Below are 265,745 nucleotides of genomic sequence, written 5' to 3' on the forward strand. Positions count from 1 at the left end.
TTAAAGGCAATGGTACCAAATACTAATTATATGTAAACTTCTGACTTTGAAGAAAGTCATGAAAAGGATGGAGGAGGATAAATGTGGTGTTTCTGATCCACGAAGCAGAAAACTCATCGATTCAAATGTTCCTCTGATTCTGATGCTCAAATCAATCCAGCGACATTTGAAGAACATGTGACTGTATAAGAGAGGAGGAGAAGAGCGGAGGAGAGGAGAGGATAGGAGAGGGGGGAGAGAAGGAAATGAGAGAGAAGAGGAGGAGAGTGGAGCAGAGTGAGGAGAAGAAGGAGAGGAGAGTAGGGGAGAGAAGGGGAGAGCAGTAGAGGGGGAGGAGAAGAGGAGGAGAAAGGAGAGAAGAGCGGGGGAGAAAAGAGGAGGAGAGGAAAGGAAAGAGAGGGGAGAGAGAAGGAAAGAGGAGGAGAGGGAGAGGGAGGAGAGAAGAGGAAGAGAGGAGAGAGGGGGAGAAAAGAGGAGAGGAAAATGGGAGAGGAGAGAAGGGTAAAGGAGGAGAGGGGAGAAAGAGGAGAGAGGAAAGAAAAGGAGGAGAGGAGAGAGGAGGAGAGGAGAGGGGGAAGAGGAGCAAGGGGGAGAGAAAAGAAGAGGAGAGAGGAGGAGAGAGGAGAAGAGGAGGAGAGGGGAGAGGAGGAAAGGAAGAGAGAGGAGGAGGTAAAGTTGTTACCTCCTCAGAAACATACCTGGAGTTTTGTATGCCAGGTTTGAGTGTTAAACATGTGTGAATGAAACAAAACACAACTGTAAATATGTTTGTGATGAGGAAACATTAGAGCAGAGATCAGACAGCAGTGCATTATGGGATATTTAAATCTTAACAAACTTCTATGCTACAGCAGTGTTTCTCAAACTGTGGTCCTGCTTCTTCAGGTGGCCTGGGACATTCATGCTTCATGTGACCCACTTTTATGTCCTCCTTTGACTCATCTGTTTAAACTGCAGTGGAAATGATGTAGTCCACTTTTAGACCTGGTTTAGCCCTAGTATAGACCTGAAATAGTTCTGTTATAGACCTGGTTTTACACCTGGTTTAGACCTAGATTACGTTTGTTATAGTCCTGTTATAGATCTGCCTTCATGTTTTTGTGTAGGGGGCTGCAAACTACGGCCCGGGGGCCAAATGTGGATTTGACTTTTGGAGATTTATTTTAAATTAATAAAACAGCCTCTGCTCCATCTGAGGGAGACACGTGTACAGTCACATGGCGCCCCCTGCTGTCCCCCCCTCTCCTCTGCAGCTCCGAGACCGCGGCTCTGGGATCGGCTCTTCGGCCTGACGTGATCGGGCTCTGCACAGCAGCTTTACAGAACAGAGCAGCCGATCCAGAGCTGCGGAGCCAAAGACGAGCTAAAGACGAGCTAAAGACGAGCTGAAGACGAGCTGAAGAGGAGGGAAAGCACACGGAGCAGAGATGGTGAGGATGTTTTACTACAAACTGGGACTAAAATATAAAATAAAGACTAGCACCGCGGATCTCCCCTGTCACCGGCTACAGCGGAGCCATATCCCTGGGGAAATCGATCCAAACCCGGGCAGAGAGATCAGGGAGACCTGGGGATAGCCTAGTGCCGTTAGCATTAGCATTAGCTCTATCCCGGTGTGAGTAAGCAAAACTCACTAGCCTTTAGACTCACAAACTCACTAACTTGAACAGATTTAAGGTTTCAGAACATTTACAAAAGGAACAAACCCCGGGACTTGTGTCTTGTTTTGAGTTTATTGTGAAGTTTGAGCAGAAATAATGTTAAAGTTTGAAAAAAGGAGAATGTTTTTAGCAGCAGGAGCTAACATGCTAAAGCTAACGCCCCAAACTTTAGAATGACACGGACTGATTCACTTTCGGTTTCATGTGAAGCAAAATGTGCAGGTTTAAATTTTTTTTTTTTTACATTTAACAGGTTTTAAAGGTGAAACTGCAGTGTCCGGGTCATTTAGGGTCAAGGTTTACATGTTTTGTTTTGTGTTTTACTATTTCTTGTGATTATTCGAGAGTTCAGACTCGGAAATGGCAAATCTAAATCTAATGACTAATCTAAATTGGTTTCAATTAAAGCTGGAGTCTTTAACTTTCTGAAGGTAGCACGACACCTGCCTCATTTCATAGAGTTAGAAAGTTAAAACCATTCTACAGAATTGTTTTTCCATGGAGATAGATGCGTTTGATGCTTAACTGGAATATTGTAGCCAGAGGAGCAACATTTCCATGGAAACAAGCAGGACGCCAATTAAGAGTCAGGTTTGTGGAGGTGCAAGCATATTCATAGTGAGGACGGAGGGGTTTTTTTTTAGCACTGTTAACAGCTTATATAAGGTTCTACTCTGGATGAGGACAGAACAAACATGGACTCAGCTCTGGGTTTGTGGGTCTGATCTTCCTTTGGTCCTGAGGTCCACAGCTGTCAATCACCCGAGCCTGTCAGTTTCTCTTAGCCCTGCCTCTCCTCCATATTTAATTAGCTATCTCAGGTGACACAGGTACAGTGCACCTGAGTCTTTGCTGCTCAGAACAGAACAGGCTCCACAAGGGATAAGTACTCATACTAATACTGCTATTGCTACTGAGTACAACTACTACAACTACTGCTGCTACTACTACTACTGCTAAGTATTAGAGAGCAGGGCTGACTGGAGCAGGGCTGACTGGAGCATGCAGGACTATGTGAGGAGCCATTTTAAGAGTCACTCCACAATCACGTGAAAGGATTCATAACTAATCTTTTTACAGTCCAATCCTGTGATGTCTTTGATGTGACCAATGTCTTTGATGTTTTCCTTTGATTTCAGTTCAGAAATCAGTACGACAATGATGTCACCGTCTGGAGCCCTCAGGTCAGTACTACTGTTACTGTTACTACTACTACTACTATTACTGATACTGCTAGCTATGTGAAGAAAAACTTAGTGAGTTCAAACTGCACAGCCACTGCAGAGCTCACTGTCAGTATTTTGTATTATATATTTGTGTTTTCAGAGTACATAGAGTATTGACTATAAAACATTTAAACTGTGCAATATAAAGATATTTTTCTGTATATTCCAGGGTCGTATTCATCAGATCGAGTATGCGATGGAGGCGGTGAAGCAGGGCTCAGCCACAGTGGGACTCAAGTCAAAAACTCACGCTGTTCTAGTGGCTCTAAAGGTCTGCCCCTGTCTGTGTGCCCCTGTCTGTGTGCCCCTGTCTGTGTGCCCCTGTCTGTGTGCCCCTGTCTGTGTGCCCCTGTCTGTGTGCCCCTGTCTGTGTGCCCCTGTCTGTGTGCCCCTGTCTGTGTGCCCCTGTCTGTGTGCCCCTGTCTGTGTGCCCCTGTCTGTGTGCCCCTGTGTGCCTCTGCCTGTGTTTGTGCACCTATCTATGTGCCTGCTCTGGTCTGCTTGTAAGAGCAGTGGGTTGTGTTGTACATGTTTGTCAGTGTGCCTCAGGCAGCTGTGGCCTCAGCCAGTCTGAGCTCTGTGTTTGTTTGATGTTTTCTGTCGTCTCTATTAAACACACTTGTATATTATTTATGTATATTTTATAGAGAGCTCAGTCTGAACTGGCAGCTCATCAGAAGAAGATTCTTCATGTCGATAATCACGTGGGAATCTCCATCGCAGGACTCACCGCAGATGCCAGGCTGCTATGGTAACCACATATAGCAGTACACTATTACACTATAGAGTTAAGTGTGATGTCACTTCTGTTTATCAGTTGATTGAAAATAATGAACATGTTTAAAATGGCTTTTGTTTAATGTGAAAAAGTGTTGTTTATTAAAAAAAGCAGCTGTAGTAGTTTAAAATGAACATGTCATAAACATGGATCTATGGTTATAACTGACAGATTGTGTACGAGGGAGGCTGAGGTAAGGAGCTAGACTGGGCTAAACTAACGTTAGCGTTGCACAGCTGTTAGGAAGTAATCCTATGTTATGCTAGATTATTATGACAATATTTACGTATCTGATATAGTCTGACGTTAAACACTTTTAAACAAGAACTGTCTGGTTTAATGAGTAAGGAACAAAAACAAAGCTTAAAATAGAAATCAGTGGTGAAATTTCTGGAAGTGATGCCATCACAGAACAACTCTATAATCTAATGTTATATCACTGTAGGCTGCCATGGTAACACAATATACCATAACATCTCAAAACTCAAAACATATACAGTACACTCTGATGTTAAACCATATTGGCTAGATTTAGGCTCATAACTGATATTTCTTCAATCATGCCCATATTGGCTGGTAATACCAGCCAAGTGAGTCCTTCTCACTTATCCCTATAGCGTCGGATCCTATCGTCGCCGATAGAGCGCGGTTGCGGACTTTCCAGCAGCGTAACTCCACAACCAGTCGTGCTCTCAAGTAAATGCAAACGGCGTCTCAAAGCGGAGACATGGGGCTATTTAAATATTTTACCATCATTACGGTTATCTGCCTCTGTTGTCCTGAAGGTGACGAATGAGAGCGCGGGTGCTGCGAGGATTTTCCCAGTCATTTACTCGATGCGTAAAAGAAAACATATGGATGGATGTGTAAAATAGAAGTAGCTGTGTGAAAAAATGCAGTAAATTCTGATACTTTGTTTAAGTTGATTTTTATGGCTAAAAAAAGAATAAAAGTCTAGGTGAGCTATACTGGCCCATAGTGTGCTCAGTCCTTAAAGGGTTAAGGCCCAACCTGTATATCGATCGGGTCATAATAATAAATATTTTGGTCTGCCACCTCAGTAAATTTGTTTATTATGTATTACATGTTGTTTCTTAAGTAACCTTCTGTAAATATAATATTTAATATTTCCTCCCCAGTAACTTCATGCGTCAAGAGTGTCTGGACTCCAGGTTTGTGTTTGACCGTCCTCTGCCCACCTCCAGACTGGTGTCTCTCATCGGGAGCAGTATCCTTTGTGTAGTACTATAGTACTACAGTACTTAAACTACCATATACTACAACTATTACTACTACTGCAATACTGCTGTACCTGCACTGCCCTGTGAGTGTCAAATCAAATTAATATCACTTTAAATGGCCCCTCAGGGACAAATAAATACAATGAGCAAGAAAATACAATAAGAAAACGTCTCAACAGGTAAAGTCATCAGATCTGTGTGAGAAGAGGACAAACAATAAAACACCGGGATGTCCTGCTGAGCTAGAATCAAACACCAGAGAGAAGAGGTGGGTTTTTTTTTTAGTCTAGTCTTAAACTGCTCTACAGGCAGAGGGTTCTGTTCCATAGTCTGGGCATTTCACAGAAAAGGCACCGTCACCTCTGGTCTTGAGCCTGGCTTTGGGCACAGCCAGCAGGAGCTGACCTTTGACCTCAGGGCTCTGGTTGGAATATAGGGCTCCAGTAGGATACAGGAAAAACAAATTGCTCAAATCACACAATCCTAGAGTGTACATATCTCTGGACATAGCTATCCTGCTAGCAGGAAGTGAGCATGGGTATGATTTGGTTCCAATGACTCTCTCTGGCCCCTCTCTCTGTAACTGCTGCTGTCAGACTCTTCATTTTGGTCTTAAAATGTTTGTATTAACCTGCTCTACATGATCCTGGTGTTTTTATTTCACTAAATCCCCCAAATCAAGATATGAACATAAATAACAGACAAGTCAGATACCTTCTTTCCACGAGGTTGCTCCCGCTAGCATTAGCATGATTTTTTATTGATAGCGTTGCTAAGCGCCTGGTCCTTGCTAAACCAGAGATGCGGGCGGAAAGTCGCGTTACCTTTAACCGCCTTCTTTATACAGTCTGGTCACAGTCCAAGAAGCTGCACTTCTTAGTTGGTCAAAATATTAAGTTGTAAGAAAAAAATGTAACAAGTTTAAACTAGTCAGTGTGCAAGCCAGTCAGCCACAAGAGCAGCCAACTACAGTCACAGGACTTTTAGGACCTTTAACTCGAGTCTCAGAGACACAGATTCCGACACAGCGATACGGGAGGAGGCCGTACGGAGTGGGTCTGCTCATCGCAGGATATGACGTGAGTACAAGTACTAAAAATGTAAACTATAAATGTAGTACTGTACAGTACTACAGTTATACTGTAGCACTATAACTGTAGTATTGCAGTGTACTGCATGTGCACTTTACAGTGACTTGGGCCCTCAAATCTTCCACACCTGTTCCTGTAGTACAGTGCAGTATTATGGTGTATTTAGTGATGTATGTATAAGTTTCTTTCCATGAGCCCTTACACCTGTATGTAAACTGTACTGTAGTTTTCAGTATTATGATGTAAATACTTAATGTCTATATCTTTAGTATATATTTTGTATATATGTTTCAGGACATGGGCCCTCACATTTTCCAGACCTGTCCTTCGGCGAATTACTTCGACTGTAAAGCCATGTCCATTGGTGCACGCTCTCAGAGCGCACGCACATACCTGGAGAGAACCATGGACCAGTTTAGCGACTGTACGTGCACGCACGCACACACACACACACACACACACAAATACAAATGTATACTGTATACGTACACACGTGTATACTGTACATGTACACATGTGCACACTCCTAGGGTGTATCTGCCTGTTATTGTATATATAACTGCTGTGTATCACACGTTGTATATTTTTGTTTATATTGGCTGTTTGTTGTAGGTAACTTGAATGAGCTGGTGCAGCACGGCCTCAGAGCTCTGAGAGAGACTCTGCCTGCGGAACAGGACCTCACCACCAAGGTGCTGCTGCTATTACTATTACAGTGGTCCCTCGCTATTTTGTGGTTCACCTTTCACGGTCTCGCTGTTTCGCAGATTTTTTTTGTGCCGTTTTGCATGCTTTTTTTTTTTTTTAGAGTATTAACATGCATAGTGTTCTGCGTCCTGATTGGCTAAGAGACTGTAGACCATTGTCCATCAGTCTCCTCCGTGCCGTGTTTCTTGTACAGTATAGAATGTGTTCAGACAAATTTACATAAATGTTCGATCACTAGCAGTGTGACTGTGAAGTACTGAAACCTTTCTTAACAGCGATGACATTCATGACATTGAGGAGCAGGGTGGTGCCAAGCCCAGGCCATTGATGAGTACTTTTCATGCAGTACAAAACCCATTTAATGCCAGCAAAGGCTAGTTTTACAAATTTCAGAATCGCTTTGGACTTAAGTGCTTCTCTGCACAGAGAGGCCAACTCTGCAGATTCCGCTGGAGCAGAGGCACGTGAGCAACACATTTAAAGCGATCGTCGAGGAAGGGGGATATAATCTACAAAGTTTTGAACTTTGAGAGTGTTTAAACAAGAGAGAAATGTGAGAAAATGTTAATGCCTGTGTGAGAAAAGTGTATAAAGTGTGTGGTAAGGGGTTTTACAGCCTTAAAACATATATAATAATTGTTAAAAAATAAAGCTGACTACTTTCTGGATTTCGCCTATTGCGGGTTATTTTTATAACGTAACCCCGAGATAAACGAGGGACCACTGTACTTCTACTGCTATTGCCGTTACTGCTACTGCTTCTACTACTACTACTATTACTATTAGTATTGCTACTACTACGGAACAGGACCTCACCACCAAGGTACTAATATTTATACTACTACTACCAGTACTGCTATCAGTGCAAAACCTGCAACTGCTCCTACTCAAAATACTGCTGTAACTGAGCTCACTCTGAGCGGCAGGTGTAATGTTGTTTGTTGTCTGTTTCAGAACGTGTCTATTGGAATCGTGGGTAAAGATCTGGAGTTCACCATATACGATGACGACGATGTGGCTCCATTTTTAGAAGGACTCGAGGAGAGGCCCCAGAGAAAGGTCGGAATATGTATACTAATGCTACTAATACTGCTTAAGTACTACTACTACAGTACTGCTGCTCTTGCTCTGGCTCTGCTCTTGCTCTGGCTCTGCTCTTGCTCTGGCTCTGCTCCTCTGGCTCTGCTCCTCTGGCTCTGCTCCTCTGGCTCTGCTCCTCTGGCTCTGCTCCTCTGGCTCTGCTCCTCTGGCTCTGCTCCTCTGGCTCTGCTCCTCTGGCTCTGCTCCTCTGGCTCTGCTCCTCTGGCTCTGCACCTGTCTTATATTTTCTTTACATTTGCAGGTTGCCGCAGCAGCAGAGGAGGCGGCTCCCGTGGAAGCGGCAGACGAGCCGATGGAACATTAGAATCAAAATGAAACTTGGATAAAATTCAACATTGACACTTAAACTGTTTGAGCTGAAACGTGCCACTGTCTGTTTTTTTTATGCGCTCAATAAAAGTAAAGATGTGAGCGGCGTTGTCAGAGTGATGCATTCTGGGACATGAAGAACAGTGCTATAATCAAGGTGCAACGTGGGTTCTGTTGTGGCAAATGTGGTAATCATTTTGTAAATTTTGCTGTTGAAGTAAAAACATGTATACAGGGCATCAGGAGTAATACCACGTATACAGGGCATCAGGAGTAATACCACATATACAGGGCATCAGGAGTAATACCACATATACAGGGCATCAGGAGTAATACCACATATACAGGGCATCAGGAGTAATACCACATATACAGGGCATCAGGAGTAATACCACACATACAGGGCATCAGGAGTAATACCACATATACAGGGCGTTAGGAGTGAGGCATCACTGGTTTACTTTATAAAACTAGATTGTTTTGAATAAGAAATGCCTGCAGATATTTTACTTGTCACTTCTCTTTCTGCTCAGAAATGTAAAACAACCAGATCCTGTGATTACACATTCACCAAATTAACTATTAATGAAATCAAATATTTTAAGGTTTATAGACATCATTGAGTTAAGTTTTGACAGTTGTGTTTTGTGTTGTGAACGAGAACGAAACGAGAACAGATGTGAATGAGGACAGATCTGAACAAGGACAGATGTGAACAAGGACAGAACGAGGACAGATGTGGACGAGGACAGATGTGAACGAGGACAGATGTGAGCGAGGACAGATGTGAGCGAGGACAGATGTGAACGAGGACAGATGTGAATGACGACGAATGTGAGTGAGGACAGATGTGAATGACGACAGAACGAGGACAGATGTGAATGAGCACAGAATGAGGACCGTTGTGAAGGAGGACACACGTGAGCAATGAAGGATGTGAATGAGGACGGACGTGAGGGAGGACTGATGTGAATGAGGACACATCTGTGAACAAGGACAAATGTCAATGAGGACAGAAGTGACCGAGGACAGGTTTGAACGAGGACAGAACGAAGACAGGCATGAACAAGAACAGAATAAGTACAGATGTGAACGAGGACAGAAAGAGGACAGATGTGAACGAGGACGGATGTGAAGGAGGACATATGTGAATGAGGACAGAACGAGGACAGATGTGAACAAGGAAAGAGGACAATCTGAAGACATTGGTTCTTTACGGGACGGGCCTACAGGGCCATGGCCATAGACCGTCTGCGGGACAGGCTTACACAGAAGCATTAGGGCTTTGTGATTAATCGAAAGCTGGAGAGTTTGTGAATCATCCATTTACTTCCTTTTCTACACGGTTGGGTTGCAGGGGCAGCAGTCTAAGCAGGGACTCCCAGACTTCCCTCACCCCAGACACGTCCTCCAGCTCCTCCTGTGGGATTCCAAGGTGTTCCCAGGCTACCTAAGAGACATAGAGACAGTCCCTCCAACCTGTCCTGGTTCTTCTCAGGGGTCTCTTCCCAGTGGGAGATGCTTGGAATGAAATGAGCTCAGTCTAATGGTCAGTGATGTGGTCAGGATTTTTAGATGGAGAGGTCCAGAGCCTCTGTGGTTTAGAGCAGACTCAGAGATTGAAGAAAGAAACGTGATGTTTTTGGGTAAAAATCACAGATCAGGAGTTTGTTGGTTCATTAAATCAAAACCCGAGCCTTTTTTTTTTTTTTTTTTACACCACACTCAATTGATCGGGAAGGAGTTTTAAGGAGGACTGGGACTGCACTTGTTTCTGTTCATTGCTTATTAAACTATGCAGTTGAAGAATCACACCCCCAAGTAATGCTGATGGTAACTGAGGTACTGCTGTCTCTCTGATGTTTTATTAGCCCATAAGAACCCAGACCCATTTTTCCTTAAAGGAGAATTATGTGGGATATACCACAGACCAAGTGGACCACATAGAACACATTTCTGCAAAGTGTTTGTTACACTGGTGTCACCGTGGGTTCTTATGGGTTAAACTTTAATCTGAGCTTTGTTTTAACACTATCTGACCAGAAAGAGCTGACTAATCTGAATTACAACAGGTGAGTTGATTTGTGCTGTTAAATATGTCCAAATAACATTACAGTCTTTCACTTTTTTGTGTAAAATCAAACTCCTAAACAGGACCATGAACGCTCAGATTGACCACTGGCTCCTTTTGTATTTTTGACTTTTCAGAATTTTTTGGCTGTGTTTGCTAATGTGTCCATTATGTCTCCATGGTAGCTGCTGAATATCTCACCACAGAGATACATGTAGAACACCCCCAGTGTGGTGTAACCGCAACTTTATGACAAACACAGGCCTTTTAGGTTCAGTACTTTTAATCTTTTAGTCAAAGGATCTAGCAACACAAAGTGAGGTGATCAGGAAATGTTTTTAAACTTTTTGACCCAAAATCTCAGACAAACTCAAACTCAGACCTGCTTTAAGCTTTAAATGTTTTATTTTAATACAAAACAAACACGGAATATTTGGATTTCACACTTTTATTGCAGCGTCCCATAATACTTTAGCCACGCCCATAATACTTTAGCCCCACCCATAATACTTAAGCCCCACCCATAATACTTAAGCCCCACCCATAATACTTTAAGCCCCTCCCTCATATTTAGCCCCTCCCCTTTTATAAACAAACTCTTTATATATAAAACTTTGGAACCACAAAAACATGAACCATGTGCAAATCAAAGCTTCACAGAAAAACAGTTGAACAGTCTCTGGGCAAAAGGAGTGACCTGCGCTTAACATGAGGACATCGAGAATTGATCGAAGAATAAAACTCATCATGGACGCACCGATACGATACACAAATACTGTAAAATGAGCTGGATCAGGTATCGGTTCCTTGTTAATTGGATGAAATGAGACTTTACGGGCCAAGTTTGGTCCAAAGAGTCGGAACGGCTTTGGATTAAGAAAAGGTTCAATATGAAAACACTACTGGCTCTCTAATTATTATAATAATGAACTGTGTTTTAAGGGAATAAGAGCCACTTTACGGCTCTGTTCTGGTATTGGTGTGTATCGTATCGGTGTGTCTCGGTATCAACAGTATCAATCTAGTATCAGATCTGAAAAGGCTGGATCAGTGAAATCAACAAATCTGAATTAAAAAAATCTAAAATATGGGACACACTTTAACACATTAATTATACATCATATGAAAATGGCTTCAGAAGAAGATCTGGACTAAACCAGGACTAAACTAGGCCTAAACCAGGGCCAAACCAGGGCTAAACCCAGTCAGAATCAGCTGGACTTGTATTTATACATAAAGGAGATTGGAAATTTTGTCTTTTGTACAGCCCTGAACACTTTGAAAGTACTTAAACCCGTTGTATGTGTTCTGTTCATGTTCTGTCAGTGTTCTGTTCATGTTTTGTTCATGTTCTGTATATGTATTTAGTTAGTAATCTTTGCAGTATTTCAGAGCAGGAGTCACTGGCTGCAGCCGAGGAGCTCCAGGCGCAGAGTGATGCGGCCGTGCCAGGCCCACGGCTCCACACGAACAAAACGACTGAACAAAGGAGGCTCAAACACGTTTGTTTTATGAACGTTATTATCAGAGTTACCAGCAAAGACCTGCAACGAGACACAAGAAACATGAGACGCACACGATACAGAAAAGACACACAGGACACACAAGACAGACACGACACACAAGACAAGCACGACACACAAAACACAAACAACACAAACAACACACAAGACAGTCCAGGTCCAGACCTTGTCCTGGCCCCTCTGGTCCTTCACAGTGCTCCAGTCTCGTCCATTGTTGCTGTAGGACACTTTAAACGCTGTCACAAACTGGATGTGGCCGAAGTCTTTGGCGCCTTGAGTGATGATTCCAGTGAGCCTCTTTGGTGAGCCCAAGTCCACCTTAAGAGTAAGATAACACGTCAAGTCCACCTTAAGAACAAGTCAACAGGTCAAGTCCACCTTAAGAACAAGACAACAGGTCAAGTCCACCTTAAGAACAAGACAACAGGTCAAGTCCACCTTAAGAACAAGACAACAGGAAAGGTCACACTCAGGACCCTCAGGACATAAATGTCCTCTCATAAAAACAACTGTAAAATCATGACAGATTGGCAACAAATCGTCTGGTCTGGTCTCTGGTCTAGTCTAAGGTTCTGACCTGTATCCACTGGTTCTGATCGCTCACGGCGGCGGTCCAGGCATTGGTTTTTCCCTGTTTGTCCAGTCGGGCGTACTCTGGTCTCCAGGTGAATGAGTCCAGACCCCAGGTCCTGAAGGAGGATGAGGCAGAGACCTGAGAGTCCGAGATCAGACGAGAACGCATCCCCAATGGCTCCGAGCAACCTGGACATATGAGAATATCAGAGGAGCAGAGCCAGAGGAGCAGAGCCAGAGGAGAGGAGCAGGTCTGAACCACCAGGACTACACCAGGACTACACCAGGACTACACCAGGACTACACCAGGACTACACCAGGACTACACCAAGACTACACCAGGACTACACCAGGACTACACCAAGACTACACCAGGACTACACCAAGACTACACCAGGACTACACCAGGACTACACCAGTGGAGCAGACAGTAGCAGGTACCATTGAGCTCACAGCCGATGATCTCCAGGCGCAGGGTGCAAGCGCGGCGGCAGACCACAGGAACGATCCGAATGAACTGAGTCAAAAGAGGAGGATCTAACAGAGAGGTCTTTGGAGAGTCTTTATCCATGTTACCTGAGAACACCTAAGAACACAGTGAGAGGGAACACCTGAGAACACCTGAGAAAGATGGACTCTTCTCCAGATCTGAGTCAGTATCCCTGGGAGGACCTCAGATCTGGTTATGCTCCTGGTCTAGTGTCCTCATATATTGCTGATCTTGGTACTCACCACGTCTCTCCCATCTCTCTGGTAGTAGGTAAAGTCAGTTCCATTGAGGCTGTAGGACACTTTAAAGGCCTTCACAAACTCAGAGTATCCCAGACGCCCTGCCCCCTGAGAGACCAGACCAGAGACTCGCATGATCCGGGTCAAATCCACCTAGAACCAGAAGAAACCAGGGTTAGAACCACAGGCTGTATGAAGAAGTGAACGAGTGTGATGTCACCCACTGTTAGTCTGGAGCACAGTTCCATATTTGGGATTCTGACTGCGAGTGTCATAGCAACCAAAAAGCCAATCAGAAGAGAGGAAGTAATGTGGGAGCGGGCGCTTAGTAACACTGTCAATCAAACCTGATGCTAAAGCTAGAGGGAGTAACCTCTGGGAAAGATGGCGCCTTATTTGTCTGATATGTACAGGGTATGGCCCCGCCCCCTACAGGAGATGTAACGCACCTCAGGATGTTCAGTGAAAGGGTTTCACCTGGTCAGACCAGATACTGTGGGTGACGTCACACTACCTCAGTCCAAATCTTTACAGACACTTTGCAGCTGATGTCATCAACATTCTCTGGGGTATGAGGCTAACTGGAGGCACTGCTCTGTCTGAAGCTCTGTAAGACTTTAATCTGAGCTTTATTTGAACACAATCTGACTATAAAGAACTGACTTAGCTGACTAGAAATAGGAAGTACGAGCACATAAGTCCTGTGCTCAGGCCTCTGCACTGGCTCCTGTAGCTCAGAGAATAGACTTATCCATGCATTTGTCTCCAGTAGGTTAGACTACTGTAACGGCCTGCTCACTGGCCTCTCCAAATGAGCCTTAAAACAGCTGCAGTACATCCAGAACGCTGCTGCTCGGGTCCTGATTAGAACCAGGAAGTACTTCACACATAAGTCCTGTGCTCAGGTCTCTGCACTGGCTCCTGTGGCTCAGAGAATAGACTTTAAAGCAGCTCTGCTTGTGAACAAGTCTCTCCATGGCCTAGGTCCAAAGTACATCTCCAACATTGATAGTCCCATATGAACCATCTCACACTCTGAGACTTCAGGGACCGGCCTCCTGCTGGTGCCCAGAGTCAGGACTAAACATGGGGAATCAGCATTTCAGTTTTATGCAGCTAAAACCTGAACAGTCTTCCTGAAGATGTGACACAGGCCTCTACTTTGACAATGTTTAAATCCAGGCTCAAAACAGTTCTGTTTAGCTGTGCATATGACTGAAAGGTTTTTATTCTGCACTCTTCTGTTTTAATGTTAATTTTATGATGATTATTTGTGATTATTTATGTTTTGATTTGTTGTATTGTGATTTTAATGTCTTTCTTCTTCTGTAAAGCACTTTGAATTCGTTGTGAAAGAATTGTGCAATACAAATAAACTTGCCTTCCCTTACCTGAACTACAACAAGTGAGCTGATTTGTGCTGTTAAACAAGTCTGTTTCAAATAATATTACAGTCACAAGCTCATTAGCCAACAGTTTTTCAGTTAGCCACTCTTACCTTTTTGTGTAAAATCAAACTCCTAGACACGACCATGAACGCTCAGATTGATCACAGGCTCGTGAAAATTTGCTCTTTAAATCACTTTGGACTTTTTCTTGTATATTTGTGAAACCTTTTTGGCTGTGTTTGCAAATGTGGTAACTGCTGAACATTCCCTTTTCCAGGGGTAACGGTCGTAGGGGGCAGGGCTGACCTGTACCCAGGGGTAATTGTCATGGGGGCAGGGCTATGGGCGGGGCTAATGTGTATACAGGAGTAATAGTTGTGGGGGCGGAGCTAACCTGTATCCAGGGGTAACGGTCGTGGGGGGCGGGGCTCCAGGCGTTGACAAGTCCTTTGAGGTTAAGTCGGGCAAGTTCTGGGCCCCAGCGCTGGAGACCCATCAGAGTGTACCGGACCGATGAGGACCGAAGATGAGACTCTGAGATCCCTCCTCCCTCCAGACCCAGGCGAGAGATACAGCCTGAGGAGAGAAAAGAGTCTGGGTCAGGTCTGGGCCAGGTCTGGGCCAGGTATAAACCACGTCTGAGCCAGGACTAGACCAGGACTAGACCAGGACTAGACCAGGACTAGACCAGGACTAGACCAGGACTAGACCAGGACTAGACCAGGACTAAACCAGGACTAAACCAGGACTAAACCAGGACTAAATCAGGACTAAATCAGGACTAAATCAGGACTCACGCAGGTGGCAGCGTTTGCCCACATAGGGGGAGGGACAGGTGCAGGAGAAGTCTCCGTTCAGGTCTGAGCAGGTTCCTCCATTCTGACAGGGTTGCTCCTGGCACTCGTTTATCTCTGAAACAAGACACACGTGTGAGCAGGACATATACGTGACACACATACACACAAACACACATGTCTCATACACACAGGTGACACACACACGACACACAGACATGTCTCACACATGCATCTCTCACACACACACACACACACACATGCACGTCACAAGGCAGAAGTGTTTGTTGTACATACAATAATAAATACATGTGAAATACATGTGAATGAAACATTTACTAAATTCAAACGTCAGAGTCAAAGATCAGAGTTTATGTCCCAAACAGAACAACATTAGTTTGACACATGTAACCCCACACAACACACATGCATCTGAAAAAGAGAGAAAGAAGGAGAGAGACACACAGATGCATCAAAGAAAGAGAGGAGAGGAGAGGGAAGAGAAGGACACACATGCATCAGAGAAAGAGAGAGATAAAGAGAGGAGAGGGACACACATGCATCAGAGAAAGAGAGATAAAAAGAGGAGAGGAGAGGGGAGAGAGGGACACATGCATCAGAGAAAGAGAAGAGGGGGGAGAGAGGGACACACATGCATCACAGATATCAGAGAGAAAGAGAGAGAGCGAAGAAGCCACCAGGGGGAGACACTCTACAGTAGGTTACACACTAAAAACTGAGCATCTTCAAGAACCAAACAGAGTAAAAACAAACAAATTTTTCAAACCAACAGCCCCCAAAGACCCAGGACTAAACCAGGACTAAACCAGGACTAAACCAAGACTAAACCAAGACTAAACCAAAACTAAACCAAGACTAAACCTAGACTAAACCTAGACTAAATCTTGACTGAACCAGGACTGAACCAGGACTAAACCAGGACTGAACCAGGACTGAACCAGGACTGAACCAGGACTGAACCAGGACTGAACCAGGACTGAACCAGGACTGAACCAGGACTAAACCATGACTAAACCATGACTAAACCCTGTGTGAGACTGACTCCAAAGACCCTCAGCAGGATTCATGGACTGAACCTGGGCTAAAGGAGGATTAATCCAGAACTAAACTAGGACTCTTCCTTCTTTTTCTTTCCATTTTGAACTGTTGTCTGCGGCCGTGTTTTCCGCCTGGCGACAGGAGCAGCTGACCACACGGCGTACTCTGATTGGCTGAGGAGGCGGGCTGAGTCGTATGAGGACACTTCTATAAATACACTCAGATTCAACCGTTTTATATCAGAATGTTTCACGGGTTTGGACCAGGATCAGAACCGGGGTCTGACCAGGTCTACAAGGATGCCAACAGGTTCAGATGATTAGTGCCAGGTCTATGAGGATCCTAACTGGTTCAGATCATTAGGATCAGTTCAACGAGAATCCTAACCATTTCAGATTGTTAGGACCAGATCCATGAGGATCCTAACTGGTTTTAAAGGAGTCTGAGGAAAGCCAGAAGTGTGGTTAGTGTCACAGCAACGTTTAGACCAGGTTAAATTGATGTTTGTCCCAGCTCAGAGCTAGTCCATGGTTAGTTCTCAGTTAGTCCTGGCTTAGTCCTGGTTCAGTGCTGGTTTAGTTCTCAGGTGTTACCTTGAGTTGAGGGTAGGTGAGATCCTGGGACTCCTGTGGACACAGTTGAACATCACTACACCTCCTTCAGCTGTTCTGACCTCTGACCTCACACAGTTAAACGTTTGGACACCTCCTTCAGCTGTTCCGACCTTTGACCTCACACAGTCAAATGTTTGGACACCTCCTTCAGCTGTTCTGACCTCTGACCTCACACAGTCAAACGAGTCTCCTCCCTTTCCTTTGAGGAGCTCAAAGGTGAGCTTCATAATAAAGTCCCTGAAATGATTTTCACTTCACAGCTGTGTCAGGATCAGAAGAGCAGTGGTCAGAGTTTGTTTTTCAGTACTACATTTACATGTGTCCTTCATAGTGTTGATGTTACAGTGTGAATAATCATAGAAATGAAGAAACTCAAATGTAAAAGTCTCCAAACTTTTGACTGGTCGTGTACGTAAACCCGGCCCTGACCCCGCTGGAGCCGTGTAAACCTGGCCCTGCTGCACCTGCACCATTGATGGAGAGATCAGTCAAGTCTAATGGTCAGTGATGTAATGGTCTGTGATATTAAAGTTGTGCTAGGAATTTTGAATCCTGAATGATCAGTTTCATTTTATCTGACGTGTGTGTTGGGTACTCACGTGTCTCGCAGTGCCCCCCGGTGGTCTCGGGGGGACACACACAGTAGTACTGGCTAAATACATCTCCTCTTCGTTTCTCTGACACCACCTCACACTGTCCGTCGTTCAGACATGGGTTTGGAATGCACGGACCTGAGGAGAGAACAGGACTGATGATGCGTTCACACCGGGGTGTCGAGTTTACATGTAAAGTCTTTGGTGGACATGCGTCTTGGCTGCCCTGCGGTTTTGTGGTGCATTTTCAAGCGTCAGAGCGGCGCGAATTTGGCGTTGACACAGTGCTTCTTGAGCGTTCATGCACGCAAAGCATCAGACGCCAGAGTTGAAAAAGCTAAACTCTTGGTGTATGACGTGTAGCATCAACCAATCAGAGACTACGCTACAGTGATTTAGCAATGTCATTATCTGGAAAAAGTAGAAAGACATCAGCCACAAACTAGCGGCAACTTATTTATGCTGGGGGCACCAGCTAGCATAAAGGCTAGTCACGGACCCAGACACGCCCTTGCAGAGCTGATTACCTCAGTTACTGGATTTTATGTAATAAATACACTAAAGCCACTCTCTCAACCTGGTCTGCATTATTCACAAAGAGACCGGGAAAACAAAACATCCAAAGGCACTCGCAGACCGCAACGGATACCCTGGATGAACATCCAGTATTTTTCTCCAACGTGCGTCCACGGCATCCATGACGTGTGTCAGAGGCCTTTGTCCTTAAATGCAAAGGTGTCCAACTAGAGGCGTTCAACGGGTTTTTGACGCCCCAATGTGAACACACTGTGAGACCGGGACTGGACCGGGACTGGACCGGGACTGGACCGGGACTGGTCCGGGACCAGGACGGGGACCGGGACCAAGACCAGACAAGGACCGGGCCAGGACTAAAACAAGACTAGTACAGCGCTCGCCTGTCTCACGCTCACCTGTCTGTCTCTCACCTGTAGTATGCATGATATTCACCTGTCGTATATGTTAATCTGTCTCACCTGTAGTATATGCTATTCACCTGTCTCTCACCCTCACCAGTAGTGTATATAATTACCCGTATAATATAATTACCTCTCATCTGTAATATATATGATATTCACCTGTTTCTCTCTCACCCGTCTCACTTATAGAATATGTAATATTCACTTTTCTCTTTCACCTATAGCATATATGATACACTGCCTGGCCAAAAAGAAAGTTGCCACCAAAAAAGGTCACACACTCTAATATTTCGTTGGGTCGCCTTTAGCTTTGATTACAGCACACATTCACTGTGGAATTGTTTCGATTTTGCTTCTGCAATGTCACAAGGTTTATTTCCATCCAGTGTTTTCCATTTTTCACCCAGATCTTGCATTGATGATGGTCGAGTCTGACCTCTGCACAAAGTCTTCTCCAGCACATCCCAAAGATTCTCAATGGGGTTAAGGTCTGGACTCTGTGGTGGACAATCCATGTGTGAAAATGATGTCTCATGCTCCTGAACCACTCTTTCACAATTTGAACCTGATGAATCCCGGCATTGTCATCTTGGAATATGCCCGTGCCATCAGGGAAGAAAAAATCCATTGATGGAATAACGTGGTCATTCAGTATATTCAGGTGTCAGCTGACCTCATTCTTTGAGCACAGACTGTTGCTGAACCTCGACCTGACCAACTAAAGTAGGGTCGTACCTATTTGCTTAGTTAAATCCAGGTGGTGACTTTTTTTTGGCCAGGGAGTGTATGTACCTCTCTCTCTCTCACCCGTCTCACCTGTAGTATATATGATATTTACCTGTCTCTCTCTCGGTGCAGTTGTCTCCTGTGAATTCTTCAGGGCAGATGCAAAAAAACTCAGAAGATCCAGATCCAGAGGTGACACAGGTTCCTCCGTTTGCACAAAAGTTCAGCTCGCACAGGTCTCCTTCAAAATAAAAGACATACAATGCATTTATACAGGCCCCCTACAAAATAAAAGACATGCGCCTTCTTTCCCCGAGGTTGCTCTCGCTAGGGTTAGCAACAGGTTTGATTGACAGTGTTGCTAAGCACTCACTCCCTGCTATACCAGTGTTGCAGGCAGGAAGGGGCATTACCTTCAAAAGCTTTGCTCCTGACTGGCTCTTTGGTTGCTATGAGACTCGTGGTCGGAATTTCAAATATGGAACTGTGCTTCGCCGCCCCCCCCCCCTCCTGTTCCTGTTTATATAAAGAAAGTCTAAACCACACCGCCTCACACTAGAGTCTGGTATAAACATCCGAACGCCTTGAAACAGTGTTGTTTCCACCTGATAAAGTAAATTCTTCTCTGAATTTGATCTGTTTAAAGGTTATTATCTGGCTTAGCATCAAACGTGAGAGGAAAGGCTGTTTTCAACTAGTTTTACCTTTAGTCCATTCATTGTTACAGTGGATGGAACACAAGCCAAATGTCTGAAATATGTCAAACTCTCAAATATCTCAAACTGTCACTCTCAACATTCAAACATCCCCAAGATCTCAGACATTTCAAATTCTCAAATTCCTAAACTCTCAAACTCACGCTGACTGGAATATTTCTCTTATTACAAATGCCCACATGTCCTGTTTCCTGTTTGAGATGGAGTTTCCTGTGAGAGAGAACACCCTCTACAAACATGTATTGAAATGACCGTTGTGCATCAGATGCCCTCCCCGTGTGCATCAGATGTCCTCCCATGTGTCAGATGCCACTCACTGTGTGCGCCACATGCCCTCCCTGTGTGTCAGATACCCTCCCATGTGTCAATGGAGTCTTATTTTTTGTAAAAGCTGATAACCCTGTACTTTAGACCTCTGCAAACAAAGCAGACAGGAGCACAGACAGAAGCACAGACAGAAGCACAGACAGAAGCACAGACAGAAGCACAGACAGAAGCACAGACAGAAGCACAGACAGAAGCACAGACAGAAGCACAGACAGGAGCACAGACAGGAGCACAGACAGGAGCACAGACAGGAGCACAGACAGGAGCAGACCCGCCCCGGGGCAAACTAAAGCTGGCCTCTACCACACTCAGAGGTTTCAGGGTCAATGAGTCTGAATGGGAATGGACTGGACTGATTCTGGGTCTATTCAGGGTCTACAATAGGACCACGGAGAGTACGGCCATCAGGATGAAAGGAGGGGGCAGAGTCACATCAAAGAGCACCTCTGGTCACATGACCATATCATACAGCGGGTAAACACTAATATAATACTGACAGATTTACTGGATCAGATTTCTTCTTCCAAACATGGTCCAGTGGATATCCTGGTTGGACAAACTGATGTAATAAGACTGAGAATTTCTGAGACAAATAAGATCAGTAAACAAAGTTTGAACTTTTATTGACACAAAGTCATTCCTCAGAGACATAACAGACACAGAACATCTGGATCAGTCTGGCCTTTTATTTAGTTTAAAGGAAATACATGTTTTCAGTCTCTGCTCTGGTATTGATCGATATCGGCAGATACTTACAACCACAGCCCGTTTACAAAAAAGGACTCAAGGAGTGCGAGTCGTCCGCAGCATTCAGCTCCAAACATTTTAAGGTCAGAATGACACGTCTTACAACAACAGTTGATGGAGCTGAAGTGTGCCCATACTCACTTCCTGTTTGGATCACAGCGACTACAGCATTAGCTTTCTGTATATATACAGTCTGTGGTATCAGCAGATACTTAAACCCAAAGTATTGAAATAGATATTTGAACTGAAAAAAATAAATAAAAAAATTTGGTAAACAATGAAGTGAATGCTGCGCTGTTTAACTTTTCTGCTTGTCACACACACCAGGTTTTCACTCTGTCCTTCTGCCTATCTGCCCCTCTGTCCTCTGCTCCCTGTCCTTCTGCCCCTCTGCCCCTCTCTAGAGGCCTGCAGCTGAAGATTTACCTGTGGGACACTCACGTGACTGCTCTAACCAACATCCTTACAATATATATCTCCATGGTTACCAGCAGATGACAACTCAGACCGAGTTACAGGTAAGATCTGTGTTTAAAGAGCAATAAAAACACCTGTAGTGAATAAATGCAGGATAAGTTTAATGCCATACTATGGAACATTCCCAACAAAGCACTAACATCTCCATGGAAACAAGCCGGTAGTGAACCACCAACCAGAAATGTTACATATTAGGGTACCTTTAAACCAGATGCCCTTCCTAACACACCCAGCCTCACTGTGACAAAGACTGAGATTTGAACCGGAGAACTACCCGTTTGTGGGCTGATTATGTCACTGTTATTGTGTAATATGTATGATGTAATCAGATTTGCCTCAAGTGTGGGACAGTCCAACAAATGACTTAAAGGATAACAAGGAAACAAACAGGAGGCCAAATACGAGTCAGGTTTGTGGAGACGTGAGCCCACTCACAGTAAGGACACAGGTTTGAATCAGTTTTTTGGCTAAATGTGACACACTAAGGCAGGGGTCGGCAACCTGCGGCTCTGGAGCTGCATGCAGCTCTTTCATCCTTATACTGCGGCTCTGCGTGGCTTGGGAAAATAAATTTTAAGTATTTAATTGAAGTGTATTTTATTTGTGTTAGTCCTTTTTTATTGTAGTTTAAATTGGAAGATTATTATGATCTTGAAATATTATTATATAATATTAAATATTATTATATATATTTAATATTATATAATATTTATAATATTATTATAAATATTATTATATATATTAAATAAAATTATATTTTCGTATTTTTCGTTGCTCAAAATAAGCGTCACACTCGCGGAACAACATTAAAAACAACACTGCTCACGTGTCACAGACACAGCTCACAGTCCTGCATAAAGACACAGATTTGCAGACGCTGTGCGCATTGGGGTCAGGAGCAGGAGGATCTACCCCGGCGTAACTTTCGCCTGTCTATAGTGACACGCTAATAAGCTTGTCCGTAGATATATCATGAAAATCCTGATAGGAAATCGCCACAGAAATCTATGTAGTAACAAGTTTATTATATCTGTGATAAATCTGCTCTTGTCTCCGTGATGACGTATCACGTATAACACATCAGACACGTCGCCCAAAAGTACAGCCATAAGCGAGTGAAAATGAGCCAAAACAAAAGTATTTGGAGAGATTTTTAACGAAGGGGAAAAGGACAACTGAGGAGCCAGAAGAGGAGCCTACGACCTCCAAGAAAAAGAAAGATAAATTTAACAGACAATACCAGGAATCCTACTTAAAATATGGGTTTGTCGCTACAGGTGACTCTCACACGCCAAGTCCGCTCTGAGTAACATGCGAGAAAAAGCAAATGAGACAATGAAACCTTCAAAACAACCTGGGATTAAAAGATAAGATTTTGAGTTTTTTTGAAAGAAACTGCAGAGCAGACTAGACATAATCACACTGCGGGTGTCATTGTCTCCCATCACTCCTCGATGGGACCACCTCATCGCAAAGAAACAAGTGCAGGGCTCCGTGTCCCTGTCCCCGTCTCTGTCCGTGTCTCCGTCTCTGTCCGATTGTCCCTGTCCCTGTCTGTGTCCTCGAGAGGTCAGAGAAGAGACATGACTGTGTTTCCTCTTCACAGAGGAGACTATGGCGGCCTCCACACTCTAAAGCTCTCCCCCATAGTCTAAAGCTCAGTGACATTAAACTCTGTAAAACTGTAAATATATATAATATAAAATGATAAATATAGAAAGTATTTGTGCTACCACCGTCTAAACTAAACCTGTGACCAAACTCTGAGGGTTAGACTGAAGCAGACCAAGTCTCGGGGCCTAATCATGGCCACCCACTAAAGTCAATGGGCCCTGTTCAATGGCGTATGTTGCTAGTTTAGTCTTTAGTGACTAGGTACAGTTGAAAACAGAAGTTTACATACATTTTACAAAAAGACATGTATGCTTTTTTCCCCCTCACTGTCTGATATGAAATCAGACTAAACTTTTCCTGTTTTAGATCAATTAGAAATACCAAAATTATTTCTATTTACTAAATGCCAGAATAATGAGAGGAATTTTTTTAGACAATTTTTCATGACTTTCTTCAAAGTCAGAAGTTTACATAAATTTCATGAGTGTTTGGTACCATTGCCTTTAAACTGTATGACTTGGGTCAAAAGTTCTGGATATCCTTTCACAAGCTTCTCGCGATAGTTGGCAGGAATTTTGGCCCATTCCTTCTGACAGAATTGGTGTAACTGAGCCAAGTTTGTACTTCCTCATCCCCACAACATGATGCTGCCACCCCCATATTTCACACTTGGGATGGTGTTCTCAGGCTTGCAAGTTTCCCGTTTTGTCCTCTAAACGTAATGATGCTCATTATCATCAAACCACACTACATGTCTCCAAAAATTCAACTCTTTGTACCTATTTGCATTTGCAAATTGTAATCTGGCTTTTTCATGTTTCTTTGGGAGTAATGGCTTCTTCCTGGCAGAGTGGCCTTTCAGTCCATGTTGGTACAGTACTCATTTCACTGTAGATAATAACACTCTTACCAGCAGCATCTTTACAAGGTCTTTTGCTTTTGTTCATGGGTTGATATGTACATTTTTGAGCTTACCTATAGCGGACATAGAGTGTAGCCAAAGTTAACAATTAAAGAGTTTTTTAAGAAAACAGATTTTGAGCTGAAAAAAGTTTATGATCTGAAAATAGGTAAAAACAGGCACAAAACTGGACCTTTGTGAAAGCTGTAGGTGCCCTGTCAGTCCCTGTCAGTCGAACAGTTTGTGATTACATTGCGCTCAATGACAAAAAATCCTTTCTGGGCAGGAGGTATTTTTTGTTGTATTACCAATGAGTGGCCACTAGTCCAACTTGTGATAGCTCTAAACAACAATACCATATCCAGTTATTTTAATAAATCCATGGAGCAGAAGCCCTGTGAGGGTTTAAAGTGGTTCTCTCTGATCCTCTGTGTGCTCCTACACAAATATGAATGTTTGTAGAGTCAAAACACAAGATTAAACTCCAACTTAACTCACAAGCTCTGTTCCGCGCTCACTCAAAATGGAGACTGGTTTATTCTCAAGATGGAGGCTAGTTTATCAGGGCTTTATCAAGGCTTTTTTAAAAGAAAAATATAACTGATTAGATATGGACATTTTAAACCCGTCCAGCAGCATTCACATCTGAGAGACTAAAATCTGAAGTTTAGACTCACCCATGTAGCTCACAAAATGTTTGTAGAGGTCGAAACTAAAGGATTATAGAAGCTTTTACGAAGAATAAGACCACATGAGACACAGAGAGGGCATCTGACACATGGGGAGGGCATCTGACACATGGGGAGGGTATCTGACACACACAGGGAGAGCAACTGACACACACAGGGAGACTTGAGAACATGTTTGTAGAGGTCTAAACAGCAGGATTTTATCAGTGTGATACAGATGTGCAAATGTGTCATGGTCATCTCAGTGTTTCAACACGTTTAGATAAGAGGAGAATATAAAGCTCCTGTATCACACAGACACTCTGTAAGCTCCATGTTATAATATTACCTCCTAAAAAAATAAACCTGGAGTTGTATTTTGTTTCATTCACACATGTTTGAGTAACCCTTTAAAATGAGTCTGTTTCATGAAAAATTTCTGCTCAAAATTCTCTGTTCCACCTTGTGATGTCATGAAGTGGTAGTTTTCAAGTTAACAGCTCCTTTTACCTTTAGTTCAGTAGAGATTGGCATTTCCTGGGCTGTAATCCTCCAAATGATTCTAGTGAAGGTCTATGGAGACTGACTCTGAGGACATGGAATGTCACCTCGTGCCTGGTGAAGGAACCTGAGTTTGTACGGGAGGTTGAGCGTTACTGATTAGATATAGTCGGCCTCACCTCCACATACAGCTTGGACTCTGGAACCCAACTCCTTGAGTTGACTCTCCATTTCTCTGGCGTTGCCCGCGGGGAGAGCCGGCGAGCTGGTGTGGGCTTGCTTATTGCTCCACAGCTCAGCCACCACGTGATGGAGTTCACCTCAGTGAATGAGAGGGTTGCATTCTTGTGCCTTTGGGTCGAGACAGGTCTCTCACCTACGGGCCAAACAGCAGTGTAGAGTAACCGGCCTCACATCAAGAGGAGCCAGCTGAGGTGGCGCGGGCATCTATTCAGAATGCTCCCTGTACATCTCCCTAGGGACATGTTCCGGGCATGTCCCAATGGCATGAGGCCCCGGGGAAGACCCAGGACATACTATGTCTCTCGGCTGGCCTGGGAACGCCTAGGGGTCCCTCCAGAGGAGCTGGAGGACGTGTCTGGGGTCACGAAAGTCTGGGAGTCACTGCTTAGAGTACTGCCTCCGTAACCTGGCCCAGGATATGGGGAAGAAAATGGATGGATTGAGAAGAACTTAACCTAATCAGAGAGATCAGAGAATAGAGTAATATGGACCCTTTAAACAAGGGCCACTAGAATGTGGAGAGAAACAAAACAGACGAGTTGGACCGGTTTAATGTGAAACAGGCCAAGTGCAGGAGTAGAACCACACAGACTGAGTCACAGCCAAACGGTACAAACAGAACATAAACACAACTACAGAACAGCCAGAACATGAGCACTACTGAACAGCCAGAACTACAGAACAGCATGAACATTAACACAACTGTAGGACAGCCAGAACCACATAAACACAAGTACAGAACAGCCAGAACATAAACACAACCAGAATAGGGATGGGACGATATACGATAACTGATTTTACTGGAAAGCACTTTGGTCACCTTGAGTGTTGTAAAGTGCTCTATAAATAAACGTTAATTGATTGATAATATCGCAATAAAAAACCCCGCAATTAGTTGTTCATGGCATTTTTTTATAATTATCATCACACACGATTATAATTGCCTTTATGGCACCAGACTGCCTCATGTTTGCAGTTTCAATAGTTCTGGTGTTTGCCCACAAGGGGGCCCTCTGTCATAGAAATTACACTTGTTAGCTTCTGTGCCTATTGGACAGCACAGTTATCGTTGTCAGAAGTATATTCTGCCAGAAATTAACAATAAACAAGTCTGATCCATAACTTTCAAGAGGAACGTGCCAGAGCGCGCCTCACCCATGTACACATATGAGATGCTAATGTGTGCACATCTTATATTTTTGCGTACAATAATGCAAACTGCAGAATAAAACAACACCTTTCAAACAATAGACAAATGAAGTCGAAGTCATGCAGCTAAACACAAATGTGCCAGAGCGCATGGTTCGAATGCACACTATGTGCACAGAAGCAATAGTAACGATTGCACATGATATATTTTACCTACAATTATGTCAATAGCAGAATGAACCACGCTTACCAATTGAGAACAGCATCCAATCCATCAAAAAATAAGGTCCTTTACTCCTGAGTCCACTGTGGGATCTTTACTCTTTGCCACAAGCCGCTCCAGGTCAGAGGTGCCTCTAGTTTAACTTGTACAAACATCCACAGTGTCCTTGATCGTGTACTTCCTTTGTTTTGTCTGTTTCGTCATGTTTAAAACGCAAAACAGTGTGTAAAATGCGCCATTATGGAGATTTCTGCATCCACTCTGAAGGCTATGCTAAGTAATAAAGCTTCTTAGTTGCATCACATATACATATATCAAAATATTGAATGCATATTAGTTTGAATAAAGCTTAGATGCATTATATAATTCATATATCAAATCAAAATATAATAATTCATATATCCTTTGAATATTGTCATGTAAGCACCATTTTTATACTGAATGCATATATTCTTTGAATGCTGTATCCTTTTGAAGGTTGTTTAACAAGCACTAACTATTCACTCATTAGAACAGTCTCTCTTTAAAGGCAACATTGTGTGATATGAATTATGGGAAACTGTCGGGGTTGTGTAGACACTCCTTTACAGAGATAAGGCTGTTGGAGTAGACTCAAGGCCGAAAAACAGACCGGTGCAGCCCGGAGAGGTGAAGGAGGGTTTAGAGGCCGGAAGGAGGGATTAAGGCGTCTACCTGCTCAACATAATATTTGCATATTCATGTTGCATGTTACATTTTTATTCTTTGGGGCCAGGGAAAGGCAGACAGACCGCCTGCTGCACATACAAGGGATAGATCATTTGACCCCGGGTGCTGTATTAGATTGTAACTGTCAGGGAAATAAACTTTTGAGATTTGAATTGACCGAATCCAGTCATCATTTTGATAGAACACACCTAACAACTTGGCTTCCGATGTGTCCCAATTCATCAAAGTGTTCGAAGTGTTCGTCGAAGGGCACAATAAGGGCTGTCCCATTTCGGCAAGATGGCAGCTACACTGAGTACACATTTTCAGCCAGGTTCATTGAAAGGTACTTTGAATGGTGCATTTGAAGAATTGGGACACTGCCTTCATTTACGCACTTGTCAAGATCCGTCTGTTCACGTAAAAACATGCCATGTGATACATTGCCGTGTTTCGCTGCTCATTGGCTATAAGGGTAAAATGTCACTAAATGTGTGTGATGTAATTGGTTGATTCTACAAGGGGGAGAGTGGGGCATAAACTTTCAGTCATCTGTAGCACCAATTCGCTGTCTGGAGCTCCAGTAACCCACAACCCCCACATTATTGGCCAACACTGGTGTCAATCAGAAGCTAACGCGTGTGTTTAGCACTGAGGAAGAAAATTGGCACTGTCAGTTAATCATGCCTGAAATTGACAAAAGAAATGCAAAAAAGTGACAGGGGCAGTGGGCAGATTTCACATTTGGAATACATTCCTGCAGCAGATTGGACATGGAGAATCTAATTTATTTTGTGGACATAATTTCTTGACTGGATTATATTCTCTGGACCTGTATGGAACAAAGAGACCAACCTTCTGGGAATATGTTGATGTTTGACAGAACCAGAGCGCTCAAAGGTAAGTGAAGTCCAAATCCAAACTTTTGGCTTTTTTGTAAAAACGGCTTTCCTGTGAGCACTGTGGTGATTTCAGGTGAAATTGGATTGCATAATTAGAAAGACGAGCGCTGTAGCTTTCATTTGATGTGTAGATTATTTGTGTGGGTGATGCAGAAGTATATGTATCTTGTTGTAGAGTTGTAAAATAAGGTAACGTTAACACGTTAATAACTATCGTGATAATATCGTTAATCGCAATTATTTTGGCCACAATAATCGTGAACTTAGATTTTAATATTGTCCCATTCCTACCACAGAACAACATGAACACGACTACAGAACAACCTGGATCTAGCTTTGGGTAATGACCAAAAGGAGCGTTTAAATTAGTTTCCTCTACGAGGTAGCGGGCGCTCCCTTAGAGATGAGGTGAGGAGCTCAGTCACACAGGAAGAACTCGGAGTAGAGCTGTTGCTCCTCCATGTAGAGAGAAGCAGCTGAGGTGATTTGGGCATCTGTTCCGGATGCCTCCTGGATTCCTCCTTGGGGAGGTGCTCATGTCCCACTGGGAGGAGGCCCCGGAGAAGATCCAGGACAGGCTAGAGGGACTATGTCTCTTGGCTAGCCTGGCAACGCCTAGGGGAGTCCCACCGGAGGACATGGAGGAAGTGTCTGTGGTGAGGGAAGTCTGGGACTCTCTACTTAAACTTGCCCCCATGACTCGGCCCCGGATAAAGCGTGAGAAGATGGTGATAAAAAAGTGTGGCTAATAATGGTTCATCTCCATTATGTCTCCAGAATGTGCAGAAAAAACATTTCTCCATGAGGTTCACTAGATCATAGTTTTCACTGACAACAAAGTACAATTATATAAAAGTTGTTTAAATGTGGAAATTATTCATAATATAAAAATTCTAATTAGTCATATCCAGAAAATGTTTAAACTGTTCAACTTTAATCATGATCCTGATATAATTGTTGATCATAATTACTGTGGTCATGAGAATCCTGAAATAAATTTCAATATCGTGTCATGTGTTATTGATGTTTTCTTATTCTTTTGTTTTATTGTTGTCTTTTCATAATTTTTTTGTTTTGTTTTTTATTGTGGTTTTGTTGTTCTTTTCATTGTTGTTTTGTTGTGTTTTCATAGTTGTTTTATGTTGTGTTTTTGTTGTTGTGGTTTTGTTGTGTGTTTGTTTGTTGGTTGTGTTTTTATTGATTTTGTTATTTGTTGTGCTTTTGTTAAACAACATCAAAAAACAACAAAACCATCATTGATGTTTTTTGTGTTTTCATTGTGTTTTTTGGTTTTGTTTTGTTTTTGTTCTTGTTCTATGTTGTGGTTTTTCTGTGTGTTTGTTGTTATGTTTTTGTTGTATTATTGTTATGTATTCATTGTTGTGTTTTTTGTTGTCATATCATCCAGCCCTATGACACCAGTATTTAACCTGAAGGCGGTGAATGTGTTGGTTTATTACACTGTCACAAAGGTAAAACTCCACTGTGTCACTTTAGACCTCAGAGTTCACCATGACTGAACAGAGTCTGGGATTATCTCTATAACAACATGAGTGAGTCACACAAATGTTCAACTGTCAACAACACACACACACACACCCCAAACTGTTCAGAACTCAAATCCTCTCTTATTGGTCAGTGGCCTTGTCTACGTTCTATGCACAACAACATCTAATTATGATGTGATTTCTGGGCTTCTAAGATTATGTAAAAAGAGGCACATAATCTCACTGATTTACCCAAAACATGCTAAACAACGACCAGAACACAAAGAAAGTGTATTGCTCTGACTGCACTAGTCTCTGATCTCTATTGTAATGTTTCCTCATCACAAACAGACCTGGAGTTGTGTTTTGTTTCATGGAGCTCACAGGGGTCAGCTTTGTGTGATACAGGAGTTTAACGTCTCTCAGATTATTATTTAGATTATTTAGATGGATCATTACCGACCAAACCCGGGCGTCCCAGTTTTGGACTGCAAAATCAGCTCACTCTCTTAACTGTCACAAGCGAAACTCCCATGTGGTTTCTCTACTCACAAACAAACCAAACCAATTCTTCAATCCCACCTTCAGTTTGTCCAGATCCTAAACTGGACCCGACAAAACACAGACACGGCCAAACCTAAAGTGAGTCAGAACCCGGAGGCGAGGTGTGTTTATTTGTACAGCACAGTCCGTACAGAGTCATTCAAAGTGTTTTACAGATTAAATCAGGCATTCAAATCACAAACAAAGCTAAACGTAAATAATCGTAAAAGTAAAAGAGGCGAGAGCAAAGTAAAACGTCTCAGCGCAGCCAAACAGAACCGAAGCGGTCACCAGCGCCTCACAACCAGGACCGCTACTGTCCTGGGGAAATGTGGAGAATTCAAGTCCAAAAACACAGATAAAACACGCGTGAAATCTGCGCAGGACCGTCACAGCCTTGTCTCGTCCTCTTTTATGTTTCTTTAGACCCAGTTTGTACGGTTTTACCTGTTTAAACCCCGTCTGTTTACCCCGGGTCCCGCACATTCCCACGGGCTCCGCTCACACATAACGGCCCGAAGCTCGGGACAAACGGAACAAACACGCTGAAAACAAGCGTCTTACCGCGGACTCCCAGAACCAGCGCCGCCGCTAAAAGTTCACCCAGGAGCAGGGTCCGTGCGCGGAGCTCCATGGTTGCGGCTGAAGGAGTCTATGTCCGGGGAGGAGCTGTTTTTCTGGGATAAACTCGACGCTGCGTTCCGCTCTGACGCGCTGTATTCCGTGTCTGTTGCGTGTGTGTTCCGTCTCCGCTGGGCTCCTTTGCTCCCAGCGGAACCACGTGCGCCCCGAGCAGCAGCAGCCAATCAGAGGAGCCCAGTACGGCGCCATTCCACGCTCTGTGCGCTGGCATGTGTCTCCTCGTCTCCTCACCTCTCGTTTCCTTGCTTCCTCTGTCCCTTTACCCCCTCGTTTCCTCGGAGCTCTCGTCCCGCCCCTCAAGGATACCCAGCCAATAGGAAACACCCACTTGCTCGTCTATTGGCTGTGTCTCCTCTGACGTCGTGATTGACAGCTGAGGAGACGAGGAGGTTAGGAGACAAAAAGGGTTTTGTTTTGGTTAATCCCTGTGTCCTGTTGCTTTGTTGTTTTGTTGAAATAGTGTATTTTTTAAAATGCCATAAACTCGTAAAACGTTTATATTTTTAAAACGTTTTTTTTGTATCTTTTCTCTGAAGAGTTCTCTTCAGAATGACAGAACGTTACCATTATAAAAAACTTAACCCTTAAGACGCCCGGGTAGGCCCAATACCACGCACAGCACTTTTGAATTACAGGAAATAATTTAATAATAATTATCGTGTGCTGTTGCTGAACTTTTTCTCACTTCTGTGTAACTGTGGCTCATGGTTCTGTTCAGTTTGTTGGTTTTTGTGCTGCTGCTGAACTTTTCTCTGTTCAGTTTGTTTCATGTTTTGTTTTGGTCAGTTTGAGCAAATCTTTGGTCAGTGCAGACTGCTCCCATACACCTCAATTATAAATGTTTTATCTCCTATAGTTTATGGAGAAAAACTACTTTTTTTTTTTTTCTTTGACTTCATGTTTTCCAGCAGCTCAGTTTCAGATTTGGTCAAATTAGAGATTTTCAAACTTTTACTGAATAAAACAATTTTTGCAGCTCTAAATCTGTCTCCAAATGCAGGATTTTGATGAGATTTCCACACATGCGTCCTAGTGATGCTTCGCAGCTGATGTCATTCACATTCTCAGGGAGCGTGATGCAAACTGGAGGCAGTTAGCATCACATTAACCAATGGACTTCAGTCAGACACTTTCACCTTTTTGTTTAAAATTAAACTCCTAAACAGGACCATGAACACTCAGATTGATCACAGGCTCCTGAAAATGTGCTCTTTAAATCACTTTTGGATTTTTTCTTGAGTTTTCAGACAACCTTATAATTAACTTGTCAGTGTTTGCTAATGTTTGCATTGTGTCTCCATGGTAACTGCTGAACATTGCACCATAGACATACATGTGGAACTCCCCAGTGTGAGGTCACTGCAGTTCAAATTCTGTATCTGAGCCAAACTCTCACCTTATTTTTAGGTTTCTGGTCACTGTGGCCTGAAATTGTTTTTTTTAGGGAATTATGAAAGTTTCAGAGGAAAAATCCACTGTCTCAGCATCTGTTTTTGTTTTATTTATAAAATGTTTGCTGTGCGTTTCTTCTTGTGCTGTTCCTGCTGGACTATTTCTCAGTTCTGTGTGTGTGGATTTTGCTCAAACCAAAATCTAAAAATACAGTTACAATCAGTTTGACTCTTTCAGTTAAATTGAAACATATATAAAGAAGCTATGTTTTAAATCTGACCTGTTCTTCAAACTGTTCTATTCAGATCTTTAATCATGTTCTAGTCATTTCTTCTCATTGAGCCTCTTAAGTTGTATTTGGAGTGATTCATGTTTGAGTAATCTTTTATCTCTTGCAAGATGCCACTTTGTCAATCTACACCCATTTTCACCTCCACCAGTACACACCCACTGTGACATACGCACTTCCTTCTCCAGTTTTATTTTCTTAATCGGTGATATGTTGCGTAGTAATTTTGGTAAAAATAAAAAAATAATGTGCTGCTGGCTAGTGTGATGCGCAGCTATTGATAGGAGGCACCGACAGCACGCGGCGTTTTGTTGTGATGACGTTTACAGCAACGTCAGCTCCCGCTGGGCACCGTAGTTTTCCAGTGTCACAGCCACATGTCAAAGAAAAGCAGCTGCTCTTTGGTAAGAACAGGGGCCAGAATTACACGAAAAATTACCTCAAGCCTCATGAGATGTTCACCTGGAGTCAAACCCACAACTCCCAGGATCACTACTGCCACAGAGAGATCAGTCGAACACACAACCTCCTGGTGAGAGGGAGGAGGCAGGACTCTACCACATGCTGGGGATTATTCTGGATTAGACTCAGATAATCCTGACTGGAATACTCCTTCACTTTATGGTTGGGCTCTGTTTAAAGGGACACTGTGGAATATTTTCTGCTGGAAAACCTACTATTCTCCAAGGAGATGTTGTTTTGCGTGAATGTTCCACAGAAAGGCAGAAACCTTGGCAATCTCTATGGAGAGTGTTTTGGTGTTAAAATGTCTGGAATTGTTTGAATGAAAGACAGATGTGTTTAATGCCATACAGTGAAACATTCCTGTCAGAGCTGAGATGGCAGGTGACAGGCCTTTACCAGAGCCACAGTCTAACCATCTGTTTCACACGCTCATGCAAGCACAGTTACTAAACTACACATGTACACGTATAAGCATGGATACAGCTGATGTCTCTCTGGGGTGTAATGCCACTTTTTGTCAGTGTTTGCTAATGTGTGCATTGTGTCTCCATAATAACTGCTGAACATTCCACCGTAAACATACATGTAGAACACCCTAGTATGATGTCACCGCAAAGTATCAATACATGTTCATGAGCGTCTGCACGTGGCATCGCTCAGCTCTGTGTCAAACGGGTCCATCTAGTGGCTCAAATTAAGAACTACAAGTTATGACCTAAATAAACCCCCGCGGGTTTTGCTGCAGTTTTGGGACTAATTCTTGTTTTATTGTTTCTATTTTTTTTTTTTTTATTATTATTATTATTTATTTATTTATTTATTTTAGTTTATTCATGTTTTTGTTTATCTCTGTTTGTTGCAGAGACGGCCACGTGACGCACTAACGACGTCACAGTATTTAAAACGTATCTTGTGGTTAAACTATGACCTACTGTGATAAAACACTTGAATAACCATAGAAACTGTGTGCTGGAGAGGTAGACCTGTGTAATGCGCGCACTCCTTGCGCCGTGCGTACGCGCCTTGTCCTCTCCTCAGGTGTCCTGTCTCGCTCCAGGTAAGTTACACCTGAGCGCGCGCTGCTTCACTGCGGTGGGATTGTCCACTGTTCCCGCCACAGCGGGAAGTCCAAGAAAAGTGAATAAATAAAATATAAAATGACATTGTGATGGGGGAGAGGGGCCGCAGGACAGGTGAGACAGGTGATGTTCTGTGGGAGACGGTCTGAGCGCGGGGTCTCGAGGTTTGGGAGGAGGAGCTAAGATTTCCGAGACGCAGTGAAGGCAGCGCGGCTTAAGGAAACTGGAGCGAACCGAACCGGGTCTAAACCAGGTCTAAACCGGGTTTTATGACTTTGATCTGGGGCTGGGGTGAGCCCGGGGGTTGCATGCACCAGTACCGGGGCTGCAGGAGGTCTGTACCGGCTTCTGTCGCGGTTTGTTGGGGGTTTGGAGGAGTTTCTGAAGTTTTGCCAGAGTTTTGCTGTTAATTCCTACAGTTGACGTGACACGGTCAGTGGGGTCAGCGGGCTCAGTGAGGAGCCAGTCAGTTCGAACCCAGGGTAAAAGTGACGGAAGTCCGGGTTGGGTTCGGTTTCTCTGTAGTTTGGTTTGATTCAGTTTAGTTTAGTTGGTGCTGTTGTTTGTGCGTAACGCGTAATGACCCACAATGAGACGCCTCACGCCTCTGATCTGGCGTGCGCGTAGGCCCACGAGACACAGATCTGCGGGTTTAGCTCCAAAGGTAAAGTTTATTTTCATTTAATATTTTACATTTGTGTAAGTCATATAAGCTAACTCTACAGCTTGTGTGTGCTAGCTCTGCCCTGTGAGACTAAACCAGGACTAAACCAGGTCTAAACCTGGACTGAACCAGGTCTAAACGAGGATTAAACCAGAACTAAACAAGGTCTAAACCAGGACTGAACCAAGACTAAACCAGGTCTAAATCAGGACTAAACCTGATCTAAACCAGGTCTAACCCAGGAATAAACTAAGTCTAAACTGGGTCTAATCTGGGACTAAACCGGGACTAAACCAGAGCTAAACCAAATCTAAACCAGATCTAAACCAGGACTAAAACCAGGTTTAAACCAGAACAGAACCAAGACTAAACCAGTTCTAAACCAGGACTGAACCAGGACTAAACCTGGACTGAACCAGTTCTAAACCAGTACTAAACCAGATCTAAACCAGGAATAAACCAGGTCTAAATCAGGATTAAACCAGGACTAAACCAGATCTAGACTAGGACTAAACCAGTTCTAAACCAGACTAAACCAAGACTGAACCAGGATCAGAGCAGAACTAAACCAGGACGGTAGATCCAATATGTCTGCCCTGTGGTCCCCCTTCGAGTCCAGTTTCAGTCAGGTTTTGGTCCTGGTCCTGGTCTTGGTCTTGGTCCTGGTCTGGACTTTGGACCTGATGAGACCTGGTTCAGTTCCTGTGATCCACAACAGAGAGACGGAGCTGAACCAGTACCTCCTGGAGAACTGCCCCCTGCTGTCCGAGCCGTGAGTACTACTACTGCTACTACTATTACTCCTACTACTACTATTACTACTGCTGAGACTACTGCTGCTACTATTGCTGTAGCTGCAGCTGCTGCTGGGATTGTTACTACTACTACTATTACTATTACTAGTACTACTACTACTACTGCTGCTACTACTACTATTGCTACTACTATCACTACTACTATTGATACCACTGCTGCTACTACTACTACTATTACTACTATTACTACTACTACTACTATTACTACTACATCTACTACGGCTAGTCTCTCTCGTCCTCAGGTACATCCCTCCTCTGTGGGGACGCAGTGGTCATGTGCAGACTTGGGTCTACTCTCTGATTGGTCGATTCGGAGTCCCCAGTCCAAAGGGGGAGGAGTTTGTGATGCATTTGAGTGACGGCTCCACAGCGTCCTTCAAACTCTTCAGCCCCAGCTCCCTATGCAGGCCAACAGGTATGGAACATCTCTGTGCTCTGTGCTCATCTCACACCACGCTCGTGTGCAGCTCCCTAAACATGCCCATGACAGGTGCCTATGACAGGAGTTTATGACAGGTGCCCATTACAGGAGTTTATGACAGGTGCCCATGACAGATGTTCATCACAAGCGCCTATGACAGGTTTAATCTGGTGAGATAATATAATAATAATATAAACATTTATTTTGAGTCTTAACGGGGTGTGTGCACTGTGACGTATGCACTTCCTTCTCTAGTTTTATTTTCTTTATCGGTGATACTCGTAGGATTCGACAGTGTTGCATAGTCATTTTGGTACAAATGAAAAAAATGGGCTCCTCGCTAGTGTGATGTGCAGGTATCTATAGGGGGCGGCGACAGCATGCAGTTCTTTGTTGTGATGACATTTACGTTGATGTCAGCTCCCACTGGGCACCTTTTCTTATGCATAAGTCAGTGGAATTGTTTCTTTTAGATGAATATTGTTATTTAAAATGTGTAAATTCTAACATAATGATCCACAGGTGTCAGAGATTATAACTATAGAGACACACAGGCAAAACAGGTCTTTAATTTTTCATATTAAAACTTTTTGACAGTGTTTGCTCATGTGTGCATTGTGTCTCTGTGGTAATTGCTGAGCATTCTACCATAGAACACTCCCAGCAAGATGTCACTGCAAAGTATCAATTCTTACATTTTATACTCCATGGAACCAGCTGAGCCCTTCTCAAAGCTCAGTCTGCTTGTGCTTCCACAGCTGACCTGACATTGGCGCTGTGCCCAGGCTTCTGTAACCACAGTGAACAGAGGTACGTGCGCTCGTTTGTGCACGAGGCTCTGAGACAGGGGTTCCGCTGTGCCACACTTAACCTGCTGGGGGCGCTACCTACAGTCCCTCTGACTGCGCCCCGGGTCTTCAGCTACGGTTAGTGTTTGTTTAGTCCTGGTTCAGTCCTGGTTCAGTCCTGATTCTCGTCCCTGGTCTCTGCAGGTTGCACTCTGGAGTTCGGGTCTATGGTCCAGACCCTGAAGTCCCGGTTTCCTCAGACCCAGTTGGTTCTAGTCGGGTTCAGTCTCGGTGGAAACATTGTGTGTAAATATCTGGGCGAAGACCGGACTCATCAAGACCGGGTTCTATGTGGACTCAGTGTGTGCCAGGGATACAGCGCCTCCAGGTCAGAACCCCCAGAGTCCTGGGTTAGTCTTGTTTATTCTCGGTTTAGACCTGGTTTAGACCTGGTTTAGTCCTAGTTCAAACATACTTTAGTCCTGGTTTAATCGTGGTTTAGTCCTGGTTCAGACCTGGCTTTGTTGTGGTTCAGACCCAGTTTAGATCTGGTTTAAACATGGTTCTGTCTTGGTCTAGTCCCGGTTTAGTCCTGATTCAGACCTGATTTAGACCTGGTTCAGACCTTGTTTAGACCTGGTTTAGTCTTGATTCAGACCTGATTCAGACCTGGTTCAGACCTGGTTCAGACTTGGTTTTCTCTTGTGTTCAGGGCTCAGGAGTCTCTTCTTTGTTGGACTCAGGGGCGACGTTTCTATAATTTCCTGCTCACCTGCTCCTTTAGAAGGCTCCTCCTCCGACACAGGTAACCCCACCCCCTGAGCACTGACCCCACCCCTGAGCACTGAGACTGCCCCCCCCCACACGCAAGTCTACGAACCAATCAGGAATGAGGAGTCGAGTGTGTCATTTACACGTGTGTGTGTAGTACAAATGTGTGCCTAGTACATGTGTGTGTAGTACATGTGTGTCTAGTACATGTGTAATACATATTTGTGTATAGTACACATATGTCTAGTATACGTATGTGCAGTACACGCGCGTGTAGTACATGTGTGTATTACACACGTGTGTGTAGAACATTTCACTGATGTGTTTCAGACAGACTCTGTTCAGTCCAGACCAGGACTTGAGTCCTCTGTTCAGAGCCACAGCCCTGAGAGACATTGATGAGCACTACATCAGGTCAGAAGTACTACTGCTACTACTGCTACTACTACTACTGCTATTACTACTCATACTACTCATACTACTCATACTACTAACACTACTGACCCAGTTCTACTATTACAGGAGGTTCCAGGGCTACAGTAGTTTAAAGGAGTACTATGAGACTGAGAGCTGTGAGCACTACCTCCACAATGTGAGTACTACTATTGCTACTACTGCTAGTACTGCTACTATTACTACTACTATTGTTACTACTACTGCTACTAGTACTACTCCTACTACTGCTATTACTGCTACTGCTACTGCTACTAGTACTACTGCTACTGCTGCTGCTGTTTCTACTACTGCTACTTCTACTGCTACTACTGGTACTATTGCTACTAATGGTACTGCTACTACTACTTCTACTACTACTACTACTACTAGTGCTACTAGTACTACTGTTACTACTGCTACTACATGTGTGAAGAGTTTACATTTTTACTGCTGCTACTACTGCTGCTACTACTACTACAACTACTACTACTACTGCTGGTGCTGCTGCATTCTGTCGTGTCTGTTGCCTGTCTCTATAACAGTAAAAGCCCTGTGTTTCTGCTCCTTCACAATAAGATCTTGTTGTGTTTCAGATTTCAGTTCCTCTGCTCCTCGTGAACTCCTCTGATGACCCTCTGGTCCCTCCCACACTGCTACACCTCGCCAAATCACTCGCAGGTACTGGTCCTGATTTAGTTCTGGTTTACTCAGGGACTGCAGATGGAAATTAGCTACTTAGCTATAATCTGGTGCAGAACATCTCTGTTTTATGCTTAATGTCTCTGTACATGGTCCCTTAAATAAAGACTAAACTAAATTTAGTCCTGGTTTAGTCCTGCTTTAGTCCTGCTTTAGTCCTGCTTTAGTCCTGCTTTAGTCCTGCTTTAGTCCTGCTTTAGTCCTGCTTTAGTCCTGCTTTAGTCCTGCTTTAGTCCTGTTGTTTCTCCTCAGAGTCTAAGCCGTGTGTGACCTTCTTGCTCTCTTCACATGGCGGACATCTTGGATTCTTTGAGGGTTGGATTGTTCCTCAGTCAGGTTCTTGGATCGACAGAGTCCTGCTCCAGTACATTCAGGCACTCTACAGGAGGTCAGAGGTCATGCAGTGTGGTCATGTGACACAGACAGAGACTGCACATATCCCAGGACATAGCTAACCTGCTAGCCGCCACGTTCCATACAGGAAGTGAGCATGGGCACGATTCAGCTCCATCAACTTCTTTCAATTGAAAAACTGTTGCCCCTGTCTCTGTAAGTGCTGCTGTCAAGCTTGTCATTTTGGTCTTAAAAACCCGCTCTACATGATCCTGTTTTTTTTTTATTTCACTATTGTCTCAATAAATCAAGATATGAACATCAATAACAGACAAATCGGGCACCTTCTTCCCCCCAAGTCACTCCTGATAGCGTTAGCAACAGGTTTGATTGACAGTGTTGCTAAGCACCCAATCTCTGCTAAACCAGCAGTGCAGATGGTAAAGGGCACTACCTTCCAGAGCTTTGCTGTTGATTAGCTCATTGGTTGCTATGATACTTGCAGTCAGAATTCCAAATATTTAACTGGGCTCCAGATTAGCTGCTATAACTGCTAGCCTCGATGAACTTCATTAGGAGTTGAATGCTGTGGGTGATGGCACACTCACTTAGTTCACTTAAAATACACAGGCTATGTACATGCCCCCAGGTCATGTGACTGACCTGAGAGTGGACTTTAAACCTTCATCTTTCTCAGGAACATTTACGTAATTCTAGTTTAAAGCCACAGTGTCTAACTTTTTAGCCAATATAAAATCATATTTATTGCACTGACTGTTGTTTCCCCTCCTCCTGCTTGATTCCATGAAAGTCTTGTTTCTTGGGCTATAGTGTTCCAAAGTAAAAAATGAGATAAACCTTTATTTGTCCCATAGTTGGGAAATTACAGTTACAGTTATAGGCGTTAGAATGTTGAGCCTGTGCCCACACCCAGGGGGCTCTCTTTTCTACATTCAGACTGTGTGTTTTCAAAGCAGGAAAAATGTGTGAAATGTGTCCAAATGATTTTAGAAAAACAGAATTATTAATTATATTATAATTACTTTTATTATGACGGGGATTGATACTTTGCAGTGACGTCACGCTGGGGGTGTTCTACATGTATTTCTAGGGTAGAAACTTCAACAGTTACCATGGTGACAGGATCCACACATTCGGAAACAATGACAAAAAAGTTTTAAGATCTTCTGAAAACTCTTGAAAAAATGGAAAGTGATTTAAAGAGCATATTTTCAGGAATCTATGATCAATCCGAGTGTTCATGGTCCTGTTTAGGGCCACAAAACAGTGAGTGACTAACTGAAAAACTGTTGGCTAATGCTAGCTAGCTTGTGACTGTAATGTTATTTGAGAAGGACAGCACAAATCAGCTCACCTGTTGAAGTTCAGATAAATCAGTTCAGCTTTATGTTCCTTCTTCTTTACTGTGTTAAAATAAATCTCAGACTAAAGTCTGTCAGAACTTCAGACAGAGCAGTACCTACTGTTAGTATCACCCCCCAGAAAGTGGATGACATCACCTGCATAGGATCAATAGTAACAGGATGATGCATTTATCTCAGTTACAGATTTCATAATGTTTGCTGTACCATTTATAATCACATCTTAAAGCTTTACTTTAAACTTTACAAAACAATGTTGTATAAATGATGAACACCTAATGAGTTTATCTTTTATTAAGAAAGATGTTTGAGCTGCTGCCTCACATTTGAATAAATTATTCTTGTTATACAAGTGTCTGCCTTTGGTTTAAACTGCATCTTCCATAATCCAGTGAGGCACAGGGACCTCTAACAGGCACAATACTCCAGGTCCTGACCACACATAATATGACCCCATGGACACACAGGGAGGGCATCTGACACACGAGGAGGGCATCTGGCACACGGGGAGGGTGTCTGGACTGCATCCTTGTTTCCTTGGTTCCTTGTCTCTTTATGTCCTTGTCTCCTCGTCTCCTTAGGTCATTGTCTACTCTGAATCAGAGCTCAAGAGTTTTTCAGTGTTGTGGTTAAGGAAACATGCTACAGATAATTTGAATTAAATCATTTTCAAACTTTATCACATTTTAATATTTGACACAGAGTCTCTAATTCCTGACTCCTCTGAGTCTCTGAATCCTCCAAATCCTCTGACTCCTTGAAGTCTCTGACTCCTCGACTCCTCTGACTTCTCTCAGTCTCTTACTTCTCTGAATCCTCTGATCCCGAGTCTCTGACTCCTCTGAAGCCTCTGAATCCTCTGAGTCTCTGAGAAAAGAAAATAATTATTCAAGTATCAAAATCTTCTGGAAGCACTGAAGTCTGTGGCTCTTGTACTCTCTCCTCTTTCCTCATCTCCTTGTCCCCTCTCTCCTCATTCCTCATTTCCTTCTCTCATCTCCTCTCACCTCATCTGCTCTCTCCACGCCTCCTTATCTCTTATCTCCTTCTTCCTACTCCCTGCGTCCTCTGCGTCTTCTGTTTCTGCGCCTGACGTTTGTTTGTGGAACTCTCTCCCTCTGTTCTGCTTTCTCCTCCTCTCCTCTTCTCTCCAGTGTTAGATGTCGCTCCTCTCTGCTTTGTAGACTTTTCTCTCTCCTCTTTTCTCTCTCCCCATCTCGTTTTTCTCCTTCAAAATTCCTCCATCCCCTCTCCTCTTCCCGTGCCGCTCTCTCTTCCCCCTCCCTTTGTATCTCCTTTTTTTCATGTTGGGCATTTTGAGACATTCCTTCCCAGTTCTTTCGCTCCTCCAGGCACCGATTCACAGTCTCTTGTCTCTTCTCCTCCTCTCTCTCCTCCTCCTCTCCTCTGTCACTCTCCATTTCTCTCTCCTCTGTAGGCGAGGCTAAAGCATTGTTGATCTCCCAGTTCTTGTCCCTGATTGGCCGGTCCTCATCTGGTTGATCCGCTGTTTGAGGAGCTAGTTCCTGGTGCTCATCTCTGATTGGTCGGTTCTGTTCTGGTGGATTCTGAGGTCTGATTGGTCGATTTTGCTGGGCATTGTCTGTGATTGGCTGGTCCTTGTGGCGTGTTTGTCTATTCTCTGTGGGCGGGGATGGTTCGTGGCTCTGGTCTCTGATTGGCCAGTTGTCGTGATGTGTTTGTCTCTCCTCTGTGGGCGGGGCTGGTTCGTGGAGCCGGTCTCTGATTGGCCAGTCCTCGTGGGGCGTTTGTTCTTTGTGTGTTTGACAGTGACAGTCGCAGCGGCTCCAGAACGGCTCAAAGTTGTCGCACAAATCTGTCAAACATATATTATTATTATGAATGAAGATTTTTACATTTTTACTCATATTAAATCAAATCTTCATCTAAACCTACTTCTCCTTCACTCCCTCCCCCTCCCCTTCTCTCTCTGCCTTCACTCTCTCCTCCTCCCCTTCTCTTTCTCCTTCACCCCCCCTCTCTCTCTCCTCTCATGTGTTCCTTACCTCTTTCATCTCTCTCCTCTCTCTCTCCTCTCTCATGTGTTGCTTACCTCTCTCATCTCTCTCCCCCTCCTCTGATGGGGTGAATGGGGTGAAGTCCTGGACCAAGTGGTTGCTCCTCATGACCTGTGTAATGGCTGTGAGCTGCTGGAGGAGGCTTTGTTCCTGCTCCAGACTCACACACGGAGGACTGATGAGGAGAAACACAGAAACATATGAAATATAAAACACACAGAGGACTCACAAGGAGAAGAGAGACGGAAAAGACTAATAAAACCTACATCATAGTGAAATCATAACGACATTACAATGACAGCATAGTGACATCACAATGACGTCACAATGAGATAATAACAACATCGTAAGGTCATTGTAACAGTATCACAATGACATAATAATATCATAATCATATTGATGACATCACAATGAGATTATTATGACATCACAATGACATAATGAAATCAAAAAGACATCATAACGAAATCATCACATCACAATGGTATCTTAATGCCATCACAATGACATAATGATGACATCATAACATCATTACACAATAGCACAATGGCATTGCAACAGTAACATAAAGACATATTTATGACATCACAATGGCATCATAGTTACATCATAATGGCATCATGATGACATAATGACATAACGACATCCTACTGACATCATAATGACATTATAGTGACATCATAACAACATCATACTGACATCATAATGATCCAGCTGAATTCACTCGTATGTAAACAACAGTGCTAATGCTAACCCGAAGGCTAAAGAAATGTACATGTAGACACGTGTTAAATGTATTCCATTACAGAACACTGTCAGATATAACCAGTACAAGTGTCCAGGTTTATGTGCTGTAAGACCTCAGAGTCAATGAGCCACTCTTGTGTGAACTGGGAGTCCTACAATCATCTCTCACTTCATAACTGGAAATACCAGCTCCAGTGGCATTCCATTGAATTTTCTCAACTTGGAGGTGGGAAATATCCCAGGTATCTGGACACCTGCAGGGTTTCTTGTAGAGGCGAGTATAGGACCTGGACAGCTGCAGGGTTTTCTGTACAGTTGAGTGTAGGATTCCCCTGTCCTAACACTGTAACATCTCACTGAACAGCTGAATGGTGTTGCAGCAGTAAGTGCAATAACAGCAGACTCAGTACTGGTCCTAGTGGTACTCGATATTGCATATATTGCGATATTGACTCACCTGTCGTGGCTGAGTCCTGAGGAGTTGACCAGTGTCTCCATCACAACCTCTGTCTCCATCAGACGCTCCTGAAGCTGAGACAGCTCAAAGTCAGCTGAGGATGGAGAGAAGCGAGAAGAGAGAGGTGTTAGAGAGAGGCTAAGGATGGAGAGAAGAGAGAGATGTTAGAGAGAGGCTGAGGATGGAGAGAATAGAGATGTTCGAGAGAGGGTGAGGATGGAGACAATAGAACGGTGTTAGAGAGAGGCTGAGGATAAAGAGAAGAGAGAGATATTAGAGAGAGGCTGAGAATGGACACAATAAATAAATGTTAGAGAGAGGATGAGGATGGAGAGCATGGAGATGTTAGAGGCTGAGGATGGAGAGAAGAGAGATGTTAGAGAGAGGGTGAGGATGGAGAGAATAGCGAGATGTTAGACAGAGGCTGAGGATGGAGAGAATTCAGAAGAGAGAGATGTTTATATCGTATTAAATATATTTCAGATTTAAACTCACTGATCTTCCTCTTGTTGTTCTCGGACCGCAGAGACTGGAGGCGACTCGGGGCTGGTTTACTGCCCCCTTTAGATGTGATCTGAAACAACAAGCACACAATGACCAGGGAAAGGCCCAAATGTTGTTGTTTTTTTGTGCACAGCAAGGCCCCCACAGGGAGCTTAAGCTTAAACTTTTCACATCTGTCAAAATAACAAAACCTATTTAAACATGTCCTAGTCATTTTTTCCTCATTGAGCCTCTGAAGTTGTATTTGGAGTGTTTCATGTTTGAGTAATCTTTAATCTGTTATTTTCAAGATGCCATTTTGACACTCTAACCCTGTTTTCACCTCCACTGATACACGCCCATTTTGTCATACACCCTTCCTTCTCCAATTTTATTTTTTTCATCGGTAATACTTGTAGGATTCTGCAGCACTGCGTAGTCATTTTGGTACAAATGAAAACAATGGAGTGCTGGCTAGCGTGATTTGCAGCTATCCATAAGGGGCACTGACAGCATGAGGCGCTTTGTTGTGATGACGTTTATAGTGACGTCAGCTCCCATTGGGCACCGTTTTTTTACATGGAAGTCAGTGGACTTGCTTCTTTTATTAAGTCGTTTTAGATGAATATTGTGTTTTAAAATGTGTAAATTATAACATAATGATACATGGCAGTCAGAGATTATAACTATAGAAATACAGGTACAATAGGGCTGGTGTAAACACAAAGGATATCAAACTGAACCTTAAATAAAATATACAGGATGTAGAGCAGGATCCCGAAGCCATACACTGGGATGATTTGCGCCGCCAGATTGGACTTCCCTCCAGGACTTCCTGTCCCTGCCCCTCCGCTTCCTGTCCCCACCCCTCCGCTTCCTGCTCCTCTGACGTCTCCGTGACCCCTGACCCCAGGGTTAGGGGTCATATGGCGGTGCATCATGGGAGGGAACCGGCCAGGAGCTGCAACACACAGAGAAGACATGTTTAGAATAATACTACATGCATGTATATAGTCAGAATGTTTTATCAAACACATTTTGTTTAAAGCTACATAGTGGGTTTTAGACGCTGACATGGTTTGTGAGTTTGTGAGACCACATTCTGAGACCATGTTGACAAACACTGGCTGTGCTGTTCGGTCCCATCTCCAGAATCACCTTATCGACTTGTCGTTATGAGGCAGTGAGGTTTTGAGCTCAGTTTTTATGGTGGGACTTTTTTCTTTGCATTAATGAGACTTTTGTTATTTTTTTCATCACTATGATCAGAGCTGAAGAAGTTTGAATTATGAACTATATACGATCTACTTACACAACAATCCCACTTTATGCAGTTTCAGTATTACCATTTACAAAGTCTCCATAAAGTCTCTTTGTAATTTAAATGTCATTACAAAGGCCGTTGATCAGATATTTTCATTAGGTTTGTTCTGTTGTACTCAATGGTTATAAAAGTCTTTAATCTCATTGCATTTGTGTATTTTGTCCTGTTGATTAAAAAGGCTTTTGAATCTAAGAAATGTCTCCATCTCAATAAAAGCCACAGTGTGTTTCATGGTTTACTGAGACTAAATCAGACACAAAGGCTGGGAGAGCTCCACCATCACCTCCATCAAGTCGTACATGACACAAGAAATGTATGGAGACAGGGACAGTATGACAGAGAAAGAAATGTGTGGAGACAAACAGTGAGAGAAAGGGAAGTGGGACATCTGAGGGGCCCATATAGAGGTGAGTCCATGAGACTCATGGGACCCATAGAGAGGTTTAAATTAGGTAAAACACTTTGGAAACCTCTGAGTACAAAAGAACAAGTCTGATTCAGATCTCAGATCAAGGGCCCTTTTTAATAAATGCTTTAAACTGTAAAGAGACTTTATGGATCGCACTTCAAATGTGTTTATGTTGCAACACTGAGATTTTCCCACTGGGACAAATGCAGGTCTCTGATCTCTTTATCAAATTTAAGACAACTCAGATCAGGTCAAGGAGCTGGGACACGAGGCACTTTAATTTGTGGATCTGCACACAAAATATTATGTTTTTAAAAAATAATTACGCTGCGCTGCTCAGTATTTTCATAACCGCACTGAGTAGACGCGTGCGCCCCCCACAGGGAGGAGAGGGCACTGCGCCGATGCGACGTCACAGAAACAAACCGACGCGTTTTATCCTTTTAAACATTCACCGAAGATAGAAGATAGATTAAACTCCCTCTGGGACCGCGTGCACTCACTGCTCTCAGGATCCTGTCCGTACAGACCCCACAAACCTGGTCTAAACCAGGTCTGAACCAGGTCTAAACCAAGGACTAAACCAGGTCTGAACCAGGTCTAAACCAGGGACAGAACCAGGTCTAAACCAGGGACAAAACCAGGTCTGAACCAGGTCTAAACCAGGGACAAAACCAGGTCTAAACCAGGTCTAAACCAGGTCTAAACCAGGTCTAAACCAAGTCTAAACCAGGTCTAAACCAGGTCTAAACCAGGTCTAAACCAGGTCTGAGCCAGGTATAAACCAGGACTAAACAGGCCTAAACCAGGTCTAAACCAAGACTAAACCAGGACTAAACCAGGTCTAACACCGGTATGTGGCCCGCACCTTGCTCCTCCGTCGGTTCTCTCCGCAGCAGCATCTTGGGAAGGATCAGAGCCGCACATAGCGTCACCACTGCGGCCACGGTCAGCTTCTGGAACCCGCTGACCGCCATGGACCGGGCACAGACACCGAGGAGTCCAGGAAACACGGAGCATCCGCGGAGAGACGCAGTGGGACGCACGGAAAGACGCAGGGACGGAGCAGGTGCATTAGCTGAAAAGAGTGCGCATGCGTCATACTGGAGCCACGGAGGGGAATCACTGCGCATGTGCAAACTGAGAAACCCTGCACTGAGTTGAATATTGAAGTTGTTTGGTTCAGATCTTTTTATACAGATGAAAAAAACGAACCCCACAAGGACAGAGCCACTCAAAGGTTTATAAGGCACAATGAGTTATCTCAGTACAGTAATAATAATAATAACAACAACAACAACAATAATAATAATAATAATTAAAAACTGCAAGCAGTGATAAAGGCCCTCGCCACCCCTTGCGACCGCGGGGTACACGCCACCGCGGAGATCCTGCCTTTCGTTCCCGCTTACATCGCCCCTCTCCCCAAAATCAGCAACTGAGTAATACTACTCCATTCATTCCAATGAGAGCATTTATGACATTGTCACGCCGGCATGGTTGGAAATAGAGATATGTCTTCATTGGCTTTTTTGTTCAGTCTCATGAGAGAAATATGTGTACCAAATTTCAATGGTCTATGACAAAGTAATAATTTTTCATCCTAGTTAACCAAAACCCATGTATTTCAATGAGAAATGTCAGACGTTGCCATGGCAACACCTTTGGAAATAGAAGTATGATGTCAATGACTTTTTGGTTCAGTATAGGATTAGGGATGTCCATGCCAAATTTCAAATGTTTGTGACAAAGTAATTTTTTTTGCGTACCATTTAAAAATTCAAGGGGGCGCTGTGGAGCAATGTAATATTTGACATATGTAAATTGCATATCTATGCACTCAAAATACGATTTTGAACAAAACGTATATTAATGCCGGAAAATAGGACATTGCATGTTTGAGTTATGGGCCATTTAAAACTTCAAAAAACGTCTTTTTTCTTTGCAGGCTGGCCACACCCACATTTTATGACTTAAAAAAATTCAGGAGAGTAGCCTATAATCCCACATGGATTTAGTTCATTTTGACCATTTAGCAAGTTTCTTGAATAAAAATCCACGGCGTAAAAAATCCAAATGTGAGAGTTAAAATTTTGAAAAAATGGGGTTCCGCCCACAATGGCCGACTTCCTGTAGGGTTTAGGGTGGGGTCATAATATAATTTTTTACTTGTCTTGATATGTTCTATGTTTGTACCAAATTTCATTTGTCTACGATGAAAAAGGTCTCTCATTGCCGCAATGTGAGGTGGCACTATTGAGTCATTTTGAAACATACATTTTTTTGAACATCAAAATAATAAATTTTTCACTAACCTTGAATTTGGGGTCCAATAAAATTGACTTTTCGTTAACGTTCAGGGGGTCAAAAGTGGCTTCAAAGTAGCCACCAAAATAATAATAATAATGGAAACGCATTTTCCACCCATTATTTTTCTCCTAAACCATAACAGCTACAGTCATGTGACTTTCTCACATTGTGCCCCGTCACAAATAAGGCCCCTGTGAATTTTTTCACACGTCCACGACAAATCGATTGTCTGCTACGAATTTTTGAAAATGAAATTTGAAGAGGGCGCTAGAGAGCCATTTTGTCAGAGAGTGTCTTGATTTGCATATCATTGCGTTCAGCTCACAAATGTGCATAAACGCTGTATTAGCGTTTTCCCAACAAAAAATGTGTGAAAGACAATTTTTTTTTTAAAAATATTCCAAAATTTGCGATTTTGTTGAAAATTCACCCTGACCACACCCAAAGTCATAATCAAAATGTAACTGATAATCTTTAATCACACATGGGTTTAGTGGGATTTGGCCAAATTTGAAGTGTTTGTGATGAAAACTGTGCCAGAAAATGTCCTGAATCACTGCCATGTCGGGGTATGTTTACTACTTGATTTTTGCCATTTTCCACGCTCCGGACGCGGTTTTAATGAGTCGCTGGGACGTTGTCTCAGGCTCGGGCCTAATAAAACTGCAAGCAGTGATAAAGGGCCCTCGCAACCCTTGAAACCATGCAAGGGTGATATGCAGCTCTCCCATGTCACAGTGGGAGAGCTGTATATCAACCTTACCTTGACATGTGGAGATTCAAATGTTTATGGCCAATTGTAACTTTGCAGAGGGCGCTGGAATTTTAATCCACACATCATTTTGTCCAGATCATCAAAATACTTACATTGGGTTTGTCTGAATCAGACGGTGTTTGCAAAAGTTACAGGGATTTTTATGCTTTCAAAATGGCTGTTTCAGTATGAGTTCATTATGAACACACCCTTGGACTTAAGTAAATTCTTTTAACAACTTTTGATTCCAGATATGTCCTGATGATACTGCATCAGTTTGGAGTCCATCAGATAAAAACCCTCGAACAAGTGTGTAAAAGTATGAGGTCTAGATTTTGCACATCTGCATATTTTTATTCAAAATGTCAGCCTTCATGTTTGAGATAGGGTGTGGTCCCCATAGAATATTTTGCTCAGGGTCACATAAAGGATGCGTGTACCAAATTTCACTGGATTATGACTTATTTTTTTCACCTCTTACTGCCTTTTTTTGAGACATGGCCATGTAAGTGTGGATGTAGACCGGGCATGGTCTTCATTGACTTCAGAATGTCATGAAGGGTGTCTGTACCAAATTTCATTTGTCTGCGACATACAAAATTTTTTGTCCACATTTTAAATTTGCAGGGGGCGCTGGAGAGACATTTTTAAAGACACAAGTTTAATTCATAAATCATTATGTCCAGATCCAAAATATACATGCTACATTGGGTTTGTCTGGATCTGAGAATTTTTGCAGGAGTTATAGGGATTTTTAAACTTTCAAAATGGCTGTTTTGTTAAGCGCTTGTCATGACCACACCCCGAGTTTTTTGTAAATTCTTTGTCCTCATAATGCTGCCTCAGTTTTGGAATCCATCGGATCAAGTTAAAGTTAAAGTATGAGGTCTAGATTTTGGACGTCTCAAGTTGCCGTATTGCAGCCATCCTGTGTGGTTTAGGGCAGGGTCATAATATCATTTTTTTGTCTATCTCGAAATGCTTATTGTACTTGCCAAGTTTTATATGCCCACAGTGAAAAAATAGGCTCTGTCCCTCCAATCAAGTAATGTATTTTAATTTTCCGGAGGGTGCCACTGAGCCATCCTGCAATGTAGATTCTTGGTGATGTTATGTAATTTAAATTTGAGTTTGAGTTTTTCAGCACTTTTTCTTTTTCTCAGAAGCGATTTAATAATATTTAATAAAAGTTAAAATGATGGGACTTTGTCATATTGTTCCCCATTATGAACATGAATTCTTTCACAAGTCCATGGCAAATAGATTGGCTTTTAACATTTTTTAAAAATAAAATTTAAAGGGGCGCTATAGAGTCATCTAAAATGATAGAGCCATAATTTGCATGTCATTACGTCCAGCTCAGAAATGTACACACGCGCTTCATTGGGTCCATTCATATCTGACGATGTTTGTGACAGAGTTTTTGAATTTTTCCAAAAATTGGCATTTTGTTGAAAAATCACCATGACAACGTCCAGCATTTTATTTAAAGTGTAAATTATAACCTTTTATTGCATATGAGTTTTGTGTCTTTTGGCCACATTTGAAGTGTTTTTGATGAAAACTGTTGGAGATGTCAAAAGATTATGATGAGTGATATTGTCAGCCCCAGGTTTGATCCAATATGGCTGACTTCCCGTAGGGTTTAGGGCAGGGCCATAATATCATTTTTTACATGTCCTAACGTGACCTATTTTTGATGCTAAGTTTTATTTGTCTACGATGACATTTTTCCGGGCCCAGCTCCCATTAGTACAATGTAAATCAATTTTTGAGGTGGAGCTATTGAGCTGTCTTTTAATATTGTTTCTCGGGGTCTTTACTCAAAATTAGAGCTCAAATTTTTGATACCACTTACTTGCCTCTGCATTATTGTTTACTGCTTGCACATGTGCGACTGACTTGCCCTCCTCGCACATTCATACTCAGGCCCTGATAATAACAATAACAACAAGTATTTATTTAAGACAGACTGATCATTTTGACTGTTACAAAGGAGCTTTTAAAAGATGTTTATGACATTTATGGCAAGAATTTATCTTGGTGCACATGGTCAGCACGCTCCTCTCTCTGGTTTATTTGAAAAAGGACAGTTTGTTTCTTCTCCTCTGGCTCCATTTGAGGTGAAACTTCCTGTTTGCTGAGCTCTGATTGGTGGAGAGGAAGGTTCTTTGGAACTTCTTGTTTGCTGAGCTCTGATTGGTCAAGGGGAAGGTTCTTTCAGGAAAGACTTCCTTTAACTTCAGCAGGAAAAACACCTTCAGCTTCAGCCCTGCCTCTGCCACCTCTGAGTCCGGCTACAAATAAACAAACAAACAAATTTAACAAGATCCAACTGATGAGCCACCTTAGAGTCTGGCTACGAACATACAACATAGCAGTAATAGTAGCATTAGCATTAGTGGTAATAGTGGCATTAGCATTAGCAGTAATAGTAGCATTAGCATTAGTGGTAATAGTGGCATTAGCATTAGCAGTAATAGTAGCATTAGCATTAGTGGTAATAGTGGCATTAGCATTAGTGGTAATAGTGGCATTAACATTAGTGGTAATAGTGGCATTAGCATTAGCAGTAATAGTAGCATTAGCATTAGTGGTAATAGTGGCATTAGCATTAGCAGTAATAGTAATAGTAGCATTAGCATTAGTGGTAATAGTAGCATTAACATTAGTGGTAATAGTGGCATTAGCAGTAATAGTAGCATTAGCATTAGTGGTAATAGTGGCATTAGCATTAGCAGTAATAATAATAGTAGCATTAGCATTAGCGGTAATAGTAGCATTAACATTAGCGGTAATAGTGGCATTAGCAGTAATAGTGGCATTAGCATTAGTGGTAATAGTGGCATTAGCATTAGCAGTAATAGTAGCATTAGCGGTAGTAGTAGCATTAACATTAGCAGTAATAGTGGCATTAACAGTAATAGTGGCATTAGCAATAGCAGTAATAGTAGCATTAGTAGTAATAGTAGCATTAGTAGTCATAGTAGCATTAGCAGTAATAGCTGTTGCCTTGTGTCATCATCTCATTTGTTTCTCACATAGTTGAAAGTGGCACAGTTGTGGAACATGAGCAGAATGTCGTCCACAAACTGTTCTGGACTCAGGTATTTCAGGCCAGCAGGGGGCGGAGTGGCGGGTGGAGTCAGAATAGTGAGGGGTGAGGCAGGGGGAGGGGTCAGAGCAGGGGGGGGAGGATTCAGGGCTGTAGGGGAAGGAGTATGGCGAGGGGGCGTGGTCTGCAGCTTCCTCCGGATCAAACTGAGGTCGATGGGGCGCCGCACAATCTGATAATAATGACGGAACTGAAAAGACAGAAGCAAAAGATGTGAAAGAGCGTTTTCGATTGTGGTGAGAAGTCTTTTTACTTCATGGATTTTGTCTCTTTCAGTTTGTGGAGGGCATGTAGTATTTTTACTTCATTTCTGGAGTACTAACATTACTGCTTTCATCTGTCTTAATCTCAGTGTTGTCTCTGGTAGCAGTCTGTGTTATGCCAGTATTGTACAGGTTGGCTTTAGACTCTGGGGGGTCGCCATAGTCTTCTGTATTATGGGAAAAACTGTGTAAGAAGTAGTGTTGATATTGCAGTACTTTAGTAGTAATATTATAATGGGGTATAATGAAATGTGCAATGAGTGGAATGTGCAATTATGGGAACTGTGCATTGCGTGTAGTGTGCAATTTTTATTTTGGCCCTTTTGTGACCCCAGCCCTTGGGACAATGGATGGAAATTAGCCTTTGGCTATAATCTGGTGTGTTTACATTCATGTTGTATCATGTCTGTTCATTAGCATGTATTGTCCCATTCATATAAATAAATAAAAAATAAAAGTAGTAGCAGTAGTAGTTGCTGTATTACTGATAGCATTAGTACAATAGTACATAAATAGTACCTGAGGACTGACCAGTCAGTGAAATTAAAGATTTCAGTACATTTCAATAGTTGTAGTAGCAGTAGCAGTAGTAGTAGCACTGTAGTAGTAGTAGAAGTAGTAGTACTGTAGTAGTGTAGTTGTACCTGAGGACTGACAGGTCTGTGAAATGGAGAGCTGAGTTTGTGAGTGAGCAGCAGAAGAGTCAGTTTCTCACATCTCTGAAACAAACAAACAAATCAATGTAATGTAAATGAACTCACAACACACAAACTACAGTTTTACTAAACTTGTCAACAAATAAATAAACAAATAACTATAAGACCCAAATCTGTAAACACACATGAGCTTTTCAAAATATGAGCCTCTGGGATGAACCTAGAACATCAGATGTAATGTGTGTGTTTGATGCACCAACCCTCTGATCCTGAGAGGAGAGCGCGTACGGGACCACGCCAAACAGCTCCTGGTCCAAGTCCTGGTCCAAGTCCTGGTCCGGTCTGCACAGGGAGCAGATCCAGCCTCCTCTAGAAACACACAAACATGAAATCAAGAGGGCATCTGACACACTCTGACACACGGAGGGCATCTGACACACAGATGTCAGATGCACAGAGATACTCACTCTGGGACTCCGTGCAGGGGGGGCAAGTGGCAGTTAAGGTGGTAGACTTTGGGACAGCGGTCACAGCAGAGCAGCTCTCCTCCGTTTGAACACACTGCACAGAAATCCTCCCAGTCCACATTAAGAGCCTGTTCATCACTCCAGTCTGCCTTAAGAGCATTTACGCAGTCCTTATCCCCAAATCTATCCCTCTGGTCCGCTTTAACAGTGTCCCCCTCACTGTATTCCACCTTGAAAACTTCTTCACTATCTTCATCTCTGCTCCAGTGCACCTTAAAACCACTTCCGCAGCCCCCATTATTGTCCCACTGCACCTTAAGACTCTGCTCCTGCTTCCAGTCCGCCTTAAAATGATTGTCATGACTCCAATCCGCCTTAAGAGCATTTTCACACTCCTTATCCTCACTTCTATCCCTCTGGTCCACCCTAACAGTGTCCTCCTCACTGTATTCCACCTTAAAAACATCATCTTCATCTCTGCTCCAGTCTACCTTAAAATCATTCCCACAATCCTTATCATTTCTCCAGTCCATCTTAAAATGCTGCTCCATTCTAAAATCTTTTTCTGCTTTCATTATAACTTCAGTGTTGTCCCATTCCACCTTAAAACTCTCCTCAGTGGTTTCACATTCTGTCCTTTCCGCCTTAAATCGCTCATAATCTCCAAATTCTACAGATTTTCGTTTTGATGCAGTGGAAACTTTTGGACGTGGTGATTTTAGATTTGAAGCAATGTTTTGGATCTTTACATCTCCCAAACCAAACGCCGGCGCCTCAACTGAACTTGTATTGTCGAAAAAATCTGACACTTTGATTTTAACTTTGGGAATATTTTCTACAAATGTTGACCTGTTTTTGTTTGTTTCAGTTTCGTCTGAGTCCAAAACCAAGTCCCCCTCAAGACTTGGGTCCAGTTCTGGGTCTAGTTCTGACTCTAATCCTGGGTATAGTTTGGGGTCCAGTTCTGGGTCTAGTTCTGGGTCTAGTCCTGGGTCTAGTTCTGGGGTCAGTTCTGGGCCCAGTCCTGGGTCCAGTCCTGGGTATAGTTCAGGGTCTAATTCTGGGTCCAGTTCTGGGTCTAGTCCTGGGTTTACTTCAGTGTCTACTCCTGGGTCTAGTTCTGGGTCTAGTTCTGGGTCTAGTTCTGGGTTCAATTCTGGGTCTAAATAGAAGGTTCTCCATTCTGAGTCCAGCAAAATGACTGTGTGCTCCGGGACTAGTTTTAGATCTGGGTGTGGTTTGAGTCCTGGTTCTGGTGAGGTCATCTTCTTCGGGCTCTGTGATTGGTCCGGCTCTGGTTGTTCTGGGCTCTGATTGGCTGTCTGTGAATGACACAGGTTTGAGACGTGTTTAGCTTTAGCCTCTTTGAGATCCACTTTGGTCTGATTTTTGACAATATAATCATAAATAAATAACATCCATCCATCCATCCATTTTCTTCCGCTTATCCGGGGCCGGGTCGCGGGGGCAGCAGTCTAAGCAGGGACTCCCAGACTTCCCTCACCCCGGACACGTCCTCCAGCTAATAAATAACATTATTATTATTATTATTATTATTATTATTATTAGTAGTAGTAGTAGTAGTAGTAGTAGTAGTAGTAGTAGTAGTAGTATTATACACGCATAGACTGTATATCTAAATGGACATAGCTAAGATGCTTGCTGCCGCATTCCAAACAGGAGGTGATCATGGGCTGTGCTTCTGTCTCCATCAACTTCAAATCACATTCTGCTGTGGTCTCTCTCTCTGTAACTGCTGCTAGCATTAGCAACTGGTTTGAACAGTGTTACTAGTCCCCCAGCTAAAACAGTGGTGGGGGCGGGAAGGGGCCTTACCTTCAATAGCTTTGTTCCTGGTTGACTCTTTGGTTCACATACACACACACACACACACACACACACACACCCTTCCCTCTCTCACCTGTAGTGGAGGAACTTGGACTCTGGTCAGTTTGACCGTGGGCTGCAGAGATGGGAAAAACAGCGAGCGGCATGACAGACGCTCCACTTGAACTGAGAGTTTCCGACGCAAACAGCTCCTGATCACAGACAAAAGATACAGGGTTAAATACCTAGTTTAGTCCTGGTTTAGTCCTGGTTTAGTCCTGGTTTAGTCCTGGTTTAGTCCTGGTTTAGTCCTGGTTTAGTCCTGTTCAGTCCTGATTCAGACCTTTTTTGTCCTGGTTTAGTCCTGGTTTCATCCTGGTTTAGTACTGTTTTACTCCTGATTAGGTCCTGGCTTAATCCTGGTTCAGTCCTGGTTTAGTTCTGCTTTAGTTCTGCTTTAGTCCTGGTCCAGTATCCGTAGACAGTGTTGTACCTCCAGATTCTTTCCTGTGGACTCTGGTCTGGTCCCATGTCACTCATCTGTCTCTGTTTCACAAAACAAAACAGATAAATTCATATTCAGATCTTTAAACTTTGGGCCTGACCTCAGACTGTTTACAGAAGTGTCCTAAGTGTGACATCACTCACAGCGTTTAGCTCATCAAGGCTAGCAGTTATAACAGCTAATCTGGAGCACAGTTCCATATTTGGAATTCTGACCACGAGTATCATAACAATCAAAGAGCCAATCTGGAACAAGGCTGTCTCACCTGTCTTTCACCAGCCTCACCTGCCTCATCTGCCTCATCTGTCTTTCACCAGCCTCACCTGTCTCATCTGTCTCACCTGTCTTTCACCAGCCTCACCTGTCTCATCTGCCTCATCTGTCTTTCACCAGCCTCACCTGTCTCATCTATCTCTCACCTGTCCCTCACCTTTCTCCTGGGTGAGCGTCCCAGCTCCATATTTAGACGTTTCTCCAGTGACTTGTCTGTTGCCAGGCGGATCTCAGGAGAGTGTTACCACGGTGATGGGTAGGTGCTCTGGGGTTTCACCTGAAAAATAAACACTCAAAATGTATTATTATTATTAAAGCAGGACTGAAGCAGGACTAAACCAGGACTGAACCAAGACTGAACCAGGACTGAACCAGGACTGAACCAGCACTGAACTTGGACTAAACCAGCACTGAACCAAGACCGAGCCAGGACTGAAGCAGGACTAAACCAGGACTGAACCAAGACTGAACCAGGACTGAACCAGGACTAAACCAGCACTGAACCTGGACTAAACCAGCACTGAACCTGGACTAAACCAGCACTGAACCAAGACCGAGCCAGGACTGAAGCAGGACTAAACCAGGACTGAACCAAGACTGAACCAGGACTGAACAGGACTAAACCAGGACTAAACCAGGACTAAACCAGGGCTAAGCTAGGACTGAACCAGGACTAAACCAGGACCAAACCAGGGCTGAACCAGGACTAAACCAGAACTAAACCAGAACTAAACCAGATCTAAACCAGAACTATACCAGATCTAAACCAGGACTAAACCCGGAATCAACCAGTTCTAAACCTGGACTAAACCAGGACTGAACCAGGACTAAACCAGGACTAAACCAGGACTAAACCAGGACTAAACCAGATCTAAACCAGCACTAAACCTGGGGTAAACCAGGACTAAACTAGTTCTAAAACATGACTAATGTGGAGTTTTCAACATAAATCACAAATCTAATCACATTACTAATATGACATAAAAATCAAGCTCTGATCTTACCTGTCTCTACGGCAGGTGCTCTCTGTTAGGTACGTTTCAGATGTGAAGTGCTCACAGTCACAGGGGACGCTCCTGAGGGACTCTCTGATTGGTTGATAGAGGTCATCTGACAGACCCCTGCTGTTTACACGCACTGCTCTGAAACCTCCTGTGCTCAACCATAACCACCACAGCTATGACAAAAAGAGGCAGAGCTGGTCTCCGAGCTGTTCTGTTCAGGTGTTTAACAATGTTCTAGTCGTTTCTTCTCATTGAGCCTCTGTAGTTGTATTTGGAGTGATTCATGTTTGAGTAATCTTTAATCTCTTATTTTCAAGACGCCATTTTGTCAATCTCCCCCCGTTTTCACCTCCACCGGTACACGCCCCTTTTGGCGTACTCACTTCCTTCTCTCTATTCTATTCTCTCTGTTTATTTTTAATGGGTAATACTCATTGGATTCAGCAGCGTTGCGTAAACATTTAAGTATGAATGAAAAAAATGGGCGGTTCGCTAGTGTAATGTGCAGCTATCCAGGGGGCGCGGACAGCATCACTTTGTTGTGATGCCGTTTACGGCAACGTCAGCTCCCATTGGGCACCACAGTTTTCTAATGTGGAAGTCAGCGGACTTGTTTCTTTTATAAAGTCTTTTTAGATTAATTTTGTGATTTAAAATGTGTAAATTATAACATAATAATCCACAGATGTCAGAGATGATGACTACAGAGACACAATAGGGCTGATTTAAAAGGCATTTAAAGGGCTTCATATTTGACCAAGCCCATTTTTCGTCCTCATCAAATTATTATTATTATTATTATTATTATTATTATTATTATTATTATTATTATTACACTGGGACATTTCAGAACACGTTTCTACAGATCTAAACTACAAGATTAGCAGGTTTTACGCACAATAAGACCCCATGGAAACACGGGGAGGGCATCTGACACAAAGGGACATTCCAGAACATGTATGTACAGACCTTAACGACGGGGGCAGCAGGTTTTATGCAGAATAAGACAGGAGATTTAGTTGTTTGTGGAGGAAATTATTGTAAAAAAAAAAAAAAAAATGTAGTCCATTAAAATTGTGATTTAAATTGGACTAAAAAGGATCAATATGTAACTTGTAATTTTATACTTCAGACACGAGGCCTGCGCTTGTCTACGGAGGTTCAAACTATTATTTCACATTTTACATGTCTCTTTTAAACGTTGTTTGGAGTTAATATAAATGTATTTTCATGTTTTTGTTTTATTTTCGTCCGTTTGCTGCAGTTCCACTCCTCCTCCTCTGGACGCCGCTTTCGTTTTCCGCCGCCCTTCCTCCAAATCTCGCACTAAACCGCGAGATTTGCAGATCGCGTCCTCTTTCGTCTGTGTCCAAAATGGTAGGTGCTGCTTCTTCTCCGCGCTCTTCTAAAGCCTCCGAATCCGCGTCCATCTGCTTTTAATCCGCCACTTACTACACATCTACTGCCCGGAGCAGGCTTGACACATGTCCACTCTTAAACTTCATGCGTTTATGGTTGTTGAATTATAGTAAAAAATATAAAAAAAATAAAATGCAGAACTGTTCCGTCTGCGCCCGGCTTCCGTGGTCTCCCGTTTGCAAAGAACCCCTTCTTTAGAACAATTTTATACATTTATTAGAGTGAATCTGGATTCTAGTACAAACCGAACCTCCTGTCTGCTCCTGAAATACGAATAAACGTTTAGCAAATGTTAAATGAAAGGTGTAAAAGTGGCATTTTCCCTCCGTTAGCATTAGCATCAGATCTAGCTTCAGCGTGTCTCAGGAGGGACGGGTTTAGATCCTTAGTTTAGTGGAGCTGTGATAGGACATCTGTGACGTTTTTTGATTTTGTTCAGTTTATTCCAATTCCTTAAAATGCACTGGGTAGTTTGTTTTTAGCTTTACAGAGGCAGAGGCTTTCCTTTGTAGCTCTGTAAAATTCTTGACGGCATCTTGGATCATGCTTCATCTGTTTAAACTTGAAGTTGAGAAGATATCTTTGTCTTGTCTTGCACTAAAATATTAGAGTGAATATTATAGTTAATAGTTAACTTCAGTCTTTCCCTTTTAAGAGACTGTGTTGGCCCCCGTAGTCTAACTCAAACTGAGCAGGAAGTTTCTGTTAAAAATGACCTGTATTATCATAAATTTATTTATTTATTTCAGGGACAATGCACATTAATAAACATTTGCATGTAAATATGCCAGAATACAAGTAACTGCATTTAATCTGTAATCATTGCCTCATTGGAGTCTTTATACTGTGTGAGCAGTGAAACCTGTGTTTTAATGTGAGGAAGTCTTTATACTGTGCTACCAATGCAGTTTGTGTTCTAATTTGAGGTCTTTATACTGTGTAACCAGTGCAGCTTGTGTGGAGGATCACATTTTTGTGCCCTCTTAAACTTTCACGTAAATGTGAAACTCCCAAGTTCTTATAAATGTCTTTTTTTTTTTTTTTTTTTCTCAGCCGACCAAGAAGACTAAGACCAGGAAGCTGCGAGGACATGTGAGCCACGGCCACGGGCGCGTCGGTCAGTGCTACTTTATTCATGCATCAGCTTCTACCCAGTGATCGCTCCGCTCTTTCTGGGGCCATTAAATGTTATTATTAAATAGTTGTATATATTTCATGTTTAACAATGAACCGTTTAAGAAGTAGGAATGGGATGATATTAAAATTTAGACTCATGATTATTTTGACCAATGTAATCACGAGTAACAACATCACGGTAATTGTTAAACCAAGGTTTAGTTGTTCTTTTTTAAGCCACTGAAACATCAATTACCATACAATTTCCAGGTGTCTGAACTATTGCTGTTTTTTTTTGCTGACTCTGACTATTAAAAAAACCCCCACATGAACCAACCTGAGAAAGCCCCCAGATAAAAGGAAATGCTGGTATCGCAGCCATCAGTGGTGCAAAAATGCTATTCAGGTAGTGCTAGCCTAGCGAAAATAAGGTCAATAAACGCATACCATTATTCATACAAATCTAAACTACATTTAATAGTTTATTTCACATTGTATGTTACTTACAATGGATATTTTCAGCTCAAGTTTGTTAAAAAATGTAGGGTGGTTGTCTCTCAAATGTGCATGCAAGTTGCTTGTGTTTTCCCTTGGAGCCTCAACTTTTTTCAGCAGGTTCTGCAGATTGGTGGCTCATTGCCTTGTTGGTCTTGTTTTTCAAAGCCATAATAATTCCACACATCAGACTTCACCTTCTTGAGTTGAGGGTGCAAGGATGCAGATCCACTTCCTGCCTGTGAGCTATAGTCACAGAAGCTAACAAGTTTCATTGTTATGATAAAGGACAAACACCAGAACTAACATCTAAACATTACATTGAAACCGAAAACATGAGGCAGTCTGGTGCCGTAAAGGCAATTATAATCGTGTGCCATGATCACGATTATTAAAAATATGGCACAAACGATAAATTGTGGACCTTTTTGATCGCGATAAATGATATTTTTGTATGTCGTCCCATCCCTAAACAGAAGTCCATCCCCTTCTGCATTTTAACAATATGAAGATTTCAAACTCGTTTATATTAAATGTTCACATCACCCTTTGTGTTGTGTCTGATGTGGCATGTTTTTTTTTTTTTTTCAGGCAAGCACCGCAAGCATCCTGGAGGTCGAGGAAACGCTGGTGGCATGCATCACCACAGAATCAACTTCGACAAATAGTGAGTGCTCCTCCTCTGAGCCTGGGCTGCGCTCCTCAGTTATTAGCTTGGCAAGACCTGCCTGTTTGCTCCTGTATCTTTTTCAGTGTCCTGAAAGGCATCTGTTCTGATATAGTTTCCTCATCACAAACATACCTGGAGCTTTGTTTCATTCAGATGTTTAACACACAAACCCTGCATATTTAGTTCTTCTCTCAGACTGAAAACTCTGTTCCACCTTGAGATGTCATGTGGTACAGGAAGTGCTCCACTGTGTTTTTAAACTCGACACACCTTCACAAGAATAATTGCCGATCTCTACTGAACTAAAGGAAAATGGAACTGTTAACTCAAACTACCACTTCATGACATCACAAGGTGGAACAGAGCATTTTGAGCTTTGGAGATTTAGACAAACAGGTTACTCAAACATGTGTTAAAACACAACTTCAGGTAGGTTTTTGAGGAGGTAACGGCTCACAGGAGTCAATTTCTTCAGAGAAATTAGATCTGGTTCCAACAGTTCCAATTCACTCTTGAACTACTTCATGGTACAAAAATTCTACTTAATTTTGTGCCACAATAAGTGCTCTAGTTTGAGTAGTTTGCCTGTGTTGATTGGCCTGGGACTGTGTTGAAGCATGGTCATGATTATCAGATGTTGTTTGTGCACATTCTGCTGAAACAACTTAGCATCGCTGTCAGTCAAACCTGTTGTTAATGCTAGTGTCCTTGGGGGGGGGGGAGTAGTCTTGATTTGTCAATGTTCAGATCTTGATTTTGGGACAAAATGGTAACATAAAAACCCCAGAATCATGTAGAGCGGTTAATAAAAACATTCTAAGCTGAAAATTACAAGCCTGACAGCAGCAATTGGAGAGAGGGGCTACAGTATTTTACAGCAAATGCATTGGAGTCAGAGTTGAATCACACCCATGTTCACTTCCTGTTAGGAATGCAGTGGCGGTTAGCCATGTCCATTTATATATAAAGTCTATGGTTTTAATCCTCTCCTCTCTCTAGTCACCCCGGGTACTTTGGGAAGGTGGGCATGAGGCACTACCACTTGAAGAGGAACACAACCCACTGTCCAACCATAAACCTGGACAAACTGTGGACTCTGGTGAGCGAACAGACCCGAGACAACTACAGCCAGAAACCTGAGGGCCCAGCACCCATCATTGATGCAGTCAGAGCTGTGAGTACCACCAACATGTCAGATGCCCCCCACTGTCAAGGGCCTCCCATCCTCCTGTCTCAGATGCCCTCCCATCTTGTGTCCCTGTGTGTGTCAGATTCCCTCCTGTGTCTGAGATTGTACACTTCAGACTTGGTATTGTTGGAGGGAAGTGCAGTGTGGGGCTTTCACACCTACATTTGGTCCACTTTAAGTGTACTCGTTCTGATCACCTGTGAGTCCGGTTTGATTTGGGCTGGTGTGAAAGGACCAGTTCGATTTAGTGCAGACTAAAGAACCTTCTGGAGGTGGTATCTGATTCTGGTTCTAGTTCTCTTGTGACGTGAACGCTGACCGCCCTCGATTCGGCCTAACTCGCACTTTTTGATCTAAATAAGCCTCCGCAGCTCTAAGCATGAACAGAGTAAAGCCCACAATGATTAAAATAAGGACCCTGACCCAGTGAGGAGGAAATGTTCTGTTTTAATTACAACCCCAATTCCAATGAAGTTGGGACGCTGTGTAAAACTTAAACAAAATACAGAATATAATAATTTGCAAATCCTCTTCAACCTATATTGAACTGAATAAACTACAAAGACATGATATTTAATGTTCAAACTGATAAACTTTATTGTTTTTATGCAAATATTCACTCATTTCAATTTTATGTCTGCAACACGTTCCAATAAAGCTGGGACAGGGGAAACAAAAGAATGGGAAAGTTGAGGAATGCTTGAAATACACCTGAATATTCCACAGGTGAACAGGTTAATTGGAAACAGGTGAGTGTCATGATTGGGTATTAAAGGAGCATCCCCGAAGGGCTCAGTCATTCACAAGCAAGAATAGGGCGAAGTTCATCACTTTGTGAACAATGGTGTGAGCAAATAGTCCAGCAGTCTAAGAACAATGCTTCTCAACATACAATTGTAAGGATTTTAGGGATTTCAGCATCTACGGTCCATAATATCAAAAGTTTCAGAGAATCTGGAGAAATCTCTGCACGTAAGCGGCAAGGCCAAAAATCAACATTGAATGCCGGTGACCTTCGATCCCTCAGGCGGTACTATATTAAAAACAGACATGAATGTGTAAAGGATATTACCATGGGCTCAGGAACACTTCAGAAAACCATTGTCATATATCAATAACACCCATAAACGCCGCAGACTTTTCTGGGCCCAAGCTCACCTGAGATGGACTGACACAAAGTGGAAAAGTGTGCTGTGGTCTGACGAGTCCACATTTCAAATTGTTTTTGGAAATCATGGACGTCGTGTCCTGCGGGCCAAAGAGGAAAAGGACCATCCGGATTGTTAGCAGTGCAAAGTTCAAAAGCCTCTGTGATGGTCTGGGGGTGTGTTAGTGCTCATGGCATGTGTAACTTGCACATCTGTGAATGCACCATTAATGCTCAAAGATACATTTGGAGGTTTTGGAGCAACATATGCTGCCATCCAAGCAACGTCTTTTTTAGGGATGTCCCTGCTTATTTCAGCAAGACAATGCCAAGCCACATCCTGCATGTGTTACAACAGCGTGGCTTCGTAGTAAAAGAGTTCAGATACTAGACTGACCTGCCTGCAGTGCAGACATGTCTCCCACTGAAAATATGTGGCGCATTATGAAGCGCAAAATACGACAACGGAGACCCCGGACTGCTGAGCAAGTTGTACATTCAGCAAGAATGGGAAAGGATGCAAAACCTAAACAATTGGTGCTCTCAGTTCCCTAATAGTTGATTGTTTTTAAAAGGAAAGGTGATGTAACACAGTGGTAAACATGCCCCTGTCCCAGTTTCATTGGAACGCTTTGCAGAAATCAAATTAAAAATGAAAATGTCTGATTTATTTAAAGTGTATATTGTGTGTTTTGCAGGGTTATTACAAAGTCTTGGGAAAAGGCAAACTGCCCAAACAGCCTGTGATCGTCAAAGCGAAGTTCTTCAGTCGCAGAGCCGAGGAGAAGATCAAGGCCGTAGGGGGCGCCTGTGTCCTCATGGCATAAACATTTTGGAAATAAAAATATAAAAGGTACTCATCTGTCTGTCGTCTTTTTACATGGAAATATAAATATTGTGCAAACCTGATTGAATGAATGTGGAAATGAATGAATAATGACTATAGTGTAGCGCTTTGAGAGGCTTTGACAAGCCTGTAAAGCACATTACAAGTGTAAGGCATTATTATTATTAACATGAAATGTGAATTTATAGAGTGCTTTTTGGACACTTACAACTCTAAAATGGTTTGAATAATTGTTTCCTAATATGTAAATAGTTCCTGGCTTCTTCAAAATAAAGTCTGCTGCCTCTTTCAACATCGAGGCCCAGCTGTCGGATGTTTGGCACGTTCACAAAACCCTTAGATTTGAGTGGACCCTGTAAAAGAGACTGTGTGTCCAGGTGCTTAGTTATGTCATGATTAATCTAAGTGTGAATCTTACACAGGCCTGTAACCTGAGTTTGGAGGTACTGTGAGACAAAGGCTGAAGCATTAGGTCATACTGGAGGTTGAGAATGTGGTCTATTAAACCAGTGTATCTGAGCCTGGGGTCACCAGATCTGGGTTCAGGGGTCAAGTGTCCAGTTCTAACAGCCAGATCTCTGTTCTACTGCAGTGGTTAGCAACATGAGGGGTGCCACTACTGATTTGTCCAAAGTCTGGACACACCCTCTTATTCCATGTTTTTTATTTGTACTACTTTTACATTTTAAAAAGACATCAAATATATGAAGTCAGAAATATGGAGTTATGAAAGGTAAATGCCACACTTAGCTTTATCCAAAAAGTTATTTTAAGTTATTTTCTACATAGTTCCATATGTCTTACTTCATATATTTGATGTCTTCTGTGTCTTTATAAAATGTATAAAGTAGAAAAAATAAACTACAAAACATTTAGCGTGTGGACAGAACTCTGCAGTGAGCCCGTGTCTCCAGCAGGGGGCTCACTGGAAGAGCATCCATGCTTTCTCCGTCACAGAGTCAGACTTTAGACCAATCAGCTACGGCCTGGGGGATCCACTTCCGGACCTGTGCAGCACTTGTCCCTGTGTTTTGCGCTCAGGTAAAAAAAAAAAAAAATCACCTTTATTTAATTTAAACCGCGCTTTTCTCCTTTATGTAATGATCTGAATCAGGACAGCACACGTTTATCTCATGTTTAACACGGTCAGAGGCAGATTTTAGCTTTAATCCGGTTTAAACGGGTCTGTCCGTGGAGTTCTGCGCTCTGTGGTGTCCGTGTTATGAGACCACGGGCAAAAAACAGCGCAGATTTAACTTAACACCGTTTTACGTCAGTGATCATGTTAAATACAGTGGGGCAAAAAAGTATTTAGTCAGCCGCCAATTGTGCAAGTTCTCCCACTTAAAGTTGAAAGGCCTGTAATTTTCATCATAGATTCACTTCAACTATCAGAGACAAAATGGGGGGAAATCACATTGTAGGATTGTTAATGAATTAATTGGTAAATTCCTCGGTAAAATAAGTATTTGGCCATCCACAAACAAGCAAGATTTCTGGCTCTCACAGACCTGTAACTTCTTGAAGAAGCTCCTCTGTCCTCCACTCATTACTTTTATACTGATAACTAGTTCAGACAGGTGCCATTAATAAAAGACAGTTGTCCACAACTTCAAACAGTCAGACTCCAAACTCCACTGTGGCCAAGACCAAAGAGCTGTCAAATGACACCAGAAACAAAATTGTAGATCTGCACCAGGCTGGGAAGTCTCTATCTGTAATAGGTAAGCAGCTTGGTGTGAAGAAATCAACTGTGGGAGCAATTATTAGAAAATGGAAGACACACAAGACCACTGATAATCTCCCTCGATCTGGGGCTCCACGCAAGATCTCACCCCATGGGGTCAAAATGATCACAAGAACAGTGAGAAAGAATCCCAGAACCACACGGGCGGACCTAGTGAATGACCTGCAGAGAGCTGGGACCAAAGTAACAAAGGCGACCATCAGTAACACACTACGCCGCCAGGGACTCAAATCCTGCAGTGCCAGACGTGTCCCCCTGCTTAAGCCAGTACATGTCCAGGCCCGTCTGAAGATTGCTAGAGAGCATTTGGATGATCCAGAAGAGGACTGGGAGAATGTCATATGGTCAAATGAAAACCTGTTCAACAACTTGGTGTTTCCGGATGGTGAATTGGATCGAATAAAATACGAGGATGAAGGAGAATCCAGCAGAACTGGCCACAACTAAAAAGTAAGGAGAAAACCTTTTGATATAAATTTCTTCCTGCTGTGTTCTCTATTCGTAGTCGTATCCAAATTTATATAATTAAAGGGGAATATAAAGTTTGCATAGGAGGACCGGAGTGGTAATTTTATTTCTTTAATGTATGAGAATTTTTCTGCATTTTGATAAGTATATGCCAAATTCAGTGCGTTTTTATGCTGGCTTTGACGTTACCTGTTGAAATAATACAGAAGACTGGAGTGATCCAGTGTGCTTTTTAAGCAGAGTTTCCCTGTTGAAAATGAAACACGAGACTGACGGTGCTTTTTGATTTATTTAGAAAAGGACGTGTTGTTACTTCCAACCTTAAAGGTGTTGTATTTGAAACTGTGATTGACAAATTTTGATAAGACACGTTATTTGAGAGATCCAAATAGGGAAGAGACTTGATAATAGACGGCAATTGCACGACTTACATACACATGAACCCCATGGGGTTCATACAACAGACACTAATATATATATATATATATATATATATATATATATAACTTCTGTTTGGGACTGTATGACTTTTATATCATTACTTTTGTTGTGCTGTGAGTCCGAAAACACTGATCAAAGTAGATATGATTGAAGAAAATCAGTAAAAATGCTTAAAAAACAAACAGGAGGAGAAGCCAGCTGAAAGCACCCTAGAAGCACTTCTCCAAAAAAGGAAGGGTGAAATATGGACTAAATTTATACTCAAAGAACATAAAGAGGGAGAATTTGGACCTGATGATGAACCTATGCCTGACAATAAACAATGGGACAACTTAAGGGAAGCACTCAAAATCAAAGCAAAAAAATTGTAAAACTGCTGTGACTACAACACAGCATCGAGAAATCAAAAAGCCATAGAAAGAAATAACTCAAAACTGTAAACGATGATATGTGAGGCTTCAATCTACATTTCATGTTATTTGAGGGAGCTAAAAAGAACATGCAGAAAGGCCATATACAGCTAATGCAGATGGCACAGAGCAATGCTGAAACAGTAACAGTTATGAGCCAGGGTGAGAAGGGAGGAACTTCAATGACGGCATACCCAACGAGATACAACCCCTTTTTGACTCCACCTCCACCAAAAGCTACAGTGAACTTCTGGCTACAACATAGAATGGCCCATATGTCGCAGTAACTAAAGCCCCAAGACAGATGTATGTGCCAACACTGCCCCCACAACCTGACTTGACACAAGTACAACTGCCAGTAGTTAACATACCACAATTTACAGTTGAAGTTGTCCCAACTCAGGAAGAGAAAGAACGATAAGACTTTGAAACAGCAATGCTCAAATCTAATTTTGACATGGTTACAAAAAACTTGAAACCAATGTTCCCAAATAACTAGCTCCATCTTGCTCTTCCATGCGCTCGCATATGTCAAACACCCACACCACCTCAGCAACAATCATATTCACTCACCAATGCATTTAATACATCAAATTTAGAATCTGCACTCACAGAGTCAGACTTGCACCAGCTACACCTCGAAAGTCAAGTCAGAAGTGAAACAAAGCCATCTGGCTTGTTATTGATCCAATCAATTTATAAAGATCAAGGTTAGTAGAATTGTTAGACCAAAAAACAGGGAAACAACAACAGCAAATGGAGAACAGTCAATTTTTGGGAACATTGGGAGAAGTAGGAAAAAAAAGGAAAAACTTGAGGGATTAACCTGCAGGGGTTCACCTTACCTAGGGGGCTCATTACACACACCTCTCACACAGACCCAATTGAGCCTATTGCAAACGACCAATATTCTGGTTACATGACTGAACTTATAAAGAGTATTGAGTTTCTCTCACAGCGTTCCTGAAGCTAGCTGCATCTACCAAACATGCAGAGATCAAGGTTGGGAACTATGTGAGAAAAACTGCTCAGCAGACACTGGAATGAACCTCGCTGGACAGGACCTCTAAATGTCTTGCAGGTGACACAATTCACACTCAAACACGTCATGACACCGACAACTGAAAGCGCACTAGTACATAAATCACGTTAGACCAGTAGATGATCCTACTGATAAAAGGTAACTGTTACAAAGGACCTTGAACAGTCAAATCCTACTTAAATGCAAAACTAGATGTAAAACTGTATATAATGAAAATATAAAAAGTTGAGTAAATATATGAGTTTAGCTTTAATGGTGGCAATATTTCTAGTGGGAGGCATTGTAATCTATGCCACAATAGAACAATCACCTACTGGAAAATTTGATGCTTCATTTACCCATTACCAACCAAAAAGAAATATGAACAGAAAACAGGACTGATGCCTTAAAGCGTATGGAGGTGTGGAGTTGAACTATACAATAAGAAACTTCTTACGACATTGATCTTTGTGAAGTAGTTGAATATGAATGCGGATCTGATGCCTTATACTTGTGTTATGAAAAGGATATGGATCCATGGGGAAGAAAATGTGGCTTCCGAGATGAAGTATGGAGCTCCTGGCACAATGTGTGGGTATACACTCGTCCAACTTTAGGAGAAAAATATAGAGGCCCAGTAGAAGCTTAAAGAATAACCCTAATTGGGTCCAAAATGGGCTATTATAGCAATAAAGCAAACCCATTAGTGCTCACATTGAACTGTTTGGTTGGGAACCCCATAAACCAAGGTAAGCCACTATACTTATGTCTAGGAATAGACCAGGCAGGCAAAGACCCCATGGGGATAATAAAAATAAATTTTATGTGACCCACCCTTACCAGACAAAGCCAGAATAGCCAAAGGGAATCATAAGACCCAGCATCAAGAGTAATGGACAAAGGGAAATTAACTTCTAAACAAAGACTAGGAATTGAGACAGGATTTACAGAGACTGTCGATGGACAGCGCAAAGAGCAAATCAATTTGGCCAACCCACCTGTATAATATGTCAAACTGCCCGTCCAGCTCTCTCTTTAATACACTCAGCATTTGAAACTAACAGAAATGGGACTGAGGAAAAGGGATCAGATTTATTAATAATAATAATAATAATACATTTTATTTGTTAGGCGCCTTATTCTGCTTAATTAATGTCATGACCAAAGATGACCCTAGTAAACGTTGTATGGGATGGAACAAAATATTCCTGGTGACTAAACCAGATGTAGCTCCACCTATATTTGACCCAAATAGAGATCTAAATGTGACTTGTTTTACCAATGTTGATTCTAGCCCAACAGAGGGTACTCATTATGATTTAAGCCACCTATGCACATGTAAAACCACACCAAGTCTCACTGGTATTAACATAGAATCTAAATTCTAGTCTATAGTCCCTAGAGCTGATGTGTAGTTGTATTGTGGAAAGAAAATCTTATAAGATATGTTGCCTGCCAGGAGGACAGGAACATGTGCAGTTGTTTACCTATTGTATCCTGTTTTGAGTCTTCCAGACACACCAAAAACAGAGATATGGGACGTCAAGGTGCTAAGAGCAAGGAAGAAGAGGATCTCTTGACCTGTTGATGCCTGGAGAAGGTAATGTATGGATTGACACCATAGGACAGGCAAGAAGTATACTAGACAAATACAAATTGGCAGATGAAGTAGCAGCAGGATTTGAAGCTTTTCCAGTCCTGACTTGTATTTTCACAGTAAACACTAACAAAAATGTTAACAGATAAATTTGGTACATTACAATGTACAGAGATTAGCTAACTACACTAGAGATTCAATTGATGCAACGCATGAACAATTGGCACAGACATCACTCATGACTTTACAAAACATTCAAGTCTGGCTGAAAGAGGTGGAGTATTTACGATGTTTGGATCAGTGTGCTGTACCACTATAGCCATCAACGCCGACCCTGATGGACAGCTAACCAAAAGTTGCAGAAACTTAGGGCTCTCTCAACTGAACTCAAAGAACAGTCAGGCATTAACAATCCAGTAGTACACTGGCTGAACTCCACATTTGGAAGATGGGGTAAATATTTAGCTGCAATGGGCCTGACTATAATAATGTACATATTCGTGTTTTGCCTTTGTGGATGCTGTTGTATCCCCACAATCAGATCTTTAGTTGAAAAGACAATTGAGAAATTGGCAGAGAGCCACCTCCTTACCAAGCCTATCAAGAAACAATTCCACTTGCGGAGAATGAAGACTACAATGAAAGGGAAGAAGACTCGAAAGTGTAAATATTAGATTAGGTCCACGATATACACACCATACAATGTTATCTGCTTCATTCTGCTGTGCTACATTTTTCAGGTTGATAAAGAAAAATTGCCATGCACACTGAGGGGAGGTTTAGGACGTTTTTTAATTTTTTTTACACTCACAGAACTGTTAGAAAAATTAATACAGAATGTTTGTAATGCACCCATCAGCTGGTGTGGGAGATTGGGTCTGGGGGAACCCGGAACACCCCAGCATGCACATATAGAAAAATTAGCACACATGACATGAACAAGTTCAAGTGATGTGAGCCTATTTATGCCACATCAACAGGGGGAGATGCAAAACTGTATTATATGAAGGATTGACAATAGGGTCATCGTTCATATAATAGAGTTATGAAGTCATGTTTCTGTAGTAGATTACATTTTCTAATAAGGAAACATGACATTTGAACGAATGTCTTTCTATTGCTGTGCTGCTAAAATAAATTTCCATTGCACCTACAGCTTACATGCATGCTCATATCCTCTATGCCAAAGGGTAAACAACAGTTGGAAATCAGCTAGAACCAGTCAGGACTGGTTGACACATAAATAACTGATACATGTCAGGTTGCGGTCGCCCCTGCGTGGGTGGACCAGAGATAGTATAAGAATTTGGTACAGAAGATGTAAGAGGGAGAAGAAGATTGCACGGACTCCAAGGAGCAAGTGCAGTGCTCTTTTCACTTTGGAGAACAACTTTGTAAACCACTCTGACTCCTCAACTTAAATAAATCCTAAAGATTATTTTTATTGTCCTCCATTTAATTGTTTTACCTCAGGTACCAAAAGATTTGGGAACAGAGGAGACGGGAGGTATACTAAACTGTGGGAGAGACCCTTGGGCTCTGGTGGGTCAGTAAAGACCTCACTGGGAATCATTAAATAGGTCTTCTCTAGATCTGTGACATTAAAGGTACAGTATAGAGTCAGAGAATTTTTAGATTATTAAGACTCTAAAATGGTTTGAATAATTGTTTCCTAATATGTAAATAGTTCCTGGCTTCTTCAAAATAAATTCTGCTGCCTCTTTCAACATCCAAGCCGAGGTGTCAGAAGTTTGGCACATTCACAAAAACCCTTAGATTTGACCCTAACCTGTAAAAGGTGCTCCAGGTGCTTGGAGTCATGTCATGTCCAGTCATGTCCATTATTATCCATGTCCATTAAGTGTGAATCTTACACAAACCCATAACCTGAGTTTGGAGGTACTGAGAAGGCTGAAGCATTAGGTCATACTGGAGGTTGCATTGAGCGTGTGGACCATCAGAAAGCTGCAGTGAGCCCGTGTCTCCAGCAGGGGGCACCCTAGAAGAGCATCCATGCTTTCTCCGTCACAGAGTCAGACTTTAGACCAATCAGCTACGGCCTGGGGGATCCACTTCCGGACCTGTGCAGCACGTGTATCCCTGCGTTTGCGCTCAGGTAAAAAAAAAAAAAAAATCACCTTTATTTAATTTAAACCGCGCTTTTCTCCTTTATGTAATGATCTGAGTCAGGACAGCACACGTTTATCTCATGTTTAACACGGTCAGAGGCAGATTTCAGCTTTAATCCGGTTTAAACGGGTCTGTCCGTGGAGTTCTGCGCTCTGTGGTGTCCGTGTTATGAGACCACGGGCAAAAAAAACAGCGCAGATTTAACTTATATCTGACACAACACCGTTTTACGTCAGTGATCATGTTAAATACAGTAAGTCCAAATCACAATAACCCGTCCGGAGTGGTTCGGTTCTGCTGCTAGTGGAGTTTGAAGCGGTGACACGTGTCGGATTTGCGGGTTCTGGTTCGTTCTCTGCAGAGTCACATGAATGAGTGAACTTTATCATGTCAGTGAATGCTCCCGCTTATCATCAATTGAAAACAGTTCAGACTTTTACAATAATAAAAAGAACAAAACTCTGACAGCTACGCGGGCGCACAAGGTGACAAGTTAACTGCTCTTTTACCTTTAGTTCAGTAGTGATTGGCAATTCCAGGGTTGAAATCATCCAAATGATTCTAGTGAAGGTGTGTGGAGTTTAGAAACACAGTAGAGCACTTCCTGTATTACCACATGACATCACAAGGTGGAACAGAGCATTTTCTGTTTGGGAGAACTTACCCTAAATATGCAGGGTTTGCGTCTTAAATACGTGTGAATGAAACAAACACAAATCTGGGTCTGTTTGTGATGAGGAAACATTAGAACAGAGATCAGAAAATAGTGCATTATGGGACATTTAAACCATATATGAACCTCAATTTGTGTTAAATGAACAGGGTTAGGCTTTCTAATAGCTCTGTGTAGGTGTGTGTGTGTGTGTTTTATAGTTTTTGTATTTTAAATGGTAATAATAAAAGTCTTGTGTGGTTTTCCAGAAGTGCTGCAGACGAGACGAGATGGACCTACCACATTTTAAACATTTAGAAAACTGCTTTAGTAAGATTCAAATTGTGGGACTTTCTTCTTCACGTTTTCCTTAAATCAAACTTTTTGGAATAATTTTGATGATAAACTCACAAACACAGCCTGGTTATTCTTAGATTGAAGTTTTTGTCAAACCCACTGCTAAACTCTGAGACGACATGAAACAAAAAATTCAAACGATTTTGGATGAAAGCAACGTGAAAAGGACTAAACCCAGCCAATCAGAGCGCTTGGAGCATCACAGAAGCCAATCAGCGGTGTGTGAGTCGGACAGTGGCTTCAGCAGTGGGCGTAGTTCACCTGTGAGTGGGCGGAGCTCTCCTCTGATGTCTGTCTCACCTGTGGAGGCTCAGGTCAGTGTATACTCTGTGTAAATTATGTCATTGGTCTTGATGTGAAAATCGAGTAGATGGACCTCTGGCTCCAATTCACTATAAATTATATAAATGAGATCCACTGCCTGCTCAAAAGCCATGAGCCATAGGCAAAGAAGCTAACAAGTTTCATTGTTATGATAGAGGGCCCCCTTGTGGGCAAACACCAGAACTAGCATCTAAACATTGTATTGTAATAGCAATATTAACATATTGTCCCATCCCTATTGCTAACTCTAATTCAGTGGTTCTTAGCCGTGTTGGAGGTACTGAACCCCACCAGTTTCATTTGCACATTCACCGAACCCTTGTTTATTAAAAATATATATATATATATATTTTATTTTTTTTCAAATTCAAGACATGTATGTTTTACTGGTGCACAAAATGAACCGTGCATTAACATCACTGTGTTCAAAGAATAAAACCAATACAATTTGTGAACTCACAACAAATTACATGCATACCTTTTTACAAAGACATGACCTTTTTTAATTCTACCACACTGAAATCACTTTAATTTTTAACCTTATGTATTTCAATATTGAAGTTATGGTATTTATGCTATTTATTATTTTTAACATTTTAACACACCCATCACCTAATTTCCATCAGGCTACAATAATAATGAATATTTACTGCAAATCAGTGACTTCTGCTGTTGCCTTTGAGAGACCAGTTCAGAAACGCATGGCTTCACCTTGGCCACTCTCATGTCATTTTCACAGCAAAGTCTGTTCCTTTTCTTCGTTTTTATGTCGTTTTATGTTTTTATGCTGTTCAAAGGGCTCATTTAAGTTGGGCAGGTACTTCGATAGACACATCAAAGGGTGCATTTGTTGAATTGGGCCAACATCTGACGACGCTCGCAGTCCGCTAATCATGAGTCGGGTGTGTGTCTTGACCTCCGCCGAACCCCTGAGACTGACTCACCGAACCCCTAGGGTTCGATTGAACCCAGGTTAAGAACCACTGGTCTAATTAAAGTTTTATAAATGATGCCCCTGAGCTGTTCCAGTCTGTGAAGGGAAGGCCTGCTGCTCTTTTTTTTAGCAGCGTCTCTGCTAAAAAAAAGATTTTAATCCAATCCAATCCACTTTATTTATATAGCACATTTCATAAACAAATTGTTTCCAAAGTGCTGCACAGAGACAAAGTGACATAAAAAATAAAATCAATAAAACACATAAAAATAAATTTAAAAAAACATCAACATCAGTTCTTCAAACTGTTCTTTAAACTGTCCTGCTTAGATCTTTTAACCATGATTTAGTTCTTTCTTGTCATTGAGCCTATGAAGTTGTATTTGGAGTGATTCATGTTTGAGTAATCTTTAATCTGTTATTTTCAAGAAGCCATTTTGTCGATCAACCCCCATTTTCACCTCCACCTGTACACCCCCACTGTGCAATACACACTTCCTTCTCCGGTTTTATTTTCTTAATCAGTGATACTCGTAGGATTTGGCACTGTCACGTAGTCATATTTTGGTACAAATGAAAAAAATGGAGTGCTGGCTAGTGTGATGTGCAGCGCTGGCAGCATGCGGCGCTTTGTTGTGATGACGTTTACCGCGAAGTTACCTCCCGTTGGACACTGCAGTTTTCTAAAGCTGTAATCAACGGACTGGTGTTTTTCACTAAGTTGTTATTGATGAATATTGTTATTTAAAATATGTAAATTATAACATAATTAACTGGTGTCAGAGGTAACTATAGAGACACAGATACAATAGGACTGGTTTAACACTGAAAGAAAGAGTCATGTTTGATTTCAACAATGCTTCAATCTAAAGTGTGTCCTGGTTTTCACTTCAGACCCAGTCTCTGGTCCAGACCGGGTCCGAGCTCCTGCCCAGGTCCCTGGTCCAGCCCTCTCCTCAGACCGCTGTGGTGTCTCTGGACTGTGAAATGGTGGGCACGGGGCCAGGGGGCAGGGTCAGTGAGGTTGCCCGCTGCTCTGTGATCGATTACCATGGTAACGTCCTGTTCGACGAATACATCCGCCCCATTGGTCAGATCACGGACTACAGGAGCCCATGGAGCGGTATCAGGAAGCACCACCTGACCAAAGCCATGCCCTTCAGCCATGCTCGAGACCGGGTAAGTCCAGACTTGGTTTAGTCCCTGGTTTAGTCCCTGGTTTAGTCCCTGGTTTAGTCCCTGGTTTAGTCCTGGTTCGGTCTCTTCTGGAGGGTAAAGTCTTGGTTTAGTCTGTTAAGTCCCGGTTCTGACTCGGTTGTGTCTCAGGTTCAGTCTCTTCTGGATTCTAAAGTCCTGGTTGGGCACTCGGTCCAGTTCGACCTGAAGTCCTTGGACCTGGTTCATCCTGGTCACATGATCAGAGACACGAGCTGCACCCACCTCCTCACCCGATTGGCTGGTTTCCCCCGGGAGCACCGCCCCTCTCTTAAGGCTCTGACCAATCGACTTCTGCATCGCAAAATCCAGGTGAGACTCAGACATTTGGCTTGATGGTTCTGTTCTATCTCTCTTTGACGTTTGGATTGATAGTTCTATTCTTTCTGACATTTGAGTTGATGGTTCTTTTCTCTCTCTCTGACATTGGGTTGATGGTTCTATTCTCTCTCTCTCTTTGACGTTTGGGTTGATGGTTCTATTCTCTCTGTTTTTGTTGATGGTTCTATTCTCTCTCTCTTTGACGTTTGGATTGATGGTTCTATTCTCTCTCTGTTTGGGTTGATGGTTCTATTCTCTCTGACATTTGGATTGATGGTTCTATTCTCTCTGACGTTTGGATTGATAGTTCCGTTCTCTGACGTTTGGGTTGATGGTTCTATTCTTTCTCTGACATTTGGGTTGATGGTTCTATTCTCTCTCTGACGTTTGGGTTGATGGTTCTATTCTCTCTCTCTGACATTTGGGTTGATGGTTCTATTCTCTCTCTGACATTGGGTTGATGGTTCTATTCTCTCTCTCTCTCTCTGACATTGGGTTGATGGTTCTATTCTCTCTCTGACGTTTGGGTTGATGGTTCTATTCTCTTTCTCTGACATTTGGGTTGATGGTTCTATTCTCTCTCTCTGACATTGGGTTGATGGTTCTATTCTCTCTCTCTGACATTGGGTTGATGGTTCTATTCTCTGACATTGGGTTGATGGTTCTATTCTCTCTGACATTGGGTTGATGGTTCTATTCTCTCTCTCTGACATTGGGTTGATGGTTCTATTCTCTCACTCTCTCTCTGACATTGGGTTGATGGTTCTATTCTCTCTCTCTCTGACATTGGGTTGATGGTTTTATTCTCTCTCTCTCTCTGACATTGGGTTGATGGTTCTATTCTCTCTCCGACGTTTGGGTTGATGGTTCTATTCTCTCTTTCTCTCCGACGTTTGGGTTGATGGTTCTATTCTCTCTCTCTGACATTGGGTTGATGGTTCTATTCATTCTCTCTCCGACGTTTGGGTTGATGGTTCTATTCTCTCTCTCTGACATTGGGTTGATGGTTCTATTCTCTCTCTCTGACATTGGGTTGATGGTTCTATTCTCTCTGACATTGGGTTGATGGTTCTATTCTCTCTCTGACATTGGGTTGATGGTTCTATTCTCTCTCTCTCTCTCTGACATTGGGTTGATGGTTCTATTCTCTCTCTCTGACATTGGGTTGATGGTTTTATTCTCTCTCTGACATTGGGTTGATGGTTCTATTCTCTCTCTCTCTGACATTGGGTTGATGGTTCTATTCTCTCTCTCTGACATTGGGTTGATGGTTCTATTCTCTCTCTCTCCGACGTTTGGGTTGATGGTTCTATTCTCTCTCTCTCCGACGTTTGGGTTGATGTTTCTATTCTCTCTCTCTGACATTGGGTTGATGGTTCTATTCATTCTCTCTCTCTCTCCGACGTTTGGGTTGACGGTTCTATTCTCTCTCTCTCTCCGACGTTTGGGTTGATGGTTCTATTCTCTCTCTCCGACGTTTGGGTTGATGGTTCTATTCATTCTCTCTCTCCGACGTTTGGGTTGACGGTTCTATTCTCTCTCTCTCTCTCTCTCTCTCTCTCCGACGTTTGGGTTGATGGTTCTATTCTCTCTCTGACATTGGGTTGATGGTTCTATTCTCTCTGACATTGGGTTGATGGTTCTATTCTCTCTCCGACGTTTGGGTTGATGGTTCTATTCTCTCTCTCTCTCCGACGTTTGGGTTGATGGTTCTATTCTCTCTCTCTGACATTGGGTTGATGGTTCTATTCATTCTCTCTCTCTCTCTCTCCGACGTTTGGGTTGATGGTTCTATTCTCTCTCTCTGACATTGGGTTGATGGTTCTATTCTCTCTCTCTGACATTGGGTTGATGGTTCTATTCTCTCTGACATTGGGTTGATGGTTCTATTCTCTCTGACATTGGGTTGATGGTTCTATTCTCTGACATTGGGTTGATGGTTCTATTCTCTCTCTCTGACATTGGGTTGATGGTTCTATTCTCTCTCTCTGACATTGGGTTGATGGTTCTATTCTCTCTCTCTGACATTGGGTTGATGGTTCTATTCTCTCTGACATTGGGTTGATGGTTCTATTCTCTCTGACATTGGGTTGATGGTTCTATTCTCTCTCTCTGACATTGGGTTGATGGTTCTATTCTCTCACTCTCTCTCTGACATTGGGTTGATGGTTCTATTCTCTCTCTCTCTGACATTGGGTTGATGGTTTTATTCTCTCTCTCTCTGACATTGGGTTGATGGTTCTATTCTCTCTCCGACGTTTGGGTTGATGGTTCTATTCTCTCTCTCTGACATTGGGTTGATGGTTCTATTCTCTCTCTCTGACATTGGGTTGATGGTTCTATTCTCTGACATTGGGTTGATGGTTCTATTCTCTCTGACATTGGGTTGATGGTTCTATTCTCTCTCTCTGACATTGGGTTGATGGTTCTATTCTCTCACTCTCTCTCTGACATTGGGTTGATGGTTCTATTCTCTCTCTCTCTGACATTGGGTTGATGGTTTTATTCTCTCTCTCTCTGACATTGGGTTGATGGTTCTATTCTCTCTCCGACGTTTGGGTTGATGGTTCTATTCTCTCTTTCTCTCCGACGTTTGGGTTGATGGTTCTATTCTCTCTCTCTGACATTGGGTTGATGGTTCTATTCATTCTCTCTCTCTCTCCGACGTTTGGGTTGATGGTTCTATTCTCTCTCTCTGACATTGGGTTGATGGTTCTATTCTCTCTCTCTGACATTGGGTTGATGGTTCTATTCTCTCTGACATTGGGTTGATGGTTCTATTCTCTCTCTGACATTGGGTTGATGGTTCTATTCTCTCTCTCTCTCTCTGACATTGGGTTGATGGTTCTATTCTCTCTCTCTGACATTGGGTTGATGGTTTTATTCTCTCTCTGACATTGGGTTGATGGTTCTATTCTCTCTCTCTCTGACATTGGGTTGATGGTTCTATTCTCTCTCTCTGACATTGGGTTGATGGTTCTATTCTCTCTCTCTCCGACGTTTGGGTTGATGGTTCTATTCTCTCTCTCTCCGACGTTTGGGTTGATGTTTCTATTCTCTCTCTCTGACATTGGGTTGATGGTTCTATTCATTCTCTCTCTCTCTCCGACGTTTGGGTTGACGGTTCTATTCTCTCTCTCTCTCCGACGTTTGGGTTGATGGTTCTATTCTCTCTCTCCGACGTTTGGGTTGATGGTTCTATTCATTCTCTCTCTCCGACGTTTGGGTTGACGGTTCTATTCTCTCTCTCTCTCTCTCTCTCTCTCTCCGACGTTTGGGTTGATGGTTCTATTCTCTCTCTGACATTGGGTTGATGGTTCTATTCTCTCTGACATTGGGTTGATGGTTCTATTCTCTCTCCGACGTTTGGGTTGATGGTTCTATTCTCTCTCTCTCTCCGACGTTTGGGTTGATGGTTCTATTCTCTCTCTCTGACATTGGGTTGATGGTTCTATTCATTCTCTCTCTCTCTCTCCGACGTTTGGGTTGATGGTTCTATTCTCTCTCTCTGACATTGGGTTGATGGTTCTATTCTCTCTCTCTGACATTGGGTTGATGGTTCTATTCTCTCTGACATTGGGTTGATGGTTCTATTCTCTCTGACATTGGGTTGATGGTTCTATTCTCTGACATTGGGTTGATGGTTCTATTCTCTCTCTCTGACATTGGGTTGATGGTTCTATTCTCTCTCTCTGACATTGGGTTGATGGTTCTATTCTCTCTCTCTGACATTGGGTTGATGGTTCTATTCTCTCTGACATTGGGTTGATGGTTCTATTCTCTCTGACATTGGGTTGATGGTTCTATTCTCTCTCTCTGACATTGGGTTGATGGTTCTATTCTCTCACTCTCTCTCTGACATTGGGTTGATGGTTCTATTCTCTCTCTCTCTGACATTGGGTTGATGGTTTTATTCTCTCTCTCTCTGACATTGGGTTTATGGTTCTATTCTCTCTCCGACGTTTGGGTTGATGGTTCTATTCTCTCTTTCTCTCCGACGTTTGGGTTGATGGTTCTATTCTCTCTCTCTGACATTGGGTTGATGGTTCTATTCATTCTCTCTCTCTCTCCGACGTTTGGGTTGATGGTTCTATTCTCTCTCTCTGACATTGGGTTGATGGTTCTATTCTCTCTCTCTGACATTGGGTTGATGGTTCTATTCTCTCTGACATTGGGTTGATGGTTCTATTCTCTCTGACATTGGGTTGATGGTTCTATTCTCTCTGACATTGGGTTGATGGTTCTATTCTCTCTGACATTGGGTTGATGGTTCTATTCTCTCTGACATTGGGTTGATGGTTCTATTCTCTCTCTGACATTGGGTTGATGGTTCTATTCTCTCTCTCTCTCTCTGACATTGGGTTGATGGTTCTATTCTCTCTCTCTGACATTGGGTTGATGGTTTTATTCTCTCTCTGACATTGGGTTGATGGTTCTATTCTCTCTCTCTCTGACATTGGGTTGATGGTTCTATTCTCTCTCTCTGACATTGGGTTGATGGTTCTATTCTCTCTCTCTGACATTGGGTTGATGGTTCTATTCTCTCTCTCTCCGACGTTTGGGTTGATGGTTCTATTCTCTCTCTCTCCGACGTTTGGGTTGATGTTTCTATTCTCTCTCTCTGACATTGGGTTGATGGTTCTATTCATTCTCTCTCTCTCTCTCCGACGTTTGGGTTGACGGTTCTATTCTCTCTCTCTCTCCAACGTTTGGGTTGATGGTTCTATTCTCTCTCTCCGACGTTTGGGTTGATGGTTCTATTCATTCTCTCTCTCCGACGTTTGGGTTGACGGTTCTATTCTCTCTCTCTCTCTCTCTCTCTCTCTCTCTCTCTCTCCGACGTTTGGGTTGATGGTTCTATTCTCTCTCTGACATTGGGTTGATGGTTCTATTCTCTCTGACATTGGGTTGATGGTTCTATTCTCTCTCCGACGTTTGGGTTGATGGTTCTATTCTCTCTCTCTCTCCGACGTTTGGGTTGATGGTTCTATTCTCTCTCTCTGACATTGGGTTGATGGTTCTATTCATTCTCTCTCTCTCTCTCCGACGTTTGGGTTGATGGTTCTATTCTCTCTCTCTGACATTGGGTTGATGGTTCTATTCTCTCTCTCTGACATTGGGTTGATGGTTCTATTCTCTCTGACATTGGGTTGATGGTTCTATTCTCTCTGACATTGGGTTGATGGTTCTATTCTCTCTGACATTGGGTTGATGGTTCTATTCTCTCTCTCTGACATTGGGTTGATGGTTCTATTCTCTCTCTCTGACATTGGGTTGATGGTTCTATTCTCTCTCTCTGACATTGGGTTGATGGTTCTATTCTCTCTCTCTGACATTGGGTTGATGGTTCTATTCTCTCTCTCTCCGACGTTTGGGTTGATGGTTCTATTCTCTCTCTCTCCGACGTTTGGGTTGATGTTTCTATTCTCTCTCTCTGACATTGGGTTGATGGTTCTATTCATTCTCTCTCTCTCTCCGACGTTTGGGTTGACGGTTCTATTCTCTCTCTCTCTCTCTCCGACGTTTGGGTTGATGGTTCTATTCTCTCTCTCTCTCTCTCTCCGACGTTTGGGTTGATGGTTCTATTCATTCTCTCTCTCCGACGTTTGGGTTGACGGTTCTATTCTCTCTCTCTCTCTCTCTCTCTCCGACGTTTGGGTTGATGGTTCTATTCTCTCTCTGACATTGGGTTGATGGTTCTATTCTCTCTGACATTGGGTTGATGGTTCTATTCTCTCTCTCTCTCTGACATTTGGGTTAATGGTTCTATTTCCTCTCTTCACAGGTCGGCAGTCGGGGTCACTGCTCTGTGGAGGACGCCAGCGCTGCTCTGGACTTGTACAAACTGGTGGAGGGTGAGTGGGAGAGGGAGGCGGAGCTTTCACTGAGGGATGAGCAAGACCCCACCCCACCCAGCTACGCATCATCACAACACTTTCTGAATGATGAGTACTGGCCCCACCCCCCTTAAATCGAGCCAGATGCCGTCCCACCTCTGAGCCAGATACTCTCCCACATGAACGAGTACTGGCCCTTCCCCCTCTGACCCAGATGCCCTTCCCCCTCTGACCCAGATGCCCTCCCCCCTCTGAGCCAGATGCCCTCCCCCCTCTGAGCCAGATGCCCTCCTCCCTCTGAGCCAGATGCCCTCCCCCCTCTGAGCCAGATGCCCTCCCCCCTCTGAGCCAGATGCCCTCCCCCCTCTGAGCCAGATGCCCTCCTTCCTGAATCTGCAGTTGTTGTTGCTGGACTTTGACTTGAATCTTTGAGATTTCTGCAACAAACCTGAAACTGAGACAAACTGTATGAAAAATAAAACAAATGTATTTATTAAAAGATATAAAATAGTCTGTCTTAAACATATTTTCTCTGTGACCTCATGAGACCTTGTGCGATCTCATGTGACCTCAGAGCTGAAGATGCTCAAAAGTCAAACTTTAAAATACAAACTTAAGTTCAATTTGTTATGAAAGTGTGGGTCTGGGGTCTGTGTGTGTGTTTGTGTGTGTGCTTGTCCGTGCGCTGTGGTCAGGAGTAGACACGTGACCCTCACAGAGCTCTTTTTGTACTTCAACTTAAACCTAAAGCTGGAAATCCACAAATATAAACCCTCTTGAGTCCTGAGGGGCCCAGTCCTCACACACACACTCACACAACAGCAGGGTTGCAGGAACGCAGAGTTCTGTCCTTGACTCTGAGCAACAATTCTTCTGTTGTATTTTATGTGTCTGCATTTTACCGGTATTCACATGTGTTGTGGAAAAATTATAATTCTAGATGAAAAGTAATCCATTTGCGAAGCCTGGTGAATTTTGAAATACAGAAAAAAGGTTTATTCTTTGTTACAGCAGATACAGATATGATAGGGCCCAGGCCTGTCCTGGCCAGAGACCGTCAGCCTTTCAGCGTGTCCCTAGGTCTTCATCTCCGAGCATCTGAGCTCCAAGTATTTATGCCAGAATGACAATGCTACATACATTTCAAAGCAGTGAGTTTTGTTTCACACCCTTAAAATAATGAACTTTTACACTTAGACAGGTAGAACAACAGAGTTTCCTGTGGGATGGAGACAAAGCCTTCACACATGTTAATGTCTGGGTCTGACAGACTGACAGATCTAATGCTTTTAAAGACACAACATGAATATACTTAAATTTCTATTACACGTTATTAACTTTAGCATTAGTACATTGAGATACAAGTTTAAAATTATGTGCACTGCTAAATGTAGATACTTTACATGATACACATCTAACACATCTCACACACATCTGATACACACAACCATATCACACGCACACACACACACCTCACACCCACATACATAATTATCTAGCACACACAGATATCTAACTAAGTACACATCTAACACACATCTCTCTCTCCTCTCCTTTCTCTTCTCTCCTCAGTCCAGTTCTCTCCTCCTCACTCTTCTTATTCTTCTCCTCTCTTCTCCTCACTCCTCTTCCTCTCTCCTCGTCTTCTCCTTCTCTCTTCACTCCCCCTTACTCCTCTTCTCTCCTCCTCTCCACTCCTCCTCTTCTCTCCTCCTCCTCTCTTCTCCTCACTCCTCCTCCTCTCTCCTTTTCTCTAAATCTGAAAGTTGCTTCAGGCCTCGCTGACGTCAGAGGAATAGACTTTAAACTCCTTATTTCCACATTCATCAGAACAACCTCTACTCTGGAGTTTGTGAAATGCTGCAACTTTTGTGAAACTTTAGCAAACCTGTTGCTAACGCTAGTGGGAGTGACCTCAGGGAAAGAAGGTGCTTGATTTGTCTCATGTTCATATCTTGATTTACAGACACAATAGTGAAATTAAAACTGCAAGCAGTGACAAAAAGCCCTGATGTTGCTGCCTCAGTTTGGGGTCCATCAGATAAAAACTCTAGGACAAGTGTTTTAAAGTATGGGGGCTAGATTTTCGACATCTGCATATTTTGATTCAAAATGGCTGCCTTCACGTTGCAGATAAAGTGTGGAGCCTGTAGTTTTTGCTCAGGGTCACATTTTAATTTTGCAGGGGGTGCTGTAGAGTCACTTTTAAAGATGAGTTACAGGTACAGGTCACTGACTCACCCTTCTTGCACATTTATGTTCGGGCCCTAATAAAAACACCAGGATCATGTAGAGCGGGTTAATATGAACATTTTAAGACCAAAATGACATGGCTGACAGCAGCAGTTACAGAGAGAGGAGCCACAGTTTTCTAATGTAAAGAGAATTGAAGCCAGAGCCGAAAGCAGCAGCAGCTAGCAGATTAGCTATGTCCATTTGTATATACAGTCTATGTTTCACCTGGGCATTCTCAGCCACCACCCAGAAGAGAGGAGGTTAAAGTCACAGGTTCTGATGACTCTCTTGTTCTGAATAAAGCCTGTTTAAATATAAATTATACTTTTACACAAATCAAGGAACGGTTTGTGAAGAAAAGATGAAAAATGAGTGGAAAATGATAGAGTCCCACACTGATGACGTCACACGGATGGCGTCACACTGATGACATCATGCTGGGAGAATTTTCTCCGTAAGTTAGCTGTAGTTGGCGTCTCCCTTCAGACAGATATAAAGCAGTGTCCAGCAGTAATCTGACCTAAAATGAAGAAGCCTCTTGGATGAGCAGCCAAACGTCTTCACTCAAACTTTTACTATGGATCAGACCTGGACGACAGCACATCTGGGTGTTTCATGGTTCTGTTCCTGTGTGTCTGTTTTTATATGAAGCACTTTGGTTGGGTCAAGTTGTTTTAAATGCGATCTGGTTTAGACCTGGTTTAGTAGGTGGCAGGTCCTCATCATGTGAGTGTGTTGAAGAGTTTAGTCCCCACACTGTCAGAGATACATGCCCACACACACAAAAACTGTTCCGACCTTTGACCTCACAATCCCCTGAAGCATTACATCAAAGCCCCTCCCTCTCTGTAACTCATTCACACTGCTCTTTCATCCAGATGCCCTGCCTCCACTCTAAAGCCCCTAATCCTCTCTGCGCTTTGATTGGCTGAGTCCAGGTGAGTATTATGATGTCATCAGAGGGTTGTCGGTACAAAACCCTGCAGCTGTCCAGAGGCTCCAGACGTCTCCACCTCGGGAACATCACAGGTGAGCCCCGCCCCCTCCCTGCTCACCTGAGCAGGGAACGGTCCTGCTTTAGTCCTGGTTAAGTCTTGATTTAGTCCTGCTTTAGTCCTGGTTAAGTCTTGATTTAGTCCTGGTTAAGTCTTGATTTAGTCCTGGTTAAGTCTTGTTTTAGTCCTGGTTAAGTCTTGTTTTAGTCCTGGTTTAGTCCTGGTTTAGACCTGGTTTAGCCTCGATTTAGTCCTGGTTTAGTCCTGCTTTTGTCCTGCTCTAGTCCTGGTTAAGTCCTGCTATAGTCCTGGTTTAGTCCTACTTTAGACCTAGTTTTGTCCTGTTTTAGTCCTGCTTTAGTCCTGGTTTAGACCTGGATTAGCCTTGATTTAGTACTGGTTAAGTCTACTTTAGTCCTAGTTAAGTCCTGCTATAGTCCTGGTTTAGTCCTACTTTAGATCTAGTTTTGTCCCGTTTTAGTCCTGCTTTAGACCTGTACTAAGACTGCAGAACATTCCAGTTGACTCTCAAAAACCCCCAAAAAACTGTACTTTTACATGTGTAAATGTACTTGTAATAGTACTTTTACTTGAGTAAATGTTCTGTTACATAATGTGTTCAATCAAAGTTCATCTGATTCTGTTTCAGATTAGGTACATGTGACAAGATCAGTGAGGTACAGATGTAAACAGGTCTCTTTTAGCCCTGGTACAGACCTGGTTTAGTCCTGCTTTAGTCCTGGTCCAGACCTGGTCCAGACCTGGTTTAGTCCTGGTCCAGACCTGGTTTAGCCCCACTTCCTGACCTTGCCTAAAGCCGCTCTGCTGATAATCCTCTGATCCAAACTCATGACGAGGTTCAGTCCATTGTTCTGAGATTAAAGAGATTCTGGGAAAAATACGTTTTCAAAACAGCACAAATCCTCCTCTCTCCTCCTTTCTCCTCCTCCTCCTCCTCCTCTTCTTTCTTCTGCTCTCATCCTCATTTTCTTTTGTTCTTGTCTCTCCTCCTCTGTCCTCTCCACTCTCTTCCTATCTCCTCATCTCTCCTCTCTTCCTCTCTCCTCCTCTCTTCCTCAAACCTCCTTTCTCCTCAACCTCTCTCCTCCCCTCCTCTCTCTTCCTTCTCTCTCCTCTGTCTTCCTCTCTCCTCCCCTCTCCTCTCCCCCTCATCTCTCATCTCTCCTCTCCCCTCTTCTCCTCCTTCTCTCTCCTCTTCTCTCTTCTTCCTTCTCTGTTCTCCTACACACTTGTGACCTGTTTGCCACTGAATTAAATTAATTAAAAAAACATCTTGGACTCTTTTATTCTTGTTTGTTTTGAACATTTGTCTCATTTGTTTTTCAGATTCAGAGCTGCAAAAACATGGCCGTCGTGGTGAGTCAAACCCCCTAAATATGACATAGTTATAGAATATCACAATTATCTTCAGCCTTACAGCTGTTCAGACCTTATGACTGTTCAGAGCCTGCAGCTTTTCAGAGCCCACTCAGATGTTTAGGCAAGGCAAGGCAAGGCAAGTTTATTTGTATAGCACAATTCGTACACAAGGTAATTCAAAGTGCTTTACAGAATAAGAAAGACATTAAAATCACACAAATCAAACATAAATAATCACAAATAATCATCATAAAATCAACATTAAAAGAGAAGAGTGCAGAATAAAAACCTGTCAGTCATATGCACAGCTAAACAGAACTGTTTTGAGCCTGGATTTAAACATTGTCAAAGTAGAGGCCTGTCTCACATCTTCAGGAAGACTGTTCCAAGTTTTAGCTGCATAAAATTTAAACGCTGATTCCCCATGTTTAGTCCTGACTCTGGGCACCAGCAGGAGGCCGATCCCTGAAGTCCTCAAATTGCGAGATGGTTCATATGGCACTAACATGTCGGAGATATACTTTGGACTTAGGCCATGGAGAGACTTATACACAAGCAGAGCTGCTTTAAAGTCTATTCTTTGAGCTACAGGAAGCCAGTGCAGAGACCTGAGCACAGGACTTATGTGCTCATACTTCCTGGTTCTAGTCAGGACCCGAGCAGCAGCGTTCTGGATGTACTGCAGCTGTGTTAAGGCTCGTTTGGAGAGGCCAGTGAGCAGGCCGTTACAGTAGTCTAACCTACTGGAGACAAATGCATGGATAAGTCTCTCTAAGTCTGGCTTTGACAGTATACCTTTGATTTTTGCAATGTTTTTTAGGTGGTAAAAAGCTGCAGATGTTATTGATTTGATGTGGCTGTTAAAGTTCAAGTCTGAGTCCATTATTACCCCTAGATTTCTAGCCTGATTTGAAGGTTTTAGAGAGAGAGACTGGAGGTGACTGCTGACACTTTCTCTATGTTTCTGTGGGCCAAAGATGATAACTTCAGTCTTGTCTGAGTTTAGCTGGAGAAAGTTGTTTTGCATCCACACACTGATCTGTTGGATGCAGTGGCAGAGTGAATCCACTGGTCCATATTCACCTGCTGCTAGTGAGACATAGATCTGAGTGTCATCTGCATAGTTGTGGTAAGACACATTATTGCTGCGTATTAACTGGCCTAATGGCAGCATGTAGAGATTGAACAGCAGGGGTCCCAGGATTGAACCCTGGGGCACCCCACAGGTCAGGGACATTTTATCTGATATACATTTTCCAATTTCAACAAAGTACTCCCTGTTTTCTAAATAGGACTTGAACCAGTTTAGTGCCGTTTAGAGTGTTTTTCAAACAGTGGTGCGAGGTCCTGCTGAATATTTTGTTTGTGGTGAAAATTTCAATATTATTTGTATCATTTGTAAAAATCCAGGTTATGTCCTGGATCAGTTTGAGCCTCAAAAGCCTCACGCCAGTTTTCTCTGGAGCTGAGATCATGAAAGTGCACGTGAGAATGCACGTATATAAAAGTACATGTGTGAGCGTGGTGTGAGTCTCGAGGTGGATTTCACACAAAGGTTCTTTGTGTCACAGCTTCAGATTTTTAAGGGTCAGATTTAAAGATTTAAAGAGATTAAAGTTTGAAAAACACGAGGCGGCATTTCAACAGGGACTTTACAACATGAAAATGTCTTTCAGGAATATTCTTCAACAGAAGAAAAATACAGGAGATTTATCAGAATAAAATTTGTCAGAATAAAAACTACAGCATCTGAACAGCTGCAAGGTTACCTCAGAGCGTCAGTGTCTGTGATGAAGTAGTTTGGACACGTGATGATTCTTATCTGCTCTAAATATAAATGGCACTATTACACAAATCAAGATGCAGTTGTATGTGTGTATTTATAACGTTGACATATGTGACCTGAACCTCTAGAGGAGTTTTCACCTGTGCTCTCTATTATATTGAGATTAATTATGTTTATATTTAAATATTCCAGAGTGGTTCTTATCGTGCGGTGTCAGAGGAGGAGCAGGCTCTCAGGGCCAAACTAGAGAGACTCACCGTCAAAGACCATGGCCCCGTGTTCGGACCCTGCACCAAACTCCCCGATCACACACAGCAGAAGGTACAGTATAAACACACACACATATTTTATATATATATATATATATATATATATATATTTAAAAAACATGTGTAACTGTCCCAGAATATCCCCTGTCCTTAGACCCTCCTTCTCAGCAAGCACCACCCCCCCCTCCAAAAAAAAAAAAACCCCAACCAAAAAAACATTGGGAAAAGAGAAACCTTAAGGAGAACCACAGTGAAGGAGAGATCCACTCCCATGGACGGGCAGGCTGTCAATTTGCATATCTTGCATTTGCAGATAGAACTCAAGATTGTAGGGCCAGTTGCGTTTATACAGTTGGACAAAAAATGTATTTAGTCAGCCATCAATTGTGCACATTCTCCCACTTACAAAGATGAGAGAGGCCTGTAATTTTCATCATAGGTACACGTCAACTATTAGAGACAACAAAATCCAGAAAATCACGATGACTTATTTTTAAAGAATTTATTTGCATATTATGGTGGAAAAGTATTTGGTCAACAACAAAAGTTCATCTCAATACTTTGTTATATACCCTTTGTTGGCAATGACAGAGGTCAAACGTTTTCTGTAAGTCTCCACAAGGTTTTCACAGAGTGATGCTGGTAGTTTGGCCCATTCCTCCTGCAGATCCTCTAGAGCAGTGATGTTTTGGGCTGTCACTGGGCAACAGAGACTCCAAAGATTTTTTATGGGGTTGATATCTGGAGACTGGCTGGGCCACTCCAGGACCTTGAAATGCTTCTCACAAAGCCACTCCTTTGTTGCGTGTGTTTGGGATAATTGTCATTCTGATAGACCTAAGAAGATGTTTCATCTTCAATGCCCTTGCTGATGGAAGGAGGTTTTCACTGAAAATCTCACGCTACATAGCCGTTTCATTCTTTCCTTTACACGGCTCAGTCGTCCTGCAGAAAATCAGACCCAAAGCATGATGTTTCTACCCTCATGCTTCACAGTAGATATGGTGTTCTTTGGATGCAACTCAGCGTTCTTGCTCCTCCAAACATGACAAGTTGAGTTTTTACCAGAAAGTTCTAATTTGGTTTCATCTGACCATATGACATTCTCCCAGTCCTCTTCTGAATCATCCAAATGCTCTAACAATCTTCAGACGGGCCTGGACATGTATTGGCTTAAGCAGGGGGACACGTCTGGCACAGGATTTGAGTCCCTGGCGGCGTAGTGTGTTACTGATGGTCGCCTTTGTTACTTTGGTCCCAGCTCTCTGCAGGTCATTCACTAGGTCCGCCCGTGTGGTTCTGGGATTCTTTCTCACTGTTCTTGTGATCATTTTGACCCCATGGGGTGAGATCTTGCGTGGAGCCCCAGATCGAGGGAGATTATCAGTGGTCTTGTGTGTCTTCCATTTTCTAATAATTGCTCCCACAGTTGATTTCTTCACACCAAGCTGCTTACCTATTGCAGATTCAGTCTTCCCAGCCTGGTGCAGATCTACAATTTTGTTTCTGGTGTCGTTTGACAGCTCTTTGGTCTTGGCCACAGTGGAGTTTGGAGTCTGACTGTTTGAGGTTGTGGACAGGTGTCTTTTATACTGATAACAAGTTCAAACAGGTGCCATTAATACAGGGAACGAGTGGAGGACAGAGGAGCCTCTTAAAGAAGAAGTTACAGGTCTGTGAGAGCCAGAAATCTTACTTGTATGTAGGTGACCAAATACTTATTTTACCAAGGAATTTACCAATTAATTCGTTAAAAATCCTACAATGTGATTTCCTGGATTCCTTCCCCCCATTCTGTCTCTCATAGTTGAAGTGAACCTATGATGAAAATTACAGGCCTCCCAACTTTTTAAATGTGAGAACTTGCACAATTGGTGGCTGACTTTTGCCCCACTGTATATGGTGTGAATGAGAGCTCTTAGTCAAATAAGACTCTAAGGTCCCTTACAGTAGAGCTGGAGGGTACACTGACAGTGTCCAGTGTGACTCTTTGATCAGATAGAGAGTCGCGCAGGCCTTTGGGGCCTAGAACAATGACCTCTGTTTTTTCGTGGTTAAGAAGCAGACAATTAAGTGTCATCCAGGTTTTTATGTCCTTCACACAGGCACTAAGTCTGTCTACTCGATCAGTCTGATCTGGTTTCACTGATAAGTACAGCTGTGCGTCATCAGCAGAGCAGTGGAAGTTGATGCCATGTTTTCTGATGATATTACCTAAAAGCAACATATAATGTATGAACAAGATTGGACCAAGTGGAGAACTGTGTAACACAGCATAGGCTGCCTTAGAACATAGTGAGGAGCTCACCATGTAAGATTTAAACCAACTGAGGGCTCCCCCTCTGACACCTATGTCACAATCTAACCTCTGTAGTAGAATATTGTGGTTGATGGTGTCAAAAACTGCACTGCACTGAGGTCCAACAGAAACAGGACTGAGACCAGTCCATTGTCAGCAGCTAATAATAAGTCATTTCTGACTTTAAGTAGTGCAGTTTCTGTGCTGTGGTGAGCTCTGAATCCCAATTAAAAAACTTCAAATGAATTATTAGCCTGTAAGTGGCTTGCCATTGGCCTCAAGGGTGGTGTTCCACAACCTCATCGAGTTTACAATGAAAGCTCTTAGAGTCTGTTTCTCATGTGTGTGTGTGTGTATATATATGTGTGTGTGTGTGTGTATATATATATATATATATATATATATATATATATATATATATATATATATATATATATATATATATATATATATATATATATATATATATATAGTCCTAGTCAGACCTGGTTTTGCTCTGGTTTCAGGCAAAAGACGAGCTGAATGAGACAGAGGAGAAGCGTGTGTCTGCAGTGAAGGAGCTGAGGGCCATGATCAGAGAGAGGGCGGAGTCTGGAGACGAGCTTCTCCGCGGCGTGAGGGACACGTTTGGAGAGAAACCCGACGCCATGTTGGTCCGATTCATCCGAGCACGAAAATACGACGTGAACCGCGCCTACGACCTTATGAAAGGTGAGGGACCTCCAGCTAGGTACTCACATCTGGAGAAGGATTAAAGCTGCTCTATTGTACCTGGTCTCTATAGTTATAATCTCTGACACCTGTGGATCATTGTTATAATTTGCACATTTTAAATCACAATATTCATCTAAAACAAAGTAATCAAAGAAACAGGTCCGCTGACGTCCGCATTATAAAACTCCAGTGGGAGCTGATGTCGCTCTAAACTTCATCACAACAAAGCGCCGCGTGCTGTCGGTGCCCCTATGGATAGCTGCACATCACACTAGCGAGCAGCCCATTTTTTCATTTGTACCAAAATGACTACGTAACAATGCTGAATCTTCCGAGTATCACCAATTAAGAACATAGAGCTGGAGAAGGAAGTGCGTACGTCACAGTGGATGTGTACCAGTGGAGGTGAAGATGGAAGTAGATTGGCAAGATGGCGAGAAATTAAAGATTAGTCAAACATGAATCACTCCAAATACATGTTCAGAGGCTCAATGAGAAGAAATGACTAGAACATGGTTAAAGAACATAACAGTTTGAAGAACAGGTCTGATGTAAGGTTAAGGTCCACTTTATTGAGAAATGTGACCTCTGTATTTGACCCATCCTTCAGTGTCTCTGGGTTAAACCTGTCACGAGCAGTGGGACCCATCTCCAGATCTTGAGCTCATCTGAGACAGGACTACACACAGGGAGAACATGCAAACTCTACTCACACTAGTTTAGTCCTGGTTTAATCCTGGTTTAGTCCTGGTTTAGTCCTGATGTCACATGGCAGATAGGTCTTCCTGAGGATCCTGGCTCAGATCTGAAGAAGGGTCTATTGGTCTCTCACTGCTGCTGCTCTGATGGTTTGGTCCAGGTCTATAACTGGTTTTCTTTAGGGTACGTGCGGTTCCGTAAGGACTACCCTGAGCTCTTCGAGAACCTGACTCCAGAGGCGGTCCGTAGCACCATCGAGGCCGGGTACCCGGGAATCCTTCAGAGCCGAGACAAGTATGGCCGTGTAGTCCTGCTGTTCAACATTGAGAACTGGGACTACGAGGAGATCACCTTTGACGAGGTCTGGACCAGAACTAAATCAGGATTAAAGCAGGACTGATCCAGGACTGGACCAAGACTGAACCAGGTCTCAACCAGGTCTTATCTTTGTCCATGTCCAGATCCTTCGTGCGTACTGTGTGATTTTGGAGAAGCTTCTGGAGAATGAGGAGACTCAGATCAATGGTTTTTGCATCATCGAGAACTTCAAAGGTTTCACCATGCAGCAGGCGTCTGGCATCAAGCCCACGGAGCTAAAGAAGATGGTGGACATGCTGCAGGTACACACACACAACACACACACAACACACGCACCACACACACACTACACGCACACACACTCTACACACATTAAGCTCAAGAAGACAAATATTTTTCAGTGCAATAAAAACTAAAATGGAAAAAAAGTATTTTTTTAAGTTAAAAAGTTATGTACTGTGGCTTTTTAAAAGTTTTTTTCTCATTAAAGTTCAAACAATTTAATTGTGTAATTTGGGTTGGCATTTTGTACATTGAATTAGACTGATAATCCCAGGATTTCATGTTTATACAGATCTACACTGCAGGGAGCCCTTCCTGTAGTTTAGATCTGTATAATTATGAAATACTGGGATTTCCCAGCACACGGGGAGGGCATCTGACACACAGGGAGGGCATCTGACACACAGGAAGGGCATCTGACACACAGGAAGGGCATCTGACACATTTGTTTCCTCAGGACTCGTTTCCTGCTCGGTTCAAGGCCGTGCACTTCATTCATCAGCCATGGTACTTCACCACCACCTACAACGTGGTGAAACCCCTGATGAAGAGCAAACTCCTAGAGCGGGTAAGGCTAACCACTCTGCAAGACTAACCACACGTTTTCTCGTGACTCTGATCCCTGCAGCTGTTCACTACGCTCTCTCTTTATTCAAGTTCCTATATCACACAAACTCACTCCTGTGAGCTCCATGTTATAATGCTGTTTCCTCCTCAAAAACATACCTGGTGTTGTGTTTTGTTTCATTCATACGTTTGAGTAACTCTTTATTATTAGTCTGTCTACATCTTCAAAGCTCAAAATGCTCATGTTCCACCATGTGATGTCATGAGGTGGTAGTTTTCAAGTTATCAGCTCCTTTTACCTTTAGTTCAGTAGAGTTTGGCAATTCCAGGGCTGAAATCATCCAAATGATTCTAGTGAAGGTGTATGGAGTTTAAAAACACAGTGGAGCACTTCCTGCATTACCACATTACATCACAAGGTGGAACATAGTGTTTTCTTTTTGAGAAAAGAACTCAGCCTAAAGATGCAGGGTTTTTGTGTTAAACGTGTGAATGAGACAAAACACAACTCCAGGTCTGTTTGTGATGAGGAAACAACATTAGAACAGAGATCAGAAAATAGTGTAATATGGGCTCTTTAACCCCTGTGCGCCCCCACAGGTGTCCAGTACCCTCTGTGTCCCTGCAGATGTTCAGTATCCTCTGTGTCTCCGCAGGTATTCGTCCATGGGGATGAGTTGGAGAGTTATTACAAAGAGTTTGATGCCGACATTCTTCCATCTGAATTCGATGGAAAAAGTTCAAAATATGATGGCAAAGCCACGGCTGCCAAGCTGTTCGACTGAGCTACAACACAGCAGCAAAACAGTGCTGCATTTAAAAATAATAATGAGTTTCACCAAGAAATAAAATGTGATTTTAAAGCCACAGCGGCTGCAGTGTCCCTGAGGTCTCTATTCAAATCTTTGTGTCAAATGTAGAGATGCACCAATACTGGTATAGACTATCAGTGCCGATATTGAACATTTTGGTGAATTGGGTATTGGTTCAGATCGGTCCAGATATCAACTAAGCCAATATCGGTCCAGTTGATATTGGCTCAGTCCATATCGATCCACTCAATATACCATTTTGGTCTATAAACTGGTGTAATGAGTTAATTTACTATTGGCCCAAACTGTAATAATTGGTATTACTTTTCAAATATGTTCTTTCATCGATAAATAACAGTTATAAATTATATTCGGATAATTCTTACCTGATGCCATTTTTGTTTAAAGGAAATAAATCATATTTTCAGTCTCTGCCGATACTTGATATCAACTGATATCAACTGATACCAGAGCTGACACTTAAAGCCACAGCATCAACATCAGTATTGGGACAGAAAATGATGCATCGGTGTGTCTCTATTCAAAAGTAGTTTAGACTCTGGCAGGGTCCAGACTCTGGCAGGGTCCAGACTCCAGCTTCAGGTGGGAGTTTAAATGAAAAGACTGAATGATGTGATGTACTGTTTGAGCCTGTGGCACCTCAATAAAGTCTTCTCAAATATGGAATTGTTTGACTTTTCATTTATTTTGAGACATGTGGCTCCTGCTCTGTCTGCACTCACAAACTGAACAGCTAAAAGGTTTCTTATCCCAATTTCTGTTTTGTGTATTCACCGTTTAGCACCTCACATTTTATATCTTCAAATTTAATGTACAAAAAGTTTGTTAGCAAAAAAAGTCAAAGAAATGAAACAAACTTCATAACTTTAATCATTAAAACAAATCAGTGGTAACACACGTCTCTGAACAGCAGCAGGGTCAGACAGGTGTATACATTCAGCTGTTCAGACTGAATCAAACCTTTAAAACCTTCATTTTAAAGACATTCTGCAAAATTGATTTTTTTTGGCACTTTCTGCCATGTTCTAACTTTGTTCCTTCATCACAATCATGAGAAGGTTTTGTGATGTCATCCAGGCATGTTTGAGTAATCTAGCGATCTTTCCAGACCCTATTCAAACCCTCCTTATGGTTACGAGCCTGTACAAGGCTCCGCCCACAAGCCTACATCGCCCATGCTCCTACATGACAATTCTCCATAAATATACAAAACTGTAGACAGCAACTTGACAAACCTGATGTGATGTGCAGTAGTTTCATTAGTGGGATGCAGCTGATTATGTTGTGATAGCGCTCTGAAGGGGGACTGTCTTAGCACAAAGAGAGCAAAGCGCAAAGGGAGGGGAGAAACAATAAAACAAAACAAAATAAAAAGGTAACATGGTGATTTAAATATGTTCTGTGTTAGCAGTAAATTCCCCATAGAAGTAAAATCCCCCCTCTTTAATACCCCATAGAAGTAAAATACCTCCTCTTTATTTTATTAAAAAATCACTTAACACAAAAATGATACAGACATGAAAATGAGGACTTAATTTCCCAGAATGCATTGGGCTTTGGACTGAGTCTGTTAAGGCCAGTGTTTTTTTTTAGGGTGGATTGGTATTTGTCAGTCCACAGATGTGGATGTGTTAAGGTAGTCTGGTTTTTAAGGCAGTATTTTTCAGTCTTTTCAACATTAAAATTAAAGCTTTATTTACACACATTTTTGTGTAATACAGGACTTTAAGGTGGACTGGTTCATTTTCAGTGGTGTTTCAGTCGCCTCCTTAAATCCTGAAGCTGGAAAATAAAAGCACATTTTGGTTTTGTTTTGGAAACATGAAACAAACCCTGAAAATCTCACAAAAAATATCTTTTTACAATGAATTTATAAAAATATCAAATATAGAAATATGAAGAAGCGTCTGTAAAACACTGTCCTGTAGGGGGCACTCAACACTACATGCCCCTGTGTGAGTCCTGATCCTGGTCCTGATCCTGGTCCTGATCCTGGTCCTGATCCTGGTCCTGATCCTGGTCTAGACCCTGAGAGTCTGAAGTCCCACTGAGACCAGGGCTGTGTCCAAATGTCGGTGGGTAAAGCGGCTAACACTGGCAGCTTTACACTATAACAGTTTATTTAAGAGTGTTTTATTCATTATTAGAATCCAAGAACCACTAACCAGAGCTTCTACCTGCTTCAGTCCAATCAGTAATAGTACTATAGTAGTAGTACTAGTGTAACAGTAGTACTAGTGTAATAGTTGTATCTGTGTTGTGTCCAGTTAAAGGCATGTCGATGTTGACCTGTTGAGTGCACTAATTTTTCACTCACTGGACATTCAGACACAACTACAAATGTGTGACCCCTAAATAGTGCCCCCTGTAAGGGAGAGTGAGAACAATCGGACACAGCCCTGGACTCTGGTCTTTTGATGTTGTGTTGTCATTGGCTGAAGCTGAAGCTGGAGGCCAGGCTTTCATGGACAGGAGAAGAGGGGCCACTGGAGGGAACGCCCCCAACTGAAACAAACAAACTTTAAATTAGCTTCACAGGATTAATCACAACCAAACTGAAATCTAAATTTGAATGGACGCAGTTAGTTTAGTGACATCATTTCCTCCACAAACAAAAGTGTCCCTCAAACTGTAAAGAAAAGAACGACCGTGTCTTCACCCACAGCCTTCAGCTCCAAATGAAGCTCATCGAGGCTAACAGTTACAGCGGCTAATCTAGAGCACAGTTCCATATTTGGCATTCTGACTGTGAGTATCATAGCAACCAAAGAGTCAATCAGGAGTGAGGATGTTGAAGGTAACGCCCCTTTTTGCTCGGACCGTTGGTTTAGCAGGGAGCAGGCGCTTAGCAACGCTGTCAATCAAACCTGTTCCTAAAGCTTGCGGTAGTGACCTCAGGGAAGAGGAGCCTGATTTGTCTGTTATTAATGTTCTTGTCTTGAGTTACAGACACAATAGTGAAATAAAAACCCCAGGATCATGTAGAGCGGGTTAATACAAACATTTTAAGACCAAAATGATGAGCCTGACAGCAGCAGTTACAGAGAGAGGGGCCACAGTTTTTACAAAGTGAACTGGAGTCGATGGAGCCGAAGTGCGACTTCCTGTTTGAAACATGGCAGCTAGCAGGTTAGCCATGTCCAATTACATCAGTGCTTCTCAATTATTTTCTATCATGCCCCCCCTATAAAGAAGAAAAAATTTCGCGCCCCCCCCCCCCCCCGAAAAAATAAAAGAAATGAAAAGATATAATGAAATTTAATTAAATATCAAATAAAAAAATAAACATCAAATGAATAAATTAAAATTAAATAAATATCAAAATAATACATTAAAATTAAATAAATATCAAATTAAAACAAGTAATTTAGCAATTTGGTGTGACACCTTACATGATGCTCAGTGCTCGCTGCTTTAAGTGACATTTACAAAGCGGGATAATTGTTGGCAATATTTGGCACGTTTATGCTGAAAATACTCCAGCGTCTTAGCGTGACTAAGGTGTAATGAGGTGGCGCCTCAACTTATTTGGCTTCATACTGTCCACTGCCAACATTTTCAGACACAGCAGACACCGGTCTGTCCTCGTGTCCCACCGGAGTCACGGTGAAGCCAAGTGCTAAATACGCTTCATCAGACTCCTCCTCGTCTTATTTTTCGGGTGACTTTACCTCCGTCTATCTCCGCCCTGTTAAAATGTTTTCCATAGTGTCTCTTTAGCAAAAGTGTTTCTTGTTCACTGCCCTGTGTCACGACCTGTTCACTCTCTCCTGCTCTTTGCTGCGTACGCGCTGCGTACAGTACTACAGTGTCATACGCGGAGTCATACGCCCCCCCCCCCGGTATCTCACCACTATCACCCACTATTTGAGAACCACTGAATTACATAAACAGTCTATGTTATGTACTAAAGTGCTAAACCTGTAGTTCAGACTGTGAAAAGGGTTAAAGGGTTAAATATACAACTCACAGCTGTGAAGGAACTGCTGGAGATAAGCTTCAGACGAGGCTCGAAGATGAGCTGGAGACTCCATCAGAACTGACAACACAGAGGAGAATTTTAGACCTGGTTTCGACCTGGTTTAGTCCTGGTTTAATTCTTGTTTAGAACCCGAGTCAGTCCAGTCCTGGTCCAGGGTCTCGGTTTTGGTTGCGTACCTGCATTAGTCCGGTTATGATCCTGGTCTTGGGTCTTGCAGACTCGATGCAGAAACTCGTCAACTTGTTTCAAGGACAGAGAGTTGTGTAGTGTCTCCAGAGGAAAGATAGAGGGCACCATGGAGCAGCCTTCAAACCCTGCAAAAAAAGTGTAAGAACTGGGTCAGAACCATGTCAAAACCAGGACCAGAGTTAGACCTGGTCTGGGTTTATCAGAAGTGATTTGAAGAACAGCTGCAGGTAGGGCTGAACCATATTCGACACCTGTTTTGATTTGCGATAACAATATAATTTATACTTTGCACTTTCAACAATTAGGTCACGTTCCACCATAAACATGTATGTCTATGGTGGAATGTTTAGCAGTTACCATGGAGACACAATGCAAACACTGCCAAAAAAGTTTTAAGATCGTCTGAAAATTCAAATTCCAAACTGATTTAAGGAGCACATTTTCAGGAGTCTGCGACCAACCTGAGTGTTCATGGTTCTGTTTAGGAGTTTGATTTTACACAAAAAGGTGAAAAACTGTTAGCTAATGCAAATGCTAATGGTGACTGTAATGTTATTTGAGGGACTTGTTTAACAGCACAAATCAGCTCACCTGTTGTAGCTCAGATAAATCAGGTCTTTATAGTCAGATTGTGTTAAAAAAAAAACTCAGATTAAAGTCTATCTTGAGTAACAAAGCCTCACACAGAGCAGTGCGTCACATTAGTGTCAAACCCCTGAGAATGTTGATTACGTATCAATAGTGATATTTCAATGTATTTTTTTGTCACAATAAGTTGAGTTAAGTTCAAACTAGAAATGCACATAATTCTTGTACGAGTCAAACTGGGTTAAAACAAAAACTTAACAGAGACAATACAAGGCACGTCTGAAGTAGAACTTCAGGAAAATCATGAAGTGGCTCTGGCTGAGGACTTAAACCTCTTTTATGCCCGTTTTGACAGGAATAACACCGACCCTGTCCTGTCTCCTCTCCCCGTGACTGACCCTGCTCCAGCCCTGAGCACTCATGAGGTGAGACGTGTGTTCCGCAGCATCAACACCAGGAAGGCAGCCGGGCCAGATGGAGCACTGGGCCGGGTGCTAAAAGACTGTGCTGCAGAGCTGGCGGACGTCTTCACCTCTATATACAACACCTCACTGTCCTGTTCACTGGTTCCAGCTTGTTTCAAAGCAGCAACCATTGTCCCCATCCCAAAACAGTTAAACGTCACGTCTGAACGATTACAGACCTGTGGCACTCACTCCCATTCCCACCAAATGCCTGGAGAGACTGGTCATAAAACACATCAAAGCCGCTTTGCCACCATTCCTGGATCCATACCAGTTTGCATACAGAGAGAACCGGTCAACTCAGGACGCCATAGCCATGGTGCTGCACACACTACTGGAGCACCTGGAGCACAAGAACACCTACGCTCGGCTCCTCTTTGTAGACTACAGTTTGGGTTTTAACACCATCCGGCCATATAAACTTCGGTCCAAACTCCACCAACTGGGACTCAACTCCTCTCTGTGCAACTGGACTGTGGATTTTCTGACTAATCGTACACAGAGTGTCAGAGTGGGCAAGAACACCTCCCCCACCCTTGTTGTCAACACCGGGGCCCCTCAAGGGTGTGTTCTGAGCCCTCTGCTATACACTCTCTTCACCCATGACTGTCTTTCCTCCTCTGCGTCCAAACTCATCGTTAAGTTCGCTGATGACACCACAGTGCTCGGCCTCATATCCAACAATGATGAGGTTAACTACAGGAGGGAGGTGCAACACCTAGAGTCATGGTGCCACCACAATAACTTGCTTTTAAACACCAAAAAGACCAAGGAGATTGTTGTGGATTTCCGCAGAAAAAGTCACAACAACCACCTACCTCTCCTCATTGGCACCGAGGCGGTGGAGAGGGTGAGCAGTTTTAAATTCCTGGGGGTAACCGTGACTGAGGACCTGTCCTGGGGCGATCACATCACCTCAGCCGTACGGAAGGCCCAACAGCGCCTTTACTACCTGAGGAGTGCCCACATTCCCAGACCTCTGATGTTGAACTTTTATAACTGTGCCACCAGTAGCGTTCTGACGTATGGACTTTTAGTGTGGTTCTCCAGCTGCACTAAGGCTGACCAGCAGGCACTCCAGCAGGTGGTGAAAGCAGCCGGCAGAATCATTGGAACGACTCTGCCAGAAATCAGCACCATCTACTCCACTCGCTGTCTGAGAAGAGTGCACAACATCCTGCGGGACCAACATCACCCTGTGCACCATCTTTTTCACCTGCTGCCCTCAGGGAGAAGGTACAGGTCCATACGGGCCAGAACATCCAGACTGGCCAACAGTCTGTATCCACAGGCTGTGAGGCTCCTGAACTCTGCCCCTCTCCCCTCTCGGCCCCTCTCTGCCCCCCTCTCACGGACAAAAATCACATCCAACTCTTAATAACACTGAACTGGTTGCATTGTTGCATTTTGTCATTATTCTCAAGTCCCTGTCTGTATGTCCCTGTTTTTATGCACCTTACTTGACACCATCATGCTGCTACAAGAACTGTCTCATGTTGTACTGAAGCCACACTGGGTCAATGTTTACACTTGGGTTTAAGGGGTATTTATTATTTATGGGTTTGCACTTTATGGGATGTTCCAAACACAATTTCGTTGTTCTTTTGTGACAATGACAAATAAACTGAACTGAACTGAACTGAACTACATTTTGTCTGTTTGACAGTCCTGGTTTATTTCTGGTTTAGTCCTGGTTTAAACACTAAAACTTCAGTAAAATCATGAAACGATATGACTATGACAATATCTCATCTAAAATGGAGGACTTTGTGACGGTGCAATATTTTTATTTTCATGTGATATCAATATTTTTACGAAAGATTGAGCAACAACTGCTGGGCCTGAACAGCCGCAAGGTCTGGACAGCCTCAGGGCTCAGCTGAACCACAGACTGTATAAAGAAGTGGATTAAGCGTTTGGTTCCAGTTAAATGAAGCTCATCAAAGCTAGCAGTTATAGGGACCAGTTATAGGGACCAATGACCAAGTTTGATATTTGGAATTCCAAGTGCGAGCATCATAGCAACCAAAGAGCCAATCTGGAGTGAGGCTGTTGAAGGTAACGCCCCTTCCTATCTGCAACGCTGGTTTTAGTGGAAAGCAAAAGACGAAGTTCAAATCTGTCAACTGGACAATTCGCTGTAAGAGTGAAGACATTTCGCTGCTCACCCAAGCCACTTCTTCAGTTCAGAAGGAAAGCGGATTTATATATATGTATATATATATATATATATATATATATATATATATATATATATATATATATATATATAAATATATGACAGCAGCAGTTACAGAGAGAGGGGCCACAGTCTCAGTGGAGATGAATTGCCCCCATGCTCACTTCCTGTTTGGAATGTTAGGTTAACTATATCCTTTTATACAGGCTGAACAGAGGAGCAGGGACACTTTTCTTTCTCTGAAGTCAGGACCACGGGCAAACATGCATTTAGACATTTCAAAGGTTAGTCCTGGTTTAGTCCTGGTTTATACCTGGTTTAAGACACTAAATTAACCAGACCAAACAAACACAAAGTTACCTTAGGTTAGTTTTAATCCTGCTTTAATCCCACCATTGTAGGGTGCAGGACTAATGTTCTGGTTTAGTCCTGGTTTAGTCCTAGTTTAGACCCTCTTTAGACTTAGTTTAGTCCAGTTTTCGTCCTGGTTTAGACCTGGTTTTAGTTGGATTCTCACCATCAGGTGCACGGCTAATATCTTGTTTTAGTCCTGATTTTAGTCCTGGTTTAGTCTTGCTTTTAGTCTTGCTTTTAGTCTTGGATTTGGTCTTGGTTTTAGTCGGGTTCTCACCGTTAGTCGGGTGCAGGGCCAGAGTCACAGAAAATCTCTTTTTCGGCGACAAAGACAGAAAGTCTGAAGGAGAAGAAGAAGAAGAGGGACAGAGCAGGTTTAGAGGCGCCATGTCAATCCCCAGAGTCACTACCAGATCTGCGTCACTCATGCTAACATTAACCTGACTGTATTACTACAGAAACAGTTATGTGTTCTCTTTCAGCTCGAGGTTTAGAAGGGAGTTTGATAAGGTACATTTTTGCGATGCAGATGTTAGACTTGTCCTAATAACACATTTCGAAGTCAGATATATCGCTGATGAAAATATAGACAATAAATGCTAATATTTAATGGCCTTATGCCACTGACACGGTCACTCTAAAGGATTTGCCATGAAACTTTTCCATATGTGCAGTATATTTAATGCGCATGAGCTGCATTAAATAAATGAAACTTTCAATTATTCAAAGCTCAAATCTGATTATAGTGACAAAAAACAAAACAAAAATACATTTCCCTACTAACGCAAAGAAAAAGCGCCCACGATAAAGATTAACCCCAAAAATAATTGTTCCATCTCTTTGTCTTTGTGTTGCTGTAGTGACCATTGTTTGTGCAGATGCTTCTGAGCATGTGCAGAACAGACTCGGCTCTGACTCAAATTGGATAATGACAGACGCCCCTGCAGGACAGAGATGGAAGTGTAGTGAGACATGAGACATGACATGAGACATGAGACCTAATGTGTCCTACACAGGGACACAGAGACACAGAAACAGACAAGAGGAGCGATGAGATGCTGAAGAGACATGATGTTAGTAATGTAGAACCAGGACTAAACCAGGACTAAAACAGGACTAAACCAGGACTAAACCAGGACTAAACCAGGACTAAACCAGGACTAAACCAGGACTAAACCAGGACTAAACCAGGACTAAACCAGGACTAAACCAGGACTGAAATCACAAAGCATCAGAACAGAGAACTAAAATCCTCCGCCTGGAAGCCAAAGAGATTTTAGAACTGGGTCAGATCTGTGACTGGAGTTACAGAGACATTCACATCAGAGAAAGCTAGTGTTAGCTCTGGTCGGTGTGAGCGGACTTTATCTGATTGCAGACAGACCTGTAGGTATGCAGACAGACCTGGGAATACGCAGACAGACCTGGGAGTATATACACAGACCTGAGAGTATGCAGACAAACCTGGGAGTACACACATGGACTTGGAGGTACGCACACAGACCTGGGAGTAGGCAGACAGATGCAGACAGACATAGACAGACCTGGAGGTATGCAGAAAGATGTAGACAAATGCAGACAGACCTGGAGGTATGCAAACATACCTGGGAGTACACACACACAGACCTGGGAGTATGCACACAGAGCTGGGAGTATGCACACAGAGCTGGGAGTACGCACACAGACCTGGAGGTACGCAGACAGACCCGGGAGTATGCAAACAGATCTGGAGGTACACAGATAGTCTTGGGAATATGCACACAGACACATGCAGACAGATCTGGGAGTACCCAGACAGACCTGAGAGTACACAGACAGGCCTGAAGGTAAGAAGAAAAACCTGGCAGTACACACACAGACCTGGGAGTATGCACACAGATATGTAGGCAGATACAGACAGATCTGGGTGTACGCAGACAGACGCAGACAGATTTGGTAGTACGCACACAGACCTGGGAATATGCACACAAATAGACCTGGAGCTACGCAGACAGCCACAGACAGACTAGGGAGTACGCAGACAGACTAGGGAGTACACAGACAGACTAGGGAGTACGCAGACAGACTAGGGAGTACGCAGACAGACTAGGGAGTACACAGACAGACTTGGGAGTACACAGACAGACCTGGAGGTACGCAGACAGACCTGGAGGTACGCAGACAGACCTGGAGGTACGCAGACAGACTTGGGAGCCCTGATTCAATCCTGGTTTAATCCTGGTTCAGTCCTGTTTCAGTTCTGGTTCAGTCCTGGTTCAGTCCTGGTTTAACCCTGGTTTAGACCAGGTTTAGTCCTGGTCTGGTGTTAGTACCTACCAAAAACGTTGGAGGGCAGACTTCCAGGAGACAGCGGGGGCTTTCGGAGCAGAGGCTCAGGTTTAGTCCTGGTCTGGTCCTGGTTTAGTCCGGGTTTAGACCTGGTTTGGTCCAGGTTTAGTCCGGGTTTGGGGTTTTTGCGGTGGTGCGCGCGGATGTACTCTCGCAGGTTGGGGGCGCTACAGGAGAACAGGCCCGAGCACATGGAGCCTACACACACACAGTTAGTACAGCGTCCCCCGCAGGAGTAGAGAGGAACTGCACCTGTGCCAGATGCCCTCCAAAACTCCCCCTATGTGTCAGATGCCCTCCCAGACTTCCCCTGTGCGTGTCAGATGTCCTCCCATGCTCCTCTATCCCCGTGTGTCAGATATCCTCCCGTCCCCCTGTATCCTTGTAGCATAAGACTGAGATGGGTGCAGGTCAAATGTCTCTAATTAATCTGCAGATGCTGTGGTGTGTCACATGCCCTCCCACTGATAGAAATGATCAGCGGAAAAAAACCCATTTGTAGTTCCTCTCTCTTCCTGTGGGAGACACTCTGTTCACACTAAACACATCAGTGGGTAAGAAATAGGAGCTACGAGTTAGGAGACGAGTGAGGAGATTCAGAGGAGCAGACAGGTGCAGACAGAAGCAGACAGGTGCAGCTGTTATGGAGGTTATAAACAGTGAAGAATGACAAACAGTCCGTGACCCCTGACCCTGTGACCCTGTGACTTCTGATACCCTAATCCTTTCAGGTGCTTTGACCATAGACTAAAAAAAATGAAAAAAATCTAAAAGAAGATTAATCAATATGAGGGAAAAATGTAAGTCAGCAAAATTCTGTCCTGGTTTAGACCTGGTTTAGACCTGGTTTAGACCTGGTTTAGACCTGGTTTAGTCCTGGTTTAGTCCTGGTTTAGTCCTGGTTTAGTCCTGGTTTAGGCCTGGTTTAGGCCTGGTTTAGGCCTGGTTTAGTCCTGGTTTAGTCCTGGTTTAGACCTGATCTAAACCAGGTCTAAACTAGGTCTAAACCAATTTGCTGATTAGTGTCATTGAAAAATTTAAAATTTGGCACAGGTCGTCCCCGTCAAAAAGTCCAGGGGCTAATGTTGTATTTCGCCTGATGTTGCCATGGCGAAGTGTGAAAACACTATCGTATGCCATGTAAGTGCATCAGTGCTTCTGTTTTTTTAAATGTACAGCCCCCAGCTGCAATAACAGAGACACGTAATGCTTAGCGCCATCCTGAGGGCATGCTGGGTCAACAGAGTGTGAAGCGCGACCAGCGACGGCCGTTCAATGCTGCTTGTGGCTTTAATTTACACCATGGTTGCTAACGGGAGTTATCTCTACGCATATAGAGATATCTGCTGCCCGTGTCCAACCTGGAAGTGAACCCTCCCCAAACATGCAGAAATAGTAAGTGAGGCAGGATTGTTTGTAAAGTCATATACTTATGTTAAATATGTTTGAAAGAGCCTAATCTGAACAGCTGAAAGGTCTTTACAGAGAATTGAGCCACACTGACACATCCAGACTCTACACTCTTTACTCCAGATAGCCTTCCTGACACAGCCTATCTTCTGACACTACACATGTGCACTTTAGACCAGATTCCCTCCCTCACACAGCGTGTTGCCTGACTCCACACGTGTGCAGTGACTTTAGACCAGATGCCCTCCCTGATACAGCCTGTCCTCTCTTCTGGGGCTCAGGGGAAAGCGTGATGGAGGGATGGAGAGATGGAAGACAGAACAGATGGGGTAATGGAGGGATGGAGAGGTGGGTGATAGAGAGAGAGGAGAAGGAAAAGCACTGACCCAGTCCTGGGTTTGGTTTGAACTCGGGCGACTGACGAGATCCAGATGAGAAGAGTCTTAGAGGTCCTCCCTTAGACTGAGCACACTCAGACAGGACCTGAAAAAGACCTGTTTTAGACCTGGTTGAGTCCTGGTTTAGTCAAGGTTTAGACCTGGTTTAGTCCTGCTTTAATCCTGGTTTGCACCTGCTTTACACCTGGTTTAGTCGTGGTTTAGTCCTGGTTTACCTCCATAGATCCAGTCTTGCGGTTGCGGACCATGGGAGAGCGACGCTGGATGCTGATTGGCTCAGACATAAGAAGGGCCTGGTCGGGTTGGTCCTGGCTCAAATCCTCCAGACTCCCCTGGTCCGGGCGCTTGTCTTTGTTCTGAAGTACACACACACATGAATCAATAAGATACCCTCCCGTCCTTCTGTTTGTCTGATGCCCTCCGATCCTCCTGTGCATCAGATACCCGACTGTCCCCTGTGTGTCAGATGCCCTCCCGTCCTCCTGCTCTGAGTCATATGCTCTCCTGTCCTCCTCCTCTGAGTCAGATGCCCCTTGTAAGATGCAGTGTGTAGGATGCAGGGTTAGGGTGTAGGAGATATACTGTGGGCTGCGTGTACCTCAGAGGAGGCAGGTCTGAAGCCGAACCCCTGGGGGGCGCTCTCGCTCTCACAGCCTCTGACTCCAGGACTGAAGTGCAGCTCCACATGGAAACGCTCCTCAGACGACGGGTCCTGTAAGAACACACAAAATAAAAGACTACTCCTCAACCAAACACACACAGAAAAAAATATAATAAATAATAAAATAAAAGACACACAAGCACGCACACACATACACACCCAGGCACACACACAGTATATCATATAAAGGACGCACACGCAGATGGCTCCTCTTGACGTGGAGGGGCAGGGGCTCTACTCTGAGCTCCTCCCTGGTGACTGAGCTCCTCACCCTATCTCTAAGGAAGCGTCCATCTACCCTGCGGAGGAAACTCATTTCGACCTCTTATATCCACCATCCTCTACTTTCGGTCATTACCCAAAACTCATGATCAAAGGTGAGGGTAGTACCAGAGATCTAAACCAGGACTAAACCAGGACTAAACCATGACTGAACCAGGACCATAGGTGACGGTAGGGATGTAGATTGACTGGTAAATCAAGAGCTCTGCCTTTGAACTTAACTCCTTCTTCACCAAAACAGTCCGATACGGCATCTACATCACTGCAGATGCTGCACAAATCCAAATGTCAATCTCACACTCCATCCTTCCCTCACTCGTGAACAAGACCCCGTGATACTTGAACTCCTCCACCTGAGACCTGGTACCAAATACTAATGAAATGTATGTAAACTTCTGACTTTGACGAAGTAATGAAAAATTGTGTAACAAATCCTTTTCTCATTATTCTGGCATTTAGCAAATAGAAATAATATTGGTAATCCTAATTGACCTAAAACAGGAAACGTTTAATCTGATTTCAGGTCAATGAGAAAAAAGCATCTGTATCTTTTATCGTATAAACTTTTGGTTTACACTGTCTATTTACATTTGCATATGTTACCTTGTTATTGTCCTCGTACAGCATGATCACGATCTGGGTCATGTAATTGAGCTCAGGCACCGCACTCAGATATTCCATGGCCTGTTTCCACTGCGCATCCTGCTCCTCCTGGTGGACACACGCCGCGTTATACACATTTGGATAGAGATTACTGAGCACTGATACTTTGCAGTTGATGTCATCAACATTCCTTGGGGGTGATGCTAACATAAGGCACTGCTCTGTCTGAAGCTCTATTAGACTTTAATCTGAGCTTTATTTCAACAGAATCTGATCATAAAGAACTCAAGTAGGTGAGTTGATTTGTGCTGTTAAACAAGTCCCTCTCAAATAACATTACAATCACGGGGTAGCTAGCGTTAGCCAACAGTTTTTCAGTTAGTCACTCTCACCTTTCTGTATAAAATCAAACTCCTTAATAGGACCGTGAATGCTCAGATTAATCACAGGCTCCTGAAAATGTACCGGTACTCTTTAAATCACTTTTCTTTTTTTTTCCTTGAGTTTAAAGACTTATCAGGCAGTGTTTCCTAGTGTGTGCATTGTGTCTCCTGTTGAACATTTCACCGTAGCCATACATTTGAAACACCCCCAGTGTGATGTCACTGCAAAGTCGGTGTGGACTTGTGGACTTGTGAATTATTGATATAAGCTATGGCTCCCTCACGTTGAGGAGGCCTCCATATCTGAACATGTTGAGCAGAGAGTGCACGTGGCTCTCGGAGGTGAAGTACAGACGAGTCCGGACGTGTCGCCCTGGAGACATTACGCCACGAGAATATCTGAAACACATACACACTTTTTTTTTTCTCAATTTTTAAGTTTAAAATTTTACTTCCTGGTTGTAAATCATGACATCACACAAGGGAATTCCATAACTAAAACCTAAAAACCATGTGGGCCACTGGGCCAAAATTCCTCTAATGTCACAGAGATTATTATGTGACACATACTGTGACAGATTAGACTACTTTTTACTAAAACTAATTAAAATGGTAAATAAAAAAAAAAAAAAAAAAAAATGTGAGAGATTATAATGTGACAAATACAAATTTAAGAAAACACCTTTATTCTTTTGACATCATGTTTAAAGTCTCAGAAAGATCAGTTTCTTGTCCAAAGGATGTCTAACTTTTGTAAAGAGTTCTCCCAGTGTGATGTCATCAGTGTGACATCATCAGTGTGGTGCCATCAGTGTGACGTCATCAGTGTGGTGCCATCAGTGTGACGTCATCAGTGTGACATCATCAGTGTGGTGTCATCAGTGTGACATCATCAGTGTGACATCATCAGTGTGACATCATCAGTGTGGTGCCATCAGTGTGGTGTCATCAGTGTGACATCATCAGTGTGGTGTCATCAGTGTGACATCATCAGTGTGACATCATCAGTGTGGTGTCATCAGTGTGACATCATCAGTGTGGTGTCATCAGTGTGACATCATCAGTGTGGTGCCACCAGTGTGACGCCACCAGTGTGACGCCACCAGTGTGACGACACCAGTGTGACATCATCAGTGTGACGCCATCAGTGTGACATCATCAGTGTGGTGCCATCAGTGTGAAACAGTTTAACAGTTCTGTTTAGCTGTGCATATGACTGAACGGTTTCTATTCTGCACTCTTCTGTTTTAATGTTAATTTTATGATGATTATTTGTGATTATGTATGTTTTGATTTGTATGATTTTAATGTACACTCAAAGTTCAATGTACATTTGTATGATTTTAATGTACACTCACCTGAAGGATTATTATGAACACCATACTAATACGGTGTTTGACCCCCTTTTGCCTCCAGAACTGCCTTAATTCTACGTGGCATTGATTCAACAAGGTGCTGATTCATTCTTTACAAATGTTGGTCCATATAGATAGGAGCATCTCGCAGTTGATGGAGATTTGTGGGATGCACATCCAGGGCACGAAGCTCCCATTCCACCACATCCCAAAGATGCTCCAGCGGGTTGAGATCTGGTGACTGTGGGGGCCATTGTAGTACAGTGAACTCATTGTCATGTTCAAGAAACCAATTTGAAATGATTGGAGCTTTATGACATGGTGCATTATCCTGCTGGAAGTAGCCATCAGAGGATGGGTACATGGTGGTCATGAAGGGATGGACATGGTCAGAAACAATGTTCAGGTAGCCCGTGGCATTTAAACGATGCCCAATTGGCACTAAGGGACCTAAAGTGTGCCAAGAAAACATCCCCCACACCATTACACCACCACCACCAGCCTGCACAGTGGTAACAAGGCATGATGGATCCATGTTCTCATTCTGTTTACGTCAGATTCTGACTCTACCATTTGAATGTCTCAACAGAAATCGAGACTCATCAGACCAGACCAACATTTTTCCAGTCTTCAACTGTCTAATTTTGGTGAGCTCGTGCAAATTGTAGCCTCTTTTTCCTATTAGTAGTGGAGATGAGTGGTACCCGGTGGGGTCTTCTGCTATTGTAGCCCATCCGCCTCAAGGTTGTGCGTGTTGTGGCTTCACAAATGCTTTGCTGCATTCCTCGGTTGTAACGAGTGGTTATTTCAGTCAACATTGCTCTTCTATCAGCTTGAGTCACTCTGCCCATTCTCCTCTGACCTCTAGCATCAACAAGGCATTTTCGCCCACAGGACTGCCACATACTGGATGTTTTTCCCTTTTCACACCATTCTATGTAAATCCTAGAAATGGTTGTGCGTGAAAATCCCAGTAACTGAGCAGATGGTGCCAGACAGACCGGTCTGAGTATTTCATAAACAACCATGCCACGCTCAAAATTGCTTAAATCACCTTTCTTTCCCATTCTGACATTCAGTTTGGAGTTCAGGAGATTGTCTTGACCAGGACCACACTCCTAAATGCATTAAAGCAACTGCCATGAGATTGGTTGATTAGATAATTGGATTAAGGAGAAATTGAACAGGTGTTCCTAATAATCCTTTAGGTGAGTGTATTTCTTATTCTGTAAAGCACTTTCAATTACTTTGTGTGCAAATTGTGCTATACAAATAAACTTGCCTTGCCTACAAAAGGGACAAACTTTCACCGGGTGCACTTTGTTGTTTTGGGATGTAAGTGTTACAAATAAAGTGGTATTGGATTAGATAATGCAGGTTAGGATCTTTACACTGCAGGTGCTAGGCTGGGCTCAGGGTCGAGGGTGGGGTCAGGTGTTGTAGATAAAGTGGTGTTGGATTGGACCGTGGAGATGTCAGGGGTGGTGTAGGACTCACAGTGGGTGCAGCTTGTTGACCGCTTCGTCCTCGTGAGTCCTCTGGAGGTCCAGTTGGATCTTCTTCATCAGAGGAACACAGTACGTCTGAGCTATGTCCAACTTTTCCTCTTTACTGATCCCATATTCCTGTGGGCCAGAACCAGGTCATGACGTGACCGACAGGTCTAAACAAGGACTAAAATCAGCTCTACACCAGGTCTAAACCTTATCTAAACCATCTGTAATTGTGAAATAAACAATTGCAGACCAGGTAGAGAGTTAAAATAAGTTTTATCTGATATCAGAAAAGTGTATGTAAAGAGAGCAGAAACATGCGTTACATTACAGGAAGTCTTCTCTGTACTTACACACTGAAAAAGATACTATCTATAGAAGGCTCGTCCAATAAGGACTTAAACTAGTTTTACATACTGCCCGTACAAGGTCATAAATGGGTAGACAGGTGACAGTGAGGACATCTTAAGGTTTAAGAGTAAAGAAATAAAACAAAAATCATGCTTTCAAGCTCTAACCATATCCTGTACATATCTCTGGACAAAGCAAACCTGCTAGCCGCCACATCCCAAAGAGGAAGCAAGCATGGGCACGCTTCCGGCTCCATCGACTCCAGTTCACTTTCTATTGAAAAACTGTGGCCCCTCTCGCTGTAACTGCTGCTGTCAAACTCGTCATTTTGGTCTTAAAATGTTCCTATTAACCCGCTCTACGTGATCCTGAGGCTTTTATTTCACTATTGTGTCTGTAAATCAAGATATGAACATTAATATGAGACAAATAAGGTGCCTTCTTTTCCCGAGATCACTCCCGCTAATGTTAGCAACAGGTTTGATTGACAACACTGCTAAGAGCCTGATAAGGGCTTCAACAGCTGCATTCCAGATTGGCTCTTTGGTTGCTATGATACTCACAGTAGGAATTCCAAATATGGAACTTGGCTCCAAATTCCCCCTAACAACTGCCAACCTCGATGAGTTTCATTTGACTGAAGCCGAACGCTGTAGCTGACATCACACTCACTTTGTCCACTTTATACAGTCTATGGGTATATCCCAGGTCTAAACCAGATCTAACCTAGATTTAAACCAGGTCTAATCCAGGTCTAAACCAGATCTAAACCAGGTCTAAACCAGGTCTAAGCAGGGCTGACCTGAGGTATAACGATGTCGGCCAGGGCACGGCTCAGCCTAAACAGGTCCTGGGTCTGGTCCAGTCCCAGGGAGGCGTTGTGCTGGGAGTCGTATTTGATGCAATCGTAAATGTCAGGGATTTTACTGATGTCATAGCGACCACTCTTCATCCGAAAATCTCGCTCCAATTTGGACCATCTCTGCAACATCAGCTCCAGGGACTCAGAGTGATACAGCTGAAGATCTGTTAGGTATAACCACTGGGGTTAGACTCACTTTGGGCTGTGGGGGGCCTCCAGTCTAGGTCCTGGTCTAGTCCTGGTCCAGTTCTGGTTCTGTCCTGGTTTAATTTGGGTCTAGACTCACTCTGGGCTGTGGGAGTCTCCAGTCTCTGTCGGATTTGGGAGGTCAGGCTCTGGATCAGGCTGTGGACCTCATCACAGGTCTTCACCGGGTTCTGGACCAGGTTCATGGAATTCACCAAAGATGGACTCTGGGTCGGCGCCAGCTACAATAGAGAGACCAGGGTTAGTCCAGTCCTAGTTCTGAGTTAAACCTCTGCTACTTCTGGCTTAGTCCTGTCCTAGTTCTGGGTTAGACCTGAGCTAGTTCTGGCTTAGTCCTGTCACAGTCCAAGCCTTGGTCCCACTCATACACACTGCCATGTGCCAGACCCGATTCAGTCCAGTCCAGTCCTGGTTCAGTCCTGGTTCAATCCTGGTCTTACCTTCTGGTAGTGGTCGGGTCCGAAGTCCTGGTCTTGCTGCAGGATCTCGTGGAGTCTGGTCTTGACCCGGTTCTGAGAGTCTGAGAGACAGTCCGAGTCCAAGAGCCCGTTCATGTTTGCACTTTTCACCATCTGCACCAGGATTGGAGTCAGCTCCCCCTCCAGAGCCAAAAGACCCTGAGACACAGAGAACAGGGTCTAAACAGTCTAAATCAGGCTGAACTGGGTCTGAACCGGGCCCAAACTGGGTTTGAACCAGTGCTAAACCAGGCCTAAACCAGGTCTAAACCTCATCTAAACCATGTCTACAGCCTGCCTAAACCGGTTCTAGCCTTTGTCTAAACAGGTCTAAACTGGGTCTTACTTTGGCGAAGGCGGCGGCGGTCATCTGGACTCGTCCCTCGTCGGAGGCGTAGATTTTCAGGTCGTGTCTGTAGGTGCTGTGGAGCCGGAGGAGCCCACAGCCCGGGAACCCAGCGTAGTCCCCTGGAACCAGACCGGCACCGGGGTTAGACTGGGATCAAAACCGGGGTTAAACTGGGACCAGGACTGATGGAGCTCACAGTCCGGGAACCCAGCATAGTCCCCTGAACCAGACTGGGATTAGACCGGACTAAATCCAGACTTAGACAGGGCTAAAACCAGACTGGGGTTATACTAGACCAGACCAGAGTTAGACCAGATCCATGATTAGACCAGGTCTGATCTGGTTGAGATCTGGGGGAGGACCAGGCAAGCGGTTGATCAGGGCCCAGATTCTGAGGCATCTTGTTCACTGCATTCGGACCAGACTGAAGCTCCACAGTTTGGTCAGGGACCATGACTAAACCGGGACTGAACCGGGACTAAACCAGAACTAAGCCGAGACTAAACCAGATTTTGGAGCATCAGTTCTGAACCAATAACAGGGAAGAGAGGCCTGATTCTGATTGGCTGCAGAGCACATGCTCCCATCACAGATCACATCACCATGCTTCCTTTCCTCCTCGTCTCCTCATCTCCTCTATCCTCTTTTTCTCTCTCCTTGTCTTCTCGTCTCCTGTCTCATATCCTCTCTCCTTGTCTCCTGGTCTCCTCTGCTCCTCACCTTCTCTCTCCTTGCCTCCTAGTCTCCTCTGCTCCTCACCCCCTCTCTCCCTTTGTCTCCTGGTCTCCTCTCTCCTCGTCTCCTCCCCTTCTTTCTCTTTGTCTCCTGGCTTCCTGGTCTCCTCTCTCCTGCCCTCTTCTGTCCTGGTCTCCTCTGCTCCTCACCTCCTCTTTGTCTCCTGGTCTCCCCTCTCATGGTCTCCTCTCTCCTGGTCTCCTCTGCTCCTCACCTCCTCTTTCTTTGTCTCCTGGTCTCCTCTTCTTCTCACCTCCTCTCTTTGTCTCCTGGTCTGCTCTGCTCTGGTTCCAGAAGTAAAATTCCCATTAATGGTCACTGTCACAGCTGCTATTGATACTCTGCAGTGACATCACGCTGGGGGTGTTCTGCATGTATGTCTATGGTGGAAGGTTCAGTAGTTACCATGGTGATGCAAAAAAAAAAATTAGGATTGTCTGAAAACTCAAGAAAAATGAGTGATTTAAAGAGCAAATCGTCAGGAGCCTTTGATCAATCTGAGCGTTCATGGTCATGTTTAGGAGTTTGATTTTACACAAAAAGGTGAGTGACCAAATGAAAAACTGTTGGTAAATGCTAATAATAATGCTAGCTAGCTTTTGGCTGTAATGTTATGTGAGTGGGACTTGTTTAACAGCACAAATCAACTCACCTGTTGTAGTTCAGATGAGTCAGTTCTTTATGGTCAGATTGTGTTAAAACAAAGCTCATATTGAAGCCTAACTGGAGAAAGTGCCTCCAGTTAGCATCACACTGGAGGTGAACAGCTGGACAAGCTTCATTTGGAGCTGAACCCTGTGACGTCACACTCAGCACACGTCTGAGGTTTACAAGTTTATTCTAAATGTGACAAAGTATGTCCCTGCGCTCACATGCTCATATCGACCAATCAGGAGGCAGCACACACATCACATGACCAGGATTAGCGTTGCCCCCCCTGCAGGAGAGAAGGGAGACATAGAGAGAGGAGGATAAAGGAGGAGAGGAGAGAGAAGAGAGACAGGGAGGGAGGAGAAGAGGAGAGAGTGGAGAGAAAGGAAAAACAGTGGAGAGAGGAGGAGAGGAGAAAGACAGGGCGGGAGGAGGAGAGAGGAGGAGAGGAGAAGGAGAGAGGCAGGGAGGGAAGAGAGAGGAGAGAGACAGGGAGGGAGGAGGAGAGGAGAGAGAGATGGAGGGAGGAGGAGAGTGGAGGAAGAGTGGAGAGAGGGGGAGTGAGGAGGAGAGGAGAGAGACAGGGTGGGAGGAGGAGAGAGGAGAGGAAAAAAGAGAGACAGGGAGGGAAGAGGAGAGGGGAAGAGAGGAGAGAGATAGAGAGGGAGGAGGAGAGAGGAGGAGAGGAGGGAGGAAAGAGACAGGGAGGGAGGAGGAGAGGAGACAGAAAAGAGAGGGGGAGTGGTGAGAGGAATGGGGGGGCGTGTTCACTAGGGGCAGACAGAAGGAGACTGTGGCCAATCACACACCGCCATGTCATCACGAGCTGATTCAAACCATCCAATCACAGTGGCCGGGTCAGAGTGGAGGCGGAGGCTTACCGATCGGAGATTCGTTTCCACGGAGACGGCGGTTACCGGCTTTTCACCGAAATTTAACCACGGCAAAAAAAGACAACGTTAAAGATCATCTCCCATGCTCCTGTGTGTCAGATGCCCTCCCATTCTCCTGTGTGTCAGATGCCCTCCCATCCGCCTCTGTGTCAGATGACCTCCCATTCGCCTGTATCCCTGTGTGTCTCCTATGTGTCAGATTGTGTCAGATGCTCTCCTATACCTTGTCCTCCAGGGTACATGCAGCGGAAGGCCCGTCCCAGCTCCTCGGCCTGAACTCGTCCCGCAGGAGTCAGCTCCCCGCCCCATTTTAGCACCAGGAGCAGCGAAGGACCCTCTTTATGGCAATCTGATTCAAATACAAAAGAAAACACCAGAGATTAGACTGCTCCCAAATCATCATTGTAGATTCTATAGAACATCTGTAACAGCTGAAGGGTTCATTATAGTGTTTTGTATCACGATGTTTGAGCAGACTGTGTCCATTATCATAGAGACAGGTGTGGTCAGGTGTGGACAGGTATAGTCAGGTGTGGACAGATATGGTGGGGTGCAGTCAGGTGTGGACAGGTGTGCTCAGGTGTGGACAAGTGTGGACAGGTGTGGACAGGTGTGGACAGGTGTGGCCAAGTGTGGACAGGTGTGGACAGGTGTGGACAGGTGTGGTCAGAACTTACCTTCTTCTCCACTGGACGCCTGCGGTTTTCCTGTCCTTAGGTAGGTGAGCTGGACCTTTCGGTTGATCCCAGAGAAGTGTCCGTACCTTAAATCAAAATCTCAGGATTATTAACGATACAAAATGAAAAGATATGCACTCAAACATCACAAATACACGTTTAACTGACTAATGACTTAAACAAGCTAGAGCATTCAGTCCAGACAATAGCTGCATGGTCCATTCAAGGGTTAATGTGAACTGCAAGGCCTTCACTTAAAAACACACACTTCAAAAACACTTCACACTAAACGCAGGGTTAGGAACAGCTGAAAGGTCAGAAATTAAACTCAAAGATCATGGTTAGGACTCTAAATTCACAGCATTTCATCAATTAAAGCACAAATTATAATAAGGTTCAGAGACAGTATTTTTGTCATCTGTTAAATATAGTTACACTATACTTTTATTTTTTTTGTCTAAAAATTACACCTAAATTTTGCCAAGACCCCATTAGCAAATCTAACCAAAACCTACAAACCTGTTCCTAAACCTAACCCTGGTCTAGACCTAGATTAGACCTGGTTTAGTCCTGGTTTAGTCCTCATTTAGACCTGGTTTAGTCCAGGTTTAGTTCGGGTTTAGTCCTAGTTTAGTCCTGGTTTAGTCTTAGTTTAGACCTGGTTTAGTCCTGGGCTAGTCCTGGTTTAGACCTGATTTAGTCCTAGTTTAATCTAGGTTTAGTCCCGTTTACTCCTGGTTTAGTCCTGGCAGCTCGGGGTGAATAGGAAAAGATAGTTTAAAAGTGGGTTGCCATGGTTACAAGAGAATGTTAAGTCCCGCCCCCACACGAAATGCTGAGTTTTTAGGGAGTCTCAGTATGGGTAAGAGGTAACAGTGAAAAGTCAAAGTCAGAGGTCAGGGTCAGAGGTTAAACTGAAAGGTCAGAGGTCAGGGTCAGAGGTTAAACTGAAAGGTCAGGGTCAGAGAGAGCAGTTTATCATTCCCCCTTTTGCGTCAGACTTGGATTTGCACATGCCCAGATGCTTTAAAGACGTGTCACTACGGCAACACTCACAGAGATAAACTCCATGTGATAGTCTATGTGTTATGTGTTTGTATGAATCTTTAATTGTGTTTATGAAGGTGAATGTGAGCCCCCCATTAACAGCACATTTAAAAAAAAGCTCCAGCAACCAGATGAAAGCAGACAACCATGGAGGATCTGATCTGAGTGTAAACCAGGACTAAACCAGGACTAGACCAAGACTAGACCAGGACTAAACTAGGACTAAACCAGAACTAGACCAGGACCAAACCAAGTCTATATCAGAACTTATGCTGCATTCACACCAGGGCGTCAAAAACGCTTTGGCCGCCTCTAGTTGAACGCCTTTGCTTTTGACGCTTCCTACACATGTTATGGACATCGTGGACGCAAGTCAGAGAAAAATACTCGATGTTCATCCAGGGTATCTGTTGTAGTCTGTGAGTGCCTTTAGATTTTTTTGTTTTCCCGGTCTCTTTGTGAACGATGCAGACCAGGTTGAGAAAGTGGCTTTAGTGTACTAATTACATAAAACCCATCAACAGAGGCTATCAGCTCGGCGGCGGCATGTCTGGGTCCATGCTTAGACTAGGCTAGCTGGTGTGCCCAGCACAATTAATTGCTGCTCATTTTTAACTGATTTCTTTTTACTTTTTTTGGATGTTGTTACATCAATGATTGGTTGACACACATCAAGCGCCAAAAGTTCAGCTTTTTCAACTCGAAAAAGCGAATGCCTGAACGCTCAAGACGCGCCAGGTCAGTGCCAGATTTGCACCGCTCTGACACTTGAAAACACACCACAGAAACGCAGGACAGCCAAGATGCGTGGCCACCATAGACTTTGCATGTAATCTCGACACCCCTGATGCCCTGGTGTGAACACACTCATACGGCAATCATGAAAGCAGACAAACATGGAGGGTCTGAACTGAGGCTAATATTTCATGTGTTTGTGAATACAACCAGACCGGATTTGAACTGAGTCTTTATCAGAATAAACCTCATCAAACTTTATTTACAAACATGGTCATTTGAGTGAAGCAGAACTATGGTTTAACTGAGACAACATTCAACTGTTTCTGATAGAGCAGAGCAGACCAGAGCAGAGACTGAAAATATTTATTTCTTTCATATTAAAATAAAATGAGACAGAACTGATCCAGATGCTCTGTATCTGTTCTGTATCTGAGTTAATGACAGAACAACTTTGTTTCAATAGAAGTTCAAACTTTCTGCGACTTTCTGAGACAAAGACGATCAGTAAATAGTCTTATTACATCAGTTTGTCTTACCACGATATCCACTGGACCATGTTTGGAAGAAGAAATCTGATCCAGTAAATCTGTGAGTATCGATGCCAATACTGAACATCAGTGTCAGATCAATGCATCCCTAAAATATAATCAAGCTAAAGGCTAGCATGACTGGTGCAAATTCTGACTCAGACTGGGGAATGGCACAAACCGAAGATATTTCATACTAAAGACAGAGTTAGGAACAGCTGAAAGATCACAGATTCAACTGAAAGGTCAGGGTCAGAGGTTAAGGTTTCATGCAGCAAACATTTGAAGCAGTTCAGAGACGAGAGGATTCAAACGTACTGAGAATCATTCAAACTTGACTCCCTTTAGAAGAACAGAGAGGAGCACGGAGGAGAACAAGAACATGAAGGAGAACATTAATATAGAGGAAAGCATGGAAGAGAACGTGGAGCAGAACACGAAAATGGAGGAGAACAAGGAGAAGAACATGGGAGAGTACATGGAAGAGAACAAGAACATGGAGAATAGCATGGAGGAGAACATGAACATGGAGGAGAACATGCGAGAGAACAAGATCATGGAGGTGAACATCAAGGAGAACACGGAGGAAAACAAGAACATGGAGGAGAACACGGAGAACAAGAACATGGAGGAGAACATGAATGAGAACACAGAGGAGAACATGGAAGAGAACATAAGTATAAGGAGAACAAGGAGAAGAACCAGGAGGAGAACATGAACATGGAGGGGAACACAGAGGAGAACAAGGAGGAGAACACAGAAGATAACATAGAGGAGAACATGAGAACATAAGAACATTGACATAACAGGAACATGAGGAGAACATGGGGAGAACATAGAGGAGAACATGAATATAAGAACATGGAAAACATGAGAACATGAGCACAGCATGAGGGGAACATGAGAATGTGAGGATAACATGAGAACATGAGGAGAACATGAACATGAGAACATGAAGCAGAACATGAGGAGAACATGAGCAGAAGGAGAAGAGAGAAGAAATCACAGTGTCAAGGCAGAACACAAAAGCAACAGTGTGATTTTATGACTGTACTTAGGGACGCACCGATGCGATACTGGTATCAGATTTGGTGCCCATATTGAAAATGTGATCAGACGCATTACTGTTGCCCCAAAACACCTTTTTCAAATATATTCTGTTACTTTAAACAATAAATAACAGTTATAAAACACTTTTTATTGTGGGACTTAATGTCACCCATTTCCATCTCCACTTGTCCATGTATAACCACATAACAAGGCAGGAAGGGGCGCCCACACCACTGGTGCTATCCTCAATGAGCTTCAATTGACTGGAGCTGAACACTATGAGTGATGTCACACTCACTTAGTCCACTTCTTTATACAGTCTACGCTCTGGACAGAGCTCATGTTTGAGATTGGTTGGATCACACTGACTCTTGAATATAAAGAGTTTTACTGATAAAGACTTTTTGTGCAAACACTGCAATATTCTCTGATCTCTGTTCTAATGTTATTTCCTCAACAAAAACATACCTGGAGTTGTGTTTTTGTTTCATTCACACATATTTAACACACAAACTCTGCATATTTACTTCTTTTTACCCCTGGAATTGCCAATCTCTACTGAACTAAAAGTAAAAGGAGCTGTTAACTTGAAAACTACCGCTTATGTGTCTTGCCCAAGTAAAAGCCAAAAGTAAAATCTGTCAACTAGACAAAAAGTTGCTCGTCCAAGCTGCTTCTCATCCAAGCTGCTTCTTCAGTTCTGATCAGATTACTAGTGGACACCGCCTTACATCTATCTGAAGGGAGGAGCTAACTACACTGAAACTATTCTATTGTAGACTAGGTCTATTGAGCTACACTAAGTGTGCACTGTGCCTGAGTCATACTTAGTATATTCATTCAGCTCTTAATGGGTGGTTTCACACGTATCAGCATCATGGCTAGCTATATTGTTTCCTTTGTTTCCTTTGTTTGCTTTGGGTCTGAAGGTAGAGTTATAGATGGGAGATAGATGATGTCTAAGGCCCCTAATCATGTTCAAGGGGGCTTAGACATCATCTATCCCTCATTTCATTATCTACCTCCCGGACCTCCCAGATCTTTAGTTACAAAGAGAAACTAAAAACAACAGCTGTTTTTTTTAGCTAGCTCCTCCCTTCAGATAGATATAAGGCAGCGTCCACCAGAAGTAAAGGTTGAATGAGCAGCAAAATGTCTTCACTCCTACAACGTTTTGTCCAATTGACAGATTTTACTTTTGGCTTTTACTATAGATCAGACCTGGACAACCGAAGGATTACACAGATGTCTTGCCCAAGGACGCAACGACAGCATTCAGTGGGAACTGGAATCGCGCAGCCAACTTGTGGGTCAGTTGACCTGACTGTTCAACCAATGATGTTTATGTCGAGAGAGCAATTCGAACCGCCAACCTTCAGACAAACGCTGTGTCGACTGATATATAATAACTTAGCTAAAATGCTAAAACACTAAAAATGCTAAATACTAAAAAATTAAATGCTAAATACAAAACTGCTAAAATACTAAATGATAAAATGCTCAAACACTAAATGCTAAATACAAAAATGCTAAAATATTAAATGCTAAAATGCTAAAACACTAAAAGCTAAATACAAAAATGCTAAAACACTAAATGCTACAATTCTAAATACAAAAATGCTGAATGGTAAATGCTAAAGGTTAAAATGCTAAAAGCTAAATGCTATTCTTACATTTCCAGGACGGTTTTGAGCTGCTCCAATTTGGACTTCTTCTCTTCAATCTCACAGTCTGTGTGCTGTCCCAGCTCCACCAACAGGAGGCGTGCTATGTCCAGAACCTCCTGCAAACAGCAAGACGCAAGAGAAGAACTCTGACCTGGTCCAAACTAGAAAAAGACCGATATGGGTTTTTCATGGCTGGCCCAGAGAAGCAGATGGCCAGTACTGATGTTTTTAGGCCGATATGTGTAATTTAAATTGACTACAAACTTCCCTATTGTCCTTTTAAACATAAACTTAGACAGCAGTGTAGTCGTGTTTTCTGGAGTTATTTCTTGACTCAAGTGGTCAAATAAAGTTCTGTATGTATTCCTTAGGCAGAAGGTTGGGCAAAACAAAATATCGCCCTCTGCACTTTTTTGCTGTATCAGGCTGAAATTTTCAAATATCGGTCTGTCTTTAGCCTGAACCAGGTCTGAACCAGGTCTGAACCAGGTCTGAACCAGGTCTGAACCAGGTCTGAACCCATCTCATGTTTAAAATGTGACAGATTCTTATGTTTCTCTCATTCTGAATTAATCTGGTGGATAAACCTGCAGTAAATATAAATTATATTTTTACACAAATTAAGAAGAAATTTGTGAAGAAAAGTGGAAAATTATGTTGAATTACAGGAAGCAGAAAGTTCCACAATGATGACAACAGACTGATGACATCACACTGACGATATCACACGTTACACAAGAAATGCATTTTTTGGACACTTTAAATATTAATCAAACAAAATAAAGTATTTGTAAGTGTTGTGTTGGCCCAGTGTACCACATGGTTGCTGGGTAACAGTTACAGAATTTCCAGGTGTGATATCATGATTTCCAAACAGGAAGTAAAATTTGAAACCTAAAAACTGTTTTAGGCTAATGAGCAATCTAATGACATCTTAGATTACTCACTAGACTGAACATTAAATGTTTGTATTGATGTGCTTTGAGCAGACCTCACCTGCAGTTGTTTGGGCTTCTTCAGCTTCAGTTTCCCACTTTTATATCCTCCATACTTCTCAAACAGCTCGAAAAACCTGCAACAACACAACATGAACACAATCTAGTTATAATCCCAGTCTGGATCCTAAAATGTGGTTATAATATTGGCCTGGACCCTCAGATCTGGTTATAATCTCAGTCTGGACCCTCAGATCTGGTTATAATCCCGGTCTTGACCCTCAGATCTGGTTATAATCCTGGTGTGGACTCACAGTGGGTGGCGGACCTCCATCTTCATCTTCTGTTTGGGTGTCCTGTCCCCGTGGCGGATGATGGCAATGACGCAGCGCAGCTCCATCCTTAAACAAACACAAAGGGATTTATGTCAGAACATTTCAACTCAAACAAGCATGTACATCACTCTGGACAGAGTTAATGCGCCAACCGCCGCGTTCAAAACTGAGCATGAGCGCGATTCAGCTGCATTGACTACAATTCACTTTCTCTGTAAAAAACTGTGGCCCCTCTCCTATAACTGCAGCAGAAGTTACCGAGAGAGGGGCCTTCATCTGGAAGCTCATCGAGGCTAGCAGTCGCACTCAGTCCACGGTCACACTCAGTCCACTTCTTTACACTTAATTTTTATGTCATTCTAATCATTTAAACTGGAGCCACTTGAAAAGTTAACAGATCAAACCAGCATAGAATAATAAAAGTGGAACTGCAAACGAACAGTCACACCACGAACCACCATTTTGGATATGCCACCGATGTAAAGATGGAAAAGGATAACTCCATAACTCCAGACCTGCCACCCAGGCACCAGTACAAGGAATACCAGAAGTAGAAGTAGTACTACTACTAGTAGTAGTAGTAGTAGTAGTAGTAGTAGTAGTAGTAGTAGTAGTAGTAGTAGTAGTAGTAGTAGTAGTAGCAGTAGTACCAGTAGTAGCAGTAGTAGTAATAGCAGTGGTAGTAGTAGCAGTAGTAGTGGTATTGATAGTAGTAGAAGCAGTAGTAGCAACAGTAGTAGTATTACTAGTATTTGCAGTGTACTAGGTCTAGTAGTAATAGCAGTAATAGTAGTAGTAGTGGTAGAAGTGGTAGTGGTAGTAGTAGTAGTACTAGATGTAGTAGTGGTGGTAGCAGCAGTTATGGTAGCAGTACCAGTAGTAGTAGCAGTGACAATAATAGTAGTAGCTGCAGTAGTAGTATTAGAAGTAGTAGTAAAAGTAGTAGTATTAGTAGTAGTAGTAGTAGTAGCAGTATCAATAGTAGCAGTACTGGTAGCAATAGTAGCAACTGTAGTAGTAGTTGTAGTAGTAATATTAGCAGTAGTAGTAATAGCAGAAGTAGTAGTATTAGAAGCAGTAGTAGTAGTAGCAGTACTACTAGTAGTACCAGTAGTAGTAGTGGTAATAATACCAATAATAGTAGCAGTGGTATTAATAGCAGTAGTTGTAATAGTAGTAGCAGTACGTAGCAGTAACAGGCGTAGTAGTTTTGGTAGTAGGCGTAGTAGTAGTGGTAGTAGCACCAGTAGAAGTAGCGGTGGTCTTACGAGTAGTAGTATTAGTGATAGTAGTAGCAGCAGTAGTACTCTTAGAAGTAGTAGTAGTTGTAGTAGTAGTAGTAGTAGTAGTAGTAGTAGTAGTAATAATAGCAGCAGCAGTAGTAGTAGTATTAGAAGTAGTAGTAATGGTAGCAGCAGCAGTAGTAGTAGTAGTTCTAGTAGTAGTAATATTCGTAGTAATAGTAGTAGTAATAGTCATAGTAGCAGCAGCAGTAGTAGTAGTAGTACTAGTAGTAGTAATATTAGTAGTAATAGTAGTAGTAATAGTCGTAGTAGCAGCAGTAGTAGTAGTAGCAATACTTACATGGTCCCGGAGGTTGTGGGTACTATGGGGATGTCCTCAGACTCCATGGGCAGAGACCAGGGCAGGTGCAACTGAGGAGCCAGCTCCCTCATCACCAGGTTTCTATGGAAACAACTAAATATGTTAGATGCCTTCCCATCCTCCTGTAGCCCTGTGTGTCAGATGCCCTCCCATCCTCCTGTAGCCCTGTGTGTCAGATGCCCTCCCATCCTCCTGTAGTCCTGTGTGTCAGATGCCCTCCCATCCTCCTGTAGCCCTGTGTGTCAGATGCCCTCCCATCCTCCTGTAGCCCTGTGTGTCAGATGCCCTCCCATCCTCCTGTAGCCCTGTGTGTCAGATGCCCTCCCATCCTCCTGTAGCCCTGTGTGTCAGATGCCCTCCCATCCTCCTGTAGCCCTGTGTGTCAGATGCCCTCCCATCCTCCTGTAGCCCTGTATGTCAGATGCCCTCCCATCCTCCTGTAGCCCTGTATGTCAGATGCCCTCCCATCCTCCTGTAGCCCTGTATGTCAGATGCCCTCCCATCCTCCTGTAGCCCTGTGTGTCAGATACCCTCACAGACCAAATCGAGTTCTAGAGTCCCTGGACTAATCTAGGCCTGGGATCGGCTCAAAGGGACTGAGGTCTCTGGGAATTTCACCCAAAGCACCTGCTCACACATGGTTGCCTTCACACGTTCAAAGACTGGACTAACCTGGGTCTGAACCAGGTCTGAACCAGGTCTGAACCGGGTCTGAACCAGGCCTGAACCAAGTCTAAACCATGTCTGAATCAGGTCTGAACCAAGTCTGCACCAGGTCTAGTCCCTGGGGCTGTGTGAATTCTTGTGTGACATAGAAACATGTAACGCGACCTGATGGAAACAGAGACAAAAATAACAGACTGAGAGTTGCCCCGGGTCTGGTCTGTGGTCTGTGGTCTGTGGCCTCTGGTCTGTGGCCTCTGGTCTGTGGTCCCTGGTTACTGGTCCCCGGTCACTGGTCTCTGGTCCCCGGTCACTGGTCCCCGGTCACTGGTCCCCGGTCACTGGTCCCCGGTCACTGGTCCCCGGTCTAGAGCGGATCAGTTTTTACCCTTGGGACTTTACAGACCCATAAAGATCCGGTTACAGACGAGGACTCAACTACAGGCTTTTCACTTTTACTATTTGTTTACTTCAACTGTCAGCACCTTATATTAGCTACTGCACTCCCAAATACTACAACTATTACTACCACTACTAGTACTACTACTGTTAATTATGCTAGTAGAAGTAGTAGTAGTAGCAGCAGTAGTAGTAATAGCAGAAGTAGTAGTAGTGCTAGTAGTAGCATTAGTATTCTTAGTAGTAGCAGCAGTAATAGCAGTATTAGTAATAGTAGTAGTAGTAATAGTAGTAGTACTAGCAAAAGGAGTAGTGATAGTAGTGGTACTTGCCCGAGTACTTTGGCACAGTCATCGTAGTACTTCATGGAGTTCTTGACAAAGCTGAATCCGTTCACGTCACAAACAAAAGAGTGACCGTTCGCTCTGAGCAGGTCAAAGCCACACACGGTTTGCTGCAAAAGAAGACGGGGACTAGACCAGAACTGAACCAGGATTGAACCGGGTCTGAACCAGGTCTAAAGCAGGACTAAACCAGGCCTAAACCAGGCCTAAACCAGGACTGAATCAGGAGTGAACCAGAACTAAACCAGGACTAAACCAGGTCTAAACCAGCTCTAAACCAGTTCTAAACCAGGACTAAACCAGGACTAAACCAGCATTAAACCAGGACTAAACCAGCATTAAACCAGGACTAAACCAGGACTAAAACAGGACTAAACCAGTTCTAAACCAGTTCTAAACCAGGACTAAAACAGGACTAAAACAGGACTAAAACAGGACTAAAACAGGACTAAAACAGGACTAAAACAGGACTAAACCTGGTCTAAATCAGAACTAAACCCGGTCCAAATCAGAACTAAACCCGGTCCAAACCCGGTGCAAACCCGGTCCAAACCCGGTCCAAACCCGGTCCAAACCTGGTCCAAACCTGGTCCAAACCCAGTCTAAACCCAGTCTAAACCCGATCTGGGGTTCTGTACCTTGAAGGCCAGGCAGACCTTGCGGGCGACTAGCTTCTCCATGGCGGTCAGCATCACGGGGTATCTGACCTCTTTCCCTTCACTGTCACGCTCAACTTTACCGTCCAGAGCTGGAGACTTACGAGCCTCAGCATGGGCGTAGTCTGGGCCCACTGTGTACACCTGACAGGTGAGAAACAGGTGAGAAACAAGTGAGAGACGGGTGAGCGTCAGGTGAGGGACAGGTGAAGGACAGATGAGGGACAGGTGAGGGACAGGTGAAGGACAGATGAGGGACAGGTGAGGGACAGGTGAGGGACAGATGAGGGACAGGTGAGGGACAGGTGAGGAACAGGTGAGGAACAGGTGAGAGTTAGGTAACAGACAGGAGAGAGACAAGTGAAAAACACATGAGACAGGTGACAGACAGGTGAGAGACAGGTGACAGACAGGTCAGAGTGAGAAAAAGGTGACAGACAGGTGAGACAGGAGTGAGACAGGTGACAGACAGGTGGCAGATAGGTGAGACAAGCGAGAGATGCTGTGTACACCTGACGCAAATTTGGTTAATAACTCAAATGTCCATGGCGTAGGGGACAAATGTAGTATCTGACCATGGTTTTAAACTCCTCACAGATCATGTGAGGTGGTTACAGGTTAAGGACATAGGGTGCAGGCTTAGGAGGTCGGGGGTAGTTTTAGGGTGTAATTACCTTCACATCAGTCCCATCCGTGGGCATAGCTCTTTGTAGATGATGAAACAGGGTAAGGGTCAGAGGTCAGGCATTAGGAGGTAGGGGTTAGGGTGTAATTACCTTGATATAGATGATATGAGGTGGTTAGGGTAAGGGGTTAGTGTGTCAGGGGGAGGGGTTAGCAGGTAGGATTCCCTCTGTGGGCATAAACTTTTTGTAGATGGTGTAACAGGGTAAGAATCAGGGGTCAGGCGTTAGGAGGTAGGATCTAGGGGTTAGGGCAGAGGTGGGCAAACGTTTTGACACACGGGACACAATGGGTTCTAAAATTTGACAGAGGGGCTGGGCCAGGATATATATAAATGTATATAGTGCATTAGACATAGACATGTCTGGGTTAGGGAGTAGTTTTAGAGCGTAGTTCTAAGGAGTTGGTACCTTGACGTCAGTTCCATCCGTGGGCATAAACTCCTCGTAGATGTAGGAGCCGGTTTTTCTGACGCTGCTCTCAGGAGAGTACACACTGCTCCTGCTGCCGATCTGCAAAACACAAAACAAGTGATTATCATAAAAACCATTAGACACATGTCTATATGATCACAGCCAGTTAGAGCCTCCCACCACCCGCATCAACCACGGGGTTTGAGTCTGCCTGATCTGCGTCAGTCATCCTAGTGGTGACATGACTGATGTCACACTAGAGGGGTTCTACATGCATATCTATGGTGGAATGCTCAGCATGGATCTATAATAAGAACTAGATAAGATACTCCCAGAAGCTTGGGCCCAGAAAGAGCTCTCCCATAGAGCACAATGCAAACTCAACTGTATTCAAACTGAAGTCAAACTGTCCATGTTCGACTGACAGGGCGTCCAGCTTTCACAAAGGGTCAATTTTGTAGGGATTCTTCTCCATTTTAAAATTGAAATTTTATTTTAATCCTTAAAGCGCCAAAAAGTTAGTGTTTGTAAAATTTTGCCTAGCCCCACTCTGAGTTCGCGCTAGCTCACCTCGAGCAGCTATCACTCTGATTCTAATGTCACATGGTGGGAGGAGCTTGTCTGTATTGAAGAACTAATATGCAAGATAAAATTATTTTTGGGCCAATGCACCAATGAACACAGGCCACTGAAAACAACACGACACCATCTTGTGTTCACCGTCCAGATTTTATGATACTCCTATGGATGACTCAAATTAGCAAACACTGTCAAAAAAGATCATCTGAAAACTCAAGAAAAAAAACATAAAAATGTGTACCCCACATTTTCAGAAGCCTGTGACTGATGGTCCTGTTTAGGAGTTTGATTTTACACAAAAAGGTGAGAGTGACTAACTGAAAAACTGCTAATGCTAGCTAGCCTGTAACTATAATGTTATTTGAGGGACTTGTTTAACAGTACAAATCAGCTCACCTGTAGCTCATATAAATCTGTTCTTCATGGTCAGATTGTGTTAAAAGATTAAAGTCTAACTTGGGTAACAGAGCCTCATACAGAGCAATGCCTCTAGTAAGCATCACAACCCAAAGAAATGTCGATAGCTGCAATGGATCAATTTCCCCCCAGAAGCAGTAAAAGTTCTCTCAGCAGTAGTTTGGGTTTACCCTCACCTTACTGGTTGGACCGCGGCAGGTTAGTGGGATTAGTGGGTTATGTTAGCGGATTATCATGTTAGCGAGTTATCTGATTATTGGGTTAGCGATGTCCATTCATGTACATATTGTATGGTGCTGACCTTCCTGAAAAGTCTCTGGCTGCCTCCTCCTGCAGACGTGGGGTAGTAGATGTACACGTTGTGGTCTTCAGCACAAACTGGTTTCTCCACAAACGGTTTTTGAAAGATCTCCCCATTCACCTCCACATGGTCCTCTCCTTCTACCAGGTTACACTCTGTAAGAGAAGGGCCAAGCCACGACTAAGCCAGGACTGAAACGGGAACAAACCAGGACCAAACCAGGATTAAACTAGGACTAAACAAGACTAAACCAGGGCTAAAGCAGGTCTAAACCAGGTCTGAACCAGGACTAAACCAAGTCTGAACAAGGTCTAAAGCAGGACTAAAGCAGGACTGAACCAGGTCTGAACCAGGGCTAAACCAAGACTAAACCAGAACTAAACCAGAACTAAACCAGAACTAAACCAGGACTAAACCAGACCCCTTTAGTCTGGTTGAGATCAAGCTGGTACCTTCTGGATGGTCTGGGTCTCGATTGAGGACCGCGTACCGAGGCAGGTCTATGCCCTCCTCCTGAAGGATCCGGTACACCTCCCTCCTGAAATACAGCAGTAGTAGTAATAATAATAATAATTGTAAAAGTAGTAGTAGGAGGAGTAGAAGTAGCGATAGTAGTAGCAATAGTAATAATGGTAGTAGTATGAAACAGCAGTAGTAGTAGTAGTAGCAGCAACAGTAGTAACAATAGAAGTAGAAGTAGTGGTAGTGGTAGTAGTAATAGTAGTGGCAGTAGTAATAGTAGTAGTACCTGTCCTGGATGTAGTACTGCATGTCCAGGTCATTGATGAGCAGAGGGTTCCTGAGTTTAGAATATTCCACAGCTTTGTCCAATGGGAAGCCTGCAGAGAACAGTATGAAGTACAAGTACTACAGTACAAGTACCATAGTACTTCTTTATACAGTCTGTGGTCTAGGTTGCAGAAGGACCTGCAACCCAGCAAATCTAGCGGTTATAGCGGCTAATCTAGAGCGCAGTTTCATATTTAGAATTCCAACCAAAGAGCCAATCAGAAGCAAGGCTGTTCAAGATAACACTGCTGATTGAGCAGGGAGTGGGGGTCAAACCGTCTTGCTAACGCTAGTGAGAACAACCTCGGCAAAATAAGGCACCTGATTGGTCTGTTATTAGTTATATGCTCCTCTCCTCCTCCGCCTTATCTCTCTTCCTCTCCTCCCCCTCTGTCCTCCTCCTCTCCCCCTCTGTCCTCCTCTAATCCTCCTCTAGTCCTCCTGTCCTCCTCTCCCCCTCTGTCCTCCTCTCCTCCTGGTCCTCCTCTCTCCTCCTCTGCCCCATCCCTCTGTTCTCCTCCTCTCCCCCTCTGTCCTCCTCCTCTCCCCCTCTGTCCTCCTCCCATCACCTTTAGAGTGGAAGGACACGAGTACATCACACAGGGGCCAGTTTTCCGGGGGTTGTTCAAGAATCACGTCTTCAGGGAAAACTGTGACTTGGATGAAGTCAAAGCGGCAGAGTCTCTCCAGGATCTGAACCATCGGTTTCGATCGCGACTTCTTCGTCATGGCACAGATCCCCACCACTATGCGGCGCTATAACACAATAATACCGGTTCAGACCTGGTTTAGTCTCGGTTTAGACCCGATTTAGACCAGATTTAGACTTGGTTTAGACCTGGTTCAGACCTGGTTCAGACCTGGTATAGACCCGATTTAGACCTGGTTTATACCTTGTTTATCAATGGATCATAAACCTGACTTTGTTCTGTTCCAAAGGCCAAAGCTCTGATAAAGTCTGTCAGATTATAACAGGACACAGACAGATGGATTATTATTATGATTATTATGATTATTATTATTATTACCAGGACTAAACCAGGTCTATACCAGGACTAAACCAGTACTCAATCAGGACTAAACCAAGTCTATACCCAGACTAAACCAGGACTAAAACTGAATTGAATCAGGACTAAATCAGGACTAAACCAGAACTACACCAGGACTAAACAAGAATTAAACAAAGACTAAACTAGAACTAAACCAGGACTAAACCAGAACTAAACCAGAACTAAACCAGGACTGAAACTGAATTGAATCAGGACTACACCAGAAATAAACCAGAACTAAACCAGTACTAGAGCAGGATTGAGCCAGGACTAAGCCAGGACTAAATCATGACAAAGTTATTATAATAATGATGAATCTCACCTCATAGTCCTCAAGGTCCTCCAGGTCTACAGAGTCCCCCGAGTCTAGACCCGGGTCCTGGTTCAAAACCTGGTCTAGACCCGGGTCCTTGTTCAGAACCTGGTCTAGACCGGGTTCCATTTCCTGGTCCATGTTTGTCTTCAGTGTTCCTCTCAAATCCTCAACGTTCTGGGCCAATTCTGCGGGAGGAAAACAAGAATCACAAATATGTTTAACCCAAAGCTTGGACACGTTGCACCTGGTTCACCTGTCTCACCTGTCACTCCTGTCTCACCTGTCTGCGCGTCGCCATCGTCCTCCTCACAGCCCAACACGAAGCCCCGTCCCCGCTTTGACATCACGCTGACATCATGGTAGCAGGCTCCACCCCCGACAGGTGAGGTCAGAGTCCAGGTGAGTCATCAACAGGCCAATCAGAGCGCAGCAAAGTTCTGAAACACAAGGCTGGATGTAGTTCAGTTGGTACAGCACTCGCCCTCTGATCCAAAGGTCAGAGGTTCAACTCCCGCTCTCGACATAAACATAATTGAAATATTGACCTGCAGGTAAACCAGGACTAATCCCAGTCAGAACCAAAACTAAACCAAGACTAAAGCAGGAGTAAACCCAGACTAAACCCAGTCCATACCAGGTTTTAATCAGGACTATATGAGGTTCAAATCAGGTATAAACAAGAACTAAATTATGCCTACACCAGGACTATACCTGGTCCAAATGGGGTTTAAATCAGTACTACATAAGGTTCAAAACTAAATAAGGACTAAACCAGAACTAAAAACATCCAGCTCTCACATATGAATGCTGTTGTTGTGACCTTGGGCAAGACACTTCACCCCCAGTGTAAAGCGCTTTGAGCCTTGAAGGTAAAAAAGCACTATAGAAATGTAACCCTTTAGTAGAAATACAACCCCAATTCTGCTGAAAAAAAAAAAAAAAAAAAAAAAACAGAATACAATGATTTGCAAATCCTTTTCAACCTATATTAAACTGAATAAACTACAAAGACATGATATTTAATGTTCAAACTGATAAACTTTATTGTTTTTATGCAAATATTCACTCATTTTCAATTTCAGGGATGCTCCTTTTATACCCAATCATGACACTCACTTGCTTCCAATTAACCTGTTCACCTGTGGAATGTTCCAAACAGGTATATTTTAAGCATTTCTCAACTTTCCACTTCTTTTGTTGCCCCTGTCCCAGCTTTATTGGAACGTGTTGCAGACATCAAATTGAAAATGAGTGAATATTTGCATAAAAACAATAAAGTTTATCAGTTTGAAGATTAAATATCATGTCTTTGTAGTTTATTCAGTTCAATATGGGTTGAAGAGGATTTGCAAATCATTGTATTCTGTATTTTTTTAAGCTTTACACAGCGTCCCAACTTCATTGGAATTGGGGTTGTATGATTCTCCCACCATCACACACAGGAGAGGAGTGTCTGGCTCAAGGACACAATGGCGGTGTGCAATGATGAGAGCTGGAATCAAACTGACAGCTGTATATGCTGAACTCCATAATACTGATATAGCTGTAAATGCTGTTCCTTAGGTTCTTACTCTCCTATTGTACCTGCACTTTGGTACATTGGTGCTATTCAAAGGATGAGATGATGGTCAGGGGAGGTAGAGCAGCCCCAAATACTACTCAAGTAAAAGTAATGTTACTTCAAAATTATATTACTCAAGTAGAAGTATAAAGTAGTCCAAGAAATTACTCAAGCAAGAATAAAAGTACTACTGGACTAACTTAAAGAGTGTCAGGACGTAACATCTGATTTAAAATTTTGGTAAATATGACAAACCATGAAATAAAACTGAGCCAAACAAAAACATATCCAAGGTAACACAAATATTCAAATCATTCCATATTGTTACATAAAGCTCCAGTCGCTTTAGACTTATAGTGGTAGGAGGAATGGCAACTTTTACTCGAGTAACAGTACTGTTACTAAAAGTATTACTCAAGTAGCAGTAAAAGTACTGTGTAGAAGGCGGAATAAACCTGCTCCAAACCAGGACTAAACCAGGTCTGAACCAGGACTAAACCAGGTCAAAACCAGAACTAAACAAGGACTAAACCAGGACTACACCAGAACTAAACCAGGTCCAAACCAGGTCTAAACCAGTACTAAACCAGGTCTAAACCAGGTCTAAACCAGACCTAAACCAGACCTAAACCAGAACTAAACCAAGACTAAAACAGAACTAAACCAGGACTAAACTAGGTCTAAACTAAAACTAAGCCAAGACTAAACCAGGACTAAACAAGAGCCAAACCAGGACTAAACCAGGTGCTAACCCATCGCTCTTCGGAGACCCCCGGAAACAGCCGAACTCAGCCGGAGATAAACTTGAGAAAGACGCACACGGGGCGCGCTCCCGGAGTTTCACGCGCACAGAGTTGTACTCACCTGAGCGCGTGCCCGGTCCCGTGCTCGTGTCCGGTTCGGGTGCAGGTCCGGATCAGGTCCGGATCAGGTCCGGACCGAGTTCTTTGATTTGGTCCAGACTCGGGTCTAACTTCTCTTTGAGGTCACCGCTAGGTATCGCGAGAGCTACAGCTGCTGTTCACGAGACCGTGTGTTTGTTTTGGTTTTAAATAAAGTTAAGACCGCGTGCGTGGCGCCATCTGCTGGACACGGTCAGTCTATGGAGTTTGCAAAAAAGTATATGAGACGTGCACGCGCACAAGAGAAAGACCTTTATTAGGAAGAGGCTTTGCCGCGGAGCGTGCGGCAAAGCCTCTTCCTAATAAAGGAAAGAAGTCCCTTTTCGCAACTCCGGATTTCAACTTTAAATGATCTATATTTCTTCTCTTTAATTAAAAAAAGAAAAAGAGATTTATTTATTTTTTTTTTTTTATAACTAACTGTTATATTATTTTCATGTGTATTTTGCCCCAGACAAACAAGGCCCGCCTTCCGCTGTAGCTGGAGCCAATCACAAACCCCAAAGCCCGTCTTCCGCTGTAGCTGGAGCCAATCACAAACCCCAAAGCCCGCCTTCCGCTGTAGCTGCAGCCAATCACAAACCCTAAAGCCCGCCTTCCGCTGCAGCTGCAGCCAATCACCAGCACGAACAAACAGCGGTGGGGAAAAGTGAGGAAGTGTTTTCGCGGCTTACGTACAGAACATGGTGCAGAAGCGTCGTACAAATAGACAGATAGACTACAGAGTGTAAAACAAGACTTTAACGATGCCGTATGCTAACCAACCAACTGTAAAGATCACGGAACTTACCGACGAAAATGTGAAGTTCGTCATTGAAAACACCGATTTGGCGTAAGTTCACTGATCTAGGTTTGTGACAACAAAAGCCACAACTAGAGTTATCCTCTCTACTAATCCTTTCTTTTAGTTTTAACTTTTTATTGCATTTGCATAGAATATAAAGTTACAGTCTATACTGTTGCATAATGAAAGAGAATGGAATAGAGACTCCGAGGAGAAAGGGAAAAGGAGAAGATGCTAAATGATGTTAAGTATCTTGAAGTCAAGAGAAAACGGTTTGTTAGGGTAGTGTTAAACAACAAATGTCTGTCTGTCTGTCTGTCTGTCTGTCTGTCTGTCTGTCTGTCTGTCTGTCTGTCTGTCTGTCTGTCTGTCTGTCTGTCTGTCTGTCTGTCTGTCTGTCTGTCTGTCTGTCTGTCTGTCTGTCTGTCTGTCTGTCTGTCTGTCTGTCTGTCTGTCTGTCTGTCTGTCTGTCTGTCTGTCTGTCTGTCTGTCTGTCTGTCTGTCTGTCTGTCTGTCTGTCTGTCTGTCTGTCTGTCTGTCTGTCTGTCTGTCTGTCTGTCTGTCTGTCTGTCTGTCTGTCTGTCTGTCTGTCTGTCTGTCTGTCTGTCTGTCTGTCTGTCTGTCTGTCTGTCTGTCTGTCTGTCTGTCTGTCTGTCTGTCTGTCTGTCTGTCTGTCTGTCTGTCTGTCTGTCTGTCTGTCTGTCTGTCTGTCTGTCTGTCTGTCTGTCTGTCTGTCTGTCTGTCTGTCTGTCTGTCTGTCTGTCTGTTTGTTTGTTTGTCTGTTTGTCTGTCTGTTTGTTTGTTTGTTTGTTTTTTCTTAGCAAGGTAGCCCATATGAATACATTGTTAGAAGCGCCCCATGTGTTCTGCTGAACGCTCAAGCTGTGCGATATCTTTGAGTTCTTTAAATGTCCTATATTACACAAAATTGACTCTTGTGAGATGTTCTAATTTTGTTATCTCATCGAAAACATACCCGGAGTTGTTTTGTTTCGTTTCATTCACACTTGTTTAACTAATCTTTTATTATTAGTCTGTCTACATCTCCAAAGCTCAAAATGTTACACCATATGTTGCCATGAAGCGGTAGTTTTCACTTTAACAGCTACCTTTTACCTTTTGCTCTGTAAAATTCCTGAAATTCCAGGGCTGAAATTATTCTAGCCAGATGACATCACAAGGTGGAGTGTTTTCCGTTTGACAAAAGAACACAGCCTTAATATGCATGATTTGTGTGTTGAACATGTGTGAATGAAACAAACAACTCCAGCTTTATTTTTGACGAGGATAATATAGCATAGAACAGAAAATAGTGCAATGTGACGCTTTAAGCCACTCCTCTATAGATAACCTTTGTGGGTTTTTTTTTTTTCCACCTCCGTACTAAAAGTTTTCTTTTGTCGCTAATCCCAAAGAACTATATGTTTTCTCTCTGCATTCAATAACAAAGTCTGATCTTTTGCAGGGTTGCAAACTCTATCCGTCGGGTTTTCATGTCTGAAGTTGCCACTATAGGTATGGTTAGTTGTAGCAGTTTTGCATTTACATTGGTTAAAACTTTCAAACGTACCTCGTTACATTTATTCTACACATTTTCCACATTTGAAGCTATTGACTGGATCCAGATTGATGCCAATTCTTCTGTGCTCCACGATGAGTTCATTGCTCACAGAGTTGGTGAGTATTCTACATAGGCACTGTTTCAAGAAGCAGGTTTAGTCAAAAGTGAGTTTGTTAACCCTGAACAGAGGTCAACTCAGATTGTTCTGTTTTACAGAGAGAGTTAACTTAAACCCAGAGTAAGTCACCATGGTAACTCTGACTGACAGGTCAGTCACAGACGCACCAGATGCACTTAATAAGGCTTAACAAGAGTTTAATGTTTTCACTTATATTAATTTATACTTGTCACTTATTTTACTCAAACACTTCTTTCATCAACCTCTGCACTAAAGTGTAGGGAAGTACAAATCATTAGATTAAAACTTGATTTATGTAGGATACATTTAAAAAGTATATGAGCTACACAGCACTTAACTACATCTGAGATTAGTTAAAGTTGTACCTAGCAAATTTAATTTAAAATCTGAAATCAAATATTAAAATTGGCATTTTGAAGTTTTTTTTTTTTCTTTAGTGTAAGTGGGGTGCCACAAAATTATGTGGGCCTTTAGAATAGTTTTATTTGTATCTTGATACTAAAGTAGTACACATTTATTTAAACAACTGACTGATCTGTCCAAAAGCATGTTCCACAGCCACATGACTTCCTGTCCTTAGATAGAAGCCTCGTCTGGTTTACCGTTGCCAGGGTGAATCCTCTTTTCTGGGATCCATTGATAAAGTCTTATGTCCTCTGGTAAACTCAAGGTTTGCTATTTGAGTTTTCTAACTCTGCTCCAAACCTTCCTTGTGAAACAGAAATCTTTGAGTTGTCTGTGTCAGTTAACTCTTAAACCCAGGATTTATTGAACCTCATTTGTGAAACTGGGCCATAATGTGTGTTAAAAAGGTTTTCAGTGTTGTTGTTTTTAACTGAACATGTGCTCACAGGTCTAATCCCTCTGACCAGTGACGATATAGTGGATAAACTGCATTACTCAAGGGCAAGTATCCCTAACAACATGTTTTTGCGCTTTAAAGGTGCAGATAGTATATTTTCTGGTGAAATGCTTTTCACCTGGATTTCATCAGTGAGATGTCATTGCTCTGCATAGCAGTTTATTTTATTGCATGCATTTCTGTTGCTAAAAATACCTTGAAAAAATTCTTCCTTCCTCCTGTGAGCAGGGACCTAGTGGCATAGGGTTGGGTGATATTGACAAATATGAATATAATTATTTTCCTGCATTGCAATATTTAGACAACATTTTAACAGTGCATCACTAATGTGCCAAATGTTGCTGTAAATGTCTATCACAAAATGTGAAAGGACCACAAAATGAACCACAAATGCACGATACTCATGTCAAGTTTCTGCCTCTGAGGTCTTTTTATAATTGTGTTAATTGCAGAGTTGATATTCTAATTTTGCATATCTTCAAATCAGCAATAGCAATATTATAATTTTTTTTTAAAATATATATCTTCCATCTCGACATCAGCTAGTTGTCTTCATGGAGATGCATATCATTTTTAAGACCACAGTGATGAACATCCAGGTACTACTTCAAAAACTGTATAATATTGCATATGCTTAATTTCTTCATTGCATTCAGTCTTAAATGAATGAGGCACTATTTTTGAAAGAAATTTAAAAAATGCCCAAATGTTGGGCAAGTGGTTGTGTCATGTGCAAATTATAGAGCTTTAGACACTAAACTTTTAAATGGTTCTTTATGGTTCTTTCTGATCTGTAACAATCTTTTTTCCTGGTCAAAAACATCATAATTTTGTTTCATTCACAAATGTTTCACTTTTTTCAACCAGAAAAGGCTGTGTCCCACCTTGTGATGTCGTGTGGTAATAAATGAAGTGCTCTACTGCATTTTAAAACTCCATACACCTTCACTAGAATCATTTGGATGATTTCAGCCCTGGAATTGCCAATCTCTACTGAACTAAAGGTAAAAGGTGCTGTTAAAATGAAAACTACCACTATAAGACATCACAAGGTGGAACAGAGCATTTTGAGCTTTGGGAATGCCCCAAGCCTAACAATCCATATTACAACCATGTGTGTAATACAGGACCTTTAAATGTCATTACTTATTATTAATGCAACCCATGTGGTTTGCATAGTGTCTATTATGTGTGATGAAATACAAGACTGAAGTGAAGTTGTGTGTTCCACAGGACTGCGCGTGTGAGGACTTCTGCCCTGAATGTTCGGTAGAGCTGACTTTAGATGTCCGCTGCACAGAGGACCAGACACGTCATGTTACGTCACGAGATCTTCTGTCCAATAACCCTCGAGTCATCCCTGTGAGTGCCTTAGGTCTCCATCACAATCAAGTTCAAAACACCCACATGGCCCTCGAGCAGCTTGTTGTAGTGTTTCAGAGTCAATTTCTGCTCACATCTAACTCCAGTCTACAAACTCAAGTTTCAGATATTGTGTTTGTGTCTTTCCTCTCAGGTGACCTCTAGGAGTCGAGACAATGACCCCAATGACTATGTAGAACAGGATGGTAAGCTGCTCAGTCCATAACTGTTGAATGGCTCAAAATGTTTACTCAAATAATGAGAACCATATTATAATAATATCATAATATTTTTTTCAAATTTCCCCCAAAATATATAAAAATTAAGAAAAAAACTAAATGAACCAATGGATGCCAACACAGATTTGAAAGTTTGCCATGTCAAAGCAAAAAGGTTCACATAAGTACTTGTATAAAGTATGGTGTTTAAAACTACTTCTAAGAAGTACAATGTATTTCTAAAACAATTTTTCCCTACTCTGCATGCATTGTTTCTGACAGATATTTTGGTGGTGAAGCTCCGCAAAGGGCAGGAGCTGCGACTCAGGGCTTACGCCAAGAAAGGCTTTGGTAAAGAACATGCCAAATGGAATCCAACAGCCGGAGTGTCGTTCGAATATGATCCGGACAATGCACTGAGGCACACAGTCTACCCCAGGCCCGAGGAATGGTATTGACACTATTTCTATATTTCTCAAATTGAGCTGGATGATTTATATTCAACATTTTTATCTACTCTATTATTTATAACTATTTTTATTTGCAATACTTTAAGGGACTGTATGTTATGGAAGCCCGTTTCCGCCATGAAAAAAAAAATAAAAGCCCCACAGAAAGTCGAAATTACGAGTTTTAAACTCGTAATTATGAGTTTAAAACTCGTAATTATGAGTTTAAAACTCGTAATTATGAGTTTAAAACTCGTAATTATGAGTTTAAAACTCGTAATTATGAGTTTAAAACTCGTAATTTCGACTTTTAAAACTACTAATTATGAGTTTAAAACTCGTAATTAGGACTTTTAAAAGTATGAATTATGAGTTTATAACTCGTAATTTTGGGAATGTAACATTTACAAAAAGTGAACCTTATCAATTTTGATTAAATGAATTTGGTATTTTAATAATTTCCTCAATAAACCAGCGGGGTTGTGACCAGCTGGCACTCTGCTCAGACCAGGAAAACGAGCGCTCACAGACACAGAGCACAGCTCATGAGTGGTCAGAACAGCACTCAGGGCCCACTGATTTGTTCAAGACGCCAGAAACTTTACTGGAGCTTAATTTATTCATTTTTTAAAAGTATGTAGGTGATAAACATAACAGTCCTCCTCCTGTCTCCTCTGCTCTGTACACTCAGTTGCAGTGTGCTACAAGCTCAATTAAGACTTTAAAAGTTCTAATTACGAGTTTTAAACTCATAATTAGTAGTTTTAAAACTCATAATTACGAGTTTTAAACTCATAATTAGTAGTTTTAAAAGTCGAAATTACGAGTTTTAAACTCGTAATTACGAGTTTTAAACTCGTAATTACGAGTTTTAAACTCATAATTACGAGTTTTAAACTCATAATTACGAGTTTTAAACTCATAATTACGAGTTTTAAACTCATAATTACGAGTTTTAAACTCGTAATTTCGACTTTCTGTGGGGCTTTTATTTTTTTTTTCATGGCGGAAACGGGCTTCCATAGTATGTAGCCTGCACTTTTACAGTTTTTAAAAAGGTGCTAAAAAGATACTAAGAAACAAAAGCATGATACAAAACGGTACACAACAGCTTGACAAACATTATGAGATGTGCAGTAGTTTCATTAGTGGGATGCACACACAAGAGCACCAGAGAGCAAAGGGAGGAGAGACTCAGAGCATCAAAAATGAAAGTGAAACTTATAGACTATATTAATATGTTGTAAAAAAAACATGGTAAGTGTGAAATTCCTTTTCTGTGCTGAGGGCACACAGCAAGCTCAGTCCTTGTTATCTTAACATCCATCATCAGAGCTATAATACTCCCTACAATAGAAGCAATCACACTGGACTGCGCTAGACTGGAATGGATAACACTATCATAATGTGTTGAGGTTTCATGTCTCCAAGTCGGCAAATAGGTTATACCACAGAAGTTGTTAGAACTCAACCATTATGGCTCTTATGTTCAGCACTTGGGCTACTACAATTTATTCTACAACAGTTGGTGTCACGTTTGTCTACAGACAAATGTTTAATTAACACATTAATTATTGTGCTCAATGGGTGTACATGGTTTCATATAAAACCTACATTTGCTTGATTTATCAGCTCTACACTAACTTGCGGAACTCCAGAATCAACTGATAAACATTTAGGTCTACAGTGCTGTGAAAAAGTATTGTATGTTCAGGTAAAAGTTATTTATTTAGCCCTTATTGTTGAGGCAATTTAAGGACAATATATTATGATGGCTTAAATGAGCTTTAACCATCACTCGACTACTGGGGCAACACACATAGTCCTCATTTCCTTCTTGTCCTACATTTTATGCAGTTTATTGTAACTTGTCTGATTGTACAGTGATTTTTGTTGTTTTGAAAGTAAAATAAATCAAATAAAATGTGTTATTATTCACATTTTTTTATTATCTGAATGCTGCTGTTGCGCTGTTTTCTGTTTAGGCCCAAGAGCGAATACTCTGAAATCGAAGAGGATGAGGTCCAGGCCCCGTATGATCCAAATGGGAAACCAGAAAGGTTAGTAACTTCCTATTTTTGCTTGACTAGGTTGTTATTGATGACTAAACCTTTTTTTTAAATGAATCATATTGTAGCATGAGCTGCTTGATTTATTAGATACTGATCAATCAATCAATATATAGAACTTAATTTATCCTTGAGGGGGAATTGAGTCATACATTATGTTGTTAATTATTCGGCCCTCTACAGCTCATACGTTGATTACAACAAAAAAATACGGGAAAAAATTCCTCACTAGTGGAAATAAAGTTACATGCAAAAAATATGAAGCCTTAAAGAGGTAAATTTAATTTTTGGTGCTTTCTACCATTTTATAATGTTTGTCAAAAAACATGCTTGAAGAGGTTTTTGATGTCGTCCATGCATGTTTGATTAATTTAGCGATTTCTCCAGGGCCCTATTCAAACCCTCCTTAGTTAGCAGTACAGTTCTACCTAGCACTCAGCCCACAAGCCTACGCCACCCATCGTCCCACACAGCAGTTATCCAAATATGTACAAAACATGATGAAAACAATACAGTACAACAGTGCATGTCAATTGTAATATGATATCGCTCTGAGAGGGGGTGACTTGGCATGGAGAGCAAAGGGCCCCCCCTCAGAGCATCAAGCACAAAAGTGAAACTTCAAATCAAATTAGATGCAATGGTGTTTTTTTGTGCAGGTTTTACTACAATGTGGAGTCATGTGGCTCTTTGCGGCCCGAAACGATTGTCATGTCAGCGCTGGGTGTCCTGAAGAGGAAACTGAGTGATTTGCAAACTCAGCTGAGCCATGAGATCCAGAGTGATGTACTCACCATCAACTGAACTCAGTAGACAGGCACCCCCCCCCCCCCCACACACACACACACACACACACAAACACAATACTGTAGCTTTTTCATTCTTTCTTTTCAAATAAATATCCTGTGGAACTTAAGTACTGCCTTTGTCTTATACTTTTTTTTTTAACAATTGCTTTAATTTAAGTCTACTTTATTTCACAGCAGGACTCTTTGAACAATTGAGTTCTTATTGAAGATATCTTGTTGCCTTCACATTCTTGAAATTGATTGTAAATGGGTGGGTAAGAGGTAGGGCAGGAGTAAAAAAACAAAACAAATGAATGATGAATTATCCTAATAATTGTGTTACTTATGTGTGTTACCTGTTTGTTACTGTTGCATAGTGCTTCATAGTCTCCATGTGTACATTCTTGTGTGTGTTAAGTGTAAGTTTTTCCATGCTCTTGTGAAGAAATGCATCAGCTTTTTATAAACCCTTTTTTCAGCTGAAATGTTAAACTGTAGAAGATAAAGGGTTAAGATTGCATTCAGCTTGTAGAATCATGTAAATCTCAGATGGAGGGGAGATTCCTCTGTGGATGAGTCCATATTTTACAGTCTGTGGGCCATGTTCAGCCTACGGGGTGAGTCACTGTTGTGAAAAAAGAATTTCCCCGAAAAAACTCTAGAAACTCATGAAATCTTTTGGCTTCAAGTCCTGTGAACTAAGAAGCGCGTCTGTCTAGATCTATGAGAGCAGATTGGAGAGTTTATGTAGCGCTTCCATGTTACCCACAATCCTTTGGTGAAGCTCTGGTCACGTGGTATTTTCACTAAAGCGGAAATGGAAATGGAAGTTGACTAACGACAGAAAAAAAACAACTGATAAAGGTACGTCCACCGCGTCGGTGAACCCCGAAAGCTCGGGGTCCAGTCTGTGGTACAAGCCCACTGGAGTGTGTTATGTGAGGGGGCAGGACAGCGCTCATTTCCCCCGATGAGCTCCGTCTCTGAGCATGACAGCTAACGGTTAGCCTAACAGAAAAGAGACACACCAATAAACATATACCTAGTTGACGTGAATCTGATAAACTCCGTATTATAACCGAGTTTAATTGTGAGTGTGTGATACATTGCCCGTGTCTGTTGTTGTTGTTGGGAATTGGCTGTATGTCACATGATTCACCTTCCTTCGCCCTGATCTGAGAGAAGGTGAAGATTCCCAAAGCCGCACAACGAAGCGCTTCAGGTCAGCCCCAGCCTCTCTACTGTATGAACTACACACGGTTAACACTGTGCTTGAGCTGGTGTAGGGAGGTGATGTATCCTTTGCCACTCGTCATTGACTAATCCAAACCCAAGTGGAGCACCTTCAACTCTTGTCAGCTGATGACTTGCCATACATTGTTCTTTTAACACCTCTTATTGTGCTGAAGGTGCTGCTGAAACATGAAATTCTATTAGTGTTGTCGATTTCAATGCAAAGGAAAAGATTTGATACTCAATAATGATTCTGATTCTTTAGACAACATTAAATTGTAGTACTTTAATTTATTTTACCATGAGGCCTTATATCTGTGTAATTCCGCAGTCGTCCAGGTAGGCTCCATAGTGGTCCATGGGCACGAACTGGTCTATGTAGTTTTATATATTGGTACAGCATAAGGTCATTCTAAAGCTATTCAGGAAAGGTTTATTTAAGTCCTGTGAATGTGGCTTTTTAATATAGATACCTGCTCAGATAATCTAGTTTTGAAACTAGTTTTCAATTCTGATTTTCTATACTTTTGATAACCCTAATTTCCATAAGGTTCAATAAAGTCCATTCCTCCTGTTGGACCTTTTGCGTTTCAGAGCGGTGATGCCATGGCTGCTGCTCACACCTCTGAGAAGTCCCAACTCATCCTCACAGGTAAACTGACCAAGGCTGAATTCTGTTTTTAACTCTGCTGCTGCTGACTGAAGTTCAGTCATTGACCCTGTGCCACAACAGTCATATGTTGTTTATTTGGATTCATGCTCCCTTAGGCTTTCTGTCAACTTGCTTTGTGTATTTGGGCAATACATACAGAATAATCCTGTGGGAGTTCAGACTCTATCATATATACCATTTGCTAGAAAAACATGTTTCATTTTATATATTTTTGTGTTCGACTGACATAAAGACTAAAATACTACTAAAATATTTGCTTGTAGCAGCACAATGAAGCTAACTGATCTAGGGTTAAGGCTTGAATTTCATCATGAAATAATTAACCGGATACTTCTGGACTGCCATTCCCACTACATAATCAGACTTCTATTCCACAATATACTTGAGATTTGATTGACTGGGTGTCTTGTGTGTAGTGGTGTCTGCAAAGCCTCAATCTCCGAAGCTCCCCAGCCGTCATTCACGTCTCAGCACTTTTGTGGAGGTGACAGCTGATGGCTTGAGCAGTGAGAGCAAGAAAACGGGCAAGCGCAGCGGTCATGTGGAGCTACAGTGGAATGAGGACCTGATGCTGTGAGCTACACACAATTACACCATATTACTGTGAGAAACGCTGCCATTTGGCAACGTGTTACCTGAATGCTATGCTAATAAAGCTGTACATTCTGCAACAGCAGAAGTGCTCAAAAAGAGTCTGGTGATTGTTACTGCACTTAACTAACTGCACAGGATACTTGTATTATTTGTATATTTTCTGTTGCACAATAGTGATGGTGATACACAGTTAATTACACTACATGTGGCTACATACACTGCTCATGCCTATTACATATCTAATCTCATGTTCTTATGATTGGGTAGAAATGTAACGCCTCAGAGTCATCTGGACCTCAAGCTGTGGAGCTGTCACACCCTGAGGAAGGAGCTGCTGGGCAGTGCTACCATTGACCTCATGGATACTCTGCGCACACACCAGGGCAAAAGTACTGTGTCCTTCTCGCAACAATGTTTAATTTACTCAAATGACAACATTAGCACATGGTCATCATTAGTCAGCCAACACGTTTATGCTAAACCTTCCTCCTTCCTTCTTTTCTTTAACTGTGCGGTGCAGTACTGGAATTTCCCCACTGTGGGACTAATAAAGGCATATCTTATCTTATCTTATCTTAAACTCCTTTTCTTATAGCCCACATAGCAGTCTGGTGTACCTTCAGGGCACCACCATTTGGCTTCAATCCATGATCGACCACACATTACACATTTTTTCTCATTTGCAACTCATTTTTATTAAGACAACAAGAATGAAATGGCCTATATGCTCCTTTGTACAAATCTTTTCAGTTTTGTAACATTATTCATGTAACCTTTACTGGAGATATATATATATATATATATATATATAATATTATTCAATATGATTATGTTTATGAATTAATACATTTGTCTATTGATTTCACTATTGTCTACTTTCTATACTGACAGTCCTGCAACCCACATCAGAACCACTGCTATATAGTGAAGGGTATCAATAAAGTCTCTTTACAATTAAAAAAACTATATATTATAAAGGCAATTGATAAGATATCTTGAGCAGATGTCTTCTATTGTACTCAGTGGTTTATAAAGTTTATCTCCTTTAATACACCTATATATGGGCACCTGAGATGTTCTTGGTTGTCCACTTCTCTGTCTAACAACACTGTCCCTGTCTCCATAATTCTTGTGCCAGGCACGAATTGACGGACATGATGGTGGATCTCCTCCACACTTTGTTCTGTAGTTTCATTGAATCCAACTTTGTCTCAAACTCTGAGGAGTTTCCTTTGTAATAACATTTTTAAATTGTAAAGATACTTTATGGACACCCTGTATTTATAACTACATTTGTAATAATTTAACAAAATTATAATCTTATAGTCTTATAAATGAAAGGCACTATAAGTATGTATGTATGTGTGTATATATATATATATATATATATATATATATATATATATATATATATATATATATATATATATATATATAAATTTAAATAAATGGTCGTGAACATTTTTTACAGGTCAAAAGAACTTTCAAAAAACTATTGCTCTGTAACAACCAGCAACATGCATCACATGTCCCCTCTAATTTATGAAGAGCAAATGTGTGTACTATTCAGCTCTTCCAGACTAAGATTATGTTCTGTGTTCTTCTGTTCCCTTGCATGTTTCCTTCCCCAGTGGAGAACATCCAGCTAAGTTTAGTGCTACAGACGGAGAGCAAAGGCACAGTTGTGAGTGGAGGTGAACTCACAGTGTGTCTGGATGGCCTCGTCGTAGATCTGGGATCCCTATCCAGCAACAACAGCCCAGCAGCAGACAGTGAGTTATTACTTAGCATGTCTCAGGTGCAATGCTGATCAGTAACTAGTTACAAAGGGATTACTGTAATCAATATTTTGTACTAGTTAAAGTATTGCAGTAATGTAACTAGTTACATAGAAAATGGAGTCATTGGATTACAGTTACTGGCCTTGGTAACTTTTAGTTACCTTTTCCCTGCCAAAAATGTTTATAATCCATAGAAGTGTCTTAAAAAACATGGCATGGGCCCAATATTTCAAAACTTTGAATCCAGCTTCCAAAATACTCTGGATTCTGATCAATGGTTCAGAGTTAAAATTATATGATGAAAAACTAAGATAAAAAAGAAGAAATCTGGTGAGAAAAGCTGTGACCACTATGATTTTAACACCACGGACCCATACCCAATTTCAGATTCAACTCCAATCCACCTGGATTAATTCTGATTAGGTCTGAAATGGTGGCCCCTGGTGCCAAACACATATCAACTATGACCTTACAAATATTGGTTTATGGAGGACTCTCTGCTTCACGTCTGCGAAATGAGATGAGAAAGTGTTCATGTTTTTTGTAAATTGGTTCCTGAGCTGTATGTTTCCTATTTTTCAAAGTAACTTATAGTAATCAGTAATCATACTGCTTTTGAAATAAAGTAATCAGAGTAGTAGTTGGATTACTTTTAAAAGGAGTAATCAGTAGTCAGTAATCAGATTAGTTTTGCAAAGTAATCTGACAAACACTGATCAGGTGTCAGTCACTACATGCACAACTTAAAGATCCCAATAACACATCTGGAGCCAAAAAGTACTTGGATACGTGCTGCACGTTATACAGTTGAAAGATTTTTTCTCACATTCTCACACTTTTTTCTCACAGTCTGATATGAAATCAGACTAAACCTTTCCTGTTTTAGGTCAGTTAGCAAAATTATTTCTATTTACTAAATGCCAGAATAATAAGAGAAGAATTTTTTGACAATTTTTCATTGCTTTCTTCCAAATCAGAAGTTTACATACACAAAGATTACTTTGCCTTTGAAGAATTTGGAAAAACCCAGATGATGTTGTCAATAAACCTATCAGAAGCTTCCAAAGTCATGACATCATTTGAATTAATTACAGACACACTTGCTGATGTATTTGAAGGCACACCTGAAACACATTGCTTCTTTGTGTAACATCATTGGAAAGTCAAAGGAAATGAGCCAAGATATCAGGAAGAGAACTGTGGACTTACACAAGTCTGGTTCATCCTGTAATTTCCAGATGCTTGAAGGTGCCACGTTCATCTGTTCAAACAATTATACACAAGTGTAAACACCATGAGAATGTCCAGCCATCACACCGCTCAGGAAGGAGACAGGTTCTGTGTCTCAGAGATGAACGTACTTTGGTTTGAAATGTGCATATCAACCCAAGTACAAAAGCAAAAGACCTTGTGATGCTGGCTGAAGCTGTAAGAGTGTGTCATTATCCACAGTGAAACGAGTACTGTACCAACATGGACTGTAAGGCCACTCTGCCAGGAAGAAGATACTCCTAAGGAAACATAAATAAGATGGATTACAGTTTGCAAATGCACAAAGGGTGAAAGACCTTCACTTTTGGAGACGTGTCCTGTGGTTTGTGCCTAAATTTAAAGTGAACTGTTTGGTCATAATGAGCATTGTTACGTTAGGAGGAAAAAGGGGGAAGCTTGCAAACCTGAACACCATCCCAACTGTGAAATATGGGGGTGGCAGCATCATGTTGTGGGGTTGTTTTGCTGCAGGAGCGACTGGTGCACTTCACGAAATAGATGGCATCATGAGGAAAGAACACCATCTTAAGACATCAGCCAAGAAGTTAAAGCTTGGGCGCAAATGGGTCATCCAATTGGGCAATGTTACAAAGGTTACAAAGTGGCTTAAGGATAACAAAGTCAGTGTTTTGCAGTGGCCATCACAAAGCTCTGATCTCAGTACTATTGAAAATTTACAGGCAGACCTGAAAAGGCATGTGCAGGGCAGCCTACAAACTTTTCTCAGTTACACCAGTTCTGTCTGGAGGAATGGGCCAAAATTCCTTCGAAGTAGTCTTCCAACTTGTGCGAAGCTTGTGGAAGGATCTCCAAAACCTTTGACTCAAGTCATACAGTTTAAAGTCAGTGTTACCAAATACTAATGAAATGTATGTAACCATCGGACTTTGAAGAAAGTAATGAAAAATTATCTTCTTCTCTCATTATTTTGGCATTTAGCAAATAGAAATTGTTTTGGTAATCCTAATTGACCTAAAACAGGAAAGGTTTAGTCTGATTTCATGTCAGACAATGAGGAAAACAAATTGTATGTGTCTTTTTTATTTAGTTTATGTAAACTTCTGGTTTCAACTGTATGAATGATAATCATTTTTATTAGTAATTATAGCTTATGCCCCCATTCATACTTATTCTCTTCTTTGGCCTGCATGTAGGTTTGGGGGCAAATGTGATTTGAATTTGGCTGTTTAGCGCACTAGGATTTCTCTGTGCATGTAAACGTAATGACTGCACTCCCATCACACTAGGAGAAACATTAAACTGCACAAGGCAAGGAACTGAAATGTGTTTAGAGGTATCTGCACTTATTTTAAATTAGCAATGACACAAATTATTGCTTCTCCTGCGTGGATTAGCCTGTTTTTCATTGGTTTGGTCCCACAGAACTTTGATTATGTTTAATTGCACCATGAAGAGCAATTAACCTGTGAGCAATGCATTTCCTAACTTAATTTTGGTAATCTAGGAATTCTCTTAGTTGTTTATGTTGAGTGTGAATGTGAAATGCATGTGAATATGACATTTCTCCCAAATTTGACCAGGATAAACAGGTGCCACTTGAGAACATTTTCATAATATACTAAAAACATAAAAAAAAAATGCACACAAGTCCTAAACCCTTGTGTTTAATCTAGAAAAAAACATTATTTTATTACTAAATTACTTAACAGTTATTTGAATAATTTATTTGTAGCAATTAATTCATTAACTTGTTTCAGCTCTACATTTTATTTATTTGTATTATTATGTGCACTGTTTTTACTGTCCTCACTTTAGTGTGTAAGACCTGCCTTGACCTATGAATTTCTCCAGTGTGAGATCAATTGATCTTTGTCATTAGCCCTGGTCTTAGCCAGTGAAAGTCATAGATATCACAAGTAAATTGTTTGGATACTGCTTTTTATCAATGTTTCTTTATTTGTTTATTATTCTTGTCATGTCTTTAACCTTCACTACATTCATCTAAGTATGGTTGTAGTTAGATTCCAAGGGATGCTGTGCTACCCCTATGCTCCAGTCTGAGAAAGACCAGTTACTGTGTGGCAATTCCCATGCAAATCTACATGTGGTGCTGTTTCACTAGACGTGTAGACTGGTGGCAAAATCTGAAGTAATCATGCCAATGAGTTAGTTTGCAGATTATTAGTAGCTGGCTTTCATGTTTTTATGTTCAAATACAGTACACTGAACATTTTTGGTTGTCACTTGAGTTAGGCTTTGTAGGTGGTTAGTACTTACAAAAACATGAGGTATATTCATACATTTGATCATGGAACACTGACGAGATTGGTTCAGTCCAGGTTGAACCTCAGGTTGTCTAGGACCTCAGTGAAGCCCATGAAGCCATTTTGAGTTGCTTTGATTAAAATTGGCATTAAGTGAGCAAAACCGCCTTCTTGGGACTAGTCATTTTAGTTCATTTTATATTATCTTTTGTCTAGAAACAGTCAAATATTGAGATAAATGCATAACCAGTTGCAGCACATAGTCATCTTAATCACTAGTTAAAAGGCCTAACTTATTCAGAGGACTTGGAAAGTGTTGGTATCAGAGCAGACATGAGACAGCATATGGTGGCATGTATCCCTTTAAATTTAGAATTTTAGTCTAATATAGAATACAACTTCAATCTGTCCAGGGGCTACTGAGGGATACTCATCTTTGCTATAACCTGGTACGATGCTGCTTTCCGTTGGATCAATTTAACATTTTTTGCTGTCCTGTTATGAATAAAAAACAAACCACGTGTCGGATTTCCATAAATGTGCCTTGTTTGTTTTTGAAGTGAAGCATACAAGGATGGGGCTCACTGCGGCAGAGTCAGCTGCTGGTTCGCTATGTGAACCTCTAAGGGAGGTTACTGCCTCTCTGTAGCTCAGTGCACAATGCACATGCACTGTGGTAGGGTCTCAGGAGATTTATGCATATGCTGTCCAGTTTGGATGTGAAACAAACATGGTTTTCATAAAGGTGCACAGAAAGCCAGTGTATGGCTCTGAATAAACACAAGGCTGTGTGTGGGTGTGTGTGCGTGCGCTCGCACCATTGACCTAAGACATGGGTGGGGCTTATTTTGAATCCTGTACCTTGCTTTGGTCTGCACTGGAAGATACAACAGTGGACTATGCACATCTTTCTGACCCAGCTTCTTTCAACAGCACTTGACAGCTCTTCAGTTAGGCTTCTAGTTGTTTAAAGTCCAGTATGCTCCTGATGTAATTGGGCTCATCTACTGTACTATTTTGTTCCATGTGAAGTCAGCCAATGCCGCCCATTCAAACCTCTTGGATTTGCCCCCCCAAAGTTTCAGTGATTATTGTTATTTCAACTAAGCCATATCATACCACTCATGATACCAGTATGTTTTGGGTTCAATGTGAAATTTTAGAGTTTCACATTTTAATTTGCATGCGCCCTCCAGCCAGATCTCATTTAGGATGCAAGGAGACGATTACTACCTCTAAGTGAGCATATACTCTGTGGAGGCACTGTAGGCACTCAAGAGAAAAACCCTAATAATGACCTGCCTGTAGTGTATAGTCTTTCAGATTGGCTCTAGCAAGAAAATCTGGCAAGATTGAACATCTGGTAAGGGGTAGTTGTATGTAGTTGTATATGACCAGGTCTATGAAATCAAACTTTCTGAATGAGAAAGTAAAGTAAAAATCAAGCATCAGTTTTCACATGAAGGTAAAACAACACGTTTTAGTTTACTTCTAGTATAATAAACATTGTATATTTGCTCCTAATATGCCATAGTAATCATTCTTTAGTATTTATCATATTGTCAATCAATCTAACATCCAGCGTAGACTCTTCCTCACAAGGAGACACAAGGCGGCACAAGGCACTTACTTGGCCCATTTCTGCCTGCTCCACCCATTTGCCCCCTTCTCCAGAGATGTCAGTTTGAATTTGTGAGACAAACAAATATACATAGTTTGCACTAAAATAGCCAAAAAGGACTAGGAACAGTACGCACAATATATAAAGTCTCTTGCAGTTGTTGAACAGTGGGTGACAAAACAGCTCCACTCCATTACAATTTATGGTATTTTTCCCCCACAAATGTCTTCTACGGAGATCAGCAGTAGTCACAGGAGAAAAGTCTAATCTCTGCATGTTTGTAACAGATCCTCACACATGCACCAGTATTTGTAGATTGCAAATTTTAGGTGTGTCCACATTATGATACTGAAGTTTTTCTCCAGTTATCGCAATTCCAATAGGTTGTGTTGACGTGATGTCACAACATTGCTCTTAACATTGAGCTGGAAGATAGGTCAGAATGGTGGAATCTGCTTTTACAATAGCCTCACTATTGGGGAAAAAAGAAAATCTGCAATCTGCATGACCTGCATTAATTTTAGCTGCTCCCCATCTGGATCGTATATATTTATTATATTAAATATTATTGACCTATGGAATGTTGAGATGTCATCTGAAACCCAACAACATTGATTTTGTCATATTGCTGCATGTTTTCATATAAAAGTTGATCAATGAAAAAATGCACAAGTGAATGTAGTCACTCAGTAATTTCTATAATTTTAAATGTAACTAATTACTATTACATGGCTACCATTATACTCAATTACAAGAACAAGCACATGTTAGCACTTGTGCTATAACACTTAAAACAATAATCCAATGTATTTGCTGTGTCCATATTAAATCAATAAATACATTTTGTTAATCTACTCAAAAAATTACAATTACCCCAAAAATCTATGCTGTTACAGTAACCTGAGTATTTGTAATTAATTATTTCCCAGTCCTGGTTGTGACATGTAGTAGTAACGTGTGTTCTGTTTACAGAGTCGTCATCAGAGAGAGGAGACCTGAGCAGTACTCAGACTGAGCCAAATCCCACTGTGGCCTCTCACAGCAGGTCAGCTTACAAACACACATCCAATTATGTGAAGATTTCCTGCACAGTAGGGATCAACTATTTTGGGAAACTTTTTCTGACATTGTGATAAAATTTTATGTTTATGTTCTAATAGTAGAATTATGTTGCATTTTTTTTTAAACTTCTCTGGAAGTAGGGCTGCAGTTATCCATTATTTTAGTAATTGAGTAATCTATCAACTATTTACTTTGATTAATTGAGTAATCTGTTCATATTTTACATTCCATAAAATATCCTTAGAAAGCATATTAGTTGTTATTTTTAGTTATGTGTGATAGTTAAAATAAATAAGTATTTTTTCAGCTTGAAATAACACTTTTATTCTCAGTTACACATCAATATGTCGCCAAAGCAGAAGCATTTCATCAGATCAAAAGCTCTGTAGAATTTTTATTACCAATTTACTTGTGAACTACAGTTACCGTGCGTATGAATTAATTTAATAAAAAATAAAGTTTTATGTTCCGTCACTTCAGCTAAGATAAGAGTTAAACATTTTCAAGTGTTTATCCTTTGCGTTGTATTCTGTGCCCGATCTGCACCACTGACGTTGAGTTATTTTGCAGAGTTAGCTCTGCATGCTGTTTGCTTTAGCCTCGATGTCTTCGCTTCTCGTCTCAGTCTTTTAGTGTACTAGTTTGTTTTCATCATCATTGCCCTCCATGCTCTTGCACGCAAATAAATTCCACTCCCTAAACTTACTCGTGGATGTAAAATACCCCATTGGCAAAAACATGACCCAGGCAATAAACAGCTACGCCCTGCCAGTAATCAGATACCCAGCAGGAATCATAAGCTGGCCAAAACAGGAGATACAGACCACAGCCGTTAAGACCCGAAAGCTCCTGACCATGCATAGCGGGTTCCATCCCAAATCCAGCACCCTGAGACTGTACGCGAACTGTAAGGATGGAAGCTGAGAGACCTATTGTCCAGGACGAAACATCCTGTGTGAAAAATAATTGCCGACCTTGTTAAATGATGAGGTAACTGTTATTAATCATATTATTGTGAAAAGCTGAGTTCAGTTTCATAGCCACACCCAGGCCTGATGCTGCCTGAACTTTCAAATCAAGAGATCACTTACATAGAACCTGTCGGACAAGATGAAGTCAGTCATACTGAACCCAAGACTTCCTGCCGCGAACCAAGGAAATTCAGGAGCAGATGAGAAGAAAAGTAATGGACATGTGTCAGTCTGGAGAAGGTTACAAAGCCATTTCTAAATCTTTGGGACTCCAGCGAACCACAGTGAGAGCCATTATCCACAATGGAGAAAGCATGGTAAAGTGGTAAATCTTCCCAGGAGTGGCCGGCCTACAAAAATTACCACAAGAGCACAGCGACGACTGAGCCAAGAGGTCACAAAGGAACCCAGAACAACATCTAAACAACTGCAGGCCAGCCAGGACCTGGATGACTTGCTGTGATTGAAGGAACCATGAACTCTGCTCTCTACCAACAAATCCTGAAGGAGAATGTCTGGTCATCAGTTTGTGACCTGAAGCTGAAGCGCACTTGGGTTCTGCAGCAGGACAGTGATCCAAAGCATACCGGCAAGCCCACTTCTGAATGGCTTAAAAAAAAGAAAATTAGGGTTTTGGAATTGCCTGGTCAAAGTTGTGACCTGAACCCAAGAGAGATGCTGTAGCTTGACCTTAAAAAGTCGGATCATGCTTGGAAACCCCCCAATGTGGCTGTTTTAAAAGAATTCTGCAAAGACGAGTGGGCCAAAATTCCTCCACAGTGATGTGAACCACCCTCAGCAGTTGTTGCTGCTAAGGGTAGTTCAACCGGTTATTAGATTTAGGGGGCAATTACTTTTTCAAGGCAAGTTTATTTGTATAGCACAATTCGTACACAAGGTAATTCAAAGTGCTTTACAGAATAAGAAAGACATTAAAATCACACAAATCAAACATAAATAATCACAAATAATCATCATAAAATCAACATTAAAAGAGAAGAGTGCAGAATAAAAACCTGTCAGTCATATGCACAGCTAAACAGAACTGTTTTGAGCCTGGATTTAAACATTGTCAAAGTAGAGGCCTGTCTCACATCTTCAGGAAGATTGTTCAGGGTTTTAGCTGCAAAAAAACTGAAATTCTGATTCCCCATGTTTAGTCCTGACTCTGGGCACCAGCAGGAGGCCAGTCCCTGAAGTCCTCAGAGTTGGTTCATATGGCACTAACATGTGGGAGATGTACTTTGGTGCTGGTCCATGGAGAGACTTATACACAAGCAGAGCTGCTTTAAAGTCTATTCTCTGAGCCACAGGAGCCAGTGCAGAGACCTGAGCACAGGACTTATGTGTGAAGTACTTCCTGGTTCTAGTCAGGACTCGAGCACCAGTGTTCTGGATGTACTGCAGCTGTGTTAAGGCTCGTTTGGAGAGGCCAGTGAGCAGGCCATTACAGTAGTCTAACCTACTGGAGACAAACTCATGGATAAGTCTCTCTAAGTCTGGCTTTGACAGTATACCTTTGATTTTTGCAATGTTTTTAGATGGTAAAAAGCTGCAGATGTTATTGATTTGATGTGGCTGTTAAAGTTCAAGTCTGAATCTAGTATTATCCCTAGATTTCTAGTCTGATTTGAAGGTTTTAAAGAAAGACTGGAGGTGACTACTAACACTTTCTCTATGTTTCTGTGGGCCAAAGATGATGACTTCAGTCTTGTCTGAGTTTAGCTGGAGAAAGTTGTTTCGCATCCACACACTGATCTGTTGGATGCAGTGGCAGAGTGAATCCACTGGTCCATATGTCACATGGGCCATATAGGTTCAGATGGCTTTTTTCCCTTAATAAATAAAATCACCACTTAAAACTGCGTTTTGTGTTTACTTGTGATCTCTTGTCTAATATTTAATTTGGCTAGATCTGAAATGGCTAAGAGTGACAAAGATGCAGGAAAAGTATGAAATCGGTAAGGGGCAAATAATTTTTTACAGCACTGTATATAAAATGTCGCATGAACGATTATTAACTACCCTTTTTATCATGTTAAACAATATACAATTTAGGGATGCGACAATAAAAAATAATATAGTGTATATCATGTATTGTATAGTAAGTTGGTTCAGCTGAGGCTCAAAATAGCTGTTAACTTTAAAACTACCACTTGATGACATCACAAGGTGGAACAGAGCATTTTAAGATTTGGAGATGTAGCATAATAATTCACTATTACTCAAACATATGTGAATGAAACAAAACACAATTCCTGGTTTGTTTTTCATGAGGTAACAACATTCCAACATGACTAAAAGTTCACATGAAAAAATGTAAAGGTCCTATATTATGCTAAATTAAGTCATATTTTCAAAACAACATTAACACGATTGATATTTCAATAATCTGCCCACCTATAATTGTGATAAACTGTGCAGCCTAAAAGCACTGCAATGGTGAAAAGTTGAAGCATTCCAATCTCTCCCACCACTGCCACAGTCATTAAAGGCAGTGCATATGGAGCTGTGTTTTTCTCATTCACTGTATTCACAAGAAAGGTGATCTTGAGATATTTTTTTTTCCATATAATAATTGATTAGTGATGGGTTTCTCCTTTGACATAGCTGGCATAAATGCTACTGCATAACACTTTGGGTAGTGCTTTTGCTGTTGTAGTGCACGGTGGATTTAAGATATGCTTTGTTCAGACAAACTCTTTCTTTTATTTTGGCCAAGCTAACACCTTTACAAATCAAGGTATATTCTTTATTGATACTTTGGTGTGATGCTAATTGTAGGCACTGCTCTGTCTGAAGCTCTGTTACTGAAGTTAGACTTAAGTCTAATCTTTAACACAATCTCACCAGAAAGAAATTACTTAGCTGTAACTACTATTTTTGCTATTAAATAAGTTAATCTACAACAGCACTACAGTAACATTACAATTACAAGCTTGCATTAAGAACAGTTTTTTAGGTTATCACTCTCACCTTCAAACATCTAAACAGAACCATAAATGGTCATATTAATCACAGTCTGCTAAAAATGTCCATCTATCCATTTTCTTCCTTTTTATCCGGGGCCAGGGAGCGGAGGTAGCAGTTTGAGCAGGAAGGCCAAGACTTTCCTCACTTCCCCCAGTTCTTCGGGAGGGACTTGCAGATGGGACGAAAAACACACTGCCCCTCCTGAATCCGAGGTTCGACTATCAGTTGGATTCTCCTCTCCAATACCCTGGAATAGACTTTACCAGGGAGGCTAAGGATGATTTCCCTGTAGTTGAAACTACTCCCCCTTCTTGAATAGGAGGACCACCACCCCGGTCTGCCATTCCACAGGCATCCCGGACCACCACATGATGTTGAAACATAGAGAAAGTGTCAGCAGTCACCTCCAGTCTCTCTCTCTAAAACCTTCAAATCAGGCTAGAAATCTAGGGGTAATAATGGACTCAGACTTGAACTTTAACAGCCACATCAAATCAATAACATCTGCAGCTTTTTACCACCTAAAAAACATTGCAAAAATCAAAGGTATACTGTCAAAGTCAGACTTAGAGAGACTTATCCATGCATTTGTCTCCAGTAGGTTAGACTACTGTAACGGCCTGCTCACTGGCCTCTCCAAACGAGCCTTAACACAGCTGCAGTACATCCAGAATGCTGCTGCTCGGGTCCTGACTAGAACCAGGAAGTATGAGCACATAAGTCCTGTGCTCAGGTCTCTGCACTGGCTCCTGTGGCTCAGAGAATAGACTTTAAAGCAGCTCTGCTTGTGTATAAGTCTCTCCATGGCCTAAGTCCAAAGTATATCTCCGACATGTTAGTGCCATATGAACCATCTCGCAATTTGAGGACTTCAGGGACCGGCCTCCTGCTGGTGCCCAGAGTCAGGACTAAACATGGGGAATCAGCGTTTAAATTTTATGCAGCTAAAACTTGGAACAGTCTTCCTGAAGATGTGAGACAGGCCTCTACTTTGACAATGTTTAAATCCAGGCTCAAAACAGTTCTGTTTAGCTGTGCATATGACTGACAGGTTTTTATTCTGCACTCTTCTCTTTTAATGTTGATTTTATGATGATTATTTGTGATTATTTATGTTTGATTTGTGTGATTTTAATGTCTTTCTTATTCTGTAAAGCACTTTGAATTACCTTGTGTACGAATTGTGCTATACAAATAAACTTGCCTTGCCTTGCCTTGCCTTGCCTTGTCGAGACGTATCAGCCAAGACAGCCCCATGACATCCAGAGATTTAAGATACTCAGAATGGATCTCCACCCCCAGACTCTAACAACGGAGGAGCTTGCCAAAAGCTTTAACTTCATTGCTGATGTCTTGAGACGCTGCTTCAGTATTTCCACATAATGTTCTTTCTTCATGATGCCATCTATTTTGCACCAGTCCCTCCTGCAGCAAAACATCCCCACAACTAGGGATGGGACGATATTATATATACAATGAATGAATAATAACTGTCAATTATACTCTTGGCAATTATACTCTTGGCTATAAAAATAAACACATGAACTAACTTAAGAAAGCCCCCAGTAAAAGGATATGATAAAGGATATGCTGTCATCGCAACCATCAACTGTGCAAAATGCTACTTAACCTAACCTAACGGTAGCAAAGTCCACACAAATGGATACTATTATTCATACAAATCCAAACTAACACAAACTATGTTCAGTTATTTATTTCACATGGTATGTTACTTCTGTTACTTCACAGTTGAGATGGTGTTCTCAGGTTTGCAAGCTTCCCCCTTTTTCCTTCAAACATAACAATGCTCATGCTCAATGCCAACAGTTCAATTTTATTTTATTTATTTCCTCAGACCACAAGACATATTTCTAGAAATTTGTGTTTGTCATTGTTTTTTTTGTTTTTTTTGTTTTTTTTTTGTTTTAATTTATGTTTGTTTCTTTTGGAATAATGGCTACTTCCTGGCAGAGTGGCCCTTCAGTCCATGCTGGTACAGTACTTGTTTCACTGTGGATAATGACACACCAGCGTCAGTCAGCATCTTCACTTGATCTTTTGCTTTTGTTCTTTGATTGATATGCGCAAATTGGACCAAAGCACGTTCGTCTTTGGGACACAGAATTCATCTTCTTCCTAACTGGTATAATGGATGGACATCCCATGGTGTTTATACTTGTGTATAATTGTTTGAACACAGACGTGGCACCTTCAGGCATCTGGAAATTGCACAAGGATGAACCAGACATGTGCAAGAACACAATTCTCTTCTTGATATCTTGGCTGATTTCTTTTGACTTTTTCATGATGTTAAACAAAGAGCGGTGTGTTTCACTGTTCTTTGTTTACACACTTTCACTGCAGTGTGTTTCAAATACGTCTACAGGTGTGTGTCTAATTAATCAGAACCTTCCAAACCTTCAACCAACCTCCAAAGAACCTTGCAAAGACATGACATCAACATCTGGGTTTCCCAAATTGTTTAAATGTATTGTAATCTTACTGTATGTAAACCTCTGACTTTGAAGAAAGCAATGAAAACTTGTCTACAAAAACCTCATTATTCATTTGCATTTAGCAAATAGAAATAATTTTGGTAATCCTAATTGCTCTAAAACAGTGAAAGTTTATTCCGATTTCATGTCAAACTGTGAGAAAAAAAGCGTATGGGTCTTTTTTATATAGAGTATGTAAACTTGTGGTTTCAACTGTACATGTAGGACACTCCCAGTGTTATGCCACTTGAAAGTATAAATTGTGTAACTTTATTTCAGAAATATTAGAAAATGCTGCTTGGTAGTGAAATGGTTAAAGCAACAGCACATGTGCTCTGTTTGGCCAGTCTTATCTAGTTCCTGATTCCTGGCTCTGACAATTTGTTGAATGTCCTCCCTAGTGTTTGCTTTTTTAAAAATTGAAATAGTTAAAAATAATGGTCGAACAACACATTATCAATAAAGAGGTGATGTAGTAGAAGGCTTGTAGGTTGGAACTTAAATGAAAGGTGTTCATATATCAGCAAGCAGTTAAAACAAAAACTAATCTTCACTTTGTTACAGAAGTGGAGGTTAGATCCCAAATTCAGTCTCATTTAATAGGACAGCCCATTCTATTAAATACCCCTCCTCAGCCTTTTTCATCCTCTGTCCTTGTGCTCTGGATGTACTTCCCCCAAGATTATGATTTCACAATTTTGGGGCTGTAATTCTGTGAATTTTTTAAGACTTTCCTATGGCATATTTAATATTTTTTTTTACTAATCTTAATGTAACAGAAATAAACTTTTCCTGAATATCTTTAAAATGATCTTGAACTATATCAGGACAGGTATAAGACCACATCGATTAGTATACACCCATAAAGGAAAGTACTGTGATTTAATGGTGAAAATTACCTTCTAAATTGTTACAGATACCATTGGTTTATGTTAACAGGAGTGACCGTCTGTGTGCGGGGGTGTCCCAGGGCACTCCCAACAGGTTGGGGTCTGGGTTGACTGGAGATCCCACTGAAGAGCCAGGCCTGTCCCAGCTCAGCCAAACCAAGTCCTACATCCCGGGAGGCACCACAGGTTGAGCACTGCAGACTAACACAGTCATCTTTTTTGTGCAGTTTATAATTATCAAAGCATGATTAAGTGAGTTTACATGTTTGTTTTTTTTCCCCTTTTTTTACATTTCATGTTTTGGGAAAAAAGAAACAAACATAATCAATATAATTTCAGAAGAATAATACATAAATAAATACAAGGAAAAAAGAACGAAAATGTGTAGTAGGGTTAATGGGTCATATATAAATTTCATACTAAACAATTTATTTAGTTCTATTATGGAAGTATTTTATTGCCTCGCAAGACCAAAAGACATGAGAGTGGTCAGCATTCTCAATCCCCCTGTGTCTTCTCTCGCTTATCTGCCTGCACAATGACAGAAGGAAATTTGTGTCATAACATTAAAGCAGATGGATTATGTGAAATCAAATTTTTAGATCTTTTAATTGTGTTATAATAGTTTTCCTTTTTATTCATTTTCTCAAAGTTGTATTTAGTGTAATTTATGCATGTTTGAGTAATCTTTATACCCCTGTATTCAAGACAAGTCATTGTCTTACTTCCTTCTTCATTTATATTTTCCCAGTGTTATGTGTAGGATTCGGCTGTGTTGTGTAGTTGTTTTGGTACAAATGAAGAAAAAAACTAGCTGGCTTGATCTGCAGCTATTCATCAGAGGGAACTGACAGCTGCATGGCTCTTTGTTGTGATGACTTTTATGTCAACAGCAGTTCCCACAGGGTTTCTTTTATTAAGTCATCTTAGACCAATATTGTGGGTTAAATGCCCAAATTATAACAATCATTCACGGATGTCATGGATTAAAACTATATAGCAGATACAAGCACAATATGTCTTCTTTTAAATATAATGCCAAAATGTACACACAAATTAGACTAGTGGGTGACTCTTAGGGATGGGAACATTTCCATTTTATTTGATATTTGTACTTAAATTATGTTTAATTTAAAGCTGTGTTTCAAAGCTCTTTTTACACTTTCATTGTTTGTCTGTGGTTCTACGATTGTGGTGTCATGTGGTTCATGACTCCTCAATCGTTCCCATATATATTGTAGTTTACATGCATTTTGAAAATTCAGTTTAAATTGGACTAGGCCAGTTATCTGGTTTTCCTGGTGTAAACTTAGTGACTGCCTTCTAACTTTCTTAAGTTATTTCCCGGGACACACCAGGCATCAAATCATGTCATTGAAATTAAAATATTTCTTTTTTTTTGGTACCATAGTGGTACATTTTACCCATGGCCAGCCCTAGTAAGCACTAAAAAGTATACCAACTAATTAATTAATTTGACCGTCAACCCTGTATATTTTGTCTGCATATTTGGAGCTTTGAAGTTCAGCAAAGTTGGACAAGTCAGGGCAGGTACACAAAAAGCTCAAATCAACAACAAAAAAACACTCAAAAAATAGTGTGTTTTAAAATAACTCTCCGGTTGTCTTAGATAAAGTGGAGCTGTCATGTGGAGCTGGAGATGGCATGGTTGGGTCTCCCCCTCCGCCTTCATGTATGGACCCTCCACTGACCTCAGTCCAACCCGACACCACTGTGAGCAGCACTGCCACAGACCCCAGTGTGGATATGCTTCCAGCTGGGTACGACCGTACATCCATTCATATTGATACTTTGCAGCTGATGTCATCAACATTCCCTGGAGCTGTGATTCTCAGAATCAAACATCTAACCGCTTGAATTGATCATATGCTCCTGAAAATGTGTTTTTTAAATCCTTTTTTTTTTTACTTGAGTTTTCAGAGTTTAAAACATTTTGGCAGTGTTTGCTAATGCGAGTTGTGTCACTATGGTAACTGCTGAACATTCTGACATACACATACATGTAGAACACCCCAAATGTGATGTGATGTGCAAAGTATCAGTTATAAAAGTATATTTGATTCTAAAGCAACATATAATATGTAAGGGCTAGCTAAAACAATAATACTTGATACTGAGTCCAACTGGGCACAAAAGCGGTTGATGTCAGTGTTTTTCTGGTTGTATTTGCAGCTGGGAGCAGAGAGTCCTTCCTCATGGCAGAGTGTATTATGTGGACCACAACACCAAAACCACAACCTGGGAGAGACCCCTGCCCCCTGGGTAAGAGAGCTTTTAACTATCCCTTCTCATTTACCCACTTGAAATTGTATTGATTCATGCATGTTTGGGTAATCTTTATTCACTTGCATTCAGGATGCCATTGCTCCGAAAATAGCTGTTTTGCCCAACCCCCCCATTGACTCTCACTGCTCTAGGGCAGTAGTTGACCTAAGACATGCCGTCACCATCGACTAGTCGACTAAAAAGAGGTCGTGGCAAAAGCGCTCACTAGAAGTAATCAATAGGCAAGGCTGGCAGCCAGGCTCGGCAGTTCAGCGCTATGTTATGGGGATGTTTATGGTGACTTAAAGCAGACCTCCATCCATCCATTTTCTTCTGCTTATCCTGGGCCGGGTCGGGGGGGCAGCAGTCTAAGCAGGGACTCCCAGACTTCCCTCACCCCAGACACTTCCTCCAGCTCCTCCGGTGGGACCCCAAGGCGTTCCCAGGCCATAGACATAGTCCCTCCAATGTGTCCTGGGTCTTCCCCGGGGCCTCCTCCCGGTGGGACATGCCTGGAACACCTCCCTAGAAAGGCGTCCAGGAGGCATCCTGAGCAGATGCCCGAGCCACCTCAACTGGTTCCTCTCGACGTGTAGGAGCAGCGGCTCTACTCCGAGCTCCTCCAATTTGACCTAGCTCTTCACCCTATCCCTAAGGGTGCGCCCGGCCACCCTACGGAGGAAACCCATTTCAGCTGCTTGTATCCGTGACCTTGTCCTTTCAGTCATTACCCAGAGCTCATGACCATAGGTGAGGGTAGGAACGTAGATTGACCGGTAAATCGAGAGCTTTGCTTTGCGACTCAGCTCCTTCTTTACCACAACGGTGTTTTGTTCACAAGTGAGGGAAGGATGGAGTGTGAGATTAAAGCAGACCTGTTATGCAAAATTTACTTTACAGAGCTTTTGACAATGTTATAGTTGTTTCCTCTCTTGTTTACCCTCTCTACGTTATATTTGGAGTAATTTGTGCATATTTGAGCAATCTTTAATTGCTTATTTTCAAGACGCCATATTGCCAATCAATCTCCGTTTTCATCGCCACTGGTACACGCTACTTACTTCGTTCTTCAATTTTATTTTCTTGATGCAGTGATATGCGTTGGATTTACCAACGCTTCATAGTCACATTGGTACAAATAAAAAATAAACCCCTACTCACTAGTGTGATGTGCAGCTATCCGTCTAAGGTGCTGACAACTTAATGGCTCTTTCTTCTTTTTTATGTTCACTTGCAATGATTTATAGTTAGCATGTTATGTTTAAGAAATCAATATTGAAAACAAACAAATAAAAATCAAGATCAGGCAATTCAAGGAAAACATTTTTATACATTTTTTGTGATATTGTCCAGCCCTACTAGGAATGCACATTACATTACAATGAATAACAGTTACATCAAGAAATAGACATACAATAAATAGGCATTGTATTCACCAGTATTTGAGAATCGATAATTATGACCTTGTCAAGAAGCAACAGCAAAAAGAGTAGAGTGATACAGTACATATCATATAAGATAATAGGTAATAAAATGATTATCATATAATTCAAATAAAAAAATGACTTTAAATGTAAATGCTAAATATACCATATGGACAGAATAATGTCTCAAAACAAATTTTCCTCTGAAAATCAAAGTATATTTTATCCTTATAAAGCACTAGGAAAAATGCAAGTTAAAGCTGGGTTATCTGATTTTCACACAGAGTAAGTATATATTTAAATCTGTCCAACTTGTCCCTGGCTCTCACCATAGACTGCATAAAGAAGTGGACTAAGGGAGTGTGATGTCCCCCATAATGTTCGGCTCCAGACAAATGAAGCTCACTGAGGCTAGCAGTTATGATGGCAAATTTGGAGCTGAGTTCCATATTTGGAAATCCGAACATGTGTTATCATTGCAACCAAAGAACCAATGAAGGGGTAATGCCCCTTAGCAACGCTGTCAATCAACCTGTAGCTACCGCTAGCAAGCGTGACCTTGGGGAAAGAAGTCTGACTTGTATGTTATTAATGTTCATATCTTGATTTATGGACAAAATAGTTAAATAGAAACACCAGGATCATTAGAGCAGGTTAATACGAAAACTTGAAGACCAAAATGATGAGCCTGACAGCAGCAATTACAGAGAGTCAATGGAGCCTAAACCCATCCATTATCATCACCTATTTGGAACGCAGTGGATAGCAGGTTAGCTGTGTCCATTCATATACTGTATACAGTCTATGGCTCTCACAAACCTTTTAGCACATTGTTAACACTCATGTGCATCATTTTTGGGAGCGTGCACAGCTTTAGAACAGCTTTTTTCAGACAGCCAAGTAAAACTTCGGCATACCACCCAAGCATAGTCAGAGCACTGCTTTTGGCTCTTACTTCCGGGTTGAGTGGAAATAAAAAATTATAAATATTATCAGCAACAGACAGCATGCTGTGGTTTTCATTTAGTCATTTTTAACAATATATTATTTGAAGAAAATACAAATTTAACTCACTGACAAAAATAAGTCAATGAAATTTGTTGGAGGCAGTTGAGTTAAACGTGAGAATATATTTTGTACTGGTTTTACTTTCACATGGATTCTTGATAGTATGGCGGGCATGTGGACACTTGTATCTTTTATCAGTCAGACTGTTGGGACTGGTGTGGAAGGATATACATAGCAGCACGGTGACTAATGCAAAAGGCAGTCACACATGCTTGCTTAGTATTGGAACCAGGGCTGTCAAGTGACAACATCTAAAAATAATTGTAAATATTGTTAACATTGCTAATAATAAATATTTTGCACACAATAAAAGGCACATTTTGCCTTTTATTTATATAATGCTTTTTTTTTTTTTTTTTAATCTTTTGATTATTAGTACTTTACTAATGTTACTTCAATTTTTTAGGCAATAATAGCTTCCCACAAAAATGTCTTTAAAGGAACTCTCAGCTAAGGACCAATCGATAGACTGATCCTTAGTTAAGAGTTGCAAGTTAATAAGCAACTGACTCTTGTGAGCTTTTAGCCATGTTAGAGTGTTGTTACTTTCTCAAAAACATACTTAGAGTTGTTTTGTAGCCTGTCTACATCTCCAAAGCTCAAAATGCTCCGTTTCACCATGTGTACCATGTAGTGGTAGTTTTCAACTTAACTTCTCCTTTTACCTTTAGTTCAGTAGAGATGGGCAATTCCAGGGCTGAAATCATCCAAATGATTCTAGTGAAGGTGTATGGAGTTAAAAACACAGTGGAGCACTTCTAGTATGACATCGCAAGGTGGAACAGAGTGTTTTCAGTTTGAGAGAAGGACTCAGTCTAAATATGGAGGGTTTGTTTGTTAAACATGTGTGAATGAAACAAAACACAACTCCAGGTATGTCTTTAATAAGGATACAGTATTATAACATAGATCAGAAAATTATGTAATATGGGCCCTTTAAATATGTTTTGACCCTTATATCATGCAGTATCGTAATCTTCTGTTCTAATATCCAAACATGTCATTGTTCACAGCTGGGAGAAGCGAGTGGACCAAAGAGGCAGATTCTATTATGTGGACCACAACACGCGGACCACCACATGGCAGAGGCCTACGGCTGAGTCTGTGAGGAGCTACCAGCAGTGGCAGAGTCAGCGCAGCCAGCTTCAGGGGGCCATGCAGCACTTCAGCCAACGCTTTCTTTATCAGGTACCACATTTGGTCCAAACTATGGAATGTTGGAAAGTGGCTCTGCCCCATGTCCTTATCGTTCACTATATCATATTCTGCAGACTTTTTGAAAGCTAGTCAGCTATGTGGTACCTAATCACTATAATATTTCATTATACATATTTTTTATTTAATACATAGTTCTAAAATTTTACAACTCCACAAAGTTCAAAATAAACATTTTTGTATTTTAGTTTAAATATAATCTTTAGATTTAATATCACATTATAGTCCTTTAGATAAGACATAGCTTGTCGACCTTTGTGGTGCGTTTAAAGGCTTTTCAAATCCATCTTATAAAAGCCCTTATAATAATCAACTTGAAACTTCTTTTTTTCAAGGTAAGACAAATTAATTTGTATAACACAATTTATACACAAAGTAATTCAAAGTGCTTTACAGAATAAGAAAGACATTAAGATCACAACAAAACAAATCAAAACATAAATAATCATCATAAAATTCACATTAAAAGAGATGATTGTAGAATAAAAACCTTTCATATGCATAGCTAAACAGAAACCTTTTACAGTAGTCTAACCTACTGGAGACAAAGGCATGGATAAGTGTCTTTAAGTCTGGTTTAAAGAGTATATCTTTGATTTTTGCATTTTTTTTATAATAAAAAGCGGCAAATATGGCTGTGAAAGTCCAAGTCCATGATTACCCCTAGATTTCAGATTTGAAGGTTTTAGAGAGAGAGACTGGAGGTGACTGCTGACACTTTCTCTATGTTTCTGTGGGCCAAAGACTATGGCTTTAGTCTTGTCTGAGTTTAGCTGGAGAAAGTTGTTTTGCATCCACACACTGATCCACTAGTCCATATTCACCTGCTGCCAGTGAGACACAGATCTGAGTGTCATCTGCAGAGTTGTGGTAAGACACATTATTGCCACGTATTAACTGCCCTAATGGCAGCATGTACAGATTGAACAGCAGGGGTCCCAGGAATAAACCTCTGGGCCTCACAGGTTAGGGCCATGTGAGTTCAGATCAGTTACCAATCTCTGTGTTTCTCAGTGAGAGTTGGGTGTAATTTTTGGTGCAGAATGGCAGTTGTCCCTTGGATTTTTGACGTTGGTGCACGTTGAGATGGGTGTCCATTTTTGATACTGGTTTTGGTATTGATGTGGGTATCAATTGACAGCCCTATAGATCATGTAGAAATGTGTGTGTGTGTGTGTGTCTATATATGCATTATGTATTTATTTTTTTAAACAATAAAGTCAATAAAAAAACAATGAGAGAAAAAAAAGGTCCACATGTCTAACTTTATTGATGGAGGGTTCAGCAGCTGTCTTTGTCCATGAAGATGTTCTTGTTTTACATCGAATGTGCCACAATATTTCATTAAACGATCTAGCTTCATGGAGACAAATTTGGTAGAGGCAACCCACTCATTAAGAAAGCACATCCTTCAAGGTATTTTGAGCAATAAAAACATCTGTTACAGAATAAATGCAAGTGAGACAAGTTTAATGCCGCACTGTGGAACATGCAAAGCAGTAATATCTCCATGGAGACAAGCAGGTGGCCTAATCTCAACCTGAAATGTTACCTTGTGCATCTATCTAAGTATCCATCTTCAAGATCAAGAAAACCCTGCCCAGTAATACCTGCAGAGAGGTTAAATGACTATAGTCAACTGCCTTATATTTTTTTCCCTTAGTTTATGGCAGTGAAGGTGGGTTATCAAATAGACAAATAGTGTTTATTAACTTACTGTAGGTCCCTGTTTGCTTACGCACTAATGGCCTAAAACAGTGTGAGCATTCTTTCACTTGTGGGTAAGACCATCTACCTTGAACCCACAATCCACCAGGCATACTGTGGATTAGGGTCATGAAAAGTATCAAATCAGATACTAATCGATACTAAAGCTTCTACCAAAAGTAGATACTCATTTGAGCAGGTATTGATATCTGCTTGATAACTTTTTGTTTTTCTGTTTTGATTGGCTGTTTATGTCTTTTTAATTGTCTCATGGTGCACTATGAGCTTTTCACACTTGGTTTCCAATGTGATTTTTAACTACAAATGGGAAATAAACTAACCTAACCATACTAAAAAAAAGTCACAGGACAGAAATGAACCTTTCCTTGAGTTGTATCAGAACAAGTATAACCCTAGACTAGTATTACGCCTAAGGAGCACTATGGAACCTACGGGAACAACTGAGAGATTACGTAACACCACATGGTAATTTAAAAGAAAGTACTATTATTTTATGTTTAAAATCACATTCTGTTGTCTAAGGAAAGATTTTTTTTTAAATTATTGTGATATTGAAGTTGGTATTGAGTATCGAGTCTATTACTTAGTATCAAAATCGAGTTTGAAGTTTTAGTATCGTGACAACACTAGTGTGGATGACCTATATGACATGTTCTTCTACAGAGGTGGACTGTATGACACTGCATCTTGGTTGGAGTCTGCTCCTCTTGTTCAGCGAACATGCACGTGTGTACATTGTGCTGCTTTGTGGTTGTATGGATAGTGCACAGTGTCTTGACAGTAATGTTGAGGCCACATGTCACATTTTTCCCTGCTGCACATGACTAGTGAAGGGGGTTAAGAGGCCATCAGAGGACTGACAAAATGCAGTTTTAAAGTCAGCACAAAGTACGGTCTATTCTTACTTTACATTCAATAATAATAATAATAATAATAATAATAATAAAACATTACTTTACTTACACTTTACAGGCTTCATAACCCTCTCAAAGTGTATCATTACTCATTCTTCATTCACTCCTAATCTGCCAAAGACTCGTGCATCCATCACATTAGTACAGAATTAATGTGGATAATATGTCTTGCTTAAAGACACAGCAACAGTAAGCACTAGTCCAAACAGGGGAATGTTCTATATTATTTCCTTAAATCGCATGAGGACATATGAAACAGATTGTGACGAGGCGACGTACTACTGTAAGTGTTAGCTAATAGTGTTAGGCATGATAGTCCTCTGCAAATTTAAATGATCTCTCATGATCTTTTTGGACCGGTTATGAATTTTGGAAAAATTATGTGAAATAGTTTAAGTAACCGAGAAATAAAAGAGCAATAGTACTAAGCGACTCTTATTCCAGCTTGTTCCAGAGAAAAACATACAAATTGAGAACTGTTAAATGATAACCATTTTTGCTAACATAACATTTGAAGTGTGGCCCCTCACCCACAGCAGTATGTGCAGCGGTGTATGGCCCAGTGTTCATTTTGGCCTTCGGGCTGCTCATGGTGCCCATGTGGGCTGGGCCTGAACAGGCACTGGTCTGATCCACACGGCTGAATCAGGCCTGTGTAGTGAGTAGAACTCTCTCATATGTCACCTCCACTCATGTTTACACACACGCTCTGGACTGCCTTTCATACAGACCTGTAAGTGCTTTCCTCTGTCAAAGCATAAGGCACAGAGCGCACTTATTTAACCACAGAATGGTGGCTTTGTTACAATTTCAAGTGAACTTCAAGTTTTAAAAATACATGTCTATATAGTTATGTTAATCTATATGGATTTCTTTCTTGAATTAAGCGAAAGTTGTGGAGCAATTGCTTGGTAGCTATTCTGTGGCACCTCCAGGAAATAGGGGTGGAAAACTAGTGGACATTTTTGGCATGGACAGGTAAATATGTTTGATTATGTCTGTTTGTCCAAACTGGGGTTTTTTTTGTTTTTTGTTTTTGTGTTTTTTTGTGTGGAGGGGGGGCTATTTACAGCTTAACTGAGAACATTTTCAATTTCCAGTCATTTTGTGTACTTTCAGGGTGTTCCACCCGGCTATGGCAATTTTGACATAGTAATAAATAATTTGTAATTATTTTGATTTATACTCGACTGTAATATACTCATATCATATGGATTAGTTGTGAACCAGCACTGATTATGACACAGTAACATAGACCACCCCTTTTCTAAATCATCATCATCTTTTACAATAATGTATAGGGAAATTTATGTGTACAAATGTCTAAAATTTCTTATGTTTATGATACCTAAAAAGGAATATTGAATAGATACATTATTAGTAATAGTAATATAGTAATTGGTAATATATACTAATTAGATACCACTAACAAAAATATATCTTATTTAGTTGGTTTTTTTTTAGTAAAGGGCATATTATTGTTAACAATTGTAAACATTCAAATTTGACTATTTCATTTTAAATATCTCAGTAAATCATGCAAGAATTGTCTATAGGTCGTTTGGTTTACACTCACTAGGAAGTGGATGTTAACAGATCTTTTTGTAGAGCAGAAAAAGTTGGTCCCTGTTGTTGATGCTGAGTGAAAGTAGATTTATTGAAATACTTTGACTAATTTGACTGTTTTCCTTGTAAAAATGTATAGATGTAAAATATTGTTCATCCTTACTTCTACTACAATGATGCATATTTCAGAGGCAGTTTTCATCTGTAGTGGTGTCTTGGCCTTCAAACAAGGACTTTGTGGAATATTCCATGGAGATCTATAGCACCTAACCTTTATTTTACAGCTATGTGCCAACACTCTGACTCGTTCCGACTCTGCCTTAGCCCGCCTTGTTTTCCCAGCCCCTGCGCCTTCTCTTCCCTTTGCCCAGCTTTCTCCTGAGGTTGCTCAAAGCTCCAAAGTTCTGGCCAGGATGAAGTCATCATGTCTTTATATCATTATATGCTCCCTTTGCCTTTTTTAGTCAGAGTGAAGCAATATGGGTGGGGCGCCTTCACCCTGCTGCAGCCACTCCACTACAGCTCCTCACACTTTCCATGACAGAGTTCCTTTCAAGATGACTATAGCTAGTGTTCTTGTCCCAACAATTGTGACGTTGGGTTTACCTGCTTAAAACTGTTCATTCTTACCATAGTGCAGTCTCATTCTGCTGCATGTGGCGGCTCTTTATGGCTGTCCTTAACTTACACCATAAGCAGAATGTGCTATAGCAACTATTGATTATTGTGTTCATTAGCAAGACCAGAATGAAAAACCACAAGGCTAAAATAAAAGCCTTTTTTAATGACTGATTTACTAAAGAATAGAGTTGGTTAATATTCTAACAATGCACACACATGCATGTTCAGTAGCAGTCCTTCTGTGGATAACCTTGAACTTTTAAGTGATCAGTTTTGTGTCTTGTTGCTAAAGATGGCTGCTCAGTTTTATACAAACTTGGAACTCATCTACGTTGACTTTTCCTAACAAGTCTCTTTTCACTGTGTTTCCATTCAGTGTCTGCATGTGTGTTTGTATATTCCAGCGCAGGACACGACACACTGGACCACTGTGTGCTGCTTGTAAACTTTCCACACTTTTCCCCTGTGTGTACAGACCAGTGCAGGCTCCGTAAACTGGTAGTCATTTCCAGGCCCAGGGTGAATAAAGGTGCCTTTTGTCTGTGCAGGGGCGGGGGCCAGTAGGTGTGGGTGGGGGGCCCGGGGCTGGCCAGTCTGGGAGCAGCATGAATGTTCCCTCAGTTCGCTCAGACATCACACCTCCCTGCCTACTTTCGCAGCAGTGCTTGAAGCAGCGGCTGCCACTATGAGGGGTTGTGGGGCACTAGGGGTGGGGTTTGGGCCCAGCCACTGAGCTCATAGGGACAGCGCTGTTGTTTTATCCTCCTACTGCCAGGGTGCTGCTTTTGGAGGGCATACTGCACTGTGGGGAAGTGCAGCCCTCATTTGCCCGCCACTGCTCCTCAGAAGAGGACCCTCGACCCACCTCCTCTACTCCAGCTACATGCATTTCATTCAAAGAGGACAGAAATTTAGCACAGGCTGATGTGAGAGCTTGGCTAACTGGACTTGTCTATGTGTTTTCCTTGCAGCCTTCTGGAGCGCCCGTGGAAAATGACCCTCTGGGCCCACTTCCTCCAGGCTGGGGTGAGTCTCATTCTGATTCTTCGCCATCTCTCCTGTTGCAAATGTCAACTGGAATTTAACACAAAGGAAAGACATTATTTTGGGGGGCAGGACATTTAAAATTGTACTCTTATCTCCTCACATTAATTAGAAAGAAATCATTTGTTTTGGCTGAATTCCTCCTGCATCTCATTACATTGTTCCATTCATTGTTGTGCCTTCATAACTGAGCCTCCACAGCTTTTGTCCAGACTCCATCATGACCCCACATCTGTGTGGCATTTCAAAACTGTGCAGTGGCTTGTAGATCTCTGGTGTAGAAAAGTCCTTTTCTCCTCCACACAAGAGGGAATGAATGGCCCATGTTTGAGACGATGGGTTTAGTAGATGTATGTCTGGACGATGGGGGAGGAGAAAGAGTGCACTACTGTTTCGGAGCCCTCAGCACACAGCTGTTAATGAGAAAAAGATGTCTGAGCAGCAGAGGGAGGGGTACCACTCCTGCCTAAAGTCAAGTTAGTTTGTGAGATGCTTCCCTTGTTCTTCCATGTTCTATCATTGTAGAAAGTTTCTTGGTTTAGTAATCGCATTCAAGTTTTTAAGAATGAACTACTGAGCTGGCTACCAATCCAATATATATTTTGAAGAAGAAATCCAGCTTTGATTGAAGAAAATGTTAGTGGATGTTTTCTAAAGTCTCATTTGTGTCCACAGAGAAGCGCCAGGACAATGGTAGAATGTATTTCGTCAACCACAACACACGCACCACGCAGTGGGATGACCCACGAACTCAAGGGTAAGCAGTCTTACTGTGGGCAGGTGTGCAGGCCGATGCTTCTGAAAACTGATGCTAAGATATACTTGTATACAATAGTTATTATGACATAAATATCTGTTCTGATTCTTGTAGCAGTTCATGTTTCAGCCTACCTCAAATGTTAATGATGTATTTGTGTGTTCCCCTGTGTAAAGTTGACTCTTGATCTTAAATATGTTGCAAATGCAATTGCAATCACTTTTTTTTTTTTTTTATCCCTGAATATTTCCTACCCATTTTACATTTTGTTTCAAACTGTAGGGAGTACTTACACAGCCAAATCCATTCTTTCACACTGAGTAGGCTAAGCTCATGGAGTTTAACAATTGTTTCAAGTTTGAGGAAAATATGTTTTTGCATTGCAAATTGGAGCAAATTTTGTAAATTGGAAATTTCAACATTATGCTCATTTTGCAGCTGCACAAAAGCCGTAAGACATGTACAAAAAATGTTCATAACTTTTGATTCTCACACTACTGTAGATGATCCTCCTATTTTTTCACATTAAATAGCTTTCAGGCAAGAAATTTGGAACGAGGTGTTCCAAATTTCATTAAAAATTGGAATTTGTGAAAATGGGAGCAATTTATCACTCCTTGTCATAATTTTTTTTTTTTTTTTTACCAAAAATGAGCCTACTTCACCCTAGGAAGAGTTCATAAAAGTACGACATTTAGTAAGTAAGTGCCGAGTCACGCTTAGCAAATTTTAGTCCAATATGGTTGACATCTGGTTGAACAGACAACGTTGCCATAATATATATATATTTTTTTACTTATCTTGTCATTATCTACTTCTGTACCATGATTTTATGGTACATTTTTTTCTGCAATTTTTCCTGTCTTGTAATGCATTTGTTTTATGCAGAGGCGCGAAATAGCCAGAAATAGCCACATTTTGGAAATTTAGGCAGATTTTTGTGAATTTTGGCCATTGAAAATACCAAGTAAATATGGTATTTATATTTATATGGTGCACCCATATAGTGCCCATGTGCACTATATGGGTTTATGTATGTTTATGTATGCACTTCCGCAGCTGTGCTTTACGATACTAATAGGCCTTTCGCCAGCTTCTGGTGCTTGGAGATAATGAATTAAATATTTTCCATAATTGTTTGGCCTTGTAATGAAAGAATAGTTGTAGTAGAGATTCATAAGGTAAGGACTATCTAAAATAGAGTTTAGCTGTTGTGTGACATTGTACGATTACGGTGGTTTGTGCAGTCTTCGAGTTGTAGTTATTTCTTGCTTAAACTCAGACACATTCACGTGCTTGTTCTGTCTTGCAGGTTGGTTAAGGAGCATCCCCTGCCCCCCGGCTGGGAGATGAAGTACACCCCTGAAGGAGTTCGCTATTTTGTGGATCACAACTCGCGCACCACCACGTTTAAAGACCCTAGGCCCGGCTTTGAGTCAGGGTAATTCACTGCATTGTACAGTAAAATCATGCTTTATGTCCAGGGTTCTCACCTACACACATCTCTTTGACAGTCTGAACAGTGGCACTAGTGCTTACAGCCTGTTGTGAGACAGTGGTGGAGCTGACTTTTTTGTCTGTCTGTGTAGATCTCGTGAGGGCGGCTCCCCAAGGGCGTATGACCGGAGCTTTAGATGGAAATACCACCAGTTTCGCTTCTTGTGCCATGTATGTATTATGTTCCACCACAATAATACCAATAATGAGATATTTTTAAAGAGGCGGTATTGTGAAACTCAACTTCAGAGCTTTCGGCCATGTTCCTTGTTACGTTGTTCCTTCACCAAAACATATCCTATGGCAATTTTACATAGATATACAAAAGTAGGACACAAAACAGTGCACTACAACTTCACAAACCTGATGCAATGTGCAGTAGCTTTTTTAGCAGAATGCATGCCGAATGTAATGTGATAGCGCTCTGATGTGGGAGTGACTTAGCATGGAGAGTAAAGGAACCATGTTTTTGGTAAATATAGCCATTTTAAAACAATAAAAGGTAACTTAATGATCTAAATATGTTAGCAATTAATAAACCATAGACGTGTAATACTCCCATTTGATGAAAGGATAAACATAATACGTGCTAGTGGTGGGCGATATGGCAAAAAATGTATCACAATTTCTATTTTATCATGGTTCATAGACTTTGTGACGATTTTACCAAAATAGCAGATCATGACAGGGATTTTATCACCATAGTCACTCACCCTAATCTGTGCACAAAACTACTACTCTCATATGCAGTATTTACTTTATTTACTGTGTGTACCTGTGTGTCTAGTCTAATGCATTACCAAGCCACGTGAAGATCTCCGTGTCCAGGCAGACGCTCTTTGAGGACTCCTTTCAGCAGGTGAGAGAATGGCACGGGAGAGAACACATGTTTTCTGGTTTATGTGCTCTGCATGCATCTCTGTCTGTGGTAGATCATGAACGTGAAGCCGTACGACCTTCGGCGCAGACTGTACATCATAATGCGAGGGGAGGAGGGGCTGGACTACGGAGGCATCGCCAGGTCAGTCTCCCCCCTGTGTGTCTGTCTGTTCTTCATGTGTAGGGCTGCTTCCTCTTTGTGTCCTCATGTGTCTTTGGTTTGGCATTGTGTCTCTGTCTCCAGTGTCTCGTCAGTGGTTTTACCCTATGGTAGGTGACCTCATGCTGTTCTACCACAGGGTAGAACCACGGACAGGATGCTGGGGGTGTCTGCGTCCCTGTGTCCATGGTGGCAGCAGTGGTGGCTCTGTTAGTCTGTCTGCCCAGTTCTCTGAAGGTGTCCATACTGTCCATCCAAAAAATTATCTTTAAATCTTCTGTACTTCTTCTGTATGTATTCATTCATGCACCATACACTCAAAATCATTCCCTGTTTTTTGTGCTCATGATTTTGTTTTCTTATTGATTTTGTCATGATCTAAATAAATTCTGTACATCTGTGGCTTCTTGTTTATGATCATGTTTTAACAAAAGGAGACTTCAGATAAAAGTTTTTTGTAACTTTCTACTAAAATTTAGAGATTTTAGTATACATATAAAAAGGGTATATGTATTCAGATTTGGCTTTTGAAAATGTATGCTATGGGGCTCAACAGTCCAACACTGCAGCGGTTACTGATGTCTAACCACCTAATTAATGACACCAGTCCAAAAACACACTGAAACTGAAATTGTAGCTAAATGTTTGATAACATTGTGGTTTATAAAGTTTCAAAAGTATGTTGTAAATTGTGTGGCTAATCCTCCTTAGTTTCCACATTGCTGATAAGTCTCTATCTAGCTTTCAAATTCTTAATATTTATTTTATATTTTATTTTTTCACCTATATTTACAAATAAAATGTATAGGATTTTTACATCTGGACCCTGAGAGGTCAACAGGACTGTTGAGCTCCACTGTGGACATATTTTATGAAAAGAATGCCTGTAAACAATTGAGATGAAATAAAACTCACTGGCCGATAGAATGTCGTAATGTCATCTGAAATCCAGAGCTCCACCCCTGTGGTAGTGACTACACTGTGTCTTCTGTGCAGGGAGTGGTTCTTTCTGCTGTCCCACGAGGTGCTCAACCCCATGTACTGTCTGTTTGAGTACGCAGGCAAGAACAACTACTGCCTGCAGATCAACCCTGCCTCCTCCATTAACCCTGACCACCTCACCTACTTCCGCTTCATCGGGCGCTTTATCGCCATGGTGAGCTGTCACTCAACACTTAAAGGGCCTCAGTTACGCTATTTTCTAATCTATGTTATAATGTTGTTTCCTCATCAAAAACATAGCCAGAGATATGTTTTGTTTCATTCACATATTTAACACACAAACCCTGCATACTTAGGCCAAGTTCTTCTCTCAAACAGAAAACACTCATTGTGATGTCATGTGGTAATACAAGAAGTGCTCCACTGTGTTTTTAAACTCCATACTCCTTCACTAGAATCATTTGGACTTGCCTATCTCTACTGAACTAAAAGTAAAATGTAGCCGTTAAATTGAAAAGTACCACCACATGATATCACAAAGTGGAACAGAGCATTTTGAGCTTTGGAGATGTAGACAGACTAATAAACCAGGATTACTAAAAGGTATGAATGAAACAAAACACAAGTCCAGGTATGTGTTTGAGGTAACATTTTAACATAGCTAAAAGAAACCATATTGTGTAATATATAACAGATAAATTTATTGTAATCACAGACCCAACTTTTGAAGATTCTCCCAATATACCTGAGGTTTGTAGTTCAGTGTAACCAAGTGATTGAATAATGCAACTCAATGTAAAACAGCTTTGATTGTCTTGAAAAGAACTTTATAATATGTTTATATAAGAAAGCTGATTTCAGAGGCCAGTACTCTAAACCAGAAGCCACTTGGTGAGTACTGCTGGCCTGCCACTATAATTTCATTGTACAGTCTGCGATGACTATAAAAACTATTCTGTTCAATCCATGTTTTGCAAACAAAGCAGTTTCCAAAGGGCTGCAATATAATATAAATATTTGTATTCACTTTAGATGAGTGCCATTGGCAGCAGGTGGGACTTACAGTCACACACTCTAATATTTGGTTAGTCCGCCTTTAGATTTGATTATGGCGCACATTCACTGTGGCATTGTTTTGATAACCTTCTGCAATGTCACAAGATTTATTTCCATCCAGCATTAATTTTTCACCAAGATCTTGCATTGACAATTGTAGAGTCTGACCGCTGGGCAAAGTCTTCTCCAGCACATCCCAAAGATTCTCATTGGGGTTAAGGTCTGGACTCTGAACCACTCTTTCACAATTTTAGCCCAATGAATCCTGGCATTGTCATCTTGGAATATGCCCGTGCCATCAGGGAAGAAAAAATCCATGGTCATTCAGTATATTCAGGTGTCAGCTGAACTCATTCTTTGAGCACAGACTGTTGCTGAACCTAGAACTGACCAACTGGAGGAGGCCCGTACCTATTTGCTTAGTTAAATCCAGGTGGCAACTTTTTTTTTTGGCCAGGGAGTGTATATGCTTACACAGTATGTTTATAAAGAATGACAATTACAAGGCATGCTGTGTTTAGAAGGATCTGACCATTAGGAGATTATAACAATGCTCTGTTTGCTTCTAGGCGCTGTACCATGGTAAGTTCATTGACACTGGCTTCACACTGCCGTTCTACAAACGAATGCTGGACAAGAAACCCACCCTTAAAGACCTGGAATCCATCGACCCCGAGTTTTATAACTCCATCATGTGGGTCAAGTAAGTGCCAACTCTGGAGTTTCCAGACAAGGAAAATTCATCCAGTGATGTTCAGAATTAACTCTAGATAAAACTGTTAACACACACCACATAATGGCTCATCAGTGTGCTGTGGTTTGTTGTTAAAGGCCCTATATTAAACAAAATTAACTTCGCTTTAAATCATGTTAGAATGTTGTTATCTCATCAAAAACATGGAGTTGTGTTTTGTTTCATTAACACATGTTTAAGTAACCTTTAATATTAGTCGCTACATCTTCAAAGCTAAAAAAAAAATATATACACACACACACACACCCCCACACACACACACACACACACACACACACACAGGCCCTTTTAATACTGGCTGTTTATCACCTCAGGGAGAACAGCCTAGAGGAGTGCGGCTTGGAGCTCTACTTTGCACAGGACATGGAGATCTTGGGCAAAGTGTCTACACACCAGCTGAAGGCTGATGGAGAGAACCTGTTGGTCACTGAGGACAACAAAGATGAGTATATTGGGTATGCAGGCCACAGATTTCCCTGATGTTTCAGAGCTAACCTTTGTCTAGCTCTGACCATCATCTGTTCTGTGTCCATCAGACTGCTGACTGACTGGAGATTCACTCGGGGGGTAGAAGAGCAAACCAAAGCTTTTCTGGATGGGTTTAATGAAGTGGTCCCTCTCGAGTGGCTGCGATACTTTGATGAAAAAGAGCTTGAGGTACCAGTACTGTGTGTCTCTACTTTGGGGAGGCTTCTTTTTTCAAACACTGCTGAGCTTTATTTGAATTGAAAATATACCATCCTCTCTCTTTTGGGCACAGATATTCATATTCATATAGTATACTCGACAGGTAACGTCTAGCAGATGAAGCCGCTTGCATGAGAGGTGAAATGTCTTGTACAGAGATACAGGAGAAGTTTATTTATCATGTGTCCAGAATCCAGAGACAGTTCAGATGGCACAGGTCAAATAAATATGCACCCGGAATTGGAAATGTCCTTGGTACGGCTGTGTAGACAAACAGAGAGGGAGTTGAAAAACATGACAGTGGACTGAGAGGAAGGAGGCTTCAGGACTCTGTGTGTCTGTGTGCAGCTGATGCTATGTGGGATGCAGGAGATCGATCTGGCAGACTGGCAGAAGAACACCATCTACCGGCATTATACCAAGAACAGCAAGCAGATCCACTGGTTCTGGCAGGTATGCTCCTTAGGGCCCTGTCCCCAGAGAGGCCCGGCTGAGTTTGACTTTGTATGTGTCTAAAGGTGGTGAAGGACATGGACAATGAGAAGAGAATCCGTCTCCTTCAATTTGTGACTGGCACATGTCGGCTGCCTGTCGGAGGCTTTGCAGAGCTCATAGGTATGGCCCTGTCACACGTAACAAATTAAACGAACTACAGCCTAAGACTTGTGTGAGCTGACTGTCTTCCCCTGCAGGGAGCAATGGTCCTCAGAAGTTCTGCATTGATAAAGTGGGGAAGGAAACTTGGCTTCCACGAAGCCACACATGGTGAGCTTTAAAATGAACACAACTCTTCACTTTAAAGTGAAGATTATTTTCAATCTGATGTAGTAACATTATGTTAAGTAATTTGTGTAAAAATATTGACATAAATAGAACTGCAAGGACGCCACAGTGCCTGTCCATGTGGCAAATGTATTTCTAAATGAAAGCCTGTCTGCTGATACTTTTAACAAAAGTTATTTGTACCGTGTGTGTATGTAGCTTCAACCGATTGGACCTGCCGCCGTACCGGAGCCTGGAGCAGCTGAGGGAGAAGCTGCTGTTTGCCATTGAAGAAACAGAGGGCTTCGGACAGGAGTGAAGCCTGTGCTGCGTACAAGAATTTACTTCAAATCTGACAGACATTTGGCTTCCCTAGAATCAATGCATTGCTGATCTGCATAAGCACGCACTCAACAGGTTTTAAATTTCACCTAAAACACATTTTCTAGAGTATGGCCTCAGCATGGCTTCAGAGGGTACTCGTGTCTCACTTTGGACCCAGTTGCCGCCTGATTAGAGTTTTATTTTTCTGTTCATTGTGAAATTCTGCATTTGCCCTGTACATAGCTGAAATAAATGTTTCAATCTTGACATGTGATTTTTGTTTATTTAAGGCTTTATGTATTCACTTCTTTCTTCCTGTTTAGTCAAAATGAGAGAGAAAACATTGTTTTATAAAAGGACAATATTTGATCCTGCCTCATATTTCTTAATGTAATATGATGCTTATTTTCACATGCAATATACATGCAATTTGACATGTAACAGCGAGAAGGACACAACTACAAGGACTGGAGAGAAGACATGGGGGTTTCACACTTTTTTGTATTTAACAATTCTCATGAGAAAGCGTTGGCACACCACATAAAGACTAGGCTGACTGCTGGTCTCGGAAAACCAAATCAGGACCTGACCTGGTCAGTACACTAGGTGGCGTCAATGCACGGCTGTAAGTGCCAGCCGTTGTTAAACTCCACTAAAGAAGAAGAAGCATCATTGAAGCGGTTGTTCCGTGCGTGAGAGCCGCATGGTGCGCTGTGGATTTATGGTGTGCGCATGGCGTGTGCAGCTCTTTAGCGCGTGCGGCTCTTTAGCGCGTGCCTTCACAGAGCCGCCCGGCGCTCGGCCCGTGTGGACGCAGTGATGGACCATGGATCTGGTGTAGACCCGGTGATGGACCCGGATGAAATAGCTGCGCTGTGTTACGAGCGCTTCCATGCGCTGCCGCGCACGGGGAAGCCCGAGGTGGGCAGAGAGTGGACCCTGCTGGCCGCTGTGGTGCAGGTGACGCGGAATGCCAACTCTAACACAGGTACACAGCCGCACAGCCAAAGTTACTTACATAGCCAAAATGTAGGCTTATTAAATAAGTTTGAGTAGGAATACTAAACCTCTTTATATAGAAGTAAAAAATTTGAACTTTCATCAGATTTCTGACTCGTTTGACAGGTTTATTTGTCTTCATGGACCTTATGGAATCTTGTTTATTCAGTTGTATTTATTTGCTTTTTGATATTCTACTATTGCATTTGCTCTTTCAGCCTGGCAGTTTGGTAACGTATTTGTCATGTCTTGCTTACAGCAGTGAAGGAGGTAGTTTCTCTTGGCACTGGCTCCAAGTGCATTGGAGAGACCAGCATGAGCCCCTCTGGTATGTTCTATCAAGCTCTATTTGTATGCTCTCTTTCTCTCTTGTGCAAATACAGTTCAATGTACAGTTTTGTGTCTAGACTAACATCTTCTACACAGGAAAACAGTCTGGTCACCAGGTTTGTTTATTCAGTGACTTGTGGGAAATGGAGGAGTTCACTTTTGTGCTTCACTCATTAATTTTGTGGAAATAAGTGCCGTTTCCCAGTCTTCTGCCATTTTTTCAGGTTGCTTCTCTGATTATTTAGTCTGCCTGTCATTCACGCTCATCTGAACTCTGAGAGATGATGCTGGGTCTCAGACTACAGGTCTTTGTGAAGTAGGAAAAATAGTCTTGGCTGGCCAGGCAAACTTAGTCTACAAGTCAGAAATAAAAATACAGTCACAGTGTTGTTTACTTTTTTATTGAAAATGGAAAGTTTAAGTTCTGTGAAATTGCCTATGGACCTCTAATTGTGCCCACCCACAGCCCATGCCCATGTGAAGCCCACACTGGCCAGAGTATCTATAGGCCAATAATATTGAATACAGATAGGATCAGCTAAAATTAATATTATTGTAATGTTGTAATACAGCAATAAATGCTATACAACCATGTAATCAATCTTTGTGAAACAGTCTGTTGCCCCTCCATTTGGGAGTAAGAATTTTTACAATGACTTCAGAAAGTGGTGCTATTATTCAACCACAAAAACATGATTATTGTCAGTTAAAACGACTTTAAGCCATAAGATTTATATAATTTTTTGAAACCAATCCCAAACAAATAGTGATTAGGTTCAACATTTGTGGATTTTGTGTTTGGGAGAATCACAGTTTTAAAGAGATATCCAGAGAGAGATTATGACATGAAATTATAGAACTAATTATGAGGAAAATTGAAGCCCCTTGAAACATATGAATATGACCCACCTAATGTAGGGCTGAACGATGTGGGAAAAATATCTAGTATGACTTTTAAATGTTTTGTTTTTGCATCCATTGTGAGTGTCGTTAGATTTGTGATTCAAATATAAAATATGAACTGACAAACTAATACAAGAATCACATTTCAGAACATGTTTGTACAGATCTAAACTGCGGAGTTTGTTATGCAGAATAAGAAAGGAGATTTTGTTGTTTGTGGAGGAAATGATGCTACTTCAAAAACTGCAAATTTGTTAATTATGTCCGGATCGATTGTCACTATCATTGCAATCCTAAACAAGTGTATATTTATATGAACTTGTTTTGATTTGTAACAATAACCAGAATGTAAACAAAAGCTATTGTCTCCTTATATTTAGTTGAACTTGTATTATTATTTTTGATGATTTATTAGTATAAAATGTTCTGTCTTTGCATTTTAGGTGATGTGCTCAATGACAGCCACGCAGAGGTCATTGCCAGAAGAGGATGTATCAGGTGCCTTACAGCATGCCCCAGTCCAACACATAAAAGGAGGGTTAGATAAATCAAACATGTTTTATTCTAACTTTCCTTTTGGGTATCTATGCAGTATGCACACTGTATTTCACTTACCGTATTTTCCGGTTCTGATTCCATAGGAATACATGAAACATGGAAGACAGGCATTAAAATTGGTATACATGGAGCAGTCAAATCACATACCAAAAGCATAAGACACACACGCAGAGCATCGTTACACATGCATAGCAACTGAGAGGAACTTTTTTTTTTTTTGTGGCTGGGAAACCCCCAAAATATAATTTTACACAATTCATTTTTTAGCATTTACTACATAAGTCTAATGTGAGAATACATTATAAAAAAGATGTACTTTGTGCTCTGTATACAATGCTGATAACCTACCAGATCTAGTATTATTGTATTACATGGGAATTATGTCTTCGTCATTGTCCCTTTGAGAAAAAATAAGAAAATGGCAGTAGTTATTTTTTATTTCATGTGTGTATTTGTTGTGTCGGCCTACGGGCCAAACAGCAGTGCAGAGTACCCGGCCTTCTTGGAGTCCCTGGGAGGGGTACTAGATAGTGCACCAACCGGGGACTCCGTTGTTCTCCTGGGGGACTTCAACGCCCATGTGGGTAACGACAGTGACACTTGGAGGGGCGTGATTGGGAGGAACTCCCCGATCTGAACCCGAGCGGTGTTTTGTTATTGGACTTCTGTGCTAGTCACAGCTTGTCCATAACAAACACCATGTTCGAGCACAAGGGTGTCCATCGGTGCACATGGCACCAGGACACTCTAGGTCGGAGGTCGATGATCGACTTTGTTGTCGTGTCATCTGACCTTCGACCACGTGTCTTGGACACTCGGGTGAAGAGAGGGGCTGAGCTGTCAACTGATCACCACCTGGTGGTGAGTTGGATCCGCTGGCGGAGGTGGAAGCCGGACAGACCTGGCAGGCCCAAGCGCATTGTGAGGGTCTGCTGGGAACGTCTGGCGGAGCCCTCTGTCAGGGGGGTCTTCAACTCCCACCTCCGGGAGAGCTTCTCCCTGATCCCGGGGGAGGTTGGAGACATGGACTCCGAGTGGGCCATGTTCTCCACCTCTATTGCCGATGCGGCTGCTCGTAGCTGTGGTCGTAAGGTCTGTGGTGCTTGTCGTGGCGGCAATCCCCGAACCCGGTGGTGGACACCGGAAGTAAGGGATGCCGTCAAGCTGAAGGAGTCCTATCGAGCCTTGTTGGCTCGTGGGACTCCTGAGGCAGCTGATGAGTACAGGCGGGCCAAGCGTGCCGCGGCTCGGGCAGTCACAGAGGCAAAAACTCGGGGTTGGGAGGAGTTCGGGGAGGCCATGGAGGAGGACTATCGGACGGCCTCAAAGAGATTCTGGCAAACCGTCCGACGCCTCAGGAGGGGAAAGCAGTGCTTCACCAACACTGTTTACAGTGCGGGTGGAGAGCCGCTGACTTCGACTGGGGATGTTGTCGGGCGGTGGAAGGAATACTTTGAGGATCTCCTCAATCCCACTGTCACGTCTTCCGAGGAGGAAGCAGAAACTGGGGACCCAGAGGCGGACTCGTCCATCACCCTGGCTGAAGTCACTGAGGTGGTTGGCAAGCTCCTCGGTGGCAAGGCTCCGGGGGTGGACGAGATCCGTCCTGAGTACCTCAAGTCTCTGGATGTTGTGGGACTGTCTTGGCTGACACGTCTCTGCAACATCGCGTGGCGGTCGGGGACAGTACCTGTGGAATGGCAGACCGGGGTGGTGGTCCCTCTGTATAAGAAGGGGGACCGGAGGGTGTGTTCCAATTACAGGGGAATCACACTCCTCAGCCTTCCCGGTAAGGTCTATTCCAGGGTACTGGAGAGGAGAATCCGACCGATAGTCGAACCTCGGATTCAGGAGGAGCAGTGTGGTTTTCGTCCTGGTCGTGGAACACTGGACCAGCTCTATACTCTTCATCGGGTCCTCGAGGGTTCATGGGAGTTTGCCCAACCAGTCCACATATGTTTTGTGGATTTGGAGAAGGCATTCGACCGTGTCCCTCGTGGTGTCCTTTGGGGGGTGCTCTGGGAGTATGGGGTCCGGGGCTCTTTGCTAAGGGCTGTCCGGTCCCTGTATGACCGGAGCAGGAGCTGTGTTCGCATTGCCGGCAGTAAGTCAGACCTGTTCCCGGTGCATGTTGGACTCCGCCAGGGCTGCCCTTTGTCACCGGTTCTGTTCATTATATTTATGGACAGAATTTCTAGGCGCAGCCAGGGGCCGGAGGGGGTCTGGTTTGGGAACCACAGGATTTCATCTCTGCTGTTTGCAGATGATGTTGTCCTGATGGCTTCTTCGAGCCAGGACCTGCAGCAGGCACTGGGGCGGTTTGCAGCCGAGTGTGAAGCGGCTGGGATGAGAATCAGCTCCTCCAAATCCGAGGCCATGGTTCTCGACCGGAAAAAGGTGGTTTGCTCTCTCCGGGTGGGTGGTGAGTCTCTGCCCCAAGTGGAGGAGTTCAAGTATCTCGGGGTCTTGTTCACGAGTGAGGGAAGGATGGAGCGGGAGATTGACAGGCGGATCGGTGCAGCGTCTGCAGTGATGCGGTCGCTGTATCGGTCCGTTGTGGTAAAGAAGGAGCTGAGCCGGAAGGCAAAGCTCTCGATTTACCGGTCAATCTACGTTCCTACCCTCACCTATGGTCATGAGCTTTGGGTAATGACCGAAAGGACAAGATCGCGGATACAAGCGGCTGAAATGGGCTTCCTCCGCAGAGTGGCCGGGCGCACCCTTAGGGATAGGGTGAGGAGCTCGGTCACACGGGAGGAGCTCGGAGTAGAGCCGCTGCTCCTACACGTTGAGAGGAACCAGCTGAGGTGGCTCGGGCATCTGCTCAGGATGCCTCCTGGACGCCTCCCTAGGGAGGTGTTCTGGGCATGTCCCACCGGGAGGAGGCCCCGGGGAAGACCCAGGACACGCTGGAGGGACTATGTCTCTCGGCTGGCCTGGGAACGCCTTGGGGTCCCACCGGAGGAGCTGGAGGACGTGTCCGGGGTGAGGGAAGTCTGGGAGTCCCTGCTTAGACTGCTGCCCCCGCGACCCGGCCCCGGATAAGCGGAAGAAAATGGATGGATGGTGTGTATTTGTCAACCTGATGCTGAGTATGCAGTAATTATGGACATGTTTCCACACTTGTGTAATGCAATGACTGGGTAAAAATAAGTGTTAATAATGGAAATCAATGGGACCTTGAGTGGTTCTGAGAGGTTTGGGTTTTTTTTCCCCCACACAGTGCACAGTATATTTTCAGCAGTTTTGATGCGAGGCATAGAACAAACATTTATTAACGCTAAACTGGGCAAATATAATGATGTTAGTTTTAGAGAGTGCAAAAAGCAAAAAAGTCAAAAGCCATAAAATGATGCCAGGATGGCCATGTGAATGAAGCCACATAGAATGAAGTAATTTTTTAGTTTATTAGTTTGGTTAGTTATTATTTTCATTATAGCCAGAATGAATGAGCTGATCCTGGTGGTTTGGGGAAGTGTAGAGGCAACAGTAGAGGACCTTGGCTGTGTGTAGGCTGACAGTGTCTTCTGGGCAGGTACTTGCTGGAGGAGCTGCTGGGGGCTGTGTCTGGCAGAGGGAGTGCTGTGCTGGAGCGGCTGGTTGGACCCCACGAGACTAGGTTTAGAGTTAGGCCTGAAGTCTCATTTGTGCTTTTTACCAGCCACACGCCCTGTGAGTTTCCATCCGTACATCCACACACACACACACCCATCCACGCATACACCCATCCACGCACACACCCATCTAGGCATACACCCATCCAGGCATACACCCATCCAGGGATACACCCATCCAGGCATACACCCATCCAGGCATACACCCATCCAGGCATACACCCATCCAGGCATACACCCATCCAGGCATACACCCATCCAGGCATACACCCATCCAGGGATACACCCATCCAGGGATACACCCATCCACGTACATGCACACTAAGTATTCCATCAATGTTTCTTAACAAATCCAGGTTTATCCTGAAACTAGCTCCATCTCTATCTTAGGCCTCAAGTCATTCCATGAAAGAAATATACCTGAGTCTAACCAAAGCTTATTTAAGCCTGAAGTTTAAGCTGTGCTTTGTGGGTTTCATGAATGCTTTGTGCAACACGGAGAGAAAAGGAGCGAGCCCTTAGCAGTGTGTCGGTTCTTTTAACACCAGTTAGATTCTGAGTGACACAAGCTCAAAGCAGCTTCTGTATTGTGAATATAGACAGTGGATAAAAAAGTTAGTAGAGAGAGGCAGACACAGACAGTCCTGTAGAAAGTCCGTCTGTATTTGGCTCTTTAGCGAAACGTGTCTGTGTGGCACATGTGTTTCTCATCTGCACACAGAGCACATGTTCACACAAACTGCTCTCACTGCAACACATATCCTCTCACTTGATTAAGAACTAAAATACAGCTAGATCCTTGTATCAGCTGATATTTATCGGTGACCAATATTATCGTGCATCCCTAATTTGTACCTGGATTCTTGTTATTGCATACGTACATACACACGTACGAAAATACCTATTTGTTTAAACAAACATCTGGTCTAGTTACCAGATCAAATAAAACTTTCTTCTTGCTAAAATTAAACATGTTTGCAATGGATAAAAATATTTATTATTAGGTGCAGACAACACACAGTCTGATTTTGTCACAAAGTGGTGTTTTTACAGTATACTCTTAAGGGGGGAAGTAGTTTAATCAGTGAATTGCCCATTTTAATTGACCACAATTCATATTGGTTGATTATTTATTTTTTATTGCTAATGTGAAAAATTGACATGACCAGTAAAAAGTTTAGACACATCCTCTCATTCACTTTTCTTTTTTTTTTTTTTCTTTGTTTACTGTTTTCTGCATCAACAGGTGTGTCTCGAATGACCTCAAATGTTGTCAATAACCCTATCAGACGCTTCCAAAGACATGACTTCATCTTCTGGGTTTTCCCAAATAGTTTAAAGGCATAGGAATCTTACTTATCTACTTATCTTATTCTGGTATTTAGCAAATAGAAATAATTTGGGGAATCCTAATTGACCTAAAACAAGAAAAGTTTAGTCCAATTTCATATCAGACAGTGAGAATAAAATGCGTATGTGTCTTTTTATAGAGTGTATGTAAACTTCAGTTTTAAAGTGTACATACATACATATACATTTGTCTATTTCGTGAAATCTGAATAAGTATTAATAAGCCAGTAACTATTTTTGTTCACCCTAGGTGGTGACGCATCCATTATCCCGATGACTCAGGTGCCTGTGCTGCCTTGTCCTCCCATCAGCGGCTCAATGAAGAGAAAAGCATTAGAAGCTACAGAGAGCCACAGTCCTAAGGTTTTCAAGCCTACACAGCAGAAAGCAGCTGAGTGTATGCAACGGGGTACAGCTGACCTCCACACAAAAGGAGTAGAGAGACTGCAGGAGGGTAACGCTGACCCCCACAGGGCGGGAGCAGGGAGAGTGCAGCAGGGTACAGCTGACCTCCACAAGACAGGAGCTGAGATGTTGCCGGGGGTTACAGCTGACCCACACACAACAGGAACCGAGAGAGTGCAGCGGGGTATTACTGACCTCCATGGGACAGGATCTGGGAAGTTGCAGCAAGGTACAGCTGACCCCCACGGGACCGGACCTAAGAGGGTACAGCAGGATACTTCTGACCTACATACAACAGGAGCTGAGACAGTGCAGTGGGATACAGCTGACCTCCATACATCAGGACCTGACTGTATGCAGGGGGGTACAGCTGACCCCCATGGGACAAAGGCTCAGAGTGTCCTAGGACATGCAGCTGATGTGCACAGGACAGGGGCTAAATGTGTTCCGGGTGGACCCACCGACCCCCTCCTGCCTGGGGTGGGGTACCACAGCACAGGGCTTCTACGACTGAAGCCAGGCCGTGGGGAGCCCACCCTTTCTCTTTCCTGCAGTGATAAGCTCGCCCGCTGGGCTGTCCTGGGTTTTCAGGGTGCTCTCCTGTCCCATTACCTGCAGGAGGCCATCTACTTTACCACCATTGTTGTGGGAAAATGTGCATACAGTGAGGAGGCCATGCAAAGAGCTGTGATTTTACGGTAGGTATTGCAGTGCATTTGACAGATTAGTGTCATATTAGTACTTGGTTTGGTGGAATAGTACCTGTGGTAAATATTTGTCATAATTTTACATCAGTTAAGTGACAGTTTATGAAGAAAAGTAGAAACCAAAAACTTGGACAATACAGGAAATAGCGGTGAGTTCTAAAACAAAATTCCTTTTAACTGTCATCAATAGGAAAAAAATTCTATCCAAAATGTAAAGACAATTTATGCACAAGGAAGGCATTTTTCTGACAGTTTAAACCTTCATTTAACAAAATTAAAGCAGTTGTCATTGATTTTTATTTGTCAGATCATATCAGTCTGCAGTTTAAATATATATTATTATTATTGTTATTATTATTATTAATATAATAATGATGATGATGATAATAAATATAATTAATATAATCAAAGATAATTATGTTAACTATGTTTTAGTCAAATGTGTACTCTAACATAATATATGTACTTTAAAACGCATGACAGGCTAGAAACAGTTAACATATTTAAGGTTTTTACTAAGAAAAATTACTTACTAAATTACTAAAAACAAATTTTTTGTGAATTTTTTTTTATTTTTTATTCTGATGAAGTTTATAATTTTAGTTCATGGTTGGACACGGGTAGCAGATGTGACGTACGAAGGAAGCAGACACTGAATCGGGACATGACTTTAGAGGTAATTCCAAAACTGTTACTGTTGTGGAAAAATAACAATTCTAGATAAAAAAGTAATCCATTTGTGAAGCCCGGTGAGCTATAAAATACAAAAAAGGTCTATTCTTTGTTACAGCAGATGCAGACAGGACAAGGCTCAAGCCTGCCCTGGCCACAGACTGATATCATTCTGGTGTCTCTCTGAGTTTCTCTCCTAAAGCAGTATTTATACCAGAATGACAAAGCTACATACATTTCAGAGCAGAGTAACCTTTGTTTCACACCTATGAGATAATGAGCTTTTACACCTGAGGACAGATAAGACCCAAAAGCATTCCTGGAGGATGGGACAGAGCCTTCGTACATGTTAATGTATCTGGGTCTCTGCATTTACACAATATGGTAAAAATATTTTCTTCATAACATGAATATACTTACATTTTAATCACAGTTACCTAGCAACCATAACATAAAACAAGGGCCAAAACATCTCTAAATTACAAAATATTTATAAATATTTAGATAAAAATGGATGACAACAGCTTTATTTTGTGAAATCAATGTTTATTTCATCAGAAACTGCCACAAATCTTAACTGATGTCAAACAATGATAATGATAGTTATGGCTTGGTTTATCCGACTAAACCAAGTCATATTTAGGTTTTCATGTTTTGTTTCTGCCATATGCACTTTAAATGTAAATTTAATTTCTGCTTTCATGCAGTGCAGAGAGTAGACCGAATAGATTCTCCTGTCACTGTGTATGTGCTGCTGCCTTACAGGTGTTCCCATGTTTCTGGTCTCCCCGCTGGCTTCTCGGTCACATCACCAGTGTTTCTCCAGTCCAATCTGGAGTTTCCCTTCAGCCAGGCCCAGGCAGAGCTGCGTCACCAGGCAGGGCAAGGTCGGGTTTCTCCCTGTGGTGCAGGTACATCAGGGTCACTGGATATGGAGCTCTATGAGGCGAAGTGTGACATGAAATGTTGATCCTTTTGTTTCCTTCTCTGAGATAGCCATCAGTTGGTGCAAAGTGTCTGAGAAGCCATTAGATGTCACAGCCAACGGCTATAAGCATGGAGTTACCAAGAAAGCCCTGGGCACAGCAAAAGCCAGGTGAGAGTACCCCACACTATGGCTGTGTGGATAGATGTCTGTAGTGAGTACCCCACATGAGAGTTGTGTGTTTGGATACATCTCTGCAATGAGTACCCAACATGATGGCTTTGTGTTTGGATGCATCTCTGCTGTGAGTACCTCATATAAGGGCTGTGTGTTTGAATAGATCTTTGCAGTGAGGCACCCCACATGAAGGCTGTGTATTTGAACAGGTCTCTGCTGTGTAAAAGGAACCTCTTCGAGTCCTTCCTGTCTGTCATGGCCACCACACCGCCCTCTGAACTGCCAGTCTCCCTTAGGTAAATACAGCCCCACTCACTGAACATTACACTGAATTGCATTCCTGATCCTGAGTACTTGCCTAACCTTAACCTAAAGTCTAACCTTAAAGGTCCTTTATTTTACACATAGTTGACTCTTGTGAGTTTTAAGCCCTGCTTGAATGTTGTTACCTCCTCAAATACATAGCTGGAGTTGGGTTTGTTTACCGTAAATGTCGGACTATAAGCCGCTACTTTTTTTCTCCGCTTTGAACCCTGCGGCCTATACAGCAGTGCGGCTTATTTATAGAATTTTACTGGATAACGACCCCTGGGGGGCGCTCTCTAGCTGTAAACGTAAAAGTGAGACAGACGTGGGGAAAGATTCTGCTCTGAAGAATTCACTAGTTTTGATTTTGAACGATCATTTTGCGCATCATGAAATGGATATGATGCAGTTTTTAAGATAAAGAAGGAAATAGAGCAGGGGTCGGCCTGTAACACGCAAAGAGCCATTTGGACCCACTTTCCACGTAAAATAAAACACTGGGAGCCGCAAATACTTTTTGACATCTAAAATGAACACTGTGTATAATAATAATAATGATGTAATAATAATGTAACGGAATAATGTAGGTTTTATTTTCACGGACAAGCCTTCTACACGTGGCAGATAAATATGGCAAAAATAACTTAAGTGCATAAAAAAATACAACTCACCAAACCGCTGCATCAGTATGAGCCCTGCGCTGATTATGTGATTATGTCTACTCTGCTCCGCAGTTTCTTTCAAAAAAAAACTCCAAAGGCATATCGTTTAATCCCAGGTTCTTATTCTCCATGTGCCAAAGCAGTTTTGAAGGTTTATTGCCTCATTTGCTTTTCCCGCATATTACACAGAGCGGACTGTGCGTGAGAGTCACCTGTAGCGACAAACCCAGATTTTAAGTAGGCATTGTCTGTTAAATTTATCTTTGTTTTTCTTGGAGGTCGTAGTCTCCTCTTCTGGCTCCTCAGTTGTCCTTTTCCCCTTTGTTAAAAGCTCTCCAAAGACTTTTGTTTTGGCTCATTTTCACTCGCTTGTGGCTCTACTTTTGTGCGTCATGTCTGATGTGTTAAACGTGAAACGTCATCATGGAGACAAGAGCAGATAATATACTTGCTACTACATCAAATAGATTTCTGTGGCAATTTCCAGCAGGATTTTCATGATACATCTACGGACGAGCTTATTAGTGTGTCATTAGGGACGGGCCAAAGTTGCTCCTGACCCCAATGCGCACAGCGTCTGAAAATCAGGGCTCTTTACGCAGCTGTGTCTTTGTCTGTGACACGTGAGACGTGAGCGGAGTTTGTTTTTAACGTTGTTCCGCGAGTGTGACGCTTATTTTGAGCAACGAAAAATAAGAAAATATAATTTTATTTTAAGATCATAATAATCTTCCAATTTAAACTACAATAAAAAAGAGCTAACACAAATAAAATACACTTCAATTAAATACTTAAAATTTATTTTCCCAAGCCACGCAGAGCCGCAGTATAAGGCTGAAAGAGACGCATGCGGCTCCGGAGCCGCGAGTTGCCGACCCCTGAAATAGAGCCACTGCACGAAAGCTCGGCATCAATGAATCCAACTTGGTCAATGTAAAAAGACGACAAAAGTTTTCAGAGGAAATAAAAGCAGATTTTCCGTGTTGGTGCAGCTTTATTTTCTAAACCTGCAGGTGTGTTCATCCCGTGTTGATGTCGTGTTGGTGCCAATTTTCAGGCAGGTGTCGGTGCACCGTCTTTCTGTGTAAATATCTCATGATACAATATGAAAACCTGCGGCTTATATTCAGGTGCGGCTTATATATGTACAAAATTGATTTTCTTTTCAAATTTAGCTGGTGCGGCTTATATTGAGGTGCGCTCTGTAGTCCAAAATTTACGGTAATTCACACATGTTTGAGTAAATCTTGTTTATTAGTCTATCTACATCTTCAAAGCTCAAAAGCGGTTTGACCTTGTGATGTCATGTAGTGGCAGTGGAGCACTTCCTGTATTAACAGAGGACATCACAAGATGGAACAGAGTGTTTTCTAAATTGAACTGAAACCACAAGTTTACATACACTATATAAAAAGACACACATGCTTTTTTTTTCTCAGTGTCTGACATGAGATTAGATGAAACTTTTCCTGTTTTAGTTTTAGACCAAAATTATTTCTATTTGCTAAATGACAGAATAATCAGAGAAGGATTTTTTAAAGACAATTTTTCAAAGTTAGACGTTTACATACATTTCATTAGTATTTGGTACCATTGCCTTTAAACTGTATGACTTGGGTCAAATGTTCTGGATATCTTTCCACAAGCTTCTCAGGATAGTCGGCAGGAATTTTGTCCCATTCCTTCTGACAGAATTGGTGTAACTGGGCCAAGTTTGTAGGCCACCTTGCTCACACATGCCTTTTCAGGTCAGACCATAAATTTCCAATAGGACTGAGATCAGGGCTTTGTGATGTTCACTAAGGATAACTTTGTTATCGTTAAGCCACTTTGTCACCAGTTTAGCAGTATGCTTCAGGTCATTGTCCATTTGGAAGACCCATTTGTGCCTAAGCTTCAACATTCTGGCTGATGGCATCATGAGAAAATACTGAAGCAACATCTCAAAACATCTGTTTTATGAAGTGCACCAGTCCCTCCTGCAGCAAAACAACCCCACAACATGATGCTGCCACTCCCATATTTCACAGTTGAGACTGGGCTTGCAAGCCTCTGCCTTTTTCCCTCAAATGTAACGATGCTCATTATAACCAAACAGTTAATTTTTTGTTTCATCAGACCACAGGGCACGTCTCCAAAAATTAAGGTCTTTCTCCCTGTGTACATGTGCAAACTGTGATCTGGCTTTTTTATGTTTCTTTTGGAGTAATAGCTTCTTTCTGCAGAGTGGCCTTTCAGTCCATGTTGGTACAGTACTTGTTTCACTGTGGATAATGACACACTCTTACAGCTTCAGCAGCATCTTCACAAGGTCTTTTGCTTTTGTTCTTGGGTTGATATGCACATTTTGGACCAAAGCACGTTCATCTCTGGGACACAGAACCCATCTCCTTCCTGAGCGGTGTGATGGCTGGACATTTTCATGGTGTTTATACTTGTGTATAATTGTCTGAACAGATGAACGTGGCACCTTCAGGCATCTGGAAATTGCACCCAAGGATGAACCAGACATGTGCAAGTCCACGATTCTCTTCCTGATATCTTGACTGATTTCTTTTGACTTTCTCTTGATGTTACACAAAGAAGCAGTGTGTTTCTGGTGTGCCTTCAAATACATCTACATCTATATACATCTAGGTGTCTCTAACTCAAATGTTGGCCTTAAACCAGAATCAGATGCCTTCAAAGACTTCACATCATCATCTCGGTTTTCCCAAATTGTTTAAATGTATAGTAATCTTACTGTATGTAAACTTCTGACTTTGAAGAAAGTCATGAAAAATTGTGTAAAAAAAATCCTTCTCATTATTCTGGCATTTGGCAAATAGAAATAATTTTGGTTATTCTAATTGACCTAAAACAGGAAAAGTTTAGTCATGTCAGACTATCAGGAAAAAAAGCACGTGTCTTCTTATATAATGTATGTAAATGTCTGGTTTTAATTGTATGCAGGGTTGTGTGTTTAACATGTGAGAATGAAACAAACCCTACTCCAGGTATGTTTGTGATGAGGAAACATAACACAGATCAGAATATAGCATAGTATGGGCTGTTTAACCCATGTCATTCCATATCAGTATATCAGAGAGTATCATATCTGATTTAAACAGTTTCCTACTTTGGGCAGTAGGACAACAGCGCCATCTGCACCAAGTAGAAAGATGGCTCCAAAATCAGTTTAAATCAGCTGAGCAGACACATCATAGCAACATCACAGGACAATTCTGAAGAAAGCTGCAGAGTGCAGCCCAAACTGTCAAGATTATTAAAACTGAGGTCTATTCATAAGAAATGATATATCAGAAGACTTAAGAAACCTAACTGAACAAACAAATCTGCAGTCAAACAGCTAATTCCATCGCAGAACTCAGACCTGCCCTTCAGCGCCATTTTAAACTGAAGGGATTTTAGATTGTTGTGACATCACTTGAACGCAACCTATTAGATTGTTTCTATCCACTGTGTACACTCAGGTATTATGTGATTAACATTGTTTCAGGATAATGATGGCTTCTAGGAGAATGCATGGCTCTATGTTCTCTAGAGGTGTCCCGCAGGAAGCACCTTTAGCCATTTTCTTAGGTTTGTTTCAGTTGTGCCTTAAAAGATGCTCTTTAAATTAATCTCTTGTTTTGTGAGCTCCCCCTACAAAATTAAAAAGTGGCTATTTTGTTCTGTGCTGCCTCATCTCTCTCAGGTGTCCACCCCACTCTAAGACAATGTGGTGAGAGACTACCTGCCCAAAAAAGCCTTGGCACATTTAAATGTGGTTCCTGCAAACATTGACCTTTAATGAACAGATCAATAGTAGATTAAAATATGTCAATGTCACTTTTTCACCAAGCGCTATTGTTGTTTACAGAATAGTAAATGTTTCTATGTGTGTTTCATGCCAAAATAAAACTAAAGGAATTTTTTGCTGAACACAAATATGCCATGAAATAACAATGGACTGAAAAAAATGTCTCAATGAAGAGACTGATTTCTCTCTTCACTGCCTGGATGCCCTATTTCACTCTTACATACTCAATTATATTTCTATGGTAATGCATATACTTATTGGGGTACCCACTGTCTGTAATTCTCTTGTGGTGCTGGACAGTTGGTATATGGCAGAGGTGGGACCAAATCCTTGTTTTGCAAGTCTCAGGTTTTTGACCTCAAGCCCGAGTCAAGTCCCAAATAAAAGACAGGCAAATCCAAGTCCAGTCCACGTCAGTGGCCATCCAGTCAAAGTCCTCTGCTTTGAGCTTCAAATCATTTCATGTCTTAACTGTACCAAAGTACCAAATATAGCTCATATTTATGCAAATTATATGTTTTTTATTCTAAATTGTAGTACTGTATTTAGAAAAGTCATCAAATAGGGATGTAATAATATACAAATCTCACAGTATGGTATTTATTGAAGTATTTCTTAAACAAAAAGTAAAATTTTTAGATATGTTTCATACTTTTTCCTTTTTAAATGTCTTGGCAAATCTGAATATAATATGCTTTTTTCTATTTTTTTTCTTTTATTTCATTTTTTTGCAGAGCTGCAGGGCTCTGCACATACTGGGACTACAAAGCTGCATGTGTGGCGTACCAGCAAGCATGGGCCCATCTGCGCACACAAGCCTTCCCTCTGTGGCTTCGCTCTGACCGCAGTCACCTGCTGTTCACTGGACACATACCACCTCTGTGAGGACACGCATACCACCCTGGTGCCTTATTTTCAGCACCACTTAGCGCAAAAATGTGAAGCTGAGTAGAGGATTTGTATATGGCACTGTTTTTTTCCTCTTAATCAGCAGACAATGAATGAGCTATAATATAACTTATGGTGCACTATGTGGATTTTCTGGAGGAGGGTCTGCTTCAGCTTGTCTTCACGCAGTTTGTTTTGATTTTGTTAGAATTTTCTATCTTTTCCTTGGAGAACATGCCAAATTTGAGCCATCCCGCTCACAGTAAGAATGCATGTTTTTCAGGGTGTTTTTAGCAATCAAAGCAGTAACTGAACTGAACTGCATAGATATGTTTTATGCCATACTATGGAACATTCCAGGTAAGGCAATAGTGTCTTAATAGTGTAGAGCAAGGATGTGGCAGACCCTCCTCCAGAAAAGTTACATAGTGCACCTTTAACCATACATGCCATCTGGTGTTTAAAAAGTCGCTATGTTTAAGAAACAGGTGTAGAAATGTTTGGATTGTGAGGAGCATTATGACTGTAGTAGTCCACATGTTTATGATCACTGCAGTTGTCAGGGCTCCCTCCCTGAATTTTGAGTGTGACTTCCACAAGGTTTGTTTTTAGGACCTAATATGTGATATAATTGTATATATATTTTATATTTGCATATTTGATTTTTAAGTTGTTGCTGTGTTGTTGTTCACAACACAGCTATCTATAAAAGTGAGATTATCTCAGTGTTAACTTTGACAAGAGATAAATGTCTCTTGTTGTGACATTACAACAAAGTAACTGTGAAATAAACTGTAAAACATGTACAACAGGTTAACCCTCCAGTGAGGTACTCCAGACCATGAACCACAATATCTGGAGATGGGTTCCCATGCTTTGCCCTGCTGCATCCACTACTTCTGATGGATCAAATGCAGAGGATAGATTTCCTGACTGGGACAACCAGTAAAGGCCTCCCTTAACCATAATGTACGTCACAATGGAGTCTTAGCTCAGGAGGCGGAGCGCAGTGAGCCAGTGGATCCTGCACATGTACAGGCACATGTGCAGTTATAGCATGTTTCCTGAATAAAAGTGGGAGTTTGTGGTGTCGTGGCAGGACAGCCCTTGCAGGGTTTGTCGGCCACAGGGCGGGCCTGGCCTCTTCTCAGTGAGATTCATTACATGATCTCTGTCGTGGTTATCTGAACTGATCTCTCATGTGACAACCTGTGACAAAATTTATGAGAACAAACTTTATGATTGATAAAGTAAAGTTAATATTACATAAGTGGATTTATTTTATTTTATTTACAATTATATTTTTCTCTGAATGTTCCACATATGATAAATTACCCAGCTCTGATCAATCTTTTTCTTTTACACTGGATTAAATGGGGTACTGTCATCATAACCAGCAATGTTTAATGCAAATTTGAGTAATAATTATATTGTGACACAACCCTAAAATGAATGTTCAAAGCCTTATTATAGTGCCTCTATCTGTCAAACTTTAATAAATGGACCCAACTGACTCACCTTTTTACAATCAGTGCCTGGCCTGTTTTGATGTTTAGTATGGAGTCACTGATGAAAAACATTTAGAGCACCAATCACTTATTAGTATTCTGTGTATTTATATATATATATATATATGTTTTTGTTTTATGTAGTTTTGAAAGCCAAGTTTATGTTTTAAGGTGTTACTACCTTTATTAGTCCCATGATGCGGAAATGTTGTAAGAACATCAGTAGAATAAAAATATACATGCAAACATAAGGATAAACAAATATACCCTGAATCTGATTTGAAATATACTTTGAATAAAATTAAGATACAGAATGGAGTAAATGACAGAATACAATGCAAAAATGTGCAAGTAGTAACATTTTAGTCTACAAAACTATAACAGAGGCTATTATAACTAAGGTTATGTACAATCTCTAAAAGACAACAGTGAATAGCTTTAGTGTCTGAATAGCAGGCGAAAGCTCCATCTCTTTCTTTATAACAACCTGATCACGTTTACATGCACACTAAAGATTTGATGAATAGGCCTAGAGGTGCATTCTGGGAGAAGTGTTGTTTTCCGTCACTCTGAAACCCATGTACGGGAAGTCACTAAAACTATATGAAGTGCAATATATTTTTTCTAGACAACACGTAGGCTACTCCCTCTCGCGTCACTTATCACAGTGAAATAGTTTCTTGGAAACAGGCATAAATGAGGCTTTTTCCTGTTATGCCGACTTCTACCTGCCGAGAAATTCATCCATCCCGTGGGAACCGTTCCTACTTTATATTCTCTGGCAGAAGTGGGGCCAAATCGTTGCTTGCATATTTTCGTTATAGGAAACTACAGCAAATAGGCCTAAACAAACTAATGAAGCAAAGACAAAGATTTACGACACAATGTAAAAAAAAAAAAAAAAAAAAAAAAAGCTTTATTTAAAAATGTATTTGTTTTAGATCATGTCATATCTTTGACACTGGAGATGACTATGATAAAATAAAAGACGGCTCATGGGAGCCGTCTTTTATCTCATATATTCATGGATTTCAAGTGGTTGTTTTAGTAGCACATATTCTGTTTGTTCTTTTGTTTTTTTCACTGACCTGTTTGAGGGAGGTGCGCCTTTGTTCTTCCATGGCGCATGCGCATTGTTGAGTCGGGGCAGCCATGGTAACGAGGAGACGCTTCAACATGGCGCGCACAGGACAGAAACAACTCTCACGCTGTTAGCAATGAACAAATCAACAAATGAGATAAATGTAGCACGAGAATAGTGCGCAAAACGCCGCTGGTGCTGCAGTGGATGAGCCCGCAATTGTTTGTGTCGGTCAGGTTGATTCTATGTCCATTTTGTATTTTAGCAGGACTGTTAGCCGTTAGCATTGCAGTGTGTTCATATTAAATGGGAGCGTTTACAAAGTACATCATTGCATAATGGCTTTCTACGAAGTATATTCTCATCCGGCTTTGATCCGGTATAGAAGCAGCGTGTGCACCAAAGCCACGCTGTTTGCTGTGGTGGCCCTGTGCCTCACCTACATCCCTCCTCTGCTTGTAGCCTACAGAAGCCAAGGTGAGTCTGCACAGTGTCGTCAGTGTGTTGAAGTGCATTGATGTGCATGACAGATTCATATATTTTCGCAATTATGATTTGGATTGGTGGGATCGTACCTGTTGTTAACATTTATTATAGTTTTACATCAGGTGAAGAAATAAAGAAAATAAAAAGTTAGAAAATATAGGAAGTAGCGCTGAGTTCTAAAACAGTACTTCTACCCATGTCATCAACGGTCACTTCCATCCAAAATGTAATTTACGCACAAGGAAGTAGGCATTTTTCTGGCAGTTTAAACAAAATAAAGGTGTAATTTATTTTTAATTATCAAATAATAACTATTATGTAATTGAACGTTTTGGCCCTTGTTAACATTATGTTTGGTAGGTGACATTGCTTTACATATGTCATACCTGTCCAACCAGTAAGTAAAATTATAAACCACAAAATTACCAAACTAGAAAAAACTAAGCACGATTTGATGAGTAAAATCTTAAATATAAAGATGTTAACTCTTTAACTCTCTAACCGTTTTAGAGAAATTAGCAATCAAACCTGTCATATGTGCTTTAAACGTAACCCATCATACTCTTCAGGTTTTTGGTTGAAAACGAGCACATACGAGGAGCAGCCGGTGGTGCGGTTCCAGTACGAGGCGATATTGATTGCCACCACCAGTGCTCAGGGGGAGTATGTGGCCTGGAGTACATTTCCTCACTTCAACCACCTGGTGGGGGCCCGTCTACGCATCCCCGCGCTGTCGGTAAGTGTGTGCTCCTACAGGAGTGTGTACTTGTAGACTGCTATGTGTTGTCCCGTATGTTTGAACCATAGACTCTATAAAGAAGTGGACTAAACGTCAGGAGACGTCACTTCATAGACTATGTATGTATGTATAGTGGAAACCAAAAGTTTGCATAAAAAGACACATACGCTTTTTTTTTCTCACTGTTGGACAATTAGACTCAAGTTTTCCAGTTTTATGTCAATTAGGGTACCAAAATTATTTCTATTTGCTAAATGCCTGAATAATATCATAATTTTCTTCAAAGTCAGAAGTTTATAGACATACATTTTAGATGCAGTAAGATCACTATGCCTTTAAACAATTAAAACAAACAGATGATGATGTCATGTCTGTGGAAGCTTCTGATAGGTTTATTGACAACGTTTGAGTTAATTAGAGACACACCTGTGGATGTATTTGAAGGTACACCTGAAACACACTGCTTCTTTGATCACGGGAAAGAAATCCGAAATCAGCCAAGATATCAGGAAGATAATTGTGTTCATGTCTGGTTTATCCTTGGGTGCAATTTTCAAATGCCTGAAGTGCAATTTCCAAATGCCACGTTCATCTGTTCAGACAATTATACACAAGTAAAAACACCATGGGACTGTCCAGCCATAATACCGCTCAGGAAGGAGAAGGGTTCTGTGTCTCAGAGATGAAAGTGCTTTGGTTCGAAATGTGCATATCAACCCAAGAACAACAGCAAAAGACCTTGTGAAGATGCTGCTGAAGCTGTAAGAGTGTGTCATTATCCACAGTGAAATGAGGACTGTACCAACATGGACTGAAAGGCCACTCTGCCTGGAAGAAGCCGTTACTCCAAAAGAAACATAAAAAAAAGCTTGCAAGCCTGAGAACACCATCCCAACTGTGAAATATGGGGGTGGCAGCATCATGTTGTGGGGTTGTTTTGCTGCAGGAGGGATGGGTGCACTTCACAAAATAGATGGCATCTTGAGGAAAGAACATTATGTGGAAACACTGAAGCAACATCTCAAGACATCAGCCAAGAAGTTGAAGCTTTGGAGCAAATGGGTCTTAAAAATGGACATGAAGCATACTGTAGGAGACGGGTATAGGGGTGCACGGTGTGTTTGCTGTTTGTGTGTGTGATTGGTTGAGAGCCAAGGGGGCGGGACTCACATGGGCAGGTGTGCATGCACATATGTTTGAAAAGGCCGCACTCACCTGGGGAACAGTGTTGTGAGTCAGGCCTGGGTAGCCGTAATTTTGGTTGAATGCAAACTTTGTCTCCAATTACTCATGACGCCATAACCTGTTACGTTCATCCATGTCTATTCTCTCTGCTGCGCTACTGACAGCTCTGTGTGCCTGCGTGTTCGCCAAAATAAATGACCAACAAACGCATATCGGATCTCAGCGTATTTATCCTCAATAAACTACCAGCGCGTCACAAAGCTACAACCCAGGACCCACTATGGCTCTCACTGCGGCCTCAAGGTTTGCTGAGGGAAGCCACTACACATACTACCAAACTGAAAAGGCGTATGGGATCAAGGCAGCCTACAAACTTGGCTCAGTTACACCAGTTCTGTCAAAAGGAATGGGCCAAAATTCCTGCCAACTATTGTGAGAAGCTTGTGGAAGGATATCTAAAACATTTGACCCAAGTCATACAGTTTAAAGGCAATGGTACCAAATGTTAATTAAATGTATGTAAACTTCTGACTTGGTAATGTAATGTAATGAAAAATTGTCTTAAAATCCTTCTCATTATTTTGGCATTTAGCAAATAGTAGTAATTTTGGTAATTTTAATTGACCTACAAAAGGTAGAGTTAAATCTGATTTCATGTCAATGAGGGAAAAAAAGTACATGTCTTTTTATATTGGATTCAGCTGTATGTCTTTATATATGCAATCTATGATTTGGGCTCTACTGTACCAGGATCTGTGCTTAGGCTGTCGGTCCTGACCATTTTCTGTGGTGGGTTGTGACAGGTGAGAGAGGAGGATGACAATCAGGATGGGAAGCTTGACCGTCTGCTACTGGAGATGCAGCTGCCCCTGAGAGTGGAGGAGCAGCTCTACAGCCTCCAACTCCTGCTCACGTTTAGCTACCAGCTCTTTGTATGTACCGCACACTTCACACACTCGCACTTTACACACTCTCTACACACACACTCTACACACACACTCCTGTGATGCTGGGCTGCTATAGTTGGTGTGTATTTGTCCAGCGCATGTCGACTGTGGCCATGCAGAGTTTGGCCTGTGTGCACTACTCTTCTGCAGTCCCTGGGGCACAGCTGTTCATCAGTGGAGACCTGCGGCTGCAACAGAGGGCTCCTCTACCTCATCGTGGGCTCTACAACATCTACAATGTGAGAATGTGTCTTTACTTACAAATGCCAACCTTTTGTCTTTAAAATTAGATCATTTTTTTAAAAACTGTCCTTACTATATTGTGTGTTGCAGGTCTCTGTGATTGACAGCTCTAGCCCGTTTGCAAGTGCCTATGAGTTTGATGACATAATCCGAAAGTACCAGCAAAGAAACTGTTAAGTGCTACTTGTACTCTCTCTAAATTACATTGGCTCGTTAAGGCTCTGGTGCAGCTTCACTGACCAACATTCTCAGAGAGCTTTAGCCAAAGTTTATTTACTAAGTACTTTAAAACACTTCAGTTCACATTAAGAACATATAATAAAATGAGGTAAAGCTGCTAAAAAGCAGAAAACCAGAAGGCCCAACATGATGTAAAATGACTCATGAAACTGCTAAATATTTAAAGGCTAAGCTTTATTGTGGACAGAACATTGTTATATGCAAATAACTTTGAGGAGTGGAATTGTAAAACTATGCACTCTAATATAATATTGGTCATCCCATGAAATAGGTGCCTTTTCAACTTACATTTGAATTTCAAAATACATTTTTGAAATTCATATATTTGCTCACCTAAAACTGGGATTGTTCCATTAAAAATCATCAATTTGGTAACACGAGTGACATTTTAAACTTTTTTTTGCCAATTGCTTGTCCATGATTGCTAGCACAGAGGCATATTCAAAGTAAATTCTTTACTTACCCCTTACCATGAAGGATAGTAACAAATCAATCAGAAAGATATTTATCCCAAGGGGACATTTAGATTGTGTAGGTCTTTTCAAATTTTCATCTGCTGGAAACCTCCTTATTTTACAGTCTTATGGCAGTCCGGAAGAAAGAGTTCTTGTGATGTTCTGTCCTGCAGCTCAATAGAATGACAAAAACTAGGGACAGGTATAAAATAATGAATATAAAATAAAATATAAAATAAATATGGTTTCTTTAAGGGTTTACGTAAGGTTTGTTCACGTTTCATCTTGTCAAAGACGACCAAGCCTCTTTAGTGATATGCCCCAAAACACACATTTCTTAAATATTATTTAAATTGGTTTAAAATGTGGTTTAAAGTGTTTGACTATAACAACGAAAAGTCTAAATGATTTTCTGGAATAATTCACATTTCTTTGGGACATAAAAGATACCGATCTCGCAGAATGACCCATATGATAATATAATCTTTCATCACTGTTCAGTTTGGGTGATTTTGTGCACGAGTAGGCCACGCACTATTTAAAAAATAAAAAAATTTTGTCCCTATAGAAAGAAATCGCAAAGCAGCGAGACCACTTGAGTAATATGATTGTAAAATATGTCTAACATCTCTCTCTACCTTAAGACGGTTAAAGTTACTCACTCTTTGAATTCCTTGGTGATATAGAGTATATAATGACCCTTCTATCTGCTCTGACCATCTGCAGTGACCACCCTTCTGTCCACTGCGATGCCCGTGTGGAAGCCTGGACGAGCCCCCACTGCCCCTTTCATGCTCCGTGCCGAGATCCACTACTCCACCGAGACAATTACATATCCTTCAGATAAACCAGGGCATTGGCCATGTGGTGTGGGAGCTTCCTACGACTTTAATCAAAGATACAATTTGTAGGGTTTTATAAGTGCATATGACAGGTTTTAATGTTCCTCAAATTATTACATGTGTAATACATGATTTTACATCAGTGGCATCACAAATAGTGTTGAGTTTTAAAAAGGAATCCCCCTATTTATGTCATCACCACAAAAAATTCCATCCAAAAGTCATAGGCAAATTACATGCATCTAACAAATCAAACAAATGTACACCACCAGTCAAAAGTCTGGATACACCTTCTTTATCCTTGTATTTTTTCTTTGTTTACCACTTTCCTCATTTTATATACATACAGAAGACATCAAATATATGAAGCAAGATGTATGGAATTATGTAACAAAGAAAACATTTTGAATAACTCAACTTTTTTATATTTAAATCCTCAATGTCACCACCCTTTGCTTTGTCAATAACACTGCAAATCCTTAATCTCAATGATGTTCCTGGTGAAGTCTCTTGAAATGGTTTGTTTTCAATTCATTTTTGTAAAGCTCAAATCACAACAGCAGTTGCCTCTTAGGGCTAAACATGAGAATTGATTTAACCAACAGAAAGTTAGAAAATCAACAGTGAAACAGATAAGTAAATTAATCAACAGAAAACAAGCAAATGTATAACTGTCTCAGAACAGCCCCTGTCCTTAGACCCTCCTTCTCCCCTGTCCTTAGACCCTCCTTCTCGGCAAGGAAAAACTAAAAAAAAAAAACGTGAGAAAAAAGGGAAATCTCCAAGAGAATCACAGTGAAGGGGAGATCCACTTCCATGGACAGGCAGCTGCAGATGTGTCCAGGACTAATTGCCATCCCTTTACAAATACAGTTCAAGTCTGCAGGGCCAGAGCCCACATTTCACAGCCATGCCTTGGCAGGGTCAAGAAATGTCAAAAATGATTAAAGCAAAGGGTGATTATTTGAAACCTTTTTTTTTGTTCATTTTTAGTTGAGTTTATCTTTTTCTTTACTACATTCCATATATATTCATAATTTTGATGCCTCCAGTAAGAATCTACAATGTAAATAATCATGAAAATAAATAACCATGAATGAAAAAGTGTGTGGGGTGTGTGTGTGTGTGTGTGTGGGGGGGTGTGTGGGGGTGTGGGGGTGTGTGTGGGGGTGTGTATATATATATATATATATATATATATATATATATATATATATATATATATATAAAATGATTGACTCCACTTTTGCCACATGTGCTGCCAATGTTCAACTAGGAAATATGATGATAAACATCATCAAAATTGAAAAAAATCTTTTAATATAATTATGCTGAATGGGTAGACTAACTTGTCATATACATATGCACCTGCTTGGTATCCATGGCAATGTTTGCTTTCCCTAGAATGTTCCACAGTATGACTCTATCCTTTCTTTATCTCCATGGTGATAAGCATCTCTAACTGAATAAATGCAGGATATATAAGTATACTGCTATGCTGTACATTTGGCAAAGCTAGCATCTCCATGGAGCTAAATGGGTGACAGACCTTTCACCGGAAAAGTTACACAGTGCACCTTTAAGTTTGAATCCAAATGTGTATCAACAAAAGAATAGGCTATTTACAAGAAATATGAGATCTATAGTATCTATCCATATCTTTGAACAATGTATCCTCAATCCTCTGTTTGATATTTACAGTTATAATGTTGCACTTTCCCATGTTGGCCTGGACAGAACCTTTGCTGGTGGAGCGGGTGAGCAGCAAGAGACATACAATACAATACAAAATCAGCTCACCTGCTGTAGTTCCAACTATGTCCGTTCTTTATGGTCAGATTGTGTTAAAACAAAGATCATACTAAAGTCTAACTTGATTGACAGAGCTTCAGACAGAGCAGTGCCTATAGTTAGCTTCACACTCCTGGGAATGTTGATGGCATCAGCTGCAAAGTATCAATACAAAGAACATTCTCTGAAACTTAGCAATAGATTTAAAGCCACACCGTGGAACATTCTATTCAATGCAATAACGTCTCCATGTAGACTAGCAGGTGGCAAACCCTCCAACACAAAAAGTGACGTACTTCACCTTCATCAGTCTAGTTGTTAAACATAAGGGATGTGGTGTGGCCCAACTCCTGAGAAGGTGATGGCTTCAGCATGCAGGGATACTCAAACATGTAAACAAATACAATTACAATTATATTTATGTTCTGTGTAAAAAGGTCTTGTGTAGGGATGCACTGATCCAACTTTTTCACTTCCAATCCTGGTATCAGTGCTTTGATTTTAAGTATCTGCCGATACTAATTTCAGTAAAACACAGTTAATTACACAAGCGGTCCAGTTGTGTTATGGAGCTGTTTTTTCTATCACTCAAATCAATACTGAACAGCTTTGTATGAATAAAAGTTGAGACATTGTAGGCCACAATCAGTCTGTCCTAACACATTCAATTAAAGTCTGATATTCAATGCCAGTATTATTGTATCTTTGCTTCCTTAGCCTTGTTTATGGAAATATGGGCTCTTTTCTTGTCTAGCTGTCTGCCTTAACAGTGCTGCTCACATACCGACCTGGCTTCTGGGAAACCATCAAGTTTGCCTGGATCCAGTACGTGAGCGTGCTGCTGGTGTTTCTCTGGGTGTTCCAGCGCATCCAGACCTTTGTGTTTGAGAAGCAGCTCTTGACCACTGTACCAGGGGAACCAGCCCACCACCACAAACTGCACTGAGGAGACCTATCAGAGAGCACATGCTGAGGGCCAACACTCCACCGGACATTTTTACAGAAACAAACTAAATGTGTGGCAATTGCTCCGGTTTTCATGGACATGATAATGGTAATAATATATGGTTGTTTTAAAGTTTTGTAGTTTTTTCACAAAGCAAATTTTTTTTCTGCTTTTGGACACTTTTACATTTTTGGTTCTTCTTTATTTCCATGATTATTTACATTGTAGATTCTCACTGAATCAAAACTATGAATGGCACGTATGAAAAGAAGCAATCAAAAATAAACTCAGAATAACTCAAAACTTGCTTTAGATGTTATATTTAAAAAAAAATAACCTGTACCCTTTGCTTTGATCATTGCTTTATATTTTTGGCATTTCTTGACCTGGACATGGCTGAGCTGTGAAGTGAAAACCATTTGAGGGGACTTCATCTTAAAGCTCATTGAGAGAAGGGCAGGGGTCTGCAGCACTGTCAACAAAGCAGAGGGTGGCAAAAGAAAAATTCGATTCTGTCAACTGGACAGCTTCAGTTCTGGTCAGATTGCTGGTGAACACTACCTTATATCTATGTGAAGGGAGAAGCCAACTACGCTGAAAACTAACGCACCTATTTGTTAGCTAAGTGTGAACTCTGCCTGCATTATATTTGCAAAATCAATCAGGCCCCTAATGTTAGCTCTCACACCTATTATTACACTGGCTATCACTATTGTTATGATTTAGGCCAGAGAATGAGATTATAAAATGAAGTTAGATTGTCTTTCTGAACAAAAATTGCCTCTTTAACTCCCCTCTCAAACCATTTATTTTCTTTGGCTAAGATCTGCACCTCACTATCTTCAAAGGAGTGTTTAGTGGTTTTGGGATGATGATATACGGCACTCTGGGGTCCTGAGCTGCTCTGACAGAAGTGTTGGTTCATTCTCTTATGGAGTGGCTGTTTTGTTTCTCCAGTGTAATACTCACTGAAATCTTCAATGAATGGAGTGGACCACATTGCTTAAATTGTAGCTTGGTGATTTATCCTTTGGGTGAACCACTATGTCTTAGTGACAAGTGTTTGTAGGTTTGAAATAGACCGGGAGTTCATACTGTCTGAAAATCCTCTGAAGCTTTTCAGACATACCAGCTGTGTAGGGAATAGTTGCACCTTTTATCCACATGAGAGGCAAAATGTCCTAACTCTAAAACTTTTGTCCACTTGGCAGAAGAGAAGTTTTCCTTTGCTAGGGATTGTACCTGAACAACTGAGAAAAGGATTACAGACAAAGCAAAGGGTGGATACTTTGAATTTACTACATAGTTCCATCATGCTTCATATGTTTGATGTCTTCAGTATTGCATCTAAATTGTAGAAAGTATTAAACATTAAGGGGGAAAAAAAAAAAAAAACATTGAATGAGAGGGTATGTCCAAACTTTTGAGCACAAACTAGTACTGTATTTGTCCTTTTAATACAGGTTCAAATTTTTAGTCAATTTTTAAACAGTCGGTTGGGAGAATTTTGTAGGGTATTACACCCTATAGATCCGCAGTCATCACTATTGCTTTTGTATTTGTGCGTTAAATGATAATAGATGGTTTAGATGCATCTTTGTGTCCAATAAATGCTTTTGTACTTTAAATGTTCAGAGTGGTTGTAGTAAGCGAAGAGGTCTGACAGAAGGGCCCCGTATGAACAGCTTGATCTGTGTGTGATTACAGACCAAGTACAGTCGAACATGGTAACAGTCCAGAGCTCAGTGTTCTGCATCACAAGTCTATAGTATTCTATGAGTACATGAGTATACTAATACTGCTAATGCTGTTAGTAGTTATTGAGAGCTCTGCCATCACGATACCATAGGCTTCTTTCCATTGGTTCACTTTGGAGCAGATTGGTACAGTCTAAAAGTGTTGCCATTGTCTTAAAGAAGGGACTTTACTGCTAACTGCTAACACATAACATATTTAAATTACCTTGTTAAATACTCAAACATGCATGGATAACATCAAATCTTCAAGCATGTTTTTGATAAGGGAACATAGTAGAACAGACCCTGGGAGTAGGACTCGACATAAACTATAGAGTACAGTTTAATCTGTGGAATTTACTATAAAACAATGATACAAAGTCTGCACCCAAACAATATGCTTTACTGACAGGACTGGCTGTAAACTTCTTCATTCAAAAACTCCAAACATCAATGATTGTTAGAATTGCCCCATACCTTCCAAAGTGGACTGGCCCTCTTGCTCCTGATCCTCCTACACCAAATGCTGACTTGATCTGGTGATAAACTCCTGTATTTCTAGTGACAGCAAATTTGCAAAACAAAGCTAGCACACAATAGCTATAGCTGTTTCCTACATATCAATGGACGACATAGGTATGAAGTACATATTACATTTTCCAGTGCATAATACATCTAACCCCCTCCCCGAACCGCCACCTTAATGTGGTGGAGGGGTTTGACATTCTAACATTATCCAAATCCAATACATTGCACAATGAGGTGTAAAAAATGCAGAAAAAGGTGGCAATAAATCAGAAATAGTTTCTTTTTTCGTTTAGCTTTAGCCTTGTCTCAGCACTACAAAATTAGTGTTACTCAAACATATTTTTGTAAACTGTAGAGATTGGCCTTATTAAAAAGTACATGATGATTTGAGGTATGATTTAGATTTTATTTATTATAAAACATTAGTGTGTTTGGGTGACGTCAGTATCTCGCGTAGTAAAGCCCTGCCCCTGGACCAATGACACAATTCGATTGGCGGGAGCCTCATGAGACCACAGTGCTGACCCACCCAGGCCTGAGTCATTGTATTCAGGTCTGGGAGAACAGCCCAACATCTTTGTGAGGATATGTGACCTGTATCCTCCCCCTCCTCTATCACCGAAACCTCTTCATGCAGGAAATGGCTACATCCTGCAGTTCTGCCTTGAACTTCACAAAACAATAGAATATCATGTTCACACAGTCTGCAGAAAATAATAAAAATCATTAAAAAAAAAAAAAGACAATTCCTAAATGATGTAACATTCTCAGTGGAAGGGCCATTGGTTTGAACCCCATTCAAGTGCATGTTGATGTAACATGTAGTATAACCACCAGAGCCTCTCAAATAAAAGGGAATGAAGCAGGTTAAGGCTGGGACAGTTTGGTGAAGGTACAAAGGTCTGATCATTGGTGAAATGGCCCAGACATTCTCCTAAAGCTCAGTAAAGCCAGACTAACACATGTTTTCAAACTTGGTTTAAACTTAGTTGTGAAAAGAAAAGCCAGTCCAAAAAAGAGCTTCCGTGTGAGTTGATGAGTCCATGAATCTACTACCAGTTTTTAGAGGAAACAGTCTACTCCAGTCCAAGAGTGGAATCGGGGACTTTCCTGCAGTGAGACAAGGGTCTCACTGCAATTTGTTGTTTTTGGTTTTTTTTCTATGTTACAAAATGCAGAAATAAGCTTAAGTGAATATGTGCAGCAGGGGTTAGTTGTCATGTGTGACAATAGAAGAGATTGCATCACAAAGGGAGGGTGGGGTGGGTGGGTTGTCACACTTTTGCGTTTATCAGAATTAGGCCAACAAAAATGATTTTCTCTTTTTCCATTTCAAAACAGAAAAAAGCATAAAGTCTGAGGTAGCAAAATGAAACCTCCTAAGCTCTGTGTGTTATTTTAGCTCTTTGATGACTAAATACATGTTTATAGTTGTTTTTGTTTTTTTTCTTTTCTATTCGAAACAAGAAATTGACTACAAATTAAAATGGAATTAAAATGGGTGGAGGGGGGTGTACAGAGAGGTATTCATACAGACAGGGGACAATCCTTTGGAAATGTGTGTGTGACTGCCTTTTGGTGCCTTGTCACTTCTCAATTGGCCACATCTTCAGACCTGACCAGAAGCTGGCCCACTTCTGATACTTTTCAGCTGAGAAGAAAGGTAATAAGAATTAAAAAAGTAAAATAGACAACTTGATAGCAACACACCACGTTCATACTAAGCTTTGATAAGGAGGTATTGCCACACTTGAGTAAAGGTTTTCGTTACTCTTACATTACTCACTGTGAGTAAGCCTGCAAGTGGCATTTGTGTTTCTTGCAAATGCGATTTAGTTTTTCTCATTTTTGTCACTATCCTTTGAAAATGCCAAATTTAGTGCATTAGCCTATTGAATGTTTTGAGTAGGAATATCTTATTGTACTTGTTGTAGGTCTTCTTCAACTTGAGTAATCTTACTTAAACTCACTGTAACATTTTTGGCTTCTCTACCCCCCTCTGCCTACAGGGCTATCCCATGGTAGGTCAACACAAACTTCGAGGCTGAGTGGCCTAATTGGTTATTATTTAAAGTAGATCTAGCCTAAAAGGAGCCATGGCTTAACCAAGCGACCACTGCAGGACCACTCGAGGCCATGAGGATTCCTCGTCTTTCTTGACGCACAAGAGCGCATTGTGTGGAGGTAATCGGAAGCAGCCTAGTTTCTCTGACATGATTCAGCACATCAGCAGTCTGCACATGTTATCTGCCCGCAGCCTCAGCCCACCCTCCGCCCATCCCCGGCCCGTCCCACTGTCTGTCCTACAGCCTGCCTCGCACGGAGCCGCTGGCCACGTCTCAAAATTACACACCGCGTCTGGCCGCCGGGGCACGAAGCACAGCCGCTCTGCACAGCCGCTCTGCACAGACGCTCTGCACAGCCGCTCTGCACAGACGCTCTCTGCGGTGGAGTGACATCGAGTGTGGAAATACGGTAAGACTCTGTCGGAACAGGGCAGGAAGCGCAAAGTTGGGGCTGTGTTTTTTCGGAGTTGCTCGTTTCCAAGGGAACGGAGCTGTGCCTCTGCTCTGTCCTGGGACTTTGTGTGCTTTTGGGACTCTAATGCCTCAGGCTCCTTGTACTGCCCCAGTGCACTTTTGGTTTAGTGTTCACGCGCGGTTCAGTGCTGGAGACGCCTAAAAACAACTTCAGCTTATCTTGAATGTGGCTTAGTTTTCACTGACCGTTAGCCTGAAGAATGGTGAATTCATTTAGGACTGGATAGTCTACCCTTTTTCGCACAATTCACACGATGCCATTTCTTTGACAGTGAAGGTGACTGAAAACAGTGTAGGCCATGTAGGACTACTGTTAATGTATCATTAAAACATATAGGCCAGTTCAGTATAAGACAAGTTCAGTTTGAATGGAACTTATGTTGCTAAATAAATGTGGTCTAGTCCACAGTAACTTGGGCTTGCCCTGGATTTTAAAATAGTGTTCAAAACTGTTTACCTCATCATCCCCCAGACACACTTTAATGATCCAACTCTGTCAGTGAGTTTACACACAGGTGGGCAGAGAAGCTAAAATGTTACTCAAGTAAGAGTCATTTTTACTCCAGAATAATAGAGGTACAATGTAGTGGTCCACAAAATTGGTAAAAAGCTATTGGGGAAAAGTACTACTGAAGTAAGAGTAACTTAAAGAGTAAATGGCTGTAACATCTGATTTATAATTTGAAGTTAATGCACTTTGAAGCACAAAACATTACCAGCCTCACATCTTTGTAAAGATGGTGAGATTATATGAGACTGGCAGTTCTATGTGCATAATGTGATACACATGGATGTATCACTCAAATCTTAGTTTTGCGATTGTTATAAAGAAACATCACAATTTTACTATTATTCACAATTACTGACACCATGATCAATTAACTGAAATCCTTTATTCACACTCAGTCAAACTTTTTGAATTAAAATTAGAGAATCATTGTGAGCTGTGTCACCTTTCCACAGATATGACCTGTAATATGGCCTGACCAAGTGAAGCTAACAACCTGTCTCCACTGAGATAGATATATTTAATTCATTCATTCATTTAATTAATTTAATTCATGTCAAACAGTTTGAAATTAATCTATTGTTTATAACAGTTTTTAAAGGGCCCATATGGCGCCATTTTCTGATTTATGTAATAATGTTGTTTCCTCATCAAAAACATGCCAGGAATTGTGTTTTGTTTCATTCACATGTTTAACACACTAACACACACACACACCTACACACCCCCACACATACCCCCCCCCCCCCCCACACACACACACCCTCACACACGCCCCCCCCCCCACACCCCCCCCCCACACACACACACCCTGCACATTGTGTCTGTATTTTTCTCTCAAACAGAAAAAATCATCTATTCCACCTTGTGATGTCATCATGTGGTAATACAGGAAGTGCTCCACTTTGTTTTTAAACTCTGTACAGCTTCACTAGGATCGTTTGGATAACTTTACCCATGGAATTGCCAACCTCAACTGAATAAAAGGAGCTACTAACTTGAAAACTACCACTCCATGACATCACAAGATGGAACAGAGCATTTTTAGCTTTGGAGATATAGACAGACCAGTAATAAAGCGTTACTAAAACACATGTCAATGAAACAAAACACAGTTCTAGGTATGTTTTGGGGAGATAACATTATAATATGGCTTAAAGCTCACAACACAAGACTTTAATTTATGTAATATAGGACTTTTAAATAACAAATTATTTTAATATATGCCTATCTACTGTTTGATCCGTGCTGCTGTCTTGGCCAGGACTTCCATGAAAAAGATAGAACAGTCTCTATTGGACTTTCCTGTCTGTTCACCTGTTCAAAGCCTAAAGCTTTGCATATCTGTGTGTGTCTGTTATGCAAATGACCCTGATAAAAAAAATTGGCTATTGCTGGTATTTATTGTGCCCCTTCAGCCCATAAAAATGCTCTTAAGGATCTGTTCATGAGGCTTTCTAAACTGGAAAATTATGAGGTCCTGATAATTATAAATATTAATTGGCTGGAGAAAGAGCCTGAAACTTTGAAAGACTTCTGCAATGTCCTGAATCTCACACAATATTTTCTGTTCTGACTAGATCCTAGAAATTTACATAAAGGTACACTCATTGATGTAATCTTAACAAACAAACAAACAAACAAACCCCATAATTATAAGGCAAAAGTTAGTTGCAAATCAAGTTACAATGTCTAAATAAATGCTCCATTCTGAAGTCTTATCAGTCAGGTTTCAGAAAAGAGCATAGTACTGCCACCACAAAAGTTTTAAATGACATTTTCTCAGCTCTTGATGACAAACAAGATTGTGTAGCTCTGTTTATTGATTTTTACTAAAGTTTTTGATTCAGTGGATCATGGAGTCATCGTGAAGCATCTGAAGCAGATTGGATTTAACAATGCTCCATGTGACTGGTTCCAAAATTATCTTTCAAACAGAACCCAGGCTGTAGTAGGCAATGGTTTTAAATCAGATTTTCTAGCTTTAAGTCATGCGCCCCAAGTAGAGTGCCCCAAGGCTCAATTTTGGGACCCTACTTTTTACTATTTTTATTAATTCTATTGGTTACAGTTTAAAAGAAAACCACATACATTTTTAGGCAGATGTTGTTTTCTATGCTTAGTGCTCCCTCCACTGATCAGGCGCTTTTAAAACTGCAACTGCAAACTGCAAGATTTTAATGAAATCCAAAATTCCCCCATAAATCTTAAACTGTCTTTGAATGCAAATAAAACTAAGTATATGATTTTTTTCAAAAAACAAACAAACAAAAAAAACACTTAACATGCAAACTTTATACGCTAAATGGTACATCCATTGAAAGAGTCAACACTTACAAATCTTGGATTTTGGCTTGATGAAAACTTGCCCTTTTAAAAACATATCTCAAAATTATGTAACAGTTTAAAATCTAAATTATAATTTTTACAGAAACAAATACTGTATCAAAATAAATTACAGAAAAGAAATAGTACAAGTAAACTCCTTCTCCGTATTGGATTATGGGGATGTGGTACATACAGACTTCAGCCTCTGCTTTGAAACTGTTGGATTCTCTCTTTCACTCTGCCCTCGTTTTATTACAGGATTTGAAACTCATCACTGTATTCTCTATGAAAAAGTGGTTTGGCCGTCATTGTCTGTTAGAAGAGAACAGCACTGTATGAAGTTTATCTATAAAGGACTACTTCAAAAACTGGCAGAATACTTCACCTGCTTGTTAATCATTGATACCTGAACCTTTAATACCAGATCACATGACTGTATATGGCTAAGGATGAGCCACACCAGAACTGAGACGGGAAAGAGGCTTTTAGCTGTTCTGCTTTTCCTTGGAGTGTATTCCATTTTTCAACTAGATACATTGGAGACTCAGTCTCAAATAATAATAATTATAATAATAATCGGGTAACAGACTTTTATCCACACACCTGCACCTGTTTTTCAGGTTTTATATGGACTTGGATACTTGTTTGTTTAGTTTTTTCTTCTTGTATTGTATCTTAATCAGGGCGCCCATGAAAAAGAGAGCCCAAGTGCTCTCATTGGGTTCCCCTGTATAAATAAATAAATAAATAAATAAATTTTATATATATATATATATATATATATATATATATATATATATATATATATATATATATATATATATATATATATATATATATATATATATATATATATATATATATATATATATATATATATATATATATATATATAATAACATCATTTTTGTCTAATACATTTTTTTTTAAACTCTGGTCAAGTTTATAATTTTTACGTCCTGGTTGGACTTGCAACAGGTATAACATAAGTAGAGGTAATTCCAGTTGTGTTACTTAGCAACCATAATGTTAAAACAGGCCAAAGCTTGTCTAAATTACACAATACTTATGATTAGACTAATAAACACATTTATTCTGTTAACTTGATGTTTAATCTGTCTTGCTTGTAAATTGTCCCTGCATTTTAGATAGAGTTTGTAGTGATGATGACATAAGTAGAAGTATTCTCTTTTAAAACTCCACGCACTGCCCAGTTTCACAGCTTTATTTGCGACTGGTTGTGGGCAGAGTTTAGGTGTTTAGTCCAAATTAACAGATGATAAATATTTAGATACTATCTCACTAAGCCAAGCCATAATTGTGGAGGTCCCCCTGCCCATGATCCTCTGGGCCACAGGGTTTCACACATCTCCACGAAACTAATCCAAACGTTGCTCCACAGTGCTCCATGTCAATCCTATATGACACAATACAACTTTATTACACATGGCTGGGACACTCCTTTGGCATTCCTTCTGCCATATTCAGAGGGCCAAACATTTTACTCAAGTAAGAGGAACATTACTTCAAATAATAACTCAACTAAAAGTAGAAAAGTAGTGGTCCAAGAAATTACTCAAGTAAGAGCAAAAAAAGTACTTGGGAAAACTACTATTTAAGAGTAACTGTGGGGATGTAACATCTGATTTATAAGTTGACGTTAATGTAATTTGAAGGGCAAAATACAAAATAATGCACCAACGATAGACAGAAAAATGAGGGAAAACTAAACGCACAACGACGCAAGAAACACAAATGTTCAAACCATTCAATTGTCAACATAAAGCTTTTGTCACTTGTGGACTCACAGTGGGAAGAGTAACCAAAACGTTTACTCAAGAGTACTTTCTTCAATAAAAATGTTTCTCACATAGGGGTATAAGTATGCTGCTAGAAAAGTGATCTGAAAAGTACAATTTCTTTAAAAAGTTACACATTGAGTACTGCCCACCCACAAGCTGCTATTTCACAGATGTATATTTTTAATTTAATAATAGCAGCTTTGAGTCATTTTAATCCAATATTAAAAAGTAAACCTACAAATGTAAAATGTTTTGTGTTTTTATCTGGATTTTTTTTGTAACATTAAAACTTGATTTTGTATGTAAACAAATGATGACAGCTATGTTTGTGGCAAGGATACATTGTAGTTAAGGCACTTTGTAGCCTTTGTAAAATTCACCAGAGATTTTATTGGGGATGGAATTTCCCATATCCGTATGGAATGTCAACACAAAAAATCAGCAGCTCAGATCTAGGGTGATCACGTTTGCTGTTTTCTGTACAAATACATTCTTGTTCTGTGAGGTTAATTTGGTCTTCCAATAAGTTATTCTAACAAATTACTTTCAGACCAAAGTTTCTTTGTTTTAATACCTTTCAACTGCTCACTCGCAGTCAAAAGGTATGGCAGTCAGTCACGTGATGTTACTGTGATGTGTCTGGACAGCTGATTTACACAGGTTTTGGTGCTTCCTAGTGGAAACATGGCTACAGGACTATAAACTGGGAGGAGAGGGCCTTTTTACTTTCACATACCTGGGATACTGTCCTGCAGATGGCGCTGTTGACCTGCCTCCATGATACGAAGACAGCTTCAAAACCTGTGTAAATTAGCAGACCTGACAAAACACAGCAGTATCACATCTCTGAGGATGGCTGCGAGTGAGCAGTCCAAACTGTCAGCTATGAAAACAAACTAAACTCTAGTCTAAAAAAATAATCTGTTGAAAACAAGAATACACTCTTGTTTTTCACCGGAGACTATCAGGTAACAAGGTGCGTTTTTTTCTCATTTCCAATTTGTCACGTCGTAATTTTTACTTCTACTTGAGTATTACCATTTTAAATAACAGTACAATAACAGAGTAGAAGTACCCACCTCAGGTCATTAAGCGGTTACTTATTAGGTAAAAGAAGCTTAATCATTGTCTCTAAAACACTGTCCTTGATTCAACTGACCATGTGTTTATTACACAATAAAATGGTATGAAACAAGACTTTGAAACTGGGACACTCCTTCAGTCTATTCCACGGTAAAAAAAACCCAATCAGACTATACATTGTAGTCCCTCTGTAGGATTAGTGGTGTCATGGCACAGAAGGCTCCTGTAACCAGTTAATCAATGCCCAGTTATGTGCTTGCACATTTGTTGTGCACTTTTTTGGTGCAAATATACACATTTTATATGGGTGGAAACGCTGTTAGTGAGATTTCTCTAATGCTGTAATCCTAGTAAGGTGCATGTAACACATTCAGTAGACAAGTCTTCACACTCAACAGTAGGTGCAGTATCTTCATTATCAGGATTCACGCTGATTGTGTTGTGATTGTGCTCTTTTTTCAGCAAATATAGCTTTCAAAACAATTAAAAGGTAACATGGTCATCTAAATATGTTATGTGTCAGCAGCAATGTTGGGAAGTAACTAAAGATACTGTATGCACCCAAATATGTACAGTATTCTGAATACAAGTAGGAAGGACTCACTTTCCACGCTAACGTGGCTCAATATAAATACCATTGTTGTGCGGGACCCAAGCACCCATTGTGTTATTCAAGTGCTATATATGTACTGTACCAGAGGTGTCAAAGGTGTCTTTCTCCTCTCTGTGCTGTGCTGCTTGTCTCTTAAGTGCTGATTTGACCTGTCCTCCACAGGAGACTGTCACATGCAGTCCAAACGATGAAGACTTTGTTTGGACAGCCGACCTCTTGGCTCATCTCCATCTGACTGCTCCAGGATCCTGTAAGTCCCATGTCAACAGTGAGGTTAGGTAATCACTCTAGTTCTTGGGTCACGCACTCATCATGGGTGCTCTTGTTCTTGTTTACCCAGGCCGCTGCTCCATCAGACAGCTGGGACTCAGACATGCCTCGCTGCAGAGTCAACCTGAGTACCATGATCTTCCTGGTCATCTTGCAGGGGGCAGCAGTGGTGTTATTCTGTGGCTGGTATGTCCAGCTCAGCCCCTGTGGCTCTGCCCCCTCCCATGGGAAGGTCCACGTGCTGTTGCTGTCGTCGTGGCGATCAGGTTCCTCCTTCTTGGGACAGGTGTTCAGCCAACACCAATCAGTGTTCTATCTGATGGAGCCAGGGTGGCACGTGTGGACCACGCTGCAGCGGCCCGGGGCCAGGGCCCTCCGGATGGCTGTCCGAGACCTGCTGCGCAGCACCTTCCACTGTGACTTCTCCACCATGGAAGCCTACCTGCCCCAGCAGCACAATGTGTCAAACCTGTTCATGTGGAGCCACAGCCGGGCACTGTGCTCACCCCCCGCCTGCCCTCTCACCCCGCGCACTCACTTCAGTAACCAGACGGCATGTCAGCTCCAGTGTTCCACGCGAGGCCTGGGTGGTGCGCAGCGTGCCTGCAACACCTACAGTCATGTGGTGCTGAAGGAGGTGCGCTTCTTTGAGTTGGAGTCTCTCTACCCTCTGCTGCAGGACCCTGGGCTGGACCTGCGCATTGTGCACCTGGTACGGGACCCCCGAGCCGTCATGCGCTCTCGAGAGGAGTCTTCCAAGTCCTTCACCAGTGACAGTGCCATTGTGCTGGAGCAGAGGAACGTGTCCACAGCAGATGTACAGTACCAAGTCATGCAAGAAATCTGCCGCAGCCACGTGCGTATCAAGGAGAGGGCGCTCCAAAAGCCCCCGCCCTTTTTAGAGGGCCGATACAAGTTGGTGCGTTATGAGGACCTGGCTCGCAACCCACTGGATGAAATCGGCTCCATCTATGACTTTGTGGGTCTGGAGATGACTTCCACTTTGAAGGAGTGGATATACAAAGTCACACATGGCAAAGGCAAAGGTACCAAAAAAGAGGCTTTCAAAATCACCTCTCGCAACGCTGTGGATGTGTCTCAGGCGTGGCGAACCTCGCTGCCTCATAGTAAAGTGCGCCGCGTGCAGGATGTGTGCCGTGGTGCCATGTCGATGCTGGGCTATCGTCCGGTCAACAGCGACAAAGAGCAGAAGAAACTGGACATCGACCTCTTAGTGCCGCGCGAGCCGTACCGCTTCAGCTGGTTACCGACCAAAACTGAGCCGCCAAAGATAAAGCCTTAAGACTTTTTTCGTCCTATAAGATAGGAGGATGTCATACTGCATGACGTGGGGAATTTAAATCATACAGCAACAGACGCACCAAGTGTGCAACAGACACACTGATTGTGCACCCGATCAGTCGTGGCTACGACGAAAGTCTGTCAGAGCGAATATAAGGCTCCAGCTCCATATAATAATGTGTCTGTAATTGCACAGGTTAGCTGAGGGTTGCCACACATTGCGTAAAATACAGAATTGTTCCGTCATTGGAATGTAAAACCCGTTTTTTTGAGAAGTCAATGAAATGTGCAAGTCTAAAGGAATGATCTGACAAGCATTCTTTCCTTCATACATTCCCCTATAAATGTGTAAGCTGCCAAGTTAGTTTTGTCACCGAATAACTTTCTCTCATATCGTAATTTATTTTTGAAGTGGCTTCACTGTAGACTTACAGATGCCTCATATGTTCTTTTCTGTTGACTTAAATCATCAGCATACTTCACATTTTCATTGGATCTGTACTGTTATCAAGCAAGTACAGCTTAAATTGTTTAAATATGTCCATGTACTTACTGAAACCTGTTTGGAAATCTGTTTGTGTTGTTGGGCATGTCCATGTGTTTGTTTTTCTGTAGAAATAAGAGGCATTTTCTAAACCAGGGGTACTTTTTTTTTCAGAGGTACTTATAGCCTACTTGCCAATGCTGATTGTAACTCATCAGTCTCACCGGGCAAAGAAATGTATTTTTATTTAAAAAATAATAAAGTACCTGTACACTTGAAATAACTCAAGGATTTTTTTTTACAAAACATAAAAATCTGAAATGGCTATTTTCAAAAAGTCCTGAGTGCTAACACTCTGAAGAGGGAACAGTGGCTGCTCATCTGCTGCTCGTCTGCTGCTCGTCTGCTGCTCGTCTGCTGCTCGTCTGCTGCTCGTCTGCTGCTCGTCTGCTGCTCGTCTGCTGCTCGTCTGCTGCTCCTCTGCTGCTCGCCTGCTGTTCCTCTGCTGTTCCTCTGCTGCTCCTCTGCTGCTGGTCTGCTGCTCCTCTACTGCTCGTCTGCTGATCCTCTGCTGATCCTCTGCTGCTCATCTGCTGCTCGTCTGCTGCTCGTCTGCTGCTCGTCTGCTGCTCGTCTGCTGCTCCTCTGCTGCTCCTCTGCTGCTCCTCTGCTGCTCGTCTGCTGCTTGTCTGCTGCTTGTCTGCCCAGCTCGGTCACAGAGTGGAGGTGATACGCTGATGTCAGGACTAATGTCAGGGTTCAAGTGGAACAAATGAAACCCTACACTGACTTTGACATTGTGTTTTATTCATTAGCTACATCAGCAATAACCTGGCAGAGTGCTGAAAATAACCTAGGAAGTTAGTCTCTATAACTATAGCTAAATGTTTTCACTTAAATGTAGGCTGGGCAATTTTACTGCTATATCATAGCTGAATAATTTTCCCAGCTTGAATGAATGAATGAATGAATGAATATTGTTTATTTGAGCATACATAATAAAAAAAACAAACAAAAACAAAACAGTGTACACCCAAATCCCAAGTTTTGTACAATGCTCAAAAGGAGTAAGCAGAAGTAAAATACTTGTGAGCGCTTACCCCCCCCATATTTCACACCATTTAGATTTCATCACAGTAGCAAACATAGATACATTCCTTCACCATCTGTGCGTGTGCAGCTTCTGTCTAAATCATCTGAAAAAACAAAATACACAAAAGTCAGCAAGCTAAAATGTAACAGAAGGGTATGGCATTCACTTGTCTGCAAACCAGGGCAGTGGGAACCCCTAGTGGTGGGAGAGCATTTTACATTTACATTGTACCTTTGATAAACTTTTTGCCATAAGGGCCACAGCAGGTTCTAAAATTTGACAAAGGGGCCACCAGGATATATATATATGTATATATTACATTAGAGATTTGGCTTGTAACATGTAGCAAAGCATGAATATGCAAGGCTCATTGTACAAATCGTTTTCCAAATGCATTAATTAAATGAATAATTCATTTATTAAATTTCAGTGAAATAAACACAGCAGAAAACTTTGAAAAAGGTTTACCCTTACCTATTTTAAAATAGTTTAGTCATGTTCGGTGGGCCAGATTAATAAACCCAAAGGGCTGTGTGTGGCCCCCAGGCCGTAGTTTGCCCATGTCTGATCTAGAACCTGAATGCAACCTATTAACAAGTCAGTTTAATTTTTTACAAGGGAAACAAATGTCCATATCTTTCTAATTAGTTCAAAATGGTTATCTTAATGAAGGTTAATTTAGGTTGCTATGTAAAGCTTCATGTAAGTAAATGCAAGTAGGCTACATGTTTTTTATTGAAAATGTAACTGATTGAAATCATGAGTGAGGTGAAGGTGAAAGGTGAGCACTGTCCAAATGACCTGACTGGAAGTGCACCCTAAAAAGAGCAACATTTCAAATGCCAATCAGTATAAAGACAAAATTTGCACAATTATTAAAGGTATTATGCAAAATGGATTTTTTTTGTTAGCTTTCTACCATGTTATAATGTTGTTCCTCCATTAAAAAAAATGCCTGATAAGGTTTTAGATATCATCCATGCATGTTTGAGTATTTTAGCAATCTTTCCGGGGCCCTGTTTGAACACTCCTTGCGGTGAGCTTTAAGTTGCTATGCAATGTTCTGCCCCCAAGCCTACGTCATCCACCACAGTTCTCCATAAATATATGAGAACATGATATAAAACTGTACACAGCAAGTTTCACATTGAAGCAAGTTTGTCAATGTTCCATTAGTGGCATGATTGTGTTTTGAAAGGACGGGGGAACTCAGAGCATCAAAAACGAAGGTGAAACTTAAATTAAATTATTATGTTCATATGGTGCTTTTTGTTTTGACATATATAGCATTTCAAAACAATAAAAGGTCACATGGTGATCTACATATGTTTTGTGTTAGCGGTTAATACCTCATAAAAGTAAAGATGTAAAGATGGTGAGGTGTTATAGCTCGACCCTGCCCAATCTTATATACAAGACCAACTTTTGTTTGCAAATCCATTTTCACTGGGGAAAACAAATGGAGATCTTTTCCATTTTTATCCTGTGTTCTAACCTTAAAGGGCCTGTACTGCACAAACAGACCTGGAGTTTTGTTTCATTTCATTCACACATGTTTAACACACAAACGCTGCATATATAAGCTCTGTTCTTTTCTCAAACCATACTTAAAACACTCTGTTCCTCCTTGTGAAGTGGCAATCCAGGAAGTGCTCCACTGTGTTTTTAAACTCCATAAACCTTCACTAGAATCATTTTGATAATTTCAGCCTTGGATTTGCCTTTACTTTAAAGTTACAGCTATACACTCACCTAAAGGATTATTAGGAACACCTGTTCAATTTCTCCTTAATGTAATTATCTAATCAACCAATCACATGACAGTTGCTTCAATGCATTTAGGGGTGTGGTCCTGGTCAAGACAATCTCCTGAACTCCAAACTGAATGTCAGAATGGGAAAGAAAGGTGATTTAAGCAATTTTGAGCGTGGCATGGTTGTTGGTGCCAGACGGGCCGGTCTGAGTATTTCACAATCTGCTCAGTTACTGGGATTTTCACGCACAACCATTTCTAGGGTTTCCAAAGAATGGTGTGAAAAGGGAAAAACATCCAGTATGTGGCAGTCCTGTGGGCGAAAATGCCTTGTTGATGCTAGAGGTCAGAGGAGAATGGGCCGAGTGATTCAAGCTGATAGAAGAGCAACGTTGACTGAAATAACCACTCGTTACAACCGAGGAATGCAGCAAAGCATTTGTGAAGCCACAACACGCACAACCTTGAGGCGGATGGGCTACAACAGCAGAAGACCCCACCGGGTACCACTCATCTCCACTACAAATAGGAAAAAGAGGCTACAATTTGCACGAGCTCACCAAAATTGGACAGTTGAAGACTGGAAAAATATTGCCTGGTCTGATGAGTCTCGATTTCTGTTGAGACATTCAAATGGTAGAGTCAGAATTTGGCGTAAACAGAATGAGGACATGGATCCATCATGCCTTGTTACCACTGTGCAGGCTGGTGGTGGTGGTGTAATGGTGTGGGGGATGTTTTCTTGGCACACTTTAGGTCCCTTAGTGCCAATTGGGCATCGTTTAAATGCCACGGGCTACCTGAACATTGTTTCTGACCACTACTTCCAGCAGGATAATGCACCATGTCATAAAGCTCCAATCATTTCAAATTGGTTTCTTGAACATGACAACGAGTTCACTGTACTACAATGGCCCCCACAGTCACCAGATCTCAACCCGACAGAGCATCTTTGGGATGTGGTGGAACGGGAGCTTCGTGCCCTGGATGTGTATCCCACAAATGTCCATCAACTGCAAGATGCTCCTATCAATATGGGCCAACATTTCTAAAGAATGAATCAGCACCTTGTTGAATCAATGCCACGTAGAATTAAGGCAGTTCTGAAGGCGAAAGGGGGTCAAACACCGTATTAGTGGTGTTCCTAATAATCCTTCAGGTGAGTGTAGATTCAGCCTCATTAAAACTGCTTCACTCCTTAGTGCACCAGCAGATATTTGAGATTTTCTATTGATAATCTCAGCTGTACTAAAGGTAAACCCACACGGTGAAACAGAGCATTTTGAGCTTTAGGGATGCATATAGGCTGATAATCCGAGATTACTCAAACATGTGTGAATGAAACAAAACACAACTCCAGGTCTGTTTTTGAGGGGGATATTACTACTAACACGTAACATTTAACTCACCATTAACACGTTTTATTAGTTATAAGTCATTCCCCCTCAGTTACAGTTGCCATTTGAAAATTTCACATGATCCATTTGACACATTTCATTAAAAAATGTCAAACTGAAAAGAGTTAGTTTGTTGCTAGCCACAGTTGTTACAGATGGTCACTGATCTTAGCCCAGGTTAATGTTATCAGGACAGTATCAAATTTAGTACACAAAGAAGAGCCATTTGTCCAGGCTGGGGACTGACGCAAAGCACAGATCCAATAAAAGTGTGTTAAAGTAAATGAGAGGTTCTCAACTTTTAATGATTACTTGGTTTGGTGGGATAGCACCTGTGCTAAACATTTATCATAGTTTTACATCAGTTAAGTGGCAGTTTGTGGAAAGACGTAAAAATAAAAGTAAAAATATACAGGAAATAGCGGTGAGTTCTAAAACGAAATACCTCTGGCTATGTCATTATGCCATCCAAAATGCAGAGACAACTTACACTCAAGGAAAGCATTTTTCTGACAATTTAAAATTGAATTTAACAAAATAAAGATGTTATAATATATTTTTATTCATCATAACTATTGTGTAATTTAGACAAGTTTTGACCCTTGTTTACATTATGGTTTCTTGGTAATAGTTATGGAATTGCATCCATCATATCTGCTGCTCTTGTCCAACCAGGAAGTAAAATACTTGACCAAAATTTAAAAACTAGGCAAGATTTTCTTAGTAAATATGTAGTAAACAACGTTAACTATGTTTTAGTTAAATGAGTCTCACCTGTCATATGCGCTTTAATTAAGCATGTTTAAATTGGCTTTACAGATTATTATTTTATTTTATTTTATTATAATTTTTTTGTTGTATATTTTTATTTATTTATTTTTTGTGTAACAGAACCTGGCAAATGAAATAAAAGCTACATTTACAATTTCTGTGTGTATTTATGATTTATTTTTGGTGAATGAATAGTTTGTTATTATTTGTTATTTGTTATTATTGTTCTAAATTAAGTAGATATGAACTACTACTACCACTACTCAGTTGCATGTACTTGAGAAATTTTACTTTAGTACTTTTCTAGCAGCATAACTTTACTTCTACCTGAGTAATATTTTTATTGCAGTATAGTACTCTTACTTGAGTAAAGGTTTTGGCTCCTCTTCCCACTGTGAGTCTAAAGTGACAAAAGCTTAATCTTGACAGTATGAAATGATTTGAGCGTTTGTGTTTCTTGCACCGCTCCTTCACATATGATTTAGTTTTTCTAATTGTTGTATCTTTTCTTTGAAAATACCAGATTTTCTGCATTATTTACTTTTCCCAAATACTTTTTTACTCTTATTTGAGTCATTTCCTGAACCACTGCTGTGTACTTCTACTTGAGTAATATTATTTTGAGCTCTCTTACCTGAGCTCTCTTTTGGCTCCTGTAGTTTGACTCTGACACGCGCGTGCATTACACAGACACGCGCCACACAGAAGAGGGTTGATCCATTTAATAACATCACCAATAAAACGGTATTTATCTCCGGGTTTTAGGTTACGAAAGGCGCACTACAACAGACACAACTTCACAGGTAGTCCTTTCAGAGTATCCTGATAACAGCCTGGCCCTGTCAGGATGCGTGGCCTCTCCATTCACCGTATGTCATGGAAACAGCTCTCACAGTCTCTGTTGTCCTGTTAGGGCTCTGCAGACAGAGAGGGCACAGGGAACTGGCCCCTTACGCACATCTACACGTTATTTTCTTGAATCTGAAGTTCTTGATCATTTGGGAACCTTGATATTTTGAAAAGATTCCGGAAGTTCTTGTGTGGAGCTTGTCGGGGCTCTGATGGTAAAGAGCAGCAGCTGCGGCAGTCGCAAGGAGCCAGCGGGACACAGCGGCACTGAGGCTCGGCGCAGATGGAATGAAACATGGGCCCTGCGCCATGGCTCGATCCGGCAGCACAGGCGCGGACGGAGAGAAGTCCCGCGCCTCCGCGGACCGCAGCGACCTCCAGGAACTGTCTCTGGAGGAGGTGCTGAAATCTTACGAGCAACCCATCAACGAGGAGCAAGCATGGGCCGTGTGCTTCCAGTGCTGCAGCGGGATACGGCCGCCCCACCCGCTCGGCCCGGTCATTGAGCTGTCCTCCATCCTGCTGCACCGGGACGGCACCGTGACGCTCCCGCACGAGCATCTCTGCGGTAGGCCACACAGATTTAACCAAAAAACTTTAGCACCAAATCACCTAGTTCACTGTTTTTGAGATGACAAATACAACAACTTTAAAATACAAGTTAAAAAGGGGGGGAACAAAAAACACACAACAGTAGTTTCTGGTGCAGACGGAGCAGTCACTGGAAAAGACCCAGTCTGAAACATGGTTTACTTTGTTCTGTCCAAATGTACTGGCTCTATGGTTTAATCTACAGTAAAAAGAGTATTTAAAATGGAAAAGAAACTCTATGGGTGAGCTTGTAGAGAAAGTTCCCCTCATGTTTATTGAATGCTCATTAGTAGGCTCACCACATAGTGTTAGAAGTAGTCCACAGGTAGGCTACACTAGGCCTATAAGTGATACCAGCAATATCTATATGTCTATCATATCTAACACAATCTATTCCATGTTTTCACTAAAGATGGGTGTACACCACTCTCTCCTTTGACTTGAGTGAGTCATGGCCTGTGTGTGAAAGTATCATGACAGAAGCCACAGGGGATGTAAGTCTAATGGACTAATAGTCTATTAAATAGATGACGCTACACAATGTAGAGTTTGTGGTTTGGGCCAGGCAAACTACAATAGAAAGTCATGGGCAACTTCACTCTACTCATCAGATTCTCTAAAAAATAATGCCACAAATGACTCCAAATGACACACCATAGATCAAAACACCAGCAACAGCTGCAAGACCAGATGACTCTCCTGGCCGTCAGGTCCGTTGTCCATTTTCCTGAAGTCTATTGGTTGTAGTCTGTGATCAGACTGCTGTTTTTCTCTCTAAAGTGGCCACACTAGTTGGATGTGGGGAAACCCATACAGAGGAATGATTGTGAGGTTTCAAGTTGGCTGTTGTACCTGTAGCTAATTTAACTCTGTTTGGTTTAACATACAAAAGCCCTAAAAATGCCAAAGCTGCTGTTGCTGTCAGTGTTTCTTACCATTCAAGTTATCTGTAAGGAATTGCTGCAAGAGCCTTGTTTTCACTGGTGACACTAGTAAATAGCCCTGCGTTGTTTTTGTGGCTCTGCTGTTATGTATTTGTGATAAGTCTAACTTCAGATGATGTTGTTTTGCCTCTCAGTGGTTCTTGAGAGTAACCTCACAGATAGAGAAAAAATTTATAATTTAAGGATTAACTTGAAGAAACTATTTTGCCACACAACACTGCCAAAAAATGTGCATGATTGGCTTGATTGAAAATGAGAGATGTATTGACATTATTAGTAATTCAGTACTGATACTAATGAAACAAATGTAATTGTATGGATTTTGTATAATTCCAATCTGCAGTGCTGTAAGCTTTAAAAAACATACCGTTATGTTATAGAGAAATGATGCTGAATGTATCAACTCTCTAACTATGTGACTTTGTTCACATGCACACCAAAATCTGACTGTTATTTGATTTCTGGACCTTTTAATATTATTTAAATGACATTCAAACCACAAAATCTGATGTGAGTAATCAGGCACCATGAAGGAAGAAATTAATAGAAACAAAAATGGGGTTTTGGGATGACACAGGTGCATCATCCATGCTTGTCCAAATTTGTCATTTTGACTTGTTATGTTTTTCTTTGTGCTGTTTTGCCGCTCAGTGGAGCTTGAGGGTAACCTCCTGTCCTGGATATGGAGCTGCTGTGTTCTATGGTGGCAGGCTCAGTTACAGCCTTTGTGTGAACCAGTCAGACAAGTCTGTGTTGCTACTTAGCTCCTAGTCCATCGGGAAGGAATAGCAGTGTGTTGTTGCGAGCAGCGCTGTCTGGCTGACCTCTCTTTAGTGCCTGTGCTGATGGTGGAGGAGTGCCTCTCTGGGGAGCCCTTATTGACATGTGAGATGTCCTCAGCACTTTAGTCTGACTGCAGCAAAGCACTTTCCAACTCAAAGACCCCCCTCAGAGCCCAAAGCAATGCCCCTGCTGAAAATGTGTACTGTCTGAAAGACCCACATGAACCAACAACTGTGACACAGTTCACCTTAAGATTTGTCCAAATTGATAATTTTTTAGAAACTTATAAGTAAAACAAATTAACATATTTTATGTTATACTTTTTAAGAATGATTCCCCAAAACTGGAACTAAACTAACAAATGACTATAACTCTTCTGCTGCTCTAATCAACATGACCTGTGCCTCTACTCTGCTGTGTCTCAAGGCTGGTTTAAAGTCCAATGTCAAATCTAGCATCGGGGAACTCTCCGACAGTCGGCCAGTCAGAAAGCTTTGTGACGCACCTGAGAGCCAACTGGAAAGCTTGGGGCTCTTGCTGCGCTGTGTACATTCAAAGTTACTATATGCTCCCCCAAACACAAGGGCTGTGATTGCTTGATCCACAAAGACTATATGGATGAACATAGAGTGTTTATTGTCCTATTTTTAAAAAAGAAAAAAATCATCAGGATCAGGATGTCAGCTCGTGTGTGCACGTGCATGTGCATGTGCAACTCTCGGACATGCACGTGCCCCTAATGAATAATCTTGTACAAATAACAATATTATGGGGAGTACCTTAGGGTTCCGGTGTGGGACCAAAAGTTTTTTTTTTTTGCTTTCAGAAGATAATCTACAACAACTCATGATCAGAAAAAAGACCTAAATGGACAGGTTAAAAACCTGTATACCAAACTATATTATTTTTGGAAACAACAATGTTAAATTGCAAATATATGTATTAATTGACAATACAATTAAAAGAGTGAACAAATACATTTTTTAAAAGTAACACTGGAGTGTTGTGGTGGAAATCCTGTATCACAACTAGCAAATCAAAAATGGCCAGAAAAAAACAGAAAGAAAAGAAATGTAAAGGAATTCATTACTGATACCAGTGAAACAAATGAAACTGTATGGATATTGTAAAATTACATCTGCAGTGTGATAAGCTGTAAAAAGGCAAAACAAATAGTCCTAATATTATGTTATAGTGCAGAGGTCGACAGCCTTTAACACCCAAAGAGCCATTTGGACCCAGTTCCTACAGAAAAGAAAACACTGGGAGCCACAAATACTTTTTGACATCTAAAATAAAGATAACACTGTATATACTGTATACACTATGTCACTAAACAATGAAACATAAATATTTGCAAAATATCTACATAAATATTTATTTTACCTAGTTAATGGGACTTATGTATTTTCTCTTTCATCTTTACACAGGACTGTGAGCTGTTGTCTTTGAGGTGGGAGCCGTTTGGTTTTAACATAGTTCATGATGGAGAACAGCTGCTCACATATATTCATTGACTATGAAAACAAAAGTGAAATTGTGTAGACAATCAGATACATGTGTTCTCAATTCTTAATGAATGACTCTTTCATATATTCTCCATCTGAGGAAACAGCTTCCCATGCCTAACTTTACTGAGTGGCCACTAAACTTGCATATGTAAAGCATATCGCATATGAATAAAAATAAAACTGAAATGAGATCTCAATTTTACATTTGAAAGTTAAGATTAAAGTTAAGGTAGTTATGTCCTCTGCATTTGAACCAAACTTTAATGCCACTGGGGAAACCTGTCTGGAGCAGTGGGCATCACAGGGCCGTGACCACGGAACCATCTCTAGATCTTGAGCTAGTCCTGTTCAGGACTACCTTAGCTGGAGGATTTGACCTGTTGTGCATGCTTTGGGTTGATGGCGAAAACTGGAGTGCCTGGCAGAAACTCACTCGGACACAGCCAAACATGCAGCCTGTGCGACCTGGGAATCTATACTTTTGACAACATTCTATGTTCTGACTCCTGACTTTTGTGTTGTTTGCAGTTGACCATGAAGGAGTTAGCAACTCACCGGCAGCTGAGCGTCAGGTAAACCTGCCCCTCTTCAGCTTATCTCTCACCCAGGCCATGCTCCTAGACTACACCTTTTACTATACAACAGTTCTATCCAATCTGCTCCAGGCACTAAAACATTAACTTAAAAACACATTATAATAGTCTAATTTGTAACTTAATCCATGACACATGTGTGAAAAATATACAGAAATTTATGCTAATGTATAAGACAATTATCAACCAGTAGTAGTTGGAATCTTTTCATATGGCTCCTCAAATTCTCTTGAACTTACATTTTTGACTGTCCCCCTGTAGCACTTGTGCAAAGCCCTGAGGTTTTGATTTAGAGTTCAGAATGAAAACTTTGTAGCTATGTCAACTGAGATAGATGTGTTGTGCTCAGCTGGTGCAGACTCTGGGCGTGGCCATCTACAGAGCGCTGGACTGGGGGCTGGACGCCAGCGAAGAGCGGGAGCTGAGTCCTCAGCTAGAGCAGCTCATAGAGGGCATGGCGGGCGGGGAGGCGGACAGTGGAGGGGGCAGTGGCACATCGGATGAAGGCTACAGCGACCCAGAGGAGGAGGAGCTGGAGGAAGAACCTGGAGCCCGGCCTGTCTGCTCCCTCCGCCAGGTGATGGCGCTGTGTGCCTGCCGCCTGGCTGAGCCTGGCCTGGCAGCAGAACACTACCAGGCTGTGTGCAGAGCCCTGTTTGTGGAGACTATGGAGCTGCAAACCTTCCTCCTGAAGATCCGAGATGCCAAAGAGGTCAGACTTAAGCAAGACATGTTTTGCTTGTGTCTACAAAGACAATGTTTCATTACTTTCTTCCAAGATTGACATTTACATACATTTCATGAGTATTTGTTACCATTGCCTTTAAACTGTGTGACTTGGGTCAAACATTTAGGATATCCTTCCACAAGCTTCTCACAATAATTGACGGGAATTTTGGCTTTTACTTTGTTATCCTTAAGCCACTTTATAATCAGTTATAATCAGGCAGTGTGATTCACTGTCCATTTGGAAAACCTATTTGCACCAAAACTTTAACTTCCTGGCTGATGTCTTGAGATGTTGCTTCAGTATTTCCACATAAAAAAAAAATAATAAAATGAAATGATTTTGGTAATCCTAATTGCCCTTAGTCTGATTTCATGTCAGAAAAAATGTGTATGTGTCTTTTAATATAGTGCAGGGGTCAGCAACCTTTAACACCCAAAGAGACATTTGGACCCGGCTTAAATGGAAAAGAAAACACTGGGAGCCCAAATACTTTTTGACATCTAAAATGAAGATGACACTGTATATATTGTATACACTCACACACAATGAAAAATAAATATTTACAAAATATCTGTATTTACTTACTGTATTTAAAATATTTACTTGGTTAATGGGACTTCTGCAACTTTACACAGGACTGTGAGCTGTCGTCTGTGAGGTGTGAGTGGCGTTTGTTTTTCACATAGTTCATGGTGGAGAATAGCTGCTCACACATGTATCTGTTTTTTTGCACAATTTCACTCTTGTTTTTAAAGTCTGTGAATAGGTGTTCTGAAATCTTAATGAATGACTCTTTCATGTATTCTCCATCTGTGAACAGCTTCCCGTGCCTGACTATTTCCTGAGCGGCCACAAAACTTGCATACGTAGTTGAATTTGCAGACTTCACTTCTTGAATTGATTTTTCCTCAGATTAACCTTCTGCATCAGTTCTGAAACAGCTTTTTTTCATTTGTACCAAAATGACAAAAACTACAGAAATTATAGAGAAAGAAAATAAAATTAGAGAACTGAGTAAGTATAAAGCACTGGGCATATGCTGGTGACAGTGAAAACGAGAGTTGATCGACAATATGGCGTCTTGGAAAATAGGCTATTAAAGATCACTCAAACATGCATGAATCACTCCATATACAATTTTGAGAGTGTAAACAACATTTTGCGTAATATGTCTGCTTTACAAGAACATGGACTATACCTACTGGTAAAGTGGAGTTGAAGGCACTTCTGTCATTGTTGGTCTAAAGCTCTTCTCGTCATAAAGTACAGTAGTATATACCTGCCGTGTGATGGGGTCATGGCAGCTCTGTCACGTACAGAGGCAGACTGCTGTTCTAACTCTCACATGAGCCTGTGTCGCTGCTGTTGTGTGCAGATGCTGAAGAAGATAAGTGCAGAGGACAGTGTGGAGGACAGGTCCACTGCACAGCTGGACACACTGCAGCACCATGACTGGGTGAGACTCAGGCTTCACTCATCACTCATGTGTTTATATGGGTTAACTATTTCTGGTAGTTCATGTACAGTTTGTGTTTATCCAAACTTTTGACTGGTAGTGTATAATGAAAAATGCCACATTCGTTTCTTTATTTCCATGATATTTATATTGTAGATTCAGGGGTTTACAGCACTGTTGACAAAGCAAGAGTGGCTACTTTGAGGATTTTATTATAAAATATCAAAGAAATGATTTTGTAGAGTTTTTTTTTTCTTTGCTATATAATTCCATATATCTTGTATCATATATTTGATGTCTTCTGTATGCATATAAAATGTAGAAAGTAGTAAACGTAAAGAAAAAAACATTGAATGAGAGGGCATGTCCAAGATTTTGACTGGTAATGTGCATTTTGTACATGTATGTAATGCCAATGTTGAATACATTTTTACATCAGCAGTTTACAAGACAAGTTTTGGTTCTCCAGAGCACACAGCCTTACAACCTTCCCTCTGCTCTGTGTGTCGGTGCTCCCTCAGGCTCGTCTGTGGGTGCAGCTCATGAAGGAGCTGAGGCAGGGGGTAAAGTTGAAGCAGGTGCAGGAGACAGCCTTCCCTCCTCTGCCATCGGAGTTCAGCCTGACACCCTTTGAGATGCTCATGCAGGACATCCGCACACGCAAGTTCCAACTGCGCAAAGTCATGGTGAGGCCAGGGAAACACATGAATAACTTTATCTGTACTGACAATTGGAATGGTTACAATTGAAGATGAAAATGGTTAAAGTCATTTTCATCTTAAGTCTTTTTCATATTGTAAAAATTGATGATGAAAAATGATTAAATCAGAAGTCTTTTATTACGTAAGGCCTTTGCATCTTCGTCAGGGCATGAGAATAAAACTGAGCACACGGGAATCCTTAAATACGTAAGATCATGTGACTAGTCACACTCTCAACATGTACTTTTATAGCCAGAGAGACCAGCAGGTTGGTTTAGAGACTCACTTGGGGTGGACATCAATATTTAGTCAAGAACAATACTCCCATAAAAGTCTACCCATATAAGTCACTGCACGCTACTGCACTGTTCCCATTGTTCTAGAGCCTCTAGAGTTTGTCCTGGTCCACAGTGCCAGCTCTACAAGGAACTGTGTGGGTTTGGCCTCATTCCTAAAAATATTGGAGGGCAATAGCCCTTCGTTATGATAAATATTTGTATGTATATATATATATATATATATATATATATATATATATATATATATATATATATATATATATATATATAGTGTATATGTAAAAATGGGCCTGTATCTAAAATGTCGACTTTTTTATTAGGTAAGGGCTGCATTTTTCTTGTAAAGTATATTTTTTATGACCCCGTGAAACGCACTACCTCTCCTCTCAATATCACAACATATTGATATGTCTTATATGGTTATAAGGTTCACTTTCGCTTTTGATGCTCCGAGTTCCTCCTCCCTTTGCTCTCCACACTAAGCCACTCCCCCTTCAGAACACTGTCATAACACAATCAGTGTGCATTCTGCTAATTAAACTACAGCACATTGCATCAGGTTTGTGAGTTATAGTGTACAGTTTTGTATTGTGCTTTTGTATATCTATGGAGAATTGTCACGTGGGAGCATGGATGACCTAGCACTGGACAGAATCTCACAGTTAAGGAGGCTTTAAATGGGGCCCACGAGAGATCACTAGATTACTGAAACATGCATGGATAACATTTAAAACCTCTTCAAGCTTGTTTTTGATGAGACATGTACCATGTTACAACAATGTTGTAACATGATACAAAGCTCCAATCACTCGATTTAGTATAATGTCCCTGTTTGAATCCGTATTGTACGTTGCATGAATGAAGCGAACAGGGCAACGTGATTCCTGCTTTTTGAGCTCTGTACATGTAAGTACACTGAAAATTACTATTTATAAATAAATATATCTATGTATTAGGTGGCAACAAAAAGCCATTTTCAAAATAAAACCCATAGACCAGGGCATCACACAGACGCAGTTGGTCTTTCTGGAGCGTACAAAACAAATTTACTCATGCAGCCAAATGAATTAATTACTTCGCATTCAGTGGGAATGGGGCATTACAATGATTACCATTTTCCCGAAAACACCTACTCAAATTCTGTGTCTGAACCCTTTGAAGGACAGACAAATGGCTGGGTTAAACTGAGACTGTAGTTTTGGCCTCTGATCTACTCTCATAAGTGGCAAAAACACATAATATTATATAAACTAGAGAATTATTAGAACTCATTACAATGAAAACCACTAAAATAGAAGTTTATATTAAAAGTAGAGTGCATAAATAATATCTGATCTGGAGCGTGGCTTATCATCAAATATTTTTTATTGATGACTGTACTGTGGAGATGGGGCTGATGGTGACCAATAGAAAGATAGTAAAAAGATACAAATATATTAAATTTTTTTTAATCTTAGTTTTTTACTAGTTATTTTTCATATTGTATATTGGTTTGTACTTACTTGTATGTGTATATGTGTGTGTGTGTGTGTGTGTGAGAGAGAGGATGTATGAATGTATAAGTCTAATTCTAACATGTTTGTGTATGTAACAGTTGTGTTCTGTTCGTGTGCTCGCTTGGTGCCCACCTGTAGGGGAGGGGGGCTGATGGGAGGGGTGCCCAATGGGAGCTGACGTCACTGTAAATGCCATCACAACAAAGAACCGTGCGGCTTCCAATTTACAGCTGCAGATTACACTAGTGAGCCACGGATTTTTTATTTCCAGTTGCATCAAAATGACTATGTGACGGTGCCAAATCCTGTATGTATCACTGATTTAAGAAAAATAAATAGGAGAAGAAAGGAAGCACATAACAGTGGGTGTGTACCGCTGTCAGTGAACATGGGAGTTGTTGGCTTAAAAATAAGCAATTAAAGATTGCTCAAACATACACTAATCACTCCAAATACAACTTCGGATGAGTAAATGGTAAGGCAAAACAACTATAAAATGGATAAAGGCTCTGAAAAGTCATTTTGAAATTCAGAAAAAAAGTGTTGTTTTTTTTTGGTTTTGTATTCAAAACAACAACAAAAAAACAAAACAAAGAACGAACCATAACAAAGAACAGCTGAAAAGTCTTGTGTGTTTTCCAGGTGGATGGGGACATTCCCACTCGTGTCAAGAGGAATGCACATGAGCTGATCCTGGACTTCATCCGCTCCAGACCTCCTCTAAAACCGGTCAGTCGTATGTGCTGTATGCCACCCACTGCTCTCTATGTACTTTAAGTGGCTAAGGATGAGGACAATTGCTTTTATTGATCCCCATTGAGTAGTTTGTAATTTTTACTTTTGGGGGTAACCATTGTGTTCTGCTGCCCCCAGGTGTCAGAGCGCTCCCTGCCCCCTCCCCCCCCACAGCCGCAGAGCCTCCATGAGCAGGTCCTGGCTCAGATCAAGCAGGAGCGGAAGCTGCGCCACGTCCCACCAGTCAGACGTGAGTATTAACCACAGCCCAATGTACAAGTCTTTGTAGCGCATAAAAAAAATGTTTATGTTTGAGACCCCTGTCAGAAAGGCAGAGGCCAGTCAAAGGCCTGTCCCTGAGGTTTGTGAGTGTGATTGGACAGAACATCTGGTCACCCTACCACACACACACACACACCCACTCAAGTTGGGTTTACATCTCGTATGGAGACATTACATTACACACACAAATGTGTGGACACTCAGATACCATGTCATGATCATGATGTATTTTTTTTTCCCAAAACATCAGATTTGTGGTAAGTGTGTGTCACTTTGTGTCTTATGCTTCTGGTGTGGCTCAGCGTTCGGCTCACTGCCCTGCTTGGCCCAGCCCTGCTCCTGTCAGCCCAAATCCAGCTCTTGCATGGACTTGTCGGTGTCCCGGCCCCGCGTCCTGCTCAAGGCCCCCACTCTGGCTGAGATGGAGGAGATGAACAGCTCTGAGGTACCACTATTGTGTATATACAGAATACACTCATTGATGCCATGGTATTTGATTGTGTTGTAAGTATCAACAAAAACACAACTGAATTTGTGGACGTTAAAGCAGCAGCAGCATTCATTCCATAGATTTCCACTCAAACTCATTTGTCAAAAACGCTGAATATTGCCATTAGAATTCCCATATTAGTCGTGCTTTTTACTGTTGACCATCTATCTACTGTAAATGTAGGATGTACTTAAGACTGGCTTTGATCTCTAGAATGGCTTGAAACCTACGCCCTCTTCTGGCAACAGTAGTGAAGTGAGTTTGTTGAAATAAAGATACCAAAACCATAGCTGCCAGATGTTTTACTGGAGTGTAGAATGTGAGTAATATTTTTATTCACATCAATTTTATTTATACAGCACATTTAAAATACAACATAAGCTGCCCAAAGTGCTTCACACAGAAGTCAACAAAAAATAGATATACACAAGATACAACACAGGCAAAGTACAATAAAACAATAAAACACCAAAATACCCTGTTTAGCTGGAATTAAACACCAGGGAGAAGAGGTGGGTTTATAGTCTAGTCTTAAGTTGTGTAAAAAACTCAGATGAGCTGACAGGCAGAGGGAGGCTGGTCCATAGTCTGGGTGCTGCGACACAAAAGGCTCTGTCACCTCTGGTCTTGGGCCTGGCTTTGTGCACAGCAGCAGGAGTTGGTCAGCTGACCTCAAGGCTCTGGGTGGAGTATAGGACTTCAGTAACTGCCTCAAACAGACTGACAGATGGGATCGAAACCAACATAGTGCTGTACCCTTAATGCCCACATTTGTCTCCAGGCGGGACAGGAAGATGCTGTGATCCACTAAGTCGAAGGCAGTTGATAAGCAAAAGAACTACGGATTTCCCAAAGTCAACAGTTTAAAGCAAGTCATTAAAAACTTTTAAAATAGGTGTTTTGGTACTGTGCTGGGATTTACAATCTGATTGGAATTTTTCACCAGTTTCATTCATATTAAGATAAACCTGGAGTTGGTCATATGCAACCTTCTCTAAAACCTCGAAACAAAAGAGGCTAAAGTTAGATGGAATATCTAGGTCAAGTTCACAACATTAGCAATACAATACTGTAAATGTTTAGGCTACTGCAGGCTGCTCCTGTTATCAAATTAGTAATGTTGATAAATCATTGTCACATTTGCTGGACGACTGAATGGCCTGTGTACAAATGTCAACTTAGGGCGCCCTGAAAGCTTGGGCTGGCCCTGCATAGTGCACGAATAGATCAGTCAGGAGATCCATGAAGTCCTGGATAAAATCTTTGTTAAACTTTGGAGGACGATACACCAAAGCACAGGACTGGGGTGTCAAGGCTTACTGTGAAAGTCTGAAGCTCAAAACTCAAAAACAAGTCGACCAGAACCTGCTGACAGATGTAACTGAATTTGTACAATGTTGCTAGGCCCTCATCACTGCCAGTAATCTGAGGAGAGCTTTATGGAAGTAACAGTACTACAAGTGACAAAAGCTTTATGTTGGGTAACATAAAATATTTTGAACATTTGTGTTTTCTGCACCGCTCCATCAGATATCATTTAATTTTTTCTCATTTTTGTGTCTATCCTTTGACAATACCAAATTGCATTATTTAATAATCTAATAATCGTGTTCCAACTATGTTAACTTCAAACTTCTAATAAATCAGATGTTACTCAAATGACTCTTACTTGACTAGTAGTTTTCCCCAAATACTTTTATGCTCTTACTTGAGTAATTTCTTTGACCACTATTTTGTGGTTCTACTTCAGTAATATAATTATTATTATTAAGTGAAGTAACATTACTTTTATGTGAGTACAGTTTTTGGCTACTCTACCTCTGGTCCCAGGTCATCAGTCAAATCCAGTCCAGTTTCCGAAGTGACTCAGAAAACGGCACAGTCAGAATGTGGAAATTTCTCATACATTTTTCTCATAGACATTCCAAACAAAATAATTATATTAAGTTTAAAAGCTCAGGGCTAATCAGCTATGTGGTGACTAATGTCCACAAAATCTATAATTTTATTTAAAATCAGTTTCATAAACTTTATAAACTGCCAAGTTATTAAAAATGTTGCTAAATCTTTCTTGTGTTAAATGTATTTTTTTGGACACAACCTCATTATGGATATTAGTTAGCACGTAGCTGGTTAGCCTCTGCCTTTGAACCTTTAATATTTCAATTTATCAAAAAGTCTGTGGGGAAAAATGTATGAAAAATGTATTTTCAGAAACTAGACTGAGCAGTTACTACATTTCTACTATGTTGAAATATGGTAAAAGCTCTAAACCTAACTGGGAACACAATCAGTGTAAATTTAATATAAATATAAAATGCATTATTGTGTTTGCATAAAAAATGAGCAATATGTGTTTTGCAGGAGGAGGAGTCTCCAGAGGGGGCAGAGCTGTATAGGACAGACTCCATTGGCCCTCTCAAACGGGACCGCTCCTTCTCCGAACAGGATGTGGCTCTGCTCCGAGGGGACGCGGCAGAGCCACTGAGAGCCAGGACGCTGCCCAGTGCGAGACCCCCACCCCAGCACAGAGGTCAGTCTGAGAACTACCATAGATTACTGCCATACTGGCTCTAAAGGTCCTATATTACACAAAACTGACTCTTGTGAGCTATAAAGCTGTTGGCTCCTCAAAAACATTCCTGGAGTTGTGTTTTGTTTCATTTATTTGACGTTTGATTAACCCTTTATTATTAATCTACATCTGCAAAGCTCAAAATGCTCAGTTCCACCTTGTGATGTCATGAAACAGTAGTTTTGTAGTTAACAGCTTCCTTTAACTTTAGTTCGGTAGAGATTGGTAATTCCATATGATTCTATTGAAGGAGTATGGAGTTTAAAAACTCAGTGGAGCCACTTCCTGTATTACCACATGACATCACAAGGTGGAACAATGTTTTCTGTTTGCGAGAACTAAATATGCAGAGTTTGCATGTTAAACATGCGTGAATGGAACTAAACATAACTGTTATTGATCTAATAATGTTTTTGTCTTCATAAGGAGGCAGGTCTCCTTGATATTGCATTGTCACAATATAAAATCCATCCTCAGACCCAAAGCACAACAAAGAAAACAATAGGGCTAGCCAGGATGTTAATAGGTGTGAAATCACTCATTAGGGGCTTGGATGACTATGCTAAGTAGGACTCGGTAGCACGGTGGACTCTTAGGGTAGACCGAACCTACAAACAGAAACTGTAAAGTCAGTGTGTGAAGGGAGGAGCTAACTATACTGAAACTTCAAACACTGACTGTTTACAGTCAACTCCTCCCTTCACATAGATATAAGGCAGTGTCCACTAGTATTCTGACCAGAACTGAAAAAGTGGCTTGTACAAGCAGTGAAATGTCTTCACTCCTACTTCACTCCTTTGTCTAGTTGACAGATTTTATCTTTCTTTTGCTATGAATCATACCTGGACGACTGAGGGATTACACAGATATATTCACTATATAAAAGTTCAAACTTTATTTTGATATTAAGGAATTGATTTGATTCTCAATACCAATTCCAATACCATGATGATAATAAAAACTTTTTTTTTTTAGACAATGTGTAATGTGACATTTTAGTATCAATACCTGTTCAAATGATTCAGTACAAGTTTTAGTATTGATTTAATATCTGATACTTTTGACAACCCTAGTACAGCCACAGCACAGGACAGTGTTGGAGCACATCTGCTGAGGTGGTCAGGGAGGGGCTCCTGTAACACTCACTTGCAAACCTCATTATTGATATTGTGCTGCGGTGTCTTATTTACTTGAGATGTTTGTGTAAAGTTACAGATTGATTAGCAAGGCAATGGCACAGCTCCCATAGACTGTCAAAGTGCATTTGACAGGTACTGATGATGCTCTAATTTTAACTTTATGGTATAATACCTGTTGAAAATGTAAATTATAGTTTACCTAAATCAGTTAGTATTTTCACCTATCAAGAAGCAATTTGCAAAGAAAAGTAGAATAAATATGTTGAAAATTACAGGAGAAAGAGAGCTCTAAAAGCTACTGATGACCTTTCCTGATACTTTAACCATCAATTCAACAACAGTGTTCTTATATCTTTAGTTGTTAAAATATTTCTGTGGCATTAAATGAGTTTTGGCCTCAATAGGGTTGCTAGGCAACAGTTATGAAATTCCCTAGTGTGATGTCATGAGGTCCTAAAAATGGCCAAAAAAAATAAAAAATAAAAAGCTTTAACAAAATCTTAGATATATTAATCTTGTGTTTTAGTAAAATGAGTAATCAAACCTGCCACAGGCACTGTGAGCAGACCATCAGTGTAACTTAATCACTAATTGTGGTAACATCTGATTCATAATTGGAACTTCATGTAACTGGAAGGAAAAATCATTAAATGATGCACACAATCTGTCTAATTTTTGTGACTATCCTTTTGAAAATACCAAACTAAATCATATCTGAAACACAAATGTCCAAATCATTTCATATTGTCAGTATAAAGCTTTTGTCACTTGTAGATTTACTCACACTGGGAAAAGTAACCCAAACTTTTACTCAAGTAATGAGTCCTGTTAATAAATATTACTCAATAAGAGTAAAGGTATACCACTGAAAAAAGTGCTCAGAAAAGTACATAAAAAAGGTAAAAGTTAATTGTAAGTAAATGTAAGTGAGTACTACCCACCTTTGCTCCTAAAACATCACACATACACACTACAAGCATAGAACCTAATGTATATCTCAAATTGTTGTATAAATTCTTATCTGCATTTCTCTATTGTATCAGCCCATATCAATGTCCATGTCCATGTCAATGTCTAGATGCATTTACACAGTATTTGTGTATTTTGACATTTCTTCTGTGCTCTGTTCAGCCTCGTTCCCAGGCCAGGCTTGGGCCTCAGCACCGGCCCCTCCACCAGCCCCATGGCCCCTAAGCGCACTGCATGAGAGCACCGACGCAGATCTGCACCTCTGGATGGTGAGATGTGGAGGCCTGATGCCTATGTTTGTGGAAGGTTTGATTCTGACCTGTGCTGTGTGTCTAGGATGAGTTCAGTCATCCTGTGGAGAGTCTGGCCCTGACTGTGGATGAGGTCATCAACGTGCGCCGTGTGCTGGTCAAGGCAGAGATGGAAAAATACCTTCAGAGCAAGGAGCTCTACAATAACCTGAAGAAAGGCAAAGTAATCCCCCACCCCCTACCCTCTCAAAAAAGGGAAATAAACAATAAAAAACTATGAACCAGTGTTAGTTTCTTAATTTAGCCAACTAAAATATCTCACTTTCATCAAAATTACATTTTTGCTGACTAAACTACATTTAAACAAGAACATAATCAAAAGAACTAAAGTTGCCTAAATGTTTGTTTTCTAAACCCATGATAATTATATAGTTAATATTTTATATGTGTTTGGTCCAGGTCTGCTGCTGCTGTCGAGTGCGCTTCCCTCTCCTCTCATGGCCGTCCTCCTGCCTGTTCTGCAAGAGGTACCACTATTCCCTCCGACACAATTAGCTCAGCTATAGGTTGTGTTTACTTGACATTACAACACTGTAAACTGTCTAGCGAGAAAGGAATATAAGGTTCTCATCTGGACAGTGTTTTTGACAAGGCCGTAGTTTAGATCAGTGTTTCTCAAACTGTGGTGCATGTATGTGGGCTTATTCTGGTGGTACGAGGGGGTCTCTGCAGTTTGAGTATTTGGTTCCATTTGGAGATGAATCTATTAATGTTCTTGGCCTTCTCTGGGTAAATCATTATTTATCATTATTATATAATTTACTCCTCATTTAGCCCTTATATACTAAGGGTTTAGATCTAGTTGCACTCAGAAAGCCAGATATTATCTTAGGTGGTACTTTGTTTGAAAAGGTTAGATCCATTTTGCCTTTTACAAATTACAAATGAGCAAAATGTTAAATAATGTCAGTCAGTCTGCCCCAGGGCAGCTGTGGCTACAATAGTAGCTTACCATCACCAAGTGGGAAAATGAATGAATAATGACTATTGTGTAGCACTTTGAGAGGCTTTGACAAGCCTGTAAAGTGCATTACAAGTGTAAGGCATTATTATTATTATTATTATTATTATTATTATTATTATTATTATGTTATACAGGCATGACTCCATCAAACTCTAGAATGTGAAGGTAATCTGCAGATATTCAACCTGGTTCATGGTAAACTCTGTGCCAGTGTTTGCTCTACATAGATCTTGTAGCCTGGGTAATGACAATGTTCATTGAACTTTCAGCTAATAAGGTTCACTAATTGTAAACTTCTAGCATGAAACCGTTTGTTATTGTCCGGTTTCTGTTCCTTTTGTCTTTAATTCATCAGAAGGTTCCCTGTTTCTGCTGTTTGTGTCTATTTGTTTCTGGACTGTATAGACTATGTTGGCTTCTACGTTGGTCACGTATCTCTTATAAGAGATTCTGAATCTCAATGGGACTTCCTGGTTAAATAAAAGTCAAATATACGTTTAAAAATGAACAATTAATAGCCCCATCTCCTTGTAGAAAGCAGGTCATGAACTCTCCACCCCAAAAAATACATGGTGCACCTTTTTAACTTGCAGATTTAAGTATAAAATAAGATAAATATGCACCACAGGGATTGGCAGTCCTGTGAGTTTGTATGAGCCAAATACTACAGTATATGAGTATATGCACATTTGAAGCAGAACTCTGACCACAGCCATGTTACAGTTGTTTAGTATGTGCTAAAATGTGCCCTCTGTGCCTGCAGGTCTGTGTGCAGCACTTGCAGCGCCAAGGTAAGTCATGTGGTTTTATGTGTTTATCAGACATTGTGCTGTCAAGACATACAAAACCTGAGCTTGTAACTGATGTGATGCATACAGTATCTCTTCTCCTGCCCCTGCATCAGTTTTACCTCGTGGAGTTCATATCATTTCAGAGACACATGATTCAACACTTGAGCTGATGAATAAATGCTGTTTGTCTTTGTGCTTTGACTTGTGCAGATGAAGATCCCTTCCAAAAAGATGGCTCACATTCCAGTATACGCTGTGGGCTTTCATGTGGCTCCCAAAGACCAAGTACACAAAAGCCAAGTCTTCAAGTAAGTCTCTAGTACTCTGGAGGGACAGTACAGTAAGTCACTGTACTGTCCCTCCAGTGCTCCAGCCTTTTTGCACCTCTGCTCAGCTCCCCTGCTGTCACACTGGGCAAGTGGCCATAATATAAGACCTAGTCAGCAGACACATGGGCTGGTATGGTATGGCTTACAAAGGGCTCGCAAGAGCAACAGTGCGAAACTAACAATGCAAATAGATTTGCACTTTTTTTTAAAGTGAGCTTTTTAAAGTGAAATATGTTATGAAGTGTTCATGAGTTCAACGGCAAAGGGTAGGAAACTGTTCTTATTGCAAGAGTTTCCTGAGAAGCTCAAATAGTCTGTGTCTAAGGTGAGAAGGGTCTGCCGAGTCCTGGAGACGTACAGGTCCTGGAGAGGTGGTCACCTCCTCAGTGCTTCACTCTGTGTCTACACAAATGCAGATAAAACATTATATAATCTGATTAATTTGACTTCAAATCACATGATACCAACTAAGCAAAATCTTTTGAAAAAGCAGGTATTATTCTAATAGTTTGTAAATGTCACAGCTAGTTAGTAGTAGGCTACTGGTGTATGTTTTAGTGATGAACTGATCAGCCAAAGGTGTTATGCCTTTGTGTATTTAAAAAAAATATTTATTCTTTATTTCAGACACAAATATTATTCAGCCCATAGTAAAAAAAAGAACAAGATACAGATATAGATATATAAATATACTCTGCCCATTATCTGTTGTAGAGTAGATGGAAGAGTCTAATGTGTGTGCTCTCCTCCTCTCAGGTGTGTGCATGGTTTGTGTGGGCGTGCAGTGGAGGAGGAGTTCCCTCACCTGTACGCCCACGGTTGCAGCCTGCGCGACGTCTGCTCCGACTGCTCCAAGTTTGTGGCCGATGTGGTCTCATCCAGCCGCAGGAGCCTGGACATTCTCAACACACCCAAGAGAGACCTGAAAACTGCTCCTCCTGCCAAGAGGCCTCCACCAGCTGTACCCTAGACCCCCTAGATCCCTCCATATGATGTCCACTAGATCTCTCCAACTGATATCCACCAGACGCCCCTACCGGCCCCTCACCGACAATCCTCCATCTGATATTCCCAAGAACCTTTCACGCATTTTTCCCTAGAGCCCACTACCTGATGTCCACTAGATCCCCACACGTGATGTCCCCAAGGACCATTCACATGTTATCCTTAGATCCACCCACCAGCCTCAACACCAACGCTTCACCAACTGTACACTAGATCCCTCCACCTGTTGCCCACTAGATGCCCCGGCCATTCCCTCAACTATAATTCTCATGTGTTTTAGGTAACGCTGGTCAAAGCATCTAGGGACAATACTTCCCCAGCTGTACCCAAACCACCCCACCCTTCACTTGATCCCTCCACCAGCTTCACCTACGCTCCACCAGCTGTACATTAGATCCCTCCATCAGATGCCCACAAGATCCCTCCACCAGCCCCACCTACAGTCCTCCACCTGCTATTCCCAAGAACCTTTCATGAGTTGCAGGTGAGGCTGGTGGAGGGATCTTAGGACAACGCTCCACCAGCTGTATACTAGACCCTCTCTGCCCAAGACCCCTCCACCTGTTTTCCATTAGATCCATCCTATCTGATATTCCCAAGATCCCTCCGCATTCTGGCCCCATGAACTTTCACGCGTTGTCCCCTAGACCAATCCACCAATATACTTACAACCCTCCACTTGCTGTCGCCCTGAACCCTTCAGGAGTTGTACCCTACACTTCCCTTAGACCACTCACTGTCCGCCCCTCATAATCCACCCTACACATGAAGAAGAGCGTGGGACAATCGTGTGACTGGCAGTCTTTACAGTCACTCCCTCCCCATGATCACTCCTCTCGGGACATTCTTGTACACAGATTTTGCGCGTGTGGTTATCCAAAGAACCTACTCCATCTTACCACATCAACAAAAGGACACTAAGAACGTACATTTTAGCACTTTTAGTTTAAGCACTTAGGCACCTCCCTACAACAAAGACCCCCCAGCATTGGGGGGCACATTTACCACAGTCATGATTTAATGGCGCAAAGTTGCGTAGCACAGATCAATATGTAATGCTAGCGTGCAAGCTATCTGCGGTTGCCTTGATTTGCCATGAATGTAACTTAGAGAATCACAATTGTAAATCAAAGAGCTTGAGTAATAAATGATTTTTAATAATGTATTGATTTAATGTTTTTTTTTTAATTTTTTTTTTTTACTATAGTTATTTTCATAATTTTTAGAGGTGGTTTTCTAATTACATAATGAAGAATGGTTTAAGCAGTCTTTAACCCTTCTAAGTGAAAGGGAAAGTTTTATTTTTTGTTTTAATTCTTGTTATACATCTTCTTAGTACAATCAACTCCTTGGCTCCTCACTGCACTGTCTTTTCTCTCCTCTGTGTCTCCTCTCCTCGTCTCCTCTTTGTGTCTACTCACTGTGCCTCCTCTTCTTCCCTGTGTCTGCTCTCTCCTCAACTCCTCTCACTGATGAGTCTCTTCTCTGATAGTATAAATATATATTTGGCAAAATAAATGTTAACTTGTTTAATTTAAACAAGCCTTGGTCCTTGTTGACAGAATGGTTCTCCAAAACTGTCAAATTAGAGAAAAAATGAAATATTTTAGTAAAATCTCATACAGCTGTGTCAACGAGGCCTGTATGTTTTAGTGAAATGTGTCTAGCCTAGTCTAACTTATGATAAACGCTGTGTCTCCTTGCTGCATTTCCTCTCTCCTTGTCTCCTCGCTGTGTCTCCTTGCTTACTTCTTGAAGTACATATGACAAGCTTTCATGTTTTTGTAGGCCTATTTTAAATATCTAGGCCTACTATAGTTTTACATCAGTCAGGTGGCGTCAAAGTGAGGTTAGTCTGTGCACCCCAGCACACGATGAACTCTGCACTGAACGCACCAGAAAACAAAGAGGCAGTCATAAACTATGGATGGAGATAATTGACAAAACACTGCGCCTTATGGTCTGCTCTATCATTTCAATGACACTTGCATGGAGGTTTTAGATGCAGTGGCTCCAGTCAGACTAAAGCCCACATAACCCACAGCTACAGCATATGCAGCATATGTAAATCCATTAAACGCAAATGAAGCTGTACCCTCATCTACACTCTGTGAATACTTTAGGGATAAATCATAAGGGATACATATTTTAGGGATATATCATTCTTAAGGGATAAAGTTTCTTCTCTTCAGGTACGTTCACACTGAACGTGTTAACCCTATGATGCACTGACGCGTGACTAAAGCGCTGCGTTCGTTCGTTTTCCCCGTTTTGGGCGGATCGAGCGGTGTGAACGAGGTGAAGGGGCGTTCAAGTGCAAACAAGAGGTGTGAGGGAAGTGTCCAACATGCTCTAAATCTACACGGTATGATTACGGGCTTATTTCATCCATATCAATCACGTATCCTAACTTTAAACGGAGGACTCTGCGTCAGCTAATCTGCTGCATGTCAAATAAAAATATAAGTAAAAGTCTGGCATACACTTTTTTTTTTCTCACTGTCTGACATAAATTCAGACTAAACTTTTCCTGGTTTGGGTCAATTAGGATTAACAAAATAATTTATATTTCCTAAATGGCAGAATAATGAAAGTCAGAAGTTTGCATACAGTAAGATTACTGAATTTAAACAATTTGGGGAAAACCCAGGTGATGATGCCATGTCTTGTAACATTGTAGGAAAGTCAAAAGAAATCAGCCAAGACATCAGGAAGAGAACTGTGGACTTGCACAAGTGTGATTCATCCTTGGGTGCAATTTCCAGATGCTTGAAGTTGCCACGTCCATCTGTTGAAACAATTATACATAAATATAAACACCATGGGACTGTCCAGCCATCACACCGCTCAGGAAGGAGACGGGTTCTGTGTCCAAGAGATGAACGTGCTTTGGACCAAAATGTTCATATCAACCCAAGAACAAAAGCAAAAGACCTTGTGAAGATGCTGCTGAAGCTGTAAGAGTGTGTCATTATCCACAGTGAAACGAGTACTGTACCAACATGGACTGAAGGGCCAGAAAGAAGCATTACTCTAAAATAAACATATAAAAGCTAGATTAGTTTGCAAATGCACACAAAGACCTTCATTTATGGAGCTGTGGACATCATGTGACAAAACTAAAACTGAACTGTTAAAATTGAATATAATGAGCATCGTTACGTTTGGAGAAGAAAAGAGGAAGTTTGTAAGCCTGAGAACACCATCCCACCTGTGAAATATGGGGGTGGCAGCATCATGTTGTGGTGTTGTTTTGCTGCAGGAGGGACGGGTGCACTTCACAAAATAGATGGCATCATGAGGAAAGAACATTATGTGGAGACACTGAGGCAGCATCACAAGACATCAGCCAGGATGTTAAAGTTTGGGAGCAAATGGGTCTTAAAAATTGACAATTGTAATAAACACTGTTCAGTTTTTATATCTCTGAACCTGACCAGCATTTTTGCAACAAGGAATCATGATCGGTCAACATGAGCAAAGTATCCAGGCCTTGTTGACCTGTAACTTCTTCTGAGGCTCCTCTGTCCTCCACTCGTTCCCTGTATTAATGGCACCTGTTTGAACTTGTTATCGGTATAAAAGACACCTGTCCACAACCTCAAGCAGTCAGACTCCAAACTCCACTGTGGCCAAGACCAAAGAGCTGTCAAACGACACCAGAAACAAAATTGTAGATCTGCACCAGGCTGGGAAGTCTCTATCTGTAATAGGTAAGCAACTTGGTGTGAAGAAATCAACTGTGGGAGCAATTATTAGAAAATGGAAGACACACAAGACCACTGATAATCTCCCTCAATCTGGGGCTCCACGCAAGATCTCACCCCATGGGGTCAAAATGATCACAAGAACGGTGAGAAAGAATCCCAGAACCACACGGGCGGACCTAGTGAATGACCTGCAGAGAGCTGGGACCAAAGTAACAAAGGCGACCATCAGTAACACACTACGCCGCCAGGGACTCAAATCCTGCAGTGCCAGACGTGTCCCCCTGCTTAAGCCAGTACATGTCCAGGCCCGTCTGAAGTTTGTTAGAGCATTTGGATGATTCAGAAGAGGATTGGGAGAATGTCATATGGTAAAGTGAAACCAAAATAGCACTTTTTGGTAAAAACTCAACTTGTTGTGTTTGGAGGAGAAAGAATGCTGAGTTGCCCAGCAACAGCCCCAAGACATCACGGCTCTAGAGGATCTGCAGGAGGAATGGGCCAAACTACCAGCATCAGTCTGTGAAAACCTTGTGGAGACTTACAGAAAACGTTTGACCTCTGTCATTGCCAACAAAGGGTATATAACAAAGTATTGAGATGAACTTTTGTCATTGACCAAATACTTTTCCACCATAATTTGCAAATAAACTCTTTAAAAATCAGACAATGTGATTTTTTTTGTCTCTCATAGTTGAAGTGTACCTATGATGAAAATGACTATTAAAGTGGGAGAACTTGCACAATTGGTAGCTGACTAAATACTTTTTTGCCCCACTGTAACTAACCAGGTTTCAGTCTTTGCTCCTAGAACAACCTCTTCTGCTAACCCCCTGGAGTTTAGATGCACAGGCCCTGATCAATACTTTATCAATGCTCCTCTATGTACTAACAATGTCTAGCCTCTTTTATGTTGAACTCTAAGATCAGTTACATGTGTGGATTATTGAGAGGGAGAGCACTTCAGTGGATCTGTCTGTCAATCTCACACTCCACCCTTCCCTCACTTGTGAGCAAGACCCCGAGATACTTGAACTCCTCCACTTGAGGCAGAGACTCACCACCCACCCAGAGAGGGCAAACCACCTTTTTCCGGTCGAGAACCATGGCCTCGGATTTAGAGGGGCTGATTCTCATCCCAGCCGCTTCACACTCGGCTGCAAACCGCCCCAGTGCCTGCTGCAGGTCCTGGCTCGAAGAAGCCATCAGGACAACATCATCTGCAAACAGCAGAGATGAAATCCTGTGGTTCCCAAACCAGACCCCCTCCGGCCCCTGGCTGCGCCTAGAAATTCTGTCCATAAATGGACAGAACCGGTGACAAAGGGCAGCCCTGACAGAGTCCAACATGCACCAGGTCTGACTTATTGCCGGCAATGCGAACACAGCTCCTGCTTTGGTCATACAGGGACAGCCCTTAGCAAAGGGCCCCGGACCCCATACTCCCAGAGCCCCCCCCCAAAGGACACCACGAGGGACACGGACAAATGCCTTCTCCAGATCCACAAAACACATGTGGACTGGTTGGGCAAACTCCCATGAGCCCTTGAGGACCTGTTGGAGAGTATAGAGCTGGTCCAGTAACCATGCCAATTCTACAAAACCAACTAACCAGCAAACAACAACCACCAATCAGCCAAACCAACTAGCTACCAGTCCACCAACATCACAGGATCAACAAACACTATCCACAATTCAAAGCTCCAGATGCCACCAAACAAACCAACATCAACTCCTGACTCCACTACAACGTCACAACCACTTCACCAAACACACAACAGACTAAACAACAGGAAAGTTTGGCGGATTTTACCTTTATTATGTCCCTAGATTGGGGCAGTGTTGGTGCGTAATGATTGCAGAAGTCATTTGGAGCAGAGCCCATTCGCTCTGATCATCTTCGGGCCGACTCTCAAACAGAAACATGTTACTTGTGTAATAATTAGTAGGTCTACATTCTCAGTCTCTTTATTTCTCTTTATTGACCATGTCCAAAATAGGGCTAGGCAATAACTTAAGTACAAATCAACCATAGATTTATAGTATAGCCTATGCTACTAGGCTTATTTCCTAAGAATAATACCACCTCGTCACATCATTTAATGGCAGCATATGGATGACAAAGGACTGTGTACTGTTATTTATTTATGTAGCCTATTTATTTATTTTGTATCAATGGCAGTTAACCAATAGCCTTCCGTGCAGTGGGATTTGAACCGCATGCAGTTACACAAATTGGCCAATAGAGGAGTCTAGACAACATATAAACTTTGGTAAGTCAGGTAAGTAAAATAAACCTTTATTTTTCTCACTATGAGGAAATTACAGTATTGTAACAGAAAGTTGAGGAACAGCAAGAGAACATGCAAAGACAAATAACTATTAAAAGAAAGAACATTACACACTACACAATCTAACACAGCACTGTGCCAGAAGTGAAAATCTATAGGCTACAAAACTTAAGCACAATAAGTGGTTCTAATGGTTATCTACAGTGCAGCGTATGGACAGATTAAATAAATAAATAGCAGGCAAAGTGACTTGAGTGAACTGTACCAGTAAGTTTTAAAGGTTTGTGGCCCCTATATCTTTTCTCGTCATATCAGAAATGCATTACTCTGCTGCATTCCAAGCAAAGCCGTAACATCTCCATGGAGAAAAGCAGGATCCTCCACCAGAAAAGAGGGCACCTTACAGATATTTAAAATCCTGTGGTATAGGACAAGCAGCCCTCCTTCCCACATAAGACTATGCTGTTTCAAGCTAAATAAAGATAGGCTACAGGCTAAATGTTAAAATATGAAGTTGCTCAATTAGTAAAAAAGATAAAATAGATTTGTAAAATAAAATTGATTAAAAGTGTGAAATTAATGGATAAAATATTCTTAAATTAACAACTAGCTAACTTTTCAAACGTATTAAGACATAGGCTATATTTAGGTTTGTTTGTGGTAATGTCATATTAAGATTGCGGTTAGGACAGGGTGCAAATATAGAATTAAAACGTAACATCTGATTTTTTATAGCCTAATGTTTAATTAATTTAAAAGGTACGTATAGGCTGATCAAACAAACCATATAGAAAGATATATAGGCTAAACGAGGCTTTGTTTTGTATGTGATTCCCCATTATGTCCCTTTATTTGCTAATCCTTATTGTGAATGACTAGTCAAATACCTAAAAGTGACCACTGAACCATAATACAACCAAATACACCATCCATGGCTCACATCGTCTGCTTCACTGAGAATGTGTGCTTCAAAAGACTCAATGAATAAACTTTGTGAAAATCAAAGCATTATTTACAAAAATAAATAACATTTACACTTATCATTTAGTTTAAATAAAACTATTTAAAAAACTATAAAAATAGTACATGACCTAGCTTTAGGTGCACAAACCTTTCTGGTGGATAGCCTCTTACCTGAGAGGCTCTACAATATGTTTTTACACTTATAGGCTCTCTTTTATTCATATTCTTTTATTATATCAAACCTTTGCTCAAGAAGAAAAGAAAACAACAAAAACAAAGAAAAACATACATTCTGGCCTCTCCACAGATCAGAGCTCTTTATCCGACGAGACAGAAGTTTGATGTCCTACAGTGGAAGACACCAGACCCGCCACCAAAACGTTGTACAGTGCTCCTTTAAATAAAGGACATAAAGTCTTGATTGGACTAATCTGACCGTTTCCACCTGCGTTTTCATTAACAAAAAATCGGTACAAGGAATTAGGCCTAATGTCAGTCCTTCTGTGTTTGAGAAGGCCCAGAAGAGGAGCTGCAGTGCAGTGTTAGTCTAGTCTCTGTTTGAGGAGTTTAACAGCCTCATCAGCGCCCTGCTGTGAGCTTCTGACCAAACTGTAGAAGGTCAGTCCCACATCTGTTCAGACACAGACACGCGCGCAGAGCCCAGGCCTGAGCCATAACGCTCAGAGCGCGAGACTGTGACGTCACACACGATCAGCAGGGCGGCTGCTGTTGTGATTTTGGGCTTGACACAAACACATTTAAATGAAGAGGTTGAATGTGCATTGTGCACTGTGCAGAGAGCTGCTGCGCCAGAGGCTGCGTTTTTGTGGCGTTTTGTTGTAGTTTATTGTGAAACGTCATCACGGAAGTGCAGTGTGCGCTGATGGCGACAGTCCTGACGTTACTCTGGAGTTACAAAGCCCACTAACGGACTTAGGGCTAACTGCTCCTCTGTGTGGGCCTGTCCCGCGCCGTCCCACGGTCCGTGGGTGTGTCCCGTCGCTGCTGCCCCGAAACAGAGCAGAGGAACAAAACACGCTTCAAAGTGAAAAGTTGGTGATGAGTTGGGAGTAAACGCGGCCTGCCTCGGGGATGGCAGTGTGGACCAGAGCGGAAAAACACGGCCAGCTAGACCTGCTCCTCCGCGATCGCTGGATCCGAGTGGCCGCAGAACTTACCCGAGAAACTTTGACGTTAACAGCCGAAGCGGAGGCCAGTGACCCCTGGGACTACAACAACGCCTCTCCGGGACCGAGGAACGGCTTGTCAAACGGAAATGAGCCGGGGGGCAGCCCAGGAAACTCTGGCCAAAGCCCTAACTACAGCGGGCGAGGGGTCAGCCGGGGTCCCAACAGCCCAGGGAAGTACCACAGTAACGGCACCAGCTCAGACTTCAGTCCCGCTTCGGGATACGGCAGTCCCGGCTCCAGCCTCGGCTCGGACGGCTGTTCAGAGGCTGTTCGCAGGGTGAGAGTGGTAAAACAAGAGTCTGGGGGGCTCGGCATCAGCATCAAGGGCGGTCGCGAGAACCGCATGCCCATCCTCATCTCCAAGATCTTCCCGGGGCTGGCAGCGGACCAGAGCAGGGCTCTGCGCGTGGGCGACGCTATCCTGTCTGTCAATGGCAACGACCTCCGCGAGGCTACGCACGACCTGGCGGTGCAGGCGCTCAAGAAAGCGGGCAAAGAGGTGACACTCGAAGGTAAGTCCGTCCACGCGAGAGCGGGGATTTGCACAGGCCTGATCTCAGTCCCATGATCCGCTGCAGCAGCATTGGTGAAGCTGGGACAGTAGATCCGTAGAATCCACTGACTAATGACAAGTACGGGACCCCTGCAGCGGCTGGTTAGTATCAGTAGTTCTTCTGCTGCTGCAGGTCAGTATTCCAGGATGGGGCAGCTCTCCTCTCGTTTCTGCGTCACTCTGTCCACTTTTATACAGTCTGTGTCTAAAACATTTTGTCTAACCTACTTAACACTTGCTCTGAGCTGGACGTGAATTTCCCTTTGCAACAGTGAAAATGAAGACTCAAGTCTCAACAGTAATGTATTACAAATACTAGACTCTCTGTAATTGCATTATTAGTTGTATGGTTGTTTTTTTTTGTCTGTTTTGTAGGTTGATAGGCGAAACTACACTATATTGTTAACTATACTTGAGATGTGACAGTTTGTCAGTGTTGCAGGTTGCCAATAGGCTGGCTTTCTCCTGATGCACTTTAGTTTGAATTATCATGTGTTTGTTTCGCAACAGGCTAATCAAGGTGATTGTACAAAAGAAACGCTCCTTTACCAAATTTGACTACAGCTTCAGAGCTGTCTCCATCCTCTCTCTAGTTTATTTTCATCAGGCATCTGGACTCAATTGATGCCTAAATCAACAAAAACGTCATTCTCAAATCTCCAGATAGACATGTGGGCTTCTGGCAGAAGAGTTTGAATGTGAGTATGGAGGTTGTGAGATGAGGGAGTGATGAGGGGGGGGGTGCAGTGTTGTGCAGTTCAGTGGTCCGAGTGCACAGCGTCTGTTTAATGGTGTGGAACTGCTCACACCTCTCCAAAAAATAGAGCAGCACTTTGGAAAAGTCACTAAAAACGGCCATGGCCCCAGGCCATATCCCAGGGCATGTTCCAGGCCATGTCCCAGCACAGCCCAGCGTCACAGACGCACACACTGATCTCTGAAATCACATTGGGAGGTTAATGGGTTAGAAGTCAATATGTTTATTGAATATTCAGCAATCAAAGCAGTGCAATTAAAGGTGCACTGTGCAACTTTTCTGGTCCAGGGTCATGGAAAGGTGATTGCATTATCATAAGCTTATAAAAGAGTCTGCATTGGTCAAAAATGACTGCTTATTGGATCATTATGTTATAATTTGCACATTTGAAATTGCAATATTCATCTGAAACAGCTTAATAAAAGAAACTATTTTTCGTTAGAAAACTGTGGTGCCCAAAAGTAGCTGATGTTGCTGTAAATGTCATCACAGCAAAGAGTCGGCACCTCAGATCGATAGCTGCAGTATAATTTGTACCAAAATGCACAACACTGCAGAATCCTGTGTGCACTACCGATTAAGAAAATAAAATTGGAGAACGAAGAAAGTACAAGGAGGTTGATTGGCAATATGGAATCTTGAAAATAAGCGATTAAAGATTGCTCAGACATGCTCGAATCACTACAAATACAGCGTTGTGTGAGTAAATGTTAAGGGAAAACTACTATAACATGGTTAAAAGCTCTAAAAATGTCAATTCTGCATAATGAGGTCTGAGTTTAAAAACTAAGTATATGCAGTAAGTGACATTTATAAACCACAAACTGAAAGAGATGAAATTATTCAAATAAAAATTATTTGTGCCACTATAGTCTTAACAAAATGTATGGGAAACTTCTTACAGAAGTTTTATGGTGGCCTGGTAAAGAAGTTTTTTTGAATGTTTGTTTTTATGAATTACAACATCAGCCTTCATAGGGACTACAGGTGTAACTTGGCATCGGCGCTGCTTAAAGTGCACACGACTAGTTTGAGTACTTATTTCTCTAAAATAGAGTTAACGTGTTTATATTTAAGATTTTACAAAAAATCGGGCCTAGACTTTTCAAGTTTAGTATTGGGTGACAGTAGCTCAGCTGGTAGAGTGTTTGTCCACTGATCTGAAGGTTGGTGGTTCAAATCTGCTCTCGACATAAACATCATTGGTTGAGCGGTCAGATTCACGCTGTCGTTGTGTCCTTGGGCAAGACACTTAACCCACCTCACCCTCAGTGTCTGCATACACGTGTGTGTGAATGGGTGAGTGGTTCCTTGTTGTAAAGTGCTTCGAGTGCCTTGAAGGTGGAAAAGCGCTATAGAAAAATGTGACCATTTACCATTTTTGGTGAAGTTTATAATTTTACTTCCTGGTTGGCCGTGGGCAGCAGATATGACATATGTAGAGGTATTTTACCCAGCAACCATAATGTAAGTAAGGGCCAAAACATGTCCAACATGTCTAAATTACACAATAGTTATGATTAGATAAAAAATCAATGGCACCTTTTATTTTGTTAAATCAATGTTTAAAACTGTCAGAAAAATGTCTTCCTTGTACGTGAATTGTCTTTCCATTTTGGAAAAAATGTTTGGTGTTGCTGGAATAGGTAGATGTATTCTGTTTTACCCCTCAGCTGTACTTCAGTATTTTACAACCTTTTGTTTTCTGTTTTTCTTCACAAACGGCCACTTAACTGATGTAAATTTATGTTGAGTATTTACCATAAGTACTAACCAAGTAATAACTAAAAAAAAGTATTAATCGATCCAATGTACTTTAAACCAGTATTGAAATTAGATACTCAATTGAACAAGTATCTGTACTGAAAAAATATAAACATAATAAACATAATAAAATTTGACCTTTGACAGTTTTAAAGTAATCTTGAACTTATCAACACCAGTATAGAACCACATGGTAACTTAAAAGCATTATTATTTTGTGATGAAAATTACAAGTGTGTGTGTTTTTTTTTTTCCATTGTTGTATCAAAATTGGTATCGAGTATTGAGTCTTTTTCTTAGTATCAAAATAAAGTTTGAAATTTTAGTATCATGGGAAGACTAGTGGAGAGATGACCCCACTTCATGGTGTTCTTTATACATGATATTTAATAGATACATTTGATGCAGTGCTGCAAGATTAATCACTATTGAACTGAAACCACAATCACAATGGACATATTTAGCAAATTGTAAAGGCTGAAGTTTTTTAAGTACTCATTTCCTCTACAACTAACAAACTATCCTGTCTTATTCTACATAAAAAAAAAAAAAAAAAAAAAAAAACTGCTGTAGTTTAGGTGTGTATGAACATGTTCTGAAATGTGAATCTTGTATTCGTTTGTCAGTTCATATTTCAGTCTTTTTGTCAATTCTTCTGGACATATTAATATGTGAACTTTGAACAGAATCCTATTATTGAAATATAAATTGCAAATCTTATCACACTCACCCTTGCTTGTCCGAAAAATTGCAATTGCAAATGCTTTTACCAAATCGTGCCGTTTAATGCCATACTTGAATAATAATATGCTTAATGAAGCATGAAGAAACACTTAGCTAATGAATGCTTTATTTATTAAAAATGAGAGTGAGTCAGGCTTAATAACCCAGAATTGGAGCTGCAGCAACATGTAATGTAGGCAAAGCTGTATACCTACTTATTTTTAAAAGTGTTCTTTTATATCAGAGCTGCTCCTGTAACACCAGCCTCTATATATTCTTATGTTTAAACATCAAACTGTTTTATATTGTTATATATTCATTGTTGATTGGATGAATTTCATTTTAAAACTTTACTGAAGTTGACAAGAGGGACGAAGCTTCATAGCAATATCAAGCCGTGTCTACAGTTTTAAGGCTACATACCATCTAAGTTTCGGTGTCGTTGTGCCATGTGCCTTTTCCTGCATAAGTTGTGTAGTTGATGTATGACGTAATAGTGTATTATATTTATCCCCCATGGCTATAAGCTTTTCATAGTCCATCACGAGTAAAAAGAGTAAAACGTTTTAAAATTGGATAAAATTTAAGCATGTTAGCACTTTCCTTCTTCAGATTTAAGTTCTTATGTAATTTTTTTTGTAAAAAACCTTTTTCCTAATACATTTCACAGACGCATCAGTGTCTCACCACATGACATGTGCCGTTTGTACCAAATGACTGTTCAACTGGAACACAAAAAATGTCTTTGCTTTTGAAGCTGACTTGGTGAAAATTCAACCAATCCACTAACAACCAAATCCCACTAACATCTGTCTATCTTTATCTTTAAACTATCTTTAATATATTTATTTTCCAATTGTATTTTGAATAATAATTACTAATTAATCTACCAAAGTCAATTTCCTTTATTTATGTGATTGTTTTACATTTAAAATACAAATTATTACTTTAATATAGTAGCATATATAGTTAGTTAAATAATACAAATAAAATTGTAAAATAAATGCAGATATGTTTGGCTAGTGTATGTTGTAGGTAACATTAAGCATTTGTCTGTTTCACCGAATGACACATTTTGTCTGACCGAATGACATTTTTCATATATTTTCATTATAAACTGGTATATAATTTATACATCGAAGAGAAACACAAGCATTGGCAGTGACTGTTTATACCAAACGTTGATTTAAAATGCAATATCTTTCAAAATATAATAATTTTAAACATATTTTGAATGGTTCACCAAATAACATCCAAAACTGTAGCATTTGTACTGTGACAAAGGTGTCAAGCCAAATCTGGAACTTGTGTCTACTTTAGAGAAAATAATTCTATATTTTTATGTCAAGGCTTGTAAAATTAGGGAAAAGTTTGATTTTGTCGATGTTTATAATTTGTTCAAGTGTCACTGATTCTGTGTGAGACCTGTTTTATCGAATGGCATTTCAGTACATTTCATATTCTTTCATATTTGGCTTCCAAATGGGTACAACTAATGTGATACAAAACAAATTAAACTATTTAAAGCTTTATATATTAACACAACACTGGACATAAAAATAGCAATGTCACATCACTGACCCTTATGCTACTGTACTGATTTAAGAGAACTTATTTTGAAAGGACAATGGACATTTATTTTGACAACACATGCTTATTTCCTGTCTCTCCCCTGCTAAAAAGCCTGGAAAAGCTTGGTTAGAGTTTTGATTTTTTTCAGCATCAACATATTTTGAGCAATGGAGTCACGTGTGACATTGCTGGTGTAAATTGTCTGACGGGTTAATATCCTGTGTGTAATGCTGCTGTGTTTATGCTGTTACTGCTTTGGTGTAAATGGGGGGTAACTCTAAGCCCTAAATTATGAAGTTGATGAACTATTTTTAATAAATTTGTTCATACTTCATTAAAGCAACTTTTCAGAGCTTTTAACCATGTTATAGTTGTTTCTCTTCTCATTTACCCTCATAAAGTTGTATTTGGAGAGATTTGTGCAAGTTTGAGCAATCTTTAATTGCCTATTTTCAATACATCATGTTGCTGATCAGTTCACGTTTTCACTGCCACCTGTACATGCTCACTCCCTTACTTCACTCTCCAATTTAATTTTCTTAATTGGTGATACACATGGGATTTGGCAGCTTTGTGTAGTCATTTCGGTACAAATGAAAAAAAAAAAAAAAAAATATCTTCTGCTCGCTATTGTGATCTGCATCTGTCCATCGGAGGTTGATGATGTTTGCGCCGATATCGGCTCCCATTGGGCACCCCAGTTTTATAACACGGAAGTCAATGGGCTTGTTTTTTTTTTTTTTATTAAGTCGTTTTGGATCAATATTGCACTTGAAAATGTATAAATTATAACATAATGATCCATGGGTGTCATAGATTATAACTATATAACAGACACACTTTTAGTTATTATAAAGTATAGCCATTTTATCTAAAAGGTTCTAAACAGACCTAGAGCAAAAATTCAGAGTGCTGTGGAGTGGGAAAAGGGAACATGGAGGAGCAGCCAAAACCACAGGGGCCATATTTGGGGTAAAGCAGGGCCAGAGAAGGGGCTTAGTTATTATTTTAGCTAAAACTCATGAAAGCAGAGGAGAACAGTAGAAAAGGCTCAATAAGTCAGACTCAAGCAGTCACAGGAAAGTGTATGCCCACAGACGAAGCAGGTACCTCACCTCACCTCTTAAAGACAATATTAAGCTGTACTGAAGGTTATGCAATGGATCAAATTTCAATTGTGACAGTTGTACTATTATAGCTACTATTTTGAGTGGTGTAAAAGGTGTCTCATAAATCCTTTTTCATGTGTGTCAGTAGTATCAAAAGTAGGATGGACACAATACTAAAATTTCAATTTTTGGTCTTCATGCTCAATACCGATTTCCGATACCACAATGATAATTAAAAACACTTTATTTAAACCATACACCATTAAATCGTACTACTTTCTTTTATATTACAATGTACGCGGTGTAATCCCTCATTCATCCAGGTAGGTTCCATGTGTGTATACTCATCTGTGTGTCTTATATTTGTTCAGCTCAAGATAATTCTAAAGCTATACAGGAAAGGTTCATTTCTGTCCTGTGAATGTGACTTTTTTAGTATTGATACCTGCTCAGATTAGTATTGTAATGATCTGATTTTTTTTTTTTAGTTCAGGGTTGACACCATTTGTTGTTCATTTAACTGTTAATGTGTTGCTGTTATTGTAACTGCTTTTGTATGTAGTTTCTCTGCTGAAGAGTTTGTGTAAAGATTCTCTTCATTATTTACTGGTCTGTTTAAAGACTGGCTCTGCTGACTTGAGACTGCTGTTGTTTTGTGCTTGTTTTGGCCTAAGTTATGGCCTACAGTAGCCCTTGTGTTCAGCAAAAAAACAACAAGAAGTAATGCGGTGTGCTTCCTTACACCAGAACGCTACAGTATCTAGTTTCAATTCTAGTTTTAGTATCGATTAGTATCTGATTTTTGACCCTTTTGACAACCCCATTTTGCAATGAATGAAATTTAAATTGTTGAGTATGATAATTGCAAAAAATGGGTCTTTCTTTAACCTCTTTTCATGTGGGACAGTAGTATCAAAAGAGGAGAGACAGCGGTTGCAAATTGGCCTTTCATGATAACACCGTTTGAGGTGTGATATATTGCTGAAATCAATTATTCACAAAAAGTATCATAAATGTACAATATTGTGAAATATTATTGAGCTGTATAAATACATAGCAGAATGAAAAACACTTGAGTAATTAGTTGTTTGTAATTTTAGTTCATAATTTAAATTTCTTCCACTCAAATCTTATCATACTGCAGAAAATATAACCAAAAAATGTCCCACTACTAGAAAGAAAAAGTACTCATGATAAATAAATCATGTTCCATTTATCATATATTAAAGTCTATATAGTAATTATCATGAGGCCTAGTTGTAACGCTAACTGTGTGTGTGTGTATCCAGTGAAGTACATTCGTGAGGTGTCTCCACTCTTCAAGAAGCCCTCCCTGGTGGCAGAGCTCCCCTGGGCCGGATGCACTGAGGAGCCCCCCCCACTCAGCTCCAGGGACCGCGACACAAAAGTCATCAACCTCAAGATGTGTTTCATCAGCAGGAATCTAACCATGCCTGATCTGGAGAACCGGTGTGTCTTCTACTCCACACTATTACAGTATACACCACTAGGGCTGTACTCGACTAAAGACATTTTTGGTGGACTAAAGACATATTCCGTCTTTTGTCTACGTATAAAAGGGTGTGGCAAAAGCTCTCAAAACTATTGTGTATCTCTATGTATCTGACCCAAACTTCACTCACAAGACTACACCTGCATTGGAGTTCATGCTAAAAGAACTAAAAGAAAGAAAAAGAAGACCAAAAGAAAAAAAAATACTAGGAAACAATGTATTTATATAAAGACAGATTAAAAAAAGTTTGTAGTGTGCAGTATCAAAACTATAATGCATTAAAACTACATTAAAACGACTTGCTTTGAGAAATGTTCCAAATATCAGAGTATTGCACTTTTACTATAGGTTCAAGTCAAAACTGTGTTATTATTTGTGAAATGAAATGTAATAGATAAAATGCTTTTCATGCACAAAAGGCTTGCAGCTTCACCCTTGATCCTCGCTGCACAGATGTAAACAGACCCACATGAGGATCTACTCTCGCCTTTTTAGTTTTTAAAGAACGCTTCAAACTGAATTAAAAGTGGTGTTTGGTGACTGGGTGTTGTTATTTGCAGAGGACACATTTTAATGGATAATTTTGATGAGAATACTAATATAATGATAACTATAGAGCTTTATGAGAGGTGAGTAATAAAGTTGCCTCATTATTTTTGCTATCCTGAGTTTGTATCTGCGCCTTTGTCCGTCACTCCATTTGCCCTTGAAGCTCTGTTTTATTGGCTGGTGCAGTAGTGGTGATGTTTTGTGGTTAGGATATGAAAGAGCAGCTCAAGAGAGGGAAAAGGTGAGGAGCTGGATCAGAGAGAGGGAGGGGGTCAGATGCACACACAGAGGCAGAGGGACTTTTAGTCAAACTGTGCATATATGTCAAAACCTGTGAATTGCAAGGACACATGAGGAGACATAACGTGACACTGTGGGCCTGAGTCAGAGCTTTCCAGTACCACGTCCTGATACTGCCACAGGTTTTTCTGGAAACATGTTGATTAAAATGGGTTGTTATGGAGATTGACCAAAGTTTAGATTGTGATGTATCGATCTTTTGATTTTTGGCACAACCTTAGCTCTGTTACACCTTGTAATGTCAGTTAACAGCTCCTTTTACCTTTTGTTCAGTAGAGAATGACAAGTCCAGAGCTGAAATGATCCAAGTGATTCTATTGAACGTGTATGGAATTTAAAAACATACTGGAGCACTTCCTGTATTACGACATGACATCACAAGGTGGAATAGAGTGTTTTCCATTTGAGAAAAGAACTCAGCCTAAATATGCAGGGTTTGTGTGTTAAACATGTGTGAATGAACCAAAACACAACTCTGAGTTTGTTTTTTGATGAGGAAACAACAAGATAACAGATCAGAAAATGGAGAAAAATTTAGTTGAAAACAGTTATTGACCAATACAATATTTTTACCCATAGTACAAAAAGCACCTGAAGCGTGGTACATTTTAGTGAATGAATCACTGACTTAGAATGATGACAGAAAAGAAAAGATGCGACTTTGTGGTGACTGCATGCGTCTCTGTTCCAGGCTGCTGGAGCTGCACTCTCCTGACGGACAGCACATGGTGATCCTGCGCTGTAAAGATGCTTCCAGTGCTAACTCCTGGTTCACTGCCATCCACACCAACACAGCCGCCCTGCTGCCACTCGCACTCTCACACATCAATGCTTACCTGGGAGCCACGTCAGCCACTGCACACCCCCACCTCAAGCACATCGGCTGGCTGTCTGAGCAGGTAACTACTAGCGGCACTGCAGCTTCCCTTCTGGCTACCCTGGTGGTAGCTTGGAGTAAAAGAAAACTTATTGTGCTTGTGTCTGCTATATAGTTATAATCTATGACACCTGTGGATCATTATCAGAGCCCGAGCATGAATGTGTGGGGAGGTCTGGCTCAAGAGCCTGTTGTATTTGTACAATTTTGAGGAAAATCGCAAAAATCAAGCAGTAAACAATATAGGCCAATAAGTGCTACCAAAATTTTAGTTTAGTTTAGTTTGAGCTGTAATTTTGAGTGAGTATCCCAGAAAAAAATCTTTAAAGACGGCTCAGTAGCACCAATGAGAGCCTGGCCCAGAACAATGTCATTGTAGACAAATGAAACTTAAACCATGTAGCGCTAAACCCTACAGGAAGTTGGCCATATTGGATCAAACCTGGGATTGACAATATCACTCATCATAATCGACATATTTGACATCTTCTCCAACAGTTTTCATCAAAAACACTTAAAACTTGACCAAAAGACACAAAACCCATGTGCAATAAAAGGTTATCATTTACCTTTAAAAAAAATGTTGGGCGTTATTCAACAAAATGTCAATTTTTTGATAAAAAAATAAAAAATCATGTTTCACAAACGTTCTGAGATTTGAATGAACCCAATAAAGCGCACATGCACATCTTTAAGCTGGACATAATGACATACAAAATTAGGATAAGGAAGATGGCTCTATAACGCCCCCTTCAAATTGCATTTCAATTTGCATAAAAATTCATAAAAGCATACCGAAATAATATACCGTGAGATTTGGATATTGTTACATCACTAGTGTTCATAGCTGTGGTGGGGGTGTGTGTGTGTGTGTGTGCGTGTGTGTGTGTGGGGGTGTGTGGGGGTGTGTGTGGCTGGAGTGGGTGGGGGTGTGTGTGTGTGTGTGTGTGTGTGTGGGTGGGGGTGTGTGTGTGTGTGTGTGGGTGGGGGTGTGTGTGGGGGTGTGTGGGTGTGTGTGTGTGTGTGTGCGCGCGCGCGCACACACACACACACATGCACACACACACATGCACTAGTGTTCATGGCTGTAGTGGGGGTGTGTGTGTGTGTGTGTGTGTGTGTGTGTGTGTCTGCGTGCATGAGCGCTAGTGTTTATGGCTGTAGTGTGTGTGTGTGCTTGTGCATATGTGTGCACTAGTGTTTATGGCTGTAGTGTGTGTGTGTGTGTGTCTGCGTGCATGAGCGCTAGTGTTTATGGCTGTAGTGTGTGTGTGTGTGTGTGTCTGCGTGCATGAGCGCTAGTGTTTATGGCTGTAGTGTGTGTGCGTGTGTGCATGTGTGTGCGCTAGTGTTTATGGCTGTAGTGTGTGTGTGTGGGGGTGTGTGTGTGTGTGTGCATATGTGTGCGCTAGTGTTTATGGCTGTAGTGTGTGTGCGTGTGTGCGTGCGTGCGTGTGTGCATATGTGTGCGCTAGTGTTTATGGCTGTAGTGTGTGTGTGTGCATGTGTGTGCTAGTGATCATGGTTAGTGTGTGTGTGTGTGTGCTAGTGAACATGGCTGTTGTGTTTGTTTGCTGTAGTGTTCATGGCTGTTTTGTGTGTGTATGTGCGTGTGTGTGTGTGCGCTTGTGTTCATGGCTAGTGTGTGTGTGTATGTGTGTGCTAGTGATCATGGCTTGTGTGTGTCTGTGTTTGTGTGTGTACTAGTGAACATGGCTATTGTGTTTGTTTGCAGTAGTGTTCATGGCTGTTGTGTGTGTATGCTAATGTTGATGGCTGCTGTTTGCAGGTGCAGCTGGGCAGTGGCCGGCAACAGCTCCGCCCCCTCGTCATGGCGATGACTGAGAAGGACCTGTTGCTGTTCCAGTCCGTGCCCTGGACCAGAGAGGCCTGGGCCCTGCCTCTGCTTACACACCCTCTGCTGGCCACCAGGTAACACCACTGTATTCTCCTATATCCAATCTGTGTGGGTTTTACCTCACACTGTTCGATCTGCTATTAAAGGGCCAATATTATACTATTTTCTGATCTATGTTATAATGTTTCCGCATCCAAAACATACCTGGAATTTTGTTTTGTTTCATTCACACATAGTTAATACACAAACCCTGCATATTTATACTGAGTTCTCCTCTCACATGGAAAACACTCTTTTCCATCTTGTGATGTCATATGGTAATGCAGGAAATGCTCCGTTGTAATTTTAAACTCTAGTGAAGGTGTACTTCTCTAGAATCATTTGGATGATTCCGGTCCAGGAATTCCCAATCTCTATTGAACTAATGGAAAAGATTGCTGTTAACTTGAAAACTACCACTACATGATGGTACAAGGAAAAGATCATTTTGAGCTTTGGAAATGTAGACAGACTAATGATGAAGGATTAAAACAATACACAACTCTGGGTATATTTTTGATGAGATGACAACATTTTAATGTGGCTTAAAGTTCACGTGAATACATTTTATGTAATAATAATTTAAAAAAAACTAAATAAAATTTACAGCAGAGAATTTCACTTGTCTAGGGCTATAGGCCTTTAGGTCTTACTCGACCAAAATTTGTCTTATTTGACTAATCATTTTAATTAGATGATAAGGATTTATGTGGGACAACAGCAGAAAGAAGTTAGTGAGTGAGTTTATTTATTTTATTTTATCAGGAAGTCCCATTGAGATTGCATCTCATTTTCATAGTAAAATTTACTGTAATTTAAATATTTACCAAATCTGTGGTCCACAAGGCTTCAGTTAAAACAATTACAATGGTCCAAAAAGATTATGAGATATATTGTGTTTAAATTCACTTACATGGTTTAGTTTTAGTTAGTTAATGAGAATGTTCCATAAATGAAAGACATAAAATCTAAAACCAATTTTCCCTTGCTCTGTGTATTTGTGCTACTGCTAAGGTCAGTCTCTCCTGAGACCTGGTATGGTAATGATGAGAATTTAATCAGGGAGGTGAGATACTGTGGTACAAGTACAGTACAAGTACAGCTTTGTAAATGAAGATGTGGGTGTGCATCTTCCTATTGCCCATAAAAATGAGCATTACAATAGAAAGATGAGGGGAAAATAATATTAATATACAGAGTAAAAAAGTAATGGGCCTAGGATTGAAGCTTGGGGAACACCTTTTTATTACTGACCATTATTGATTGTATTACTGATTGTGATCTGTTATAAAAGTATGAGGTGAACCGATTTACAGAAACCTTATCAAAACCAAGGAATGCAAATGTATTTTGGAGAATATTCGAGTCTACAGTATCAAAGACCTTGAAAAAGTCAACAAAGAGCGCCAAACTGTGTTGATTCTTGTCCAAGGCATGAATGGTGATGATGAGCACATGTACTGACGCCATGATTGTGCTGTGGAATGGTCTTAAACCCGATTGCTTTGGATCCAGGATATTGTTCATTTTGAGACATTTTTTATTTCGAGTCTGAGAGTTTACTAGGGACTCAAGAATCTTTGCCAGACCTTGAGGTTGTCAGCACCAGAAGATTTTTTGGGGTTCACGATGATCTAAGACTTAATTTGTTGTTATATGTTTAAAAGAGAAATTATTTCTAAATTCTGTGTGAACTGCATTTTAACCATAGTAGTAACACAGTTTCTTTGTTGCCTAACCTCATCCAGTCAGTTATTATTGCCAGAAGCTCTTGCTCTATCCCAAAGTCTAGAAGAAGAAATTTCTGCAACAAGGTCTAAGGACCTTGTTGCAGAAATGGATTTATTTTTCACCCTGGAAGTTTTAAGAGGGGCTGATCAGCAATTTTATTAAAAACTGTAGAAAAATCATCCTGCTTAGAAAGGACATTTGGCTAAGGATTTGGTATTTTGGTATTTAAAAAGGCAGGTTAAACTTTATATAAATACAGTATTTCCTAGTACTTTTTTTCTGCATAAATAGTTTTTTGCATGAACTCCTGTGCCAGTGTAGTCTGTGCAGTTTGGGTCAGAAACATATACATATGTAATAGTTTTGAGAGCTTTTGCCACACCCCATTTTTTGTTGACTAATCAATCGATCAGCAGGACAGTCTACAGCCCTCCAATTGTCAGAGCATCTCTTAATACACAATTAAGTGCATATAGTAGTCAAAGTACATGCTATTACACATGGCACACATGTGTAGTGAAAAAACATTTACAGGATTTCAACATGAAGATCATAGAGAAAAGCACTGTTCACAAAGCAATGGGTGGCACCGTTCATCTAAAATATGAAAACATATATTTAGTTGAGCTATTGAACTTTTTTCTTTGCTACATAATTCCATACATCTCATTTCATAAATGTGATGTCTTCTTTAATTTGACTGCTGTTTACATTGTAGATACAGACAGAAAAAACACTGAATGAGTGTTTTGACTGATAGTGTACTTGTGTCTTTTCTGTTGAGTCTTTGCTCTAGACTGGCAGGAGGCTGGTGCTCATAGGTCAGACAGAGCAGTACCGTGGGCTGTGTTGTGTTGCAGCTTGGTGGTTGATTCAGTTTGTGTGTTGTGTTGCAGGTTGATAGTTTGTATGTTGTGTTGCAGGTTGATTCAGTTTGTGTGTTGTGTTGCAGCTTGGTACAGTGTGTGTGTCATGCTGCAGGTTGGTACAGTGTGTGTCATGTTGCAGGTTGATACAGTTTGTGTGTTGTCTTCAGGTTGGTACAGTGTGTGTGTCATGTTGCAGCAGGACTCCAGAGTGCAACCAATTTGGGCGTACATGTTCCTAAAATTTTGTGTGACAAAAATTTTTCTTGATCGCACCAGTGCATCTGACAGATAGTCATTAAATCCCTTCTCATGTGTCCCATGTCCTCATGAAAAATATGGATTGAAGAATATGGAACACACTTAAAAGACTTTAGTTGTTTTACTGACAACTAAACGAAAAAAGCATTAATTCACTCGCTCTCCCGTCAGTCCAAGATGCTGAGGCCGATGCGCTCCGATCATGCTCTGGTGCACAGAGTTTGGCTTTTTTTCATCTGTTTGTT

General features: G+C 41.5%; 15 protein-coding genes across 26 annotated transcripts in view; 12 read left to right on the top strand and 3 right to left on the bottom strand.

The window, feature by feature from the left end:
* The first annotated feature begins 1,345 nt into the window (after positions 1–1,345).
* psma1 (proteasome 20S subunit alpha 1) lies at positions 1,346–8,217 on the top strand. The gene is made up of 10 exons (XM_033968510.2): positions 1,346–1,430; positions 2,801–2,845; positions 3,057–3,158; positions 3,535–3,638; positions 4,805–4,893; positions 5,915–5,985; positions 6,292–6,421; positions 6,610–6,689; positions 7,660–7,764; positions 8,048–8,217. Exons 1-10 carry the CDS (start codon positions 1,428–1,430, stop codon positions 8,108–8,110), a joined length of 792 nt encoding a protein of 263 aa, XP_033824401.1. The 5' UTR covers positions 1,346–1,427; the 3' UTR covers positions 8,111–8,217.
* A 2,355-nt stretch (positions 8,218–10,572) lies between these two features.
* Positions 10,573–31,097, bottom strand: LOC117372653 (lactadherin-like). Of its 2 annotated transcripts, XM_033968478.2 has the most exons (11): positions 30,873–31,089; positions 19,236–19,364; positions 17,466–17,597; positions 16,846–16,878; positions 15,197–15,310; positions 14,794–14,975; positions 13,015–13,164; positions 12,724–12,868; positions 12,287–12,471; positions 11,875–12,027; positions 10,573–11,730 (listed from the first exon to the last, which is right to left on the bottom strand). In XM_033968478.2, the coding sequence occupies exons 1-11, from the start codon at positions 30,940–30,942 to the stop codon at positions 11,587–11,589; spliced, it is 1,437 nt and encodes a 478-aa protein (XP_033824369.1). In that variant the 5' UTR covers positions 30,943–31,089; the 3' UTR covers positions 10,573–11,586. The 2 variants fall into 2 exon arrangements, with proteins under 2 accessions (XP_033824369.1, XP_033824368.1); XM_033968477.2 differs by lacking the exon at positions 16,846–16,878 and having other exon boundaries at positions 30,873–31,097.
* A 3,268-nt stretch (positions 31,098–34,365) lies between these two features.
* Positions 34,366–40,828, top strand: LOC117372551 (monoacylglycerol lipase ABHD2-like). The gene is made up of 10 exons (XM_033968369.2): positions 34,366–34,839; positions 34,915–35,611; positions 35,897–36,069; positions 36,834–37,001; positions 37,068–37,251; positions 37,576–37,668; positions 37,965–38,048; positions 38,157–38,226; positions 38,663–38,747; positions 39,021–40,828. Exons 2-10 carry the CDS (start codon positions 35,427–35,429, stop codon positions 39,221–39,223), a joined length of 1,245 nt encoding a protein of 414 aa, XP_033824260.2. The 5' UTR covers positions 34,366–34,839; positions 34,915–35,426; the 3' UTR covers positions 39,224–40,828.
* A 92-nt stretch (positions 40,829–40,920) lies between these two features.
* Positions 40,921–46,978, bottom strand: ric3b (RIC3 acetylcholine receptor chaperone b). The gene is made up of 6 exons (XM_055222280.1): positions 46,811–46,978; positions 44,953–45,170; positions 44,222–44,300; positions 43,727–43,820; positions 42,558–42,697; positions 40,921–42,320 (listed from the first exon to the last, which is right to left on the bottom strand). Exons 1-6 carry the CDS (start codon positions 46,917–46,919, stop codon positions 41,536–41,538), a joined length of 1,425 nt encoding a protein of 474 aa, XP_055078255.1. The 5' UTR covers positions 46,920–46,978; the 3' UTR covers positions 40,921–41,535.
* Positions 46,979–56,364: 9,386 nt separating this feature from the next.
* rpl27a (ribosomal protein L27a) lies at positions 56,365–64,005 on the top strand. Its single transcript, XM_055222572.1, has 5 exons — positions 56,365–56,368; positions 59,551–59,652; positions 60,738–60,813; positions 61,816–61,990; positions 63,851–64,005. Exons 1-5 carry the CDS (start codon positions 56,365–56,367, stop codon positions 63,977–63,979), a joined length of 486 nt encoding a protein of 161 aa, XP_055078547.1. The 3' UTR covers positions 63,980–64,005.
* Positions 64,006–71,742: 7,737 nt separating this feature from the next.
* Positions 71,743–81,955, top strand: isg20 (interferon stimulated exonuclease gene). Of its 2 annotated transcripts, XM_055222284.1 has the most exons (6): positions 71,743–71,799; positions 72,735–73,136; positions 74,975–75,259; positions 75,407–75,607; positions 81,402–81,573; positions 81,744–81,813. In XM_055222284.1, exons 2-6 carry the CDS (start codon positions 72,942–72,944, stop codon positions 81,752–81,754), a joined length of 864 nt encoding a protein of 287 aa, XP_055078259.1. In that variant the 5' UTR covers positions 71,743–71,799; positions 72,735–72,941; the 3' UTR covers positions 81,755–81,813. The 2 variants fall into 2 exon arrangements, with proteins under 2 accessions (XP_055078259.1, XP_055078258.1); XM_055222283.1 differs by having other exon boundaries at positions 81,402–81,955.
* A 2,683-nt stretch (positions 81,956–84,638) lies between these two features.
* Positions 84,639–94,127, top strand: rlbp1b (retinaldehyde binding protein 1b). The gene is made up of 8 exons (XM_033968379.2): positions 84,639–84,717; positions 86,031–86,060; positions 88,034–88,170; positions 90,924–91,128; positions 92,013–92,191; positions 92,292–92,450; positions 92,888–92,998; positions 93,654–94,127. The coding sequence occupies exons 1-8, from the start codon at positions 84,639–84,641 to the stop codon at positions 93,780–93,782; spliced, it is 1,029 nt and encodes a 342-aa protein (XP_033824270.1). The 3' UTR covers positions 93,783–94,127.
* Positions 94,128–95,410: 1,283 nt separating this feature from the next.
* ppip5k1b (diphosphoinositol pentakisphosphate kinase 1b) lies at positions 95,411–132,760 on the bottom strand. Of its 8 annotated transcripts, XM_055222274.1 has the most exons (32): positions 132,622–132,749; positions 130,459–130,633; positions 130,203–130,381; positions 129,401–129,587; positions 128,791–128,881; positions 128,495–128,580; positions 128,043–128,197; positions 126,743–126,844; positions 125,631–125,792; positions 124,981–125,102; positions 123,566–123,667; positions 121,961–122,047; positions 121,708–121,783; positions 120,718–120,827; positions 115,683–115,768; positions 115,229–115,354; positions 112,724–112,845; positions 112,360–112,536; positions 111,999–112,140; positions 111,653–111,876; positions 110,504–110,631; positions 107,936–108,050; positions 107,269–107,376; positions 106,321–106,434; positions 105,938–106,078; positions 105,711–105,807; positions 104,040–104,112; positions 103,903–103,949; positions 101,864–101,926; positions 97,989–98,126; positions 97,801–97,869; positions 95,411–96,335 (listed from the first exon to the last, which is right to left on the bottom strand). In XM_055222274.1, exons 2-32 carry the CDS (start codon positions 130,538–130,540, stop codon positions 96,259–96,261), a joined length of 3,588 nt encoding a protein of 1,195 aa, XP_055078249.1. In that variant the 5' UTR covers positions 130,541–130,633; positions 132,622–132,749; the 3' UTR covers positions 95,411–96,258. The 8 variants fall into 8 exon arrangements, with proteins under 8 accessions (XP_055078249.1, XP_033823767.1, XP_055078245.1 ...); XM_033967876.2 differs by lacking the exon at positions 101,864–101,926 and adding an exon at positions 114,994–115,032 and having other exon boundaries at positions 103,903–104,112; positions 130,477–130,633; XM_055222270.1 differs by lacking the exon at positions 101,864–101,926 and adding an exon at positions 114,994–115,032 and having other exon boundaries at positions 103,903–104,112.
* A 550-nt stretch (positions 132,761–133,310) lies between these two features.
* polr2c (RNA polymerase II subunit C) lies at positions 133,311–141,017 on the top strand. The gene is made up of 9 exons (XM_033967882.2): positions 133,311–133,491; positions 134,909–134,958; positions 135,052–135,120; positions 135,997–136,049; positions 137,239–137,367; positions 137,522–137,573; positions 137,868–138,036; positions 140,020–140,094; positions 140,763–141,017. Exons 1-9 carry the CDS (start codon positions 133,406–133,408, stop codon positions 140,905–140,907), a joined length of 828 nt encoding a protein of 275 aa, XP_033823773.1. The 5' UTR covers positions 133,311–133,405; the 3' UTR covers positions 140,908–141,017.
* A 657-nt stretch (positions 141,018–141,674) lies between these two features.
* On the top strand, positions 141,675–178,639 carry wwp2 (WW domain containing E3 ubiquitin protein ligase 2). Of its 2 annotated transcripts, none has more exons than XM_033967735.2 (24): positions 141,675–141,755; positions 142,719–142,776; positions 143,214–143,370; positions 143,659–143,780; positions 145,023–145,163; positions 151,263–151,335; positions 158,731–158,867; positions 160,312–160,462; positions 160,875–160,964; positions 164,473–164,647; positions 170,475–170,529; positions 171,223–171,304; positions 172,617–172,745; positions 172,894–172,972; positions 173,589–173,660; positions 173,734–173,822; positions 174,837–174,996; positions 176,408–176,541; positions 176,907–177,047; positions 177,129–177,249; positions 177,628–177,732; positions 177,798–177,894; positions 177,972–178,044; positions 178,261–178,639. In XM_033967735.2, exons 2-24 carry the CDS (start codon positions 142,731–142,733, stop codon positions 178,358–178,360), a joined length of 2,529 nt encoding a protein of 842 aa, XP_033823626.1. In that variant the 5' UTR covers positions 141,675–141,755; positions 142,719–142,730; the 3' UTR covers positions 178,361–178,639. The 2 variants fall into 2 exon arrangements, with proteins under 2 accessions (XP_033823626.1, XP_055078250.1); XM_055222275.1 differs by having other exon boundaries at positions 141,728–142,113.
* A 546-nt stretch (positions 178,640–179,185) lies between these two features.
* Positions 179,186–195,312, top strand: adat1 (adenosine deaminase tRNA specific 1). The gene is made up of 9 exons (XM_055222573.1): positions 179,186–179,353; positions 179,624–179,692; positions 181,041–181,095; positions 184,691–184,827; positions 186,370–187,222; positions 188,669–188,814; positions 188,900–188,999; positions 189,215–189,301; positions 194,510–195,312. The coding sequence occupies exons 1-9, from the start codon at positions 179,215–179,217 to the stop codon at positions 194,658–194,660; spliced, it is 1,737 nt and encodes a 578-aa protein (XP_055078548.1). The 5' UTR covers positions 179,186–179,214; the 3' UTR covers positions 194,661–195,312.
* A 2,133-nt stretch (positions 195,313–197,445) lies between these two features.
* Positions 197,446–205,165, top strand: tmem231 (transmembrane protein 231). The gene is made up of 7 exons (XM_055222282.1): positions 197,446–197,729; positions 198,308–198,474; positions 200,466–200,594; positions 200,705–200,848; positions 200,943–201,024; positions 202,274–202,377; positions 204,959–205,165. Exons 1-7 carry the CDS (start codon positions 197,591–197,593, stop codon positions 205,124–205,126), a joined length of 933 nt encoding a protein of 310 aa, XP_055078257.1. The 5' UTR covers positions 197,446–197,590; the 3' UTR covers positions 205,127–205,165.
* A 4,602-nt stretch (positions 205,166–209,767) lies between these two features.
* Positions 209,768–218,549, top strand: chst6 (carbohydrate sulfotransferase 6). 2 transcript variants are annotated; one of them, XM_033968056.2, is made up of 3 exons: positions 209,768–209,865; positions 216,427–216,514; positions 216,605–218,549. In XM_033968056.2, exon 3 carries the CDS (start codon positions 216,638–216,640, stop codon positions 217,835–217,837), a length of 1,200 nt encoding a protein of 399 aa, XP_033823947.1. In that variant the 5' UTR covers positions 209,768–209,865; positions 216,427–216,514; positions 216,605–216,637; the 3' UTR covers positions 217,838–218,549. The 2 variants fall into 2 exon arrangements, with proteins under 2 accessions (XP_033823947.1, XP_055078256.1); XM_055222281.1 differs by lacking the exon at positions 209,768–209,865 and having other exon boundaries at positions 216,415–216,514; positions 216,605–218,543.
* Positions 218,550–224,393: 5,844 nt separating this feature from the next.
* On the top strand, positions 224,394–242,863 carry spire2 (spire-type actin nucleation factor 2). The gene is made up of 15 exons (XM_055222574.1): positions 224,394–224,751; positions 228,541–228,584; positions 228,955–229,317; positions 230,711–230,791; positions 231,313–231,477; positions 233,930–234,016; positions 234,161–234,272; positions 234,607–234,749; positions 237,159–237,327; positions 239,640–239,746; positions 239,814–239,951; positions 240,188–240,255; positions 241,516–241,543; positions 241,754–241,851; positions 242,629–242,863. The coding sequence occupies exons 1-15, from the start codon at positions 224,472–224,474 to the stop codon at positions 242,840–242,842; spliced, it is 2,097 nt and encodes a 698-aa protein (XP_055078549.1). The 5' UTR covers positions 224,394–224,471; the 3' UTR covers positions 242,843–242,863.
* Positions 242,864–250,697: 7,834 nt separating this feature from the next.
* The window catches only part of sntb2 (syntrophin, beta 2), a 20,456-nt gene continuing 5,408 nt past the window's right edge, over positions 250,698–265,745 (top strand). Inside the window, exons 1-4 of the mRNA XM_033968201.2 lie at positions 250,698–251,540; positions 258,796–258,976; positions 260,560–260,767; positions 262,535–262,677. Coding sequence (XP_033824092.1) covers positions 250,931–251,540; positions 258,796–258,976; positions 260,560–260,767; positions 262,535–262,677 — 1,142 coding nt within the window. The 5' untranslated portion in view covers positions 250,698–250,930. The remainder of the gene's footprint in view (positions 251,541–258,795; positions 258,977–260,559; positions 260,768–262,534; positions 262,678–265,745) is intronic.

This window comes from Periophthalmus magnuspinnatus, chromosome 6 (assembly GCF_009829125.3).
Source record: "Periophthalmus magnuspinnatus isolate fPerMag1 chromosome 6, fPerMag1.2.pri, whole genome shotgun sequence".
NCBI classification, from domain to species: domain Eukaryota; kingdom Metazoa; phylum Chordata; class Actinopteri; order Gobiiformes; family Gobiidae; genus Periophthalmus; species Periophthalmus magnuspinnatus.

Bases quoted from the DNA above. Each gene is read 5' to 3' on its own strand.
- psma1 (XM_033968510.2), top strand. The intron at 5,986-6,291 runs GTGAGTACAAGT...TATATGTTTCAG, and splicing joins TGCTCATCGCAGGATATGAC to GACATGGGCCCTCACATTTT. The intron at 6,690-7,659 runs GTGCTGCTGCTA...TGTCTGTTTCAG, and splicing joins AACAGGACCTCACCACCAAG to AACGTGTCTATTGGAATCGT.
- LOC117372653 (XM_033968478.2), bottom strand. From the start codon at position 30,942: ATGGAGCTCCGCGCACGGACCCTGCTCCTGGGTGAACTTTTAGCGGCG. The intron at 15,311-16,845 runs GTAACACCTGAG...GTCTTGTTTCAG, and splicing joins TCACCTACCCTCAACTCAAG to AGATAAACGAGTGCCAGGAG. The intron at 14,976-15,196 runs GTGAGTCCTGAT...TTCTCTCCTCAG, and splicing joins GGGCAAACGCTGCCACCTGC to GCTGTATCTCTCGCCTGGGT.
- LOC117372551 (XM_033968369.2), top strand. From the start codon at position 35,427: ATGTCTGCCCTGTGGTCCCCCTTCGAGTCCAGTTTCAGTCAGGTTTTG. The intron at 37,002-37,067 runs GTTAGTGTTTGT...TGGTCTCTGCAG, and splicing joins GCCCCGGGTCTTCAGCTACG to GTTGCACTCTGGAGTTCGGG. The intron at 37,252-37,575 runs GTCAGAACCCCC...TCTTGTGTTCAG, and splicing joins CAGGGATACAGCGCCTCCAG to GGCTCAGGAGTCTCTTCTTT.
- ric3b (XM_055222280.1), bottom strand. From the start codon at position 46,919: ATGGCGGTCAGCGGGTTCCAGAAGCTGACCGTGGCCGCAGTGGTGACG. The intron at 43,821-44,221 runs GTGAGTTTAAAT...CTCCATCCTCAG, and splicing joins GAACAACAAGAGGAAGATCA to CTGACTTTGAGCTGTCTCAG. The intron at 42,698-43,726 runs GTGAGTCAATAT...TCTCCTCATCAG, and splicing joins TCAGGACTCAGCCACGACAG to TCCTCCGTGTGTGAGTCTGG.
- rpl27a (XM_055222572.1), top strand. The intron at 59,653-60,737 runs GTCAGTGCTACT...TTTTTTTTTCAG, and splicing joins CCACGGCCACGGGCGCGTCG to GCAAGCACCGCAAGCATCCT. The intron at 60,814-61,815 runs GTGAGTGCTCCT...TCCTCTCTCTAG, and splicing joins AGAATCAACTTCGACAAATA to TCACCCCGGGTACTTTGGGA.
- isg20 (XM_055222283.1), top strand. From the start codon at position 72,942: ATGAAACAAAAAATTCAAACGATTTTGGATGAAAGCAACGTGAAAAGG. The intron at 73,137-74,974 runs GTCAGTGTATAC...TTTTCACTTCAG, and splicing joins TCTCACCTGTGGAGGCTCAG to ACCCAGTCTCTGGTCCAGAC. The intron at 75,260-75,406 runs GTAAGTCCAGAC...GTTGTGTCTCAG, and splicing joins TCAGCCATGCTCGAGACCGG to GTTCAGTCTCTTCTGGATTC.
- rlbp1b (XM_033968379.2), top strand. From the start codon at position 84,639: ATGTCATCAGAGGGTTGTCGGTACAAAACCCTGCAGCTGTCCAGAGGC. The intron at 86,061-88,033 runs GTGAGTCAAACC...TTTATATTTAAA, and splicing joins GCAAAAACATGGCCGTCGTG to TATTCCAGAGTGGTTCTTAT. The intron at 92,999-93,653 runs GTAAGGCTAACC...GTGTCTCCGCAG, and splicing joins AGAGCAAACTCCTAGAGCGG to GTATTCGTCCATGGGGATGA.
- ppip5k1b (XM_055222270.1), bottom strand. From the start codon at position 130,540: ATGTCAAAGCGGGGACGGGGCTTCGTGTTGGGCTGTGAGGAGGACGAT. The intron at 106,435-107,268 runs GTAACATATGCA...GTGTTCTTACAG, and splicing joins TGTACGAGGACAATAACAAG to GACCCGTCGTCTGAGGAGCG. The intron at 97,870-97,988 runs GTACGCAACCAA...CTGTGTTGTCAG, and splicing joins TCATAACCGGACTAATGCAG to TTCTGATGGAGTCTCCAGCT.
- polr2c (XM_033967882.2), top strand. From the start codon at position 133,406: ATGCCGTATGCTAACCAACCAACTGTAAAGATCACGGAACTTACCGAC. The intron at 134,959-135,051 runs GTATGGTTAGTT...CCACATTTGAAG, and splicing joins GTCTGAAGTTGCCACTATAG to CTATTGACTGGATCCAGATT. The intron at 137,368-137,521 runs GTGAGTGCCTTA...CTTTCCTCTCAG, and splicing joins ATAACCCTCGAGTCATCCCT to GTGACCTCTAGGAGTCGAGA.
- wwp2 (XM_033967735.2), top strand. From the start codon at position 142,731: ATGGCTGCTGCTCACACCTCTGAGAAGTCCCAACTCATCCTCACAG. The intron at 145,164-151,262 runs GTGAGTTATTAC...TTCTGTTTACAG, and splicing joins CAACAGCCCAGCAGCAGACA to AGTCGTCATCAGAGAGAGGA. The intron at 171,305-172,616 runs GTAAGCAGTCTT...TCTGTCTTGCAG, and splicing joins GATGACCCACGAACTCAAGG to GTTGGTTAAGGAGCATCCCC.
- adat1 (XM_055222573.1), top strand. From the start codon at position 179,215: ATGGACCCGGATGAAATAGCTGCGCTGTGTTACGAGCGCTTCCATGCG. The intron at 179,354-179,623 runs GTACACAGCCGC...TCTTGCTTACAG, and splicing joins GAATGCCAACTCTAACACAG to CAGTGAAGGAGGTAGTTTCT. The intron at 179,693-181,040 runs GTATGTTCTATC...TTTGCATTTTAG, and splicing joins GACCAGCATGAGCCCCTCTG to GTGATGTGCTCAATGACAGC.
- tmem231 (XM_055222282.1), top strand. From the start codon at position 197,591: ATGGCTTTCTACGAAGTATATTCTCATCCGGCTTTGATCCGGTATAGA. The intron at 198,475-200,465 runs GTAAGTGTGTGC...GGGTTGTGACAG, and splicing joins TACGCATCCCCGCGCTGTCG to GTGAGAGAGGAGGATGACAA. The intron at 201,025-202,273 runs GTTAAGTGCTAC...GACCATCTGCAG, and splicing joins AAAGTACCAGCAAAGAAACT to TGACCACCCTTCTGTCCACT.
- chst6 (XM_033968056.2), top strand. From the start codon at position 216,638: ATGCCTCGCTGCAGAGTCAACCTGAGTACCATGATCTTCCTGGTCATC.
- spire2 (XM_055222574.1), top strand. From the start codon at position 224,472: ATGAAACATGGGCCCTGCGCCATGGCTCGATCCGGCAGCACAGGCGCG. The intron at 240,256-241,515 runs GTACCACTATTC...CTGTGCCTGCAG, and splicing joins TCCTGCCTGTTCTGCAAGAG to GTCTGTGTGCAGCACTTGCA. The intron at 241,852-242,628 runs GTAAGTCTCTAG...TCCTCCTCTCAG, and splicing joins CACAAAAGCCAAGTCTTCAA to GTGTGTGCATGGTTTGTGTG.